The 241,980-nt window shown below is 47.5% G+C and overlaps 5 protein-coding genes and 1 long non-coding RNA gene across 9 annotated transcripts; 4 read left to right on the top strand and 2 right to left on the bottom strand.

The window, feature by feature from the left end:
- The first annotated feature begins 1,267 nt into the window (after positions 1–1,267).
- On the top strand, positions 1,268–3,867 carry LOC129387582 (uncharacterized). Its single transcript, XR_008614721.2, has 3 exons — positions 1,268–1,611; positions 2,186–2,266; positions 3,637–3,867. It is a non-coding gene; the product is annotated as an uncharacterized lncRNA (long non-coding RNA).
- A 629-nt stretch (positions 3,868–4,496) lies between these two features.
- On the top strand, positions 4,497–41,125 carry LOC126541216 (sodium channel protein type 4 subunit alpha A-like). Its single transcript, XM_050187898.3, has 19 exons — positions 4,497–4,595; positions 6,199–6,424; positions 10,280–10,386; positions 11,660–11,892; positions 14,058–14,202; positions 15,105–15,251; positions 16,196–16,318; positions 17,616–17,837; positions 19,528–19,585; positions 20,980–21,140; positions 22,214–22,566; positions 22,991–23,210; positions 23,801–23,881; positions 29,013–29,056; positions 31,843–32,050; positions 33,436–33,603; positions 35,332–35,451; positions 38,372–38,632; positions 40,878–41,125. The coding sequence occupies exons 1-19, from the start codon at positions 4,497–4,499 to the stop codon at positions 41,094–41,096; spliced, it is 3,195 nt and encodes a 1,064-aa protein (XP_050043855.2). The 3' UTR covers positions 41,097–41,125.
- Positions 41,126–42,077: 952 nt separating this feature from the next.
- On the top strand, positions 42,078–84,155 carry LOC126541242 (sodium channel protein type 4 subunit alpha B-like). Its single transcript, XM_050187937.3, has 6 exons — positions 42,078–42,288; positions 44,027–44,253; positions 60,349–60,604; positions 62,368–62,572; positions 70,492–70,701; positions 81,612–84,155. The coding sequence occupies exons 2-6, from the start codon at positions 44,067–44,069 to the stop codon at positions 81,969–81,971; spliced, it is 1,218 nt and encodes a 405-aa protein (XP_050043894.1). The 5' UTR covers positions 42,078–42,288; positions 44,027–44,066; the 3' UTR covers positions 81,972–84,155.
- A 4,466-nt stretch (positions 84,156–88,621) lies between these two features.
- On the bottom strand, positions 88,622–153,271 carry LOC126541236 (uncharacterized). Of its 2 annotated transcripts, XR_008614712.2 has the most exons (4): positions 152,282–153,271; positions 95,250–95,312; positions 91,077–94,720; positions 88,622–91,035 (listed from the first exon to the last, which is right to left on the bottom strand). XR_008614712.2 is itself a non-coding variant. In XM_050187929.3 (3 exons), exons 1-3 carry the CDS (start codon positions 152,879–152,881, stop codon positions 93,335–93,337), a joined length of 2,049 nt encoding a protein of 682 aa, XP_050043886.2. In that variant the 5' UTR covers positions 152,882–153,271; the 3' UTR covers positions 88,622–93,334. The 2 variants fall into 2 exon arrangements, 1 of the variants encoding a protein (XP_050043886.2); XM_050187929.3 differs by having other exon boundaries at positions 88,622–94,720.
- A 34,781-nt stretch (positions 153,272–188,052) lies between these two features.
- LOC126541235 (probable ATP-dependent RNA helicase DDX23) lies at positions 188,053–224,960 on the bottom strand. 2 transcript variants are annotated; one of them, XM_050187928.2, is made up of 18 exons: positions 224,853–224,960; positions 224,433–224,554; positions 223,951–223,998; positions 222,792–222,923; positions 221,094–221,187; positions 218,962–219,100; positions 214,913–215,043; positions 214,103–214,279; positions 213,501–213,580; positions 206,778–207,003; positions 204,871–205,016; positions 202,002–202,179; positions 197,585–197,674; positions 196,364–196,513; positions 195,511–195,662; positions 194,811–194,919; positions 190,845–191,019; positions 188,053–188,351 (listed from the first exon to the last, which is right to left on the bottom strand). In XM_050187928.2, exons 2-18 carry the CDS (start codon positions 224,540–224,542, stop codon positions 188,128–188,130), a joined length of 2,361 nt encoding a protein of 786 aa, XP_050043885.1. In that variant the 5' UTR covers positions 224,543–224,554; positions 224,853–224,960; the 3' UTR covers positions 188,053–188,127. The 2 variants fall into 2 exon arrangements, with proteins under 2 accessions (XP_050043885.1, XP_054932559.1); XM_055076584.2 differs by having other exon boundaries at positions 224,433–224,551.
- Positions 224,961–225,141: 181 nt separating this feature from the next.
- BBS5 (Bardet-Biedl syndrome 5 protein) lies at positions 225,142–235,889 on the top strand. Of its 2 annotated transcripts, XM_050187947.3 has the most exons (11): positions 225,142–225,878; positions 225,974–226,056; positions 226,857–226,922; positions 227,008–227,057; positions 227,134–227,214; positions 227,304–227,356; positions 228,305–228,536; positions 229,366–229,428; positions 230,994–231,128; positions 232,389–232,487; positions 235,659–235,889. In XM_050187947.3, the coding sequence occupies exons 1-11, from the start codon at positions 225,820–225,822 to the stop codon at positions 235,791–235,793; spliced, it is 1,056 nt and encodes a 351-aa protein (XP_050043904.1). In that variant the 5' UTR covers positions 225,142–225,819; the 3' UTR covers positions 235,794–235,889. The 2 variants fall into 2 exon arrangements, with proteins under 2 accessions (XP_050043904.1, XP_054932560.1); XM_055076585.2 differs by lacking the exon at positions 226,857–226,922.
- Positions 235,890–241,980: the final 6,091 nt, after the last annotated feature.

Genomic DNA, 241,980 nt, shown 5'->3' with positions numbered 1-241,980 from the left:
GGGGGTGGGGGTGGGGGGGGGGGGGGGAGTCGATATACAGGGTGTTTCAGCGAACACTCAAAACTTTTTAAAGGTTGCCTGTGGCAGAGAGCATAATTCTTGTTCATGAGCTGGTCTACTCGAAGAGGCGGACATGCACAAAATATTGAAATGCATAATCGACTAAGTAACAAAAATTAACTAATTCAGTTTTTAACTGATTACCTTATGGTCCATATTGCAGTTTACAAATTCTATTGCAGTTTACAAATATATATTGCAACTGATGGTGGCTTGCTCCGGACCACCGTCAATTGCACTTCACTCTTCGAAGGGGCAGTACGTGTGTCGAGGGAGCTCCTGAACAACACTTTGCAATGTAGTGAACGCGGTTTAAATCATCGATCCGGGACCTCAAAGAGGAGCGACGTAATGCTAACGCATTTCTCTCGCATATACCGCTAAATCGCCACTGATATTTTTTGTGTGTGTTATGAAGCTCCCTCTCGCTGTAAGAGTGGCTTTTCGGGGAGTTGTAGAAACGTAATTTACTTATGCAGCTAAACTTGCTTTTCTCTTTAGTGTCACCTTGTAGTTGGCTTCTTCGCATGAAGTATTAGAATGAAGAGAAGCCCGCTTTGCTAACAGGTTTAAAAATTATGCAGGTTGGATTTCATACATACATACATACATACATACATACATACATACATACATACATACATACATACATACATACATACATACATACATACATACATACATACATACATACATACTGCTACGAGGCGCTGCAGGAGCGAACGATGATGAGAGGACCGACGAAGGACGACGATCGCGATAGCCGTGCGCACGGGCTCCATCTTGTATGCCTGTCTTCTGCCCGTTGTATATATCTTGTAAATATATTGTCAAACTTCTTTTCTCCCCGTAATAATACATACTTACGCATGCATGCATGCCCAGGCGCTCACATGCACGCTGGGTAAATAGGAATAAAGAGACAAGGTACTTCAGCGGGGTTGCATCTGGTCCTTCTCGGTCGTTATAGGTTGGTGCTGGATTTCACTGCACCATCTGCACGATAAAATAACTTATTCTCGTGACGCACTATACTGCCTGCGTGCTACATGCTGAACTATGATGCACAGGCACAGCATTTACTCGGTAAAATATTAAAGCTACCAACTTGGCGCATTGTAGACATGACAAGCACATGTAAGTCATTGGAGAGGCGAGTCCTAAGGTTTTCTGCAATATGACAGCAAAGCTCGAGGAGATATAAAGTGATCTGAAATTTACCAATATGAGACAAATAAAGTTGAAATAGTGTAGAAGGTTATCGAATGCATTGGCAAAAAAGCAACGTTGGTGCAGGTTGCGCAAAGTTCAAAGAACTGCTGAGCACGGCCTGTTATCTCTACAGGGCATTTTCTTTATAAAACTACGGTCACCCCTTTTCTAACGAAGTGGGTCGCTAATCAAACGGCTGTTGCGAACGCAGACTTTCTGCGCCATCGGGAAGAAGCTGGGCGGGTACCACGTGTACCGCTTCAACGCGGCCAAGTCGTTCGGCTGCCTCGGTCCTCTGCACCCGGCTCGCAAGCTTTGCGTGCGGCTCGTCACCAGCCAGTATCCTTCGTTGGTACAAACAGCGTATTGCTGGGGCGGGGAGGGGGATACATTTTTTTTTCGGTGGGCCAGATTTACGATTGGCAACTGCGGATGAGGGGCAGTTTTCTAACTGACGACATTTATACCCACTGCAAGACGGCGTCTTGTCAGGCTATATAGATGACACATAATTAAAAAGAAAGAGAAGAGTCAAACGGGTCGCTTGCATCAACACCGTAGTTCTTTTTTTTAATTGCTCGTAAGATACGTAGAACCAAATGAACATACCGATACACTATACCTAACACACATTCGCGTTTCTTTCCGACCTGATGGTCACGTAAAACTGTATATGCTGAAACCGAAGGCACTCACATCATCTGTCGCGTCTGTGTGAAACCTTTCAACCGCTAATCGAGCACTGATCGGTTGTTTGCACCTGCCTGTCGCTGTCTCTCCTTAAACTGTAATCCGGCACCAAAAGTCCTTCCGTGCCTACAGTGATTCGAACTGTAACGACACTCACGCACGTCGAGTTTCAGAGCCGCGCACAGCAGCTGTCTTGCACCCCTTGACGTCGTTCGTGTCTCAGATACCTGGACATGTTCGTTCTAGTCCTGGTACTCCTCAACACGCTCATGCTTGCCCTCAAGTACCGCAACTGGCTCCTGGAGTGAGTCCTTTCTCTCTGCCCATCAGCACTACTCGCACACTACGCGTTTTCTCACGGTGAAAGTGCACGTAGACTGATTTACGAGAGCTTATATACTGAGGTGAGACCTCAATAATAACTGCTGAAAAGAAGGCAGCTTGCACATAAAAGGGAGTCAAAAGTGGCCGCAGCTGCATTTCTTTCTCTCGCCGAGCTCGATGCGCTCGATGATGCAGCGTACCGACGACGCGCAGTTTCTGTACCCTAGTGTATGTATATGCATGCAATGATCGCGCATGCGATCTAGCGACATCATATAATTTCCGTACTTACTAATATGAAAACGATAAAGAATCGTTGCACTTCTGTAGGAATAGCACGGAAAAAGATGCGATTACTCGAACTGCATGCGGAGATGTTTCAGGAGGCTTGCTTATAGCTGCCTTGATTCTCTATAGACCTGTTTGTGCGGCTTCCTTAACTTTGATTTTGTTTTCGAGAAAACTAGACGGGGGCAGTCCCTGTTCTTGAGAAACGAAAGAGAAGTGATCCTGATGCTTCGGAAACGCAAGAAAGGTCGAGCAAGTGAGACTCAAGACCACACTGGCAATACACGCGTGTTTTAGAGGACTTCTTGGAGCACATAACTATAAGAGCTGAATCGACCACAGGCAGGTTCAAAATACCTGGGACTGCTACGAAGCCTTGGGAGACAAAAAAGTCTTGTGCAGACTGCTGAGCAACGGCAACTAAGCGTACGAAAACAGTTAATTCGTAACAGTGCTATATTCTTTATCCTTAGACGACATCGCACGAGAACATCCCCTGTTCTCGGCGGTCGCGTGGCATGGCTTCGTGCCGGTGTACACAAATTTATCTTGTGACATTGCGTCGTAACCTCGTTCACATCACGCTAGACACGCAAATAGGCTCATTAGTAAAAAGAAAGGAAGAGATGAATGGTAAGTGAACGAAAGTGATCGCAACGCACTGCGGCAGGACACGTATTTCGAACCGTCGCGCCAAGCCTCCCTTGCAATGAGAAACAATTTCAGTCGGTAGCCTCCAGTGCGTTCTTGGCGACAGTGCACGTATTAGGCAAGATTAATTAGTCTGTGCACGCCGCAGAAGAAAAAAAAAGCGACAAAGAAACGCGGAGATAGTGACGAAGTCAAGGGTTCAACGCATAGGATAGCAGCGAGGCATTGATAACCTTAAATGATCCTCAATTCTAAAAGCACCGATACGCGAGAATCGAAACACAATGGGCTAACCATGGCCGCTCAAGGCTTTCCGTGGGGCTGCAGTGAAAAAAGAAACGAAGAAAGTGTATGGCACACGTGGTACGGTAGCGTTCTTGCAGTGCACCGTGAGCGTTCTGTGCGTTGCAGTTTGCTGTTCCTCGCCCTCTTCACGCTCGACATCGTGATCCGGGCGGCGGCGCGGGGATTTCTGATGCACAAGTTCAGCTACCTGAGCGAGCTCTGGAACTGCCTCGACTTTGTCGTCACCTGCGCCGGGTGAGCTTGCTGTTGTAGAGACCCCGCTGACGCACCACGGCAACACGCTACGGAGGGGGCTCGGCGGCTAAGGTGTCTCACGCTGAGAGCACGAGGTCGCGGGTTCAGTCCTCCGCCTCCGCCGCCGATTCACGATGGGGATGCAATATGAAAGCATCTGTTAGGGGAGATTCAGAAATCGGGCACTCAAAGTTAGGGGACGCGATTTGCTGGGCGTAAAAATAAACGCGATGGGCTTATAGTGGTGCTTGGGTTTATTTGCGTACGCAGAGCCTATTTAGAGGTACGCTATTTCTAAGCTCCCTAACATTACCGTTGGAGTGCTCTTCCCCCCTAAACAAAAAGAAAATAAGAAACTGGCAAAAGTGGCAAAATTAACCCGCCATTAGGATGTCCTTTCAGAACCCAAGTGCAGCATTGAAACCGTGCTAAATGATTCACATTGAATCACAATCAATCAATCAATCAATCAATCAATCAATCAATCAATCAATCAATCAATCAATCAATCAATCAATCAATCAATCAATCAATCAATCAAAACTTACACAGGACACATACCTGACGTCAGTCCACGTAAGCAAAGCTTTTTTTTAGATTTTGAGAATGGTGCATTGAAACGGCACGTACATTGTGCAGGTCTCTCTTCATTTACAGATTTACTGGTAATAAGGCGCTGTGACACCACAGTGCGATGAGAAAAGCGTATATAACGAATTCCTTCAGCCACCATGGCGGAACTTCAATTGGAAGTTTTACTCAGCAATATAACCTGTTCAATCACACGGCACGACGTGCTCGACCTTGTAGAAGTGCGCCGCAGCGACGCAGTACGATGAGAGACGCGCAACGAACTTGTGCGGCGAACGCGTCCCGTAAGGCCTCTATCTAAAGTGCGGAAATGTGAGGACTTGTCCAAGCTATCACCTTAAATTAAAACTAAACTTTAATAAACCTTGCTCTAATTTGTACCAACCTTAATCCGCCCTAATCCATTTTAATCCACTTTACTCCACCTTGATCGTATTTTGGGAGTGGGCCAGGTTGGTTTTTTGGGTGTGGGCCACGGCGTTCGGCCGACGCCGTGACTGTTCACCGTGGGATTTCGCAGTGCGAGCTGCATGCAGCAGGTCCATCGCCGGGAACGTGACGTCATCACTTTGTCCCGTGGGGTTTTCTTGCCATCGGATGTTAAACGCCGGACGCCGGATTTTTTCGCTTCATGGAGCATATAAGACTTTCGCCTTAAAAAGATGCGTGCGCCCACTTTTTACAAGTAAATTGTTGCTATGCGATGCGGCAAACGCGCCAAGAGTCTCAAAGCACTGGCTTGCACGAGGGAAATTCGTGAATGTGCTTTAAAGTGATAGCTTTAAGGGCCCCGTTACGCAGTGAGCACGGCGACAACGGCTTTGGGCGTGCGCGAAAACTCTCTACCAATCACCGCACGGCGCGTGCCGCGTTTCTACCAATCACAGAGCTGCGCTGGGTTCCTTGAACGCTACCAGATGGCGCTCGCCTCCGCGTATCCACGGCAGCAGCGCCTCCGGCCATTCGGGAAAAAAACAACCAGAACGCTCGCCCTCGTGCATAGCATTCGCCGCCAGCGTTTCCCGGTAAACATTACGGTTAGCTAAGTTGCAGTTGCCGGGCAGCGTAAGCAGTAGTCAGGGATCTTTAATTGCCATCGCGTTGTATTCTTAAAGGCGAAGCGTAAGCGTCTCCCATGTTTTTACAGCGAAGCTGTTAAGAGCTAGTTACCCCAGCATTGTGTCCTTGTGTAGACACAACGTGGACCGATCCCGAATATAGTGAAATGCCGGGCCAACCCGCGGCGGAGGTGCTCTTCGCCATTAAGGTGCCCACATACACAGGTTCGCTGGTCATCCTTCTTCACAGGTTGGAAGGGCACGGAGTTTTATTTCGCCTTTCTAGGCATGCGTCTGTGGCCTGATTTCTCTGAAAAATTTTTAGAGGCTAACAAAACTTCGCTTTAACATTCTTGCGTGCAGTACGCCCAAAATATTTTCTTATTATGCCATGTGTATGACGCGGAGGCCAGAAACGCCGTAAACAGGGAACACACAGACGAACGAGGGGCCCGCACAATTAGAAGTGATTTATATTGTAACATGCGACGTATTAATGAACGGTGGTAACTGTTATGAACAGCCACCAACTAGCCCCTTTCATAGCTTCCTTGAACTGCAACGTGCCGCCACCACTATCGATTTAGTAGCGAAGGGCATCCTCGCTACTCGTAAACTAGTCGCACTGCAATACTTTTATTTTCGTTACTTCGCAAGATGACTTTTGTATTCATACCACACTTCACTACAGTCATTTACATACGTTTAAAAAATATAAATTTTACGTAGTTATACAGCTACTGATTGCAGCCCTCTTTACCCCTTGCGCCACAAAACACATCAGCATCATGGCATCAGCATCATCCACCACCACCACCACCACCATCATCATGATCAATTCATCGTCATTATCACTACCACCATCATCAGCATCATCACCGTCGTCATCATCATGTCTCCTCGCAGGGCGATCGAGCTGGTGGGCGCTGCCTTCGGGCTGGGCGCCCAGCTACAGCTGCTCAGCTCATTTCGGCCCTTCCGCCTCTTCAAGGTGCTCACCATCTTTTTAGGTACGCCTGATGCGCATCCGTTTACTATAATATTTTGTCGACAGTATGCTATGCGGCCAGAAAGCGCGGATCAGCAACTACAGGCGCGTTTTATTGCAACATGCGACTTTGGTTTGGGCTGTAGTTGGTTCAGTTCGATGATAGTTCCAACAATATTTCAGAATGCCTCGAAACAGTGGCGATATAGACAGGCCCATCTATCTGAAGTGTGTCACACGAATGCCGATAAAAAATTCTCAGTTTCGCCCGAAAGGCGAAGCATCGATTGCGATAGCAAATTAGTAGACAGCTGTACGAAATAAGGAAAGTAGTTTTACCGGCCGTACAATCTTGCAAACATTCGCTTGCTAACTAAATTAACAAGCATGGTGTCACGCGCGCACAGGCAAACGTGAAATCATCTCACTCGATGACCGCGCACACTCGCTGTCAGAACGCTGGAGTGAGAAAGCGCAGCAGCAGCAGCGAGGCACACTCACCCCTCACCCCGGTGCCTTGCGCCTGACGGAAGACGGCGTGCTTTCCCCCCGCTTCCCTTCCTCGCGCGCGCGAGATTGAGCCACCACTGCCGGCGCACCCTCGCAAGCTTTCACTCACACATACAGCACACGGCGCGCGGCGACGGTGTTATCGCCCTTGGACTTTACACGGAACGTCACGGCGACGGCATAAATGCGCCTGGCATGTCCATATAATTGCTATCGCAATAAAAGAGGCAATACAATGTAATTGAAACTATTGATACAGCAAAACTAAAACTCATCAGAACCTCTTTATGCAGAGTACGAAGGCCTAAGGGGCACGACACGCAACTATAGTGCAGAAGGGCCGTGCGCAACATCTGCAACACGCACTGCGGCCGTCCCGTTTTACACATTCCTTCTTTGTCCGTGTTTCTTGAACGCTGTCTTACCTATACTTGCGTTTTAGAGCGCAGTTCTTTTACGCGCCCGATCCTGCGGTGATCGAGCGTCGGCGTGCCTCGGCGGCGTAACCGAACGAGCGAGCACAGCGAAAGAAGAGGGAACGCGGAGGGCAGCGGGGGATGAAATGCGGCGAGAGCGAAGAGAGCGCGAGGGGGAAAACGGAGGAGGACGGTGCAGCGGAAGCGCGATGAGGAAAGCGGAGGAAGCCACCTTGAAGCACCGCCAGATAGCGCTCACGTCCGCGCATCCGCGGCACCGGCCGTGTGGGGGAAAGAAAAAAAAAGAACCAGAAAGTTCGCCTTCGCACATAGCGTTCGCCGCAAGTGTTTTCCGGTAAATGTTACGGTTGCATAAACATCAGTTGCCAGAAAGCGGCAACTGTGTGGCCGGTCTATATATAGCGCCGCGCGTCTTGACTCTGCCAGTCGGTGCGGTGATCGGTGTAATGCCTCAATATATCGCGAAATGAAAACACGTGTACAACTGCGCTCAAATTTCGCATTAGGGGCACCGTAATCGTCGGGCATTTTTTATGGCGCTCTTTAATGTATTTAGAAGGAAGAGGGGGGGGGGAGCGCCCACAGCAAAGGCGCCACTGCGCAAAGCTGGGTGCTTAAGTGAGAGTGTTTTTGCCGCTCGCAAGCAGCACGCGAACTGGGCGTATTAGCGTAATAGTCCCGCTACTTCCGTGTCAACACAGCCTGGCATGGCGTCGTCTCTTCGTCCCCGGTAATGCCATCCTCTAGCCGCCGCGGTGTGTTTTGTGTGTGTTTACGTATCTCGAGAAGATGAAAGAACGGAAGGTCCTGTACAAACAGGTTTGTTTATGTAGTTGGGGCTGCCGCCTATTCCCTAATCCGATAATTAGTGCAGACATCCTGGTTGAGTAATCCATGCTAAGAAACGTACCGCGCAAAAAATAACAATATTGAGTTGTAAACATATTGGAGTGGACTGCGCGCTGCCAAGTAGCGCGCGAACTTTGTTACGGTGTATTTTTAGCTCGTCGGGTTGTCACAAATCTAAAAGTTTCAGCGCAGATCTGCTCTTTCTCGTCTCGTGTACTACCCTGTTCTGTAACCAACAAGCAATGAGGTACCAAGGGGCTCTATTTTTGTAAATCGCAACCACATAAAGCCATCCGACAATGAAACGAAGGAAATCATAGGGTAATGTAACTGCGGTTTAGCCGTAGTGTAGAAATAATAAGGAAACGTGAAATGAAAGTGGATGAAAGGACGATTTGCCGACGGTGGCCGCCGAAGCCACAGCCTCCGCATTACGCGCGCGATGCTCTAACGTTTGCGCAACGGCGGCGGCTGTCCCTCCGGTCGTTTTCTTGGGTATTTGTGTACGTGTACAGCAAACCTAGCCCTGGGAGTGTTGGCCAGTGCCACTCACAGCCGTGGTGGCGGACGGTGACTTTCCTTTTAAATTAGTCGAAAACATCACGTAGTACGCGAACTTAGGAGCAGGCGGCTGGTCAATAAACCCTCGTGTACGCTAACTGAAGGCAACAAGTCTAGTACGAGTCGAGACCCTCGCTATGCAACGTTGCAACAAAGGACAAAATTTCTGTAAAATCAAGGGAAGCGCGACTGGCTGCCATGTTGATAATTTATTTTAGCGGGCGCGGGCACTGTAGTAGGTTCCTGTCCACGCTAATCACCATGTGGTGCGCTGCTCTTTCGCTTGCTCTTCATGATCGTGATGCACACAATAAACTACGTTTCTTGCATTCATAACTACTATGACTTTCTTAGCTTCAACGCTATTGTAGTGCATGCTGCATTATTTAATGCAGCGCATACGCCGTAACTTTTTTGCTGCAGTTAATCTGTCAAGAGGAATTTCTTCTCGGGCGACGTAATGAAGGAACAATGTTGTCTCTCGGCGTAACCGAGAAAGAAATGAATATGTAGTTTCACGTTTTCATTACGTCCTTACAAGACAACGGCGTCGCAGGAAGACGGAGGCAGTGGATTGATAAACAGCGGGGCGAACAAAGGAAGTATCTGCGTGGAGACGATGTTTCGGCAACGGGAAGAAAGCGAGTCTCCTTGTCGGAAACACTGGCTCCCTTCTCGGGCTTTACTTTTTCGTACATTGTTGACAACGTCCTCTTGTTTTTGTTTTTGTTGGTCTCACGAAATTACTCTTAGCTGAAGGAAGGGCAGTCTTTCAGTCATAAAGACGTGCATGACAGCCGCTTCTAAGCACAGTGGCTGTTTGGGGCGCAGTAATAAGCCCTGAGGTTCTGTAGTTGAAGAGAAACATGAGGTTTCTGTGTCGATGTCATAAGCTTGAAAAACGGTTGCAGTGTAGCTACCACTTCGAATGGGTGTAACGGTGATGTCGACAGTCTGCCTCGAAGTATGGCTGGGCACCAAGTAAACGTTTTAACCTGATCAATCGACATTTCTCAAATGATTAATTAATCGGTTAGTAGAATCTCTGGATACACGTACGTGAGCTGAAATCTAAAACTCATGCATCTTGTTCATAAACTTTGAAGAAAAACAAAACAAACCGTGCAGTTTGGGTACACATTTGTCTTCACTGTCACGTCAACGACGCCTTCCTCGGGTGGACGCACGTGAAGCACTATAAGCTTGCTCACACGTAATCAAAAGTACGGCTGCAGTGAGCATATTCACTTGCCTGCATGACCCGCTGGCTCGAAGTCCAGCGCGTGGGTAGCCTCTGCCCTGAGACACGCTGGCTAGTGGGAGCATTGTAATTCAGTCTGTCGTTAACGACCTCGCTGTTTGAGAAAGCAAAGCGGTGACGTCATGTGCCGACGCTTTCCTTACTTTGCTGACGTGGCCTCAATTGTCGCGAATAAAAGTATTGATAGATAAATCAGAAGGTTACTTGATCAATCGCCGAGCCGTACGTGGTCTAATCCGATTTCGTTGTCCCCGAGCAGGTCTTCGGGACATCGTGAACACCATCATCAAGGCGACGACGCGCATGCTCGAGCTGATCGTGCTGCTGCTGTTCTGCATCTGGGTGTTCGCCACTTTCGGCCTGCAGGTAGGCGACAGGTGCCACTTCCACGCACCTTGCTTCATGCGTATACATGGAATTGTGCGAAAGCTCCACATCTTCGAGAGCGATATCGGAACAGTTCTTTCTGTTTCATTTAAATATCTTTCAGTGCTCTATCGGAGAGCCAGTTTAACAGCGTACGATTACGACTAGCCATCGGAAGTCTGCGAATCACAAACCAAAGCAAATCAAGGAAAATTATTTATGACACAATAAAACAGTTCTTTCTATATAATTATTACGCTATGTTGAAAAATGTTGTGAAGGGACAGAGAAACAAATGAATACAACCTATAAAGGGCTTGATAAAGCCGATGTTTCCCAATCAACGGCAGATACAAGCTTTGACGAATCATCCAAAACCAAATAACATTTGCAACAAGGTACCAAGGCACAGTATATAGAGTAAACAGATGATGTTGAAGATCACGTGCGTCAACGATAACGTGTAAACTATCACATATTTATTTCAGTTTGTCGAGTGCAAGCGGCGGTAAGTGCTTTAGGGTGGCGTGCTGCATTCTTTCGTTTGGCGCACTCCTGCGCACTGCGAGACCGAGGCGCGTAACACGTATTGTTTTATCAGTAAATGAGCTGTGTTTGCAACGCACATGCTGAACGTTAAAGGCGGCGCCAACGGAACGGATGCGCGCACAGCGAACAGCAGACAGCATCCGCTGTTTACGTACAGGGCGCGCTCTTTTGCGACAAGGAGGAGAGAAATGTGTGACACGCCGGTTTCTCTTAGTTATCTATGCTCGAACAATTCCACCGAGGCACACCAGGAAAACAAACAAAGTCCATCTACGGCACCTTGTTGTCTTTTCCGGGGCCACCACTTGCCATCCTTCACTTAATCCCCGTTGTGGGAGCCAAGTTAACGTCAAAATCTATTACATCTCGATTACTCTATGTAGAGATTGCTCACTTCATATTTTGACCCAACCGGGCAGTTACGTTTGTCGAAGTGTTTACAGTATAATAAGTGTGTTCTGTTGTAAAGACGCGCAGTTTTGTCCTTCACATTCATTCATTTGTTTTTATTTTCCGAATAATAAATGCTTAAATAAATATGCGTCACTTTAATTTCCCATCTACAACAGACCGCTCCAAGATCTCTTATACATTTCATGCTCGGGTTGACTGTTGGACTCTTGGCCTCTTTGGTGGCAAGTTTTATTTCTTGACGAAACCATGGTAAATTGTGGAAAAAGATATGTGCTTATAACTGCAAAGGCCTGTGCAATAGCAAAGCTAGCGGCGCCTCAAGCTCGGCCCTAACAGCGTCGCGCCCTTTTCTGGTCTCGCGCAGATGTTCATGTCGGTGCTGAAGCGGCGCTGTGTGGTGAGCAAGGAGAGGCTGGGAGTGGTGGACGCGCAGCTGTACAGGCGCATGGCGAACAACCGTACCTTCTGGATGCGCACGGGCGGGGACGAGGACGAGGATCGCGACCGGCTGGGCTTCGCCTGCGGGAACCTGCTGGCTGCCTAGTAGGTGCAGTCTGTTCGAAACACGCTGAGTCCCACTCCCAGAGTCGTTCCGCGTTTAAGGAGAACACGTAACTGGTATTCAGACTAACATAACTTGATTGTGCTGTCAACTTCAGAGGGGGAAAAAGTGCTCGATGTGACGCGTTGTTGACTTGTAATAAGGGAAATAAAGGCCGAGGCGTTTGTGTTAAAACTAGGGGCCGTACAACGTAAAACTATTCCAATATGTTTTTATTCCAATCTCCTGACGTCAAATTTGCGCAACCGCGACGCAAGCATCGGGCGGTCAACCACAGGGTTGTGAGAACAAACCAATCAAATGCTCCCCTCGTTCATAGGAGGTCACTTTTGTTTGCTTGAAAAACGAACAACATCGCCTGCACTGAGCTGCTTGTCTTATCTAATTGACTCACAAGAGGCGAGGAGCATGCTCAAGTGGAGAGGGATTCGATGGGGCCGAGCCACTGCACTGAATATCGATAACCGGATGAAGAGGGTGGTGCCAGCGTCTGCGATTGGTCTACTTTCCTTTACTTAGCTTGCGGTGGCTCGTCGACAATCGCGGCGGCATGCAATGGAAGCTTAAGAATGACGCTAAAACGGATACTCAGCAAAGAAGAATTGGCAGAACGAGGTCGTAAACGTGCAGAAAGTTCTCAAAAACGTTACACGGCCACGCAAAAAATTTTATTGCCCGCAAATAAACCCATGCTCTCCGGCAGGGCCGAATAGCGAGTGCCGGAGCGATCGGCGGCAGCCATCTTTTATTACTTTCGGAACGGGGCTGCCTGCGGCTATTCAGAAGAAAATTCAGTTTTTTTGGCATATTAATGCATCTTTAACGCGTACGCGTCACTTTGATGCGGTATGTTTTTCCGCTTTTGTGACGTCGCGTGAGAGGCAGACCAAGTGCGTGACGCCCGAAAACTTTTGACCAATAGCCGAGGGCTAATGGCAAAGAGGCGTCGAATCAGAAATAACTAATTTTGTTTTGTTCGGTCAAATTATGCATAATCAATGTGTACACGTCATATCATTTGGGGAGCTATCGCGGTTTTCGTGACATCGCGTGACAGACAGGTGAAGTGGGGGTGGTCCAAAAAAGTTTTTGACCAATCGCGGGGGGCTGATGGCAGAATTGGAATAGAAAAGTTTGGAATAGCTTTATGTTATAGCACCCTAGGCTGTGATCAGTCCCGAAATACTAATATGCTGTTCACTTTAGCAATGGAACCGTGACGTACACTGCTAGACCTCTCGAAGAGAGGTAGCTATAAAGATGCACATTGGAGCCAGACAACCTCTGCTTGATGTTAAATTAAGTGTTGAGCACGTATCTGCTGGCCATCGGCCATGTCATTATAACTGTTTCGGTACTCATGTCATCGGCTCACTTCCTCATTTCAGTGGGCCGGTGGTCTAGTCGCTCGCTATTGGAACAAGAAAACAACAGCAGCAACAGCAATAACAAAAATAGTTTGCGCGTACATACAACAGGGCTGCAAAGGCAACAGGGTTTCAGCGGCAGCAGGGTTCCAACGGCTTTGGAATGACTTATACACTGTGAAAGCCGACCAGCAGGTGTAATGACGGAACATGCAAGGGGTGAACGGTAAATCTTGTTGAAAAGAGACGCGTTCCCATGTTTGGCTTTCTGGTTATTCATGGTACAGGGCAACATCGCAGAAATATGACGAGGACGAAGAAGGCACAAGGAAGACAGTGCCGTGTGTGTCTTCCTTGCGCCTCACTTCGTCTTCAGATTTATGCGCTCTTCCTCTGTAAAGGGTGACTAGTCGCGATTAGTTCTTTAGACACTTCAAGACTGAAGAGATGAGCGTTTGGTTTAAGACTTGAAACATTGTAATAATCCTATTAATCAAAATAAATAAACTCTACTGCGAGACTCTAAACGGATTACAGCGGTTTTGTCAAACCATTCTGATGAGGCCCACAGGCGGCAAGTGCACTCTCGAATTCGGGGCACACGAACGGTTAACAGCTTAGTAACTTCGTGGTCATTAGCATGCACGCCGGGTGGTCACTAAAAGTCGAAGTAGCGCTACAAAATAGTGCGAGACGGTGCGGAAATGTCACTAACTCGTAATCATTTCGTTGTTTTCACGCTCCTTCACTACTGAGAGCATTGCACGCTGTGTTCGCAGCACTTGCGAACCAGGTTTCTCGTGTGTGACGGTGGACGTGGTGGAAGAGCGACGAGTGTTTCCCTCGTACGACAACGTGGTGGACGCCGTGCTCACTACCTTTAACATATTTAGCCTGGACAACTGGAACATCCCGTACAACATGGTGCGTCTCGCCGCTGCCCACTTTCTCATTTCCCTCGCCTCAAGCGCGCATGCACTTTTGCGGAGCGCGTCTCCTGTATCTGCGCTTTTTTTGCATGTTTACTCAATGTGCGAAAAAGCACGCTTTACAGGGGGGCAAAATTCGCGTAAAGTCGATTGCGCGTGTGCGCGCGCCTGCCAGTGATGCGCGCTCGAAACTCGTATCGTAGACGATCATTGGCAGCCCGCTGACTGAAGCGTTGAACGTTGAAACCCGCGATTACGTACCTGTAAATTACTTGTAGGGCCAGGCAGTTTATTTGATCTCTCTTGAGCGTAAGAAGCGCAAATGTTAACTTTTTCTTACTTTTGGCATTGGGCGCGGTACTGTTTGCCACTGAGGCAATAAAGTACGCAACCACATAGAAAGGAAACGCCACGGTTTCTGCAAGCGCCAGTAGAGGATGTGCCATGTAGTCGAACACCGAAACGGCCGCAACTATGGTAGGGTATGAAGAACTTTATTTAGGTCCTGAGGGATCAGTCTGGGACTGATGCGGGCCGCTCCCACGTCGGGACAGAGAGAGACCGAGCCCCTCTGCCGTCACACGGGCCCTCTGGACAGCCCTGAGTTGGTCCGCCAGCACTTCACAGTGCAGCATTCGCTGCCACGGCCGCGACTATGTCGGCGCGGAATATAAGCCAATCTCACCAGCCGATGGCGCTTTCCCGAAGCATACGTACGCAAAACCACGCTATGACTCCGCCAACTCACGAGCGTCATGTCACTATTTACTATGCATCCGTAAACTCTCTGCTCCCCACGACATGCCCCGTTTCCTTGTGTGCACTATTCTTTACGTTTGCCAGGATAGAGCCGCATCGTTCACTCTACTTTTCCTTTTTTGTTCCGTGTCCACGCAGCTACTGCAGGCGGTCGGTCCCGCCTGCTTCCCGCTCTTCCTGTGCACCGTAATGTTCGGCTCGGCCTACCTCATCAACCTCATGCTTGCCGTCACCGTACACACCTACGTCGGGGAGAACAACCTCAAGCGGGCTCGCAAGCAGAAGGTACGCATGTTCGAATTATAGCCACTGTGCTACTGCGGCGGGTAAATAAAAGAAAGAGTAAAATTAACGTATAGTGGAACCTGAGCGAATAAACAAAGTCAACATGGTTTGAAAAAATAATAGCTGGGTTAATGAGGTGGGCCCTAGGGAAACAAAAATAATAAATGTAATATCCCATAGCATAATCAATACAGGATCACTAAAATATCAACGCAAAATACAAAACACGATATCAAGTGGCATTGTCAATACAAAATTAATCAATGAAAAAAGAGGCCGTTGTCGGTTATATTCATTATCTCTTTTGGGAGTTGGTTCCAGCTCCCAGTTGTTCAAAAAAGTGATGTTGGCGAAACCGCAGGTTCAGACACCAGCCGATGAAGGGTCATCATCATGCCGCCGGTGTTGTTGTACTGGCGCCAGCGTTGTCATCGTGCCACTGTCGCTGCGTGGCTGTTTCTTTTGTCAATGTCGTCGTCTTCAGTGTCGTCGTATTGCCATCGCCCCGTACAGTTTGGGAACTGGCACCAAAGGGCTCTATTTTCGCATGGAGTCCTCCTTACTTAATTTTAAATCGTACTGTTGTTTTGAACTGACGGAAACGCTTCTTACGAATGTATTTTTGGCTTCTTTTTTATCGTAGGAAAGGTACGAATTTCCTGGCTCTCATGACGATGGAGCAACGTGGTCTCACGGACACGTCCAGATTTTTTTTTGTCGCTGAACCCAGTGCTCTCAGTGACACCCGCAATGCCGCAGTGCGACAACTTTTGTGTGTTTTCCCCTCTGTGAGGAACCGCAAGGGTCGAGAGTATCACTTAATTTGTAGGCCAGTTGTCGGTGGATCTTGCAGAGCAACCTATAAAACTTTATAACGTGCAAGTTCGTACAGCGGAAAACGGCCACGACGACGGACACCTACGCTCTCTTTCTCTCTCTTGCAGATGGAGCAGGGATCCCTAATGGACTTGACTCTGTTCCAAGAAATTTGTGATTTCGAGGTGAATGTAGACCACCTGTACGTCCAACCGCTGGTCAGTCTCGCGCAGATACCCTCCGTCCACAAGGTACGCCTCACGCATCGCGCGATCCCCCCTGCCCTCCCCCCCCGACAGAGATAATGTATTGTACACCACTATGATGTGCACCACTAAATTGCCAGTAGAAATTCTCGTAAACATGGTGGAAAAAAATTATTCGAGCTGTAAATTCGTGTATCACATTTGGCCACTTCCGATGCTATAACATATGCAATTTTCACTGCGATATCTGTTTTTAGTGCAGGCAACGAGTTTGTAAACTTCGAGCTTCTATTTTTTTCGAACCTTACTGATTTTCGACAATGCTTGGAAAAACAAAAACAGAAGTCCTAAATCGGAATTCCGCTTCCTAGAGTTGCTAGAATTTAAATTTCTCCCTCGGTGTCAACGAAGTTTATTCAAATCTGCTCAGCAGTTGCCTATCTGAGTATTTCTGCGCCCTACATATATTTGAATAGGAAAATCGGAGTTGGTTCCACACGACGTCGGAGTGATTTCAGAAAATTTTGTAATCCAATTTCGCAATCATCCCTCCTCGGTTGGTCAAAATTTTCAGGCCAGTTCCAACCTCGTATGTTTGTCACGGAACGTAAAGAAAACCGCGATAGCTCCCCGTCTAATATGACGTGTACACACTGATTATGCATACAGTAGAGGGGAATGTTGGGCTAGTTGGTGGAGATAGATAGATAGATAGAGAGAGAGAGAGAGAGAGAGAGACAGCGAAAATGATAAATTAAAGGTAGGGAGGTTAACCAGGACTGAGCCCGGTTGGCTACCCTACACTGGTGAAAGGGAAAAGGGGAAGGAAAGAATAAAAGAACAGGAAAGTTCATTTTGTAATACGGGGGTTACTGCGCTATAAACACACACGGACAACATAAGGAGAAATGGACAGGACGCGCGCAGACTCACAACTGAATTTTATTGGGTGAAAGATGTTTTCAGCTGTAGTATACAACGCAAAAACAAATAACGCCGTAAAATGCCTACAAACTTCGTCTGCACTGAACTTCGAGCCGAGCAATTTCATCTCCAAGAGTTTGGGACTCGTCTCCGCTCGAAGCGGCACACAAACGAAGCAGGAGTCCCGTGAACAAACGATATGTACCGTATAGAAAACGACGATTTAATTTATCTCTCCTCCCAAAAACGCCGTTTACTTGGCGGGAACACACAACGGTGACTGCGAATGCACCTTAACAGTTCCTATCGAAGGAGCCACAGCCCTCACCATCGCTCCTGAGATTTTGCGCACGTTCTTTTTTTTTTTTTTTTGCTACCCGTAGTCTGTGTTAAGTGTTGCGCACGTTCGCTGTCGCAGGTGCGACAGCTGCGTTTCAAGCAGCGGCTTCGCCGCGGTGAAGGGGAGGCCCTGACTCGGGAGCTGGGATTCGGCGCCTTCGCCGACATGGTGACGGACGCAGCGAACGCGCCCCGGCCGCTGCTGCGGGCCGCCACGCTCCGACCGCCCGCGGCCACGCGACGGTCGCACTCCGACGAGACGTACGAGCAGCCGATCGCTGCCGCAGCGGCACCGGTGGTGGTACGCACCTTGAATACGCGGGATCTGGAAAGATAGAGCCGGCGCTGTATTTACTCCAGCTTTCAAAAAAAAAAAAAAACGACTAAGGGTGTGGGAATAGTAATTATAACGAGGCCGCGGGTGCTGTTTCGCGATAGAGGAAAGAAACTACTGGGAGCGAGAATGACTTCAGGCATGCAGCCTTCGCAAGGCAACGTCCTCTTCTGACCGTGCGGCGCCGTTCTTCCCCTTCCCGCTTTCATTCGAGGAATCGAGGCGAAATGCGCGCATCGCGTGTTGAGTCCTGGAAGAGAAGCACCCCGTCTATACGTGGCTTGGTTCGCGGTAGGGTTTGAGTGACGCGTCGGCACGCCGTAGTTGCAAGCCGCTTTCAAAAGCAGCCCGTCTCGCTGGCTTTGTGCTCTCCGCAGCCGATGCATTTAAGTCCTGGCCTCGATACAGCCGTAACAGCGTTGCAGTTTCGAAGGCGACGCCAGTTACGGAGCGTCCGCACGATTACCGACGCGTTCCGGTTTCAAATGCGGCCGTGTACGAGTGACGCAGCAGAAAATCGGGACGACGAATCCTGCAGCGCAGCCACGCGGTGAATAGAACACCTTTTGCTTGGCTGCTTTTTACATGATACCCCCCCCCCCCCCTTTTTTTTTTTCTCTTTCCATTTTTTTTTAATGACTGGCCTTTAGGATTGTCACGCGACGCTCCCTCCTGAGATTCTTTTTTTTTTTTCATCTGTGTATTTCGGACGCCGTCAGATTCAGCCATACTGTCGGATTCGCCATCTTTTGTTCTGTGTGACTGGTTCAAATGGCTGCTACGGCTTCTCTGATTGGCTCAAAACGCCAACGTGGCGACATATGACACTGTCTAGGATAGCACCCCGAGTCGAATGCGAATCGAACAGTGCAAGAGAAGCGAATCGAATCGAACACTTTCCGAATAGTTTTTCGAATAACCAACAGCCACTTGCGCCGTTAATAGAAACAATGTTCACACCTTTTTATATTCACATTATCAAGTTTCTGTCATTACGTTGCACGTTACGAAGCATTGTTTATTAAAAGCGCGAACGGAGCATTAGGGAGAAATAAGAAACTTCTTAGCACACGCAGGAATCTTCGCAGGATGCGGATAATCAGTCTAGCCGAAAAAAGTCTGCCTCCCTGAACGACGTAGCCCGCTCATCTACGTAACTTCTCATGCTTATTCCTGTTATGGCCTCCGGGATGAAGTTCGGCGCACTTTCTGCTTCATTTTTATTTTGGGTCGCGCGCAGTTGGCGAGTGAAATAGTCAAACAAAAACTGTTCGAAAAGTATTCGTATTAACGAATAGTGACCATTCTATTCGAAGACCGAACAAATAGTACAATATTCGACTCGCTATTCGAAAGTTTCGAATATTAGCGTACGCCTAGCCAAAAAATGTGGTATCTGTTTGAGCAAGCAAAACTTTACCCTTAACCAGATACGAGACGGAAAGAATGACAAGTTGATTAACCGTCTGTCCTAAATGTGACCGACAGCGGCCCATCAAGAGAAGCGTCGGCTTGAAGCCTCCGTTTCGACAACGGAACGTGTCCACGCCAGGGCTCCTTGTCGACAGTACGCTCGTCGGAACGTTGTAAAACGGCATAACAAGCTCGTGCGCCGAAGCCTGCGAATTCCGACTCACGCGTTTATATTTCTGCGCAGGGGGCCGCCCGCGGCCAAAGTCAGCAGTCGGGCATCCGAGCGGACATCCCTCTCCGAGGTAAGGTGACAGAGCGCACTCGCTGCTTCTGGTGACAGGGCGAAAGTCAAGGACGTTTTACTTGGCGAAAGCCCATAATACAGGAAGGCATACTGCACCTGCTCACACTGCGGAAAACACATAACGGTCAACTTGGAAAGTATGCAAGCTGTCCAGAGGCTTTTATTTTTATTAATTTATATGCCTCAAAATAAAAGAATGTCCATTGGATTGTCTTGCCTTCCTGCTGACTTTCCTTTGGTATATACGTTAAGAAACAGCCTCGCTATCAGCGTACCTACGTGTCCACTGTGGGGACGGAAGGCTTCTCCCAGCGATCTCCGATTGCCATTTTACTTGCGTCAGCCGACCGCCGTACAATGCCTGGCAATTACCGGCCTTCATTGTTGCACGTTCTGGACTGCGTCATCCTTCTGGTGGCGCCTATTCTGTTGCACGCGTGTTACATGACATGTCCAACTCCTCTACCTCGGCTAGGACATCAGTCGCATGGTTATCTGCGCCTACGCGCGCGCGCGCGCACACGCACGCACGCACGCACGCACGCACGCACGCGCGCACACACACACACACACACACACACACACACACACACACACACACACACACACACACACACACACACACACACACACACACACACACACACACACACACACACACACACACACACACACACACACACACACACACACACACACACACACACACACACACACACACACACACACACACACACACACACACACACACACACACACACACACACACACACACACACACACAAACACACACACACACACACACACACGTGAAGGCTATCGTCTGCATATGCGCTCAGCGACTTACGTATGATGAACTGTGAGTCCTTCATAGTTTGTCGATAGCAGAGTAGCATTTGACACAAGTGGCAGTCTACTTTTTCACTTGAACTTGTAAATATTTAGGATGTGACGAATCTACGGCGCTTCGAAAGGCTGCAGTGAAAATCTGCTGTGCGGCGTAGATGGTCCAGACAAAGTGACACGATGATCAGATAGCTCTCGCCGTACCTTCTGAGGCACCGTTTGCAGAAGGTGTTAATTATCTTTACAAGTGTATGTTAATGCTTTAGAGCTAATGCACAGCACCGATTAGTATCGTTTTGAACAGATGACATCACAGTTTACCGTGTTTTCCTTTTAGATTGTTAAAATCCAGTTGGGAATTTAAATGAACTGCTGTTTCCATTTTTTGTTTTGTTTTGAAGCACTATCAGCACTGGCGCTTCGCGCTCGTGTCGATTTCAACATAGAGAATCCTTTCACTGAGCCTCCCGACGCGCTTGCCCGGGAGCGCTCTTCTTTGGCGTGGTCTTGCCGGTGACTGGTCGAATAGCGCGGTCTGTATTGCAGCGGACTGGGCCACGGTCCGACTGGTGTGCCTCGCCATGGAGAAGAGCCCAATCCTCGACCTCACCATCCACGTCCTCATCATCCTCAGCACCCTGTTCCTCGCCCTGGATGGCAGCTACGCCAATGCTCAGTTCAAGAGCATGCTCACCTGGGGAAACATGGTACGTCGGCTGCATCATGCACGTGGGAGCACTCTTAGAACAGTAGCCACGTGACACGCGATGAGATAAAGGTGTTGGATATGGTCCGGAGTTGTAGCTCAACGGCTGTGTCGTGCCCGCAACCGCCATCCAAGGCGGGGCAGCCGTGAGCCCTGGAGTCACACGTTGCGCTGTCTGCTGAAGGGAGGTGGCAGGCCAGGGACATATTTTTGCACAGAATAAGGAGTCAGAGCGGCCGGCCAGCGCTTCTAACGCCTCTGCTTGAGTACTGCCTTGCGATACTGCCGGTCATCCCACTCTCATCGGGATGAGTCTCAGCAGTGTACAATTTACGAGACCGTGAAACATGGCGTGCACTGTCTTTGTCAAAATTTGCGAAGCATCTGCGCGGGTGGCCGTCTTTGTCGGCAGGCAGCGTGCTGGAGACCACGTGGAACTTTCGTCGTCATGAACTGCCGGAAATTTAGGGGGAAAGTCTTCCTCCCACTCAGGGGATCTCTGAACACCAGATGTGGTACGACAGCTCTGTGACCGATTAGTCACTCGCGGAGTGGCTTCGAAACGCTTGACACAGACTGTACCTTGTATTACGTGTGAACCCCCTCCCCACCCCCCCACCCCCTGCGCCGACCATATTCCTGGCACACATCACGAGCAGCAAGTCGCGGCGCCTATATATCTGACAGCTCACATTCAGGAGAATCGCGGGCTCTATCCGATGCATTCCGATTGGGGCAGGACACAAAAACTTTAATGTATACCGCGCATTGGGTGCATACTTAAAAAAAAAGAACCTAATAGTCAAAATTCATCCGTATTCTATATTGCGGCTTTTCTCATCATCAGTTCGTAGTTTGGCAAGTAAAATCCCACAATTTAATTCAATTTTACCACTCAGGAGAAACCTCTCGCAGATGGCGCAAACGTAACCGCTCCCACGACAACACGAGCTATCCGGGTCTGTAAGGAAGGCTCTGAAGCCGCTATGCTATGTGTTAAAAACGTCTCACGCTCTGTATCAAAGCCTTCTGACCTCTGGCGTTGCGACCTATCCGGCAATTCGATCACCGCAGGCGGCCAGCGTGGCCTTCTCCGTCGAAATGGCCATCAAGTTATCCGCGCGTGGCTGGTCCTTCTTCCACAAGAAGTTCTCGGTTCTGGACCTGGGCGCCGTGGTCTGCAGCATCACCTCCGACTTGCTGGTGCTGCTCCGCTACGAACTGGGCGTCCGCACGCGCTTTCTCAGGCTGTTCCGGCTGGTGTACGTGGCGCGCACGTGGGACACGCTGTTCTACATGCTCAACATGATGCTCTCGCTGCTGAAGCCGCTGCTCAACCTGCTGCTCGTCATCATGCTCGTGGTCGTGGCGTTCGCCGTCGCCGCCGAAGACCTCTTCGACTCCGGAGACCGTAAACCGCAGTCGCGGTGAGCGAGTGGCCTGCGATCGACGCTATAGATAGACTTGCACAGACGTCATCGCGGCCGCCATCTTTAGGTATACTAGCACGTCGAGAAGGAGTGTAATCAAGAAACGTGTCAGCATGACAGCACGATGGGCCCATTTATGTCGAACGACAAAGCGGTAACAGTGACAAACCGGTGAAAAACAGTCACCGTCTATAAGCAAAACAATGTGCACGTGACAATACAATGCATTGACGTCATCATGGCCGCCATCTTTGGGTACTAGCGCAGCGAGAGGTGCGTCCGTGGTGTCATACGAGAACTATCTATAGTCCAAGTTTCCTTGGAGTATATACGCTGTCCTTACACGTTTAGCGAAGCCGACGACATAGTGAGTTGATAAGAAATCGATTAGTTATCCGATGCCGATTCTGCTTTCGCACAGGTGGAACAGCCGCGACTTTCTGCACAGCGTGCTGCTCATGGTGCGCCTCTTCTGCGGCGACATGTTCGAACCGCTGGTCAACTGCTTCCACGAGGGCCACGGCAGGCTCCGATGCGTCGCCTTTTACAGCAGCGTCTTCTTCGTCGGCAACTACGTGCTGCTCAACGTCTTTCTCGCCTTCCTGCTCAGCAGCTTCAACGTCGACAGGATCGTCGAGAGGGTGAGGCGGAATAAGGCGATACACGACTCGCCAGTTTTCAGGTCATCGCAAGAAAAAAATTGAATCAGTTTATGCTGCACATTACGAGACGCACACGTGGTTTTTCTGGCCACTTGCGTCCTACGCGGTCAAACTAAATGAGAACTGACGTCGTCGTTCTTCGTGACGGAACGAGTTTTGGCACAGCTGGACAAATTATTGGTCAAAGGTTCAAGTTTCCGTGGTAGAAAGGTAGAAACGTGACATTCGTAGGAAAAGACGTCGGCATCTCGACGAGTACCTTTGATTTGCGCCACTATTATGACTTATTAAGCTTATATTTCTGCAAGCAAGCAAGCGTGAGCTAGATAAGATTTGATTGTTCTTTCTGTATTGACTCAGAAGTGCCTGTCGGGCAGCGCAGACAAAGTCCGTACTAGTGTTGTAGCACACTGACGCTGCTGTTTACCAGCAATTTTCTTGATTCTTATATTGGTTCAACATATGTAGAAATTCCACACAAGAACGCCTGTGGTGATTATGGCATTGAAATGTGCGAAGAGATTTTAGGAGCGTTAGTTCATAGCAGCTCTTGTTTTCTCTTGGCACAGAACTCGCCCGGAGAGATCCTCTTCGAGAAGATGGTGTGCAGCTTCAAGTCCTGGTGCAAGAATAGCTGGAAGCGTTTGTGGGTGCGTCCCAGTTATTGATGCTTGAGGGATGACTGTGGAGCAAGGGATGATGTAGCAGCGAAAACTGCGTTCCCCAACGCGACGAGACAAGGAGTCGTACGAACTGAGCACATAAGGGAGCGTTGCCAAATCCTCAGATACATCTACAGATAATCACGCTATGATTTTTTTGTGTGTGTAACACACACATTGACAGAAAACCTTCAAATATTCGGAATTTTGCGTTGTCAGATGATCCTACCTGCAACAATAGTTTCCTACTAGAAGTGTACTAGAAGGAAGTCTGCCGCTTAGATTGTTCAGATAGCAAGGGAATGATGTTTAATACATGGATTTGTATGATTTTCGGGCTTAATTGTGGCTTCAAACGTTTCTTCGGCTTTATTCACTGTGCTTTATTTGTCTTTAACGGCTTAGATATTTTAGGAATTCTATATTCCTTAACGCAGGGGGCACTAAGACTCTACGCGAATGCAGAACTAGAAGTACTACTAATTGCTGAACTTATAACGCAATTAATGTTTTGAAACTCGCCAATTTGTGAAATGACAACGCAGTTTCGAGCCAGGAGGACATAGCTTAGGCAAATACAAGTACTAACCAACACAGACTAATTATTACTTTGCTGGCTTAACCGCCATGCTTGCCGCTCTCGATAGACAGGAGTCAGGGCTCCGGCCAGGGCTGGGCAAGTGTAATTTTCACGTGTATCATAATATAGATATAATATACTGAGCTGATAAGCATTTCAGAGACAGATACAAGATAACTAGCCAATTCATTCTATTCGATATGTATCTATTTGTATCTTAAGATACATCGATTCATTGTTTTTTTTTCTCATTATAACTCCACTAGGGGCACCTGAAAGTATAATTTATTTATTTATTTATTTTATTATTTAGTACCCACAGCGCCCATTCAGGCATTACAGCGGGGGGGGGGGATGCATATGAAAAAAACAAGCATAAAAGCATAAACGAGCATTACTAGTGTTTACTTGCATATTTTTATATCCCCCCAGCTCATCTCCTTCCTTTCAAATTTCCCTAACGCACATGGATTTTGATGCGAAAACATCAAATGGTCCATTGAGCTACAAAGCCGGCGTCTGTAGCAGCGAAACGGAACCTAAATTCCCATTGACTGCGACGTCCCGTCACGTGAGCATCCCGGTGGACCAGAGCGGGCGAAAGGAAACACATCCTGCTGCACTGGCGCGCCAGATGGTGTATGAGGGGTGTGGGGATGCATGACTCTCACGCCTCCCCTGAGATCTAGTTTTCCCGCATAGCTCGTCTCCTGCAGGGCGGCTTCGCCCGCCGGGTGGCGGGGCGTCCGCGGCGGTCTGAGTGGTTGAAGCGCAGTGCGAGAGATGGCGCCAGTGTTGCGCTGCGGCGGGGTTACTTAGGTGCGGGAAAGAAAGCCTCTTGGTCTTTAGCGGCGGACTGGCGAACGCGCCGGACGTTCCGCGCGCGCGCGCCAATCGATGCTTCTGCGAGACCGTCTCGCGTGGCCGCCTTGGAATGCGCCACCGTTCGCGTGACAATACGCGCGAACGACCAGGCGTTGGGATCCAGCATGGGGCGAACATATTCGCTCGCTCGGTGTGTCGGACTTCTAGATTTGTCGCGCGCCCATCGGCATGTTTTGTGGATAGCAACTCGGCTAGCTGGCATTGATCTATGAAAGGTGCAATAAATGCCCTTGTGACTGTTTGCACTACTGTGTTGTCGTTCCTTTGTCCCAAGAGTACGGAGGAGAACCCCATATCTCCCACAGGGGAAAGGGCATCAGCGCAACACCACGTCACCCTCGCTCCCGGAAGTGTATGCTATCCGCGCGCTGTTTGTCCGCGCAAGCTATTGCCTGCGTTCTATGGTGCCGAGCACAAAGCTTCCAGCAACATGGCGTGATATGAGAACTACCTTGAATTACATTCTGCAGTTGCAACATTGTACTTATAGATCGCTATAAAAACAACTAATATAGTAAAATTTTATAATTGTTAATGCTAGTGCAACACAGCGTCCAATATTCTCAATCATCTTGGTTATAAAAAATAGCACGAAGTGTCGTCTCTTAGAAGAAATTTTAACTGCCCCCAATAGGTTGCCTCTGTAACTCTGAGTCTTCATGAATTTTGCTGTAAGTGTATCTTGCATCTTAAGATACACGACACTCCGCAGGATGTATCGAAAATACAGATATACCGATACACGTCTTGCCGAGTATATCATGTGCAGATACAAGGTTCCCGAGGAGTATGTTAAGATAGATTTGCTAAGAAATGTGTCTTCGATTCTGTCCGTGTGGTTCTCACTAGTAATTTTTTTTTGTAAGAAGCTCGGTTCATCGAACGAAACATCTAAAGCACCGGCCTCTTCAACGGTGAGGATCAAGGCCCATACGGCCGACTTATTGCGGTCACAGCGAAAAGTGTGCTTTGATCATACTTTCCGGTTTTTTTCGTTTTCTTTTTACAGAAGAAAATGGTTTTTGCTTACATGAATTACAACCGTGCGATAGCAGCTCCGCAGCTCATGTGTACATATTATCTTGCATAGTTAAGCGAAAATGACATTGAAAAATTCGGCTGATCCCACTGCATAATCGGAGAAACACGGCTGTTCAAAGGGGGCTGACTTACTAACCACACACTTCTCTTCTCTTCATACGACGTAAGCGGTTTATATCCAGCGAGTAATGCTTTTGCGTGAACGCTGTAATGATGTTTTGTTGTCGTTGCTGTTGTGTGTGGCAAAGCCAGTGTCAAGGAGATACCTTTTATTATTTCATTTGCCAATCTGTTTTGTTTACATCAAGTATGATGTATTACATGGGCTATACTTTATACTGTGCTTAACTTTCATACCACAGTTGTAAGCGTGCGTACAGGTGAATAAATTTCCTTGTCAACTTGCAAATTGGAGCCCAGCCCTTGCATGCAGGCTCCATAGATAACAAGATTAGCGTTGTGCTTGAATGCCTTGGACGGTGTTGGCGGGACGCGGCACGCACGGCAACTGCTGCTGGGCGGAAGGAGCTGCGCACCGCAGCCCAGGAGGCTTAACCGCAGCTAATAGGCGTCCCGACGCTGGCTAGTTGAGGAGAGCCGCCGGTGGCGTCGCACCTGGTCGCGGACCAAAGGGAAACTGTCGGCGTCAGTCGGCACCCAGTAGGAAGGAAGGAAATCAACTTTATTCGGGTCCTGCAGGCCACGAGAGCTTTGGGCTCTCATGGAGTGGGCGTCACCCACGACGGAACCGGGAGGTTGAGTTTCCTGGCGGCGTCGTGGACCTGCTGGACGTTAGCTTGACGTTTATTATACGTTCCTCTCAGACTAGTGCATACACACACCAGCGCAGCAGGAACGCTAGTGCGTCTATATTGAGCGTAAAAAAAATAATTCTGAAGTGGAGATGGTGCTCTGAAATTGAAGCCGGCCGCCGCCATCTTACTAAGGGAATCGATTAACGCTAGGATGTGGCGGAGTAGAAAAAGCGTTTTCTTTTCGCTTTCAGCGGTTTTGAAACGGTCAATTTTGCCATGCCGATGATTCTTGATGTGTCTGTCAGTGTCACTCGCTTTAGGATCAAAATTGAACGTCTTGACAACTTGTTATGGGAGATCGCGATATGACGACTAAGCCAATGGCAATATTCTAGCCCGAAACAACAAGCTTTTATTTTTCAATCACTCCAGAATGTATTATCACAGAGCAAGAGCAGCTGCACTGCCACTATGCTCCACCAGTTCAGCACGCTTGTAACGATGTGAGGGAAAGCGCTGGCTTCACCTCTGCTGGTAAGAATCTGCGGGAGTTGCCACTCCAGAATTTTTCGTAAAACATCCTTGATTGTGCGTGAGCACAACGCTCACATACTTGGACTATTTTTTCTTACCTGCTTTGGCCATACGAGTGTAGCTAGTGTAGGAAGTTGACATTTTATTGCGATAGCAATTATATGGACACTTCAGGCGCATTTTTGCCGTCGCCGTCACCGTGATGTTCCGTATAAAGTCCAAGGGCGATATTACCGTCGCCGCGGGCCGCATGCTGTAGGTGCGAGGGAAAGCGCGTGAGTGGAGCCGGCGATCATGGCTCAATATTGCGCGCGCAAGGGAGGAAGCGCGCCGACTTCCTTCGCGCGAAAGATCGCGGGGGAGGAGAGAGAGGGGCGGCGTTGTACTTGGGCAGCAACTGTATATTGCGCGACTGCACCCGAGGGGCACTGGTGATCGCGGCTCAATCTCGCGCGTGCGAGGGAGGAAAGCGGGGAGGTAACGCGCTGTCTTTGGTCGCTCTCATTGCGGCGGGGGGATGTGAGGCGGAGTTGTACTCCGGCAGCAGCTGCGCATTGCGCGACCGCGCGCCCTATCTTGAAAGCGATCTGCATCGTGGGCTGATTCTAGCTGCGACGGTGGCTCATACCTTTGTTCTCGCCGCTCAGTTTGCGTTGAAGCGATGCCTCAGCTTGGCTGTCGCTTCACTTTGAGAATCAGCCTCCCATGGGTTCTCTTGAATTTTGTTGGAAGAAACCTGATAGTACCTACGCTCTGTCTGCTCGGTTCATCAAATTTTCAGACTGATAATTTTTCTTGCCTGCCTGTAGCGATTGCTTGAAAATCGCGTTTGGTGTACCGCTCCACGAGCGTAGATGAGTTCCTAAGAGCTGACGCTGCCACCTGTCGCGTGCACGCACGAGGCATGTGGCACAAACGGACGATATACCTGGACCTGGACGATATACAGGGCGAAGCCCGATTTTCGGCGGAAGTGCTCTTAACCAATAAATGCTGTAATAAAGCATACGCATAAATGGGCTCTCAGCTTCTTTTAATGTGTGCAGAACAACTTACGCCAGCAGAGCCGCCAGCTCCGAGCACTCTCTTCTTTCCTGTCTCTCTCATCTCTTCATACCTTTCTCTTCTTCATTCCTTCCCCAGAATGTTTGACTCATTGTCAGGTGTCAGAAGCACGCTAGACAGTTCCGGCAGATTTTACACAAGTAAAACACGCTTCCGCACTTCTCTTTCATTATCGCGAGATGAGGCGTTCTACGAAATAAGCGCATTTGTTGCAAGTTGTCGCTTTTTGGTAATATTGCATTCTTTGCCCGATTTGCAGCATCCATTCTATGAGGAGACGCACGCACTTCCCACCGCAGAGAGGTAAGTGCATAGACTGTTTTTTTTTTTTTTTCGGACGATCACATGTATCTTGTCTTGGAGATGTGGCAATATCATGGTGCCATTGCTGGTGACCGCGTGACGAACATTCGTGCGATCCGCCATCATTATCATGCCAGTTGATACGCGTGTTCTCTGGGACAGCGTTTACACATTAAAGAGCGCTGTCCGCCTGTTACGCCCATATTGTTGTGTAGATGTCAAACGGAATGGTTGTATTATTTTTTATTATTTATGTATTATTGAATGATTGTAATGATCTAATTTTTAATATTGAGCGGCAGTTGGCGCCAAGCACATTGCGCTGAACCATTCCACAGTTGACAGCTGCGCCAGGACACAGCCTATAGCGAGTGTCGGAGGCAAAGTGGGAGGGGCGTGATAAACATAAGCCGTGACACCTACGATCGTTGATCACGAAGCAGCGGTGCTGGAAATCTGAAAATGTCCAAGTACGCATTCTCTGCATGACTGGGCGTTTGCAATCGAGCTTAGAAGAGCGAGCATTCCCGAAGTGGCAGCTCGGGATAGCCATACAGGTGCGTAACACCGAGACGAGCGATGGAGCGTTGATCCTTGTGGTTATTATTGTCGCCTCATCTTCTTCACATCCCTAGCGGCCAGTGGCGGCTAGTGTTGGGGTGATAAACGATAGCTTCGCCGCGCCCCTTGGCAGCACCACCTAGATAGCACAAGGCCTGTTCACTACGCTTCATGACGTCATGCTACTTGGCCCGAAATTTCTATTGCCAAGGCTGGCGTGACGAAAGCGGCGACGTCAAAGTCACTGTTGCTTACTCGGGAGCATCCCCATTAGATTCTATGGCAGTCGGGCCAAGTAGCATGACGTCATGGATAGGAGTGCACAGGCCTTGTGCTATCTACGTGGTGTTGCCCTTGGTCGGTACAAGGTGCATATTAGGTTGTGGATATAACGGTGCGCTAGATCTTATTTTTCTCTCATTTCTGTTTCCGCGGCGAACGTTCCGCATGCTCTTGTATAAAAAAGAAAAAAAAAAACACCTCTGTTAAACCACATTTTTCTGCTTCTGCCACATACGCTGTCAGACTGGGCGTATTTCAGCAACATACGCGAAAATTCTGGTCATTTTGTTCGCGTCTCTGCTGTTGGGCTGCTAAGCACGAGGTCGCGAGATCGAATGCCGGCCACGGCGGCCGCATTTCGATGGGTACGAAACGCGAAAACATCCGTGCGCTTAGATTTAAGTGCACGTTAAAGAACCCCGGGGTGGTCCAAATTTCCGGAGTCCCCCCACTACGGCGTGCCTAATAACCAGATCGTGCTTTTGGCACGTAAAACCCCAGAATTTTTTTTTTTTTAATTTCGCTCGCTTCTCTCACTTGGCCAAGGCGGCGCACTTGCCCCCTTCCCATTCAATGCCCCTGTAAACCATAACTGCTAAATTCAAAGCTCGTGCGATGGCACAGAGGGACGTCGATCGCTGTGCTCGGCGAATCGACGGCCTGGACAAGCAACGCGGTGAGTAAATAACGGTACGGGGATCGAACAAGTGACTCACGCAGGTGACGCAGAACTGAGTGGCTTAAAGGGCAATCTTTCAGAAAAGCCTTGGCCCGCCCCGCTGTAAACCTAAAGACATCTTCTATGACGCCAGTGACCGTTACATATGCATCCAACTTTGTATTTATCTTGTTCCTTTAGAAACTCCTGTCCGGAGTCTGCGTATAGTGCGTCATGCTGTTGCAAATAATTCAGCCCCTTTATAGATACACTGGCGAGCAACGATAGCTTAATTTACCCGATGAAGTGTTTTAAATAGACGATTTGCATATATTTGGCAAAAGAAATCGGGTATTACAGGAGAAAATGAACAAAGTGTCCCCGTTTGAATTTCGCATCGAAATTGAGTTTGACATTGCGGATATGTATTTTTTCTTTTTGGCATGCTTAGGCCGTTTTTGCTGAGAAAAAAAGTTATCAAAATTCACCAGGCTGAATCTTTGGTTATCTTAGAATGCACTCTAATCACTGTTTATTGATAAACTACTAGATATTCTAGAGCAGGCGCTGTCCAGTTCTTATGACGTCACGGGATGGTAGTGCGCTCAAAATAAAAAAAAAGCTTGTCAAATGAGACAAGGTCGATGTACATAGTATTTATGTGCACTGAAATTGCGGTGCATGGGGGGATGGGGGGACATTCAAGGTCATGCAATGTTGAATAACTGCATGATATTCCTCAATAATTTAGTTAGTTATGGGGTTTTACGTGCCAAAACCACTTTCTCATTATGAGGCACGCCGTAGTGCAGGACTCCGGAAATTTTGACCGCCTGGGGTTCTTTAACGTGCACCCAAATCTAAGTACACGGGTGTTTTCGCACTTCGCCCCCATCGAAATGCGGCCGCCGTGGCCGGGATTCGATCCCGCGACCTCGTGCTCAGCAGCCCAACACCATAGCCACTGAGCAACCACGGCGGGTCCTCAATAATTTGTGTTATTTTCATTCCATAGTCAGAACTAATTCTTTCTAGACGACCTATGTCTTTTATTCATGTCGAAATTTTTCATTCGCTCTTTTCACCGCACATTTCCCGCATAGCAGGTGCGTAGTACGTCCATCCAGCTTAACATAATGTTTATCTTCAGTGTCTCTTTAAAGAAATAAAAGTATCATTTGCTAGTTAGCGTCAGGTCTCACGTACACTTGCGTAAATCATTCGTCTTCGTAATTTACGCTGTTTGGACCAGGAAGGGCGGTGCGTGCTTCGTCTTTGTTCTCAGGACCCCCGGCTGGGCGAGAAACGCGTGGCACGCGGCGCAGCGCCGAGCCGAAGTCCTGACCAGCCACCGCGCGTTCCGGCTCCTCGTGGCCCTTCTCATTGTGCTCAGCAGCATCGTGTTGGTGAGGGCTTCGCATCTGCAAGCGGGCCACGCTCGCTTTACACTGACGGTGGATCGTGCATCCTGCGGTAACCACATACACGCCAGTGTATGCGTACACACACGCCCGCACAACACGCACAACACACACACTAACGAACGCGCACACAGGCACGCACGCACGCACTCGGACGCACATACACAGGTATACACAAAACAATTTCGTGAACAACTAAGCAGTTATGAGTTGTGAATGCGAAAGCATCAATGTCCAAATGGACGCAGCTGAGCGGACCTTCGTGTTTTGCGCTGCGAGTAATGTATATAGCGGCATGAGCTGCCCGAGCCAGAAAGCAGCAGCAGCAGCCTGCGGTGCCAGCGCCGCATGCCACCGACGTCCTGCGCGACGAGACACCGAGGAAGCAGCAGCGGCCACCAAGGCCGGCAGGCGCGCACAGCAGCGAAGCCCAGTGACGGTGAGAGAGAGAGATGCGAACCACGCGCTGGCTTCAAAGAGCGAGACGGCGGCCCACGCACGCGCGCGTCACGTGACTGCCTCGCCGACGAAAACCCGTCTCGCTCCGCGGCGTCGCGTCGCCGTATCGGCTCCATCGAGACACGCTGGTGACGTGGCGTCGCGGCGATACTCTCTCCCCTCATGCAACACCGTCTCGTGACATGGCGTCGCAGCCAATGGGAATTTCGGTGCCGTTTCGCTGCTACAGACGCCGGATTTTCGCTCAATGGGCCATTTGAAGCTTTTGCATCAAAAATGAATAAGACCTAGTAGAATTACGAGAGCTTTTAACCGCATGTCAACTTTAGAATGGCGACGAGAAAGCCACGTCTTTAACTCACTCGAGCTGCCTCGCTTAGAAAATAACGTGTTACGAAAATAATTTGAAACACCGGTGTGAATAAGCTTTCGGGCAACTTCTTGCTGCGCGACATAAAGCACATGAACAACATTAGTTAGGCTGAAAATTATTCACGAGTTTCTGTGTGGCTTAATATAATCTCTCTCTAGCTTTTTTTCATCGGATGTGGCGCATGCGTTATCGTTTCAAAGCGCTAGCTGACATGGGAGAAGTGCGCATGCGTCTGCAGTCTGCAGGTAGAGTATCGGACTCTATAACGCTGAAGGAGCCTGGTTCGAATCCCATCGGACCATCGGATACGTATCTTTTATTTAAGAAGCCCGAAACTAGGCTAGACAGGAACCCATACCGCAGAGTGCCTAGTACGGGCAGAGAATGCTTCGCGCGTTAAGACACGCGAGGACTTATCCTATGCGCGTTTACCTGGGTGTGCGACGTGGCATGGCAACTCAGCCAGTCATGCATTGACACGTTGTATAGTCCCAAAAGATCGCACCCGAACCTTCATCACGCCAATGTCAGAGGCGCTGGCTATGCGTTTAGGTTCATTTTAACTCGCTGTAGCGCTTGCAAATTGTGAAGCGAGTGCTTTGCGTTTCGGCGGACGCGCACGCAGTGCCTCGAAGGTGGCCGGAGCACGGGCAAGGTGCGTGGCCGACTGGAGCTGGCGAGTGCGCTGCTCACCGTGCTGCTGAGCGTGGACGTTGCCCTGGTGCTGGTCGCGAAGGGCCCCCACGCCTACTTCTCTTCGGGATGGCACCTGCTCGACTTCATCGTGCAGTCGGTACGCGCCGCCATTTCCGTCAGTGCGCAGGACTGTCGGTCACACGGAGACCTCGCGTTGCGCAGAGCCGAACGTGGAAGTTCATTCACTCAGTGGATGAAAAAAATTTAAGCACTAGAGAGGTCTGCCTATACGTATCGCAGATGGGTCTATATTTGTTTAGGCGGTCTCGTTATACCTGATGCCTTAGGTTTGAACGGTTAACATGGCGGCTTCATGACGACGACACCAGACAAACCATGAGGTTTTGAATAAGTTACCAAGTTCGGCGTCACCATAACTTGACCGCGCTGCTAGCCATCTAGCATACGTAACTCATCATGAGCGACTAGAGTGCCTTGACAAATTTCGGTCTACCCGTCGAACGTCGGACCGTTTTGCCGAGACACTGATTTCGAGCTTACTTTTTCGCCCAAAACCTTTCAAAGCCCATCTTCTGTTAACAGCTCGCTCTTTGTACTCCTAAAAGCGGAAAAAGCTTTAGCGGGCTTTTATGGGCAATGCTTGAACGAGCAGGGCGTATAAACACCATAACCGTAATTCAGAAGTCAAGAGTACAACCAAAGCTCCGCCGTTACTTTGAAAGCACGAGTGCCCATCGTGTCGCCGCCAAATTGAGACGAACACAATAATCTGCAAAGGACCACCAACGACCCCTGAAGTCATGGCTGGCTGTTGGATATTTGAGATCAAAGCCAACAGCTGGTCGATCAAGCTGTGCTGATGGGCAGACGGAGGCATCACTTGGGTCATTTACGGTGGTGCGCGAAACGAACTGCTCACACGTGAGTGTGGATGAGGGCACGGGGATACCGAAGAAAGAAACGTCGAGGATAGTGATCGGTTGACAACCATACACAAGGAAAAAGGGCGAGTACCCCGTAGTGCGTTGGACGGCCGTGTTGTATGCGAAAGTGACGAATGGTAGAATGATATCCCGATTGGTGTGGTCAGGGTTGATGTACATTGATATCATGTCGGACAGCGTGCGATGAAAGCGCTCTGTGAGGCCATTAGTTTGAGGGTGGTAGCTGGAAGTCCTTTTACGGATGGTATTGGACGCACGGAGAACATCGTCGAGAAGTTCCCCACTTGTCCTTCCGCGGTCGCTCTGAAGGACACGTAGGGCTCCGTGCCGTAAAAAGATGGCTTCCAATATATATGTAATTGGCGAACTGGTACTCAAAATCCTTCATTGGGATCTTGCTCTGAATTCGAGTTACAATGCTGAACGTGTCATCGGGTCACCCTTTCCTTTTTTTGATTCATCGTAGCCTCAGTTGCTCTTGCGCCATAGGACCCTGCATAACTTACTTTTCATTTCGACAACATTCTTGCCGTGGTCTCATGCGGGGCCGTACTGTGAACACGAATGGCAAGTTACTGTGTTGAGCGAGACGAAGAGTAACAGAGGGGCCCGATGTTGGTTAGCCACAGCGTAACAACCGCATGAAGTCAACAGATTATGAAGCCAAGAAAAGTGCATGAGAAACTAACTGTAGTTTTTAATTTAAATGTAGAAATAACAAGGCAAATGGAAGCGGACGTGTCGCCTGCTTGAGGTCCATTGCGGAATTTGCCTGCAATAATTTTGCCTTGGCCGATACCCGGTTTAGCGTATAGAGGAATGGAGTCGTAACTCCGCAGCAGAGTCATCGTTATGGGCTTATGGCGAGATGTGGCAGCATTAGTTGGTGTACGCCGTAACTGTTCGCAATTTGTTTGCAGACATCGCTGCTCTACGAGGTTCTGGACGTGATCGGCGTGCAGGGCTCGGTGATCAACGTGCTGCGCTCCACCAGGGCGCTGAGACCCGTGCGAATCGTGTCCCTCTTGCCCGGGATGAAGGTGGGCATTCTCCTCTTATCGTCCCTCAATGGTTGAGCTATAGTCTATGGATCAATGAACCCGAGCAGTAGATTGGTTCGGCTATTGAATGGGGTGATCCAAGAGCTAAACGATCTAAATCAATCAATCAATCAATCAATCAATCAATCAATCAATCAATCAATCAATCAATCAATCAATCAATCAATCAATCAATCAATCAATCAATCAATCAATCAATCAATCAATCAATCAATCAATCAATCAATCAATCATCGATCGAGCGAGCGACCGATCAACCGATTCGGTAGACGGTGATTTGCTAATTGCATCAGCACTGGGTCAGTAAATCGATAAGGTGGTCAATATAGTATAAAACATGAACAGCTTCTCGATATTGAACAGCAGACAGTCTAGCCGAGTGTAATGCAGTCATGTAAAGTGCTCGTGGTCGTCATCAGGTCGCAGCTGCTGCAGTGAATCTCCGTGCGTGGTATAGCTTCCAACGCCAACTGTTCACTTAGGACAAACAGCTTGAGTTCTATCGAGAAGAAAGGACGCAGCCAGCGTTCAAAACCAGGGTGTCGAACATGAATAATTACCGGTTCGGTTGGTGTCCAACGCGCTCTGATTTTGTTCCGGCTCAATTCGGGTTTGGAGAAATAAAAATCTGTAACTGCTCACGAACCAGTTGGCAACACTGAACTGATTCGCAAACCGGTTCGGCGGAGTTAATTTTATCTTGCCCCATGGCGATATGGTGCATAGCACTGTCGACTTGTTCGCATGGCGCATGCACAAGTTTCATCAAGAGCAGGCAGAAAATTACGAATGAATCACACAGACACTGGGGAATTTTCATGTGCATATTAAAGACAGAGGTAATTAGCGAGAGTCCCTGCGTTAGCGCAAGGTCTGCGTACCTTTCACACTCGTTACTTTGACTCCAGCAGTTAGTAAATTTTCGTTTCGCTTCAGGTTTGTACTACAGGACTGCTGGTGAGCGAACCGCGGCACGTGATCTATGGTGCACATGTAGAAGACAGCGCGAATTCACATTGTATTACACAAATTACAACTTCAATCTTATAGTCTGTAGCAAGTAAAGGAGCCAGCATTATACATTTCGCTCCGTTTGCTACTTATTTAGAAGCAGGTGAGGGCATTCATGTTCTTGAACGATTAACGTGCTATGGGCGCCACGAATATTTTATACAACTCGAAGAGCGTTGTACTCTGCTTGGCTAAGCACTAAACGTGCGTTGAACGATGAGACGTAACAAAAGCAGATTTCGCGTGCCCTTTACAGCCGCGTTTACCGCTGACTGAGGAGGTGACGACATTCGTTAGCGACCGCAGTGTTTGGTTACAATAAGTCATGCAGCTGAACTCGATGATACCCCTCCTCGAGGACATCGTCCTTTCCGCTCTCCGTGTTTATCTCGTTTATCTAGTTTAGTAACAAGTTGACCTAATGGCCGAATCGGTATCATCGCCAGAAATGTTGATTCCGCGGAGCCCCTGAAACAACTTTTCGGCCGCGGAACACAGCTAGCATCACCGAAATCAATCAATCAATCAATCAATCAATCAATCAATCAATCAATCAATCAATCAATCAATCAATCAATCAATCAATCAATCAATCAATCAATCAATCAATCAATCAATCAATCAATCAATCAATCAATCTTTATTTCCAACGAAGGTTGGGGGTCCCTCAGGCGAAAAGCGGTAGGAAACCGCTTGAAATTGCCTTTGGGCCCATACACATGGCAACGGTTTCGCAGTTCGGTTCTGCAAAAACTAACAGATTTACAATAGTGGAATTATTATACATAATAATACGAAAAAAAAGTAAGTAGTACAAATACAATGAAGGCAATCAATGCATGCATGCATTCTCAGCGTTAAGTAGTCTAGTCAAAACGTGCAAAGCCACCCGTGTGCGTATGACGCAGATAACAATGAACTCTATGCTAAACGTTGATAAACATTCTAATCATAATAGGACGTATTATAAAATGATTAAGAAAGAATTAGAAAAATTCACACATCTCTTTTTTGGTGAACGTAGCAGAGCCGACATCTATCTGTTCATGTTTATTGAGCAAAGACGGCAGTTTAAACTTCAGGGACTGCAGAAATCAGGCCGCGCGCCGGCAAAGAACGAGCCACCTGTCGGCGCTGCGGGTACGCGAGTCGCTGTGTTGTATGCGCATGTTAGGTAGACTTTTAATAAACGCCTTAAACTGTTCATTTGCAAATGAGTAACTACATGGTAAACGAAAATCGAACATATATTTCATACTAATTATTTTATAACGAGAGAACATTGTATCCGTACTACTGTTGCGCGTGGGACGTTTGCAATATATATACCGAAGAAATCTCTTTTGCAATATGTGAATTGTATTTAAGTTACGTGCAGTTGTGGTGCCCCAAACTAATACGCAATAACTTATACGGGTAGAAAAAGAAGCGCATGGTAAATCTGGAGCTTATATCTTGCTCTGGAAGAAAGTGTCTACATTGTGGCAGAACACCAACAGCACGTGATAATGATAACATAAGGAGTACAAGCGTCTCTGCCGAGCTGGCCGTAGTTACCAGCGCATTCCCGTCCTCTATCCCCATTCTCGCACACTTGTAGGTCGTAACATCCAGCCTTTTGAAAAAGTAGTTACTCGAACGACCGTGCAAACTACCGACCACCCATTGCCGCTTATATGCTTAAACCGCTTCGTTCCGAACTGTTAACCAGTATCATCCTCTCGGTTCAGGTTAAATTAGGGCTCAGGCAGGTTCCGAAACTATCGGTTCGGGTTACTTTCGACACCCTGTTCAAAACAGATATATATAGAAGTTCATAGGCGTATAAAAATGAGTCCCCATGGAAAGAGACGGCAAGTATATATAGTCGTGCATTGGTCGCGTGCAGCTCCTAGTGGACGCGCTGGCCTCGTCGGTGCCGTCCATCGGCAACGTGCTCGTGGTGTGCGCCTTCATATGGATCATCTTCGGCGTGGTGGGCGTCAGCATGTTCGCGGGCCGCCTGTGGCACTGCGTAGACGCCAGGGGACAGCCGCTCGACCCCGACCTGGTGCCCGACCGCGCCACCTGTCACATGCTGGGCTTCTCCTGGACCAACGAGAACGTCCACTTCGACAACCTGGCCGAAGCGTCGCTCGCGCTGCTCCAGGTGCGGGGCAGACGAACCAGCCTAAACGACGCCTAATGCGCGCGCAACTGTAATCTCGTACTGAGAATCTTGGTTGACTCGGCGTGGGCCTCCTCTTTTGCTTTATTGGTTTGCCGGTCTTGGTGTGTATGTGCTGCGGGCAATGCGTGCGTGAGAGTATGCCTTGTGTGCGTAACTGTCACGGGTGTGCATTTTGTGTGCGTTATCTGTGTTACGTGCGATTATTGTCTTTGTTGGGCGTGCGCATGTGTGTCAAGTGTGCGTGTGCTTGGGTGCGAGTGTCCTTTTGCCATGCCACCAATAAGATAAGCTGACTTTTTCGCCATCCTGTAGAGCACGTTGACGCCAACGTTTGTCCACCTTTTGTTTTGTCATCGCGGTAGCGCCAGACATCACAGTCTACGGGGTGATCACTTTTAAGTTATCCGGATTTTTTTTTTTAAATATCGCGTGTTGCAGATAGCGTAATTCTAGTCTTTGAGCTATATTATTCAGAGAGGCGGACGTTACTTGCACGAGAAATCGAGACACATGTTTAACTAATTAAACAAGTTCACTAATTTTTCATTACTTTGCGGCACACATTGCAATTTATGAATTGTAGCCGGTGAGTTTGCAAGGCGTATTCAATTGGCAAGAATTTCCAGAAAGACAACAGATATGCGCCATCAAACTCGGCGTAAAAATGCACAGTTGTTGCACTGTATTTTTTAACAAAACGATCTTTTATACATTGAAGCACTAAAGCAACTGGAACACCCATGTATTTCTCCCGCACTTTGGGAAATAATATGTAGAAACTGGTGTCATCCTGAAGATTAATTAACTTCAAGTGGACACGTCTTGCGATCTCACCGGCTACATCCGCAAATTGCGATATGCGCCGTTAAGTAATTGTTAAGAAGTTATTTGGGGGATTTTTGTTAATTAGTTGAACATGTGCTTCGAATTTCCGTGCTAGTAATATCCACCTCTTGAATAACCCTGCAGCCCGAGGACAAGAATTATGCTATCTGCCACATGCAATTTTTAAAAATTCCGTATAACTTGAAAATGATGGTCCGTATAGAGCCGCTCTGCTGTAGTGCCGCTAAAAACAGGAGCACATTCGCCAAAAGTTGTTGGCGACTTTTGGTGAATCTCATATCTCTCGTATAGTCTCGTATCTCATAGATAGCACGGTATTGTCTCAGGCATCATCATATAAGTATTTAGGTATTCACCTCACGCATAACCTTTCATGGGCCACGCATGTCAACACGATTTGTGCGAAAGCTTTAAGGACACTGGGATATCTGCGCAGAAACTTGCGAAATTCTCCTAACAATGTTAGAAAACTGGCCTATCTAACACTTGTGCGGCCACAGCTAGAATATGCAGCATCCATTTGGTCCCCACATCAAAACTACTTAATTAACTTACTAGAATCCATACAAAATAGAGCCGCTCGCTTCATTACACGTAACTACAGTCCCCTTTCGAGCGTAACACAGATAAAACTTGATATCTCCCTTGAGCCACTACATATTCGTCGTTCAATCGATCCTTTATGTTTATTTCATAAATATCGCGACTGCACCAGGCAATCTGCGTTACCTCTAGAATCGCCGTCACGCATTTCGAGCCGTTTACATAATCAGTACAGCATCAAGCGCATATATGGAAGAACACAAGCCTTCAATTCATCAGCCCTTCCACGTGCCATCGTTCTTTGGAATGATCTTCCCGATAATATTGCATCCATATGCAACCATCAATCATTCCATAATCAGCTGCGCGAATATTTTCAAGTGACATCGTGACGTTAAACCTTCTCTTTTATAAAATATTGCACTTTTTGGCTATTGTGTTTTTGTAAACCCCTGCTTTATTATTTTTTTCTTGAGTCATGTGTCATACATTTGTGCTGTATTTGTACACTTCAATTATTTTTTGTACTTTTCTCTTATGTTTGTTGCTGCTTTTTTTGTACTAGCCCTGTGCAATGCTTTCCCTTTCCCTTTTTTGACCTGTATATTTTGCATTTCTTATAATATCCTTGTTCGTCCCCCTTACTCAATGGCCTCTGGGCCCTGTAAGGTATTGTGAATAAATAAATAAATAAATAAATAAATAAATAAATAAATAAATAAATAAATAAAAATGTCAGTGGCTGTGCCGATTTCCTTGGGCCTGCAGTGATCTCTCGCCTCGGTCGTTCGCCCAGTGTTTCGACATACGCGCCGATTGTTGTGTACCCGCGCAGGTGGCGACCTTCGAGGGCTGGATCGAGGTGATCGAGAACGTGTTGGACATCGAGGGCGTCGACCTGCAGCCCCGACGGGAGGCCAACCCCTGGTCGCTGATCTACTTCGCCATCTTCCTCGTCATCGGCGCTTTCCTCGTGTTCAACCTGTTCGTCGGCGTCGTCATCGACAACTTCTACGCCAAGAAGCGACAGGCTAGTTTTTTTGCTGCTCACTGAAAATACATTCCGCCCGAAATTGTGCGTATGTGATGTATACATATGTACCCTCCGTCATTTTTCTTATTTATTTTTTTTTCTAACGTTAACACAATATTTAAAAGTCGCCTGTGGAATATAGCACGAATGTATTCATTGAGATGGATTACTCGAGGAGGCAGACATTACTCGCACTGAAAGTCTAATTGGCTGATTAACAAAATTGCACTAAAGTTTTTAAGTAGTTACTTTAGATCACGTATCGCGATGTACGATTCAAGCCAGTAATTTAATAGGAACGAATTTTGAAACTATTGCCACTTTTGAGATAAGCGCTTTCAAACTTGCGCTAAAATTGCACTGTTGTTCCACTTACTTTTTCTTAACAAAACGCCTTTCTATACATTGAAGCTCAAAAATTACTGGAACACCAGTGCATTTCGCTGCAAACTTTGGGAACGCGTACCTCGAAATTAATGTCATCTTCAGAATTCGTTCCAAGTGGATATGACTTTCCAAGTCACCGGCTGCTATTCGTAAATGACAGTATGTACCGTGTCACTCTAAAAAGTTAATTAGCGAAACTTTCATACCGGACACGTCTTTCATCCTGCTACATTTTTCATAATACACGCTCATTTTTGTTACAGACGTGTTTGCTGCTTCTGTATACCGTGTACTGGCGCACTAGTTCTTGGCTATGCTAGGCGACGTCTTGATTGGCCTCGGGAAGTCTCGTAGCAGGCCGAAAGCTTGAGCAGAAAGCAGCCGTAGCTTTGCGTGGGCGTCACTAGCCTTTACAGCGCTGATGCGGTTTTCGCTACAGGACCATTACATTTTGCTTTCAGCGTGTGTGACGCGAAACTTAAGAAGAAAGAGCAATTGGACAGAAAGAAAGAGCTCCGTTTATGTACGTTAGTTCTTCGCGCCACACACGTTGACAAAGTAATGTACGAACTGTGACCCACCATCTATTTGAGCCGGAACGGGTGTCGACAACGATATCACGGAGGCGCAGTGCCCGCGGATGAGGAACGCGTCACACGCGCGTGCCGCAGCTGGAGGAGGTCCACTCGGAGCCCACGGCAAGCGAGAGTCAACGCCGGTACGCGCGTTCTCTCCGCCGCCTGCTCGCCCAGAGGCCCGTCAGCTTGGTGGCCAGGCCGGCCGGGAGGGTCCGAGGATTTCTCTACGACGTGGCCGCCAGCAAGGAGTGAGTGAGACAACGTCCGGGCTCTGTCGGTCGCATTTTCTGTATTCAAACTGTCGGATCAAATTTATGCACCATTAAGAAAAACAACATTGCTGCATCTTGCTACGCACAGATGGTGTGGTGCCAGTAAGCTGGGGAACTCAAGCTGGACTTTTATTGTCGGTTAACGGCGAACAATAACAATGTTAATAATAATGTCATACAAACCGATAATCGAATCGAGCCGAGTAAACATCGAAGCGCGTACCGATTGGGCATTCGTCTTCGAGAACGCGCACGGAGAAATGTCCCTCGATGTATTTGATATCTGACACGAAGTGCAGGGCAGTGCTGCTCCTCGAGTGAAGTAGTCGGCGTGCTTTAGCAATGGTGCTCGATGATTCTGCAAATAGAGATTCGTAACGAGACACTATTGGCGTCCGATCGAATGTGCTAGAGTGGCCGGGCAAGCAACTCATCATCCCCGAGGAACAGAGGGTGTCTGCGAATATTCAGCGTTTTCGAATGACTGGTTGAACATAGAGGTGTCCGACTAAATCACTTGAAACGAACAGGCGGTATTGGATTCTTCGTATGGTTCTGTTTGACTAATATAATTTGAATACACATATATCGGCTGAAGGTTCGTTTTTCCCGAAACAGTGCGAGACGTCCATAGTCCACGTAGAGCATGAACCGGAAACAAACATCTGCACTGAAAACCGTCAATAGCTCAGCCTCATCGATGGACAATGAATTAAAACACCTTACTTACGTATATCTATTTTGCTCGCCTCCTGCATTCTTCGCTTGGTCTGTTTCTGAATGTTCGGGGTGCAGACACTTTCAAGCCTCATAGTTGTTTTTTTCCCCTGTACGCAACCAGGGACCTTTACACTAGAGTAAAATCAATTTGATCACGATAACGTTGTCCAATGAATTAATTTCACACTGGAATAACGCCTCAAGGCTGCTGCTCATAATGGTGGCAAATGCTGGAGAAAGAAAGAAAGCGTGATCTGCAATGAAAATCCCTGTCTTCGTGGATGACTTCATAGCAACTGGCGCGCAGGCCTGGAAGTTATGTGGGAGCTGTTGCCACAGCTTGCACTTTAAGGAGTTCCAGGTAGTCAATATTAATCCAGAGTCTCCCATTCGGCGTGACTCACAATAATATCGTGATTTTTGTCGCTTATTACTGGATAATTTATTGAAGTAATTAAATAATAATTAACTACCTCTTTGTACTTGTGTGCCGAACTGGCCTGTCCGATGTGATCAGCACTGCTCCAATAAGGAATGTTCACGCAATCAACGTTTCGATAAAAGGACGTATTTTCGTCGGCGCAGCAACTGCTTTCCTTGGCAGCGTTCCTGCTTTCCTTGCCAGGGAAATTGCTGCTCTGACGAAGAAGAGTCCTCTTGTTTGGTTGCAGCGATTTATGACGCACTGTGTTTTCATCTGTCAGCCTTCATTTCGACTTTGGCACAGCGAACCCGCACGGAACCAGACACCATATACATGGACCTTTAATCTGACACTTCTCACGCAACCTAACGTAACCTAACGTAACCGAACTACATAAGATCAATCAATCAATCAATCAATCAATCAATCAATCAATCAATCAATCAATCAATCAATCAATCAATCAATCAATCAATCAATCAATAAATAAATAAATAAATAAATAAATAAATAAATCGATCGATCGATCGATCAACTCGACCCGCTTCTGTCGCGTTCGCGTGGGCGCAGGCTGGCTGTGGCGTCCGCGGTGTTGGCGCTGCTCAACGGCATGCTGCTGGCCTCGGAGCGCTACGAGTGGAACGGGCGGCAGCGGGCGGCGCTGGGCCGCGCGCACCTCGTCTTCCTGGTGGGACACGCCGCCGAGCTGCTGCTGCGAGCCGCCGCCACGGGAGCCGCCTTCTTCGCCGTCAAGTGGAACCAGTTCGAGCTGTGCGCGCTTGTCCTCTCCCTAATCGGTTAGTGGCTCGCACGGCTTTCATGCGAATGGCATTCTTGGAAGTTGCCAGATCGGTTTTCTTTCCGGCTATCTAGCTATATAACCGATCCGATATGCCACTGGGTACGTGCAGCTTTTCAGTGAATACCTTTGTCGCCAACCTGGGTCACTATGTACGTCGGGGTTTGCGCGGACTTCTCGGAGGCGCCGCTAGATGGCGCAGCGTGTCTAGAGGGAAGCGCGAGTGAGGAGCCTGGGTGCATGACAGGACTTATACATGAAGCGTTCAAGTGTACATTCGAATATTTGAATAGTCATCGGGGATGAGTTCTGCCAGAAGTTTTTTAACGCATTAGCGTAGTTTGTGTAGTTCAAGCCCTTTTAGCGGGCTATCTATCTATGTGTGTTTGTACTGTAACGCGGAGAGAAAAAGACGTCGAAGAAGAAGAGGGCGACGACGATTCCTGTGCCAAGCGGCACCATTTCAACGGCTATCTTCCCGTTCGACCGTATTTGCCAGCCTTCATCTGTAACTAAACACACAATCATCCATAACAGTTTTGGTGGAGGTTGCGGGGTACCTCGACCTCACCAACACGATCCTCCAGCCACCTGATATTCGCCGAAGCCACCGCCTTGCTGGACTGCCTCCATCACCGCTGGTGGTTGAGATGTCACGTGATGAAGACGGCACCCGGACTGTACCAGCTCCAGCGACCTTTTCGGTACCAATTTCAGCGGCGGCTGGTTCCTGGCAACGCCAGAGCCTGATAGAGCCTGGATATTTATCAGGCAAGTCCGGCGAGGACGTGGACCAGTGGCTCACCCACTACTAATGGGTGAGTGACTGCTACCACTGGGACAGAGGAGGTCAGCTCTCGAACGTTGTGTTTTTTTGACGGACACGGCGCTCATGTAGTTCGATAATCACGAGGGTACGCTTACATCATGGGATCGCTTATCGTCTGAAATCAAAGAGCGTTTCGGCGATTCTGTCGCCAAGAAGAAGCAGGCAGAACAGACGCTGCTTCAAAGATCCCAAGTTCCAGTCGAGACGTGCACAACGCATATAAAAGCCGTATATTGAAGCTCTGCAAAACAGCCAATCTTCGCACGTTAGACAAAGTTGGCCAATTCTTGAATGGAATTGCCGAGGATTTTTATGTCTAGGAGAGCCTCAACTCAGTCGCCGACGTAATTCGTCATTGCCGCACTTTCGAGACCCTCAAGAGGCGACGTATCACACCGAAGTTCGGCCAGCTTGCAAATGTTACGATTGTTGCTAGCATAGACGACCTCCCATCACTCGATCTCGCATCTACTATTTGCCAGATCGTGCGGGAGGAGCTGAGTCGACATGCAGAAATGACCAACAACATAGGATTCCACGATGCTCAGCAGTTTTACCGTCCCACACTAGCTCCTCTGTCCATTGCTGCAACAGGTGCGGAATACTACTGCGCGAGGCCACCATCAAGGATGCAACGTAATTACCACCAGGAGACTAGTTACCACCATACTTCCGGATCTCCGCGTCTCTCGTCCACTGGGCACCCGGAACCAAACGGTCGATCTTATCGGTCGAGCGCCCTAACATCTCCTTTCAAGGGTACGACGTCGGCCGCGAGCCTCCTTTGTGTTGCAGCTGCGGTACCGCTGGGCATATTTCTCGCTTCTGTCACCAGCGTCGCCAAATGCCAAGGAGATACGAACCACCATCGATGTCATCTTGGCCCGACAGTCGAAACTTCGGCTATCCGTGTTCTCAAGGATCATTTGCGGCGACCTTCCGCAACAAGGTTCCATGACACGATCAACGCAGCAGTTCTCCTGTTTTTGACCGCAGCTTGACTCTGCCTTCACGCCAGCGTCGCTCTCCCTCGCCGCTGCGAAGTTCATTGTCACCACCACTGGCGGGTACTAGCTGGCACGACGAAGTGAGGTCGCCGGAAACGATACGGCACAGATGCCTCTGCCGGTTACAGTGCTGTGAAAGAAAGTGGAGGTGTTAATTGAGGGCGTGTCTACAATGGTCTTGGTGGACACTAGGGCTGTATCTGTTATGAGCCTTTCTTTCAAGAACCACCTTCGTCGTAACGTGATGTTTTCTTTGGAGAGTAATATTAGAGTCTGTGGTGTAAGCAACGATATACTTCGTCCCCTTGGTGTTTGCGCTGCGAATGTTTTACTGGCTGAGAAGTGTTCCTTAACTGAATTTTTGGTTAACAGTGCACGCACTGACTTTTTGCAAACAGGCGGGACATCTGTTGATTGCGGTACTGGTGAGTGTTTTGTCAGCAGCGTCTTTGTCCCAGAAATTGTTGACGAACAAGCACGTCAACAAAATACATTTGCTATTGCTGATGAGGCGATGCTGCGTCCATATTCGCTAGCGTCTGTTCCTGCCATTGCCTCTGTTTATACTGGTGGTTCATTTGACGCCATGGTGCAACCACTCACCGATTTCTGTGCTAAGAAGGACATATTGGTGCCTTGTAGCGTTGTGTCCGTGACCAATGGAAGCATGTCCTTGTGGCACTAAACCGTTTTGCCGTGTCCGTACTATTTCCCAAACACACGAAGCTCGCAGCATTCGACGACGACACGTATAGTTCCGTTACGGTCGTCAGCGACGAGATGAATTTCCCAAATAAACAACCTCGATACAACCTATCTGCCCCCTTATACCCAAAATTCAGAGAATGTTTAGCACGTCCCTGTGTTCACATGAACGTGCTGCCTTGGCACAAGTTCTATCCCGGCATGCTTCTTTATTCGACTTCTTCTAAGGTGAAAACCGTACCACTCTTCCATCAACAACAAAAACAACAACAAAAAGTGTTACGCACATGCAACGCACCTATGGAATCTGATGTGAAGCGAAGTATCTGAGAATCGGGGGATTAAACGCTATACAACTAACGCCTATGCGTACAAATGTTTACTTTCATTTTATGCAGCGTGTAAATTCGTTCACTGTTTATGCACTGTGAAGGAACAACTTTATTCTTGCGTAGTTTTTGTTTATTGCACTAACCCGTTCGCGAGCAGTACCGAAACGCAAACACCAAATCGTGCGGATGCGCAGTGTGAGCTTTCTAAGCAGCGATGTCAGAAGGACAAACCTGAGCCTACTTAAATCAAGGAATAGAAGAGTGCAACGAAATCTTGCACACCTATCATTCGAAGTGCCCAGCTTCTGATGGATGTCTATTGAAACCGCGTGAACCATTGTGGCGATATGTAAGTCAAAGTGCCTAACAAGGCGTCTTTTCAATAGAAATTCCCGATATCCTCTTGAGCTATAGGCACATCTACTTCAATCGCAAATTCAGTCGCCAATGTCGACATCTATAACCACAAATCACATAGAATAGCTCGCGCTATAAGTGGGACCTGTAACGTAATAGTTTTTCCACTAGGTTCGGTCCGACGTACAACACTCGTGGTGCACTCAAAACGTGACTGTAACTGACGCGTTGTGCACGTGTTGCGCATTTCTTGATGTGTTCGATAAGTGTTATCGTCATTCCACTTACGCCTGGGTCCCCACGCATACTGTGACGTAAACACGCGCACACAAACAAGCAGCCATCCCCAATTCCTCCCCCCCCTCCCATGTTCCCCAGGTACACGCGCACATGCACACACACATGCGCACGCTCGCCGGCTACATTTTAATGTTAACGCAGCCGTCGTCTTCGAAACCGATAATGTGCTCGGATTGCATGACGTCAAACAGGGGCGGGCGGCCTTCCGGCCTCACGTCTCGCGACTTTTCGTCCTTGTAACCCGATCATTTATATTTATGGCGAGCGGCGGTTATAAAGTAGTCGCAATATTGCAAACGCTCAGTCTTCCAGATAAGAGCCCGTCATTACATCCGGGTCACGTCGCCACACGCGCTTAGCAATTTCCGAGAGAGAGAGCTCGGCGATCACGTTCGCCCAATGAGCGAAAGTAAAACTGTACACTACTCCGAGGTGACGCGTCGCATTGCGCGAACCGTTATTAACGCCTGTCCCGCGCTGGCGCGGCACGCCCATAGGCAAACCAGCTGCCGCTCGGCGGCTCTCAGGCGAAGCCGACCCGGTGGTAGAATGGGGCCAAGTTCAACGGACGACGTCAGCTACCACGTGCTCTCCGCGGCGATAACTTTGGTGCTCCTTTTCTGACTTTCTGCGTATGAAATTCTCGCGTTTAAAATAACGGCGCATCTACTTGCCGCGGTGGCAAGGAGGCTGTGGCGAACGGCAGCTGAAGACGGCGACTCGAGTCTTGACTTGGCGGCTGAATTCCAATGATGGAGGAACGATAAAGCAAACACTGTACACTGAGCTTTGGATACACCTTGAAGAACTCGAGGTGGCAGAAAGTAATTCGGAGCCCATTCCTGTGGCATCTCTTATAACTCATGCCTTATGTCGGGACGTCAAGCGACATAATTCAATGAAGTGTAACAATATTTGTGACATTGACTGTGCCTGGGATGCAGTCGTTCCGCAGCCTGCCTTTCGTTGAACTTCCGTACATCCATCCCAACGTTCTCATTTTCTTCACTTGCATCACTTCAATATTCATACTTTTTTATGCAACTATCTTCGCCCCCGTGCAGCATTCCTGGTCGTATCACTGTCTTGAAAACCTTGGCTTTCTTCGACGGTATCGTTATGTTTCACAGAAAAGCCGGGAACAACCTTCTAAGCCTTCCGTTTTGTCTGTATTCAGCAGACATCTCTGCATTCAGCAGACATCTCTGTATTCAACAGACATCTCTCTCTAGGCGATGCTGTTTCGTCGACCGCTGGGCTTTAGTTCTTGAACCAAGTCGTTCTACTGAGCGCCATGTCATGCAATTTTAGGCGTTCACTAGGATGACCTCTTGTGTTGCATGCATAGAGGAAGAAAATCCTCTAGAAGGGATCGTTACGTCACGTGTATTCAGTCTTGGCAGGCCAACTCTCCGTGAAGTAATTCCATTCGCTTTCTCACTCGAAAAGTCTGCCCAACACGTGACCTCATAGACACGTTCCCGGTAGTTGTCAGTCGACAAGAACTTGGTCAACCGTTCAGACGTGGTTCTGCCTGCAGAGCGGGAGCACTAAAACCTACCACGCGTTCTGACGCGACGATCACGTGTTGGACCGACAGGTTTGGCTGTATTCGTGTTGCGCCATGCTCGCACCGAGTTCCTTCCTTCCTCCGTGGTTGCACGCCATGTAGCCCGTCATAAAGCTTTAGATTCTCAAACGTCTATCCTCTGGAGGTTTTCTCCAATGCTCTAATTTCGTCTCTTCAGTTTCTTTCAACATCGTACAAAAGACTGTGTCATTTACACAGAGAACCTTTCAAGATGGTGGTTATGTACAAGGCTTTCGGATGAAACAGGAGCGGGCTTATCGCCACACCTTCATAGAGCCCCACAGTGCAAACTTAAAGTGATTGGTGCCCCTTTATTGTATTTCATGTACTTATATAAACTGTTGCACGAACTGAAGGCTTCTTCCCACAAAAACTGCTATTGTTAGACAGCCAACTTTCAGGTGCGGTCACCCGTCAAAGGCGGCCGCAGGATACGCCGAATATTGATCGCGGATAAGACGAATCATTAGAAAGACGGCGCATTGATACAGCATAATCTACATCATTTAAAAATGTATTTGGTTTACTCATCATGTCTAAAGTGATCTCAATTTAATCTTCAGGAGCACGAGCAGAACAGGAGCGTTGAAAAAAGTAACTGGCAATTCTTCAGCGTAAATTGAAATTGTCATAGGTTGAGGTTATAGCGAGCAAGTTCCTGACAAGCTTTCCGATTCTTTCAAAAGTCAAAGATCACTATTTTTGGAATTCGTACGGGTTCTCCGTTCACAAGGACTCGGATGGACGTCTGTCGTCGTTTTATGTGCGCACCAGATGGCGCAGCGGTCGTGAGTTGATTGCTCTACGTTAGGTTCAAAGTGTAAAGCATCGTGCGAATTAGAATTAGTCGGAGAACAGGGCGAGTGGCGCATTTGTATTGTTGTTGTGACAAAGGCGTTCTCCTATAGCTGATGCATTAATTATGTGCCCTGTAAGTGCGTTGAATGCTTGGTATTGTTGTTTTTCCTTCTTAAAAGCACCACGTTGGTGTTCCAAATCTCCTGACAACAAATGTCGTGCTCGTAAGTCTTGTAATAAGAATTGGGAAGTACCGAGGAGTCATCGACTGCTCGAAACTTATTAGCATAAAGTGGACTTTTCACGAAGGTAACAATCTTGTTCCGAAACTTGTTGAAAAGAGCGCGTGCTCTAAGCATACTTCTAAACGACTCGTGACAACGCACCACCGAGGCTGGGTACTTTAGAATATGTGGGAATAATTGCCGGAGGGCTAAAAAGCATATAATTGTCTCCCTGTATGTGAAGGTAACGGAGTGCCATGAAAAAAGGTCGGTATGAGGCATAGATCAGCCAATAATTTGCGAACAAATAATTTACACGAAGTCTACGGACAAAACCCAACAAGATATATGAGTCGATATGTTCACACGTTGTCACTGTCACCCTATAAAAGTCACAAGAGAACGCCTGTAGACTTCTTACAGAATGTGAAAAAGAAAAGCGCTTGTCACGGTGAATCCTGGCGCAAGCGTGATGCTTTACAAACTTGGACAGATGCTCCGGTCAGTGGAGATGTTTCTGCGTGTTTTCTTTATTTTTTTATCTCTCTCTCTTTCTCTCTCTTTCTCTCTCTCTCTCTCTCGATGCGTGTGCATCATGAAAGTAACACGCCATACACCTTCCTACCAGCGATAACTTTCTTTATTTTTTCCGCATTCGCTATTTAATATGGAGATGTAACAGCGGCAAGAGCCATTCACGTGCGACCTTTCTTCTGCCGCGTTGCACGCTGGGAACATTTGCCTGGACATTAACGCGCTTGTTTGGTTGAACGAGCGTTAAGCGCGATGGTCCGCTCTGTTGCTTGCGGTGCTTGGAACACGCGAAACCCAGGGCACACGCCCTCGGCGCGCCAGTCTCTTTAATACTTCACAAAACAGCCGCGCATAAAGGGCGTCAACCCATCACGCAGACCGATGCGGGGCCGTTCGACCGGAAATTGCAGCGCAATGAAGGCGAAATCGCTCCACTGCACGCGCACGACATACATCGCTTTAGATACTACGGCGCGGACGGGGTGAAATGAACCGACCGACAGCCACGTCCGAATGGGTGATGTTAACGAACATGGCGTCTATGACGTGTTTCCGGCTCCGCAATTGCTTTTGGTGCGCGCAGTTGGCAAAAGCATAGCCTTCGAAATCTGTTTCTGTTACCATCGCTTGGGCGTGGATTTTGTTGGGGCGTGAACAACTTTTATCTAGTGGTCGGAAGCCCGCCCAGTGATTTTCTTGCTTGATATTATTTCTGTTCTTTTCTCTTTTTTTGAAGACGCTGGAGGTGGGAAGAAGGGGGGGTGGGGGGGCTGAAGCAAACGTTACGGCCAAAGTACAACCATGCAACGGGAATTCATGATCCACTTGCGAACGCGGCATCGCCATTTTTTAATTTTTTTTCGCCGCCTACCAATGGCAAACTTCCACAGGTGCGGCCGAACTTTGTCCGCGCACCGCGCGCAGGCTCAAAATCTCAGAGCCGAATCCACTGGATAGGCGCTGCGCGTCACCGCTTTGTCCACCGATATCCTACGACCAATCAGAAAATCAAGGAGGCTGCATCTCGTCTCCCATATGTAGGTCTCGCGTTTCCTTTATCGGGGGTCCAGAATGGAATCCATAATATAGGAGAGGAGTGAATTGAAATAGGACAATTTTTTTTTTCGCCGCATGCATTCGGATGGTAATTCACCCTTATGACGATTTGACGTGTTTATGATGCTACGATTCTTACGAAGCTATGACGGTATTCTAGAAGAGTTGATTCTCGTGCTAGCTGGTTTTCCATAATTTGTCCATAATTTTCTGCTTGTCTTCGTCTACCTTTCTTGTTTCCGTGTTTTTGTCGCGCTAAGTTACTACTTCAACTATGACGGTAATTGAGAGTGATTGATTCTTTGCATAAAAATGCTAGAGCTGGTCGTTGCCGACACTGACCACCGCAGCCGTTGTCGTCGTCGTCATAATCATCGTCGTCATATGCATTACATAAGGCTATTACATCAGCGTCTTAAGTTTATCAAGGTTAGACGAGATGGTGCACGAGGCAGACCTTTTAACGGGGGCCTCGAGAGAAAGTCGCTAGGAGTGGTTGCACGGCAGCAGGCACCTATTTGCAGGAGCAGACGTCGATGTCAGTCTATAAGCCGAGCCACATCATAGCTTATGTGCGCGCTCATTCTTTCGCATAGGCGCGCTTACTAAAGCTGATAGTGCGCTACCTTCGTGGGTGACTTTCCATGTAACGTTGCAATCACCCATACAGGCTTCGGATGTATGGGGGACAAACATATCCTCTTATCGTTCGTTCTACAAAAAAAAAAAAAAAAGGCGACGAACCGTGCCTCTCCTCAGATGATGCTAGGAGGAAGACATTTAGATAAAGTCTGTACAGTTACTCCGCAAAAGAATAAAAATAAAATAGGTATTTTTATGGCTTCGTTCGGGGCACACGCGAAATGAACAGAGGAGATCATTTGGGCTGATCACGTGCATTTCCTCTGCCTGCTGACGCACAATGCGTGGTTATATTTTTAACGCGTCTCGCCACTTTCTGTTACAGCCGGTTTGGTTTCAGCTCCCAGTAGTGCCTCTCGTGAGCAATATGCCATGATTTATGAAAAATCGATCTCCGATTATCTGCGCGCATTAGACCTTTGTAAACGAAGCCTGAGCACGACAGCGCTTGATGGCAGGGCGCCAGCCGATTTCCGCCCGCGATCCGGAAAGCACACGGTGGCTTTAATACACTGTGATAAGACTGCAACGACGACTACGTTGCTTATAGCAAGTTCCGTGCAACAGCAGGTATACGCAGAAACGGCGTGGCTGGACTGATAGGTGCCCCACGTCATATTTCACTTACCAAGAGAGGGGCGCATTTGTACATTTTAGACATTCCCGCAACGATTGTTGTCGTCGTCGTCGTCGTTGTTGTTGTTGTCGTTGCTCTACAATTTGTCCGTATTCGTTCATTCTTATCGGAAGAATAAAGGGCAGCCGAGGCATCATTTCTGGCAGCAATAAACAATAACAATGTAGCTAAATCCGTTGACCCAGACAGTACAGAGAACGAATGCGAACTGACTCGATACACCACCGTGGCTCATAGCGTTTAGATCATTCGCCCACTCATCCCGAGCCACATAGGGCGCCATATTCGAAGAACTCTCTCTGTGTGTGGAGGCGAAGTAACCTGATTGCAAGCGGAAATAAAAGATCGGGAAAAGGAAAATTAATGTTTGTACAAGCAACAAGACCTGCCTAATCAAGATTCCAAGGTCAACTACTCGCACGAAATTCATTTTTGCGTTGAACGTGCTTGGTCAGTCAGCCTTCTCAACAACGAAGACAGTAATGGTGCCTTTCACACGAAAATTCATTATTACGAAACAATGGGGGTAATGTTTTTCTGACCTTGTCAATCGTTCAATTTTTATTGTCAAATAGTAAGTTAATAACTGAGTCCACAATTCATCAACGTTATCAGCAAAGACTTTAATATTGATAAAATACATTCACTCCAAAAAAGTTTACACCCTTTGGGTTGTATATTTGCCGCACAAAAATAATCGTTATCTGTTTTGCTTGCGTTTCCTTTCTTGAAAACGCTGCGCTCTCTACTTACCTGTCGAGAATGCTCTGTCATGCTGATAACTCGCATGCCGTTCGTGACTTGGACGTATCGGGCTCGTAGCATTAAAGAGAAGAAATGCGGGCAAGACAGGATGATTATCGTTGTGCGGCAAGATACGACCCAAAGGGTGTCATTTTGTTTTAGAGTGTTCGATAGATTTTTAATCTTGTTATGTATTGACGCAATGCGTTCCATTAGATATTACTGACTTCATAATAAAGCTGAGAACCTCTGCCTTATCGATCATTCAGTTTTTTTGTTGAAAAGTTGTGATCGCTGACTGAAGTCGGAACTCATCTAAAAGTTGCGAGAGAGGTTCATTTAATTAATACCCTATAATAATAGAGCAGGCACGTCTGTGTAATTGCTACAAGCAAAAAACAGAACGACATTGGAATACGAAAGGAATTTTTATACAGCAGTGAAAATTTTATACAGCAGCAGAAAAGATTGTGATGAGCAAGTTTCCCCCCGATTATGGAGTAATCAATGTGTTCTTCTATATTTGCCAATATAAAGGACTGGTAGCTTTTTCTTACGCTTGTTATGTTTCGAGACAGTGAATTCCAGCACGCAGAACAGAATTCATACTTAGATTCCCGTAATTAGCTTAAACTGACCTTCGCCCGCTATGAATACGAGAGTGGGGCGTGGAAAGTGTCTCTTCACTCGCCGCCGCTTTCCCCATCAACGTTCGCGGAGGTGGGGAGGAGTCCGCAATCAGGACCGTCGTCGAGCGTTGTGTTCAGACTCGGTTTCTCCGCCTATAAACGCCCACAGTAGCGTCCTTCGGGCCGGTGAGGAAAGGGGAAGCCAAGCAAACGCTCGCTACAATATTGATGGCGGCGCAGCGGCGGCTGTCATTAAACAGATCGATCGGACGACCCGCGGACGGCCAGGTGTGCTGCCCTGACCGGCGTGTTTGCCCCAGTGCCCCCTCCCTCCATCCCCCACCGGAGACGGCGGTGGCGGCGGTACAGTGACCGTCAAAGTGACGTCGATCGCCCCTTCGTCGCTCCTGTGTCGTCTCTCGCCCACAACCGGCAACTACATGGGACGCGCTTTTCTTGCGTATTTTCGGCGTATGACGTTAGCCGTCGTCAGCGCGTCCATCGTAAGGAGCCGTGATGAAACTGCCTAGTTGGTATTGATTTATTATTATTATTATTATTATTATTATTATTATTATTATTATTATTATTATTATTATTATTATTATTATTATTATTAAGCCTTGCCCTTCCAGAATATACCACGAAATGTTGCGGTTCACGTTGTCGTCCGCTCCAGTAATGTCTAAAAAAAAACCACATATACCAGCCCCCACCTTCAGGCTAAACGAGTAGCAATTTCTGATCTGTTTGCCCCCTCTTCGCAAGAAGCGAATGATATTGTAAACTTCGTTACTTCGGTGGCCTTATCGAAAATGGTTCGCAATATTGAGAAATGAAGACACCCAACGCGTATCCTTCGCTATGGTAACACCTGAGGTTTCCATGTCAGTGTGTTGGTCGGATTGGCGTGGCTTCAGGCAACGTACGCTCTTCATCCCGTGTGGCAGCTTGAACCCCGGAACGATAGGCAGTGTCCAAATCGCACAACCAGCGACAGTTCTGAGTAACGGTAGCCAATCTCGAAGGCTATGGCGCCGTGTACTGCAAGCGCCGGAACCGATTGGTAGTAGCCGGAAACGCATCATGGATGCGATGTTTCCGACTGGGTCTATTAAATCACTCAAGTGCATAAACACGTCAGAACTAAAAAACGTAGGTGTATAACACGTGAGGAATTTTCATCCTTTCCGCTCTTCCTAGCTCCCGCCTTGAGACGTTTGGAACGCTCATTGAAGTTCACAAACGCAGGGATGCGTCTGAAGGCTTCATTAAATAATTCTCGATCTAATAGACCGACTTAAGCAGCACAGTCAGAGGAAGCGTCAGACGAATGTTCTATTCGGGCCTAAGAAACAAGCAGGAAATGCTACGACCGTCAGCACAGGGGCCATCGCCGACCACGTGCTTCTCGCATATATCTCTTTGCAGAGTTGATGTAGTGTTCACCAGGCCTCAGCTGACATTGGGGAACGAAAACTACTTTTCAACATGGTGTCTACAGCCGTCCGTGTTATTATGTTCGAAGACAAGAGTTATTACCGGAATAATTATTATTGCACATATTCAAGTCACGCATCACATCAATCATAATACTTAAGAGGAAGCTTTAGCTCGAGTGCTCCTATCTAAATACATGTAAAAGGAGAATTCGTTTTTCTCGGCAACCACTGCACCAAATTTGACGAGGTTTGTTGCATTTAAAAGACAAACTTAAAATCTAGTGACTGTTGGTTTCGAATTTTTGAGTTAAATTGTGAATTTTTTATTAAAAATTGCCAAACATCGAAAATTTTCAAAAAACGAAACTATCAAGTTTACAACTCTGTAACTCAACCACTAAATATGATAATACAATTTTGTGAATTGCATCTAATAGTACATCTAAAGCGGACAAAATTGATATGTTACACATGAATATAAAAAAAATTCAATCATAGGGAAATACAACTTTTGCAAAACCGTTGTAACCAACGTAACAAATTCACGTAAGATGTAAAAGGACATATTGCATTTGTCCGCTTTGAATGATCTAATTGATGCCGTTTACAGAACCGCGATATCAGTTCTGGATGCAGAGCTATGAATTTGTAAACTTCGTGCTTCCATTTTTTTCAAGCGGTCAAATATCTAAAAATTGATTTAAGAAAATTCAAGCCCTAAATCGAAATTCCGCTTCCAACAGTCACTAGAATTTAAGTTTCTCTTTCAAATGCAACAAATTTCATCAAAATCGGTCCAGGGGTTATCTCATAAAAACGTTTTTGCGTTTTACATGTATTTGAATAGGCCGCGTCGGAGTTGGGCCCGAGCTAAAGCTTCCTCTTAAGAACTCTCCAGGAGGCTAGAGAAATTACGGACCTTTTACAAGAGCATAAATGCGGCAATTTTGTTCGTACTGGTTGTGTTTTGTGTTCACCGTCAAGAGTATATAAGCAAAATATGTTCCCTGATGCATTACGATATCTTCGTGAAATTAAAAAAAGGTACGCTAAAGCTGCACGCTACCATTGCACCGGTGAATAAATGACCTTTTCATGAGACGGGATCGCCGGGCCAGGCACACCACGTGACCCTGCGGTGAGCTATTGAATTCGGCCACGATTTCTTCCATGTGTGCAGAAGGCTTAGAGGAACTAAACCAGCACGCTTTTTGCACAAGTCAGTCCGAGAAAGCGTGTTACATAACCATGCCCATCTCACGAAAGCTACGTTCTGCCACTTAATCATTCTCTGAAAAAAAAAAAGAAATCTGTCAGTTTCGCCCGGAGTGTGAAGCATTGACACTGACTGCAAGGTTTAGCACTGCGCTTCTCGGGCGGTGTTCTAGATACACGCTGGTGCAGCATATGTACGCGAAAAAGCACGCAATACAACTACTGCTGTGCAGAAGAGACAGCGCCCAAGCATGCTATACCAGGCGTCTCACGACGCTAGCGTGACGAGGCGTCGCACCTAGATATGTGGTGCACGAGATGAGACCGACGGGAGACCGTTGGCGTCCACCCGCGTCCAAGTGAAGTACCAGAGCACGTTGGCTTTTGGCGTTTACCACCCGTTCCAACCCAGTCAGTGGCACAGCAGCTCAACGGGTGCACTTACAATGTGTGTGCGCGCACACGACGCCCACGAATGCGAGCAGCGCAATGCAGAACCAACGACCCTGGTACACCGTGTAGATTGAGCGTAGTGTTGGCGGTGCGACCACTTCGATTCGTCGTTTTTTGCATACCGCGCATGCGCCGTGGAGCGGGAACGCGCAACAACGGCGGCGGCACGAATGCGCCTCGAGGGTCCTCTGTCGGGACGAAAGTGCAACGACATCGCTCAACGATCAAAATTATTCAACGCTAAAAACACCTGCATTCGAACCCCGCGACCCTGTGCTCGCCAGAGCGTGTTCAGATCCCGGCCGGCCGCGGCAGCCACGTTTCGATGGAGGCGAAATGCAAGAACGCCCGTGTGCCGGGCATCGGGCGCACGTTGAAGGATTCCCAGATGGTCAGAAATAATTAGGCGCGCCTCATGACCATATTGTTGGTTTTGGCACGTATGAAAACCCCATAATTTAATTTTGCGCTCACCTGAAGAATACAACAGCCGCAGAGTCACCGCAGCTTCCTGTTAGTTCATTCATTCATTCATTCATTCATTCATTCATTCATTCATTCATTCATTCATTCATTCTCTTTTATTCTCTTTCTTTCTTTCTCTGGCCGTTCTCTTTTGTTGTTTTTTGGCCTTTGCTATGCTTTACTCTTTCTAAACATGAATGTCGACTATCCACTGACAAATCGACTTAGAGTTCCTCTAAGGCTACGTGACAGCAGCCAACCTTTCCGCCCGATCAGCGACACGATCGCCGCGCAGAATCCTTTCGCGCAGGTAATACATATATACGGTCGACGCGCGAGCGCTCGTAAAGCAGCGAGTCACGCACCAGATTGTGGTCGATGCGGGGAGGGGGTCGTGTTTTACGAGCTTCTGAGTGATCGCAGCATGAAGCCTCTGCCGCACTTGATTTTTCTCGGCACTCGCGGAGCACAAAGCCAGCCCTCTCTACACTCTCGCGTTATAAGACAAGATGTGGGTGAGGGCCCCGGCAAGCGGCCGCCGTTAGCAAAGGCCGAGACCCTTGCCCCGTCCCTTCCGCGGTACCGTAGCGTTTTTACTGTCGTGCGTGACTCAGTTCCGCGTGCGTGGCCCAGTTTCGTATACGAGTATCGGGAGCCTTTTTAACAGGACAAAGAGCGTGGACAGAGGAAAAAAAAAAAAAACGACTACATGGAGAGTGCTTAAGGTTTGCCTTTGTAAAAAAAGAAAAAAAAAAGAAGGAAAATGTCCGTTTGCGTGCGGACATTTTGCAAGCCAGAGCAGACATCGCGTGAGATGTTTCCGATATCATGCTCGGCGCATGTACGAGTCTAATTTCTAGCGTTATGTAGCGCTGTTAACCGACACTGGCCAAAGCGCTGAGCCGTGGCAAAAACGTCAAAATAACTCGCTTTGCTTTTATTTCGTTGACCCACCAGCGACCGCCGAAAGCAGTGCCCAAAGTGCTTACTATGGCGATATGAAGCGATCGTTTTCCCAAAAGAAGCTCGCTGCTTTCTTCAAGGTTTAGGAAGAGTGCAAGGAAAATGTGTTTTAAATTAGAGTACGGACACTGTGAACACCAATGCACAGATATTGTTTCCAATTTGTTAAGTCAACTGCTTTTCGCTGCTGTTACATGTAAAAGAACAAGTTACGGCAGAAACCATTCTTGATTATTACCTAAGTCAATGCGACACATTTCTCCCCTGCACGTGGTGCGAAGCCCGAAGGAGCTAACGTTCGACGAATGCACGCAAAACCCGCAGATACACGCAAAGTGCCTCGAGCGGCCAGTCGCACAGCAATCTTGCGTGTGTTCGCGGGCTTCCTTCACGCTCGGAAAAACGCTCTTATGTGGCACGTGTTGAGCAACGGAAAGCTGTATCGGGCGTTTTTCATGTTGCTCTACAACTTTCTCATTGGCACTTTTCATCTAACTATAATAGTTGAGAAGTTGATCAATTCATTAAGCTTAATTATGCAGTTAGGCGGAATGTAAACAATAGTCCGAGTATCTCCAAGCGACGGCAAACAACGTCACTTTGGTTCTGTCCACCTACGTGGCACCTGCATATTCTTAATGTTTGGCTCAAGTTACGTGCAACGCCCTGTATAGTTAATGCTTGAAGTCCCACCGCTTGAAGTTCTGAGTAATTTAAAGTTTCGGAGACGCGTTGAAGCTAGAGGCAGCACGACGCGTTCGCTCGCGGCTGCTGTCGCTCTTCAGCGCGCCAGCTTTGCGACAGCGTGTGTACGATGACATGGAGTGAGAGTTGTTCACGTTTGTGCGTTGAGCGCGTGACACCGTGCTTGGTAATTGAATAACAAGCGAATTTTTACTGCGACTTACGCGACCTATAGAACTACGACCCTTACTTCGTATACAGTAGTCTAATAATTTGCCATCGCAATCAACATTATTCGGCCTTAGGACGAAACTGCGACTTTTTTTTTTGTGTCAGTCATTTTAAGCGTGCTTCTTGTTCGGGACGTGCCTCGTTCGTGTCCCACGCGTTTAGTTTGTAAAGTCAACAGTGCCGGGGCCTCGCACGCATTCGCACGTTTATCATGCACCGCCCGGCGTGTATACATACCGGCCCCGTCGTGCGCAGGCGACGTCGTCCTCCTGTCCGGCGTGTCCCAGTCCCGTCCCGAGTGGGTCCTGCTGCGGGGCCTCCGCACGCTGGCCATTTTGCGCGTGTTCCGCAGCCTGGTGTCGGTGCGAGGCGTGCGCCAGCTGGTGCTCATATTCGCAGCCTCGGTGCCCGCCTTCATCAACATCGCCCTGCTGCTGTTCCTCGTCATGTTCGTCTACGGCGTGCTCGGAGTCTCGCTGTTCGGGACCCTCCGCTCTGACGACAGCTTCAGGTACGTCGCAAAGTGCCTCGCAGCGCATAGTGGCTCGTACGAAGTAACAACGTTCTACGCTGTATATATGTATAGCCAACCACATGGAACGTATTTCCGACGCCTTTGCGTCGTCGCTTCGCGTATGCGAGCCGGTTTCGAGCTTAGGAGGTAACTGCGCCGCCCGGAAATGTGTTCCGCGCACTTACCTATACAAACGAACAGTACACCTTAGTAATGTTGTCGGGCATAATAACTGCAGCGTGGTTATCGCGCTGTGCCGAACGAACGCATCGACGATGGGTGAGGAAAGGGATCTTACTGTCTTGCCCGTTTCCACGCCTCACTACGCTGATCCTCCTGTATGCAGTGTTACCGAACAATCTAGCACCAGAGCGGCATCTCACGAGGCGCGCAATGACACTCTCGATTGAGCTCGACACTATGCACAAACGCGGCACGCGCCGTCCATTCTCGTGAGCGTGCGCTCGCGTGCGCTACTGGTCAGCTGATATACCAGAGGCGACTTCCACTTCGGTGCGACGTTTTATTTAAACTGTGTATACATCTACCCAGTGGGCCAGGGAATGCAGGCTTTCTTGCTTTGCAGGTAAGCGAAGGTAATGTGCGCTGCACAGAAAATAAAAAGAGGATTATGACGGAAGTTGGCGGATTCGTGGTGAAATGCTGTAGCGCGTTATTTGTGCCCGCTTGCGCACAGACACAGCTTCCCTCGACTCCAGACAGTAGCACACTGGAATGTTTGCTTTCTTTTATTCGCTACGTACGCTGTCAAGCGGTCGTGCTACTCCTTGTGGTTTAAAGTGTGTGCCAGACTAAAGCTGACATTGGCACTTATAGGCCGACTATAGATGACGGTTGTAAAGCTTAACAGTGTAACATAAAGGACATTGAAGCGTTCATCTCAGTGCGAGCGATAATGCCTGAGTAATTTGCGTATTTTGCTGACCTGGGAGTTAGAGCGCCTGCTTGCTAACGGCTTATATTTTGGCTGAAGAGCGCATTCTTACATCCTTTTGAATGCTGTAAACTCATGACTGACTTTGCTGCCCCGAAGTGGAAAATAGAATTTATTCTGATGTAAAAATATTATTTAAATAGTCTGCCTTGTAAGAACATGCGGGCGTAGGTTGTGGCATTGCATTTCGACGTGGCATCCGGGCTCTTCAAAGAATCGGGTGTAGTTTCGAGACAAGCTCTCATTCGAGCGAGCGCGTATGACGACTTGGAGCGCTTGCTTCTCGATGTGCTTGCACTGTACATTCACCGAGCTGTGGCAGGCGCTGAATCGAAATACAGCGTCGTGGACTAACTAGAGGCGTACACTCGAAAAAAAAAAATGCATAACCTTTAACTTAACGCAGCAACCTTAGACTCGATGTTCACTTCCACTTCTAAAAAGAACGGTCATCGCGCGTGGGAAGCTTTCTCGTGAAAACGTTGCGCTACATTTCACCGCAGTCTTTTCATTTTATTGTGAGGAGTTGAGCAGCTTCATTGGGCTGCGCTTAGTGTGTGCTTCAGTGCTGTTGTGGCCCAGCGTTCACAGAAGCTTTCGCCCGTTAAAGCATTCCCTCACTGACCAAAGTTGGCGCTATATAGTGATGATTCGCGGTACAGAGATGGCAATGATACTATCATCTCTGCGATGACCAATCGAGGTTACTGAAGAGAAGTTTGGCGAATAGGAATCTCTTAGCGGAAATAACCGTCGAGGACGGTTGAGATCGACTGACAGGAAGGACTTGGCTTATCCTGCGCAGTGGCCTGGTGAACTTCGGACAGCTCTGGCGCGCGCTTCTGCTGCTCTTCCGCCTATCGACGACGAGTGCGTGGAACGAGGTACTCGGCTGGCTGCTGCCGGCCGGCAAGGGCCTCGCGGTCGCCTACCTCGTCTCCTACCTGTTCATCTCCAACTTCATCATCTTCAACTCGTACGTCGCCGTATTGCTGGCCGGATACGAACAAGTATGTATACGTATACAGAGAGGGAGAACGGTGGGTGGATATCGAGGGCGCTGGATATAGGATAGACAGGAGCACTGATCCGGGCGCTGATCAGTGTGTTTGCCTATAGCGACACATTACAGAGCTTTAGCGTGTCCGCAAACTTCCAACCATTCATGGATTACCGGGCTACTGGAGCCAACAACAAAGTAGCGATGCTGGTAGCAACATCATGCGACGCTTCGTACAACTTCAGCGCGTTTGGAACATTTTTGTGTTTAGTGTTTGTTCTCGTCGAAGAAAAAAAAGATAATAAAAGGACTGCATGGTAGTCGTTATGTGTCCACCGACGCTTTACACCAGCAGTTAATTAGAATATGGTAGATCACTAAATTATTAGCTTTCGGTGGTCTCTACTTAAACTCCGCATTACAATATGTCGCAACCAGCGCGGTTGCTTGTCGTACACCGCAATGTTAGCCCGGTATTCGCGAACGGTAATACGTTTTACGGACAATCTAGAACTCTTTCGTGAAACGCGGACAGCGGGCGTCTAGTGGTGGTGGTGGTGGTAACAACTTTATTTCGTCAACAGCAAATATTTGGTTAACTTTAGTGGGCTTCCAGGGTGCGTGAGGTGGCCGTCCGATCAGTTCCTCTAGCGCCACCTGTTATGGGAGTGAGGCCCTGTCTGTCGGCGACTTCCAAAGCCCAGCTGACGGCCTGCAGTTGAACCGCTGGGTCCGAGCTGGACACCGCATCCTCCCACTCTTGCTCGTTAGAGAGATGCCATTCTCTTTTCGGTTTTAGATTGTCGCAATCGAATAAAATGTGTTTTAAATCTGCCTTTGTGACCCCGCAGAGCTTACATTCGGGGGTGTAGACTCCTGGGTAGGCCTTGGAGTATATATAAGGGTTGGGGAAGGTGTTAGTTTGTAGCTTCCGCCAGGCCACTTGTTGATGTTTATTAAGGCTTTTGTCCGGCGGCGGGAGCGTCCCTCTGTTGTTTCTGTAGTATAATGTGATCTCGTGGTAGGTGGTCAAGGTCTCTCTGGCCGACCTCAGGACCGGCTCGCCCACTGCCCGGTTGACGAAACCTCGGGCTAAGTTGTGGGCCGCCTCGTTCCCAGGATGCGACGCGTGGGCCGGAACCCATATGATTCTAATGGGTCTGGCGTTGAAATTTTGCGGTTTTAGGATTTGTTTGGCGGGTTTGTGGACCCTCCCTTTTGCAAAGTTTCGAACGGCTGTCTTCGAGTCGCTAAAAATCAGGTTTGCTTTAGTGCTTATAATGGCTAGGGCGATGGCCGCTTCCTCCGCCTCGTGTGCCTTTTTGCTCCGCACAGAGGCGGCTGAGATTGGTTTTAGGTCCATGCCCACGACGCCTATCGAAAAGGCATCGTGATCACAGAGCTCTGCAACGTCCGTACAGACTGCCTCCTTATGGTTTGAATATTGTCTGTGAAGGGCTTTGGCTCTCGCCTTCCTCCTTTCTTCGTGGTGTTCGGGATGCATGTTTTTCGGGATTGGATCTATTCTCAGATATTTGTGTATGTCTCTAGGCATTTGCACGGCATCCGTCCCTATGCGTTCTTGCCTGATATCCAAGGTCCTTAGAATGTGTCTTCCCGTGGGTGTTTTTGTTAGCCTGTCGTACTGTGCGATTCTGTGCGCCTCGACTAGCTCGGGAAGCGTGTTGTGTATGCCTAACATTAGCAGCCTTTCTGTTGATGTATACTTAGGGAGATGAAGGGCTGCCTTGTACGATTGTCTTATGAGGCATTCAACCTTGTTCTTTTCCGCTGCCTGAAGTTTGAGATAGGGGAGAGAATATACTATACGGCTGAGCACGAAAGCCTGCACTAGCCTCCTCAAATCTGTTTCTTTCATTCCCTGGTGTTTGTTAGCTATTCGTCTTATGAGCCTGTTGGTTTGTCCAACGCATGCGACTAGTTTGTTTAGTGTAGTTGTGTTTTTCCCGTTGCTTTGAATGTGCATTCCCAGAATTCTCAAGGTTTGTACTTCTGGAACTTTTGTACCATCAACCCTAACATCCAATTGTGCCGGGGGATCGTTTTTCTTAGGTCTGTGTCTGATAACTAGGAGTTCGGATTTTTGTGGCGAGCACGTTAGCCCGACTCTCCTGGCGCATCCGGTAACTATATTCGCTCCCGTCTGTAGCGTGCTCTCAATATCACCTTCGCTTCCCCTGACTGTCCAGAGGGTGATGTCGTCTGCGTAGAGTGCCGACGATAAGTTTGGTATGGCGGCAAGAAGCTTGGCCATGGGTATGAGGGTTATGTTGAACAGAAAGGGTGACAGCACTGACCCCTGCGGCGTGCCTTTGCTTCCTAATTGTAGTGTATCCGACTTGATGCATCCGAATGTTATTTGAGCCGTTCTGCCGATTAGAAAAGCCTTGATGTATGAGTATATTCTCTCCCCCACGTTTAAGTCGGAGAGGGCATTCATGATGGCATTGTGGGTGACATTATCAAAGGCTTTGGTGAGGTCCAGTGCCATTATTGCTTTAGTGTTGGTGTTATTCGGTGTGTTTATTACCTCTTCCGAAAGCCTGAACATTATATCTTGCGTAGACAGGTTGGGCCGGAAGCCTATCATCGTGTGCGGAAAGAGATTGTGCTTGTCCATGTGGTCTTGTAATCTAGATAGCGCCACGTGCTCCAATAGCTTCCCTAAGCATGATGTTAGGGATATGGGTCTGAGGTTGCTTAGTTCGAGTTTCTTGCCTGGCTTGGGTATGAGAGTTACCTTGGCGTGTTTCCACGTCTCTGGTAGCCACCCATACCTTCAGCACTTGTTAAAGTACTCCGTGATCCCTTGAATAGAGTCCTCGTCTAGATTTCTTAGTATTTTGTTCGTCACCCCATCCGCTCCTGGAGCGGAGGATGTTCTAAGTTTCTGCATGGCCGCCTTTACCTCTGCTACCGTTATGTTTTCGTCAAGTTCAGGGTTGGGGTTGCCGTTGTAGTTGGGAAGCGTCAGGTTTTTCGTGGTGCATATGTATCGGTTTTGTAATTCCGTTATCATTTCTTCGTCATTAAGTGGGCTTGCATGAATTATGCGTGCTACATCCTTCTGGTGAGCGGCTCTGCTGTTTTCTGGGTCTAAAAGATGTCTCAGAAGGTGCCATGTGTCTTTCAGCCCCAATTTTCCGCTCATTTGATCACATGTTTGTCCCCATTGTTGTTTAACTAAGTATTGAGAATGATTTTGGATTTCTCTTTCTAGTTTGGCTATTCTAATTCTAAGTTTTCTGTTGTGTTTTTGTTTCAACCATCTTTTTTGTAAGCTATTATGTGCCTGCCACATGTGTATTAATCTGCTATCAGCGGCTTTGTTTTCGGCTGCTATCTCTATCGTCTTAGTGGTGTGCTCTGCGTCTTTCAATAGTTTGTGAATCCATTCATTTAGGTTTTCAATCTTCTTGCCATCTGCGTTACCCTGTCTCCTTTCTCTGAATTTATCCCAGTCTACCACTCGTGTCACCCTTCTTCTTTCCTTCTTGAGCGTACTGCTGGGTATAGTGGTCTCTATAATGTAATGGTCGCTCCCTAGGTTTTCGTTCGTGTTGTGCCATTGTGCATCTACTATGTTTTTGCATAGGGTCAGGTCAGGGCATGTGTTAGCTTGCACACTGTTCCCTATCCTAGTTGGCACCAGCGGATCTGTCAGGAGCGTGTATCCTTCGTCCTGAACATATTGCCAGAGGCTAGTACCCTTCTTAAAATTTGTTCTGTAACCCCATGCCATGTGTTGTGCGTTCATATCTCCGACTACTATTAGGGGATTCGTTTTACTGATTTTTCTGGCTTCATTCATGGCTTTTATTATGGGGGAGGATTCCGCCTTGGGGGTGCTATATATGTTTAGAATGAAGAGCGGGGCCTCGCTTCTTTTTAGGGGTATGACCTCTATCAGGAGGCAGTCTGCACCGTTCGATTGAATTTCGTGCTCTATTGCAGTTAGATTTCTATGGACCAAGAAGGCCGTGAGCGGTTTTTCTTCCTTGCCATTTTCATATGTTTTATAATCCCGAACCTTTACTTTTTTCCTGGTTTCTTGTAGGGCTATGACATCGGGAATTTTTTCTTTTTCAAGGTTTTGAATGTGGAGCTCTAGGTTCTCCCGCTTTCCGCGGAAGCTCCTACAGTTCCATTGCCATATTCTTATCTCTGTCTGGCCCTTCCCCATGATTGGCTTTAGGGAGGGAGATGGATTGCGCTGTGGTGGAGGCCATGGGTCCTGGGGCCGGAAAGAGTTTGCCCATTACCTTAACCAGTTGATTGTCATGTTTCTGTACTAGCTCGTTTGTAGCCTTTGCTGCGTTTGTAAGGACTCTTACTTGTTCTGCTAACGTTTTATATTGTTCCCTGGTCTCGTTTCTGATAGCTGTGAAGCGTGCTTCTATGTTTGCTTCAATATTGTTTTGCCTTTCCTCAATTTTATCTAATATCGTGGCCACTGTTCTTAATAGGCTCATTACTTCCTCGTGATTCCGTTTTTCGTGCTCCTCTGAGTCTTCCATCAACCTCTTTTTTGCCGGTGGCCCTCTTGCAGGTGAGGGTGCCCTAGAGGATGCGTTTGACGGGGGAAGGGATGCCTTTCGCGGTTCCTGTGTTAAGATCGCGGGTTGTTGAGCAATATGTGTTTTACTTTCGTGCTGCTGTTGCGTTATTGCCTTCATTAGTTCCTGAATTATTCTTTCCTGTTTTTGTATGATTGCTTTAAGTTCCTTAATTTCATTACTCTCGTGGGAGGATTGCGGTGTCCCGCTCACCTGATGTGGTGCTCCTTCCCGCCAGGCGTTCGGTAGCGCCGGGTAGGACTCCGAGCGGTCGCGTTTTCCTCGGTCGTTACACTGGGCTCGGTTTCTTGATCTGCTTCTGCCTCGCTGTTGCTGCTGCTGTGTCGGGTGCGCAGGTTGCGCTCCCTGTCCCTCCGGTCGCTGAAATTCCACTTGAGGCTTGCCACTTCGTTTCTTGTTTCCCTTGGCGGGCGGTCTCTCATATCTGATCTTGCATTGGTTGGATCCCGTGAAGTGTTCTCCCTTGCACAGGATGCACCTCGGCGTGCACGTGGGCTCGTCTTGGACCGGATGCTCATTGCCGCACCTGTAGCAGAGATTTTTTCGTTCTTCCGGACACACGTCCGAGCGATGTCCCGGTCTTCTACAGTTGTAGCATGCTTCCACTTTGGGTCTGAAGAGGTAGCAGTTGTGGGTTCCTCCGCCGAATCGAATGGAGTCCGGGACTCTCTTGGTGTTTGCGAAAGTGATGAGCAGTACTTTTGATGATTTTCCCATCCTTCTTGCGTCCACAATCTCTAGCTGTGGGTTGACCTTCACGATGTCGTCCATGATCTCGGCGTGGCTTTGGTCTTCTAGAACGTGATACGCAATCCCCTTGATGCTGTTGTCCGGTGCCGCTACGTATGCACACGTCAAATAGACTTGGTCTAGGATTTTGATGTGCTGTACTTCCGCGTATTTCCCTGCGCGTTCCATAGAAGGGGTGCTCACGGTAAAGGAGTTGTTAAAAGGATTGATCCTTACTTGGTCGTGTTGCTTGATTTCCCCAAAGTTCACTCCGATGTCCAGGCACAGGGCGTACAGTAGTGTAGTGGCCGTGTGGTCACGGAGCCGAAGTCCGCCTCTCGGCCGGTGTACGATCTTGTAGTCGCTCTCTGGCAGACGCGGGAGCGGCTTCTTTTTATATGGGCGGCGTCTTATCGATGCGTTCACCCCACTGGTCTGGGCGGCCTTGCCGGTGGCGTCTGTCGGTGTCATAGCTGCATCCTGTTGGGCATTGGCGTCCCCATGCTTGGGGCGAGCTCGATCATGGGCTTTGATGGCAGCCTGTATCCATAGGCTTCGGTCTTCATATTCCTCCGGGGAGATTTCTTCTCCGTCTACGGCGTACTCCATCGCGACAGCGTTGGTGACGGCTCGAGGGGCCGGCGGCGACGCCGATAGCGCCCCTAATCGCGCTAGGCCTGAAGTAGGCCCAGCTCGACTAGCTGCGGCGGGTGAACGAAAGTGCCCCTAAAGGGGTAAAAAGGGGTCTTGCGCCTCGAAATACAACGGCAGGGTTCCAGGCACTCTCTGTGACCTTGTGGGAGCAGGTCCAGGTCTGCTGGTACAGAAAGTCGCTCGGAAAAGACCAAGAACTCGGGAGCCCATACGGAGCACATCCGCACGACTCAACGCGCCAAGCGTTCTCGCCGTCTAGTAGGTTTATCTCCATTTTCTCCCTTCGCTCGCCTTCTTTCCCGCTCACACCTTCGCACACGCTTTCGTCTTCGCGCCGTCTTCTCGTAGCGCCCCCCCCCCCTCCCCCCCGTGCGAGGCATGAGAGGGGACGCGATGGAGGGAGGGAGGGAGGGAGGGGGGCGTTCTACTGCGGCGGATGCTGCTTACGGCGCGGCTGTATTTAGCAAGCGATCGACATGGACAAAGTGCGCGCCCGTGCGGGCCTGATCTTCAAAGCGACCTGCGATGTGGACAAAGTACGCGCAGTGCCGGTAGCTTTCGACGTTTAGTTCACGTTGCAGTGAAAGACAGCACGAAGGTCAATTCGCTCGCTGCTGCTGCCGCGCTTACTCACTCCAGCGATTTCACAGGGAGTTTCCGCGGCCATCAAGCACGATATGTTCATGCTTACCTGTGCGCGCGTGACACCATGCTTGTTAATTTAGTTAGTAAGCGAATGTTTGCAAGATTGTACGGCTTATAAACCTAATATGCTTGCTTATAGATGTCTGCTAATTTGCTATCGCAATCGATGCCTCTCCTTTTGGGCGAAGCTTCGACTTTTTTCCCAGGTGAGCGTAGTCGGCGCTCTCATCTTCTTCATGGTCAACGCATCACTCTACAAATGCCTTACGCTTTCACTTGCTGAGAACGAACGCAGTCAGTGTTGGTACAAGCGTGACTGTGGTTCTACTGACCACCGAACTGAAGTGGTTTAACCTAATTGTATTACAAATAAATAAATAAATAAATAAATCGTTCGAAGGATTACAACCAGGAAACATTTCCCTCTAGCATACCGGTATTCTCTCCCTTTCCCTCCCGGTATGTTTCTTGGTAATTATAAAGAACCCCTTTTTACCACCGAAGCTGTCCTAGGTTTCTTGAACAATGTGGTCTTGCATGTTAATAGGCCAATAGCATCGTAGCGCATCTTCTATCCAGACGACGCTGCTGTGATAGTAGTACTTGTACAGCACACGTCTTCAGGTCCTTGCGCTTCAAGGTCTCTGTTACGGCAGTAGTGCTTGTCCGAATTTTAATCCTATGACCAATTTTAGCACATTGTAATTCTTTCACAATGCATCTTTTGCGTCCTTGGCACGCTTCATAGTCATTGTCATAGTTTTATTACATGTAGCTGTTACGCACTTTACAGTCACCATCTTTTAGGCCCCTTTACAGCCCTGTCATATCCATTGCTCGTATTTTATCGCTTCACTTTGATCTCATTATCATTGGCCGGGCGCTCTTTGGTCATACTTGGCCCTTGCGCCACCAAACACTATATTCATCGTCATCATTTGTTCCGTGCACCGACACCGTACGTTCGGGCGTTTCACCTAAAGAAAATGACTCCAAAAATTATCATCTCAGCTTCAGACCCGGTGCGCAAGACATTAGCAAAGCATGTTAAACGGGTAGACTAAGTGCTCCAGCAGCGCTAAATAGAGCGCTTTCACGGCGACCCGAAGCGTCCAAACATTTAGCCTTTTCGTTAACGCTCATGCGGCGACATCAAGAGTTTCGTGCTGGTCACTTCTTGCCGTTGCCCAGAAGCGCGCCTTCTCTATGTTTGTCTAACCAACGAGCCCAGCGGCACGCCCTATGAAGCACGCATCGCGAGTTTTCCGTCGGGACTCCCGACACCACCCGTGTTCACGTGCAGGCGCTCAACACGGAGCTGAGCGGGCTGTCGGACGCTGACCTGGTGGACTTCGCGGCCGCCTGGGCTCGGCTCGACTTGGCCGCTCGGCGGACGCTGCCGCTGGCCGCGCTGCCCAGCCTGCTGGACTCGCTGCCGCGTCCTCTGCGGCTGCCGCGGCCTAACACGCTGGCGCTGGCCATCATGGACGTGCCCTTGCTCAGCGGCGACAGGGTGAGACGTACGCTCCCTCTTAAAGCGTTAACAGCAGGAATGTGAAGTGCGGGAAGTCGTTCACGTGGTAGAGGAACACGTATAATCCATGGTTTGACGGAGTCCCGTCTGGTCGGGAAGAGACATGATGAAAAAAAAGTTGGAGAACGCTTCAGCTTCTCCTTAAGAGCGGAACGCCGATAGCATTCGAAAATCCCCGACTGCCTCTGACGCGATTTCCGGCAAGCTGCAGCTTATGTAACCGGAATGTTTACCGGGGAACGCTGGCGGCGAATGCTACGCAAGACGGGCTTTCTTGTAGAATAGAAGCGCGGCTTCTCGCGTGGGCCGATCCCGGGAGTTGTATATTGTCACGAGGTAGTGACGTTGAAGAACACAGTAGCAATACTGTGAAAGACAAAACTAGCTTTTATTGGGCGAACCTGCACCCACAAAGGCAGGCTATACTTAAAGCACAACGATAGCGGCGAACACAGTCGGCGATCGTCGAAAATCTGATCAGCGGGTCAAGCGCGTCGGCCTTTGTACAGCAGTCGTCGAATGTTCCAGACTAATAGTTGGGACCCGCGTGCCTTCCACAAAGTTCTACGCCATTCGTGTCAGGCGATGAAATCAGATAACACAAGGTTCGGCGACAACAGACAGCGGATAGAAGCATCGATAACTTTCCAGAAACTTCGGATACATGCAGGCGCGTCCCGCGCTGTGCGATAACATTTGTTAGGCGGCGAAACATGGTCGCCCGAATAAGATAAGTACACGTGTCAATATATATATATATATACTGTGGGCTCACTGTACGTCTCCGCGTACGGCGTGGCCAAGTGGCCCCCGAGGAGTGGAGCCTCACGACGCAGCACGACGGCGTACGGCGATAGACCCACCGCGGGTTCGAGCACCGAGCCGAAAGGCCTGGCCGGCTCTGGCCGTACGCATGGGCGCTCTCCCAGGAACACAAGGCGTTCAGGACAGTTAAGGCGTTTATTAATCGCAAATGGCCAACACGTACCAGTTTGCACCGAAACACACGGAGTACACTCGGCGCCCGCGGTTCCCGATGGCGAGGAAGGCGGGTTACGCGCCGCGTCGAACAATGGTTTGCGCGCGCGGGCCGAAATGCGTTCGCAAACGCTACCTAGCGCTTCCCGTCACCGACAATGGTCTGCGACGGTTCGGACACGCAAAATGTGACGCACTAAGCACCTGCGACTACCGCAAGGGCGGAACGCAGAGCCACTCAGCAAGCCACACTTACGCAAGCTGACAAAGCACGTGAACGTCCGCAGGCCGGGGCGTTGGGGACACAAATAGCTGGTCGCTCACGTACCTTGCAGCTTGCCTCTCGTGACCGGCGCTCGTCCCTGTCGCAGCACGACCCCCGCGCACGGCGATCGTCCCCAGTCGGGGCTTCTTCCCTACGTCACGCCCCCACGACCCAATCGCAGGGCCGCGTAGCATGACGTTGCGGGACGCGGTCGCGGCGCCCGGGGAAAACTGCGCGCGGTCGAGGGGCAGGCATTTGGGAGGGGTTTTCCTCGCAATGGCGAATAAGTCCGGAGCCTTAGGCACAGCAACGACTGCGCCCCGGTAGACCGAAGGAACTCCCACATCCCTCTCCCCTTAAATGTCCCTACCAGCTGAGAAGTAAGCCGGCGGCATGTAACACAAAGGAAAAGTCCCCTGTATCAGCCAGCATTAGATATTGCAAGGACGGCTAACCTCCTGCCTCCGTTCCAGCCCTTAATAAAATACACTAATAGCATAATTATTTAACACGCATACAGCAAACCCAGTGAAAATCGCGTACAACAATATAACTCAAAGGGAAAACTGTAGAACACACTGCTCCAGAATACCCCCAGAATACCCCCAGAATAAACGTACAGTCTGCTACACGAACACAGAAACATACGCACACACGCACAGAGACACACACTCCCAAATAAACATTAAAAAAAAAAGTTAAAGAAACCCCACCTACAAAATAAAACGGCAAGACGTCCCCGGAGCCTCAGCGCTCAGTCACGAACGTCTCATTCCAAGGCCATCGCGGGCACTTGGTCGGCAGCCACCACGTTCGGATTTGTTTGTTTCGGCGGAATGATATGTCGCTCTCGGTGGGCCGCCTCTTCACCGTCTGGAGCTCCCTGCCGAACGAGCGCTGCGAATCCGGGGTCCTCCCGCATCCTCTGCCGGCACAATTGGGCCAGCTCGCCGTCTGTCAGCGCCGTCGCCGCGCCAAAAGGCACCGGAGGATCTCCCGCCGCGCTCTTCCCCCTCTCCTCCGGGTGCATCCGGCCGGTGTAGTGGCTATGGTGAATAACAAGGGTCCCGCACTTCCCGCAGGTAGCAGCACCAGCAGGGAGGGGCAAGTGGGCGCCGTCCGCGGCTGTGTCCGTTAGAGTGAGCGTGTGCCCCTTAAAAGGATAGGGCACGGGGTGCTGGCACCTCTCCACTCTGCGCTGCGCGGGCCATGCCTTCACCGACACGTACCAGAGGGGTGCCGATACGCCCTCCTGGCACGTCCAGGTGGCCACACTCCGTGTTTTCGGACTGGTCTCCGTAGCTGTGGCAGGCGGGACAGTCGTTGGAGCAGGGAGTATCCCTGCGACTGGAGCGCCTGGCTGTGCAACCCAGCGCCGGCGTCGGCTGCGGCGGCGGCTCGAAGGGGCGACAAGGGCAGACGGCTTGTCCATCTTGAGCGCGAGTGCGCTGCAACTCCAAGCTACCGACGAAGTCGACTGTCGAGAGAGAATGACTGCGGAAAGACAGTTCCGGGCACCGGCAGTAGCAGTGCCAGCAGGAGTAGTAAATGCTGACACCAATCGTTTCCCAGAAGGAGCGAGCAGAGATGGGGGCACAGGATGGAGGGTCTCGAAGCCAGCTGGACGTGGTTTTCGTCCCCTTTTGTACGCGCACACACGAGGCACCCGCGACACGTGCCCTTGGGGCTTGCAACGGATTCGGGCGCAGGCAACACCAATGTCTGAGGCGTCCAATGTCTCAAACCTCATTTTGGCGCCCAACGTGGGGCCCGAGGAGTGGAGCCTCACGACGCAGCACGACGGCGTACGGCGATAGACCCACCGCGGGTTCGAGCACCGAGCCGAAAGGCCTGGCCGGCTCTGGCCGTACGCATGGGCGCTCTCCCAGGAACACAAGGCGTTCAGGACAGTTAAGGCGTTTATTAATCGCAAATGGCCAACACGTACCAGTTTGCACCGAAACACACGGAGTACACTCGGCGCCCGCGGTTCCCGATGGCGAGGAAGGCGGGTTACGCGCCGCGTCGAACAATGGTTTGCGCGCGCGGGCCGAAATGCGTTCGCAAACGCTACCTAGCGCTTCCCGTCACCGACAATGGTCTGCGACGGTTCGGACACGCAAAATGTGACGCACTAAGCACCTGCGACTACCGCAAGGGCGGAACGCAGAGCCACTCAGCAAGCCACACTTACGCAAGCTGACAAAGCACGTGAACGTCCCCAGGCCGGGGCGTTGGGGGCACAAATAGCTGGTCGCTCACGTACCTTGCAGCTTGCCTCTCGTGACCGGCGCTCGTCCCTGTCGCAGCACGACCCCCGCGCACGGCGATCGTCCCCAGTCGGGGCTTCTTCCCTACGTCACGCCCCCACGACCCAATCGCAGGGCCGCGTAGCATGACGTTGCGGGACGCGGTCGCGGCGCCCGGGGAAAACTGCGCGCGGTCGAGGGGCAGGCATTTGGGAGGGGTTTTCCTCGCAATGACGAATAAGTCCGGAGCCTTAGGCACAGCAACGACTGCGCCCCGGTAGACCGAAGGAACTCCCACAATACACACAGCCGCGCCAAAAATTACGTCTTTTTCAGCTTTCTTTTCTTTTTGGCACTTTTACTATTTATGTCTGAGAAGATTTAACATAAAAACCATGCGCTGTCGATGTTTTTTTTTTCATGACATTTGTTTATGCGCCGTCATTCTCAAAATTCCGAGGCATAACTTTGTCAGGAATGTAAGACAAGGTATGAGCAACTTTACAGATAGAAGGGCGTGGCAATATAATCCGCATATACCGCATGTCATATTGCAAGGTGTTACATTTACATAGACCTAAACATATACGGCAATTTTCGCCCTCGGACAATTCCACCGACACCGGATTTTATGCGACATGGTGCCCTTAACGCTGTCGCGTTAGAAAGTGCACACTGACCAAGAAAACAAATTTTTAGCGAGAGATAAAAAGAAATGTTTCGGCGCTCATGCGGTAACTGTAACGTTCTTTAATTTCTGGCATACATTTTTTTTTCTTGGTCGGTATTTGCTTTTTTCGTCACACCCATATTATATATATATATATATATATATATATATATATATATATATATATATATATATATATATATATATATATATATATATATATATATATATATATATATATATATATATATATATACCATATATATATATATGGTACCATATATATATATATGACACCATATATATATATATATATATATGGTGTCCCAACTACCATGCACCAACATTTAAAAATATGCGAATGCCACGTAGCTGGACAGAACCAACGTAATGTTGTTTGCCATCACTTGGAGATAATCAGATTATTTTATTGCATTTGCCCAATTTCATAATTAGTCTTAATTAATTAACCAACTTCTCAAACATTTTAAATAATATAAAAAGTGTCAACGAGAAAATTGTAGAGCAACATGGAAAACTCCCGATACAGCTTTCCGTTGGCAAATACGTGCTACATATATAGAAGTGTTCCTGAGCGGGAAAGGAGCCCGCGAATACACGCAAAATTGCCTCCCCCCCTCCCATCTGGCAGCTCGAGCATTTTGTGTGTATTAGCGGGATCCTTTACCCGCCGTGGTTGCTCAGTGGCTATGGTGTTGGGCTGCTGCGCACGAGGACGCGGGATCGAATCCCGTCCACGGCGGCCGCATTTCGATGGGGGCGAAAACACCCGTGTACTTAGATTTAGGTGCACGTTAAAGAACCCCAGGTGGTCGAAATTTCCGGAGTCCCCCACTACGGCGTGCCTCATAATCAGAAAGTGGTTTTGGCACGTAAAACCCCATAATTTAATTTTTAGCGGCCTCCTTTTACGCTCGGAAAAACACTTTCTTTTTCATAAGAACTCGTAAGTTTCTACCATCCACTTTGTGGAGATTATTTACCGGGAATGAAAAATGTTTATTAAGGTCTGGGCACCGAAAGCACGATATAGGATTACGAGGCACGCCGCGTAATTGGGGACTCCGCGGGTCAGTTTTGGCCACGTGGGGCTCTTTAATGCACACCTAAACCTAAGTACACCAGCGCTTTCGCATTTCTGGTTCATCGCAATGCGGCCGCCGCGGTCGGCACCGAACCCGCGACCTCGAGGGCCGCAACGCAGTGCCATGGCCACAATATAACTATACCGCAGCGGGCGCGAGTCTACTCATTAATGAGGCCCGAATGTAGCCAAAAGCCTAAAGAACGGCTTTCTAATAAGCACGAAGACATGGCCATAAAACAGGTCGGGAACCGTTTTAAAGAAATAATTGCCTGAAAGTTCGGAGATCTATGCAGGTCCCTTAAGGATTCACAGACTTCTGAACAAGAGATTGTGAAGAAGATATGTGTGTGCATATTCAGTAACGTGCATGTTTTTTATTTTTTATTTTTTTTTTTATTTCTAGCCGCGGGCATGGTGACCGGTCTTATAATGATTCTTCCTGTGCTGTCTTGTACATTTTTTCGTTCAGCTCTTGCCGAGTCCATTTCTTTTTTTCTTTGAAGATGCTTTCGACTGCCTGTAATATTTTCCATGGATGGTTGCATGCGTGTTTGTGTTATGTGGATGCCCCTTTTTATGGACCGCCCTCGGGGCCTTCGCTGTTGCAAGGAGGAGGGATGACGACGGTGACGATGATGACGTCACGTCTGGGCAAGGCGCAGGAAATTGCACCATGCACTCTCGAGCGCAGCGTGACACCTGCCCCCCTCCCTCCAAGAAAACGAGAAGCTAATAAGGGAAAAAAGGCTGCCACATTTAATTGCTTGTGTTTCCTTTTCGTATCTGGTTTCCAGTTCCAGAAGGACTTCAGCTTGGCCTAGTTGGTGTTTACTGCATGTCATATTGACCGCAAATAAAGACGGGGACAGCGGGAGAGAACACATAAACAACACGGGCGGTGTTGTTTATGGTTTCCGCCCGTGTTGTTTATGGTTTCCAGTTGCCCGCGAGAAAATCTGGTAAAGGAAACAACACTTCTTCGCAAGTTGCAATAAACGGTTAACTGAAAGCCAAACGCATCGGCTAACAAGACGAACTCGCGCAGCAACTGCGGGAGGGGTGTGAGTTTTTTTTTCTTTTTCTGTTTTCCCCCGCTCTCTGTCCGTTTTCATTACTGAAATTATTTATCTGTTTTTGCGCAGCACGGCTAGAGTGATTAAGCTTGTCTCATCCAATCGCGGTGCAGCGGCGTGCACGCAGCGGCTTCCGCGCATAATTTCTTGGACGGATGCGCATGCAGCCGCCAAACGCTGCTATAATCATAACGAGTGTAGAAGGTGTTATCTTTTCTTAAAACGAAGGCGGCATGTCCCGCCGGAAAAGGTTGTTTCGTACAGGCACGTAAAATGCTTAAATCTATGATGCAGCGATTGCCTTTCAGTGACAACAACGACAGTGGACTGCATTAAAAGCAACCAGGGCTCTGAGGCAGCTTGCTGTACGTGGGGAAGTTCCGCGCGCGCCGGATGGCCCCCGAAGCTAAGTCGTAGATTTGTGTCGCAGCCATCCACCTCCGTAAATCAGGGACATGAACATTTCGCTCCCCTTAGTGAGACTGAGAGGCAAACCACGCGCAGTTGCAGTTCTGTGAAAGAGCGTGCCTTCTCGTGAATAATTAGCTCGAAATTCACCGAACCGTTCAAATACGCTCCTGAAAATTAATTCTACGCGCCTAGTCGCGTATGGTGCGTCCAATGACACTCATTTTCCTTTTGCCTTTTTTATTTTGCAACCGAAAGCGTAATTACGCAATGTATGCAAAGTCTGTAGTGCGAGACTTGATGACAACAGTAAAAATATACAGGCATATCCCGGCGAAGGTTTAAAAAGTAAGTAAACGCTTTACGAGGAAATATTGAGATGGATCTTAAGTTTTCCGTGAACCGCATCGTGCCTAACCACTTGTCTCTTAGCCTTATTGCAACAGCAAGTCTAGAAGCGACTTTGAATGTGTTAAAGAATTTCACTTTCCCGGACACGCAACCGCAATAGCTCTAGTGAAGAACTATCGGACGTTGTTTGAGTAAAATGGACTGATGTGCTTGTTGGTACATGTCAAACGAAAGATCTGCGAGCTTGAGACGAAGCGGATATGATATGATCAACATATTTCACTGAATTTTTTACGCGTGAGAAACTGATGCCTATACGCATGTCCGGGCGCAGTTTTGATGCTTATAGTGTATTCGTGTTTTCCGGAAAATGAACTGGCTGCGAGTCGCGCGCCTGTCCACAGTTGTCTCCCATGTCCTGTCTTGTCTTATTAGTCGGCTTTTAACTATGTCTTAAATGTTGATGTATGTATAGAGAAACTCACACAGAAGACACTATTTACAATCTATACACGAGAGCAAGCCCGCCAGACCCGCCGTGGTGGTGTAGTGGCTTTGACACTGCGTTGGGAAGCCCGAGGTTGTGGGGTCAAATCCCGGCCGCGGCGGGACGCAATAACGCAGTTGAAGACGCCCATGTGCCGTGCATTGTGTGCACGTTAAAGAACCCCAGGTGGTCAAGTTAATCCGGAACCCCGAGACTACAGCATGCCTCATAATCGCGTCACGGTTTTGGCAAGCAAGTAAAACACCAGAATTTAGGTATTAAATTAGGCCCGCCAGATTGAGGCCAGGATGAAGCTAGCGCTAAGCGCAGCTGACCGGCACGTCGTCGCCGTCTTGCCTGTGGCCGCATGCAGTCTGTAGTGTCTGTCGTATCGTGGCGCCGTAAACCTACTCGCAGCCCCGACTGCTTGTTTTCGTTTTCGTTGACCGGCTTTGACGAAGGTTGGTCAGATTCCTGGATAAATTGCGTGCTCTATTAGCCTTGCGTAAGCATTTCTATGCCTACCCATCGAGAAATCCCTGCGTCCGTCCATCAGTCTGTCGCGTAAAACGAATCGCTATAAAGAAATTATTGTATAAAGCAAAATAACTAGGAAAGGAAAAAATCCGCAGTTTCGCCCGAAAGGCGAAGCATCATTGCGATAGCAAAGTAGTCGACAACTATACAAAGTAAGCATACAGTTTCATCGGCCGTATAGGCTTGTAAACATAGGCACACTACATAAGTTAACAAGCATGGTGAAACGCACGCACAAGCAAACACGAACAGGCCTCGCTCGATGGCCACGGAAACTCGCAGCCGAAGCGCTGGAGTGAGGAAGCGCCTGAATAGCAGCGAGCGAACTGACCTTCGTGCTGCGTCTCCCATCAACGCAAACTAAGCCGCCAAAACGCACGGTGGACTGTGTTCCCGTCGCAGATGACTTTCAAGATAAGCGGCCCGGGCGCGCGCGGCCGTCCCTTGTGTCCATATGTAGTGTCCACATAATTGCTATCGCAGTAAAGCGTTAGCGGTGGTGAGTTTCGAGCCTACGACCCCACGCTCAGGAGCCGAGTGCCTTACCCACTGGGATAAACACCCACGCTTGCAGAAGATGAAGCTATCTGAATCATAGGAATCTGTTGCACCGGCGGTAGAAAACAAATGTCAAAGGAGGGCAGTTTCTATTAAGGCTTTGTTGAAGGATTTGGTGATGGTGAAATAAAATTCATCTCTAGAACCACATGCCGAGCCGACTTGGAGCATTCTATACATCAGGAAAATTCCTAGCTTGCGAAAATTTTACGCCAAGCGCACCACATTCTCGATGCGTTTCGGTAGTCGCGCGGCATGCGCCTTCCGCTGGGGCGTTCCTCCGCCAACCGCGATGCCACCGACCTCAGAGGGCTCATGCGCTTCACGTCGAGCAACACAGACAAATATGCAGTAAATGAGTTGACACGGCTGATAAGGAGTGATGACTTGTTATATGGACCTCATCACGGTTTATAGTGAGTCGAAGCTGACGGATAAGGTGTTAAGGTGCGATAAATTCTGATAAAGTTAATAAGCGCTGATAACGGTTGATAAGGGTCGGATGAAGTTCGATGAGGTTGACAAGGACAGGTAAGGGTTGATAAGGATCTGATCAATTGCATTAAGTTTGATACCGACCGATAGGGCTGATCAGGGATAGATCGAGTCCGATAATGTTGATAACAACCGACAAAAGTTGATAAGGGTCGGATATATTCCGATATGTTGATGACTACCGATAAGCGCTGATAAGGGATGGATCGAGACCGATAAGGTTGATAACAACCGATAAAAGTTGATAAAGGTCGGTATAGTCCGATATGTTAACGACCAATAAGAGCTGATAAGGGTATGTAATCGTCAGAACAAGTTTCATAACATTGATAATGACGCCGGTTTTAAGTTGGTGAGTGCTCTTGATGACGCAGTAAAACAAATCACATCGTTATGGGTCAGGAATCTTCCCGGCACATTGATGAGTACGGCCAGTAGTAAAAATGAAGAAAAAAGGGGTTATTTTGCATTATTTGCACTGGCTCCAGATACGGAAGCCCACTCCGTGTAGGAGAATATTAAACGTCTGAGTTCACATCAGACGTTCACATGAGACGTCAGCACCACCTCTCCTCATTGCCCCAAAGGTCCTTTAATAACGTCGTCTTCCCTAGGACACTAGACTAGGTAATCTGATGACTGTATCTCGGCCAATCACAATCGTCGAAATGGTCGCAATATCCCTCCCACGATGTCGCACCGTTCCGCCTCCTGTTGTTGCTCCTTCGCCCCAGCGTACGGCGCAAGCGCGTAGCAAGCAATCTGGGAATCCGAGGTCGACGCTATTCCCACGGTAGCTTTCCACGTTGGCCCCTTTAATCAATTAGTTCAGTTTGTCAGGGTCAGGTTCGGGTAGAGTGATCTTCGCGGTAATCACCGCTTCTATAGAGGGCGACGGCTGTTGTCGCCTCGAAGTGAGCCCCTTTGTGCGTCACGGTCTATTCCGAGTCCCAGCGTCGTCTGGGCGCGCGCTGATGAGAGGATTACCTCATGGTAAACGTTTAAGGAATGCTCATCGTTTTGTTGACACGTAACAATAGTGTGAGTGTCGCTTACTAAACATCACGTAGATTTAGCAACGTTCATGACCAATTTACGTCTTTGCGAGCTAGAAATCGTGTCCTAAAGAGAGCTAGATCTTAATGTGTTAAACACCGAACTGCTTTTAAGAAACATGGCGAGGACAGTGCGTACACCAACTGTAACAACATTTCACTTTAGCCAAATTTGTTATATATGAGTATTACGTACCACTAAAGAAATGTTGGCAGAACGGCAGGGCTGGCAATTGCATAGTTTTCTTTGTTAGCACGGTTTAATTAGCACCTAAGCAGTACAATGCGCGCACTTGGTTATTGTTGCTATGACATTAGTCTCAGCACGCCGCTTCCGATATTCTTTTTCTCAGCGCGTCGCAGCCAGCCGCGCTCGGGCCGATCATGCGTCACTTCCGACGAGCAGTAATTGCGGAGCTTATTCCTTTTTTTTCTAACGTTTCGGTGTCAGAAACCGCCATGTTTGCGAGCTTTTCTTGTGGTGCTCCCGCTCGTACTCCAAACGTCAAATTCTGCACGAAGGGGGCACCCTCTATAGCCACGCTATACTGAAGCTAGACCCTAATTACGCGCTCCGAAACGTCTTTTTTGGTTGATCCATTAGGAAAAAAGAACGGTGCCATACCACTCCCGCGACCTCGGCACGCGCTCGCAGGTCCACTACGTGCACCTGCTGCAGTCGCTCCTGCGCGTGCGCATGAACGTGTACGAGCCCCTGTGCGAGCCCCTGCAGAGCAGCCTGGACGCGGCCGCGGCGGCCGCCTACCCGGAGCTGCGGCGGCCCGACATGCGGCCCGTGTCGGGCACCATGCAGCGCCAGCAGGAGCAGCGCGCCGCGCTCGTCCTGGCCGAGTTCTTCGTGCGCGGCTGCGAGCGGCTGCGGCTCGAGCGCGCGGCGCGCACCGTGCAGCGGGCGTACCGCGCCCACCGGCTGCGGCGGACCGTCACGCTGGCCAACCGCCTGCAGCCGTTCCCGCTGTTCCTGCTCACCCAGACCAACCTGCAGTACTGGTGAAGCCGTCCGGCGCCCGGGCCCCGCGCAGGCGGTGCTTCCAACCACGCGGCCGTCGCGTGAAGAACGATATCGCGAGCCGGGGAGACTGGCTCGTGGAACTATTGCGAGACATTGGCCGTTGCGCTCTTTTTTTCTTTCTTTATTTTTTTTTTGTGGTGGAATGACAGCGCCAGCGCGACTTTGTATATATTTGTGACTTTTTGTCGACCGTATTGCTCTTTCTTTATTTAGCCTTTCTTTATTTTTTTTCTTTGTTGTTGTTAAATTAGATTATTCGATTGTCTCTTACAGTGTAAGGCTCTCTGTTAGGCTGACTACTAAACTGTTTCAAAGTTCCGCCATAGCTTCCGATTTTTTTCTTTCTCTTATTTGTCTTCTCTTTTGTCGGGCAAGTTGTCTCTTGATATCATGATATTACAATTCTCTAAACACTTTCTTCTTTTTTTTTATGCGCCTAAATGTTGACGAGAGCTCAAGAGCGTTCTCTCCGTTTCACTTAGGGTGCTTAAAATGCAATCAACGGCATCGCTCCCGTGGGGAGCTGTGAAGTGGCCGAAACACGATTGTCCAGTCTCGTTGAAGAAAAACAGTGCGGGGCTTGTGGTTATGTTCCTTTTGCTCTCATAAGCGCGTTAATGTTTGGTTCCAGTTCAGCAGTGTTTCGATTCTGTTTCCGTGTCATTCCCAGCATCAAAAAAAAAATAACTGTCTTTTTTGTGCATTATACTGTTCTAGTGCGATGTACTATTGTTTGTAGCAGCCGGAGAAATCTCTTCCCTGCCCCTAACTCCCCCCCTCCTTATTTTTTTCGCCCCGCAAGGCTGCTGATCTTCGAAGAAGAGACGTGCATTAGGTGCGGTGTGACAGCAGCATGCGCCTTTCTTTCTTCTTTTTAAAAATTGTGATTAAGACTTGCTTTATAGCAGAATGTATGCTGTGTATTCACCATTACTGTTAGCTTCATGAGGCATTGTGATAACCACGATTTCATAAAATTGCCCTTTTGCATCCGCACGAGTTGTACGCTTCCTCTCTTGCTGTCACTTTATACACACTGTCTCGACTACATTTCTACACATTCTTGACGGAAGTGTCACTATAGTCCCGCCGTGGTACCTGTGATATCAGAACAATTAAGCTCGACGAGTGCAACTCAGCCTCTTGCGCAATTTAATGTCCATGCCCTGATGAAAGTGTTAAGGGAGAATGATAACATAAAAATAAACAGCGACCCTCGTTGAACGAATTGAGTCGTATTTCGCGTGAGCGTACTTTCTCTCATTTATGCCGTCATTTTATTTAATTATTTTATTATTGTTTGTCTAACTGCTTATCTTATTGTTTGTTTAGTTATTTATCTTATGTTTTAGCACACTCAGCCGACTCCGCGTTGACTTGGGCGCGGTACTGGGCAGGACGGGAAGCTCGTCTTGTCTCTGGTCGAGCTGCATGCTCTTCGGGGGCCTCCATGGACACGTCTACCTCGAATGTATTTCCGAGCATGCTCGGCCCGGGCTTGGCGATTAGCGACGACTTCGGGATCGGTAGCCCCAAGTTGTTCTAGACGGCGCTTCCGTTGCATCTCGGTCCTTCTAGCCCGCCGTTCGGCTGCAAGATCATGAGAAGGGCAGGCTCCGTCCATCCTACTCCACAGCGATGAAGCACGGACTGTTAATTCCAAGCGTCGATACGGAACTGATTACATGCCTCTTCGAGCGCCGAGTTATGTCGGGCGCTGAAGCCGTCCGCTCTGCGTTACCTGGGCGAGCTGGCACCGCGCCAGGTTTTTCCGATGACGTCATCCGAAGCGCCACTCGCCCATTCTTATTTATAGATCGTCCATCATCAGCTGTGAGAGCTGCGCCGCTGACCTCATTCTTGGCGCTGTGGAAACATTATCGCCGAGCTTCATACACCCGCATCGCGAATCTTCAAAGTGGGGGCATATACGCTCACGGGTAATAATAACGAGGTGCGGAAGTTGACCATGTTAACCAGCTACAAAGAAAACGGGTTCACAAAGAAAACTTCGCAGGCGAATAAGTTCTTCCGGCTTTTGTAGACTCTATTGCCCCACGAAAGACAGCAGGTCGTCTCAGCGGACGCCGCCATCTTGTCGCGAACAATTTCTTCAGCTTGAATGGCACACCGCGCGTTCTCGGTCCGCTACACTAGTTCCCGCAGTGGCTTCCGACAGACACGCACGCGTATGCCGCCTCTGTCTGAAGAGCCCGCTTAGCGCGCAAAACCGCGCACAAGCTTCAAAGCTGCCATATCGTGCACCCGGCTCCAACTGCACATTGCCGCAGGGGCACTAACTTTAAAAAGAAAATTTGCTAAGTTTTGGTCGGGGTGGGAACCGAGCCCGGGCCTACCGGGTGGGAAACGAGCACGCTTCCCTGATGTCACGGCGGCTCCATGGTTCTCGTTGGCTAATGGCTCATTCACACCGGCGACTTGAGGAGGTCGCGCAACCATTTGCGACTCGCGACCAAAAAGCGACCGAAGGCGACTGATACCGGCAAGCCCTGCTGAACGCGACCCGCAAGTCGCGATCCCTGAGATTATCGTTCTCAATGAGAACACTCGGAATCTATGGTGGCATGCACTTTGTATTTGCCGCGACGCAGGAGGAGGCCGGATGTAGACACATGAAAGATCACTTCCGGTGCGCCGCTGATTGGTTTATCAGTTTTGCGACCACGGTCGCGCGACTGAAAAATCGAGCAGCGAGCGACTGGCCCAAAATGGTTGCTTTTCGAAAGAAAGCGACCATTTGCGACTGGTCGCTTTGCGACCAACTTGGTCGCGCGACCACTGTCAGTCGCTGGTGTGAATGAGCCTTAAAGGTGTGCCTAGTGCGTGCGTCATTTCACTCGTGACGGCCCAGCCAATAGGGAGGAAGTGACGCCACGTCATGATAGTGTGAAATGAGCGTATAAAAAACTAATGTCCATATTGAACGGCACTGAGCTCGGCTGAGCGGTCCTTCGAATATCATGAACTCCTCGCAGGCAAAGGAGCGCGTTGAGACGCTTGGTGCGTTTTGATTTGGCCTTACCGATGCATAGTTGCAACGCAGGCAGAAGCTTGCGCGTACAAGGATCGCGCGAAAAAAAAAATTCGCCAATTGGATTTAATGCTTTGGCATTCTTACACGTAAGCAGTCTTAAGCGTCTCTGCCGAATTTTACAGCTGTCGCCAGTAAAATTCGTTCTTACTCGTCTAATAGCTGATATAACGCGACTGCCTCGAAAAGGCCAGGATGAGCCTTTCAACTACGAATCTTTCTTTGCGAAGAACTCACGTGGGCCATCCTTGTACTTTCTTGCTAGGTACTTTCCGCTGTGTGATTTTCTCTTGCGTTAATTTTTTAATGCGAAAGCATCAAATGGCCCACTGAGCGAAAGAAACCGGCGTCTGTAGCAGCGAAAGGGCACCTGAATTCCCATTGGCTGCGACGCCAAGCCACGTGCGCGCTTCGATCGACGGAGCAGAGCGGGCAAAAGGGAACAGCTGCTGCCGCGCTGGCGCGTGGGGAGTTGCGTAGGGGAGGGGAACCGCCACGACCAATGAGGTTTTATAAAAAATACTCAGAAACTGTTCTGGGAGTTGTCTGAGTATGCGTAAGCGTTGTGTCACTTGCTCATATCCATGTCCGCCCGGTGTCATGATCAATGTTATGAAAGTTGATCCGACCATTACAAAAATTATCAGCCCTTAGTAGCCGTTATCAACCTTATCGGATTAGATCCGACCCTTATCGGTTGTTACCAACCTTATCAGACTCGATCCCATCCTTATGAATTCTTATCGTCCTTACCGGACATGATAAAACCCTTATCAATCCATATCGGTCCTTATCAACCTCATTGGACTTGATCCGGCCCTTATCAACCGGTATCAGTGCTCATTAACGTTATCAGAATTGATCCGACCATTATAGTCCCTTGTCGCTCTCTAGCGCCTCATCCATCCGCGTCGAACCGTTATCAACCGTCATGAGACCCATATAACCCCTCATCACTCCTTATCATTCTTATCAGGTCACGACTCCTTATCTGCCTGTGTTGCGCGACGTGAAGCGCAGGAGCCTTCATAGAACGGTGGTATTTCGATCGGTGAAGGAACGCCTCAACGTAAGGTGCATCCCGCGACCACCGAAACGCAACGGAGATGTGGTGTGTTTGGCATTAAATTTTCGCAATATCGAAATTTTCCTCATGTCTGCAACGCGCCAAGTCAGCTCTACATGGTGTTCTAGAGATGGCTGGTATTCCACCATCACCAAATGTAACAACAATGCCTTCATAAAAGCTGTTGTTTTATACATTATTTTCTTTATAGCGGTTCGTATAACGCGGCGAACAGTTTCCTCTTGGACAGGCATAGAAAGGCTTACGCATTTGAAAAAGTTGCTGGAGTGGTATGATGTCCCAAAAGTGAAGCCGCACCGCAGCACAGATGCTACTCCTGAGCGCCATCTTAAAAGGAGCACGATAAAACATGACCTTACTTAGCTTATGGTGAAGAAGCGCTTTTCTCGCACTTCCCGCGTGATAACCAGGGCTTATTTCATCAGACAGATACTTATCTACGTGTATCTCTATATCACTCGTTTTAGTTATGAAATCTGAACATCCTGGCAAATTTTGTTGGAGATAACTCATCGATACTATGATGAAGTCACTATATTTGTTGGGAACAATGAGCTTTCCTTTTTTCTTCTGATTAGCCTAGCGTTACAATAACAGAGCCAAATCACTTAATCCGTAAGCGAACATCACCCAACAAGGCTCTGTTTCAGAGGTGAAGGAGAGGCAATCGTTAGCTTCACTTCTCCTGGTAAGAAGCTACGGGAGCTTCCACTCCTGCAAATTCTTTTCAAGCCTCCTTGGCCACGACCAAGGAGATTCTTTTTTAGTGGCACGAGCATCGAGTGACACTCTTTTGCGCAGCACTTCGATCCGGTTCATCTCCTCAGACGACCGGGGGGGGGGGGGGGGGGGGGGGGAATTGAAAATAAATCAGAAAAAAAGAAAAATAGTATAGTAGAAAATTCATGGGTTTCATTATATATATATGATATCAGAGCATACGTTTGCTTACCAAGTTGAGCTACTGCAGTGTCTGGATTAATTAGAAATAACTAAATATCGCTGATTACCGCGCACGAAAGCACATACTTGTAGAATTTAGAGACCCGCCACGTGAGCACCACTTTGGCGAAATTCCTGGAATCCCGGAAGTAGAAAGCGGAAATAATGACGTCACCAATGACGTTACACACAAGAAGGTGTCGTAATGCTTCACCGCGTAATCAATGAAAAACAGTTGCCTCTGAGCTCGATTCGTGCACTGCATTCGCCTAAAGTTAACCTAAAGAACAGCAACGCCGAGGTGCGAGTGCAACTAAGAGACACCCAAGTGAAGGGTTAGGGTCGCCTACCATTTTTTACACCTCCTTGGCCACGACGCCATATCACCCGCGCTCTCGGAAGCCTATGTTATCGGCGCGTTCATTGTCCGCACGAGCTCTCCCCCTGCGTTCTAACTTCACCTCGGTAACTGCCATAAAGATTATTATAGTATATAAAAGAACGATAAATCCGAAAGGATACGCGTTGGCGGCTGTGAGTTCCGAACCTACGACCCCATGTTCAGAAGCCGAGTATCTTACACACTAGGCTTAAGCATACGTTGTGTAAGCGTCTCAATGCCCTCACTTGCCCGCGAGGAGTTAATCACTCGAAGGACGGCTCAGCAACATTCAGTTGGACATTAATGCCTTTGCATTCACAACTCATGAGAAGCGCTTAGGTACGTGTCCTGAGATTTTTAGAGCGCAGCTCTTAAGTGCCCGTTCCTGCGTTGAGCACCGATGTGCGTTGGTGTCGTCGGCGTAACCGAGCGAATGAGCAGAGCGAAGGATGTATGAGCGAACGTGGAGCGTAGCGGGGGATGAAAAGCGAGGAGAGCGCGAGGACGAATGCGGAGGGAGAGGCTACAGTGAAAGCATGAGGCGGAAAGTGGAAGAGGAGGGTGTGGCGAAAGCGTGAGAAGAAAAGCGTAGTGCCGCTCTGCGGTGACGATGGCTACGAGATGGCGCCAGTGTAGCGCCTGTCAGACATATGAACATGAATCACGCCCGCTCGTCACCCGCGCGCTGTCTCTCGCGATATTCAGATTAGCGAGGCAGTCACGCCACATTTCACTTCGTTTGCAGCGTGCGGCACGAGTATCGTAATCGTTGTTGAATTTTTTTCTCTTTTCGCTGAACGATGTTTTTCGGTCTCTCTTGCCTGGGTTCTTGTCCAGTTCCTCGTATTGGGGGAACGCAATTATTAGAGGAAGAAGCAGGCAGCCATACCAAAGAAACAAATAAGGTGCAAGTCTTCACTGGGGGAGAAGAAAATGCTGCTACCGCGGCGAATGAGTTCAGAGCCGAGGAAATCGCTGAAATCTGCTGCCCCCCCCCCATTTTTTCCCCGAGCATAATCACTTCTCACCTGTGCAGAGAAAGAGAAACTTGCCAGGAAAGGAGGCCGGTATACGTGACGGCTTGCCGCACACCTGCATCCAGGACGCACAGCCGAGCACACGGGTACCACTGTGTCACTGGTATGAAGGAATAACGCACTGCGGGGTCGTTTCTTTCTCTAACATCCTTTATTTGCCCCCGTAGAATAACAGTGTGTAGTGAGTGTATATAGCATCTCTGTACGCTCCGCGAAGAAAGAGATAGAGACCGTTAGAGGTCCCCACGCTCGTCGGTCAGCTGCGCTCCCAAGGGAATTCGGTCGCCCGCACCGCGCTGGTGAGCAGGCCCAGCACATCGCATATACTGGAACGACTGATCGCCCACGTCCTGACCTGGAATATTTTTAGTGTTTAACGTCGTAATAAATGCACATTGTTTGGGGTTCACGGTGCCTACCACAACGTTATATATAACAGTGGAAGATGATCGTGAATCATACATTGTTAGGCTTTGCTTAGGCGCACGTTTGTGCAATTATAGCCGAAGAGGCAACGACAGAGAAGCGAGGGTTGCATGTTATTTTTTCTCTCTTTTCTTTATCATTAAATTACCGTGATATCCCGAGTCATCGCCCATTTCTTGAGATCATTCATATCCTTCATTTCCGGAGAATATCATTTTTTTTTTGTGAAGTAGGCTAAGATATTGCCCATCCCTTAACACTGGAGCTACTGCACTGACAAGGTTATACGGATATTTGGCTGTTGTTTACCTGTACACTCTCCACGCGAATGCATGCATAAAGTACATGCGAGCTAGATCGACCAGTTGCATCCGTAAATGGTACTGCATAAGCAGCGCTTCAAAAACCGTTGAGTTCTCCGAAGCAAGCTGTAGTACTCTCCGATATGACCACGCTTCATGAAAATTCCTCCATGGGGCGACAGATAGTTTCCAAGCAAGGGTCATGGCTGTTAGTCGAGTAATGGTCATGGCTTATATTCCTCTCTGTTCCGTTCATTAACTGTTCACGCTGAGACGATTAACTGTTTGTGGTGAGATGCCGTAACACCACCAAGGAAGAGGCTACAATGAAATATTCCCGAGCGAAATATAGGCGTTGTTGGGGTGGGCGATGACTCTGGAGTATGTCGTAGTATTGTTTTGTCAGGGAGCAGTAATTAATGCGGCAAAATGTTTGAGGCTGCATCCCTTAAACTGATGTTGTAACTGACGAAGGAAGATATAGTATTAAACGTGAAGGCTACGCCCTAAGCATGCCAAACAAAAAAAGGAGGCGTGATAAGTGCGGAATCGAGTGCGACCGCGCAGTGAATCGCCAGTGGCGTAGGAGAATTGCGAGAACGCGTCGATGTTCGTGCGCAAGCGTGCACCGAAGTGTGCATTCGAGCGGGTCTTCGGGAATCCATCGCTCCCGATAGGAAAACGCTGTACAGGTCGGCGTGAAAAAAAAGCACGCGCGACTCGTACAAACTGTGTGTGGCAGTTCAGAGAAAGTTGTACTATGCTGATTTTAAAAAAATGCTGCTTCTTGCCCATTGTGACGTCCCGTATAATTCATCTGCCTTTGGGCAACGTGGAACTCCATTTGTGAGCCATGGAAAACAACAACGCCTCAAGAGATACAAAGGCGAACGCCTAAAACGCAGTGTACCTTCTGTAAATGCGCTGCTTTAGGAGAACGTGTTATCTCCGTTGAGGGCGCTCGTTATAACATCTATCCTGTTTAAAATGCAAAATTATAGTTTGTAATGCTTCCTTGCCGCCCAGTTTTATCGTTACCTTACGCCATATTCTGCCCATCCAGGCTGCAAGCAACTTCACGCACTAGTGGAGATGTCGTTTTGAGAGCGCGTTGCTCGTTCGGCACGCGTCCGTGCGTTTTCCCTGTTTGAGAGTATGTCCGCTGCTCAAAACGGAGCAGGAAAAGCACAGCTGGGTATTGAGAGCCTGGGATCGGCGAGTATTGTGCCCGGTCAAACATTTCTTATGCGATTCTGGCATCTGTATTTTTTTCTTCTCATATCCACAGACACGCCAGAGTTTGAGTGGTATGACGCGCTGAAATGCGGATGCCCGCGTTCATTGGTGACTATCATTATCCTTGCATGCTCCATCCAACCCTGAAGACAAAAGGAAACTTCACCAGCAAAGCCGCCGATAGTTTGCTCCCATGCTGAACCAGTTTCACGATGCCCTCTGGCAACAAGAGCGACCACACTCATTGTAGTTTCATTTTCAGCACCTCCGTCCATTTAGTAGCTTACCACCAGTAACAACCGTTCCCACCGAGTACACCGGTTAGTTTCGTATCGTTAAAATACAGGTCGACTCTAAATTGCGATACTATATATATATATATGTATAGTTAACTGTCTAGAAGCAGCTTAGGGCAACGAGATATCGGGAGGAACGCCTGTCACAGGCTGCGCCTGGCTGTCACGCCTTCTTCGGAGCAAGTGTGCTGGGCCCGACTCCAACCCATACCACGCATACAGATAACACGAAGCCTTCGAGCTTTGAATCGTGACGTCACGCAAGTGAACCGACAACCCGTACACACTCATCGTGCCGTACTTGGCAAACTGTAGGCGTCAGTCGACCTGTGCGACGTTGCGTCTAGAAGCACGCAGACTGCGTCAGCGAAGTGCCGTCGCCCCAGCGCGGCGCGGCGACCGAATTAATACGACTGCCTTGTAAGAGCGCGCAGCGTGGACGTGTCTTCAGAAGTCCTGAAGAGCGTGGGGGACTCCGACGGTGGAGCACTGGCCTAAGGCACACCGACTGCGCCGAGGTCCGCGGCGGCCGCGCCTGCACATCGGAGGGTGGTCGCTGCTGGCCCAACGTGACACACACACAAAAAAAATTATACGTTGAGCTCGCTACCATGCCACCTACAACCAGACCCCCGAGTTTGGGTTTCTTTGAACGGGTGGTCTCACGCGAAGCAGGACATGTCGCCGGTTTTGTCTCCTTGTCACCGAAAGATCCTGTATCTTAGCAGTGTTCCTTATATATTCGCTCAATGGCCTCTAGTGCGCCCTTGCAGATACCGAAGCTCTTACGGTAGCACGAGTCGAGGTAAACGATCCTGCCTACATATGGCTGATACTTGTCTTGATCACAGCAACACTCAATACTGAAGGGACTCCTACACGTAACAGTGGCCGGCCTGAAAGCATAGAGAGGCTTTACTTCCGTTTAGTTCGCAGTCAGCCGTAATTCTTCAATAAAAATTATCAAAGGACTCTGAGTCAACGGAAACGAGTTCTTTCGACATAATACGAGTGGATTGATCTACCGGTTGATGTGCTTCTGCACCCTGTTGAACGGCCGCGTCGTAGGCACTGGACGCCTTTCGGAAAACGCGCGGCGACATACCCGCTATACGCGTGGCTTCGTCCTCTATGTGGACCGTGGGGTGGTCTCCTTGTAACCCGCCCTTCCGATACGCTGGCGCTGCTGCCCAGTGACGCCACACCGCTGCTGATCCCAACACGGCTCCGACGAGTGCCGGCACGAAGCTGGCCTTACGTGTTTGCGGATAACCGCCGTTATATCAATACACCTGCAGCTTCGGAGACGTTGTCATTTCGACGGTGTTCTTTCGGTGGGAGATCTCTCTCCGGGCATCGCAGCCAAGAAGCACGCAGATACAGAGAGGGACGAGCAGATGGAAAGCTCGAAGGAAGCTGGCTCCTTCATCTAACGCTTTTCTTTCTGAAAAGTTTAGCGCAGCTCTGCAAACCGCTCATAGGCGCAGCCGACTCTAGCAGTTCATTTTCTTTCTTTTGTTTCCGGTAGTGAAAGCTGATGCGAAGGAATGTGGCAATTGAAATAGCTCCAGGAGAATGCCAAGATCAACATGCATTGGAACAGTGTATGCAGCACCGAACCTGCCATAAATTGCTTCCTCTGTATTTCCCTTTGAATGAGGATGCCGTGAATAGGAAATAAGCCTTCCATTTAACATAATATTGGGAGCTTGTGCAAACCTTGCTGTCTAATGGAGTGGAGTGAAAACAGTCGATTCATCCTGTGCTGTCGCACGTTCTGAGCCATCAGTATTAGGCCACACGAGATGTCTTGGCAATTACTATGCAATTCCTTCTCTTGTATACTAGCTCTTATTTAATACCTCCCAGCGTCTATGTCGGCGCAGTGCTGGTACCTTCCTGGTCCCTCTCTTCAGCATAAAAGTTTAAGCCAATTCATCCTATTCCCTGATTGAAGACACACTTCCACCGGCTCGGCAGTTTTGCTTCTTTGGCTTTATATCCGTTCACTGGCGCGTATTCTGACCACCCCGATAACGTCGACAACGGAGCTCGCCAACTGTGAGCCTACGATGCCACTCCCGCCCGCCTATGCAGCATGTCACTGGCGCGGTATGGCCGCCGCGGCCTCGGCTGCACGACACTCAATACTGAACTCGGGTGGACGACTCTGTGGGAAGACTACGGGAAGATTGCCTATGTACAGACACCAGGGGGTTGGGAGGGGGGGCCCCTCTTTGGCACGTTCTCGTCACGAGGCAGCCTCGGGCGCTGCCAGCCAGCAGGCGTCGTTATCGTCGCCTTGGTTTCGTTGTGCGCGTCCGCTGGACCCCGCGGGCAGCTCCGGGCCGTGCGTCTGGTCCTCGGTGTCTTGTCTCGGCCGCTGCCTTACAGGGCGCGAGTGGCGGCTCTTGTTGAGCGGGGGCCGCGGGGTTACTTTGAAGGGTCGTCGCTGGCCTCTCGCCGTGCTGTCGTCGGGGGGGCCGCGACTGGCCTCGGGGACCTCCGTCGCGAAGGAGAGGCCTTCGCGCGGAGGTCCTCCTCTCATGGCAATCAAGCCTCCGTTGGTCGGAGGAAGCTGGCGTCTAGTTGACGTCTGGCACGCGCCTATGGCGTGCGCCGGCTCGCAGCGCCCTCAGCGGCGATCCCAGTAGACTCGGAAAGCCCGCCATCTTGGAACGCAGCTGGCTGCGCAGCGAAGTCCGGCGACGGTCCGGCGAATCCGGCTGGAGCAAAGGTGCTCGGTCCTGGAGCACGATCTTGGGCGAAGAGGCGCTGACCAGCAGGTCGGAGGAACCAGGCGCCACGCGGCAGAAGGCCGCTTCGAGCAGCGCCTCGGACTCTTCCTTCTCCGGGATCGGTAGCAGCAGTGTGGGGCGCCGCACGTGCTGGTCGCGGAACCTCTCGAAGCGCGAAGGCGGCCGCGGCTTGGGCGGCGGTGGCCGCACCGTGAGCGGCAGTAACGTCGGCGCTGTGCTACTGCCCGCCGGGCTTACTCGGTGCTGACCGCCGCGGCGGCTGCGCACCTCGGCAGGAGGAGGGGCCAGCAGCACGCTGGACAATGCCGCCGGGCACAGCGCCGCGCCCACGTTGTTCGCCGTTGTTGACGGCGCCGTTGGCGAAGACGGTGACTTGACCGGCGGCGGAGGTTGCAGCCTAGGTGGAGCGGACCGGTCAGGTGATGTCTTGGCCGGCGCAGGAGCGGAGCGTTCTTTCGGTGATCCGTCCGGACTCTTCGTCTTCGCGGCAGCCGGTGTCTTCGGCGGCGGCGTCATCGACTTGGTCACTTCTTTCTCTGGTGTCCCGATTGGAGACTCGGGAACCGGGGTCCTCGGGCTCCGCGCCGGCAATGGCGGTGGTGGACAAGCGGCCTTCGGTGGCTGCGTTGGTGGCGAACGAACGGGTGGCGGCGGGTGCACGACGGCTCGAGTGAGCCCGCTGCGGCGCCCTCTGGGCACCTCGGGAGCGTCCTCGGGGCTCGCGGGGCAGCTCGACGTTGGGCTCGAGGCACCTGAACTGGTTGGTTGCGGCGAAGAGATGCGGCGGCCGATGGAGATGCTGCTGCTGCTGCTTGCGGAGGCAGCCTCGGGTGACGCTAGCGTGAAAGTACTGGCACCGGAGCTCCGGTGCCTGTGGAAGCGGCACGCTTCGGCACTGTGCCGGTAGTGGCTGGCGGGCAGGGGATCTACGGGGCCGCGCAGGTCCTGCGGCCAGGGGTTGGCTGGTCGGGTCTGTCCCAGCGCTTCGCAAGGTGCCAGCAGAGCCCGTGCTCCCGGCGTGACGGGCGTAGCGTGGCCGTGCGACGAGTGCTTGAGGCGCACGATCTTGGTGCGGCAAATGACGCAGCGCAGGGGCAGCACGCGCTGCGACACGGCCACCTGGATGGTCTTGACGAAGCACTTGCGGCAAACGACGCGGTGGCCACACGGGAATGTCTGCATGCTCGCCTTGGCCGTCACGCAGACCACGCACTGGAATAGAAAAAAAAAACGGTTGGGCGCGCTGTTGCAAATGCGTTCGCAAGACACCCCGCCAGCAGAAGGCATGCCTTTTCGTGATTTTCACTGGTCGGCTCTGTGGTTAGCAGTACTGTGGGGCTACTACATTTGCAGGCCATTTTAGCTTATTTCTTTTTTTTTTTTTTGACGCAGAAAGCTAACATGGGCTCTTCTGGTGTGTTTAGACCCATGTCTTCTACTCTCGCCAAATCAAAAGCAATTTCTCTGTTTCTATCTCCCTCTATAAGATTTCTTATCGCTTAACGCTCCTCCCTATATTGTATATTTCTAGAGACAACAGAGTCCTCTCTCTGTAGAGTGCGTGGCATATGCAAGTGGAACTTCCTCAGCGGCAGTTCTCTGTCTCTATTCTGTGAGTCTAAAAGCTATTAACTGGCTTATTTATTCATTTCATCATGAAGGAGTCAACCTGCAATTTTATCGACTCTTTAAGCCGGTGACGAAACGGGCGAAAATATGTTAAAGTTCGTGTGAGACTTGCCTCTTCTTCTTGGCTCGTAGCCAGCTCCGGCTCGTGCTCTTCCAGCTTCGTGAGCAGCTTGTCCTGCAAAAGGATAACAAAGGTGCATTTATTAGAAAACGTGTTTGCAGCATCAGGTTTTTATGAGGACCGAGCAAGCCTATTTGCGAAGAAGTTGATACTTATAATATTAATCATGCGCACCAGGAAGTCTGCGCATGTTGGACGTCGTACTTAAGCTAGTGTCAGCCACATAGTGTAATAATTGTCTGACCGATGTGCGTCAAGTGCAAGTGTGAAGAGACCATCACTAATCTTCTGTGCCACTGTTATCGCTCTGATAACCAACGTGTGACTCTCCAGTGTACCTTGAATAGACTGGGCGATAGGCCATTCACAGAAGCAAAGATCTTGGGAGCCTGGCCTCACAGTTCATTAACCCAGAAAGCAATTCGAGCGCCTCTTCACTACCTGAAGGCAACAGACTTGAGTGCCCGACTGTAGACATCCTGCACCTAACTTAGTGCATGTGAAAGTGCGATATAGACTCATGTTTTCTTTTTCTCTCTTCCACTCCTCCATCCCCCTCTCCACGTGCAGGGTAGCAAACTGGACTCTCAGACTGGTTAACCTCCCTGCCTTTCGTTCCTCCCTTCTCTCTTTCTGTCTAATACCTACTTTGCCCCTCTCCCCTGTTTTCCTTAGCGAGGGCTTTGAAAAAGTTTTGATACATATTTTCGAAATTGTGGAAGCTCTACTGCGAGCTTTTGGCAATATAACGATGACACTTGGCGAATATAAAGGTTGGGAATCCCTTGCAAGATGTTTTAATTTTATACTAAGGTTGGTTTAGAAATGACGAACTTAGCGCCATTGACATTATCAGGACATCCTGGCACAGAGCAATATTTGCTGACGTTTTGTAGCAATAAGGCAATTATGTTGGTCGCAAAGTATACACGAATGTGCTAAGCGCGCTTCTTTTCGCGGCGCTCGCGTGTGGCAGCGGCTACGGTCGCAGGGAAAGAAGCGAGCAAGTGTACCACGCATTGGTGCTATTTTGGGGCACGATTCTGGGCAGTGTCAAATCCCTCCGCATTGACAAATTCTCTAATGGCGGCATTTTGAGCCAATCAGAGAGGCCGCAGCAGCCCTCTGGACCAATCGGAACAGACAAGATGGCGGAATGGAATAGTATTCAGACCATTACCCCGGTAACGTCGTCAAATTCCACCGTATTGCTGAATTCGCCATCTTGTGAGCTCTGATTGGCCCAGAGGGCTGCTACCGGGCCCCTCTGATTGGCTCAATGTTGACACGTGTACACTCATCTATACTTTCTCCGGGGACTGCATTTCACCCGCTAACACCCGCTAACAACTATATGTTATCACAGTTCAGCCCAAGACGCGCCGGCGTCATTTGGAACTTTACTCGAATGTTATCGTCGATTCTCTCTGTTGTGTATGTTCTCGCCGAGCCTTGTGCAATCGGATTGTATGCGCGACACAAATTGTGCGTAGTACTTTCTGGAAGGCAAGCGGGCACCAGCGATTACGCTGGAACCTTCGAAGAGTCATGTGCGAAAGCCAACGCGCTCGTTTGACCCGCTGATCAGATTTCCGGCGATCACCGACTGTGCCCACTGCTACGTTGTACTTTTGAGGGTAACCTGTTTTCTGGGCACAGCTCCGCCCTATAAAGGGTTAGTTTTGTAATTAACAGTTTTTCCTACTGTGTTATTCAACGTCATCGCAACATGACAATATGCCGCCGTCACAAAATTTAACAGTACGGCGGGATTTGACGGTGTAAAAAAAAAAAGCTAAGATCATCATGGTGCTATGATACTTGGTTGTATTCTTTCTTGGGTTTAGAAGGTTCGGATCTGAATTTAACGCAAGAACATGACAAGTAGGAAATGTCATGTCGGTAGCCCTTTAAGCGACCCTTGAAAGAACTGACGCATGGATGAGGAGGATTGTTCAGTGACAGATCACACGCGCCGGTGAACGTCACAATTTGGGACCTGGTGATTTGTTATCCACGACCCACTAATTGCATTTTCAACTTATGACTTTAGGCGAGATGCTGTGACAACAAAAGCAAACGTGGTAAGTTGTCAGGGTACGTCCACTCTGTACGAATCCTGGCACCTATGCCACCAATTTTGAGATATTTGTTCCTGTATTCTGCCACGAAAGGTGTTAGCGTTTCAAATAGGATTGCCCAGCAGGACGTATTGGAGGACATTCCGTAAATATACGCGGAACGAAATTAAACTCACTGCAATTTGGAGGTAAAATTATCATTGCACAATTTCGTACCTCCTACGATGCGCGTATGTGTCGCTCAAGAAGCAACCTCGATTTCCTAACGCACTACTACCGACACTACAACGGAGCCATTTACGACAAGCAAGCTGCAGTTACCTGCCTGACACAGTTACCAGAACAGATAGAATACTGTGAATGGTTAGGGCTTACAACAGAACTGGAAACACGACGGAAACAACACCACCTTTGTGTTTATGAAAATGCAACGGAAGAGCCAAGAGAAGAACGTGCAAACGAGCTGTCAGGCATTATAAAAAGGACCTCTGCTTTATTGCTTCTTATTCAGTAGAAAAGAAGGGAAAGTCAGGACATTTGGTAAATTCGGGACGGTTGGCAATCCTACGCGCGAGGCGCAATCTTATCCCACTTGGACTTTATACAGAACGTCACGATGATGGCGAAAGTTCATCTGGACTGTTCACATAATTGCTACCGCAATAAAGCTTGTTCGCAGTGGACAGTTAATATGACTATTCCAGCGACCAACAACGTAAAATCACCACCGTGACATTACGAAACTGCCACGTCTGCTTGAACAATACTCACGACAGATGATTTCGTCACACCCCGCGTGACCACTCCACCGTCGTACCGCGCACTCCCTATAGACAAGCTACATGTGTGGAAGCAAAAAGCTTTAACGCAGGCAAATACAGTAGATGACATTGTTAAGGCGTTTATTTTTTCTCGCTATTCGGCACTTCATCGCTATGCAACTTTTGAAACCTTTTGAAAACTATCAATTTTGCTTCTTTAGAGAATTCATGTCTGTAGATTTTGCCAATCTCTCTCTCTCTCTCTCTCCTTATTTCTTTTTCTTCTTTTTTGCTCTTACAGAATGTGTCGGCACTGTATAACGTCATGCTCTGTTATTTGTCAATATAAGCACACGCAAAAATAAGAAAGAAATTGGTAAGGAAAGGGTGCAATAGCTGATCGAGATGGTCGCAAGGTCGGCCTAACTTCAGGAGCATCGTGCGGATATGGAAAAGTGATGCAAATAAATAACTGCAGGAAATTGAAGCGAAATGAGACACACGGAAAAGGAAAGAAAAACGCCATGAGAAAAATGAAATAGCATGAAGGGTAGGCGCGTCGCTTAAGAGAGACATTACATCACTACATTAAAATCCGGCCTTCAGTCTATTAGTCAGCCGATTAATCACCAGTGTAGATCTCCACGCGCATGATCGAAAACACAACAAAGTTTACAACATCCTGAATAAAATATACTAAATTGTTATTTGAAAGAAACGACGACGACAGTCGATGCATGCCGAACAAATTATGGCAAACAGATTAACTTACTTTGCCAACTACGCTGAATGTTCTTTTTTAGAGAGTTGAAATTTGGGCTTGTTGGTAAAGCATTCTGACTGAAACAGCGCTCTGTCTATCTGCCTCTCTCGTTTCTGCTTGTTCGGGTTAATGCGTTGGTTCAATCAAAGTTCTTTTTTAAACAGGGTATTGTCGATGTAGATTCTCTTTCTCAGCTTCCCAGTGCTGTCAAACGCTTCGCAACATTGAATGACAATTTCGATGCTTCTCGTAATGTCAGTGATTTCTTAATCTACAGCTTGTGATTTTGATGTGGATGCACTTCGCTAATTCGAATTATTTTTAATTTTGAGTTCTGTAGCAGCTCATGCAATCATGTTTCACCCCACTGCGTTTCCGCAATGCGCGATGTGCCTTGTCTTCTGCGATGAGAGCTTGTTTTCGAATGTGAACATTCATAACGATGGTTACAATGTGATTGCATTGTGCTTACGTAGGCAGCTTAGTTTGTAAATTTACATGCAAGCCGATGTTGCACCCTGTTGTATACCACCACAGAGCTCTCCAAGCTTTTCATCGATATGGCTTTTTTTTTGTCTGTGCTTGTGACATCATGTAATGATGTTTAATAAACGTAATTGAACTGAATTGGAATAGGCTGTCGCTCAATACACACCACTAGCTGCCTATTCATAGGGATTACTTCTACCCCGCGTAGCGTTCACATGCTACAAAAGTAACCAAATAAATAAAAAAAGAAGATCATGCGCAGAGAAATAAAAACGAAGGCGGCAGTCAGAACATCAACGAGGGGCTTACAGCAAGGTACCTACACTTACAAAGTACCTTGATTCCCTCAAATGCAAGCAAAACTTTAGATGCACGTGCTTGGCTCGTTGTATTTAGTTTTGCTGAAACGACTAACTGAATTTAAATATATTGATCCTGGCGAACGCAATGACTGACAACTCGCAAACATAATCGATCAATCGCCTAACACTAGTAGCAAGTGTTCTCAGTACAGCTGCTCCCGTTCAGTCGTTTGCGCCGGACTCGTGTCCGGAACGGCCTTGTTGACTTGTGCTGGCGCTGCACACGTACTACGAGACTATGCCCAGCCGCCCAACGTTCCCAGCGTTCGTTCAGCTATTATGAATTGCACGCTGGATGCTTTACGAAGATTGCTTCTATAACAACGCGGCGTCACAGTGGCCGATCTATAGGAAGCTCTCCCGATAATCGACCCGCGGATGTTGTTTGGCGGCTGGAATGTATTCTCTTGCTGGACCCAATTGATTGCGGGTGCGATACCACGGTCTCGACGATAGAAACGCAAAGGCTGCATTGAGGCACGCTCGTTCGAGGACTTGCCGGAGCTGAAGATTAGCCGGGGGCTGTAGCCTTCGACGAGCGCGTAGAGTCCCGTCCCGTTGTTGTCTGATTTTAGAAAATCACCGCCCCTTCCACTCCGTGAAGATGGTCGAACAGCGAAGATGCGTTAGTTACACCGAGTGTTGCACCCTTCGAGTCAGACTTCGCAAGCAATCTATATTGTAATTTTTTTGTTTAACCATTCTTTCACCTCATTTTCGCTTTCGCGTGCTTCGCGTGGTGAGCATGCTTTAAGAGTGCTTTTTTTTTTGTCTGCGGTTCTGTGAGTGGGTTTTTTTTTTTTTTGCGTGGGAGGTTTGTGCCTGTGTTTTGCCGTGCTTATTTTTCTTTCTTCGCGTCGAAGTTGCTCCGCTCTTTTCTTGCGCGCCAGTAATGAGAACAAGGTTTGGCGTGAAATGAAAACCATCAGATTGTTATTTTTTTCTTTATTTTGTGTGTACTGTTGTATTTGCTTGGTCTTGTGTTGTCTCTTCTATACCACCTGATCTTGAGTTGTCTCTTGTGGCTGCACTGCTCGGTGTGCCTCCTTCGCTTGCAGTGCTTTGTCTGGAGACGTTTAATCTTGCATTGCTTGCTCTCGAGTTGACGGCGAATGACGGCGTTTACGTTTCACAATCACAGCCTTGTGCTTCAAAATTAGATCTGTCCGTCACGTAAGACAATCAATGGCTCATACCCCTTTAAGCAATGGCTAATACACCCCCCCCCCCCCACCCCCCCACCCGTAAACGCTTCCTCGCCGTTACGACGACAGAAGAGAAGTGAACTTCTACGCTGGAATGACGAGCGGCAACGGAGCCAGCTGGGAAGAAGACGCCGACGCTCGAGCCATTGCTGATGATGATACTTTTAGCGAACTCCGACAACGACGGCATAGTGTTCGCATAAACAGCTTCGCTTTAAAAACAGTTCGTTTCTCGTTCTAGAACGTGACCGTATGTATAGTTCTCACGCTACGGGTCATGCGTGTTGTTGTGCCACAGCTTCCCCGATGACTCACTAGCACTGTCGGGAGTTCCCCGCCGCGCCGGTCGGTGACGAGTCGGATCCGAATCGACCTGAGTCGTTCCCAGGCGTTACGGAGGGCTCGCTCACTGCTTCGTGCATGCAGATTACCCTTTGACGAACCTTTTTCTTCCGTTTTTCTCCCAAGTGTGTGCGGCTATGGCGGTGGCGTCCAAACACGGCGCGTCGGCTCGCTATACGGCACTTGTCGGCTACACGTTCCCGCGTCTTTATCACAGTGACCGATTGATGTACAACTGGCCACGAAAATCTACAGGACAGAGAATTAAAAAAAAATGAAATTCACGTAAATAATCACGTGAACGATAAATATTTGCGGAAGTACATCACGAAATTTTTCACTACGTTAGGTAACTCGTTATACCTTAGTGCCATATATTTGTCGACAAAATTGGGCCAGGTTTTATAACGGTATAGCTGTCACCAGAAATGTGGCGGTCTTCTTTTTTTCTTTGTTATTCTAGATGTTGTACTACCGTTAGAAATTCAACCCGGAAACGTCGAATAGTCACGTTCAGAAGACGAATTAGCATAAGTATTGTCATATTGAGAATGTGGTAAAGATGGGGACGTGCCAATAGAAGAAGTTTGCGACCTAATTGAGGTCTAACGTTCGGACAAAAGAAGAAAGATTTAACCGAATACAGTACGTACCACGTGACCTTTCTTAGTGACGACATATTTAAAATATAATAATCTGTTTAGCAGAGAGTGCACTTCTGTCACGCAAGATAGATTTAGTTGAAGAGTTGTACGCCAAATAGCGGTTTGACGTTAGCTAATTTACAAGATTTCACTAAATAACCTCTTAATTATTTGCTTCATGGCACATGTCACCATTGCGGAATTGAGGCTGAATATTAATGATGTCCTATCAGTCTATCAAAAATCCTGCGCTTAGAATGCCCAGTATTGAAAAGTACGTCGCCAAAATCTGTGGCAAACATGCATATTTCGGTTTTAACACTATAGTCAGCAAAAAAAAAAAAAAATCGCCTTCTATTGTGTTAACAATACGCGCACACACATGCGCGCGCACAGCAAACGGCGCACTTTCTCAACGGCAAACACGCCCGCGCATGCAAATATAGACGGCATAAGCTCGTACAACAAACGGTGTATATTTCATATACCAACAAATGAATGCACACACGCACAGACGACATTGCCGCTTCCCCTGTGCTCGCTTTACGGGCTGCATGTTATGGCGCTGCCGTCGGTGCGGAAAGTTCCACTGCAGCTTGCATTCGGGCCCTGCCTGCACAGCAAGCCCTCGGCTGCAACGGCCGCGCCAGCGCCCAGTAAGCGAATCAGTGCGCGCTTGTTTTCGACTCTCTCGACTCTTCTTTTTTTCTTGCGGTCTCCGCGGCCTTCACGGCTCTCTTTCTCGACGAGCACGGGGCTCGCACTCCCGGTCTCTGCCAGGGAGAGAGTGAAACGCACCCCACGTCATCGCTAGAAGGGAAAGGGAGAGTCCGGGTCCGCGCACCATCAGCCGAGAGCGCGCGAGACCGTTACCCGCGTCCTCGGAGGCAGCCAGCAGTCGCCCTCTCGAGCTCCTATTCCGCGGGGCCAAAGTCGAGCCCGGGCTTCGCTATTGATTCCCCCGGGGGGAGGGGGTGTGACGTCAAACGGCGGCGGGTCGCGAGCCCCCCACCCTTACCTACCCCTCCCTTTACCGCTTCTGGGTCCCGCTTTGCCCCTGATCGAAGAAGGACAGCGCTACTCGCTCCTGCTGTGCCTTTAAGCATGTGGCGTCTCTCCAAAGCTCCCTTCCCTTCGTCCCGTGACCCTCGACAGAAGCGCCACCTGTCGACCAGAGCAGCGGCGTTGAGAGGCGCCCACCGCCGAGAGTCTTCCGACCCCAGAATAACAACGCCACCAAAAAAAGAAAAAAAAAACACCACCTCCGGCGGAGTTCTCTTTCCGCCATTGCGACGCAAATGTGGGGGATGCAGCGCCGTCCTTGCATATTCAAGAAAAATAAACAATCTGAATCTGAATCCCGTTTCCAAGGTCTCTGACGGAACCACCGTTTCCCGCCAGGCTGGGACGAAACCGCGGAGAAACGGGAAAAAACGGCGACAACGTCGGCTACTCGAATGAAAAATGATTGCCGTTTTCCGACGCTCCGGAATGATAGACTTGTTTACAGTCATAGTAGGAAAGATCGATGTGGGAGCCTTGAAACGTTAATTACTTTTTGGTAATTGCTTTCCGCTTTGTTTCTAATGATGTTATACCAGATCTTGTTTGGGAGATTGGTCGCAAGATTCAAGTAGCACCAATGCAAAAGTTAGAGAATATTTAAATGTTGCAGAAATGAAACGAAAGTCGAATGAATTAAGGATGGTTAGAAAGGGCAAAATCTAGAGAGTGTAGGCTATTCAAACTGGAAAATTAAATGAAACATATAACATGCACTTTCTTGTGAGGAAAAAAAAAGACAGTATGTGTTCTAAAGTTAGCTACGTAACCGCATAAAATCGGAAAGAAAATTCTGCAAGACCGAGCAAACTTTCCCATCAATGTGCCCGAGAGTCGAGGTGCCCAAGGATGGCAACGTAGAAACGGTTCGTTGCAGTTTGAGATGGCGAAGCAGTTCTTTGGGAGTTCTTTTCCGTGCGCTAAGAGAATCGTCGACGATAGAGTAAGAAAAAAAAGAAGTCCGCGTTTTTTTTTTTACTTTCTTCACAAACAGAACAATTTAGTGATGAAACCGGACCAGCCCTGTGTGCGAAAAAATTAAATTAAAAAATCGTATCCGACAACAAAAAACAAGTGGCCGTTACATTTATTCATAACCTGAGTGCGAACAGTTTCAGGAATATTATTCTCCATTGCTATTCGTAGGCAGCCGTTTCTTCGGTTATATTTTCACCTAATAGTGCTCGCACTTGTGCGTTTGCTAGTATTGCACTATTGGTGCATTGTTATTTTATTGCGTAGTAGTGCATAAAACGTGCTTTATAAAGCGTGAGAAGATTTCCTTGCTTTCTGCTGCATGGTGTTTCCTGTGGTGCCAATATTTTTCGCTTTCACCTCATATTTTGCTAAACAGGGAACATACCCGCCTATTTGTATGCAACCAGCACCTATTATTATAAACGATGCACTGTTAATTTGCACAATTATTTCTATATCTCATTTGTTTACTTCAGCTATGGATTGTACAATAAACCGGTTGCTTTTGCGTTGGCACTGTCATGAAGATGTTCCTGGGACGTCTTCATGACAGTACACTCAATATCAACGCAGATGTCCTGTATTACTCGATTCCACATGAACAGTTGTTAAAGAGTGTTCAGGGGTGCATAGTGGTTGATAATGACAAGCTGCTTTTTCGTAATGCCTATAGTATTTCTGTTGAGTCCTTTCTCGGTTTGGTAATCTTTTATTTGCGCTCCACGCTTTTAGCCTGGAAGGGCAGTGTTCTTGCAGAGAGATCGGGAGTATGTATTGGGTCGCGGGTCGTACCAGCATTGAGCCATATTTTATTGTCTAATGTAGACACGGCAGCGGCGTAGCGCGGAAGGTACTCCGGTACGCGGACGGTTACTTGATTCTCGTTCAACGAAGTGATTGCTCTCAGCAGATAGCCAGCATTTTGAAGCTTTTCAAGGAGCAAGGAATAGGGTTGAAGTTCACGTGCGAAATGGCGAGATAATTAAATTTTTGGACCTGCAGTTATACTTCGAGTCTGATCATGTTTCCTGGAAGTTCCAGCCGAAACCTAAAGAGCCAATCCAACCACTCGAAGTCGGTCAAGAATGGTATTGCTCTGTCTAGTCTAAGGAACGCTTTGTTAAAGTCATGCCTCCACAAACTAGACGACGGCTTGTCAGGGCAAGTAGCCCGACTCCAGTCAGTTCTCACAGGCTGTCATCTGCGTCGGGAAAAGAACTTGCTTGGTGGGTTAAAGAAGCGGAGTATAGAAAGGGAACGCACGAAACTGGGGGGGGGGGGGGGGGGGGGGTTCCAACGAAGTTAACCGTCGTCCCGTACGTCCACGGCTCGTCGCATAGGCTGAAAAAAGATTGATTCTCGCGACGACGTGAAAGTCGTCTTCTCGGCGAAGAACAAGCTCGGTAGCATTTGTGCGGCTGCGCACACACATAGTGAACTCATTGTAAGGTCTGTAACAGCGCAACTCAAGACAAGGACAAAAGGAAGGTAAAAATGACAACACGGCGCCGTGTCTTGAGTTGCGCTCTTATGAATCTTACAATGAATCCTAACCAACTGGCCCAAATTGCCGTTTTAATGCGGGACGTAGCGGAAGATTGAGCATCTTCACTACAGGTGTAAGCAATGGGTCTAGCTGTAGTGTCAACCACGCAAACAAATTCGTTTCTTGCTCAGCTGCAGTAACGTACTCTGTGTTTTTTCTCGCGTGGCCATACATACGTTGGCCAAGCCGGCAGTTGTCTCAACATTAGGCTGAAGGAGCAGTTGAATTCCACAAAAGAGACTGTGCACGCACATCTCGCCATGAATACAAGAGACTGCAAGCGAGTAAGCGTGCATAGTAAACGTAGGGAGGTCAGTCAGACAAATGGAGAATGTTAAACTTTCGTCGAACATCCTTACGAGAGGGGATGCGCGGCTCAGAAGATGCGCTTTACTCATATTGTGCGGCGCCCAGAAATAAACACACACACAAAAAATAAACAAGCAAGTAAAAAAGTTAAACGGACTAGATGTTTGCACATGCGCACAAAGCGAAGCCTTTCCAGCTCTCTCAGTGCAAAATTATATCTATTTCAGCCGTTACTCACTCTGCCTTGTATTATGTATGCGCCATCTTGTGGCATAAGCTCTTGCGCTGGGCATCGACGCTCACACACGAGGCCAACGACGCCAATTAACCGCAATTAGCAATTAGTCTACAGTTCAGAAACCATGCGACAAAAAGGCTATAGCAACAATGATGTTACTCAGCGGTGGACAAAAAGAAAAACAAAACACAGGGAGACTGGAAACATGGCACAAAGGTGGCGCAATAGCGGACGAAAGGCGTGCGGGGAATAAGTGGTTGATAAGGGCGTCACCGCTGTGCGTTGCGGCATGGGCACTTTGTGTGCACGATAAGCGGCATGAATGTATAACTGGCTACGTTAATTCGATGCGGTGACGGGTTAGAGATAACTTCTTGCTGTATTGTCGAGGTGGAAAGAAAAAAAAAATAACCTGCGTTGCATGAAGGCATAACAGTTTGTGGCGTGGCCACTTAGACAAAACAGCACGCGCACGAGCAATTCAAATTTTGAAAGCCTGTACCGGGACTTCCACTGTTGGGGCGAACAGCGCATTAGTATTCAGTCCTGTATAACATCTGAATTTATTATAATTTATAGCAAAAGAGTGGTCCGAGGACATGAAGCGATGAAAAGATATCTATTAATAAGTGGTTAGTCTGCGGGCGTTCATGCCAAATTCAAGGGGGTCTGGTCGTTTGAATACTAATGAAGTCCTCCTACAAACGTGTAAACGCCCATTTTACAATGAACAGGTCCGGCCTGTTCTGCCTTTGCATAAACCAACTTCATTGTGCGGTTATATTAACATATGCAAAAAAAAAGACAGAAAGAAAAAAGAAAGAGGAAGAAATATATAGCAGGGTATATTTAGAGCTTTCGATCGTCTCGCAATACATGTTTTGAATAAAGTATTTAATTCGAATTCAAAGTAATGCGGGGTGCTCGTTAAAAGTTTTCTTAATAAATTGTTCATAGAAGGACATTTTGTTACCAGCCTTTGTAGAAGGTATAGTGTGACTGTGAGCGAAGCCGTGTAGGTGGGAAGAGCGACGTGGTTGGAAAAATTTATTCATCAAGGTTGACATTTTTGGCGAGTTGGTGCGGACCCATTATGAATTGAGGGTAACGCAACGGACAATGACAAAGAGAGACGACACCACAAGCGCTTACAGCAAGGTTGACATTTGCGTGAGATTTGTACGCTCGTGGTTTCGTCTCTGTCCCCTGTCTGACAATTCATAAAGTGATTAACGCGTCTGGAATACATGAAAACCAGCACGATAAGGAGAGAGAGAAAGAAAAAAAGAGGTAGGTGGATCCAACGCGCATTTTACCATCTATGTGAAGCTCAAGCTTTCGTGAAGTGATTTTCAACCGGTAAATCCTGCAAAACTGTTCATCTTCTGCAAGTTGTTTTGCAGCATCTTGGAAAGATGTGAACATTAGAATGAGAAAGAATTAACCCCCCGCCTCCACCCCCACCTCACCGTGCTATTCAATTGATTCGCGCGATCGCTGGTTATTCTGTCTTCAAGTTCGGCACGCTTTTCATCACGCTCATCAGCAGGATCACCCCAGTTCACTATTGCGCCATCTCTAGGACTGGCTCATGCAGCTTACTCAACCGGAGGCCGACCAAGCAGACGCGCCAAAAGCCCGGGAAAGAAGGCATAGAAAGTTCCTGTTTATAAAAGAACGTGTGTGTTCCTGAATGCGTATATTTGTTTCGGTGAGGTCGTTTGTATGTACCGTTTGTTGTTTCGCTGCGTGATTTCGTAGAGAGCAGAGCCGGCCAGCGGCACATCTGTGGGGATCAGCATATAAGCTGATTCGTTATACGAGTTATGTCTCCTGTGCGAGCAACTGCGCAAGACAGCAGCTTTCAATGACGTCTGGGCACGTTCGCCTAGAAAGCTTCGCTTGAATACACGCGTATGCGGTTGCACGTATATGAGCAGGGAGAAAACAGGGAGAGTAGTCAATAACTTCAAGGTGAGATCCGTCATAGGCGCTCCGTGGCGACGATACTCTAACGCGCATAGGACACACTTCTCGCTTGTTTTACGTGTTTTTGGCGCATCTGAAGTGACGCGATGTGCCGCAAAAGGCCAGTACGGATATCGTGCGCAGGAAGTGCCCTAGGGGCACCGGTCTTGTCTCACAGTAGTGCATAGCCAGCGTATAAGAACTGCGCTAAAAAACACAATACACCCGGAAGTGTAGAAGTGTGGTCCATTCGGTGTCGACGTTGTCAAGGATAAAACAATGGACGGAGAGCAACGCGAATCAAAACAGCGCTCGCGTCGTTTCGCCTTGCTCTACGTCCTGCACATCGCTCTATTTTATCCTTGGCAAAACATTCGGAGGCACAACAATGCACAAAAGACAGAAATATATAAAGAAAACGCAAGGGAGCTGAGAAATCGCTAGAACGTTTTACTGTCGAATAAAGAAGCTAGAGCCCATGTGACTTGAAGACAACTTTGGGTCAAAGGCGGATGCTTGGAGTTTAACCCGTAGAACCAAGCATTAACACAACCGGTACAAATCGAAAGCGGAGTTCCCAGTACAATCATTTCCTCGTGTCCTTTCTCCTAATATCTGTGGTGGGATGCGAAGCCACGTGCTGCGAAAACACAAAGCACAATAATAGTAAGTGTGCCTTTTGGCGGTCCCTATTGTGGATGGAGAGTTCTAAGGAAAGTTAAGCAGAGGTAGTTGTTTTAGGCTATTCATGGAGGAAAGAAGGGGCGGGGGGGGGGGGGGGGCATTCTGTAAGTGTCCACCTAGAAGACTTGTCGATTTCGTCTACTGCAGAAGCGCAGAACTTCAGCAGCGGACGAAATGGACATGCCCACTGTACTAGCTGACAACTTTCTGTGGCAACGAAGAAAAAGCTACGAGCGCGTGGTTGCTGCACAAGTGTTACGGCGCCAAGCAGTTCGCCAGCGTTTGACAGTGCTTTTGGTTGCTCGGAACAGACGCTGAATCGAGGCAGTTTCACATGCGACGGTTTCGCGTCTGTCGAGACGCGGAAGGGAAAAGCCGCAAAATAAGTAAACATTTACATGCAGTGATGTGTTTTATCTTGTTTAACTGCTGCTAATAAATTGTTTATATTTTCTCTTCCCCAGCTTAAGCTGACGTGGATGAAAACGCGGGTCTCTTTTCAGAAGCGCACTGTGTACTTGTGCGTGCTCTGCCTCCGTAGCCTTCCCTTCGTTGCCACAGAAAGTTGTCCGCGAGTATAGGTCGACGCTTACAGAACACTTCACCCACCCCGCGGGGGGGGGGGGGGGGGGGCAGAGTAGGGTCTTCTGACAAAACAGGAACCAAGTGTCCACCGGCACTAGGAGAAGGGCGAAGGGAAGGGAAAAATAGAGGAGCATAGAGGACGTAAGGCGCTCACACAGTCCAGCGGCAGTAGGAAGTGTTCGATAAGCCTGTTACGCAAGCTTGGAGAACACCAAGGCAGTTCGAAGTTGGCACCGTGTGTCGGCGTTCTTGTGTCTGTCTTTGACTCTTTACGACTAAACTCAATTCCCCGAAGACTTCAGCAACTTGCGCAGAGCAGATAAAGCCTTCCGCGCCGAGTTGCTTTGGGAGCGCTGGCGCAGAACTTTCTGCTTTTTTTTATAATGGATACTTGTCCAGTCTGTCAAGTACTGTGCACATCTCTTGCCTCTCAGTTCCACAGCGTGGAATGACGCAGAGAAACAGCTCGGGGGGCGGGGGAGGGGGGGGGGGGGAAGCAACACTCAGACTCAGTGAGTGCAACAGCTCCTTTACTTTGATCGCGCAAATTAACGAAAATAGAAATAATAGAAACTAACAACATGAAAATAGAATAACTGTGATAATTGTTTAAAATAAGCAACGTTTAAGATAGTAATCATAACTTGATACATTTTTTTTATTACACTGCGCCAGTCAAAAAAGCAGTTCCATCAGTAAGCGATAGCCAATATTTGGGAAATACACCTGCTGTCGGAAAGAACTCGCGCTGCGAACGTGTTTCCTTACTGTCTCCTGATTTTCTGCCGGTAAAAGGCTGTTTTAGTTTAAATGCAGCTCTTGTCACCGCCGCGACATAGTTGCACCGCAATATAGGTTTGTTGCTTTTCTAAAACGGGGATGATGTCTCCAAGAGGGTAAAAAAAAAAGAAATGTATTAGCTTCACGCGGAAACTTGAGCCATTTCAACTCGATTACTACATAAATAGCCAAAAACTGGACTAAGAAAACACAAGAAGACGTCGAAGACATTTTATTCGGATTTAACTGAAACCAAAACGTACAAGGCTTATAAAATGCGGAGTGCCTTCTTTTCTTTATTAGAAAAAGTATATAAGCATGTACGACATAACGTAAAAGGATTACTCTGCTTGAACAATGTCCATTTCATTCTTGAGTGCACAAGCCCGCGCGCACAGTTAAACGTCGTCTCAAATATACCGAACGTTGTCCGAGCCAGCAACAATCTCGCACCACTACTCAAAGGTACATATGTGCTAATCGCTCAGCCCCGGACAGAAACATGATCATGCAGCCACCGACCTAGATTTTTCACAAGTGCGACCATCGCTAAATAATAAATTAAATCGTCGCATGTACTTCTGTATACAAGAGCTCGTTCTTTCCCTACATTATCAGTCAGATTAAGGGATTACCAGGCCATTGATGTCCCACAATTAAGCCAGGTTCGATGACACACTTCTCGAATAATCTTCGAGGTCATTTGCACTTTGGTTGCAATATACTAGTTTCCCAACCAGTTTACTTCGTTTTCAGTCACAGTGCCATGTACGTTTACAAGAAAGTCGACAGGACAAGGCGCTTGTCCTGTCGTCTTTCTTGTGTCCATTTTTTGTGCCAAACAAAGTAATTATGGATTCGCATCAACTAGCTCGCCAACGCATTGAGCCATGTAGGATAACTGTCATGTTATTTGACTTTATTAAAATTGGCGCGTTTTATTCTTCTTATCTTCTTTTTTTTTATCTCAGCCTTCGGTGCAGCATAAGTGGTAATTCTTTATCGCAAACGTCTAGCTACTTGATGTCCTCTTGATCAATATAGGTACGCTGACAAATAAGGAACCGGAGTAAAAGTGACAGCCATGTATACGTTTCACCGAATCGGAATCTGATGTTGGCACGAGGTCAAACTGCTACAATCAACAGTTGAGTCTTGGCCTAACGTAATCAAAAACATCAAGAAACGCTCACTCAATCCCGTGATAAAATTTCATCCAATCGCAACGTTTCTTTTTATTTAATAAATTACCGAACGAAATGACAACACAGAAAATTAACAGAGTAGTTTCTTGCTCGCTGAATACGACCGTGACTCTATCATTTCTTGTGAACTTTAAGACCTACTTTTTAACATTCATTTCCATGCCATGCTTATTTTTGTTTCTCCTCTTTTTTTCACACAACTTAAAAAAGGTCATTCCGTTCTTCTCCTCACCAAATTTCCAGCTTCATTGGCATTACCACTACCACCTCGAGCACACCGTTATTTTCCGCAAACTGATTGGTAAAGCGTGCTTTGCCACATTATGAGTTGTATTGCGGAGAAGCGCACTCTCCAAGAAGAGCATAAAATGAAGTTTTAGCTCGGGGTCTCCCGTCTAAATACATGGTAAAGGAGAAATCGTTTTTGTCGGCAACCGCTGCACCTAATTTGATGAGGATTGTTACACTTAAAATAAAAAGTTAGAATCTAATGACGGTAAGTAATGATTTGTTTATTACACCGTCAATTTGTTTGATAAATATTGTTGAAATTGCAAATTGTAAGAAAAGAGGTGTATCACGTTGGCAACTCTAACTCATCAATTAAAGATGATATAATAATTCTGTAAATTGCATATAATAGCACATCTAAAGCGGACAAAATTTATGCGTTATACATGGCTCTCGAATTGACCACTAATATGTGAGTAAAGCTTTTGAAAAACCCGTTTAAACAATGTAACTAATTCACACAACATATAAATTAAGTATAATATTTGTCCGCTTTGGATGCTATAACGGATGCATTTTACAGAACTGCAATATGGGGGAGGGAGGGAGGGAGGGAGGGAGGGAGGGAGGGAGGGAGGGAGGGAGGGAGGGAGGGAGGGAGGGAGGGAGGGGGGAGGTTATTCTGTAAGAGTCCAGCTAGTGGACTGTCTATTTCAGCCGCTGCTGATTGGATGCAGCGTACGAGAGAGAAGGAGACGCGCAGCCCTAGCCAATCAGCAGTGGCCGAAATGAACAGTCCACTAGGTTGGCTCTTACAGAATAGCCCCCCTGTTCTTGTTGCCGAACTACAAATTTGTAAACGTCGTGCTTGTATTTTTTCAAACTCACCAATTTTTTTTTTAAATTCACTTTAAGAAACTCAGGCTTGAAATCTAAATTTCGCTTCCAACAGTCACTAGAATTTAACTTTCTCTCTCAAATGTAACAAACTTAATTAATATCGGCTCAGTGGCTATCTCAGAAAAGCGTTTCTGCGTTTTACATGCATTTGAATAGGCGGCATCGGAGTTGGGCCCGACCTGAAGCTTTCTCTTGAAGTATAAACTCCCTGCAAGCGACCTTGCGTGAGATCGGCGACAATCGATGCGATGGAGATGGCTGCCGCAATCGTTCGTCACCTACAAGTCTTAACTCGTGCGAGCGGAGTCTCCCCGGCGTTGCCGGTATAAGGGCAGCAAATACGTGCCGAAACGGGCGTGACGCGTGCTTTAATAATTTAAGTTGATTTGTTTTGCTGTAAAGAGTAGCGTAATATATTTCTAAAGGTCCTGCAGTAGGTTATTATCCTCGCACATACAAAAATTTAGTCATTTGCTCGTTCGGTGCGACAATCGGTAGTACTTGACTGATGTATACATCCAGTTCCAGCTTCGCGCTATTGGCTACGAGCTACGAATTCTAGATTTCCAGAACCGAGTGATCGAGCGACAAGACCGAGCAATCTGCTTGCGCGACGGCCCGTTTCGTCACTCTTGAACCGTCGCTCGTCGCCGTCGCGCACAAGATCGCTCTCGTGGGGTTTGGGCTTCACGAGCAGGTCAGACGTTCGATTTTTTTTTCTCAGTTGTTTTCTCAACAACGTGAATAATTATTTACACAAATCCAGTCTAGTTTCCACAATATAGGTCAGCAGAGTACCGTGGTGCGGTCCGTGAAGCCAAGAATTTAAACTAAGAAAATATTCCAGGGAGAACTGTCGGAAATATTGGATAAGAGCACTGGGGAACAGCGACGTAGCGAAACGAACGTTCACGCGTCCCTGGAGTGTCGTAACGAGCGTGCTCCGCGCAATGTTAACCAAACCAATGATCCTTTGGATGAAACAAACAACCCCTAGGAGGAACATGGGCCTGTGGGAACACCTTCTGCGTCAAAACATTTGCGCCGTTAATGTAAGGCGTCCCTGGATCAAAACAGTGAAACACTGTAAGATTTATTTGACCTGGCGCTTTACAGAGGCAGAAAGGGAACAATGGCATTAGGAATCAGCGTGAAATACTAGGACACTAGGGGAGACGTATACAGACACACATGCGCCGAATTTTCGCTGCGTTTGTGTTTCCCTGAGCGACCCCCTCTGCGTCCTTGTATATTGAGCTGCTTCGCCAATCCCTGATGTCAAAGCAACTAGCCCACGCTTCCATCCTGGGAAATGTCATTCGTTACTTGCGCATTCTCACCGGCACACAGTTCCCAGGCGACGGCTGCTCTATTTCCTAACTGTGGGGTGCGAACGAGGAGCTCACGCGGACATGAGGAGAGTTGCTTGTAAATTGACGCCTATTCACAAAATGCCATCTTCTCGTTTGACGTGACTGGGGTGGCTACATGACCTAGAGGAACTTGTAGCTGGACGAGTTGGCAATTTATCTTAGTAAGTTCCTTCAGAACACGCACACTGAAACACACAAACACCCCAAGAAAAAAAATAGGACAGAGGGAATGGGGGGGGGGGGGGGGTGGCGTCCTTTCTTAGGGTGTGAGTGTGTGTGAGTGCGTATGTATATGTGAGTATGTTCCCTTCCGCTCTCTGAACCAACTGACATGACCTGATGCCGAGCTAAGGTAATTCAGAAAATATATACAACGTGCTCAGAGAACGTCTTCACAATCTCCATATCAAAGGCTTCTCCATACGTTTCCAATGGGTGCCCTCGCACATAGGTATCATAGGCAACGAGATGGCGGACAGCCTCGCCCATAGAGCGCTGTCTGGGAATCCATTGAGAAAAGTGCCTCAAGAGGACAAGAGATTCTTCAGAGAAGCGGTGTTGTGCCACTTCAGTTCTTTGTGGAGCTCACCTCACAAGCCATGTGTGACCAAGAGTCTCAAAAGAAACCAAGCAACTTTACTGCTCCGCATTCGCACGGGCTCTGCTCGTACCCCTGCGTGGATGTGTAAGACTGGCCTGGCGTTGTCTCCATTATGTTCAACGTGTGGTGTGTGCGGTGACATAGAACATTACTTTATGTGCTGTACTCTGTATAACGCGGAAAGAAGTGTGTTATTCGGGTCCCTCAAGAAGACAGGAGTTCCTCACAGTTCTCTTCAGGACATTGTTTTCCCGCGCGGGAACCAGTTGTGTAGGAAGAAGGTTTCTCGTCTTCTTTTCAATTACCTGCAGGACACGGATTTGGCCTCCACATGGTGACTTTAGAGTGACTATTTGTAACTGTGAGGTCCATGACTGATTTATGTGATTCATTTATTTTAGTGTCGCTACGATGGAGCAATTGCCGGCAGCAACTGCAAGGCTAATCCCACCAGTAGCCTACAACCACTCAACTCAACTCAAATCAACTCAACTCAACTCATCAACGTCTTCTGAAATTTTAAAGTAACGCTGTCAGTTGTAGGAATGTTTCAACGCAGAAATATATCAGCAGCCGACAGGTGATATTCGCTTATGACGGGTATTAACAACTATCAACCGTACCAAGCTGCTGACGCATAGTGTTCATTGAAGTCTAATGACCTCCGCGAGAAAATAACTCTTTGACCTGCTAAAAACTTGCCACATGATGACAATTGTACTCTCTAGGGATCATTAAGCTTTCGGCATATTGTTGATTGAGACCTTGCATTGTACCGCGGCAAGGGTCAGGATACCGAGAAAATCAAGCGCCTTGTCAAGCTGTAGTCACGGCCTTGTATTTCAATGGCAAGGCTTGCCCTTGCAATGCTTGTCTTAGCAAGGCTTGTCTCAATAGCAATAGCATGTATTCAACCACATATCTTATAGAATTTTTAGGTACAAATCACCATAGGAGAAACCCATGAAACAAACCATCCAAGGAGGGAAAAAAATTAGGAGTGTCGTTAAGGTATAGGAAGACAGTAGTGTGAATAAGAGATCCAACAGGGGTATAGTTGATATTCTGGTTGACATTAAGAAGGAAAAAATAGGGATGAACATGTGTAATGCGTAGGGCGAATAACCGGTTTATAAGAGTTGCAGAATGGGTGCTGTTAAGCAGCTCATCTTTCTGCAAAATCTGCATTTGACTGCGTAAATGTTTTCGCTGCAATATATCTCCAAGTTTGTTACCTCCAACCTGTCTCCTGCATCATCAACTCCAATTATCGCCTTGAAGAGGCTTGATCGACCTCAAGAAGAAAGAACAAGATTTACTGTGCCAAGAGTAGGGGAGCGCTGTTGAGGACAGCAGTGCGATGAGATGAAATTAAGAAACCTGCAGGCAGAAGATGGGCTCAGCTGGCGGAAGACAGGGGCAAATATAAAAGAGATCGATAGGAGAGGCCTTCTTCTTGCATTGGGCATAAATATGATGATGATGATGATGATGAAAGGAGGTCTACTTGAAATTACCATCTCACGCGATCCTGCGTTCACACAGGTACTTTGGGCAATATCTGCGTCTATTATACCCAAGAGTGACAATGTTGTTTTTCTGGTCTTGCCCTCGTTTCGCTTCCTCCGACGTCGGAAACGTCGCTAATGCAAAAAGGCCACTGCCTCATATTTCTGTCGACGGCGATGGAGCTTCCAGGCCTCGGATGCCTCTTGTAACGTGAAACATGAGCTGTCATTTGGGTTTCCCCGGTGTCTTTTCACTCAGGGCTGACAGTGACAAATTGCACGCTCTGTTCTCCAGAAGACTGTCTTTCTCGTTCACGCGACGAGCGGACGTCTTTCCTCTGTTCAGTATCACGACTGCCGAGGTCAGAACAAAGGCGCCCGATTAGTGCTATTTCCCGCTGCGCTGACTAAAATGTGTACCGGGAAGCGAAGATTACGACTGAGCCTCATCCGCGGTGAACCAAACACTACAATCAAAATCAGCGCTACCGTGCTGCTGAGGAAAAGAGAACGTCATTGACTGAATGTTTCAAATTAGCTATGACGTCACGTTTCCCTTTTACACGAACAGGCCTTATGTGGAACTTCGCCTGTTTTCATGGCGTCTGTAGCCGGTATAGTTATTATCCTGTCTCATCAGAACTAGTAAGAGGTCAGACAAATAGAAGACGGTGCAGTCAGATATTGACAGTATAGCTTCGTCGTGGGCTGGTAAAGGCTGCCTTCCGAAGAATGCGAGCGTCCTGCCACCATCACCGTCAGCGTTATGGTTGCCTTAGTACTTGCAATCGTCGGTCACCGTCTGTAGCGGTCGTCATTGAACCACTTACTGCTTTAGGTTACTCTTAAGGCTTAGCTAGACACTACACATTTCGCAGCAAGCTTCTTCGAAAGGTAGCGCTTTAATAATGGCCTGGTAATCGGCCACTGTCCGTGCAGTAGTTACTCGAACACCATCCTCTTCACTCGTCGGCCAGCCCAAATGGCGCCGCCCGCGCTCGCCCCCGCATAAACCACGTCGAATTTTTATCTATTGTTCTCTTCCCATCGCCCCAGAGAAGGCCATTCAAACAGACACTTTTCTGGTTAACATCCCTGCCTTCTCTCTTTCTTTCTCCTCTTCCTCCTGCGCGAAATTTCTTGAGCATTCTTAGTTTGCCCCAAAATGCTGCATGATGTGCGGTACGAAATTCTTCCGTATTACCGTACAGCTGCGGGAGTCAATGAGACTTAAGCTAAGAGAAAGAGAGAGAGAGAGAGCACCTCTGTGTATGCTTGTGATTTCACGTTTCATAAGGACTAGCACGTGGCCAGGACTGCCGCCAGCTCGACCTCGCGGTCAGCGTGCATAAGTCAGCTTTGTAAAAGCCAGCTTCTCTTCCTCTCCGCATATGCCCTTAAGCTTCCATCGGAAGGCCAACCCTTTCTTGCGAGTGAGAGACGTCCTTGCCACGCAGAACTCAGTATAGGTCAACGACACGCGGAGTCCTTGTCCCGGGCCTTTCGTGCCAGGGACCGCACGGAATCGAGGACACGAAACACCACCGCAAGGACAGCGGGGCAGTTGAGGCCGGCTAGCGGACGGGCGGAACGATACACAGTCGCGCCGCCCATCCCGCAAACTACGCTTCGCTCCAACTGCAGAGCACGTCGGGTGCTTTCACAAGGCGACCGCGCTCCCCGTCGAGATAGAGGACGAGCTACACGCGCTCGCGAGGCGCTCGCGGGTTCCGTATCGAAGGCGGTGACGGCCGCCTCGAGCTGTCGCGTATCTCTCGCCTGAGATCACCTCCGCCCGCTTCGATGCGTGATTACAGCCGCCGCCACGGGCCGCTTCATTTCCGCCGCCTTATCTCTCGCCCGCGCTGGCACCGAAGAAGGGCGGCCCTGTATGTAGATACGGTGCGGGTCCCATCGTTAGTGCCAAGCGCACGTCGGCGCCCGACCTTTAACGTCGGTGCCAGTATCGATCTCTCGAGCGCTGCTTGTGTATCGGACGGCCCAGTTCGCGTGTATCTTAGCCCAACCGCGCGGAGGTTTTTTGTTTTACAACCGTCATCTTCGTGAGTGCGGTTTCTTTCAATAAAAAAAATAATAACAGAAACTGCGAGCGGGCGGGTCGGGTGTGCGTGTGCTCCCATCCCGATTCTGCGCTGGGTGACGTTTCTATCGCCAGGGTCATAAATAATTGAACCAAATAAACCCGTGTTGTATTTTTTTTATGCGGCTCGCAGCCGTATATCGAAGCTCTCTGTGAAATGAAACGTCTTGCTGCTTGTTTGATAACGCGCGAGTCATGGTTTTGCGCGCGCTGCAGCGTTCGTGTGATGCACGGTCTAAAGTAACGGAAATGACCGCCTGAAACTTTAAAACAAATCGACCTTCCATACATTTGTGGCCTGGCGTCGTAGGCGTGACTAGCGGTCCTCTGTGTATACGATGAAAAACGACATACTCGCATAGAGAAACGCGAGATTTAAGTTGTGTGTGTGTGTGTGTGTGTGTGCGTGCGTGTGCGTGTGTGTCTCCATAGCTGATGCAACTATATATATTGAACTGTATGTATACCCGCGAGCCGCGGTAGCTTAGTGGCTACATTTGGCGTTACGCTGCTCATATCGAGGTCGTGGGCTCGACCCCCCCCCCCCCCCCCCACGCACTGGCCGCATTTCAATGGGGGCCAAAATGCTAAAACGCTCGTGTGCTCAGATTTAGGCGCACGTTAAAGAACCCCAGGTGGTCAGAATTGATGCGGAGTCCATAATCATCCGCGCTTCACAATGATATCGCGATTTTTGGCACGTAAGATCCCAGAATCTAATTTATTAAACTCAACTAGTGTGTAGAGCTGCAAACCCTACCTAAGGCTTACTATCGGCATGGCATCTCCCGCCATGGGCACGTCCAATTTAGATAAGGCGATAGCCGCGCTCCTATTATGACCGACATGCACAGCGCGTGTCGCGCGCCCAGTTAAATCGCGGTAGCCAAATAGTACGCATTTCTGTCGCGATTGCAAGACGATTATTATTATTATTATTATTATTATTATTATTATTATTATTATTATTATTATTATTATTATTATTATTGTTGTTGTTGTTGTTGTTGTTGTTGTTGTTGTTGTTGTTGTTGTTGTTGTTGTTGTTGTTGTTGTTGTTGTTGTTGTTGTTGTTGTTGTTGTTGTTGTTGTTGTTGTTGTTGTTGTTGTTGTTGTTGTTGTTGTTGTTGTTGTTGTTGTTGTTGTTGTTGTTGTTTACAGCACCATACAAAGAATGATTCCATGCCAGCAACGCCGCGCCGAGAGTAGGTCAAAAATATTTTTCACCCTGTTGCAGGTAATTGCTTCTATCGAAAGCGTAGCTTCAGAAGTTGCGTACGTGCAGGCAGCACGCAGGCAAAGCATGGAAGTTCCTATGGCGCCTTAACCGTTCCTACAGGCATCTTGCGTTGAAGCTGTCCAGATGTGACAGCAGCGCCATAGCAGCGCCTGAAGTAACACACGGTTTAGCGAATGTTGCAAAATGGGAGGCATAGAATAAAGATTTGCAGTGACGCCTCCGACCTCTCATCACGAAGCAGGGGCGTCCTGAAGATCTGAAAATGTCCAAGTGCGCATGATCTGCATATGACTGGACATGTTGGCGATCTAGATCAAAAGCGAGTACAGTCGTGAGCTCAGCAATTATTGGTGCTGTGAAGAAGAAGACGCGCCTCGCGGCACAGCCGCATCGCCAACACGCGGCTCGTCTCCGCTCGCGCTGTTGATTGCTGGCGTCCGTTTGGACAGTGCTTCGGGCTGCCTCGCCGTTCCCGGTCGCTGTGCCTTCGCATTAGGCGCCACCAATAAACCCTTTCACAATTGGTGGAGGTGCTGGGACTCAAACCCCGTCGCTTGAAACCCTGGAGCTAAGATCAAGAACGCTACCGCCCGCCATGACCGACAGCTCATCCCAAACGGCACCGACGCCACAGTCCGTCACCTGCACCGGCGTTCCGCGACAACGGGACCCCAAGATCTTCAGCGGTGCAGACGACGAAGACGTAGAAGACTGGTTTGCGTCATATGAACGGGTGAGCGCACACAACAAGTGGGATGATCCAGCCAAGTTAACGCACGTCATCTTTTATCTGGCTGGTGTTGCCCAACTGTGGTTTCACAACCACGAAAGTGACGTACCCACATGGTCGCTCTTCAAGACAACCTTTACGGAAGTGTTCGGCCGACCCGCTGTTCGCAAGCTGCGCGCCGAACAACGCTTGCGCGCCCGAGCACAGCAGACGGCAGAAACGTTCACAAGCTACATAGAAGACGTCGTGGACCTTTGTAAACGAGTCAACGCCGCAATGCCCGAAGCTGAGCGAATTCGCCATATACTGAAAGGCATCGATGACGGCGCATTCCAGATGCTCCTAGCCAGGAATCCGCGCACTGTGTCTGAAGTTGTCAGCCTATGCCAAAGTTACGATGAGTTAAGGAAGCAACGCGCTTCGACTCGGCGTCCTCTGGGAAGCGACGACTTGTTGGCGAGCCTCGACAACATGTACGACCCATCCTCATTCCTTCAGCGGGTCAAGGACTTCGTGCGTGAGGAAGTTGCCCGCCAACTTTCTTTAGTCCCCTTCACTCAGGAGCCCACCTCCCGTATTCCAAACTCGCTCCGCACCCTCATTTCAGAAGAGGTCGCCCAAGTTGTCCCGTCCGCACACCATCAGCCGCCTGCAGCTGCGAATCTCAACTCTGCGCTGGCAGTGCAGCCTGTCGCCGCGCCTCTCACCTATGCGCAGCCAGTCCTGCCTGTGGCCGCGCCTCTCACGTACGCGCAGGCAGTGCGCAGGCCTCCACAGGCGTCTTTCGCGACCCAGTCCCAACCGCTGCCACCGGAAACCCATGCTGCATCTTGGACTGCACCGCGAGCTAATCCTTGGAGGACACCTGACAATCGACCTATCTGTTATTCCTGCTGCACTCCCGGACACGTCGCCCGATATTGCCGCCGTCGCCCTCAAGCGTTCGGCGACGCCTCGCGGCCCTTCCAGTACGGCAGCCAGCCATTTCGCCAATACGCCGCTCCTTCCCCCCAACCGTACGCTCGTGCTGACATCCCAGAATTTCCTTCACGTCGCTCGCCATCCCCTCGCCGACGCTCGCTCTCCCCAATGCGTCGGCGACCCGCACCACCTGACCAGGAAAACTGAACGTCGCAGTTCAAGAGGCAAGAACTGCGCCCCATTCGAACTGTCTAAGTCCTCGCGCCTCTCCTGCTAACGTGGTCGAAATTTGTGTAGAAGGTGTTCCTGCATTCGCTCTTGTGGATACCGGCGCTGCCGTTTCTGTGATAGCCGCCAAACTGTGCCGTTCGCTGCGCAAGGTAACCACGCCGCTTTCCGGACTGTCGCTTCGTACGGCAAGCGCGCAGCACGTCACTCCGCACGCAGCCTGTACTGTACGTGTGCTTATTCACGGCATTGTTTACATCGTCGAATGTATTGTTCTTCCCACCTGCTCACATGACGTCATCCTGGGATGGGACTTCTTATCCAGCCATAAAGCCGTGATCGACTGCGCACGCGCCGAAGTTGAATTTTCCCCTTGTGACGCACCCTTGGACGAAGATTGCGACCGCCCTTCTAAACTTACCGTGCGCGAGGACACAGATATTCCACCTGGCTCCTTCGCCCTCGTACCTGTCTCTTGCGATGCCATCGCTGATGCAACGGTCTTCTTCACACCGTCCGACGTCTTCATGAGCCGTAAATCCCTCCCACTACCCTTCGCGACGCTTGACATGGCTGGCGGCTGCAGCAATATATACTTTTACAATCCCCTCTGTGCGCCTATTACGTTGCTCGTTGGCGAATGCCTTGGCTTCGTGGAACTCCTCGACTCTTCGTCTTTGGTTGACGTCCCCGGAGACTCTTTTGATGTCGACTCCGGCCAACCGTCTTCGATGTCCGCGCTTGAGGAAACGTCCAGGGATGCGTTCTCGAATGCCATCGCCGATACCCTCACACCTGCCGAACGCGCCGACCTTCTTGATCTCCTGCACAAATTTAGAAATTCATTCGACGTTTCACAACCTCGCCTGGGCCGCACGTCGGAAGTGCAGCACTACATTGACACCGGTTCACATCAGCCGTTACGTCAACGACCGTACCGCGTTTCTGCCGAAGAGCGTCGTGTCATTACCACCCAAGTCGAAGATATGCTGCGCCGTGATGTTATTCAACCTTCGCACAGTCCCTGGGCATCTCCTGTCGTTCTTGTTCGCAAGAAGGACGGGTCTATTCGCTTTTGCGTCGACTACCGTCGGTTGAATAAGGTAACGCGCAAAGACGTCTATCCTTTGCCGCGCATCGACGACGCCCTCAACAGTCTTCAGGGAGCAGAATTCTTCTCGTCCCTTGACTTGCGTTCAGGGTACTGGCAGGTCCCGATGGCTGCTGCCGATCGCCAGAAAACCGCATTCATTACACCTGACGGCTTATATGAATTTAAGGTGATGCCTTTCGGGCTTTGTAACGCCCCTGCCACCTTTGAACGACTCATGGACAACACGCTGCGTGGCCTCAAGTGGTCTATATGTCTGTGTTACCTCGACGATGTCGTGGTTTTCTCGCCTGATTTTCCTACTCACCTGCTCCGCCTCAGACAAGTTTTGACCTGTCTAACGAACGCTGGCCTTCAACTCAACCTCAAGAAGTGCCGCTTCGCCGCGCGAGAGCTTACCATTTTAGGCCACGTTGTGTCCAAGCATGGCGTTCTACCCGATCCTGCAAAACTTCGAGCAGTCGCTGAATTTCCGAAGCCTCAGACCATCAAAGAACTTCGAAGCTTCATGGGCCATGCTCATATTTCCGGCGCTTTGTTCGAAATTTCGCATCGATCATGGCGCCATTGACTCAGCTTCTACGCGGTGACGCCGCCCTCTCCTGCTGGTCCACTGCATGTGACTCCGCCTTTGCGACGCTGCGTCGTCTTCTCATCTCCCCACCTATTCTTCGCCATTTCGACCCGTCAGCTGCAACTGAAGTACATACAGATGCCAGCGGGGTCGGTCTCGGCGCCGTCCTCGCCCAACGAAAGCCGGGCTACCCCGAATACGTAGTCGCCTATGCGAGTCGCACGCTGACGAAGCCTGAGGCCAATTACAGCGTGACCGAAAAAGAGTGCTTGGCCTTAGTATGGGCACTTGGCAAGTTCCGACCATATCTGTACGGGCGCCCATTCGACTTAGTCACAGATCACCATGCGCTTTGTTGGCTCGCCAACTTGAAAGATCCCACTGGCCGCCTAGCCCGTTGGGCACTACGCATCCAGGAGTACGATATTCGCGTCGTATACCGCAGCGGACGCACACACTCCGACGCAGACGCCTTGTCTCGTTCACCTTTACCTCCAGACGCGGCCTGCGGAACAACTTCCGCACATTCCGTGTCATCTCTCGACATGGACTCCTTTGTCACCGCACAACGACGTGACCCGTGGATCGCTTCTCTTTTCGACTATCTTTCTGGATCATCGACCATCCCTGTATCCCGAACCCTCCGACGCCAAGCAGTTCATTTTGCCATTCGTGACCAGCTGCTGCACCGACGCAATTACACTCCTGAAGGTCGTCGGTGGCTTCTGGTGGTTCCCCGCAGCTTAAGGTCTCAAATATGTGCCGCTTTCCACAACGATCCGCAGTGTGGCCACGCCGGAGTCTTCAAGACGTACGAACGAATTCGCCACCGCTACTACTGGCGCGGCATGTACAATTTTGTACACAAGTTTGTTCGGTGCTGTCTTGACTGTCAACGCCGCAAATCGCCGCCTTTACGCCCGTCTGGTGCCTTGCAGCCGCTCCCGTGCCCTGCCGCACCCTTCGATCGCGTCGGCATCGACCTATACGGCCCGCTTCCTATGACGCCAGACGGCAATCGGTGGATCGTAGTTGCTGTTGACCATTTGACACGCTACGCCGAAACTGCTGCTTTACCGAGTGCTACAGCGCGGGATGTAGCCTCTTTCGTCCTACATCGCTTCGTGCTTCGACACGGCGCACCTCGAGAACTCCTCAGCGATCGAGGTCGCGCCTTCCTCTCCGAAGTCGTCGAAAGTTTGCTTTCGGAATGCCACATTATTCATCGGACAAGCACGGCATACCATCCACAGACTAACGGGCTCACAGAGCGATTTAACCGCACACTTGGTGATATGCTCTCTATGTACGTGGCATCTGATCATGGTAACTGGGACCGCATCCTTCCATTCATCACGTTCGCGTACAACACCGCGATCCAGGCCACTACGGGATTTTCACCTTTCTTCCTCCTGTATGGTCGCGAGCCCACGCATACCATCGACACCCTCCTTCCATACCGTCCTGACGCCTCCGAGTGTCTACCTGTGTCCGACGTCGCCCGACAAGCCGCAGAATGCCGCCAGCTAGCGCGCTCCTTTACGGCAGAGCAACAGCAGCGCCAGAAAGAAAACCGCATCGACACGCGTCCAAACACCACCTACGCTCCAGGCGTTCTTGTGTGGTTGTCGGTCCCTTTCCAAACGCCGGGGCTTTCCTCGAAGCTCGTCCCAAAATTCGAAGGGCCTTACCGAGTCTTGGAACAAACGTCCCCGGTGAATTTTCTCATTGAGCCCCTGTCACCACCTGAAGACTTGCGCCGGCGTGGACGTGACATTGTCCACGTCTCGCGTCTCAAGCCCTACCACGACCCTCTACCTCCCGATTCTTAAGGCGCCAGGATGGCTCTTTTTGTCCGGGGGGAGATTGTGAAGAAGAAGACGCGCCTCGCGGCACAGCCGCATCGCCAACACGCGGCTCGTCTCCGCTCGCGCTGTTGATTGCTGGCGTCCGTTTGGACAGTGCTTCGGGCTGCCTCGCCGTTCCCGGTCGCTGTGCCTTCGCATTAGGCGCCACCAATAAACCCTTTCACAGTGCGTAATTAACACTGAGACGAGCGATGAAGCGTGGGTCGTGTAAAATAGTGTGTCATTTTAATCGCATTGGCCGGTGTGGACCACTCTGGGGGTGATAAACGGAAACGTTGCATATAGCGCCCTCTAGACACAAGGTGCGAAATGCCCATGCGCCTTCGTCCTTTGCTAGCGTTCGCATTTTGACGGTACCGCAACGTCCTGCATGTAGCTCAGCAGCAGAAGTGCACGTCCAGGCCTCACGGCAGTGCCATAGGGCGTGGTACGGCATGCCGTGGCTGTCATAGTTGCGAGTCATAATTTGCACGAGTTGCCTGTTCTACATTGCACTATAGCACTTGCGCGCACAACGGCGGCCGCATTTCGCGCGGACGACTAAAAATGTTTCGGGAACGAGGTAATACAAAGGCGGCGATTGCCAATTCAAAGACCAAGCAGGCGGCTGCAGTGGGCGAACGCGCGCGCGCGCGCACACACACACACACACACACTTGCGCGCGTAAGCGGTGGCGGCACATAAGTGAGAATAAAAACAAGGTCACGTCTACTCGGAAAAGTTTGCCTAGGAGCGCCGTGACAATGACAGATAGTTCTTTTATTTAACCTTCGCTTGCGAAGAACCCCCATTTGATACACCCTTCTTTCTTTCTTTCTTTCTTTCTTTCTTTCTTTCTTTCTTTCTTTCTTTCTTTCTTTCTTTCTTTCTTTCTTCGAATCTTCTGCTCAAGTTCGAGTCAGTGTCAGCGATGACACGAGTCCCTCTACCGACTGCGACAGCAAGGTGTCATAAGACCCAGCCATAAAGCTCACCTTCGTAAAAGAAATAAGGACACAGTGGATGACGGTACGCCTAGGGTTTAAGAGACCGACGGCAGACAAGAGCGGGAAACGCACGCACGCATAACCGCTCGCGTCGCGCCACTAGTGTAACGCGCGTCTCGAGAAGCGCGTCCTTTCGTCCTCCCCGCGAGCAGCCGATGAAGATTGAAAGGTCAGGCGGCGGTGGCTGGCAGCGCACCGTGCATTGCGCAGCACGGGGTTCAATTTGCCGCCGCACAGATATCGGCACTCTCCGACTGTCAAGGCTTCGCCCGGCGCACGTCCCGGGGGTCGAGGGCGTACCGAGTGCTGTCATGCGCGTCAACCGTAACTGGGACCGCCGCGGGGCTGTCGCGAACACGACTGCGGCGGCCACGGAGCGGCGGGACACTGTGTGTCGAGCCTAGAGGGCAAGTAAAACCACACATAAAAAGCTAGCTTGACAAAGGCCTTCGTGTTCTGTTGATGCGTAACCACACATGCGCGCTCGTTTAAAGTGGAACCGCAGTCGCGCAGAAGACCAGTTGCTCGAAGACCTGTTTTTTTTCCCTACACAAACGATGGCAGTGTGCTCTCTTCAACTTAGCGCAGACGCGGTTTTAGGCGCCAACTCCAAATTTCCGCACGTCGTCTTGGCTTTCAGGAGGGCCCGCTGGCCTTTCGATTTTATTCCGGATTCAGGAAATTTTGGTGAGGTAGCGAAAGGAAAGCAATGTATGTACTCAGATAAGCAAATGTATTCGACGACCCGCTGTTTATTTATTTTTTATTTTTTTACGGGGGGAGGGAGGGGGAAGGAGCAGAGGGAGTCACCGTTAGTTCAAATCTCCAAAACCACAGAACGTCGTGCTGGTACCTCCCTCCTTCTTCAACCGCAAATGTTTCTCTATGAGCAATCCATAATGCTTTCCTTCACAGTGTCGCAATATTTTCACGTGGAGGCCGATGTTCCCTTTCATACACAATACCGTGCCTATTGCAGTGCTTCATCTCTGTCTGCTACATGTACCGCTTCATCAATGAGTCACTGCACTCCTTGATGACCCCTTGTAGCACTATTTCTCTGGTTATCAAGTTCTCATCAACAGATACTTTATCTTGAAATGTGAAATTTCAATGACTCAATATACGCCAGACACGAAGCACCGACCACTGGAAGTTCATTGAACGAGAGGTGGATCAATCACGCACAGAAATTAAACGAATATATCGCCCGCACTAAAGATTCTCATGCGAGGTATTTTGCAGAGCGACTGAGTAATATACTCTCTTCTCGGATAAGGCTGAATTCTCATTCATGTGTTCAATAAATTATATTCTCACTTCGCTTAGACTCGCTTCTTCGTCATAAACTCCGCGTATAGTTTGTAGGACCTTCCTCTGGGGCCTCGTGTCCCGTGTTCATTAGCGGACCTTAGTTTTTCTTGCCTCCACAGTCATTCTTCGTTGCGTTCTCGTTCGTGCGGATCCCATTTCTTCTATCCACTCAGCGAAGCCCTCTTATAGTGAGCCCTCCAGAGCATTAAATTCAATGTCCGCGGATTTGACCGGTTCTTGAGATCCAGTCTATCCAGACTACGTTTATCACTCTACATCCTCCGCAGCATCCTAATTTCAGCCATCATAAATTTTTTGATATTGTACTCAAATAGCGCTGAAACGCCCCCCCCCCCCCCCCTCCCATTTCCATCCTTACCCGCTTTCAGTAAAACACGTTTTGCGTGGCGTTATTATCTTTTGTGTGCTTTAATCCTTCGAAATTTTTCTTCTCGTACCACTACGTCAGTTTATCATCCACTGCTTCACCAGATATACAAGCCACCATTGGCAGCTTTCTTCGCACGGAAGAAAGCTGCCTTGTTTCTTGTTAACAAGAAAGAAAGTTAACAGGAAGCGGCAATGATTAAACAATATTGTCGGAACGTCGGCGTCGTTTTATGGGTCGCACCTCTCCTGATCCTGCGCCATATAGAATGCGATTGCAATGACCGGGAAAAGAGCATTTACAGATGTAGAGAGCGTTCATTCAACGAAGCGAGTCTAAAGCGTATTAAGGTAATGAATTTCCAGGCATTTCATACATAACTTAAAGTTCAACAATATGGAAGACCGTGCGAATTTTTAAAGAAAGTGATATAGAGAAAGTGAGAAAGTGAGAAAGGAAAAAGACAGCCGAGGACAACAGCCACCAGAGCACTTTGTTTTGTCTCATATTTCAGTGTCCCGTGCCGCCTCTCTAGGTATGAACATACTGCATTTAGTACGCGTTAAGGGCAAACACTAAGAAAAAAAAATGAGTGGCGAGAGTTGTTCGTTACACGCTCGCTGATGATGATAATTTGTAGTGGCATTATCCTTGAAACAATTCGGCGACAAATAGTCGCCTAGCCAGCTTGAGATAATCAGATTTTAACTACACATATTCCAGTCTAGCATTTTGCCCATCGCTCTACTTTATGTTCGTTCTCTTTAGTAAAACATCTCTATCTATACTGCCCCCCTATACCTGTAAAAATCTCGTCTGCTGTTTCTTTTTTTTTTCACCAATACTCCAAAAGCTTCTTGCTAATTTCGGCCACTGACCAGACAAAGCTCACGTAAGCTGTGAACCCTAGAGCTTTTGGAAGGTGGGCGTTCTTTACCGTCCTGACTTGACGAATATCTTGGCATTACATTACAATGTGCCGTGTCATATCAGCTCCGCCCCCCCCCCCCCCTCTTTCTTTCGTTTGCAGGCAGGGTCTGATTCTGCTGTAAATATTTGTATTCTTTTTCTTCTTTTATTGTTTTCTCCTCAGGCAGCCAGCTCGGGGCTCAAAAAGCAAAGCACTGCCTTTTCGTGTTATCGTACACGCGACGGGAACAAATGGCGCTGCCGAGCGGTTCCTCCCCTTTGTATTTGCCACATTTCTCTCCCTTGTAAGACAGGAGCACCCGAGCGCTTCAGGAAGAGCGGCTGTCGAGAGGTTGCACTAGGGCGGCAGTCTAACAGCTTCCTTCCTGATGTCGTCTCGCCTTTCAACGCAGCTGTACGTTCATTATATTTTACACATTTATGTTGCCGCCAGAACCACTTCACGGCTTGTTCAAAAAAGAAAACAAAAAGAGTAATGTTTCCTGGAAATGAAAAGCGCCAGGGGCTGTTATTTCCCGTTACTTCGCGCTTTTACCTCAAGAAGTTTGTAAGCAATCCTACAAGAAGCCGAAGGGACTGCATTGCTTGTATCTAATTGTTTCAACGGCCATTTTCAATCTCTGCCTTCTTGTTTTTTTTTTCTTCTGTTATGTCACTACGGACCTTTGGCGAACCGTTCCCTACGTGCACTGCAGTAGGAAAAGGAAGCTTCATCCATGCCAGTTAAATTCAATAGCCTCCCCCCCCCCCCACCTCCCACTTAGAAGAACATGCTATGGAAGTACATCATATCAACGCGCTTCCAGTAGTGTGCTGCCAGTACAAGTAAAAATTCATCTATCGTAACAAGGGCATCTTTCATAATAATACGCTAACGTTCTCTGCAAAAACGTGGTTGTGCGCACCGTTCGCGAAAACGAAGATTGGTGTTAGCTATGACTGTACAGTGTACTGTACACAAATCATGTGAGAACCTTTGAGAAGCATTAATAATATTTCTCATTTGAACGGATGCGTTTACAATGGGTGCTAGTATTTGCGTGCTGCCTTCTTCGGGCATGATTCGATGTAAATGTTTGTTAATAAACTGCGTGTGTATATGCCGTTAGCACGTGTATTAGCAAGGCATTCGCTAACGGCATGTCATTGGCAAAAGTAACGCGATTACATTTATCATCGTGTAGAAACGTGTGCGCTATTTTAGCAGTCCTTAATGGGCGCAGGTCAGTGAAGGCTTTTCCTTATATAGACTGTTACCGGTGAAGACCGGTGTAATCGAAAGTCGACATAAAAACACGGAACAATGTCCGCAAAAAGACAGCGGTCATAGTACGGTCATAGTATGAAGACAAATGTAGGAGAAAATAAAATACTATGCTGATTTCCGAGCTCAATCTTTTCAGCGCTTCATCACCGCATTTCAGCGTCCAGCAGTCGCCCATTTGCGGAGACAGCTGCGATGCTGCTCTTGCAATGCCCAAAGTACGCACAACTACAGTTTCTTGCAAAATCGGCCTACTTCAAGAAGGAAACTTCACCCACATTGGGCCAAACGTCAAGCCCGTCTCCATGCACCTATAGATAGGGCACGGGCAACGGCATCGAGCTCTGTTCCAGACACGCACCGTCAAGCAGTGCGGCGAAATGTAGGTGCGGGACCGATCAAAGAGAGAGAGAGAGAGAGAGAGAGAGAGAGAGAGACAGACAGAGAGCGATATATAGATAGATAGAAGGAATCGGCGATGTTGAGCGACGACAGCAAGGGAAGACTGTCTTCTAGGGGTCTTGGGAGCCTGTCGCAACAAGGCTAGACTCCGGGATCCCTGCTCTGATTCATCGTCGCCGCCGTCGCGTGGTTCAACCGGCGAACCCTGCGGCGGCAGGAACGTTGCCCCGGGAAAAAGAATCACTTCCCGGCCGGCCGCATCTGTTTCCCGTGCGCGTGTCTCGTGTGGCCCGCGGTGTCGTGACCCCCGGCGACAGAGCTGACAGCGTCGGGCGCCGGACGCGAGGAGACCGACGGCCGATGAGCCGACGGCACGCCACGGGCCGTCACGCCACGTTGCCACACCCCCATTTCACTGACCGGGCCACCATCCCTGGGCCGGCGTCTCGGCGACGCGGTCGGTCCGTCGCTACCCAGCTCTGCCCCGGTCGCCTCACTGGCTTGCGCCTCTGGTGCCACGGGCAAGGCTCCGAAAAGAGGATGAAAGAAGCGCTAGAGACGTCCCGTGTGACGCGAAAAAATATCTTGTCTGACAAACATCATTGCAGCAATTAGAAGTGCTTTCGCTAACCATAAAATAAAGAGACGGACTCTTTGGGGTCGGTATACGGGCACCGAAACCCCACTGTCTCTGTTCGTACCTAGATGAGTGAGAATATAATAGAATAGGATGGATGGATGGGTGGATGGATGGATGGATGGATGGATGGATGGATGGATGGATGGATGGATGGATGGATGGATGGATGGATGGATGGATGGATGGATGGATGGATGGATGGATGGATGGACGGACGGACGGACGGACGGACGGACGGACGGACGGACGGACGGACGGACGGACGGACGGACGGACGGACGGACGGACGGACGGACGGACGGACGGACGGACGGATGTGTGGATAGATGGATGGATGGATAACCTTATTGAGGTCCTGAAGGAGCCTCTTTCATCATGGTTGCGAAACTCACTTGTCGCAAGTGTCATCTGTGACTGGGCATCACCGATGCATTCACGCTTAAAGATATAAAAGGTTGTTCAAGTTACTACCTAACCATCAGAGTGTTCATTACCTCGGTACAACTGCAGTTGGTAACGGTAGAGTTAGTAACATTACTGACCAAACAAGGTAGTCACGGTTACTAATTGGTCGCAGCTACCAATTCCAAACGCGTTTAGCACCACCGGATGCAAAGTTTCTAGCCTATAACGCATTTATCGGACCAACTTATTACATAGTGGAACAAGTGGGCGAGAACAATAAGAACAATGCTCGTGCGTAAGAAAACTTTTGCGTAGACAGGCCAAGGCTTTAATTGTTGTCCTCGCTACAGAATGTATGCACAAGCGGGCGCTTAAAGCGGCAATTTCAAGCAGCAGCTGGAGGTCGCAGAGCGTCACGGCATTAATTTTGAGCTGCTCTAAAACTGCGCTTTTTTTTTAGTACACTGCCCGCAGACAAAAAAGAAAGAATTCCAGTAGTCGATACAGATCGAGGTAGAAGCTACTTCAAGCACATTTCGGTCATGATAACAGCGCGTTTATCGCGCGACGGTAAGTGGAAGTTCCGACGCGGGCTGCTTTTTATGGGTGCCGGCGTCCACGGAAGCTATAAAGTTTTGTATTCCACAGCACATAGGTACATTGCACGTTCCGCTCTGCTTCCGTAAACCAACGGAAGTAATGAAAACCTTGTCTGCTCCCCAAGATAAGTGTGTAAAAGAAATTCTGCCCAAGCGCCGGGATCTAACCACGAGCTCTTCAATGTTGAAACTGACGGATCGTGCTCGATGGTCTCTTCGCTGCTGCAATCGCCAGAGACACCATAGGAGGACATCTGACGCGGCAGACTAAAGATCTCAACGTAGCGCGAAGCCGCAGCAGCCAAAATACTGTTGTCTCGGTTCGGGATAGTGCAGATGGGATACGAAGACAAAAAAAGAATACCGAGCACACCAAAGCAATTCTTATGAGTTGTGAATGCGAAAGGATTAATGTTCACTTGAACGCTGCTGCAGGATCCTTCGAGTTTTGTGCCGCGAGTAATGTTTTAGAGTAGTATTTGGGGTGTGTTATAGAGTGTTGTGATTATTGTGGGTTATTTATTATTATTTTATTTTTGCTTGCACAGTTCCTACGTTGTTAGCATGTTGGCTGTAGAGCGGAATCATTTGGAAGATATTGCTGAGAAATCAAGGACGCCGCATGCCACCAATGATCTGCGCGACGAGAGACCGAGGAAGAAGCAGCGGTCACCAAGTCCGGCACGCGCGCTAAGCAGCTAAGCCCAGTGGGGGTGAGAGAGACAGAGAGATAGGGACAGCGCGCCGGGCCTTACGAGAGCTGGACGGCGGCACCCGAATGGACGCATCACGCGACTGCTTCGCCGACGACAACCCGTCTCGCCTCGCGACGTTGCAACGCCGTATCTGCTCTGTCGAAGTGGGCCGGTGACGTGGCGTCGCCGCGACGCCCTCTCCCCTCATGCAACACCTGTAGCACTATCGCAGCAGGAGGCGTTCCGATTCGCCAATCTTCTCCATCGAGGCGCGCACGGGATGTGGCATCACTGCCAATGGGAATTTAGGATACGTTTCGCTGCTGCAGACGGCGGCTTTTTCGCTCAATGGGTCGTTTGATGCTTTCACGTCAAAAGGCTCAGGCGGTGTAGGCGGGAGCGCTGAAGATTTGGCATCTTCCACGTGGAACGTGCAGCATTATGCACAATCATGCAGTGTTTTGTCCGCGTCTGTTCTTGACAGCTGGATGGGCTCATGTACGCCATCCTAGTGAGTGGACAGAGCAGCATCATCAGCAAGTTCGTTACCCATGGATCCACATTGGCCTGGCAGCCATTGAAAAGTGACGTCGCGTTCTTGTTCGGCAAGACGATGAAGGCGTTTTCGAGGACGCCGTAGGGTGGATGGCGACACTGTGGTGTTGCCTTAGAAACAATGAAGGCGCTTCATTTCAGACAAGGACAGGGCAGATGAAGACGCGAGCTTGGCTCACCAGCAAGATCATGTGTGTACCAGTACCACTGTCGAGAACTGACGCAACGCGACAGGTTAATTGCTTCATTGCTGCATCACACTTCAACACTCAAATTCGCCGTATTTCACCAACTCGTGATTGTGTTCACTGGACCATGACTTGCGACTTCGCCTGTCCAGCCGGCCTCTGCCCTCGTGACACAACTTTGGCGGTGCACCTGTGGTTAGCAGTCGCACTCACGAACGCTTATTCATTCCTCATCTGAATAGCCAACAGCAAGACATGCCACTCTTGCCGGTGTCATGAAACTACAGAGCGCATTCTGGGTCGCTATCCGACCTACCATTCTCAACGGTATGCTCTGTTTACTAGTCGTAGCCGTTTAAACTACATACCGTTCTAGGAAGCAAAGATCTTGGGTCCTCGTTCGCATACCTCTAGTATGCACAAGGTTACCAAAGCGTTAATGACTCCTTGAAGACAACCAGGCTAGACGAGTGCTTTTAACTATAAACGTGAGTGGACATTAATCTGCGTGTGGGCACACACTTACTTTGCTTCTATTCTTTTTCTTTCTTATCTTTATTTCCCCCTTCTCCTTCCTCACGTGTAGGGCAGCCAAGCAGACGCGATCATGCTTAACCTTCCTGTCTTTCCATCTTATCTCTTTCTCCCTCCCTCCATCTTCACTTTAGAGTCGGTTCTGGACAAATCACACGAAAAGTACATAAAAAGTAGCAAGCTCGGTAGCTGTCGACATAGCCCAGTTAGGGGTTTTAAGCTTGCCACTAGTAGCTTTTCCAGAAAGGATCATAGATCAGACAGACCCGCGGGAGTGATCGAACCATCGGTGTAAATGTAAAGATCGTCTTTTTCTGTATGGTACGCCAAGAATATGGAGAGCTACTTGATAGATGACGATGAGAATTCTCCTTTCATCATAAGTATAATCCTTGGTACTAAAAGTCAAAAGAGAAAGAAAGAGAAGGAAATGAAAGGCAGAGAAGTTAACTACGTTGCGCCTGGTTTGTTTCACAAGAGTAAAGAAAAGTGGAAAGATAAAGAAAAAGGAAAATGGAAAATAAAAGGGATAAGGAACGAAGTGCGTGCTCGCGCGACAGCGTTCAGCGTGCGATCAGTGGCCGTCGGAGATCCCAGCGTTCTCTTTGGAAAAAAATCACGCAGAAACTCCTATGGGAGTTGTCAGACTATGCGTAAAGCATCATGCGCCCTTCTCGTCTCTACGCAGACGGGTGTCATTATCAATGTTATGAAACTTGATCCGACCAGTATAAACGACAGTGCTGTGGCGACACGAACTGCTGCGAACGGCGGCGCAAGGTGAATTGATGACGCAAGCAAACTACAGCAGGTGGAGGTGCCAGGTGCGCTGCTGACGCTCCAATCATTATAAGCCGTTATCTTAGCGTCTTATTCATCCGCGGCGAAGCATTGTCAACCGTACTCCGGTGGCGGCTGCGTATGGCGCAGCCGCCCGGGCCCAATTTTGAAAGCGATCTGCGGTGGGGACAGGGTGCACACGATAGCTTCATGTGCGTTGTGTTCTCGCCGCTTTTGTCTTACGTGACGAACGGACGGACGAACCGGTTTCCTCGGTGGGTAGGCATAGAAATGCTTACGCATTTAAAATGCACCGGCGCTCTGGTGGGTGCTTGAACGTATTTGGAGCATCGCTAGAAAGCCGAAGATCCAGGTGAGCCAAGCACCAAGGAGAAATAGGAAGCTTCTCCGCAGGCCTAAATCTGTAGGGAGGCAGTCGCGATAAGCCGACATATATTGAAGGAAGAGGCACCGGGCCTGCCTTCTGTTGGCGAGGCGACACGGCAGGAAGGGGCACGGGGAAAGTGCCTGAGGCGAGTCCCCCGACGTTGTGCACTTTGAGAGTAATATGTGTTGCGGCGCTGTTTCTCCCGTATCAACGACATAGCTTGATTTTAGTGGTTTTTACCTGCAAAGCTAACATATAAGCACAGCCTATAGTAAAAAATAAAGCTGAGTCGATCTTTCCTATCGATTGCTCACGGTGCTTACTTTTTCTTTCTTTCTTTTCTTTTTTTTTCCTTTTTTTTGTCGTAGGCGGCAGAATCGAACGTGATCTAGCCCAGGAGCTCAGGATTTGCCTTGGACGGCCACTGCGTAGCACCTCAATGGCGGAAATTAGTGGTCGCTCACGACCACACCTATCGGAGAACGATTTCACACTTGCAACTGATGAGACAGTGTTTCACTGCTGTCTCTCGTTCAGGTATTAATCGCGCTCCACAATGAACTAAAACAACCTTATAAATTCCCGTGCAGCATCTTCTGCAGCTGCGAAGGGTACAGACTGCTACGGAAGTTATGGCAGATGGTCACCAGCGCAACTACTACAGTGCTAAACAGGCAGTGCGATGAACAGGACCAGAAGAAGAAGAGAAGGATGCGAAAATGTACACGCGTGGTGGGCACAAGGCGCTGTGTGCAGACGGAAGTCTGGAGAAATGTTCTTTTCTGTGTGCCTTTAGTCAGTGGAGAAGCTGACAAGACGTTCTGGTAGCGCTCTCAAGTGGGCAAACAGAAAGCTTAATTGCGGAGAAAATGGGCTCGCAAGAGGACTCATGCCATCTTCGGTGGCACCATTGAGGCCGGTGGGATCCATCACATAAGCATTTTTTTTTTTTGGCAGTTCAGTTCACTCGATGAATAAGCGTAAATAACTGATTTCGCTAAGCGACCAGTATGAGCCACATGGACTGCCGTTTGGAACAGGAGCACTTGTATGGTGTTCCTGTTTGTTTAGTGCAATTCACTAGAAAGCATAATTATCATCGTGCAAGAAAAAAAAAAGGCTTCGGTGTTCGTTTCATGATCGCCAAACATGCTCAAAGTGAAGCGCGATTGGTCTTTCACTCCACTATACTGGACACTTAGAGAATTTTTTTTTCGCTTCGATTTCCACGTGGAATTATTACGGGCATTTACGAGACTTTGCTTTCAGAGTTAACGTCGTTGTCTCCTCGTTTTATGCGCTCCTTGCCAGTTGGCTACAAATCATTTATATAATGCCATAATCGGATCACTTCCGACGCAAACACTTCTGCTCTTTGTAGAGCAAGTATGTTACAATGGCAGATCGGGGACGTCGTTCTAGAATGTGGGCGGCATGCCGATGTGGGCCGCATGGAGAGTGGCAGATGGCCCTCTTCATGCATCTAATGGCAGATGGTCCCATGGAGCAGTCAAGACCACTGCACCGATATGAGAGGTTTCAACTTGAAGCCTTCGTGACGTAAGGCTCATTCAATAACTGCCCACCGGAATTATTAGTCCGTGCACACCAAACGATGCCGAACAGCAAATGAGTGGTTCGTACAGAGAGAGATAGAGGAAAGGGGAAAGGCAGGGAGGTTAACCAGAGGGGAAGATCCGGTTTCCTACCCTACGCTGGGGAAAGAGGGGAGAGGGAGGTAAAGTGATAACAAAGTAGAGATAAAGAAAGAAAGGAGCATAGACATACAATCGCAGTTGGCCACTGTTGCCGCACACTGTCACCGCACAGCACAGTAGCACTTGCAGCACTATGAACATCTGTTCATGCTACAGCCGCTTGTCTGATTCTGTAGCCCTTAAAAACTGCAATAGTGCCCTCGTCGCCCTCTGCTGCGATGGCTTGTGATGGCGGCATTTTAATTTGACTGGTTCGTAGTTCTGCAGCGAAGAGTAATCATTCACGTTGCATTAGTGCTTCTTTCTTTATACGTGTTTACGCGGACTACAAAAAAAAAAAGATTATCAAGATTTAGGCTAAGACACTCTCACTTATGTACGACAGTATTCGCGACTCATTTAAATTATTGCATGGTGCATGAAAAGGTCGTTCGCTTGCCTGACGTTCACCGAATGGCGATTTGTCAGATGGCATTCTGTGCCTGATGCCCACTTTCTTTGCTAACAAAGTGCGCATTCCTCAGCTCCGTTGAGCGCGTTCGATATGTAGCCCGTTCAAATTTCAAGAAAGCTCTGCACACGTGTTTAGCTGCAGGAATGTCCTCTCATTCACTCCAAATGCCATCAACATGTCATGCCAAATAAATAATGTGGGAGTGTCCGTGGCACGAGACACTTCGTATGCGCATGGTTCAAATACCCCGAGAAGTCTGACCGAAAGCGCTAGAAGATAGGATATGTGCTAGGACACTGTGAACAGCGAGACGTTTCTCCTTTGCGCTGAAAGATAAATCTTGTTGCTGGGCTATTTGATCGATAATGCTTATGAAAAGACATTGCGCAAAACAGACGAAGAAGAGATGGGAGGAACGAGAAGGCGCTGTAGTCTGTGTCTCACTCTACTCGTCTTAGTCTGTGTCGCGCAGTCTTTTCCTAAGTGGTGCAAGCTCGCAAAAGTCATCATTATTCAACAAAACTAGACTGAGTCGCATTTCTCAGTGTACTGTCCAAGAAGACAAGAATAACCCATGCCCCAATAGGTGGTTTAGGACATACTTCTAATGTATAAAACGAGAAGAAAGGGGGTTTAACCGAGGGGCCTTCGGCTTCTCATGACATGACTAATAAATATCGGGCCCCTCGGTTACACCCCCTTTCTTCTCGTTTATTACATAACGAGGGTCTCGAATTCGGCAACATTGATGCCTTCAGGTAGCATATGTGGGTTTATTGACCAGTTGCCTTCACACAAAAAGATCACGTTCTCGTGAAGCCTGCGGCAAAAAGGACGTTCCACGTCCGCCGCTAAGGTCTGTGAGTGGTGGCGCCGGCTAACACTCCCAGGGTTCTACTAGGACACATAAATATCCAAGAAAGTGGATGGGGAAACGGCGCCGCGGTAGCTCAATTGGGCCGCACGCGAAATGCGAAGGTTGTGGGTTCGGTTCCCACCTGCGGTAAGTTGTTTTTTCATCCACTTTAATTTCCATTAATTTATCGTTTCTTTATTTTATTTATTAAGCACAAGTAATTTCTCCTATGTTGTCCTTGGTGTCAGTGTTTGTTGGCATCTTCTAATGTATAAGGCACTCGGTAGGACGCCTTTGAAAAAAACAATTCGAAGGCACCTAAGCACTTCTTGACTTGTGAATGCGAAAGCATTAACGTCCAATTAAACGGTGCTGAGCGGTCTTTCGAGTTTTGCGTTGCGAGTAATCTACCATACCGATACGTGTGCTTGCCTGAGCCAACAAGCCGCCAACGCCGGACTCCACCGACGCGGCGATGCCCTCTCTCTCACGCAGCACCTGGTGCGCTATCGCCGCAGCACGTGCTCCCTTTCGCCCGCTTTGCCGACGCCTCCTAGATAGCACAAGTCCTGTGCAATTCAGTCCATGACGTCGTGCTACATCTTTCGACTGCCATATAATCAATAGGAGATGCTCTCAAGAAATCGCGGTGATTTTGACGTCAGCCATTTCGTCACGTTGGGTGTTAGAGTGGAAATTTCGGTCCAAATAGCATGACGTCATAAAGCAGAGAGCACAGGCCTGCTGCCTAGGAGGCGTTGGCTCTGCTCCGTAGAGGAGCGCTCGCGCCGAGTGCGAGAGTGGCGTGGCGCTTCGGCGATGCCCTCTCCCATCACGCAACGCCTGGCGTGCTAATGGCCAGGAGGTGTTCCCTTGTTCCCGTTCTGCTCCATCGAGGCGCAGCTGGTGACGTGGCATCGCACCGAATAGCAACTCGACTTTGGGCGCCGTTTCAATGCTAAAGATTACAAATGCCGGCATTTTCGCTCAATGGGCCATTTGACGCTTTAGCATCCAAAAACGAAAGACTTACAAATAGCACCAGATCCCACGCAAATGCAGTCAACTTTCGTGGTGAGGCTGCGGCGACCGGTCTGGTTTTAGATGCTGCTCTTCTTCAGTCAAAGCCCCTGTCCAAGCACTGTTTCCATCTTTCATATCGCGCGAGAAAATAAAAAAAGGCGTCACGTCTTAGGTTCGAATAAATGCGGTAAGTACATCTGTCTTTGATATGCGCTTTTAATGGCTCAACTTGTATAGAAGAAGTTTCTCTAGCCACCGTCGTCCGTACTTAAGTACGGACAACGGTGGACACAGGTACTGAGAACACAGGTACTGAGACGGACACAGGTACTGAGAAAGAGACGGAATTCCGTCTCTTTCTCAGTACCACCTGTGTCCGTTCAAAATCTTGCGAATAGACGAGGAACAAGAAGAAGAAGAAAAACAAGGGCGGGGTATATTTCACTCCAGAAACAGCGCCGTGTAAGCAAGCGCAAAATAACATAAAGAATAACGTACCGTGAATGCATAGCCCGCGAGGATCAAAGTTAGACAAGAAAGAACAATATATCGTGATTCCACAGCACGCGCCGCGCACCGAAGGTCGCCAGAGTGATTTTTGTCGCCGTCGTTCGCCTGAAAGGCCTGTCACGCTGCAACAATATCGGGTCATCAATCGTAATGGTGTCGGCGTCTGTCCAGGTTCCGTGAAAAGCTGTTTGCCGACGAGTCACCCTGCCATTGCGATCGATGGCGTCGCCTTTATGTCGTGTTTTGGTAGCGTGAATCGCGTTTCTAAGAGTTTCGTGTAGGCATTAAGGAGACCGTAATGCATTGAGTGAATTGACATTGGAGATGCCTTCCTACATTTTTCGCCAAAGTGGCGGCACGGTCGTGAACCAACGTGCCGTCGAAAGCGACAGCGAGCCGATGCATCTCGCATTCGGCTGTCTTGCCAGATAATCGCAAAGGCAGCGGTTGGTGAGACAGTGAAGCTACCTCGAAGAAATAGGAAAAGCAAAAAGCTGACTAGGGTTTGAGAACAAAAAATGAAAGTGTTCAGAGAAACCATACTTGGAAAATTGTGTCGGGGAAACTTCTAAAAAGAAAACCAAGTTCAGAGATAGAGATTTCGCAGAAATATACCGCCTACAATCCTCTTCAGATCCGCGTAGGTACCGAGCTTGCTATATATATATATATATATATATCATATTCGGCTGCCCCATGCATGTCTTGCGAGGCACACACGTCAGCACTTCGCAGATTGCTCAGAGGTCAGTGTGTCGGCCTTTCTTCGAAGCTGCGCAGGCCAGCAAATCGGTGCTTCTGAAACCACCGCCAGTGCTGTATTCTTCTTCCGAGTGATTATAAACGTCGGGTTTCTCTCTGGATATGATCGTGTCAAATTGTTTGGGATCTTACAGAAAACATAGAAAGAAAAAAAAAACATCCCGGTCGCCGTTAGAAGCACTGTATGTCTCGAAGCCTTCGCTTTATGCTTCACAGCGTCATTAGCCTTAGAAAGGCGCGAGAACCATCGACAATATCATCATCATCATTATCATCATCATCGTCGACGTCGTCGTCGTCATCATCATCATCATCATCATCATCATCATAAATCATCGTCACCAACAGCGACATCCCCTTTGGGTTATGAGTGTGGTCTGCAACAGCACAAAGTCATCTACCAGAGATGTTCACTTAGACTTAGATATGCGTTCACCTCTGTCGTTCGTCAAGTGAACGCACCTCACGGAAAGTGCGCGTGTAACGCGTTTCTATAGATCAGGAGGCTACACGACTATGACCGTGGACTATTGGTAGCGACAAGCCAGTTTTGAATGAATCGTGTTCCCTTGTCTTATCGATCAGTTTTTATTCTAGCTCAAAGGCGGGTCGACCGACCCTTGCTGGTTGCATTTGTAATTTATGTGCGAATGCAAATCTGAGGCGTCAGTATCACTGTCAGCTTACAGAGTACCTTTCTGTGGTAGTTAAGGGAAGTGTTGCGACTTTTGAGTTTGCAGCGTTGCAACTGAAACCGTTACAGCCTGTCTTGCGCTTCAAATGGCGATGACGCCTGCACGGCAATGTTGGATTTCCGGATGCATTGGAATTGCACATCTGCGACTTATTCAGAGACGTCAGCGTACCATTAGTTAGTGTGATGCTTTTAGTAATCGCAATATTATGACGAGTACACAATTTGCTTTATGCCCGGCGAACGTTTTTTACCAGCTTATCGCTCTTATCAAGTTATCGTTCTACGCGAGACGCGCTTATTGAATATGGAAAATCATTTCAGCGGAAGCCCGAAAGGTGGAGGTAAGTTCACGAAGAGAAAACCGTATGGGTTTCGTTTGTAGCTTCGTGGCTACAGGCGGGTGTATGACAATTTCTCCCTTTCACACGTTAACTGTATCGCCATATTTTTTTAGTGTCCTCGCGGATTCTGTGGCTCTTGTCTAATCCGATTGCACATTCTACTCGAACGCTGTTGTGCAATGTAGAATGTCAGTGAGCGGGAACGATTATAATGGAATTTATGGTGATGAATGTATAAATAATGAATAGAGGACAAATTCATGCCCCGGGTGAGGGAAGCAATTTCGTAGCCGGAAACACGTGACATATGCTATGTTTCAGACATGACCTATTACATTTTGACTAACACCGACTGTGCTCGTGGTAAAGGTAATGCTTTAGGTGCCACTTGTTTTTGTTTTTGCCTCAATTTTACCCGAGATAAATTCTGAGCTCACGCCTTTGGCCAGTGTCTTACTTTTTACCGTTACTACAACGTGACAATGTTAACTCGAAACTGTTACATTGTAACAAAATTAGATATTATTTATAGTTGTCGAAAAGGAGAAAAAATAGATATGATCTATACTTAATCAAAAAGCGATAGCTAGCTTCATATATTGAGCGCCGCTTGATTGGCCCTCGAGAAGTAGACGTGCATATTTAACCTACTTGCGTGATTTTAACGCGACAGCGTTAAGGAGCTCGTGTCGCAGAAAAGCCGGTGTCGTCGGCCTCGGTGTCGGCGTCAACGGCGTTGACCGTGACCGATAAATACCAGAAGGCACTTCATAAATAAAAAAACATCTTGCAAGATGGGCTGGTGGGAATCGAACCAGGATCTCCGGAGTGTGAAACGGAGACGCTACCACTCAGCCGCGAGTTTTTTTTTTTTTTTTTTTTTATTACCGGTTTTGTACTTCTATATCAAACAACAAATGACATTTGGGAAAACAAGATAAATTAGCAAGTTTTCAGCACCAAGTGTCAGCCTTACAGGGCTGACTATTTTAGAATTCTTTGAGCGTGGTCAAGGGTTCCACCCTTGACAGCCACGCAGGTACACAATCTTGTGCTTTCTGAATTTCCACAAATCTCGACATGCATTCTCGGAAAAGCATTCGTGCAGGCCGAGCATCCGGATCGCAGTGATACCCCGCCATACGGGCGCGCCATAGACAGTGAAGGCCAACTAGCATAATAAGGTCAAACGGCAGTCCATCATCGTTTTCTATAGATAAATATCTAATACCCTGTGGATCTAAAGGAAAGTCCTTTTTGATAGTCCTCTGAAGTACATCCCAAAAGAAGACACCCGCCCAACAATCTAGAAAAACATGATCTATAGTTTCTGGTTTCTTACAGATCAAGCAATGCGAGCCCCAGGGTAAGAAAAACCCACGATCTTCTAAAAAGGTTTTGACATTCAACGTACCCGTGTGAAGCCTAAAGAAGAAAGACTTGGTCTTTGGCGTTACTTGCATTCTTTTCACCCGCTTAAGCACGTCTTGCCCCTGGCCTCCACTGTATATGGCCCTGTACATTGGCACAGGGAGAACTACATCGCATACATCTTTGTACAATGTTTTACGTTTCACTGAAAAAAGGTACTCATTTGAAAATCTAACGGACAAAAACCGTACACTTAAAATAACTTGTTTAAGAAATCCACAAACAGGACCGTTCATATTGTCTGTACAGACTACATAGCCAGGTAACGCGCTCCTTAGCCTTACTTGGCACACCGTGCGCAAGAAAGGATCACTTAAGTCACGGAAAAATAAAAACCGGTTTACGACCTGTCGTATAAAAAGGTGCGTCATTCCCAAACCTCCGTCTTTAACTCGCCTGAACAAATTTGTTCGACTGCATCGTTCCCAATTCGAAGCCCACACAAATACTGCGAATACTCGGTGCAACTTCTGTATATTTACCCTTGAACAATGCAATACCTGCATTACATACCATATTTTTGCGACAAAATATAGATTGCAAACTGTAGCTCTTGCAAACATTGACAGATGTCCACCTCTTAACTTGTTCGCTTTTATCTGTGTTTCTCTCGTTTGATCTTGCCAATACTCATCGTTATTTTTGTAATATTCCAGCGGGACGCCTAGGTATTTAACGGATGTCGTCAGCCACTTGACGTTGGCGAAAGTGACCGGGGTGGAAGGCCATTCTCCGTGCCAGAAGCCCAGGCACTTTCCCCAGTTTACCATGCTTCCAGTTATTTTGCCGAAACTCTTCACTACAGCGATAGCTGCAGCTACACTCTCTTTATCTGTACAACAAACTGCGACGTCATCCGCATACGCGAGAATTTTAACTTCCGATGCATTTAATCTGAAGCCGTGAATGTTGCTGCTTTCAATGATCGCTAGGCACATTGTTTCTATGTATATACTGAACAGAAGGGGACTCAGGGGGCAACCCTGGCGTACAGAACGCTTTAGGTTAATGGGGGCCCCCACTGACTTGTTAACAATGAATCGCGTAGTGCAGTTCCGATACGCCAAAGCTACCCCATCTCTAATGATGGATCCGACATTAATGTGGTCTAGGATGTCAAGCAAAATATCATGAGGTACACAATCAAACGCTTTCTCAAGATCAAGCTGTAGAATTGCTACCCCTGTTTCCATAATGTCGCAGCACTCCATCACACACCGCATCTTATGTATATTAGTCACAATCGAACGCCCCATAATTCCACATGTTTGGTGAGGACCAACCAATTCCCCAATTACTTTCTGTAGCCGCCTTCCTAGCACTTTCATCAAGATTTTATAGTCACAATTAGTTAATGATATAGGCCTGTATGAGGAAACCAATTTTAACTTCTCTGTCTCTTCTGTCTTTGGTATTAATACAGTATGTGCTTCCCCAAAAGACCGGGGCAGGACATTTAGTTCGTAAGCCTCATTGAAAAGAACTGTAAGTAGATGAGACAATTCTTTTTTAAACGTCTTGTAAAACGAAGCGCTCAGACCGTCAGGCCCTGGCGACTTGCCGAGATTCAGGTTATCTATAGCCTTTTCTACTTCCGTCTGTGATATGGGCGATTCCAACTCTGTTCTGGTGTCATCTTTCAGTCGTGGCATTCTCTCAAGAAATTCTTCTTTAAACCTCTCTACGTTCACAGGTCTAGAAGCAAAAAGCGTTTCGTAATGCCGAGCAAAAGCACGTCCTATACTGTCATTGTCTGTCATTACTATCCCGTTATCTTCAATAACATTTATATGGTTCCGCCGGGCGCGACTTTTTTCGAGTCCAAGTGCGCGCTTTGTTGGACATTCATCTATAGCCATCGCTTCTACCCTTGCTCTCACTTGCGCTCCGCGATAACGGTTCTCATCATAAAGTTCCAGTTTCTGTTTGATACTACGCAGATCTTCCGCATACACACCTGGCGTTTCGCATTCAAGCGCTGTTAGCTTTTCAAAAATCATCTTTAGCTCTTTCTCTTTCTTTTTGGCTTCAAACAGTAAAATGCTGGATCTTTCTATCGCTTTGATTTTTATCTGTTGCTTAAACATTTCCCACTGCTCTCCTATTCTGTCCCCACTATCCTCGTGGATATTCTTAATTGCATGAATCACAGCTTCATTGAAAGATTCATCCCTTACTAAATTGGAATTCAATTTCCATTGCTCCCACGAAAAACTCTTTCTCTCTTTCCTTGATCCTATTTGACATTTTACAAGGCAGTGATCAGTAAACGAAATTGGCGAAACACCATAACTGCGACACTTTGGGATCGTATCCACTGACAGGTACAGTCGGTCCAAGCGGGCATGGCTGTTGCCCTGAAAATGAGTGTACTTCACAGCGCGGGAGCCCTCCAGGCACTCTGCAATATCTTCTAGCTCATGATCTGCAATCATTTGTGACAACACATCACTGCTTTTGTCTTTAACCATTCTTCCAGTTGACCTATCACTTGAGTTCAAAACGCAATTAAAATCCCCAACCAAAACTAGCTGCTTATCAATGCACAAATACTGTCTTAGGTTAGAAAAGAAATTAACGCGTTCCTGCGCCACACTTGGAGCATAAATACACATAACACGCCATGAAATATCACTATATGTGAAATCACACAGCACAAATCTACCGGAAGAACACGAAGAAACGTTTTGCACTGACAGTCCTGGATTCCTTCGGACAAGGAGGACGCACCCACCGGACCTGCCGATAGCGTGGCTCACAACGGCGTGGTACCGTGCAGTGAACCCCCGGAGCATGTTCGCCGTCTCCTCTTCTCCTTTCACTTTCGTCTCCTGCACAGCCAAAACGTCCAGATCTTCTTCCATTAACAACCGGTACAGTTGACTTTGTTTTTTCCTAGAGGCGAGACCTCGAACGTTTAAAGTGGCGAGCGTAAGTGACGTTTGAGAAGCCATCGTTGATTTCTGGAAACGGTAGGCCCGGAGCAAGGCGCTTACATTGCGCGTCTAGCTCAATGCTAGACGCCTCCGGGACCGCCCGGTGAGACGGTCTCACCACTTTGCGAAAGTGGCTTGTCGTCAACTTTCTTATCCGCTGTGCCCCCAGGCCTTGCTCTGAGGTTCGTGCGTCTACCCGTTGGTGTCTTCGCAGGCGGTCCCTCGATGCTTCGCTCGCCGACCTTGTCTCCTTGGCTTGTGGCGTCTTCCAGGGGTCTTTTAACTGCCGAGCTGACGCCAGTACTCCCCGCGACGCCGCTGGCGTTCAGTGACTCGCCGAAAGCGTCCATGTCCGCACTTGAACTACGAGGGACGCTTTTCACAACCCCCCTTTTAGACACTTCGTGTGTGGGAGTTTCGGCTACTTGAGAACTTACTTCTTTTACAGAGTCGTCTGTTCCCTCAGCCGTTTTTGCCGCAGAGTCCGGCGGGCTGTGTACTGCCTCTGACCGATGTTCACTTGCTGGAGTTGAGGCATCGCAATGTGGCCCAGTTGTGCTCACATCCCCGCTACCTTTCGCTGCGTCCTCCGCCTCCGTCACGTCCATAATGTGCACCGTTGAATCCTCATCACCGGCCGTTGCGGTCACTGCGGCGTAGGAACGAACGCACTGGGTGTCGACGTGACCGAAACGCCGGCAGTGTGAGCAACGTGGCACCTTGCACTCGCGACGCACATGTCCCGAACCATGGCAGCGCAAACACTGCATAGGCCGACCTGGTGCAACCAACAGCGCTAGTTCACCGGCGACGCGAATCTGGTGTGGCAGGTCGTCAACCTTCAGACCACTCTTGAGCTTCAGGAGCACAGTCCGAGTAGTCGAACCTTTCTCGTTCACTCCTTCCACACGCCAGCGTTCCCGAGTAACCTCGGTCACTTTGCCAAACGCCGCCAACGCCGTACGTACCTCTTCGTCCGCCACGCCGTGTAGCAACCAATGAAGCCGAAGCCTCACCTGCTGCTCCTGCGGGTCGATGACAAGACAGCGTCGCCCTTTGACCTGAAGTTCTTTCAATCCAGCCAACTGCTTTGTCGCCTCTGGGCTGTTTAATGTCACGGCCCACACATGGTTGATCTGGTAGGCACCCAAAGCAACAACGTCAGGGATCAGCCGTTCCTTGTGCAAAGCGTGCCGTAGAAAGTTGTACTGCGGTGTATATTGGTACTTATGACCATGTAACTTACAGAAGTCGCAGTTGAGTAGCGAAGTACGTTTCCACTAGATTTCTTCTGCGCACACGCAGAGCCATCTTTCGGCAAACGCAGAAAAACCCCTCCTCGCAATGTACGGTGCTGCCCCGACACGTGGCGCGCCACTTGTCCCATGATCGCGTCCGCCTTCATGGCACGTCGGGGCCCGGCTAAGTGTGCCGATCGCGACGTTTGGATGGCGTAGCGCGTTTGAGTAGGCGGTGCGCACGGGGTGCGATAGCGCTATCGCGTTCCACTCTTGAAGGTGAAGCTTAAGCGTCCTCCAAATTTTTTCTTTTATTCTTACTTTTTGTAAATTATGTCACATCCATGTCCACGTCTTTTCCCATCCACATATGGGCATAGAAGCATAGACAATCTATGAAAAATTCATGAAGAGCTTTCACTATGCAAGTGGTTACAAAGGATTCGTCACAGTGAGTGTAGCTTTACACGGCTAGACATCGAAATTAACGACAATCACTTATTTACTTTGTTACAATTTCTGAATAAGAAGTGCAGGGTCACAGCACAATTTTGTAGCATTATTTTTATTCCAATTGCAAACTCCTCAGATGAAGTAAAAGTTTTTCGGCTAGGTCACGAAGCACGAGGCGCGAAATTGTCTAAATAAACGTTTCATGTTTGCGTCAGAAGAGTTTTAGATTTACGGCGTTCAGCAACATACTAAACAACATAAATAGACCCGGTTTCATTAGCCGTAAAAATTTATTACTTGATCCAGAAGCGTGAAAGGAAAAGAACGAAAAGAAGAGGTTGATAAACCGCCACGCTGGCTCAAGAAGTGAATGAAAAGAAAGAAAAATAAAGTACTTATCGAATAGGCGCAACACTGTACGCGTGCAGCTAAAATGTAAAAAAAGAAATAATAATTCAAGTTGCATGTTGTGCAGTCGTTGAGCGTTGTTGTTTCACGTGCGTGGGAAGCTTTGCCGACATGTTATTTATCTTTCTTTTTCTTTTTTGCACCGCCTTTCGTGCGTTGTTATCAGGCTCAGCGACACTTTGCCTCCTACCACTTTCCAAAGCTATTACTCTTGGACCGTCGGGAAGCCCGGCGTGTTAAACGCTCTTAATTTCCTTTGTGTGTGTCTCCCTCTTCGATTCCTACCGTTTTGTTCTTGTTTTTGATGTTCTTTCTTTTTCTCTTCCTTTTTGTGCTCAGGCTGGCTGGGTTTGTCTCAAACATGAAATAACTCCTGTCGTACTTAGTAAAACCATAAACTGTTCCCCGAATATCTCAGCTTCCTGCACTCGACTGTAGATAAGATAAACTCAAAATTGCAACCTCCTTGTAACCTCAGTAACTGCGCTGAGCCCGAGGGTGGCGGGAGGCAAGCATCCCTTGCGCTCTGTTTGCTTGTTTTATAGCAGGGAGGTCTAGACGCGCCCAAATTTGCACCGAAAAGAAATGAGAGGAAACCCAATAAAGAAGAAAACAGACAGCCCCTCTCCCTTTCTGTGTGTGCATGCGTTGCGAGTGCGTGCGAGTGCGCGCGGAGCGCTTTTGCTCCTGTAAAGCTGTACTTTTGGCAAACATCTCATGCACGAGACAGAGCACCCTTTCAAGGAGAAGCAATAGTGATATAGTTGCTGTTGGTTTGTGCGTGCTGGCTGTCCACGATAGCGTTTTTAACAGCCTGTGCTATTTCATTTTCTCGTCCTCTGTTTCCCCTTCCTGATTTGTCTTTCTTCTCATTTTTTCATTGTTTTATTTATTTTTGTTTGTTTCGTACGATTCTGGCATATATTCTCCAATTAGGGCTTACAGCAATTGCTTGCAGCAATTGCCAGCAACTGCCATTGCGACTTTAATTCGCAAAACTCTCGCCCAGTTTCTTGTGCCAGCTAGCACCCGCCACGGTTCTTCAGTGTCTTGTATGGCCGTGCACTTAAATATACGTAGGTGCTATTTAAAAAATACCACGTGGTCAAAATTAATCATTAGCCATTTAGTACCATGTCCCTCATAGCCCCGATATTGCTTTGGAATGTTAAAATCAATCACTCAATCAACCAATCGATATTCTACCAGCCCGCTCGCTGTTTTGCTCTCTCTCTCTCTTTCTCTCAACTTGGTGGTAACCGAGAGAGAAGTAACAGCTAATTATCGTCGACAATATCCCAAGCGACTGACGTACACTTAAGAATCTTCATCGCCGTGATCACAACGAATAATTTATTAAAATACTCCTGTCTTAATTAAGCGCCAAGTTCGGTTTCTCCCAATCGTACGTTCCCTTTAATAGTGACGACACTGGCCACCACTGAGATGAAAACGATGTTCCGTGACCACATATTTCAAGTGCGTGAAGTGCTAGTAGCAGCTTCCCACAGTTCCACGCGATGTCATCGTGGAAGCCGCATCTACACCTTCCGAGCAGGCCAACTGCGGACGTACCCGCTCATCTAAAAATCGAGTGCGCTAACGTCACGCTGGCAAACTTTCACTCAGCAAAGCTGAAGCCTTACACTCAGGAAAATTACCCAGTCTGTTAAATTTACGCAATATTAGCAGTGTACGAGTACTTAGACGTTCCAGCCTATCTTTCCTTTTTTGTGTGTGCAAATTCGCGTAGTTTATTGCGAGTTCGCGAACGCAGTGGTAGTAGAGTAACTTCACTGCACTTGACGCAGCCTCTCGCCTCTTGTGATTGTTCTTTTTTTTTTTTGTTCCGTGTCATTTCGCGCTCTTACAACTCCCACAAGATTGCTAGTCAGCGATACGAAACTCGTGTCGACCTTTACAACTTAGTTTCGTCACACCGCGTTCCTTTTCTTGGACGATCGAACGCTGTAACTCTTCTCCGCCCGCCTCCGACGCTCAATCATCAGCGAAATAAGGCTACGAGCGCCTTCGTCGAAGTGAATCGACCTGGCAGCGGACTCTATTATGAGTAAATTATTAGATTTGGCCTCCAAGGTCTGCCCCCAACAACCATGACAGTTTGTTGCCAGTTTAAACGATTACGGCGCAGGCCGACGCAGTGACTGCAAGCAGGCGTAGCCCTTCTCCCTTTTTCATTCTTAGTCTTTTTTTTTATTTCTACGCGCTACAGACAGTATAACAAACAAGATATATATATCCTTTCTTCTCTTCGCAAGAGAAATGAGCAGAATATTTCGACACGGAACAAAAAGCCCAGGATATAAAATAAGGTCTACGTTATGTACTGAGCGTAAACCACGGTCTTTCGCAGTCGGTTCGACCTGCCCGTCACACACATGCCCTCGGCAAGCCACCGGCGAGAGCGGTCCTAATCAACCGACCAGAAGCCCCACTGTCAAACACCGCTCCTAGGGCGGCGATGAAAGGGAGCAGGGAAGAAAGTGAGGCAGGTGTGGGGAGAGAGCACGCTCCCTTTTACCTCCTCTCCTCGTCGTCGGGCCACGGGCAATCGGCGATGGACAAACAGAAACAGTGGCGGCGGCGGCGGCGGCTGCCGCGTACCCTCTCGATCGCGCGACCGTATGTTTGTCTCCCTGGTCTCCCACTGGTTTCCATATTTAGACCGCGTCAATGCTACGCGAACGGACTTTCCGAGGGAGCGCGCCGCGTATGTGACACCCACGGTTGCCCGACGACGACGCGGTATAAGCGAGACGCGTGGGTAGTCTAGCGGGCGCTCTCTCTCTCTCGCTTCGGTGTTCAAGTTCCTTTCTCGTCACACGTCATCCGCGCTCTTTTCGAGACGTGCGAGGGTGGAAGGCGTAGCGGTGTGTCTTGAAGGGCACCAACATTGGGTCGAACTTCGCCTTCTGTCGCCTGTATTTTTTCGAGCGAAGTATAAACAACGGCGACGTTTGTACGCATGCCTGCTCGACGACTTTATTTTGTAAATTGTAAAGGCCTGCAGAAGGGCGTTGTAGGCGCGTTGTTGTTGATTTTACAAACGACGCGGTTTGATATAAGGAACACATGTCACCCACTGTTGTTGGTCTAGGGCTATACCGAACAGTGGACGCTCCAGCGAGCACCTCGTTCGATAATATAAGAGAAAATAAAGACTCTTGTTACGACAAATGTCAACCGTTCTCTATATTCTTTTTTTTTATTTGCTTCCATTTCCTTCATTTTCTTTTTCTCGCAATAATCATATCTCTGCCGAAGAATGTTGCGCTCCGCGCCTAAAGGCCTAGCGGTTCTTTGTCACCCGACAAGAAGACCACCAAAGAGCAGGTCAGCTTACGCTCTTGAAACCGGGTGGAATGCTTCAAAGGTAGACACCTGCGTCCTGCAACCGAAGGCGGGGCTTCTAGGTTGCTCCCTTTCGAAGCATAAAAAAGAGCGTGGTACGTCAGAATGCGCAATCACGACCGACGCGTTCTTAAGGCGAAGCCCCCTTTTCTTGCCGAGCACGCCGCGTCCTGCTGTAGGACGCTATCACGGCAGCGGCCACCGCAAGAAGAAGCTGCTCCTCGCACCGAGAGCGCCCTTTTCATCTCACGCGCATCGCAGTCGCGACGAGCACAAAGGAGGCTGGGATGAAAAAAGGGCGCGCGCGCAGGGAGGCCGCTCTCTCGAGGAATGAATGGGCCAAGGACGCGGCGACTCAATCGGCAGTCACGCAGGCTCGTCAAATTCCTCGCGACACGGTGATCGCGTCGTACCGGGACAAGCGTCGTTTCAGTGACCTGCCTTGGAAGAGAAGTGATGTTCGGCAACCCCTGACATTTCGGTCGCGTTCAAAACCGCGCTATGGAGGCCTCGCTTTGAACGAGAGTGGGCGGAGGGTAGTTGGCGGCAATTTTTTGACAAGGGAAAACAAAGCCTTTCGCGGTCAGACGCGCTGTAAGAATGGGCAAAATTTGTTTTTGTTTTTTAAGCTAAAGGGCGGGTTCACGTGTTAGAGGATTTCGTTTTACTTGGCATCGTATAACACCCTCGAAACGGGGTGGCCTTCATCGACCAGCGTCATCTATCTTGCAATGTCGAGAAAGTATAGTGATGGCATTTATCTGAGGCTGATGTTTTGCGTGCCCGTCGTGCCATCATTTCACATTTTAAGCGATCTCTCGAGTTTATTTGGAAATACCGGAGATTACTGAATACTCGAAACAGCAGCGCACACCCAGTAAATACAATCCGCAAGTACACTCTTTATCGTGTTCGGCCTTTTAAAAACCTATATATACTATACGCCGACGACTGATTGGCACCGTCATTTCATTAAAAATAAACAAAACTTGCTCGTAGTTTCCCCTCGCTTTGGTGATCGTCAAGAAAACGAGCCTATCGATGCTAGTCACGTGAACCGTGCTGCCAAACATCGACGCGATGGCATTGACGCTGTTGTTTTTCGCCACTCGAACGTACAAGCAACTACGGCGAGTCGCCTCGCCAAGCACACTATAGCGCAGGAGCGAATACACCGATTAATTCAGCGAAAATGCTTCGTTTTTCGCGCACCGTCCCAAGTGGCAGTCGCAGCTAACGTGCCTTCGAGGCCACTCGAAGAGAGCAGCGCCGGCGCGAAGGACAACCCGCGAACACACACGGCGCCGCCGATCACTGTACGTGTGTGACAGGCAGCGCTCAAGAAAAAACAAGCCGTGCCCACTCACGATCTTGTGGTTGAGGTGCGCCAGCTCCCGCTCGGTGACCTTGCGCCGGTTGTGCTCCTGCTGCTGGCGCTTGAACTCGGTGATCTTGTAGACGAGGTACATGCCCGGGAAGGCAAGCACCACGAGCGGCTTCATCAGGCCGCTCGGCATGGCCCTGCGACCGGCCGCGGCGGCGGCGGCAGCGGGCCCGGCCTCGTGACCCGACGAGCCGCCGCGGCGATCGGCGGCCGCGCTCGACGCGACCGGCTCGCAGCAACGCATGCGCCGCTGACGTCGCTCGCCCGTCACGTCGGCTCCCGCCGGTCGATCGCGGGGAAGCGCCGGAGCAGGATGGGGGCCCGCCTCGTCGTCGTCGTCGTCGTCACGCGACACGTCACACGACGACGGGCCCGGCAGTCGCGGGGGCGTCGCGTACCCGTCGTCCTCACGCGACCACGCGTCTTCGTCCTCTTCGGAGTCGCTGCAGCGCGACGACGCGGCTCGGCCCCCGCGCGTCCCGACGACCGCGGCGGCTGCGTCTCGCCGCCCGCGGCTCGTCGTCGCGAGGGCAGCAGACGACGCGCCTGCCGCCTCGGGCGACGACGCGTCCCCTCGCAGCATCCCTCGCGGCAGCCGCCGGTGCAGTGTCGTCGTCGTCGTGCGGCGGGATGCGGGGGCCCCCTCACAGTGGGCCGCATGCTAGGGCCGGCGACCGGCTGCAGCTCGGGGGATCCGTCTCGAAGCCTTTGTTCTTCTTGAGCCCGAGCCTTGGCGCACCGGTGCCTGAGCAGCGGCCGGAGGAGGAGGCCGATGTTGCGGCGACGCCTGGGCGGCCCCGGATCGATGGGCGCGGCCAGCGCCCCCTCCGCTTCTTCGCGGACCTCCTCACGTCTCGCGGGGGCTCCTGAACCCTGGCATTTCGCGCACCGGAAGCCGCCACCCAGCGACCAGGCCAATATGTCAGGCTCCGGTAGCGCCCCCCCTCCCCCACCCCCCATCTTTTCCGAAGGTGCTATCCAAGGATGACTCCCTCCGACAGAGTCGCGAATCCCTGTGTCGTGCTCGACCTTTGCACCTTGCCATTACCTACGCTGAAAGATGTCAGTTGCTATATCGGTATACACTGAAACTTTCTTGGCTACGCTTGCGGTTACATTCCTTCGTCCGTGCTCTGCGCCCCGTTATCTCTTCCTTTTAGGAAGTTCTCTTTCACTCAAATTGCGTCAATTGAGATCATTTGCGGTGACATTATCGGCAGTTACTGTGGCTCCGAGATCGTTTTCTGATACCCTTATTCAGACACCCGCTACACCCTGTCTCTTGTTCCCGGCTTGCCTATTCCTACTTGGCCAAAGTATCTCCCCAGTACATTATCTGCAATCCAAACGACATCGCTTCGACGTGTTCCAAGTGAAACGGTCGCTTTGGTGGTGACCAAAGAAAGAGCTCCCTGCGCCTACAGTGTGACAGATTTTCCGAGCGCATTTTTCCAGCAAGCACTGTTCACGCGTTCTCACCTTCAAAGCCTTTGCGCCGATGGGCTCTTCGTTCGAACAGGCAGGTAAAGAAAAAGCAACGAGAATGCTCAGGGCCTGCGCGAGCGCCGACGGTGCTCTCCTTAAGCAAACAAACAAACAAACAAACACTCTCTATCTCTTTCACACACACGCACGCACGCGTAACTACCCCCACATCACCAAATAAGTCCCGTTTGCCGTGTTATTATTTGTTACCGGCGACGTTTGCTTTCTTTCTCTCCCGCGAACCTCTTTGTGTCATTTAAAGGACGCCGAACTGAAAAAAAAGTAATGCCTGTGCAGCTCTTGTTTAAAGCACTCCAACTTCGTTCCGGTTCAGTTTCTCCTGGGAAAGCAGGTTCGTCATTTAAAGAACCGAGACCGACCCGCCGTGGGGATGTAGTGTCTTTGGTGTTGCGCTGCTAAGCCTGAGGGCGCGCGATCAAATCCCGGCCGCGGCGGCCGCATTTCGATGGGAGCGACATGCAAAAGCATCAACGTACCGTGCATTGGGTGCATGTTAAAGCACCCAATGCACGGTATATGCGGTACAGTGTCTTATAATCATATCGTGGCTTTGGCATGTGAGACCACCCGAGATTTTAATTAGATAATTAAATGAGACCGTTAATTAACTGAGACTGAGATTCTGGATCATCTGCTTTGGCTGTGTAGTGTGTCTTTCACAGACTGTGACAAGAAAAGAGAACGGTGGCGACGAGTCATTCAGAGTGAAGTTCTTTTAGATCAAGTACAGGCCGTCCAGAAGGCTCACGATACGGCGGTAAGGTTAAACCTTACTGTCCCGACGTGGGAGCCGCCTGCACCAACCTCAGGGTTGATCTTCAGGACCTGAATAAAGTTCACAATACCATACCATACCATACCATACCATACCATACCATACCATACCATACCATACCATACCATACTGAGACCGACTCCATGGCTACCCTGATCTTCTTCCTTTACTGTACCTTAAATCTGAATGCATATTTGCCAACCCTCTCAGATATTCCGTAAAGTTTGTGAATTAGGGCTCCTTCTAAGAGTTTACGAACGTTGCGTCAAGTTGTACGAAAAAGAAATTCTGATGACGAAAACAATTTAACTCATCGTCATTCAAATTTTCTGTTGCAAGTCTCCTGATGGGGAAAGGACACCCGGGGGTAGTTCCTTCGAGCAACTTTATACAGGCAATTACTAAAGCAAACGAAATGAGCAAGATTAGAATCGCTGAAAAAGTAAATAATCTAAGAATGTTTTTTCTTGTCAGCCTCTGCTATTCCAAGTTTGCTGCTTCTTGTGTTCTAAAAGTAAATGCTTGTGCGTCAAAAGGTAAATGACCGTTAATAAAGTGCTTACCTATCCTTCAAAAAATCAAGCTTTACATAACCGCCTCTGTGTCGCGACCGCGCGACATTATTTTTTAAAGTTCACAGGCTGGCAGGAATGTTGAATGATGATGACAGGCGAGAGATGCAACCTTCTGCTTGCAACATCTTCCATCGCGCTACAAGAAACGTCGTGTAAACTTAATTCACCAACAGCTGTACGGGGTGTGCACTCTTCTTAATTCTTCATTTTGTCGCACTTTTTGATTAGCTATAGATGGGCGTCAGCCCTTCGCCCTGCGGATCAATGTTGGAGCCCTTCTATTGGGAGCTCGGTTTAGAGGAGGCAAGTAATACACGTTTTCACAGGTTGAGAACGGAGAGTCGATTGGCTTTATTCCGCACTAAAAGCAGATTTTCCAAGTGGCTGTGGTGGCGCAGTCGTGCAGCCACCTCGCTTCCAAGAGAGAGAGAGAGAGAGAGAGAGAATACAGAGAAAGGCCGGGAGATTAAACAGAGGTAGTTCCGGTTGGCTACCCTACACGGGGGGAAGGATTAAGGGGGATAAAAAGAGAAAGAAAGTGGAAGGGGGAGATAGAGAGAAAGCGACACGAGCGGAAGGGGGCGACGTTCTTAAAGTCTATCGTTAAGCCCCGTAGACCGCCGGAACTTTAATAACGCGAGTAAGGCCTTCAACGCGGATGTTCTTTCAGAGCACTGACCTAAAGCTTTCAGTTCTGTTAGTGGAAGAAAGAGCAGGGGGAAATGACTCCCGCGTGGAGGCCAGGCGAAGTAACTGGATCTCCCAAGAGCGGGGACAACGTGTAGTGACGGGCGGTCGCTCCAGTACTGTGTACCAGGTGCAGCAGCCGGTACTTTGGAACGACGTGGTAGTTTAATGAAGCCGGTCCCGTTTGTCTACCGCGATGCCGGCAGCGTCAAGCTGCTGATCAGAACAAAGACTACGGCGCAGAGCTACTACTTAGTCCATGCAATTCCCCAAAAATCTTTCATCCGCTCCAGATGGCGGTCAAACCGATATTCGCATGCCTCTATAGCGTCGAAGGTCGCATGCCATGGTTTAACTGCCGCGTAGACACTACAATGTTTTCCGCTTCAACGCGCCCTCTCCCCTGCATTCTGTGAAAATACTTGTGAATTTCTTGACGTTGCCTAAGATTACATTCGATTGACGCTAAGAATGTTTCCTCTTACAGCGGTGCTTCCATTGCTTGTGGCGCATTCCAATGACAATCCTCGTGGTCAAACTACGATGACTGTCAGCGTAGTTTTCTGCAGGCGCTGCAAATACTCTTGACCCGATGCTGCAGTTGTGGTTGTTTCCATGCGATCTTACTTTATTCTATGGTTTCAGGGCTTCTTTTGCTCTCATGTGTGCTTTTTTTTTTTACTTTGACTTCTTTCACACAATCCTTTTTTTTTCTACTGGAGTGCATGTGTTTCTCTATCCAAGCTGCCAGGCGCTTTCTTCGCTTTGTCATTGTGGTCTTCTTGGCACCTTCAGTACGATGTATGTGTGCGTTCGATAGCACACCATGAGACTGGTAACTCTAGTTCCACCTTATCGTCCTGATGGCTAAGATTCTGGTTTCTGTAGCTGTAGATTTTGGTTTCAGCTGCAGCTGAAAGGACGCTTGACTTTGTGGGTTATCACCAAAAACAGCTAGGAGAGATGGTAAGGCTCACGGGGATGAATAAGAAGCAAATAGCTAGACCGGTGTGAGAAAGTAGACTAAGTAGTGAGGAGGCGCAGGTGCAAGTATTTACGTGAGCGTCATGTGAGAGCGCGTCATCACCTTCTTGGCTCGTTGGGTTGCGCCCACAATCGGTTGGCCGAATGCCTCACCCTCGCAAGAAGACTGTCATGCCCGAAGACTGTCACCGTGGCCGGAATCGAATCCCGGCCACGGTGGCCGCATTTCGATGGGGGCGAAAACGGAAACACCCGTGTACTTAGATTTAGGTGAACGTTAAAGAACCCAAGTGGTCGAAATTTCCGGAGTCCTCCACTACGGCATGCCTCATAATAAGAAAGTGGTTTTGGCGCGTAAAACCTCATAATTTAATTTTTTTTAACTTGCAACAAGTACAGCGTGTCTTTGGACGCAAGAAATGAGACAATTTTTTTGTCTCTGAAAGTGCGAGTGGCGATGGCGAAGTATTACAAGCAACTAAATGGCGTGCAAGTTTGTTATACAATGGTTAAAATCTACAAGATGATCGTGTTGCCGAAAGCTGCCATATTTGCCATTACAATTCTGCGCTTCTGTTGGAAACGCAGGAGAAGCCGTTTTCCCACTCTTCTCTCGTTGAGTGCTCGTGATCTATGCTTTCTGCAGCGCGGTCAAAATGTGTGTGTGTACGCTTCAGGGGTGTCCACTACCACGAGGCCGCCATATCAGATCTCGGTGACGTGAATAGTGCGTTTTTACATGTCCGAACCCCTGCTCCAACAATTGGCGCGCGCTTTGAGCTGGCCGCATTGAAGCGCAGCCTAATTAATTACTGGCTGCGTTCTCGAGAAAAACGGAGGCTTTGTGTAGCCTACGCAATTATTGGATTGACAGTTATCCCATAAAGAAATAATACGAAACTATTTAAAACGACCAATTCTTTCCTGCGTATAGGCGGAGACGTCCGTGGACAGACTAGGTGAGGCATCTCAAAAGTTTCCAATGTCACTTCTTTCTGGATTATTGTGAATGAGCCCATTACCAGAAGTGTCCGCTCTGTCATTCCTAACCCGAAAATAGGCTTAATCCTGTGTCTCGCGATAAGCAATGCATGTGGGAGTTGCCACTCGAAGCAGCGAACAATGGAGATGCAGCTAGCCCACTGCCACCACCGAATATGTTACAAAAACTGGATGAAACATTATGTCGCCTGAAGTTTTGCCCTCACAAAGTGACGGCAATCTAACCTCCGCATAATTTACATTAATGCACTCCCCTTTACGTGGTAAATTTGGACCCTTTGTTCTTTACGGTTTTTTTTTATTCACTGAAAAAAAAACAAGAAAAAGCAGTTTCTCCCCGAAATTCTCTGTTCTTTTTTTTTTTTCCAGCCCCTCACGTCTCTGCTGAAACGAAGGCGTGCTGATAAATAAGCCCAAGCAAAGGCTTCTCCATTGAAAGTTGCTCGTGCATCGAAGATGCGTCTTTTTGAAAAGACAACAGCAGAAGAAAGCGAAGCCCTTCGTCATGCCAAGAAAGAGGCTCAGATGGAGCTGCGCCAACGCCAGACCCCAGAGGCCATCGCGAAGATATAGAGTTTAAGCGTTACGAGCCGCGAGTTGAGCGGTGAACAAAAGGGATAAGAAATGACCTCTTCAATGATTTGCGCCTGCCACAAATGAATTCAGGCGTCGCTTTGTGTTAAACAGCTTCTGCAATGTGTGGATAGACTGCGGTTCTTATAAATGTTACTGTTACTCATAAATGCTGCTTTAATATACTGCGACTCGCAGCAAAATACGCTGCATGAAGCTTTAAGTCGTGGCATTCTCGCTGAAAATAAATTCGAGATTCACCCAATTTCAATGTCTGGTGAGAGATCATAAACTGATATATGCTGCCTTTTGAAGGTGATAACAGCAGGTTTTGGCAGAATGGCGCAATATGAAAAAAAAAAAAATTATTCGACGCCTCTTCCCATTGTCCCACATCTAAATATCCTGCGAAGTTTATTGTGTAATCAATCTAGCTACTCCAATTTAGACTTTCAAATGTCCGTGGTTCTTTGATAAGTACATTAAGCCAACCCGGATGCTACAAAATTTCGCAACCGTTGGTGAACAAAACAGAAACAGAAATAAAACAGTACGCAGAAAATTTAAATCTCTCAGTTCAATCTTTATGCTATTTTCACACGTTAAGGGGCTCAACCCTCGTGTTCACTGCCTTGTATTTGTTTTTCTAGCACTGCGTAGCTTCCATGAGAATTTGCGTGAACAAACAAGAATAGCATATCCCAACTTGATGAGAAGGAAAAAAACTACCTTGCCTACGTTGCACATGCCCCTACGTGTTTAAACAGCGTAGAGAGTAAAAAGTTGCTCATGTTACGAAACATGGATGCCAATATTGTCGGCTGGTAAAGTCACAGCATTATAATGAAGCCGAATAAAGGAATAAACGTGGCAGGTTTCCTGTGACAATGTGATTGCACATGAGCGTTAACCATGCGTATCACCAATTCATCAATTTCACCAATGTCACTTAAAAATCTCCTTGTGGTAGTGTGTTATGGCATTCGTGAAAGCCGACAAACCAGGGTACCTAAATTTACATTAGCACCAAGGTTTGTCGGCTCAAGGTCCATCACTGTACGGTATTATGATTATTTGAGATACATAAGTGAGAACAAATGACTAGTGATCATTACGGGCGGTTCACCTCTACGTTCGCTATACATATTGCGGCACAACTGTTTAGAAAGTGTAGTACGGTTCCTCATATCACCCGCTAACGCAGGAGAATGTGAAGAGAAGATGTGATTTTGTTTTCATTTTACGCCTATCTCCTTATTTTTTTATTTATTTTTTTATTTTTGAACAGCAATTGCAGCGGAAAACATGGCGCACTGAAATCTGCCTCTTGCAAATAATCTTAAACATCCTTTCCTATTCTCTCCTTCCTAAAGAGTAGGCAGGCGTTGTGCCCCTCTCGGTGACAGTGGCCAGCCTGCTCTATACCCTCTTTTCCTCTCTGACCATTTTGTACGTATGCTTTCATACGGAATAATCGAATGATCCATGTGTGTTCGGCTGCTAGCTTCAGAATAACTGAGAACTCGACCATGCTTCGTTTAAGCTCAAGGGCTAATGGGTCGAACCGAACTGCGGGCCGAGCCGCGTCCTGCCGGATCTTGATCTTTAGGGCCCAGGCCGGGTACGGGCCACATTTGAAATCACCGGACCGCGCTCAGGCGGGTCAACGCATGGCTTTTTCGAGCTCGGGCCAGACTCGGCCCTGAAAGAACTGCCCCCTGCGGTGCTCCATACTCGCCGGCGCCCTGCGAAGTTGCGCGCTGTCACAAATAGCGTTACTTCATTTAGCTTGCTCAAATTCCTTCAGTACGTTCATGTCTCAAAAAAAAAAATGCGCAAGAATAATCAGGACTATATCTTCTGCATCATGTGTGAGGCCGCTGGTTCTATTGTGGCTCCTGGGTTGCGTCCTGTCAACCTATAGACACATCGAGGACTTCACGGAATCGTTGTTTCTATGGTGTCAGCCTTGCAGGATAAGCACGTCATCGTGGACGCTGGAGTATAGTTGTTTATGTTCACGGAAGCTCCATTCGCTTCTCGCGTACAGATAACAGAATCGCCTCCAGCGATTCCGCTGACCTGGGTTTCTTGCTGAGCTGAGCTGCAGGAGTCAGTGTTAGCAGCGGATGTTCGGCTTAATTGCTTCGCAGTTAATTGTTGAGCGGATGTCTTCTTTGTTTTTTTCCGTTAGTTCTTGGGAAACCTACCCAGTGTTCACAAAATTTTCCTTATATCTAAAAATTTGCTTTAACCGAGTTCGCCTTAACGGAAATGTATTATATAGTAAAGGTTTCATGATTATTTGCACAGAAGTGTGCTGATTCTGACGGCAGACATACCGGACGTTTCAGCGAACACTTTCAATTTTTTTTTAATTGCCTTTAGCAGATAGCACAATTTTAGCTCATGGGATGGTCTGCTCGAAGAAGCAGACATTACATACACAAAAAAAAATGAAAAAAATAGTCGGCTGATTAACAAAAACTCACTAATTAAGTTTTTAACGAATTACCTTATGGCACATATTGCAAGTTACAAATTCTAGCCGGGGAGTTCGCAAGGCGGATCCACTTGCTACGAGTTCTCAGTCTGACACCAGTTTCGAGATATTAATTCACGAACTTTATGGAGAAATGCATTGGCAGTCCAGTTATTTTCGTGCTTGAATGTATAAAATGAAGTTTTGTTAAGAAAGTAAGTGGAACGACAGCGCCTTTTTACCGCAAGTTTGACGGCGCATATCTAATAAATGCTGTCATCCACACAATACTCTTCAAGCGGACGTGCCTTGCAATCTCACCCGCTAGAATTTGTAAATTGCAATATGTGCCATAAGGTAATTAATTGAAAAGTAACTAGTGCATTTTTGTTAGTCCATTACGCATTTCATTTTTTTTTTTGTGCAAGTAATGTCCGCCTCTTCGTCTAGCTCATGGACTAGACTCATGGACTAGACTTGTGCTATGTGCCGTAGGCAATTCTCAAAATTTTGTGAAATTGTTCGCTGAAATACCTTGGATATAAGGACGGTCGAATATGTTATTTTATTCGATTAACGATAAATAATTCACCATTTTAGCCTTTAATCGATTAATCCCTTTTGATGCAGAGTTTTCCCACCGTTAATTGATTGATCTAAATTTTTGCAGGGCACTTTTAAAAAGGTTTAAACACTGTTATCTATTTTTGTAGAACCCTATTTTAATGTTTGAGAGGTGGAACCAAGTTTGAAACAGAAGTGTATACACGCTTGATAAAGTATAAGCTTTAACTTGTTAAAAACTAAATATAGTTGGCAGTAGTGGCTTTTGAAAAGATAAAGACATATGTTATAAAATGGCATTTAGTGCAGAATTAAATAAGATACATGACAACAGTGAATCCCTGTACAGTACTGCAGTTAAACGAGAAATAAGAAGAAATGGCAGAAGTCAAAGGTGAAGTCCAAATAAAATACGCAAGAAATTGCGATATTAACACGGGGAAAAGAAAGTTACCGGATTAGGATTTTAAACCACACCCTAAGTCAAAGGTGAAGTCCAAATAAAATACGCAAGAAATTGCGATATTAACACGAGGAAAAGAAATTTACCGGATTAGGATTTTAAACCACACCCTATTTCCTAGAGAGCGAAGGAATGTAAATTGGCTGGGATGTTTGGCGGAAACCGACACCTTTGAACGGCCACACCACCAGCTGGCAAGAATAGATGCTCGGACGCTACAGATTTGCTGGAATCGACACGAACTCCATCGCCATGTCACGTAGTCCATGCTCACATATCTGCGCGCATGCCGTGCCACGTCTTCAGTGGACTGGGTGAGTGGCACGACGATCAACGACTAGGTTTGCTATGGCATGTCTTGAACTGCGAGGACATTTCAAGCCTCCGGCTTCGGGCTGCGTGGTGGCGCGTGCAATGTGGAGGGGGGGGGGGGGGCGGAGAGGGGAAGCGCCCGTCTCGGCATCACTCGGAAGAACAGTCGGCAGTTGCTCCACCACAACTGCACAGTCACTGCTCATGCGTAACCGATCCCGAACGATTTCGAAATTTTCGCGCCACTACTGTCAAACCCTCGAAAACGATCAATCGAACAGGTCTAACTGATTCAGTCGGCTACATGAAAGGTGGACATCGACGAATAATGATCGTTTCGCGGGATACATTCAATCGATTAACCGATTAATCGTTCATCGGTATTACCAACCCTGATATAAAGAGGATTGAATAAGTCGACACAGGCTGCATATCTATTGGCACACTTCGAAAACGTCATAGGGACCGAGGAGAACGACAGCTCGCGTTCTTGTGGGCGATGGTGTGTTCCAAGCGCCAGTTATATTTTGTACGCCTATATAAGATCTCGCTTGCTATTGAGGCCGTCCTGAAAACGCCGTATTCCTTGAAAGAACTTTCCTGTCGTCGTCACTAGAGTGCAGCGACATTGTGTGAACAACCGCGCGGTAGGCCGAGCACATGCCTGCGGCTATATTTTGCAGCGTGTATCGATGGCTAATAACAGAAATAGATCTTCCAGTCACACGCAGTTTTGACTGATTCTATATTTTCACGGAAAAAAAGAAGGGTGGGGGGAATTGTATCTTTAAAAAAGAAGAAGACAGCATCGGAAAATTATTAACAATGTTAGGTGACTGTAATTCCTTGTGGACCCGCTGATTCGTCTCCGGGGACACTTACTATAGATAGCTATATTAGTTACTGCTATGAGGCATGCGGGTTCTGTGACAGTGCCTCGGCTCGCGTTACATTCCACATCGAAACATTTGCGAGGAGACACATTGTCCGCTGGCGTCTGACTCGACCCACCAGGTCACGACCTTTGATTACGTAGCCGCGAGATTGGCCCAGCTTCGATTACACTGCCTCCGAGATCGGCCCAGTTTACTCGGTCAGGTCACCCGCGGAAAGTAAATGGGGGGGGGAAGAGGGGGGAAATAAAGGTAAAATAATGTTTTGAAAAAAAAGCTTATCTATAGGCTACCGGATAAAAGGCGGTAACGTGCCTATATATGAACGCGCCCTTTCTTACTGTTCCGCTTGGTCGCAGCATTCAGTGGGCACACAGGCGCCACACGCTCGGAGAAACACCAAAGAAATTCTGTGCGTGGAATCATGGCGCAACTGATAAACAGCATACCATATAACCTGTTAGCTATTTAAGGCTGGCAAAGGGACATGGTTTGCACAGGAGTTCAAATAGATGTCGTAGACCGGGCCGCGGTGGCTTATACGGCGTCCTGCTGCTGAGCACAAAGTTTCGGGTTCGAGTCTCGGGCGCGGCCCCCGACCGCAAACCAAAATGTAATTTCATACCGAAGTACTTTTCATTGAACTCAAGTACCTTCGTTAAAGCGCACATTTTATTCAGCTCAAGAACTTTTCATTCGTGAAATTATCGGCCGCGGCACATCCAAGAAGCGATCGCGTGGTTTTTTTTTTTTTTTTTTTTTTTTTGCAGAAGACGTCACCGGTTGTCATCCTGTTCCGCAGCAAGGAAACTTTCTCGTTGTCGTTACCTCGCCAGCGCAACATGTTCGTCACGGCCGGACTGGCTGCACCTTGACTATACTAAAATGCATTGTAATACTAGTATTGTAGTACGCTGTAACGATACTGATAGCTCGAGATGGTTGCCCCACTGAAGCACCGTAATTAAAATCGACTTTGGGCTAGCTACCCGCAAACAGCGCGGCTTTCTGTGCAGGGCTCCGGTAGTGTTGAGTGAGCCTCGTGCGTGCAACGAACGCTTACCGCTCGCCGCGTAATGAACAAAAGGCTAGCGATCGTGACCGCCGGGAAGGATTGAAAAGTATATACGCCATCGTCACGCCATACCGCAGTCGGCCGTGCAATAAGCGCGCAAGCAGGGACGATAACGCACCGTTGCAAGGTAAATAGTAAAAGCGCACTGGCAAGCAGTGCTTGTTTGGACGGCAGGATGAAACGTACGAACGACAAATTGTCCCCGAAAAACAGCGCCGCGAGACGGAGTATAAGCATCCGCGTTTATACAATAGGCACGAGTACATGGGATCGAACTTTGTGTGCCGCTCACCTTCTGTCCGTCCCTAGTCGAAACAAACGCTGGTCACGAGCACGAAAAACGCAAGAAAGTCGAAAACCTGCGACAATGTCGTGTTTGCTCTATACTGGGCAGCGCTCGTGTCAGTACTTCTCTGAAATTCGTTTTCAGAAAAAGTCTAAATATTTGTACAGATCTGGAGAGAGAGAAAGCGTGAACAGAAGGCGTGAGGTTAGAGATGTTAAGCTGGAGAGTGTCTCGTTGGCTACCCTATGGTCGGCGGAGAGAATGGGGGAATAGAAAAAAGGGAGAGAGAAAGAGGAACACGGTGAACGTGCTCCCGTGCGCGGACGGCACCACGCAGCAGTCAAAGGTGCTCGCACGAGCCAGTCACTCTTCAAAAAAAAAAAGCACTAAAGGGCCTTCACATGCTTTCTGCGCCGATGATGGGCGGTGACGGTGCACCAGTAGTGTCTGCATACGCCCACTGGACGATCATCTAGCCACCTCACTGCATTAAACGTTGATTGTATACATTTGAGGTGCGCGAAAAGAATGAGGGGGCTCGAGGGGCTCGATATCTTTTTTTTATGCGAAAGCCTCAAATTGTTCATTGAGCGAAAATGCCAGCAACCGGCGTCTGTAGCAGCGATACGGCACCTAAATTCCCATTGGCTGCGACGCCGGGTCACAAGCGCAGCTCGACTGAGCAGAGTGGGCGAAAGGGAACACCTGCTGCCGCAGTAGCACGCCAGGTTTTGAGTGAGGGAGCATCGCCGCGATGCCAAATCAGCCTCACTCTCGCTCTCGAAAGTCTGTGTTATCCGCGCGTTCCTTGTCCGTGCAAGCTCTCGCCTGCGTTCCAACTACACCTCGGTGAGGCGAAATCGAAACTCGCTCTCTTGCCCGCTAGGAGTTCGTACCTCGAAGGACCGCTCAGCGGCGTTTCATTGGATATTAATGCTTTCGCATTCACAACTCATAAGAAGTGCTTAAGTGCCCTCGATTATTATTATCTTTTGTTGGTTGCAACGATATGATGTCAACAGAAAAGGAAGCCAAGTGAAAGGTATCGGGGATAAGAACGGTTCCTTTAATACTAAAGCGTAAAAATATTATGGAATAGGGAAATGAAAGGGAGAGAAAAGGCAACTTGCCGCAAGTGGGAGCCCAACGCACGTCTTCCGTATTGCGCGAGAGATGCTCCCGTGGACTTCGAGATCGCCCCAGCACCATTGTGATCTTGGAGGTCACTTCCCTACCATAGAGCTTCCTACAAAAAATTAACAAAGGTAAGTCTGGCTCTAGTGTCTACAGGAGCATCAAGTACGACGGTTCAGCTAACATAGGAATGATGGGTAATACCACAGCCTTTTATGTGGACTTCTACAGTAATAAAATTTGCCTGAACTTGGTCGTTCTGGTTCCAAACGGCTTTGCAACTGTACAACTTTATCATCTTCAGCAAAATGCTGCGTTATAAGTGCAACAATGTACAATTATTTCTATAAACCGAGACTAGTCCTCATATTCGGAAATACGTCTTAACTTGAATTACATTTTTGACTTGAACTAAATTACGCCCGTCGTGAACGTGTCCAAGAGGCTCACAATGTTTCCTTCGGCGCGTTCAATTTAGGCGTCATTTAGATCAAGTCAAGCGTGGGCTTCAAGTTAAATGTGAATTTCTGAATGCGGGAGTTACTGTCTTGACGTGTTTAGGAAACTGATTTCTTGAAGAATTAGAGAGGTAAAGCGCAATAAATAACGCCGCAAGAACGTCCGTATCTACGGGCACGAATATGAGATTTAGACGTACGTTAAAGAACCCCAGGTGGTCGAAACACCAGGTCGTAGCCATCCACTACGGCGTGCCCGGTAATCATATCGTGCCTCTGGCATGTATGGATGGATGGAAAAACTTTATTTTCGTCAAAACGCATGTGCGGACGATTCCGTGCTAGATGGCCATCAGCTCATGGCTGACGGCGACCTGGGTGGCCCACTCCACGGCCCTGGTCTGGATGACCGGGTCTGAGCTGGCCAACACGGCCTCCCACTGCTCGAGAGAAGGATCACGCATAATATCCGCCGGTGGCGGCGCTATGCTACAGCTCCATAATATGTGGTCATAGGTGGCCAGTTCCTGGCACCATTTGCATTCCGGCTGAACGTCCGGGTAGATTTTGTTTAACACGTATGGGTTACTGAAAGATCTCGTCTGCAATCTTCGCCAGACGCTTTCCTGCGCCTTCACCAATTGCTTGTCCGGTGGAGGGTAAATTCTCCGCTCAAGTTTGTAATGGTTAGTAATGTCGTGAAAGGACACCAGCCCATCTCTCGTGGACCTCCCTGGAACGTCCGGCTCACCTGCTCGGCTGACGAAACCTCGAGCATTCATGTGAGCCGCCTCGTTCCCAGGGTTCCCAGAGTGGGCCGGTACCCAGACAATTTCCACCTCCGTAGTCCCTCGCCCCGTGGCCCGATTTAGTAATCCTGCCGCTGTGACAGAGATTCTGCCCCTCGCCAAATTTCGGATGGCTGTTTTAGAGTCGCTGAAAATCAGGTCAGCTTCAGTATTACCTATAGCTAGCGCTATCGCCGCCTCCTCTGCAGTTTCTGAGGAGCGGGTTTTGACTGATCCAGAGGTGACTAAGCGTCCCCGCCCGTCCACCACCGCAACTGCAAATGCGTCCTTGTTCTTATACTCGGCGACATCTACGTAGACTGCCCCGTTGTACTTCCCGTACTGGCATGTAATACCCCATAATAAACCACCGCTTGCATGTAAGCCCCACCATTCTTGGTGCACGTGAATGCATTCTTGCACTGCTGGGTAGAAAGTGATAAAACCTACCCGGTCGCATTTCAACTGTTCATATCAGCCATTTGCCAGAATGTTTATATCTCTAAGCCATTACATGCAAATAGCCAACATTATTTGCTTAAAACACAAGATTTATTTCGCCGATTCGACCACATTGTGATTCTGCAGGACAAACACGCAATTTGTTCTAATTGCCATGAGAAAATCAGCGTGCGTTGTGAGAAATATGACATCAGGGTAAGGAAGAAATATTTTAACTTCTATAAAACTCCCAATAGGGGTGCATTTTCCTAGTGTACTCATTTAGGACAGCTCAAATCCGGCACTTACAAAAATTTATTTTTGTCAGTAGACTGTTCATACTGTATACATTCTGAAACCTCTGAAAGACTTTTTCTCGAAGAATATTTTAATATTTTTACCTTTTCAGAGTTTAGACATATATTGGTCGACTTCGTTATAACGAGGTTTTAAAATACAGCACTATAAGTGCAATTATCCCCCAATCATCATACATGTGGGCAGAGCCATGCCGTATATAGAAGACTATGACTGCTTCGAAATTTAAAACAATAAAGCGTAATATATAACCCCACAAGAACGAAGACTAAACATATCCATGCACTACCCATCCTTCCAGCGGTATGCTGCTGCTCATGATAATTGTTAGGCATCCCCTATGAAACGGGGTGGTGACAAATGGTCAGCTAGCTTGCTTGAGTTACTCAAGCAAGCTATTCGGGCAAGCTACTCAGGTGTGCTATACATGCTTTTTATTCTAGCATTTTTCTATACATCTCCGTAGTATCTTTTTTCTTCTCTTCCTCAATATTACTCTATCTACCTTGTACCGCTACCTATGCCTGCAACGGATCCGGTCGTATCAATCACTTCCGTGTTTTTTTTTTTTTCCACCAATACTCTAAACATCTCCTGCTTATCTCGACAGCTGACCGGTTGATGCTTCGACCAATAGGATGGTAGCTGAACAATCCCAGCGCCCTCTAGTGGAAAGAGATAGACAGGGACACCTTATTTACAAGAAAGTCTGAGAGGTCGACCTGAGTTGACGAAGCTGTAATGACGAAGACGGGATGACGACTAAGGCATATGACGACACTGGAATTATTTCGACCAAATTAGGACACTGGAGCGACCACGACGGCATGGCGATGACTGTGCGAAGAGGGAGGCGTGATGACGACGTATTGACGATGCGATGAAAACGACAGAGTGAAGACGCGGAAGAGCGACGATAACAGGACAACTAAGTAACGATCACAAAGGCATCAAGGCTTTGAAATGACAACGACGGAGGAACGACGATGGCATGGCGATGACGGTGTGTTAGTGTTGGAGCTCACGTCCGCGTCTACGTCATCGTCTGCCGCACCAGGCCGCCTCGGCTTGCACTGTATCAGGTGCTCGTTTGCACTACGCCCGGTATCGGCCAATGGTGCACAACAGCAGCCAAGGGCCAGCAGCGAGCACCTGAAAAGTGGAGGGAAGAGGCAAAGAAAGCTTCGCTGTAAAACTGTCGGTATCTTACTGGCTTTGCCTTTGCAGCTGCTGAGCGCGAGGTTAGCAGAACCCCGGCTGGTCAAAATTAATCGAGAACAATTCACTACGGCGTCCATCGTAGCCAACTGTGCCCGCTTCGCGCTGTCAAACTTCCCATTTTACCAATGTTAGAGCTGTTGGTCATTCTCTGTACGACGACAGGCTTCATCTGGGCACGATGCTTATATCTACTGGTATTCCTTCTAAGTGTTTGCGGTGGCAAATGCCTCGTGACCTCGTCTTTATAAGCTATACTGACGTCCTACCATATGGTAATTCAGCACTCTGCTTTATCTGCTAATCTGCTTTATTCCGTAAATTTACCTATCACTGCAACGAGGCCACTATCATTTCCCTGGCTTCCTTTTCACAATAATCTGAACCTGTCTTGCTTATCTTGACCGGTAATCAATATTAGCTCCCGATTGGATTCACGGATAGATGGATGGATGGATGGATGGATGGTTTTGAGCGTCCCCTTTGGAACGCGGTGGTGGGTTGCGCCACCAAGCTCTTGTTATTTTATTGCCTAATGTCCTACCTATGTTAAAGAAAAAGGGAAGGGAAAAAACCCACGATGCATTCCCATAACCAAAGTTTCTGAATCCCTATTGTGAACTTTATTTTTGCACGCCTCCGTTGTTTGTCCTTTCCATACTTTTCGTCCACCAATCTTTCAATCACCTCTTACTAATCTCTATTGTGGACACGTTTACTTTCTCCCTGCTCTCGCTGAACCCAAAGGCTTCAAGGAGGCCAGTGGTGCTTAAATAGACCGCTGGCCAGATATCTTCACATTCTAATAAAACATGCTCCATCGTTTCCCTAGCTTTGCCACAGCAAGCGCATGCTTCTTCCTTCTTATATCTCGCTTTATAGGTGCATGTTCCAAAGAATCCTAATTTCACTTCGAAAAGTAATTAGCTTCTCCTTGAGTTATCATAAATTGTTTCTTCTCTGATTTCATTTTTTCCTCTTAAATAGTTACTCATGGCAGGTTTCTTTTCCATTGCCACCACCCATTATATTATTTCAGCCTCTCTGACTTTCCTCTTGACGTTCTTTGCTGCTGTGTTGCTCACCCTAGAGGCCGCATACTTGCTGGTAAGCTTCGTAGTTCTTTCCCTCCGCTGTGAATCAATGCTAACCTGCATATAACTGATGTAATGGTCAACGGTCTATACGAGTGAGTTCTATCGTCCTCCCCCTTACCTTTATAAATTAGATTCGTTCTACTTTGTCGCCAACTGCCTGATATTCGTCTATATTTTAGTGTTTTTTTTTTCTACTGCTTTCGACAGAGCTTCTTTACTTTTCTGGGCCTAGTTCATTGTCCTGTCGGCATCCCTGCGCGCCGTGTCTCCAAGGAGACACCGTGCACAGTGTATGTACTACTCGCGTAAGTGGATCACTTACGTGAACAGTAAGAAAGACTCCGCTTTTGCATTCCAAGACGCCGCTTTGAGGAAAATATATGTAACAATAAATAAGCATACTGGCTTTGAACTCACGGTTTCTTCGTGTCAGTCAAGGTCACGGGTTTGCGCCTCTAATGGTCACTGCGTGCAACCTTCAAAAAAACGTTGCGTAACCTTGCGAAAAAGACGCCTAAACATAGCGCGAAAGCTTCGCTTTATTTAGATGTCAATATTGCAATTATTCCTGAGTTATTTTTTTTTTTTTTGCATTCCCGATAAGGTCAAGCGAAGCTAAGAGACCGTGTTCCATCCCATTCGCCTTGGCGCCGCCTCATCCGATGTTACGTACTACATACCAGCAGCCGCGTGGGCTAACCGGATTGCAAACAGTGTCAGTAATCTTAAATTGGCAGCGCGTTCTTTGCGAACGCGCTGCCTGCTCTCGAGAGCGAAGTACGCTGACCTATACGAACTCAAGTGATATTGCGCAGCAAGAAACGATACGGACGTAAGAGAAGAAGACACACCGTTCAGGGGCGCTATTCTGGACATTCCGCCATTTTCTTCGGTGCGTGACGTAGGCGCGACGCAAACAAAATGGCGCTGGTGGCCCAGTTTTGCCTACGTAACGTGACGCCAACTTGACGTTTCGCCTAAGAAACTGAAACGAAGGCACTGAATGTAGCGTTATCGGTAACGCAAAACAGTTTTCATCCGCAGTAAAAATAAAGCAGCTATCTCAAAGCGTATGATTATTCCGTCGAAAACGCTTCTCGCTTCCGTCGTCTGCTGCGTACAAGCCGTCGTCTGCTTCAATAGCTAGGATGCGTGTCCCCGGAAAATGGAATGAATCATCGCATGTTGGCGCCAACGCGCTTGTTTTCTTGCTTGAGACAACATACACGACCTACCAGTGGTGATGCGCGCACGTTCTAGGCCACGTTATCGCTATCTCGTGAAACGCAAGTGACTCAGCCCGACTCGGCTGGCTGAGAAACGGCCGAATATCACCGATAGCGTTGCGCGCGCCAGAGATATCCACGCAAGCGCCGGCGCTGCCATCTCTTGTTCATTTCGCTGGTTACTCGCAGCGGGGGAGGAAACTTCAAGGCGCCGCCTTGCGTACATTTCTTTTTATAAATTAGAAAGAGGCCGTTGTCATAACTTTTGATTGTGCCAAAAGGCATTAATCTTGATTACAATACAAATGCAGCAGTGAAAAGTGGACAACATTGCCGAAAGTTTGCTATGTTCAACCAATATTATTTCGTATAAACGCGTTCTTTTAAAAAATGATGGCCCCAAACACAAATGCCAACACCACCCGAGAGCGATGCAAATACTATGAGCACGCGTTATGAACAAAAGATTTTCGTGGTGCCAAACGACGAGGAAAATGTGGCGATACGCATTCCTCTCGGCTGCCATTGCATATGGCTGCTCATTAGCATAATTCGCGCGGCTCGTCGCAGCAAAAATTATGGCGGAAAATCTCAGCAATGGCGGCCCAGCGCAACGTCACGCATCGTCAAAATGACGTTTACGAAACAGCCCTTCCTGTGACGCTCCTCATGAGATATTCCTTCAGCCAATCAGCAAGCTGGCATGGCGCATATCTTGGATCGCCACCACATATTCGCGCAATTGCAGATGCATTGCACTGGCTTCTGCACGCTACCGCTCACATTCTTTTTGAAGCGCTAACATCCCAATATATCTGCCAAGGACCAAAAAAATGTATTAGTCCATAAAATTTGCAGCTCCACGTCACGTTTCGTCATCTTGATGAAAACGCAAAATTGCATTTTGCAATACTTCCGCTTCCCGGCACAAATTTCAAAACACGTGACCTCTCGACAGCCAATCAGAGAGTAAACATGGCGGATAATGGCGGCCGTGCAGCCGCCATGCGTGTCCAGAATAGCGCCCCATGGCGCAGATGTGTGTCTTCTTCTCTTACGTCCGTGTCGTTTTTTTGTTGCGCATTTGAGCGGTGGGAGGTACAGCTGACCGGCGATACACTGGCGGGACAAGAAGCTCTCGTCCAGCAAGTACGTCGAGCAGCCATGGCCAGTGGAGTCCTGGAATGAGGACACCACCCACTCGACCTCAAGAGCAACCACCTCGATGGTTCGAATAAATGTTTTTTTTTTCTCTCTCTCTCTCTTGTTGCGCAATATCACTTGAGCAATGGATTACCAAATTGCCCGGAATACACGCCTCGTACACGCCTCGTACATAACTCGTTTCGACGGTGGCAATACCGTGTGCTGCTGTATTGATTCAATGCTGGCGCATAACCGTCGGCAGCACTGAATCAGTTTAGTTTATTAAACTAGTCTTTCAAAACTGTTTTCGTCGTTCTAGCGGGGAAACGTTGAATATTACTGGCTAATTTAAAGGCCGAACTTTCCTTTACCGAACCCTCAGTGCCGATATGTCTGTGTAACGTCACAATTTCAAAGATATTTTTTTATTTGGGACGTTTCGGAGCAGGAAGCTTTGCTGAGTATTTCACTTCCTTGAAGTGCCTGCAATGCAGTCCTTTGGCAATAAACAATTAACTCGACGTGAGCAGGCGCCGTCAAAATCTATGACGTCATGGCAAGCTGGTACAGGAACTTGACACTGGCGCCGCCATCAATCATTCATTTCTGCCTCCTTTTCACCTTACTGAGCCTCCTTATTTGGTAAGAGTGGTACTTTTGATACTGCAGACTGGTGACTTACTAATACAGTTTAGCTTAATATTGTCCTCTCTTGTGTCCCCTTAAGTCAATCCTACTCAAGGTAATAGTAATAATAATAGTATGAATAGGAACAACAACGGCAACAACGACAAGTTTACCATTGCAGCTGCCAACGCCATTCGCTTAAAGCTTTACTTTTGTACGATTAAGATGTCATTTCTAGAGCTGTAGGGAATTACACCGTTGTGCCACACACGACCCTTGTAATGCGTGAATAGCAATCACTGACGTCCTTCAGTAAGCTATTATTCATCTTTATTTTCATCGGGCTAATTAAAGAACAAATGAGAGAAAATCTGCTGTCGCGCTATCTCCACCATTGCCTCAATCTTGACGAATTCAGGTTATTGTGTTCGAGAAGCCCGCTATTTCTCTGAGTGCTCTCGATCTTCTCCTGCTGAAGAAGATAGTAAATCCACAGATTCGTTCTGACGCACCATCCAAACACATTTCTAGAGGATGCAACTCATGTTGCTTGCGCCTCGTTATCCGTGATGGTTATTCCGCTTGTCCCACCGATGCCTTTTATGAGTGACGACCCTTAGAAGCGGGCTTTCTTGCAGTAAGAGTGAGCTTGAGAAGAAGACCCTATTAAGTACGACAGTGCACACTGATGTATTTTTGCGAAGAAACGAATATACTAATTAAAAAATTAATTCTGGGTTTTTGCGTGCCAGAACCACGATATGATTATGAGGCACGCCGCAGTGGAGGACGACGAATTAATTTCGATCACTTGGGGTTCTTTAACGAGCACCCAACGCCCGATGCGCAGGCGTTTTTGCATTTCGCCCCCATCGAAATGCCGCCGCCGCCAGCGGCATTCGATCCCAAGTCCTCAGGCTTGTCACCACAACGCCAAATCCACCACATCACCGTGGCCTGTGAATGAATATATAACTGATAAATAAAGAATAAATAATAGATTAGACTTCTGCACTAAAGTTAGACACTGCTGAGGAACGGCGTAAGCATGATCTTACTTTGTCGAGAAGCTTTGCTCAGAAGAAGCACCTTGAAAAATTCTCTATACACGTTGCGTATCCCTCTATGCAGAGTAGTATGAAGGAAAAAATTAATGCGAAAGCGAAGTCAGACCGCGGAAGAAAATATTTGGAAGAAAACTCGCATTGAATCAGCAGTGATGCAAGGGTACTGCGAGCGTCTGGAATCTGGACTGATGAGCTTGATCATTACTGTAATTGTGAATATTGAATATAGTTCACTCACACAGGAAAAAAAGTTTAAGGATCGGATATATCAGAACGGGGTACGTGGATTGCAGTACAGGAAGTGGAGGTCTTTCAGTGAAGACCTATAACTGGACGACACGGTAATCATCAGGAGGGCTCAGCCCAATAGGGCTTCTCGGCTCTCCCCCCCCCCCTTCTACATCGTCATAATCATCACTATCATTAGCTTCTTCATGTCACTCCTTATGGCACATATCTTCCTCTGCAGCGTGAAGACCAGCGGCAGCCTGAGAATCAAGTAAATTTAGACCCTTCGCACCCAGGAATGCGCACACTTAAGCTGTGCGTGCAGGCGTTTCCTCGTTATAGGCACACAAAAAATGGGCAGTTTCGCTCGAAGGGCAAAGCAATGGAAGCGATAACAAGGTAATATAACAGTATACGATGTAGGGCTCATAGTCTCATGGGCAGATATAGCCAGCAGTAAATCATTCGCTTAATAACTAAACACACGGGGTGTCATGCCCACCCAAAGACACACATGAATAGAGTTCACTCGATGAACTCGCGCACTCGTGGACACAACGTTGGCGGGATGAGGAGCGCCAGCAGCGAGGAACGCGCGTGCTTGTCCCCCAAAAAAGCGAACGTTCTGTGATGCCGCTCTCTTTACCATTTCGCTATACCGTGCCTCTGAAACTCAACGGATCACTTGACATCCGACTCGCGTCCGCGCTAGCAGACGGCGCGCATCAAGACACCTTCGCCTTCGCCCCCTCCTGTCACCCTCGCATGCTCGTCCACGCACACGCAGCAGATAAAATGACCTCCAACACTCTGAAAGCGCTCCGCGCATGCGTCGTTCGAACCGGGCACAGAACGGCAGCATCGGCAGTGCCCGTACGTTTGCGATCGCAATGAAGGACGTTCAATACACTGTTTTAAAGCGAAACATTATTTGTCTCTTCTTCCCACTATGCGGCTGCTGACGGCTGCCGTCTTGGCGAGGAGATGCAAGGCCTGCTGCCACACTACCCACTACATTCAAATAACAAAACTCATGCACTCATTTTAGGTGGCTCACAGGTCTGTTATCTGCAAGTATATTTTTGCATTGAACGTGATCGTTTAGCAGTTTGTGTCACTGCATTATAGTTGCATAAACATATTGCATTGCACTTGCGCCATTAGTATTACGGTTGCATAACTTTCGGCTTTAACGTTTTCGCAAACATCAAATATGGATTCACTTAACAAAGCTTTCCACATATGTTCGTGCGATTCGCCCATTTTTTGTCCGATTTACCGGGTACTAGCTACAAAGCTAGGCGCATGAGCGATCCACAAATACCTATGCCTGTGCATTACTTGCTGTTGTATCCCACTGGCTATGGCATTGCGCTGCTGAGCTCGAGGTCGCGGGCTCGACCTCAGCTGCGGTGGCCGCAATCTCACGAGGGTGAAATGCCAAAAAAAAAAAGCGCTCGTGTACTTAGATTCAGGCGCACGTCAAAGAACCCCAAATGGTCCAAATTAATCTGGAGTCCCACACTGCGTCATAATCAGATCATTGTTTTTTGGGGGGGCGTGTAAGACCCCAGAATTTACTTAACCTAATTTAATTACTTGCCTACATATTACGCGGTGTTTTGTAAACGGGCTTCTTCGCACATCTAAGATGGAAGATGTTGCAGCACTACAGCAGAGCGAGGGACCAATGTATATCGTCCTATCACACTGTGTACTAGCGATTCGAACATAATTACGTAGATGTTACCGATGCTATAAAAAGCTAACAAGCATGAAATCAAGCGTGTCTAGACGTATTATTCTAATATTTCCTACCCATTTCGAAGTGGTTGATGTTTGTGGCGTCAGCTCGCTTTGCAATCGTAATATCGCAGAGCTTCACCTTGCCAGTTATATTCAAAACGTCTTACATTCGTGCACGGCACGAAAAGGACAAGTAGAAAGTTTCGAAGCCAACTACACATGCGCTCTGTTACAAACGGCCCCAACCGCCGATTCGGAGAGAGCACGCCAACGCAGTGCGTTTATGTTCAACGTGGTATACGCTTGAAAAAAGAAATGGTGCTTAATATTCAGCTGAATCTCAACCGAACGTATATTGAAGGCAACAAGGAATCAATGTAAAGGCAACGCTATTTCTATGACAACTTTTCTACAAGTAGTTGCACAAACGCCAACCGGAAAGGCGCAACCAGCCCTCCATCCCGACAACCTCCTCCTCGATCGGTGCCGTTGCCGTGAATAGCAGTGCGGTGACTTTCTGTTGACCCGCAAAGCCCTCCCGCGCATTTAGTGCCCTTCGGGTTTTTATTACCGCAAGTAATTCGATCTTCGCTAGCGCCGAGCCGAAATTGCACCCTCGCAAAATAAAACAAGCATGATATTACGTTGCAATCTCAACAGAAGTACTGAAGGCCACGAATATTCTCCAGCAAAACCGATATCTTCGCTTGCCTACACATTCGCCATTTCCCAGAGTTCTATTTTCTCTCATTTGAGTGGCTACAATAATTCGCTTGACAAACAGTACCTAAGCGTTCCACTGACTCTCGCGATATTATATTTTCGCAATAAAGCTGGGAAGTCGTTCTCGCCCGCCGCGCATTACCTACGATGCGCAATAATTATTTCTCTCTCTCTCTCTCTCTCTCTCTCTCTCTCTCTCTCTCTCTCTCTCTCTCTCTCTGTTGAAAAACGCTCGCTAGTGTTTGATTCGTATGTGTTCTTTCCATCAAAAATAAGCGATACAAGTGATAACCAATAAAGCCAGCTAAATAAATTAAAACTCACCAACTTCAACCATTTAAACTCGAAACATGTTGCGTATGTAGTTCAATTTACTTGACAAACTTCTTAGTAGATAGGTGTTCGAATCAATTCTAGGAAGTTCGCTCGCACACCAGCGTTGTCAGCTTCTTCCTTTTCGTTGGCTGCAAGCCGTGAAAGTTCCCGCCGCCCGCAAATCACTTCGCTCTTTCATCGTACCGGCTCCTAGGGGCAGCTGTTCGCGCTCGATACCGGCAGCATGGGCTAAACGTTTTTCCTTCGGCGTCTGGGGCACGGCCATCAGCACCACCCGACGGTTCGCGTTTGCGTTTTACGATCTTAGCTGCGCGTATGGACAGACCCACTGCAAGTTTCTCCATCAACAGTTTAGCGAGGGGAGGGGGCGAAAGCATGCGACTAATGTGAGATCCGTTTCCAAATACCAACAGCGCACTGAAAACGAAGACGAAGGAAGACGAACACACCAACACAAGCGCTGACTTCAAGAAAAAAAATGTAGAACGCAAGATAATACGCACCTCAACTGCGTATGCGCCTGCAAGGCAACGAAAGACTATGACGGGATAGTGGTCTATTTATCTTTGGAACACACGCACGCACGCACAGAGAGAGATGAACAGGTAAAATTAATGCAGAGTTCTCAACTACAATGTCCCTCGTCCCCTGAACTTGGGTTTCGGCGCCTAATTGCTATCCGCGTTAACTGTCATCGATAAATACCGGACAAGTGCGGGATAGTAGCGTCGAAGCCGTCCAAAACTGTGAAGAGCACAAGCGGGAAACCGTGCGCGAAATGAATGATGAAACCAGCAGCAGCGCCACAAAGCGGGACAAGGCGATTACGATGGCGAAAAGCGCGCCAGTGACGTCGGTCTGGTGGTCGAAAGGACGTGCTAGCTATCGGCACGTGAAAAAACAGGCCCATTTCACATATCCCCACTTTTGCTTGTGAAAGGTGCCCTGTTGCATCGAGGCTTTGCACGGCGTAGCTAACGCAGAGGAAGCGAGTAAAGGAACAGCGTGTTTAGTCCTCCAAGCACCAGAAAAAAGAAATCACATGACTCGGCCGACAGCAGCACTTCTCGAGCGCAAGTCCCTCTCTTACTTAAACACTCTTTTATTGCAATAGCAATTATATGGACACTCCAGGCGAATTATCGCCGTCGCGCGGCTGAGCACATGTGAGGCCCGCGGGCCGTATCTAGGAGGCAGCTTGCGGGGTGTGCTAAGTTTAAGGCGAGCCGAGGTGGCTAGCGACTTCGTGTGCACCGTCTTCCCATCCACGTAGCGTTGCAGGTGGCGTAATCTCAAGTTTCGGAGACGCGCGAAAAGAACGAGCGGCCGCACAAGCTTTCGCTCCCCGTTGCGGCCGCGCTGATCTGATCATGTTTGCCTGCGCGTGCGTGACACCACGATTGGTAATTAAGTTAGTAAGGAACTATCCACTGCAGTATTGACGACCGATAAAACTACTAACGTCGTGTAGTTGTCCAGTACCTCGCTATCGCTGTCAGTGGTTTGCCTTTCGGGCGAAACTGTGACATGTTTAAGGCAGTTAGAATTCTTAGGACATTTCAAACACTTTTGGGGATGTTTTCGTTTCTTTGTTTCTACATTTCCGTGTCTCGGACTGCTTCCCGCCAACTTGGGTCACTGGTTGTATATGGTTTAATGGGTGGGGCATCGAGCTGCTGTGCTGAGGTAACCGTGTTCGAAATCAACCGTTTGACTAGCTTGGTTCACTGTGCATGCGACACTGGGTATACGTGCCGCTCTTCCGTGAACCTCTTTGACCCCAACTTGGGTCACTGCAGTGTATGAGCCACTGTTACGCGCGTCATTTCAATTAATCTCTTTGGCCGCAACTTGGGTCGGTGGGTACGTGCCACCGGGTATGCGCATCTTTTTCATTACGAGAAAATCTACTAAAATTTATCCGGTGCTGGGCGAAATCGAACACGCGACATATATTTGCAGACATCGTCTGAATTCACACACTCGCCACGCGCGAAGTAAGTGGCGGCGCCACTAGATGGCGCAGCGTGCCCAAACAGAAGCGCGAAAAGGGAGCCCGGCTAAGTACACGCCCCATACATTATTTGTTTAGGCGGTTGTAATACGTTGTGTGGCTACATTGCTTGAAGGCTAACTGCTTTAAGATGGATTAGGCCAAAATGTTTCTCTTCCTTTCTTTTCTGCTTCACTGCTTCCACTTCAAGCTTTTTCATAGAAAATTTAGCATACTTAGCTTACTAGAACATTGGAGGCGTACATTTGCGTTCAGTACGAGCTGCAACACGATGTCCATGGTCGAAGAGACTCCGAGACTACACGGCGGCGCCAACATGCGAAAAATTGGTTTAATAAGTACCAGTAATTGAAATAGAGTTTTGTTCTCCAATTTTTCCTGTGTCAGCGGCACCGTGCAGTCTTGCACAAGCCTCTTCGACCACGGGCACCGTGCTGCAGCCCATGTTGAACGCGACTGTGCATGGCTACATAAGGCGGTCTTTCTAATTCCTCCATAAGGCGGATCTGCCACACATCCTATGGGCATGCTCCAAGGCGGCTCCTTTCGAGGGTGGGTAAAATTCAAGACCGGGAGCAGGACGAGACCCTGCTGCTCAACTCAGACCAGCGAGACCAGGTCCGGGCCGTCCAGCTGGCCGAGTCAGCCGCTAAGGCTCAGGGGATCCCGGCAGTCTGCTAGGCGGAGGGCAGCTGCGTCCTCCCCGTGAATGCTGGTGTCAATAAAAAGTTGATCCTCTTTCTCTCCTGCCTTGTTTGTAGAGAAATATATTTATGCACCACAACGCTGAGACTAGTTGCTGTCTCTGCCTTCCAAGCGCAGTGGTATAGGACACGCAGTTGCGGTGAGCTGGCCGCTCTTAGCTGTTCTAACGAGACGCGTGACTTGGCGACTGCGGCGACCTCGCATCTGCTCCATAGCTTGACCACACAGTGGGTCCCAGATCCACAGGTGCTGCAGAGTTTCATTCGTCAGCTCTGTCGCTCAATTTTCTCCAACAGTGAATTAAATGCACCTCTGTTAAATCAACGTCACCTAGAAGAATGTTTTTTTTTATTTATATACATATAAGATTCAACAATATTTCTTCGGTGTACCCACGTCTTATGTATGCAGGACATATAGCCAAATTACTGGGATGCCATTGTTCGTTTACGAACGCCTATAAAAACGCACACAAGGACAATAATGTTGCGCACGTATATCGGAACAAATGAGTTGTCACATAAACAGGAACCCGAGTTTGCCGCTGTGCGAGTCTCTCTCTACCACTGACACGTCCCTAGCGAAAATTGCAATAAAATAACATCGGCAGAACACATCTCACGATGCCTGTCGACGGTAAGGTAGTTAGCATTGAAACATTATAGCGACATAGCGTTTTGCCGCCATCGAAACGCCTTATGTATGAGGCGTGTACTGCAGCGGGACTCCTCTTCCGTGCTTTCCTATAGACCGTTTCATCGGGCGAGGAGGATAGGGCGCGCCGAGAGCCTTTCCTCCTCTCTGGCTTGGGCGATCCGGCGCGGCGCTGCTTGAAAGTATTGCTGTCGCGTGCTGCGGAACGATTTCGAGATGTTTTAGATCTTACTTTGTGAAATTTACGCCATGTTAGTTCATATAACGTCGTCAGGGAAGCCTTTCGGTGCATCGTAACTACAGTATAGGCAGAAATATGTCTTGGGGGCGCAAAAATGTGACCCGCATAAGCATAAGGTGTACGCGCATTATCAGTCGCGGTGCGCGTATGTGTTGTTTACTATATTGCTTATATCGATTTTAATTCAACAAAGACAACCGGCGTCTCTGTATTACCAGCATTAAATAGTAAATCAGCTCACTGTCTGATCGATTGGCGTAAGGAGTAAAACATAAGAGCGCATGCTCGTGCGCGGCCAACCTAAGGCAACCACGAAACATCTGAGCGGCAGGCGCTATCAAATATTTGTGATACACTGGCACCGTTCTCACGCATTTCAAGTCTAACATGCTTGAAATTACCATATGTCTACGCTAGTCTACGCTAGCGCTGCTCAACACAGTGATCACTGCGGTTGGTGAGCCAGCACGATACATATATAAGCTGTGTGCTTCGGCATTGCCTTTTTGGCCTGTATACAGCCATAATATGAGAGAGTTCGCATAAAAAGAATGCGATGGCCATTTTTGAGCGCAAAATTTCCGTAATACGTGTCAGTGCGTCGTAGAGAACTGAATGAACACAACGGGAAAAAAATTCGGCTATCATCCTCTTTCTCTAAAAAGCAAGAGAAAACGGGCTAACGCTGCACAACGTTTATAAATATATAACCGCTGATGCCGTATGCTTGGACCATGCGCTATATAGAACAAAGATATCTGTAATCCAGCACCTATTACTGCTTAAGATCGACGCTCGCGCAGTTCGTATACGGTCGCTTTGCTGGACAAGCTTAATTCAGACTGTAAGGTATGCTGCTATTACTAGCCAAAACTATTTTATTCATGGGTGGAAACCTCATCCATCCAACCAAGTAGTCACGCAATGTAACCTGCAGCGAACAGTTTGAACGCTTGTCAAAGTATAACAGCACAGCTCCTATCGTAGCAGAACGGTACCCACGCTGTTACGATCATCGCGTATGTTTCATGGCTCCTAAACCACAGCTTAGAAATAGAGGATAATACTGCAATAAGGTCACATTAGTGATTGGAACATTCAGAAATACACAATTGATCTCCGAGGCTGATTGTAGGCTCAAATATGCGCGCACACCATCGCGCTGCGTGTTCCGTTCACCTCAACGCCAGCAGAAATTCCGGCCATGACACCTTAAACCACTTCAGCACGTCTCACAGAACCGTTTACCACGTAGAAGACGGACGTCATACTAAACAGACCGCACGACCGCGAAAACAAACGCCAGAACCTACCGCTGAGCGTATACCTGCCATGCAAAAGACCGCTTTCACCCAAGCCAGTATGGCGCTGCTCATAGGCGGCGCCACTGCGTTCCCAATATGGCGGCGCCTACGAAAAAACGGTCTATAAACACTCCGCGCCATATAGGGGCGCCGCCGTAAAGCCTGCGCGCGGCCTCCGAAATGCATGGCGCGAAAGTGAGTGCGAACGCTGAAAAACGCATTATGCGGCAGCCAGGCTCCTCTCTTGAGTATTTTCTTAGACGGACTAGGAAGCCTACATGCAAGCGTTGTTTTAGTGTGCTGAGAGCCTTTGTAAGGGTACTTGCCAAGCCAATTTCAGCAGGTTGAACTTTCGGACAAATTATAGGATGTGGGAGACAAAATGGCGAAAGACCAACCGACAGACCCCGTTTCCCGCAACCCCTGGTGACGTCAAACTAATTAATTTTTAAAATAAACTTCAGCTTCAGCAGCCAGAGACATACAGCGTGTGTGAGCGCAGTACACGGCACGTCTACGTTTTAGTTAAACAGGGTAGTAAGCAGTCTTTGTTACAGCACACTTGGAGAAACACTCTTTATATATTACGTACAAGTCGAAGGCAACGACTACTTCAGTTCACATTCTTCGCGTGAGATAACACTATCACGAGCACGCCAGCGTGCCTTATAACTTGTTGCTTTATACGTGTCGCACGACACGCAACAGAAAATAACAAGTTTGATAAATTAAAATAAAAGAAAAAGGCCTTTAGTAAGATGTAGGAAGGTTTCGCATGCACATTGGTACAAAAGGAAATTTAGTAGATCGCGTGCCAGCATCGGTACATCAGAGCGTGACAAAAAGAAGCAGGAATATGCGTCGCGACTTCTAGTGAGATTGGGGACCGAAATGGATACCCACTAGGGAGGGGGGGGGGGGATTTGGCGGTAAATGACGGTCAAAGTTTGTTGTTTTCACCACTCTAAAGCAGCGCTTGCATGGGGGCTCCCTATTCTGGACTAATGCCCCTAAATAAAATAAAGATAGTGCCTTCTCTCTCCTCCTCCTGCGCCGGCGTTGGCTCCCCCTACGCGGTGCTGCACTGGCAGACGCTCTCCGAAGACGCTCTCTGCGCGTCTCCCTTCAACGCTAAGTAAGCGGCGAGAACACAAAGCGCGAAGCTATTATAAGCAGGCGGCACTCTGTCGGCATCGCAGATCGCTTTCAAGGTACGTTCCGCGCGGCAGTACCGCCGCCCGAGTACGTTTGGTCACGGTTCATAACGGTTCAACGCGGATGAATAAGGCGCTAAAGTGCGATAACGGCTTATAATGATCGGAACGTCATCAGTGTACCTGTTTGCCTACGTACCGTCACCGCTTGGTAACGTACTGCGATACACTCAAGAGGTGCTGTTCGCATACATTCAGGCCAAAGACAACGCCATGGAATGTATGACCGAGTCGACAAAAAGCATGTGCGTTTGAAGACGACCTGATTGAAGTCGGGCACGAAAGTTGCAAATAAACGCAACACGAACATGCAGCGCTTAAGAGAGCGAAAAAAAATTGGAGGACGCTTAAGCTTCGCCTTTAAGAGTGGAACGCGATAGCATTCAAAGATCCCTGACTGCTCCTAGCGCTTCCCGGCAACTGGAGTTTATGTAACCGTGATGTTTACCGGGAAACGCTCGCGGCGAACGCTATGCACGAAGGCGGGCTTTCTGGTGGAAACAAGAACACATATGGTCGAAACGCGGCCTCTTGCAGGGGCTTCGACGCGGTGGAGGCGAGCGCCATCTAGAAGGCTTTCAAGGAAGCGGGCGCGCTGCTCTGTGGACTCTGAGATATTTACGCGCCGGTGTGCGCAAATGGCGGACGCCGTCTCCGGTCTGTGCATTGTAGAAACGCTGGAAAAGGAGTTTGTTTGAGTTTTCGCGTAACAAAATTACGCTTTCTCATCTATTCAAATTACAATCCAAGAGTTATCATGTCTGTAGGTTGTGCGTAAGTCGTAGTTTATGATTTTTCCACGTATTTTAGGTTGAGAAATGCAATTCAGTGAATTCCTTGCATCACATGAACGGCCTGGGTATGTGTGGTTCGAAAATATTTTTGCCGATTCGACACAAGGAGGGAGGCTCCCCTGAAGAATCCGCCCCAGCCGCAGAAAAACACAACTATAGCTCAATAAAGTATTTACTCACTCACTTGACGATTCGACGCCGAACGCTGGACGCCGCCGACGCCGGATTTTCTGCGACACGTGCTCCCTAACGGTACCGCCATGGTATCGCTCACTTACCTCACAGAGCCGGGAGCATTGCGTTTGGTTGAAATCAGCGCGGCTGGTTCTTTGAAGCCAGACCTTCCTCCGTGCCACGTCTGGTTCGGCAGATGGAATACGGAATAGTCGGTTGCCGTCCCTTTGTGCTGCACCCGCCGAAGGTACAGCAACGCGGCATCGCGAACACGAAACTACGTCACAAAAGCACAAAAGAGGCGCGAAACGTGGTGCCTGCGTACGCCGCTCGCAATGTTTGGCACCGCGATGGCGGCGTCAAGAAAAACAAGCAAGAAAAAAGCGAGCGACGGCGTTCGGCCAATGGGAGGGCCGATAGTCGAGGGAAAGAGCAGGGAAGGAGGACGGCAGCAATCTTCAAAGGATGGCGCGACCTTTTTTTTTTTTTAATGAGGGGCTTTATTCTGAACTGATCTGAACGCACGTACTGCGCTATCTAGTTGCCTGTCCGCATGTGTCCTCCGAGACGAGATGCGTGGCGCGCCGGGGCGTGCGAACGCTGAGAGTATTTTCGTCGCTGACTGCGCACCCAGTGGCACATACTCAGTGACCCAAGGTGAAGAGAGGATCATTGAAGAGCGGAACATACCCGGTTCATTTATGGCACAGCTCGCTAAAACGTTGGCGTGAAAGACGCTCATGGAAAAGCGGCACATGCATACTACCCAGTGAATTTGTAGCGCAGCCTCTCAATGCGTCGGGTTTCTGTCCTTGAGGAACCGGTATCAAGTGGATTCTATTCTGCCCAGCACGAGATAAATGTTAGAGCGCTTCTAATGGTACATTCGGCTGGTCGAAATCTCCGATCGCGAAATCGAATGGTTGAAATGCGACCGGGCGCCTCTCCCGCGCTTCCCACTGCGCAGGCTACGCCATCTAGCGGTGCCGCCGTAAAGCCCGCGCTCGCTGCGAGTTCGATTCCGCCGAGCATCGGAGAAATTAAAAGCGTCTTTTTGTCGTTTAAAGCGTCAATTCTTTGCTTTGAAAAACAGAATATTTCGAAACACGACACTAAGTTCACAACTCTAACTCAGCAATCAAATAAAACGATATCACTATTCTGGAAACTGCACCTAAAAATATATCAAAAGCGAACAAAATTATTGTATTATGGACCCCTACGAAATATGACACTAATTTCTGAGTAGACGGCATCTTAAGTAGGCGGCACCTCAGGCCTTGAAGCCCGAGGTGCCGCCGTCCAGCTTTTGCTACACCCAAACCTTCCGTCTATTGCGTAATTACCATTTCCTTAGCCAATTTCAGTTAACAGCGGTGTTCCTTTTCCATCCACTGCCACTCGTCCTTGCTTCTTTCGGTGTCACGTCGTAAAAAGTGGATAGGGGGCGATGCTCGTGTTTCCATATGTACCTTTAGGAATGTGCATCACGTTTGCTGCATTTTCTGAGAGCACCTATTTTCAGTGTTGAGCGCATAACACTGCGCTGCAACATAACCACTCGTGGCTTCCAAAATTACTGTTTCACACTCGTCTTCAGCGACCCAATTGCACCATTGCCCCCAGCACTTTATACGTATGCACGAGCACCTTTCGTTTCTAACCCTACATGATATGAGCTCCTTGATGGAGAAATATACGTCGCTTCCAAAGTGCATGAGGAAGTAAACCGTAATGACCAATGAATTAGGCCACAGCCTTAGGCTTTGGGCCACGATGACGTTACACAGTGCAAGCCACCATTCATCACATCACTCCTTGACCAAGTGCCCATTCCTTTTAATGCGATAGCATTGAAGGTATATGAAAATTGGGCTGTCGGCTCCGTACACGGGTTTGTAACCATCTTAAGGTACATGCAAAACACTGAAAGATCACATTGAATTCGCTCCTTCAGTTTATCAATAAGGCGCTCCTACAGAAACAAAGCTAATAATACTTTGCTTTTAGTCACAGATTGTGGGGACGCTCGACTCTCACACGTCCCCTGATGTTTTAACCGCATGGCTCTCGCATCTCCTCTAATCTGGCTTCTCCTCGTAGCAAAGTGCCGGCAGCAGTCGGTGCGGTTGCAGCACATTACGATAGATGGCGCGAATGTTGCACTGCTAACGCCACCTAATGTGGGGTTAGTCAGGTGCAACAGGGAAGCTTTCTTTTTGGCTCTGGGTCGGCAAGCAGCGCGGACGTTCCGCGCGTGCGCCGATTCATGTTTCTGCGAGATTGTCTCGAGAGTCCTAGGAGCAGGACACCGGAATGGACAAACACGATCGTTAACACACCACTATTCGCATGACCGTACATGCGAACGACCAGGTGTTGGTGTCCAGCATGGAACAACATATTCGCTCAATATCCGACATCCAATACAGCTTCATGTTGTCCCTTTATTCGTCTCGTCTGTTGCTTGTGGTAGATTCCCAAGTCCAGTCGTGTCGAGTTGGACTTCCTCGACTTGTCACGCGCCTATCGGCAAGTCGGCTAGCAGGCATTACTGTATGAAAGGTGCAATAAATGCCCTTGTGATTGTTTGAGCTACTGTGTTGTTCCTTTGTCCCAATAGCACATATGAGATCCCACAAGGTACATGACCCTGTGCTGCCACATACACACCAATTCTCGCCCACAGTGGCAACAAATAGTGGGGCCTTATCTGCAGCATGCAAGATTGTGGCCATTCACAGCAGTGGCAGGCAAGTAATGTATGTGTAACAATCTGTGAACACTTTAGCATCGTTAAAATGCCTACGTTCAGTTCTCTTCCTTGTCACGCATTCTTGCAAAAATGAGTTGCGCACAACGCAGTTGTGGTCAGTGGCAGTTGTCACAGCTGTCTTAGAGTCTAAAAATCTACAGCAGAGCCCGAATGACACATTTTTCAGAGAACCGTGTAGAAGCAACAGAATATCTGGGAGAATGTGACATCCGAAAAAGGGGCAGCAGTACCTGATGAGACAAGAAGCTACTCTCACATAAAGCCTTATTTAATGTTGAATGAACTATTGAAGACCCACTCAATAATGCTCATTATCACTGCCTGCTGGTTAGACTAAACATTAAACACTTCGATGAAACATTCTTAGCTGCGAATCCCACTAAATGAACTTTGTCATTTTCATCTGGCACTTCGTTCAAATCTTCAACAGTGACAGCCTTTTTTGAGCACTTGCAGCTCTTTTCAGTTTCCGCGCAGCCGCATATATCAAAGTAACTGCACAAGGTTCAAAGGACAGGAGAAAGTGTCTGCAGACATGGGCATAGGGCAACCCCTTGTGCCTTTGGTCTACAAAACTCTTGGCTTTGTGAGCCATGTTGTGATTGCCGACTGGCAATGATCTTAACAAGGCGATGGTGATCCTTCTGCGATGCAAAGAAGCTTCTGCCAAGTTATCACTTTCAGCGGCAACATGCAGTGGCCAACATTGTGGGGATCAAGGCTCGCTCGACTGCTACCTGGTTAGCCCAAGTGCAGCATGCGCACATACTCAATCAGACTTGCAGTGAGCCTTTGCCCGTAAGCACTGTCGCACTGCGGTGCGGTGCATCTCCACAACGTAGGCACAGCCAATGGGCGATGTCACGTCAGTGATTCCCCATTCCAGTTTTTGGACATAACCAGGAAGAGAAATGCAACAAATGGGAGGCCGAATAACAGAACCCTAAGAAAACTAATTGGGAAAGGTGCTCCAGAGCATAATAGACATGAAAATGCAACAAACAGGAACCCATCAATGAGATTCTACTGTGTCTTAAAGATGAATCCACGAGCACTTTCAGAATGGAGGTGGCTCTCCCTTAGTCCAAAGCGACGTTGTAAGCTACCATAGTCTCATGAACACTTAGAACAAACACAAGCCACCGCAATACATGTGAAACTGCTGTCAGACATCCGAGTGACTCAGCAGTCTCATTTATTAAAACAATAATGAGAAACAACATTCATGCAAAGATCTTTTCCTCTCGACGCTTCTTCGTGACAACGGTACCAGGCTTGTGTTGTGCATCTGGGTGGTTGGCCAGTTCGGGTGGGCATGTCGAGACTGGACTGCTCAGTATCAGCTGCTTGAGGTCATAGAACAGGTGGGAGTCTTCCTTGGTAACGAAAGACACAGCCTTGCCGTGCAAGCCTGCTCGTCCAGTACGTCCGATACGGTGAGTGTAATCTGCAGCAGAAGCAAAAAGTGTTTGACTTGAATTGTATTGAAAACAGTGCAACAGCAAATGCAAGGAATTTCCACATGAGCATGACATGCCCACTTTAATTTCAGGCACACATCAAATCATGCCATAAACTAGCAGCGTTTCACTTTCTGAGATGATGACTCTTGATATCTCCAAAAAATGTGGACCAACAGCAATCAGCAACATTGCCGCCATGACCTCAGCAGACACCAGTAAAATACTGTAATTACTACCATATTGAACAAACCATTTTTTCCTCAAGAACTGAACCGAAATCAAGGGTGTGTTCAAAATGTGGTGTAAACTTTATGGGTACTTTTTCGAAACCACAAAAATAGAAAATGCAACCCAGTTATAACAATTATTGGTTATAACTATGGAATTTTCGTGGTGCTTGAATATTGTTATAACTAGGTTCGACTGTACTTGTAGTGCGTAACTTGTCATGCTGCTTCTGCCAGATGTGCACATAGACTCCGTCAACACCAAAATGCTTTTCCTACAGCATGATTCCTCTGTTTCACCACATACTTTACGACCTTTGAGTTGAAACTGGCCATATAACTAGAATGGTGACCAATGTCCCACAGTAAAATGCAAGACAGGCAGAAAAGCAAGCAACAGACAACATGCCACAAAACAGTCACCTTCAAAGCAGAAAAAAAAATGCGGATCTCACACACTGTGGGAATCAGTGTAAGCACAGCTTTGATGAGTCGGCAAGATGAAACTATGTTACAAAATGCCATATTTATTCGAATCTAGGCCGACTGTTTTTTCCGAATAATCATATACAAAACTCTAGGGTCAACTTAGATCCGAGGATTTTAAAGAATGCGCCTGTTTGTAACTGAAAATGATAAATATGGTCCATAGCTAGCGCCCATCTAGAAAAGTCAGTATTTCAGCCGCTACTAGGCGGGCCAGTAGCCTACAGAAGTGCACAAGCGATGTCGTTGCTTTGACCTGTGTCATATCAGAGCTGGTTCTATGGAATCGGCGTGCCGATAGTGCCGCTTTCACTATACACTATATACACTATAGTGCCGCTTTCAAACAAAAAGTTGTGCTAGCCGCAGAGGCATAGTAAGCCAGGCGGGACTTCAGCATCGATGAGAAAAACATCCGTCATTGGAAGGCGCAACAGGAGACGCCTCTGCATATGCTGCAACAAGGAGATGACAGCGATAAGAAAGATAAGTGCTCAATAACAGAGACGAGCTGTTCACTGAAATCATGCCGCGTTTCGACGCGTGCGATGCTGCACTGTCTGCGCATGCATGGGCGCGGATGCGAGCTCGCGTGCGTCCGCAAGCGTACGTGTGGTCTGGGCTATAGGGACGAGGTGGTGACGACGTAGAGTGAGCTCGGCATGCTCATATTAAATAAATGCTGTTATTCTGTGAACGCTGTCTTCACTTTTTTTGTGAAGCCTGCATTCAGATAGGTTTTCTTTATTTTTTCTTGCTTCGGACATTCAGGGGTCGGCTTAGAATTGGGGCAGGCCTAGATTTGAATAAATATGGTAAGAAACGGACAGTGGATTTTGGCAGAAAACACTTCCTGTAACAATCATCAGCCATGATGGCATTCCTTGCAGGGCAAGGGTACGTTTTATTCAGGTGGGATATTTGCAAGCGAGCACTTTTGGTGTACTACCACCTTCACAAGGTTTTGTGTGGTTTGGAACTAGACGCGTCAAAGTAGACAGCCAAAAGCGTTTGCGACACTATGAAACAATAGTGAGCTTCGCAGAGTGGCCAAACTTCTGTGCAAGTAATTGTATCCTCGATAGCGACAGTTTCTACTCGAAGAGACAGCCAACAATGACAAGATGGCAACTTGCGGAAAGGTAGGCAAAGAAAGCTTCACTTTAAGAAAGGTTTACATGGCTCACTGATTCATTCACTTCTAGCTGTGCACATCATTCTGATTGTTGCGCTGGTGGAACATTCATTTTTACATTGAGAGCCATCTCCTTGTGGCACGAGCTATGATCATCAGCAAATTGAGTCAACAGGGAAACAGGAAAAAAGTCAAGGGCATTTGTTTGTGGGACTGCATGGGACCAAAGTTGAGGACGTGAGTATTATGAGGGAAAAAAATTAAAATTTTCAAGAGCATTTACTGTGCAATTATGTTCAATGTGTGAGTGAATAAGGTAAACAAAGAAGATACATTGGAAACAATATGAATGGGGAGGAACAGTGTGCAAGCTCACAGGCTGACTTTTAAATTCCACGACGACCCTCTCTAGCATATTAATTCACTTATGTTCTCAACCCCCATGCATGCTTTACAGTTACAGTCATTTATTCTGTAGCACCAGTAAACAAATAAAAGTGTCATATATAACACACAACAACTGCTGGCATATATAACATGACAAAATGACAAAGAAGTTATAATGAACATAGATCAAAGAAATAGCCAAGAAAGCTTGTGCGATGCGACATAATGGTGTCTCCCCTCACCTTCGATGGACTTGGCCATGTCGTAGTTGATGACCATGGAGACATTGCGGATGTCAATACCACGGCCAGCAACATCTGTGGCCACCAGCATGTCCTTTGAACCATTCTTGAGGCTGGCCAGGGCAAACTCACGCTGCTCCTGGCCCTTGCCACCGTGCAGCGTACACGCATTGAACTGCAGGCAACAGTGGAGATTTGATCAGACGCAACACGACACATGCAAAGCTACAGGCCAATACAAGAGCTGCATTTAGGATAGTTACTTATGTGAGGCCTTAATTTTGAAGAACTAAAAAAATTTTGCAGAGCACATGCGACTTCTGAGCACAGAGCATTTTGAGAAGTAGGTAACAAGCAACAGCTGTTAAACAGTAGAGTTTTGTTAATTCAAACTCCAAGGGGACCAGAAATTTATTTGAGTAAAACGGAGTTAGAACTAGGGAAAGCCCCTCTAAATATAGCGCCGATCAATTGCGCGATACATGGTGCAAAACTAAAGCTTCATTGGACTCTCATTGGAAAAGTCTTCCCGTCTTTTCTCCATCAGCGCACAACATGTGCCGAAAGAAGCCTAAGTTCCACATAAAGTTCAAGTGGGATAGGATCGCACCTCATGCAATGTTTGTTGTGGGTGTGAGGGTGAGCCGAGAAGGATGGTGGCTTCACACGCGCCGTGCTCGCGCTACCAATTTTGGAGATGACATGATCACGAGCAAGCGATAGGAGGAAGGCACGCAGGTGAGCAATCGGTGAGCAGGCTCCTTCCTGCTCCTTTTAAGCTGGAACGGAAGCACATTGCTCTGCTTGCTCCAGTTCGGTCCTGTCTTCCCGTGTGTGTTTCCTCGTCATTGTTATGGCACGTGACATTACGGTAGCTAACGATAGATTGAACCTTAGTCTTTGGCTCGGGTTTGTCCGAAAAGTGGCGCATTAGAGTTAGAAATTAAAATTTTGTTAGAAATAACCATTGCATGGTTTTCGGAGTTCAAATTCGCAGGAGTTTCTCTATCTTCACTTTGCTGCGACCAACAGAGCAGTTCAAATTATTCATCAATTCGAATTCAGAGATTTCGAATTATCGGGGATCTCACTATAGAAAGTCTACGCCATGAAAACTCTTGCAGCATAAGGAACACTGCACCACCTGTCATAAAAGCATATGTGGCCACACAAGAGACCAAGTAGCAACACATTTACACACCTGGGACCTAACATCATGTGAAAACTTAACCTCCTGAAAAATTTTGAAAAAAGAAAAAAAAAGGTCCCATCGACAACCAATGCATGCTTCACTAATGGATGTTCAGAGATAGCGAAAGATCGAACAATATTGTTGCTCTATTGTCCCAGTACATCATTAATGGTTAGATATTATGTGCAGCATTCAAGGCACAGTAGCAAGGACAATAGGCAGCCTAATCCTGATTCAAGTAAGGCCTACAAGCCATATTAATAAGACAAAAGTATACATTTTATGGAAGTAAATATGGTATTTGCCAAAAATCTAAGCAAGCATCCTGTCACAAGCAGTGGGCGCCATTTAGCTATTACAGCTGAGATCAAAAAAGTGCGAAAAATGTAGCAGCTGCAAACAATGCTAAGGACAAGTTGCAAATATATATATATATATATATATATATATATATATATGCCATGAAATTGAAGAACTGTACAGCACCTGACATCATCTGTTAACAAGGGGCAAGCTACAACCTAATCTCTGCTTGCACAATAGAATTTTGTTCATACGTGCAAAGCAAAACACCTCTGATGCATATACAGTAAAACCTCATTAATATTAAGTCCATTGGACTGCAACAGAATCTTCAAATTAAGCGGATTTTAGAATTACCTTAGAAGAAAAAAAAAGAAACCAGAAAAAGAAGAGCAAAATTGCAACAGTAGTTCGCTGCACCATGGGTCATGGGGTGGTATTCTCGGGCAATCAGTCTTGGAAATACAGTGGAACCCCGTTCATACGTTTTTCACCGGACCGGGGAAAAAAAACGTAACAGCCGGGAAAACGCAACAGTGAGGAAAGCTCCGAAAATGAATGAAAAAAGTGCAGCTTCAACTATAGACAATTTATTTCCACAGAGTGCGCTTAGGACTTAAAAAAGTCTAGAATGGTGGCTTGCCGTTTCTTTCGCTCGCTATAAATCGCCACACGTTTCTCAATACCCTGGAAGGCCGCATTGCTGTCAGCGTCGCTGTGAGGTGCGACGTACCTGCGGAGGAGGGCCAGAGCCGCGACGGGTTCTCCAAAGCTAGGATTTGGCAACTCCCCGGCATCATGCGGCTCGTGCTCCTTGTCGTCACCGTGCCACGGCAATGGCAACGGACGAACGAATATCGGCGGGAAATTTTGCCCTCTTTGGCGTAATCATGCTAACGTGCTAACGATTGTTTAGTATTGCTGCGGAGCGCGCGCGTCCGAGCAGCCCGGTTGCGCGCAGCGCGGCGTGGGAGAAACGTAAACAAGAGAGGAGAGCAGGCCCGATAGGCGGAGCAACGCTACGAGCAACGCCAACTTCCGGTTTCACTTTAGCTTCACAAAGAGTGACGTCAGGGCCTCTCCCGAGTTTCCTTTCTCCGTGAGTCGACGCGTCCAACAACCATGCGGTGACTGTAATCACAGTGACGATAGTAAGATCATTTTTCACGAATGGCCACTTAGTGGCGGCCTCATGCGGCCTCTCGAACTGGCGTGCGGCTTCTTGCAGCCAGTTCCATAGCCAAGCCCGGCCAAGCCCAGCCAAAACCCGTCAAAAGCCAAAATGGCGGTTGGAGCGCGTTGTCTACTTTAGCCCAGGCGGGTTCGGGGTGCTAAGTTGCGACGTATCATGCGGGAACGTTTTCACAGCTACAACGTAACAGCGGGGTTCCTTATACATTGGATCCTATGGAAGCTATGCCGGGACCGGATGAAAACGACGTAGCAGCCGGGAAAACGCAGCAGTGAGGAACGTAACAGCGGGGTTCTACTGTAGTTTCACTTTTGCAAGAATTGGTGCTGAACGCATGCTGGATGCGTTAAATGCAGTAGAACCTTGTTTAATCATTTTGGAGAAAAACGCAAGAAAAAAAAAAACAGGAAAACGTACGACCCAAAGTCAATAAAAGATTTGATAGACTCAGCTGTAGTTGACGTCTATGTAATGCGAATCGTTGCAGCTGTGAGACGCCGATGCACATCAAGCTGGTGGGATTCGAGCGACTCAAGATGCATTTTGTCGTTTTACTCTTACACAGTGTTTCAAGATGGCGATGGGAAACCGAAATAAAATCTAAGCTGGTGGGCGATTCTGGAGTATGGTGGTGCCAGAGTGAAACATGACACTCGCTTCATGGCTGAAGCACGTCATGGCTGCCATATTTCTGCCACTGCCACTGAGATACGTGAAGCTGAAAGCACATCGCTGCATGCCGGTCTCAGAGGCCGCAACCGGAAACTACCAATTATCCAGGTGGATGTGCACAGGCTTTTCAAGTTATCCAGTATTATGCGCATTGCAAAACACGAGACTGCCCAAGCTCTATGATTATGATGAATTTTCAACTAAACTGAGATCGAATCATCAAGGTTTTACTGTAACTGTCTACATCATCGTACCAACCACCAAAGCTGCTTGTTTCTATGAGAATATCTTTCAAGGGCACTGCCGCCTAAGCAAGTAGGCCCAGTATGCTCTCCCTCTTGCATACAAGCACCTTAACAGCGATTTGAACCAAGCACCAAGAAGCAAAATACACAATGAACGACAACTGTGTAATGGAAGTATCACGAGGACAAATACTCTTGGGCACAGCAGAATATCCTACATGAGCCAAACAATGTTAACCAAAGAATGGTAACACAAACAACCAGTCAGTTACAGAATGACAAAGTGTGATAATACACTCAATGGCACTGCCTTTTAATTGCGAGCCTGTGCAGCTTCTATGCAAGACTGAGAGAGCACTTACGCCCATCTTCTCAAGACCCTTGGCAAGCACGTCAGCACCCTTCTTCTGGTTGACGAAGATGATAACAGGTGGTTCCACACCACGGTTGAGAAGCTCAACCAGCTTCTTCCTGCATGAGCCACAGATTCCTTAGAATCCCTACATCAAGCACACATATAGACACTACAGGATAACGTGTTTTTACAATATAGCTGCAGTAAATTGAAAGCTAACTTAAGGGTCTACTCAGACTGCTTGCTTGGCTAGAAACATTCTGGGCGCTATAATGACAACCCAACCGATGCATGAAGGCCCTCAAAAAACAAACATGACTTGGTATAGCCACTAAATCCATCTACCCGCACTGACATCCTGCTCTTGTCTTGTCACCAAAGCAAAATGAGAGATCGGGAGAAGATCTCAATGTTCAAGCAGCCTTCAGGGATAAGGACACAAGGAGAAATCTACACAACAAAAAGCTGTGTTGCACAGCCTCCCTCTGCTTGAATGTCATGGCCCACCAACCAGCCTAACAAGCACCGAACAACCCAACAACAAGTAACATCTCACTCATGTTGCTAATTACTTTCCAAGTGAACACCGCCAAAGGTCAGACTTGATCCCTTGAAAGATTTGCCCTACTGCTGTTCTGCTGTTACTGCCCCACTGAAGCTGAAAGTCAGAACTATGGTATAATATAGGGACAGAAATGCAGACTGACCTCTTCTCAGACTCAGTGACAATGTGCACAATCTGTTCCACCCTCTCCACGGGCTTGCCCACCGAGCCAATATACACAATGGCTGGCCTTCGCAGGTAGGAGCGTGCCAGGCGTTCCACAGCCGGAGGCATGGTAGCTGTGAACATCACAGTCTGAAACATGGAATTCAAATGCATAAGTGAGTATTGTCTCTGAAAAGTTACAACTGTCCCTCTCGCAATTAACCCATCAATAATGGCAGAAATACCAAGCTTACAATGACACAATCATGAGTGCCTGGAAGCTGCACTTTCTTTACATTATCTGAAGCAATATAAACACTATCTCTCACGCAGAAGTTAGGCGAAAGCATTCACATTTGGAAGTTTTATTCATATTTTGAATGTGGTCTGTTGTCCTCCAGTTGCACAAACTGCTGATGGTAACAAGATTCAGGGAAAGAGTGCTTGGGCCTCAGAAGCTTTAAATAAAGTTGTCTTTGGCCAAACTTTATCTGAAGCTTCAAAGTTATAAGGTTCTAAACAGTCAATTCCACTCCCACATGAATGTGAACGGAATGTCAGAAATGTTCGACAACTTTTCTTTAGAGCTAAAAATACTGATGAAATATACATAGTCCCGGGAAGGCAGATGAGGTCAGTATGGGAAGTGAGAGCCATCAGTATGGGAATCAAAGAGCCATCTTTATACTAGTCCAGAGGCTCCCGCATAATACATGTAGTGAATGAAGGTCACAAGCATAAAAGCTAAATCATTGCCATCGACAAATGACCTAACAAGCATCCTAAAAAGACAACTCTGCACAGATTTTCCACTGCCAAAGTGAAAAAGAAGAAGGCCCCATCCCACACACCTGCCTGTACTTGTGTTTAGATGCAAAGTTAGCGAGCAGCTTCTCTTCATCCTCAGCGTCATCTGTGTCTGGCTTCTGGTTGGTGACAGGCATGTAGTCCAAGATCTTCTGCACCTCACCCTCAAAGCCCATGTCAATCATGCGGTCAGCCTGCAACAACAAATGCAAACTGAGGAGACGATGACTCACTGATGAGATGAGTAGAACAGCACAATTTATTGTTTTTCCTCAATGACAATTGTTGCACCACTACAGAAAAGGCAATGGCAACAAGATATTTAATGGGCATTCAGTACACAGTATATACAGGTGCAGAACCACAGGACCCGTATGTGGACAGTTTAACTATTGTCAGCTGGGCAAGTCAAGTATAGATGAAGTTGTAACCAACATAACAAAGAAAGCTTAACCAGTGAGTAAAACAAATCTAACAATAACCTGTCAATTACTTTCAATGTACACTTGTCATAAATTCGAAAAAAGAAAAAGAAAAAAGAAGCCATTGTCTGCATGGCCATTTATACAGACAGATGCAAGCCAAGATGGCTGCAAAATGTGATTGTACAGCTTTCAGATACTTTCTCTTTCATTTAATTTTTATGAGAACGAAGCTCTCATAAGCAAATAAAATGTGTTGCCATCAAGAAATTCCTATAGGTTTAACAAAAGCTTGTGCTAGGGTATTTTCTTGCTGGACAAGCAAGCCCAAGAAACCAAGCCATTGAATGAAACGTCTCCTAGTGGCCACCAATCTATGATTTGCTCTTCTGTTAGTTCAGGCCATGATCTCTCCTCAATATTTTGTAGCCTATAAGCCTGACTACCTACATGCAGTGAAATTAATCAGTTATGTGTGGCACACCTACACAAGCTCTTCCGCATGCACCCTCAAGCGTGCAATAGCAGCTGCTTAAAGGATGCAAACTTTGAAGATAACAAAGTACAATGCTGAATTTACTGAAGTACTATAGCGCCAAACAGACGACACAAGAAGAAGAGACACGGACGAGCGCTAAATATGCACCAACTAGCCCAACAAAAAGTTCTGCTGGAATACAATGCTGAAATAACTTTAATTCAACTTTTCTGGGTCTGAGAGGCTGCAAGAGATTTTCATTGCCAGTAGATAAGAATGGGAGTTCCAGCAAAACAAAATGTTTCCAGCTAAAATAAACCTTTTCTCCTTGCATGCTCATCAGTTCAAAAGGAATGTGTGCCCACCTCATCGAGAACGATGTAAGTGCATCGACTCAGTACCAGGTACCGGTTCTCCAGGACATCAATCAGACGACCAGGGGTGGCAATCACAATCTGCATAGAAAATAAAGCATGATATCACTGTTCTGACAAATGACACCATGATGACAACAGCACCAGAATTTGGAATCCAAAATCAACAAAGCAACAAAAAGCACGACTGGTCAAACACCAAAAGCTACCTATAAATTTTTTTTTTTTTTAGTACAGAGAAGTACTAAATTGTGCGACATGCACAACGGCCCTGATGGGCATTCCCATAATACTGCCTACAATAGCAGTAAACCCAATTTCAATACCACATGGTGGCGAGGACAAGCTAAATAATGTTCGGTATTTCTGTGTTCAAGCCAGTGTTCAGGTGTTATCTTGGAGATAGTGTTACAACAGTTGATGCATGCACAAGTGCAGTAGAACCTTGTTCATATGTATTGGAAAATAAATGCAGGAAAGAAAGCACTAACCGGGAAAACATACATCTCAAATAAATAAAAAATTGACACTCAACGTTTGTTGTATCTACGTAATGTGAAGTACAGTGGAATCTCGATAAACGGAAATCACTTAAACGAAAATGCCTCTTAAATGGAACACCATGCTCATGGTTGGCTGGTCTTGTAGTCATGCAATTGTATTCAGCTTTGTCTCTCAGTAAATGGAACTCCTGATAAACACAGCCAATTTCCCTGGTTCCTTGAGGTTTCGAGAGTCCACTGTATTGCGCAAATCGCTGCGTCTAGAGACGCCAACACGATGCACGTTGAGCTGGTCGGGCTCCAGCGACCCGAGATGCATTTTGCTGTTTTCCTGTAGTGTACTGTACTAAGACAGCGACGGGAAACCGAAAAAAAATCAAGCTGGCGGGCAACATCAGAATACAATACGATGCCTACAATTCAACCAGAGCAAAATGTCATGCTCACATCGCACCACCTGCAGCAGGGAACAGTGGCATCTTTGGGTTATCACATACTAAAAGCATGCCGTGTGCTTCCAATGGCACTACGTCTGATGCACTGTAAAACAGAGAGGAGATGCTTATCACAATAAGGTTAGTGGCGATAGCTGTGAATGTGATGTATGATGACCCAGGCGGAGATTTGCTGGTACCGGAATAAGAAAACCTTAAAAGCATGGAAGTGTGGGTGAATTTGGAAGACACAATGAAATAACTTTACAGCGCTGAAAAACGAGGGCAGATGAAAAGAATAGACAGGATGAGTGCGCTAGCCTTTCAACGTGTGACAGGCGGGTGAATATTGCGGGGAAGCTGATGCGACAGGTGGCTGTTGTTCTCGATCGTGCGCGCTTCAGGCCTTTTCTTGTTTACATGGGATCTAGAGGCCTGAAAACGTACCATACGATCGAAATCTGCAGCAGGGTACGGTAGCACTTTTGTGTTATCACCTATTAAAAACGTGCAGTATGCTTCCAACGGCACCACACACTGTTAAACAGGTGAAGATGCTTATCAAAACGGTATTGGCGGCGATAGCTGTGAATGCGGCACACGATGACCCGGGAGGGGAGTTGCTGGTACCTGAATAAGAAAATGAGTGCATGCCGGCGTTTTCACGTGAGACGGGCAGGCGAGTATTTTGCAGTGAACCTGCCAGAGTGTATGGCACGATTACGTGGGCCCTATCTTAAAAGCGATCTGTGATGGGGTCAGAGTGTGCGGAGTGCTGATGGCTTCGTGTGTGCTGTGTTCTCACCGCTTAGTTCGCATTCAAGCGAGAGGCAGCATGAAGGTGAATTTGCTCGCTGCTGCTGCCACGCTTCCTCATTCCGGCATTGTGACAGCAAGTATGCGCGGTCATAGAGTGAGATGCATTCATGTTTGCTTGCGCACGTGACACCATGCTTGTTAATTGAGTTATTAACCCTTTGAGGGTCGAATTATTTTGAAAAAAACTTTCCCAGGTGGTCAAATTATTTTTTTGCGGATCTTGAATGTCCAAAATGTATTAAGTCGGGAATAAATAGTCAAAAATAATTAGGAACAGTATTTTGGTGTCGGCATCACTCAGAACTGCAAAATGTTCAATAGTATTTCCGAGCGTGGTACTCCTTGTAACACGGGTCTACGCACAGCGCCTTATCGCAGTCTGCACACCTAAAATGCGTGTCTGTTCTCTTGAAGCGAGGAGTTGTGTTGGCGCACACATGCCATCTCTGCGTGCGGCTGCCTTGGGCAGAGGTCTGAGGCACCCTCTCGCGTAAGCGCGTTGCCGCGGAGAGCGAGAACACCTCGCGAACGGTGCTGACAAGCAAGTGGTGATAACCAAGCTAAGAGAAGTGCCAATCAAGATAGAAATCAACTTCCGCCGCCCCTGCGAGAGCATGCCGACAAAGTGAAAACAACGTTTCGCGCGCCTCCGTTGCGATCCCGCGGCGGAACCGAAACCGCGAAAGCGCGTTGCCACTGAGAGCGGGAATACCTCGCGAACACCCCTATAAGCAAGCTAAGAGCAGCGCCAATCAAGATAGAAATCAACTTCCATCGCCCTGCAAGAGAGTGCCGACAAAGAAAAAAATGACGTTTCGCGCGCCTCCGTTGCGATCACGCGGCGAAACCGAAACCGCCAAAGGGGCGTTGCCGCAGTCTGAGCGACGCGCTGAAGCTAGCAATCAGCTCTGTTTATCTCCCCAAGAAGGTAGCACCAATTTCAAACGCATCTTGTAAGTGCTAAGAGGTGGCAGCATCTCCCGATGAGCGCTCATCGTCATTATGGCGCGAAATTTCAAACGGAGGGTCGGAACCGTACCCGTACCGCTAAGACCTTGCGGGACAGAAAACCGCTGCCGTACATGTACGGCGAAAACCTTCAAAGGGTTAAGCTAATGTCTAAAAGTTCACAAGGCCAATAAAACTACATACTATCCTTACTTTGTATGTATTTCAGGAAAATTCCACAGTGGGCCAGTTGGTTCCAGATAATTAACACTGTTGCACAGAGCAACGAAGGGACTGGACTGCACTCACAACTAGTGAATTGGGCAACAGGGTTTTACTTCGCATTGTCACGCCTCAACAGCCACGTGCAATCAATAAAATGTCTTTGCTTTGAAGCTGCATCTGAACACCTCTTAGCGTATTACGACAGCTTGCATCAGTGCATGCATAAACATGGAGAGCTGTCCACAAGTACTGTATTTACTCAATTCTAATGTGCCCTCAATTGTAACACGCATCCGTTTTTCGTGACAAAAAAAAAAAAGAAAAAACAAGAAACACCTTCTACTGTAACGTGCACCTGTTTGCCATGACTTAAAAAAGTCCTTTACAGTACTGCGCACCTCATTCTTTCATACAGAAATACAACTTTCTCTCATTTGGAAAAACAGATTTATTTCCAATACACTAAAGTTGCGATAAATAGAAGAAGTCGCAGTTTCGCCCGAAAGGCGACGCATCGGTTGCAATAGCAAATTAGTAAACAGCTATATAAAAAGTAAGGATAGTAGTTTTATCAGCCGTATAAACTCTTAAACATTCGCTTACTAAATTAACAAACATGGCGTCACGCAAGCACAAGCAAACATGAACACGTCTCGCTCGGTGACCGCGGAAACTCTAATCGAAATGCCGTGACAGGAGCGAGCGAATTGACCTTTGTGCGGCCTCTCGTTTCAACACAAACTAACCGATGAGAATGCAGCACGGTGCGCCTAGATGTGTAGACTGTCTCCATCGCAGATCGATTTCAAGATAGGGGCCGCACCATACACAGCAGCTACAGGAGTAGAATGCCTCTTCTGTTTGCGCCAGTCCCACACACAAGATGCGGCGTGATTTCCGTCCATCTCCGCACACATGATCAATTTCCTTTTAATTACAGCATCACGTGTCTTCGCAGTCGGCACTTCCATGCTGACAGAGCAAACGCAGAGGACAGGAAGATGGACAGTGTACTAACCTAAGCACACATACTACAGCGCATGGAGGAAGCTATGGCAGCTAGGCTCAAAGTGTGTACAAAGCAGCCATTTTAAAATGCCGATAGCGATATGGTAAAGCAGATTTAGGGTTGTACTCGATTCTAACGTGCACACAATTTTTGGACCCATTTTATTGGAAAAAAGTGCCTGTTAGATTCGAGTAAAATGGCACAACAAACAAGTGAGATCTCAATGTCACATTTGGCAAAATACTGTGCTCACAGACAAAAGAGAAAGAGGAGAAGAGGGGGGTGGGGGCTTCAAATCACAAATGCCCTGTCGCGGCTACATCACTTTACCAGCATATGGCAGTATGATCACATTGGCTATGAGCTCACCAGCACTTGTCAAAAATCGAACCGAGTGAGTGGTTTGTTCAGCAAGCACCACACCCGTAATAACACCCCAGTAGTGCAGTCTGCACAGGGCAGGAGTTTACCTCGCAGCCGAGACGCAGCCGGAATCCCTGCTCCTCACGGGAAAGACCACCAATGACAGCCACTGAACGGATTTCCAGCATCTTGGCAAACTTGGTAGTCTCCTCATCAATCTGCTGGGCCAGCTCACGTGTTGGAGCCATGATAATGGCATATGGTCCCTGGTCAGCATCCTCTTGCCTGCATACCGCCGGAAGAAGCATAAAAATTACTGATCGCTAGTTCCAAAGTCTGCAAGAACAAATAGACCGGGAACAGCATTGGTCAAGTGGCACATATCACAAAAATGGCCACATGAACATGCTGTTTACCCCCATTGCTTCTAGTTCTCATACATTCAGGAAATAAGAACTACAAATAGTATAAAAGGCCCTCAATTATCTGATGTTTTTTCCAGCTCACAAAAGCAAGAGTATAAAAATCACATGGACACAGCTCTCCAGAAAGTACTGACATATGACTTGCACAGTACACAATACAGATGACACAAGATGCAGTAAATGTTGTGTTGTCCATTCCTCTTGACATTTTTTACCAAGAAGTCAAGCTGTTTCCGCAGCATATGGCAACATAATACTTTGCAGACACAATCATCACCGCATGATCTACACAGCTCAACCCTCTGTTTGCAATAACAAAACGTGGTTAAGGGCTCTTTAAGAGGAAACAGTTCTACTAGGAGAATTGAACCATAGAGCAGCTCTGCATGCTGAAGTAGGTAACACAGTCTTTGTACAAGGCCACTGCTCAATCAGGAGTGATGTGTCTCAGCTCCTCCTGGAGATTCTACGAGAGATACCGAGCACATTACTGAATAGCAACACCTATCATAACCACTGTGAGTTCACTGTGAACTGTGAGTTCAACAAGGTGGACAAGACACTGTGCACACTTCTATGTGGTTCCTGCCAATCACTTCCTATACTTTGTTTCACCTGTCATGTTGAAACATGTTACCCATGGTCTGACCTTCCAGCTGTGAACAAGAAGTGATACTCGTGTGAAAGCAACTGTCAGCAACTCTGACAAGGCTAGGTTTGCCCACAGCCAACAACCTTGTCATCTTTCACACACAGTAAGGTAAATAAGATACCATGTTAATTCCAAATCAAATTAAAGTGATGGCAGCCCAGATATCATAGTCTGCAGTGTAGATCTAGTTTCCAGATTTAGTGCATTAATTAGCAAAACTCTGTACCATGGTGCTGTTTCCAGCCAGTTCCAGTGCGTATATACTTTGCAAGTATGCCATGCCTCCTAATACCGGTCCGAAGGCACACGGTACAGCCAACGAAGAAAAAGAAAACTACCGTAAAAACCGAACTATAGGTCGGACCGGAATATAGGTCGATCCCCCAACTAACGAATTCTAAAAATGAAAAAAATCTCTTTCAATGGCAAAAGTACCGAAAGACATGACACCCTTACCTTGAAACAAATGCGACTCAGCGGGTTGCACAATGGTGACAGTATTTATTTAAATGCTGCTCGCATGTGCACCTGGCCAAGTGTTTAGCGGTATCGCGCGACCATCAACCCGCGTGCTTGTCAACACCTTATTAACGGCGCTGCGAAACAAACGAGATACGCGCATGTGTACACATGCCCTTACTTTCGCTATTTCACCGCTCCGTGCCGTGATGATAAGGTGCTGACAAACACGCGAGTCGATGGTCGCGCGATACTGTTAAAAATTCGTCGGGTGTACAGTACACAGAAGGGCACGAAGTGCGCAAGCGCTACTCCGAATCAAAGCAACGCCTTTGATCAGAGTCGGATGATGAGTGCTTCTCACTGCCCAGTCCATAGGCGCATGCGATCTCTACCGCTTTCAAACAGATGCATTCGGCAGTCACAGGCAGCGATCTTACACGCAGCTTTCGGACGGACTCCGCAACCTTGCCTTCCAGTTCTGCAGTCCGCTGCGATCCGGCCACGAAATTAGGTTTTCTTTTGGTTGCTGCAAGTTGTAATACGTTGCTTTTGCCTCCGCCACTACCGAATGCTCTTTTCAGATACTCCAAGTTCGCGCTGTGCCACCAGGTTGCCGTGGGCTTCCGTGTACTCAATCGCCTTTTTCTTGAAGGCGACGGTGAATTGACGTCGGCTTCCGCTCATTTTGAAACAAAATGAAAATGCAGCCTTTAATTAATATAACTTTGCGACAATGGAAACGCGAAATGCCAATGCCACAATGTCGCCACGCCGCGCAGCTGCTGATGGCGATGGCGAAGGCGGCTGCTTACTTCATCTGCTCATTTTTGCAAGACTTTCGTAGTTTTGCAGCCAAAGTCCAGTACATAAATCGAGGGTCGACTTATCGCGATGGTTTTTTGAAAAAAAGTTCGACCTATATTCCAGTTCTTACGGTATCCACGGCTCTAGCAATGAGGTGGAACGAGAAAAGAACTGCAACAAAGACTTAAGAAATTTTATATGTATCAGCTGCACCAAAATTTTATAAAACTTAAACAAAAGGTGAGACTACAACTTTTGCCTTTGAATGTAGCTTCATGGCAATGTGGAATTCGTTGCCATGGAGCCATACCCAAAGTAAAGTACGTGTTGATACAAAATTTGCATATAAATATGCTTTGCATCTTACATGAGGTTCAAGTTTACATCAAGACTGCAATTCATTCAGCTTGGGAATGCTGAACATACAAACCAAAATTCCGAATCATTACTCAGCTCCACTTCGTGACATTGGACACCCGTTACGAACACTACTGTGTTTTCCAGTCTGCCATTAAGTGCTTGAAAATCTTCTGCACACATTTCCTTCATGAAAGACTTGCATGGCCGATCAGTCTTCCCGATTTGCAGTCAATGACTAAAATAGCTCAAGCAATGCCAAGTTCAGAAAGTCACCTTTCAATCTTGGGCAGAGATGTGATCCACACCAGCAGTGGCAGCAGGAAGGCCAATGTCTTACCACTGCCGGTTTCAGCAACACCAATGATGTCCCGATTCTGGAGACCAATGGGGATGGCTTGCCTCTGGATTGGCGTGGGGTCCTGTGAGCACAGATACCATGTCAGTTTGTGTGAAGGCACATAGAAGAATGCTACAATTGATTCTATGTTTTTATGCACTTCAAATGCAGTAATACAGTGATGCTAAGACGGGTAGCAAGCTAGCTTGTTTGTCACACATACTGTTAGCAGGCAGTCTCAAGTCATGAAGAACAACTTCCTAATATTCTTGGAAAGAAATGTACTCTGCCAATAACAACCTGCAGCACCAAGACTTGGAGGCTAACAAGCAAACTTGAGAAGAAGCCAAGGAACACACAACTGGGCATGGAAAGAAAAATTATAGGTGTAAAGGTAAAACACAGAAAGACAGATATAGGAATCGAAGATAGAATGCAGGTAGAAGATACACCATTTAAGAAAGAAGCGGAGCTGCAGCAGGTCATGTAATGCGTACGGCAGATAAATGCCAGTCTATTGGAAGAACAGAATGGGTGCCACAGGAAAGTGAACATAGTTGTGTCATGAGATTAGAAATTTCAAGGTAAACAGTAAATATGGTTGATGCAGGAAAGGGGCATTGGAGATATCTGGGAAAGTCCTTTGATGACTTGATGATGATGACTGAAAGCAGGTTTAACACTACAATGCTGAGATGTAAGAAAGCTACATGCAGTAAGGCAACCTATGCACTATATAAATTATCACTGTCATCAGCCTATTTTAAGTCAGCTATCAGACAAATGCCTCTTCAAGCAATCTATAATTACCTCATCCAAGTATACAGGTTGTCCCACATAACTTGAGCCGAAGCTTTAAAAATGAAAGACACCCATAACGCGAGTTGAACCAAATGCATAATGTTGGCACTGGCCTTGAGTTACTCAGCCTATTCTTTTATTTTCCCCTTAACTAACGAATTAGTTATGTTTAAATAATCAACTTTACAAGTATTGGCTGCAGACCCCAAGTGTGATATGCAAATTTGTAGAGCACCTTGAGAAACCTCTCAATAAATTGGTTCCAACGTGGTATATCTCACACAGTCCTTTTTTCTGCATTCCAAAGAAAGCCCGTCAAATATGAAAAAATACCACGTGACGGGGCGCTTGCGCACTGTAATTGTGCTGCTTTCAAGCGTGCGATGAATGAACAAGGTCGGCTGCAGCGAGACAGGCCCGCGACAGTGTGTTATGCCTGGTGTAGGTACCTGGGCATGTGGCTCTTATCGCATGACGATGCAAATGCTCTGTCACAGGCCATTCTTGCCACAGCCGACCTTGTTCACCCATCGCACGCTTGGGTACATTCTCTATTACCACAAGCTCTCAGACATTTGATAGCGAAAGCAGCCTGCAGAACTTCTCACTGAAGCAGCTGCAAGCATGTGCCTACAGGTTTTCCTTGTTTTATATCATTGCAAGCACTATTAAACCATGCAGTACTGGAGCCTTTGTAGCACACAAAATACCTTTGACACCAGGCACTTATGCACAATCACAGTATGCTTTCCTTATGTTTTTGTTAATTCCCCATCAATGCTCCAACCTAAGGTAATTAACCCAATAGTAGCTTTCATCTTCAGTAACATAACTGTGAGTGCTATTACAGAATCTATACATGTAGGATTTCATAAATCCTTCATGTACATAACACTTGATGCCCTGAGCGTATAGGCTCTTTTGCAACCTGTGCACACCACAGACATCATACTGCATGGATTCACAGTCCGAAGTGCCGGTAACCAAGCCACACAAGCGCACACACACAATCACACACACAGCAGGAACAACAAGCTCAAACCTTGTAGCCCAGCTCCTTGATGACATCAAGGATGACGGAGGGGAGGCCGCACTCGGACCACTTGCGGAGTGGGTTGGGAATGCGGCCACCCTTGATGGTGATGTTGAAATCCTCACGGAAGATACGCCAGTCCCGCTCCTGCATCTCTTCCAAGGACTTGTGCGACCAGTGCCGGTCATCCCACTTCTGCTTTTCCTCTTTGCTCTTGATCTTCTTCAGCCGCACCCTGATGAGACAACAGCCATTATTATATTATTATACAGATGCACGGAAACTCTGTATCTCTTCAGAGATCAGCAATATGCAAAGCAACAGGACCAAGAAACACAGCTATGTAAATGCCATAACACTTTCCAAGGCATTTCCTTCAGTTCTAGATGCCTAACTCTAGACGCAGCTTTAAAGAGGTTGGAGTTCTAAAAAGGCTCTAAAAAATATAATACGGTAGCATCCAATTTTTTTTTTTCTGGCGATAATGCCATCACAACAGGTTCTTAAAACATCACACATCATTTATGAAAAAAATATTTATGCCAGAAAACAAACATTAGATTTTGGCTGTAAAACGCCAAGAATTCATAAGGTTGCAGCCTTTTCTGTGAAGTGCTGTTTTGTCTGCTCACACAATCATAGCCCCCTATTGTTGGCAGCCCCACTGTGTCATTATGAGACTGCTGCAACAAAAACTAGCGGTGTACGAATACTCGACTATCACCGAATCTAAATGAACAGTGAACATTTGAATAATTCTATTCGCAAACTGAATATCTACTATTCGATTTTTCTATATATTTGGTGTAGAGACGGGCACAATGTCACACGTCACGTGTGCCACGGAGCTTCTCGTGCTCGATGCCACCCAAGCAAGTGTTTCACTTCGTTTTAGGCACAATAGGAGCACAAAGCACGCTATGGACGGGCCACCTTGGGTGACACAGTAAAGGACTTGGTCACTGCAAGTGCTCCCCGGCGTCATTGATGCATTGATCGCATACACAGTGTCCAAATGCTGCAATTCGCAGAACGGCGCTGCATTGGCCAGGGCCGCCTCTGTCGGTACAAAGTTCGTCCAGGTCAATGGACGCAATCAAAATGATAATGTCACATGAACAAAGGAGTGGCAACAAAATCAGCGCGTATTTCATAAGGCGCGAAAGGATATGCAATGATTGGGCCAATTAGTTGCTGATAGCCAAGCACATCCTGGTGGATACACGGCGACAAACTTCACACCATTTAAACAGCCATCAATCTAACCTGCATGCGTGATCTCTGGACCTATGATGACTGATGAGCCACCCACACAAACATATTAGAGGCAAGCATTCCGCGACGGCTTGCATTCATTACCAGATTGGCCAGCAGCAAATTTTTGTCATGGCCACACTGCCAAGGCCATTAGACATAATCGGTGCTGCTTGATTGGGCGTCGGCAACTAAATTTAGTTACAATTTTGTGTCAAATCAATGCAGATCTATCACAGCAGCTGCAAGACACTCGGAAAGTTAACAAACAACCTCGCAAACAAAAGCAAGTGCACGGGATTGCAAGAAAGTTCTTCACAGCCGCCATCTTTGCGACACACCACACAGCGGCGTCTTGTTCCTGACATCGTTTCTGACATACATTGGTCTCTTTTTGTAGCTTTGAGTAACTCGTCACAAGACAAGGTTTGGATTTATATAGCTTGCAGAAGTGTCATAGCCCGGCTGCATGCATATGTGCGGACGGGGGAAGAGGAGCGAGCATTGTGCAAACTTGCCGACCATTTCAGAATATGTATGTGACAAGTGGCAGACCATATAAAACCTGAAAATAAAATGGCACAGATGGTGCTTGCTCTTTACCGTCAGCACAGGCTACACGTGGAGCTCTCATCGTGTCACGTTATGTGTGGTCCTCTCAACTATCGCACAGGTTGACCTTACGATAACCCAGCTATTGTGAAGTTAGCGTAAGCCTTCTGTATTTTTGGAGAAAAACTGGAAAGCAAATTGAACATTCTATGGAATAAATAAATGATTGCCACAAAACACAGGTCTACCATTAAACTGAGAACCTCATGGGTATTCAGTACAAGAGAATGTCACTAATTCATTAGCTTCAGAGACAAAAAAAGCCCTTAATTCTATGCAACAGATATTCGATTAATAAAGATATAGATATGTTTCACAGACCTTCATATACTAGAACTGAGTTATAATCAGTGCTGGCATCCTAATTTGGCATTCCCTTTAATAAGAGTAGACCGTACTGTATATCTTGATTTATACAGTCGAACCCGACTATATCGAACCCGTTTACATCGAATTATTCTATATATCGAACAATTTCTGGTCACGGTATAGTTACAATGAGTATATATAGCAAAAATTACGCTTACATCGAACAAATATTGCAGTGACTCCCGATATATCGAACGTCAAGCGGCAGAAAAGTGCCCCCAGAAGTTGGCTTTCCCTCGCGGTAGCGGGGAAACCCGGCGGCGCAGCTCCATCCAAGCGCTCTCCCTACCGTGACCGCGCTGCCTCGGGCTGTTCGGGGGAGCCGTCGACACTCCCCGTGTCGCGCATAGTGGAGTCTATTAGGCCACATCCTCCCTCTTTTTCTATCATCTTTCACTTGCCACCCCCTCTCCCCTGACGACGCTTCGCCGTGCTCCCACACGGGTTGCAGAATCAAGCGTCCTTCCTTTCTTTAGATCCCTATCTAGCGACACTCTCCAGCAAAAGATGATCCTGGCCCGCCTACAGCGCTTGCTCAGACAGCCAATCAGAAGCTGTTGTGCTCTCTTCGTGCAAGATGGCAAAAGCAGGCCCCGCACACTCTCAAGTTCAACAAATGGCCACAGAGGGCGAAAAATCAATCGAGGCGCGTTTCAGCATAAGCGCGCAAGTGGAGCTACTGTAGTTTGGTCGAATACTTTAATTTGTGCCTTCTCTGCTAGGGGCGCTGAACATGCTGAATTTTTCAATTTACACAAACCATTGACATGAACAATCGAGGTGTCTAAGGATGCTTTTTTACCTCAGGCAAATAGGCAGTTGATTTTTTTTTAATTTGATTGTTGAAGCTGCTTTTTAGTCATAGTGTCAAGGTTTTTGTGCTCGATTAACCACCGACAGCCGACAGCCTATTGGTATCGATATGTTTCTTGGCCGTTGGCGTTCGAATACTACGGCGGTAAAACATTTTCGAAAGCATGCTGGTTTCGTCTGAGAGTCATTACATAGACTTGCTGTAAAAAGGTCTACTCTTGGCAAAGAATAGTGCCTCATTTTGTTTAGGCGTTGATTATCATAATGAATGCGGCGGAGGTTGAGGGAGTACGCTTGAAGGTACGTTTTTATGCCGTTGATCTCCATAACATCGTAAGTACGTAAACCGATGTCACAGAACACCCGATGCATCATTGTGTGTTCTCTGTCATCGCTTGTTTGCTGTATGCCTACTAATTCTTCATTTCTTCAAGTGTTGTATCCTCCTTTTGTCCTTGTTCTCTCGTGCTTCACTTACAGTATGTCGTTCCGTCAGCTGTAATGCGCATTTGCAAAACCAATACATTTGATAAGACGCAGTGGTTATCATAATTTCACTACACGTGTATTAAGCTGGCACATATGGTTCAGATAGACACCTGTATGCGAACTTGCACGATGTTGATGCGGAGATTAGGATAATTATGACACCCGTAAGGAAGAGGCAGCTGACGGCCGTATAAGCTGTTGCGTTCTTTCCGCCAAACTACCCGGCCTGATAGTGCTGTAAAGATGCTGTATAAAAGTGACACGCGGTGACAGGGAAATTATCATACTTAGCAGCCGACCGTACATTTTGTAGCTTAGGTCTTCTTTCTTGTGCGTTTGTGCTAACCTTATTAATGAGCCATTTCTTGACTATGTTCTTGACTATGTAACCGCGTTTGTGTGGATGCGTAGACGTGTGCTTTTTGTTGTACTTGTAAAATGCAAATAAAATATTTTCAGGCTTACTCAATCTTTGGTGTCGTGTGCGTTTATTCCAGTCGAGGCCATCGTGCCACCTGGAAACCGCATTCCGTCAGTAGCCCTACACGAAATGCAACAGCTGGAGCGCGGCGGCACAATTTAACTCAGGGTAACGGCGGCGTAATAAACAAAAACCGCTCGGGATGCCCTTAAAAGTCAGTTCAGAGTGTGTCTTAACTCGATATGACTCAGCGCTACATGTATTCTGCTGTGCCTCGATCGTGCTCCCGCCAGTTTGGTTGCTGTGTGGCTAACGTAGCGCCTACATAAATATGTAGGCGCTACGTTTGCTACACAGCAACCAAACTGGCGGGAGCACGATCGAGGTGCAGCAGCCAGAAACCCAGTAAAGCCACAGAACACCTGGTAAAGCGTGTGCAAAACCCCGTTTCCATTTCCTGTTGTACAGCGCCACCTGCGGTCGCATACTTTAGTTCACGACGCCACCGCTACGCTTATTTCCGTAGCACAGTGGAAGGTACAGTTTCCCTTCTCTAAGTTTGTATAGGTGTTCTGTGGCGAAAGTGCGAGTTGTCTGGCTGCACCTCTGGTTTATCCTGTTAGCGCCTTGTGGGCCTTCTCCCGCAGTGTTGCCGTGATGAAGCGGCAGAATTCGCCGTTCGTCGTGAAGATCGAAATCATAAATCGCGTCGAACGCGATGAGAAGTCGGATATTCTCGCAGCATGCAAGATTCCGAGGAGCCCTCTTGACATGATTAGGGCTACAGCAGCCAGACTCGCGACCCAATGCCCGTGGCACCCGACACGTACGCACGGCCATGTACGAGTGGTTCTTCATACGTGCCGGTTTCCGCGTGCTCGGTGGTGACAGTAAATTCTGATGAATGCGACGAAGCCATCGCCCGTGTTGCCGAAGTTTGGAGCGAGCTGTCAGAATTTCCGGGACATTCGAATCAACGGTGGACGAGTTTGTGAGTGCAGATGATGGTGTCGCGACCACGGTAGAGCCCGGAAACGAAGACTACATCGCCGACATCGTACCGAGCACAAATGACAGTAGGCACATTGAGGAAAGCAACTACGGTCCTTTGCCCATATCCTCCGAAGTGATTGGTGCACTCGCATTAGTCCGGCGCTTCTGCGCGAATGCGGAAGGTTACGGCCTCAGCTGCTCCGACTCCTTAGACAACGTGGGGAAGTGCGTGCGTCGCAGGCAGCGAAATTGCCCAAGCAGAAGAAAATGCAGGACTAATTTATGCCAAACTAAGCTAGTTTCGTTAATAAAGTGGTTTTATAAATGGCATGTGCTTTTATGACATCCAATTATTTAGCAGGCTTATATCGAATTATGCTCTATATCGAACTGATAGGCGTTTTTTTGCGAGTTCGATATAGCCGGGTTTGACTGTGTGTACCTAAGTTAATGAGAGTCTGCTACATTCTTGTTATGCAATGCAAGGAGACTTCTGAGCCTGTGCAGCACTGTATTTGATTGCCCAAAATTTGTAGCATTACATTTTGTGAAAATTTTTCCAATATTCGATTCGATATTTGGATTTTTTCTTTCTTTATAGTACTTGAGATTCAATTTTAAATTTACTATTCAGAATTCGCACACACAGACAAAAAGGCATGTAATATCAAGCAACTTAAAATTCTGCACAATGTAGTGGATAAATTGCAAAATTAAAGAAAATAAGAAGCGAATTGAGCAGAAAGAATCTGATCAAACAAACTGATCCTAAAAAGAGAGCTGATCCTAAAAAGACCCCCAGCACACTCAATGAGCTGCCAATACCTTGCAGCTGTTAAGTGGAGGACTCACTGGATTGCACATTAGAGGCAATGATGTTGACGGTGCACGCCAAATTCTTATGCAGCTGGTCCAGGAAAGGCTTCATAGCTTGCTACATTTTTTTTTTTTTTTTGTCAACTGTACAAAAGAATATGACTCGTTAACATTCAGTAAGCTTCAACCATCCATCTCATGCCCAGCATCAAAATACCATTCCATTCTGAGTAAATTAATTGCTGGCTTGTCTGTGTAGCTTTTCTTCATTATCTGGATAGTCGTAACATGTCTTGTGTGTGTTGTTATAGCTGTGAAAATATTTTTTTCCCATCATACCATTCATTTCGGAGTATTTTCCATCACTTGCATTTCGCAGTTTCTTCCCGTTTTCATGGGTCTGCCACTTTTCTCACAATTGTGCTACAACAAATTATCTGCTATTTTCGTGCTCTTAGCTGTCCATCAAGCTGTTTGATATTGAAGAAACATGATACACCATTATTTACAATACTCCTTTTCATGTGAATTACTAGAAGTCAAATATCACACGCAATAAAGCATATTTTGACGTTGTTTTTTTTTCTACCTCTTGTTTAATTCAGCCTACCAGGTAATTTGAACAATTTTGTTGGCCCCGTCAAGGCCAAATTAACGAAAGCTAACTGTACATACGGTGATCCTGAACCAGCTACAGAACAGATAAAAATGGTGAATGAGACAAACGAGACAAACACATATGCCTACAGTCTTCATTCTTCTTGGCACTGTTGTTGAAGCTGGTGTGCATAAACAACATGCCCAATTCTATTGCCCCTGTTAGAACATTCACAGGACAGGAATTGAATATATCACTCAAGTTGTTCCCCCATGTTTTGTTGCTTAGCAGCAATCTAACAGCACTGAATACATCGCTCAAGTGTTTTGTGTTTTGTTGCTTAATACCAGTATATAACTAGACTTACACTTCTTGATCTTTTTCAGCCTGTGTTCTTCTACGTTCCAGCAATTCACCGTAGAACTTGGACTGTTCTTTCTTTTGAGCCTGTAAAAGAAAAGTAGAGAATTTGCCTGGATGATAACACATTATCCTGTAATTGTATCTCACTACTGCCTATTCTGATGTTCACCCACAAGATGACAAAGCCTAATAGGCATTAAGGAACAAACTGGCCTTGACACCAGGACTGGCCTTGATATAGCCCTATTTACTTGAGTCAGATTAATGGTTTCACAGTGAACAGCTGTTAATGCTGTGCTCTATGTCAAAGCTGTACAACCAAATGTTGTCATCACAATGACCGCAGCAGCGGTGAATTAGAAAGACAGCAATCCCTTGCACGAGTGACCAGTCTGCCGGAGATCTGTACAAAAGGTAAGCACGACTTTAGGGCTGAGTAATAAAGAAGTTATGAAGTGGCGAATAGTCATCTATTTCTGAAGGGCTGAAGGCTTACAATGACCACTGCACTTATAAATTTGCACTTTAGGCTACACAGCAAGCTGTCCCACTAGGACGGAAGGCGAGGCCTCTTCCATGTGAAAAGCAGGATACAAGAAGGCTTACCTTGAGGTCAATGCCTCCAACATGTCCCCTGCCAAAGAATTGCACGGTGTGCTTTTCTTTGTAGATGGGATTATAGTCCACGGCTGTGTCCTCCGAGGCATCCCAGTCAAAGACAAACTTGCGATCATTTAGCCGCCGCACACGCCGCTTTTTCTTCATGAGGCCCAGGTAGCGTTCCTGCAAGAAATCACAACAGTTTCACAACTAGATAAAATATCAATTCTCTTCCACAAGTTGTCTAAACACATATACATAAAATTAACTCCACAATTGGCCTTCCACCACATCCCTTCTGCTTCAACGGCTTCTCATGGTTTTAGTTTTCAGTGAATTGAATGGCAGCTCTGCATAAAAGCGAAAAGAGAACATTCAGAGGCATTCCACAGTGCATGTACTGACAACACCAGCTAGGACCTCTGACAAAGCCTACGTGCAGCTACCCTAAGTGCTAAGTCTAAGGCAGCCTCTTATCCAAGCACCACAGTGAGCACTGCTGGTGCCGGCAGACATAGCAGAAGATGGGCTGCAAGCATGGTCAGGCCAGTCTATCATGCCTTTGCACCTTTTACACACATTTACAAAATAGGCTGAGCAGCCTGGAAATGATCTTAAGTTGACTAATCAGGAGCCAAGGTGAACAGGCTGACGAGACAACAATGTCATTTCTTTAATGTGGCAACCAGAATCTGCGTGAGTTCCACGTACCCTGAGGCCAACCCATGCTAGTCACAACCTAACATGCAGAGTTGACTGACCTGTCAGCCAAATGCTTCCAAAAAGTTACGAGCTCCAAGAACTTGAGCGACTTGCCTTGATAGCTTCAAACTCCTTTTCTTTGTCCTTGTGTTCCCTGATCTTGTCTCTGTCATCTTCATCATTATCGACCTCACGGTACCGCTCTCGCTCTTTTCTCCGTCTGTCCAGGCGGTCGGAGACATCGTCTGTGAGGCAGCAGGATGTGGTAAGAGGGGCTCAAAGCCAGACTTGCTGACACAGAACTCAGCGGATGGCATCACAAGCAGTAAGTGAAAACTAGTACAGTTAAACCTCAATGTAACGAATTCCTGGATTTAACGAAGTTTTTGAATTCCCCAACGCTGTCCCCATTGGAGCCCATGTATGTTCGACCTCAATGTAACGAACGCGCTGCGGCGGTTAACCTTCATGTAACGAACTCGCAAAGCTGATCAGTCATTACTTTTTGCACTTTTAAGGAAAATTCGGCCGAAGAAATGCACTAGATTAGTGAATATTAATACTGTAAGGAGCCAGCAGCTACGCGAACGCCTGGGATCGCCGCGACTAAGCAAAGTTAGTGATGATGATGATGATTGTGGCGGCTGGCGCCGCTCCATGCCTAACGTAGCAGCCTTTTCAGGCTTTGCTTGTCTAGCATAACACCAGGTGGCATTTGTAGTGGCAGTTGATTTCTCTTGCAGAATTTTTTTTATTGTATGTATTTGAGGACAAGCATTTTTATTTTGTCATTTTCATTTGTTTCAACGGCTTAGACACACTTCTGTGTAAGAATTCACTTTAAAAGCAATGCTGATGGCTGCTTCTTTCATTGCCAGGGCGGGGGAAGGGAGAGGGGGAGGGACGATGACGAACAACAACACGTTGCATTCGCCATTTTGCATGTTGTCCTGCGTCTGCACGTGTACGTGTGTCAACCGTGCTCTGGTGCTGGTTTGTCCGACTTCTTTTGGAGGTGCTAGGCCTGCCTGTCGGCGTGTAATCGTGTGTCTCCGCTTGTAACTGCATCATCGGTTGGTCGTGATGAGTTCTACTGCCAGAAAACGGAAAGTTCTGTCTTTTGAAGACAAACTCGCAATTTTAAACGCAGTCTCCACGGGCAAGAAGAGGAAGGACATGGCCGCCTGTTTCAGCATTCCAGCAAGCACCCTATCAACGATTTTGAGTGCGGAACACAGAATCGGAAACGCAGTGGAGTCGGGAACAAGCTCGAAGAAAAAAAGACTGAAGCTGTCCACATATGCTGATGTGGACAAGGCAGTGTTCACGTGGTTTTCGGACACGCGAGTCAGAAATGTTCCCATAAGTGGCGCGATTTTGCAACAGAAGGCAAAGGATTTTGCGTGTATCCTGGGCCATGACGATTTCAAGGCAAGCAACAGGTGGCTGCAGGGATTCAAGAGCCGGCACGGTGTCGTCGGAAGAGTAATCCAGCAGCGAATCTGCCTCCGCAGACAGCGATGCTGCTGCTTCGTGGGCGGCTGACATGTTGCCTGGAATTTTGAGTCACTTCGAGGCGGCTGAGATCTACAATGCCAACGAGACAGCTCTATCGGGCCGCACGCTAGCGTTAAAAGGTGATGACTGCCGCGGCGGAAAGCAGAGCAAGCGCCGCATAACAATTCTGCTGTGCGCCAACCTCGACGGCACAGACAAGCGAGTCCCACTAGTTGTCGGCAAAAGTGCCCGTCCCAGGTGTTTTAAGGGAACGAAGCGTATGCCCATGAAGTATGTGGCGAAATCCAAAGCGTGGATGGCTCGGCCAATATTTTCTGAGTGGTTAAAGGAATTTAACCAGGACGTCAAGCGGCAAGGCCGTCAAGTTCGCCTACTGCTGGACAATTGCTTAGTGCACTGCGTCGAAGGCCTGCATCTGTCTAACATTGCACTGCATTACTTCCCGGCCAACTGCATGTCCCTAATACAACCCCTGGACAAAGGGGTCATTACCAGTTTTAAATGCTGTTACCGGCGCCGACTAAGCCTGAAGATACTTCTTGACATCCGTCTGGAACGGGAGATGAAGATTTACATTTATCCAGCAGTCGAGATGCTTGCTGCCTCCTGGCAAGAAGTCAGGGCAGAAGTTATCATGAATTGCTTTTTAAAGGCCAGAATAGCCAAAAACGCACAGGCTGGTACCGACGAGGAGGAGGGGGAAGACCTTTCTACTCGGTCCGATGTGACCGAAGCATGGAATGAGCTACGCACTAACGGTGGTGTATCTGACGACGTTGAACAACGTTCTTGTTTGCTGACAATGCCGCCGTGGCTACAGAAGAAATGACTGATGCAGCAGTAGCTGAAAGCATGCAAAATCCCGATGGCGGTGATGATGGTGCCTGTGAGGCAAATCCGTGTGACGCGCCTACTGCAAAGGAGGTGATGAACGCAATGGACATTTTGCACCGTTTCGTCGGCTCGCGCAACGATGAAGGAGCTTTACACGATTTAGCTTCTTTGGAGCGGCGTGTTGTGCCTTCACTCGTGCAGACAAAGCAAGCGGAAATTACACAGTTTTTCGCTGTAAAATAAATGCTTGAAGGTTGAGTTCACCTTCACCGATATCTTGAGCCATTTGGTTTCATTTCTGCATCATTCGTACGAGCCTTCACGCGAAACCTGCAGGTAACGAAAACCTGCATGTAACGAAAAATTGCGAGCTTTTGGCAGCTTCATTATATCCAGGTTTAACTGTAATAAATCTCAACTAAGGGCAGGCTACACTGGCAGTTTAAAGTCGTGCTGATAGGTCGCTTCTACGAGAGCAGTGAATGGTGTTGTGCTAGCACCGAGTTTGAGGTTGGAAGTTCGATCCTGGCCACGGTGGCTACATATATATGGGGTCAAAATGCAAAAATGCTCGTGCACTTAGATTTAGATGCATGTAAAAAAATAGCAGCTGTAAAAATTTCGCACTACGACGTGCCTCATGATCAGATCGTGGTTTTGGCACATATAACTACAGAATTAAATTTTCTTTAATGAAGAGCAGTGGCCTGCACATCACAAAATGATGTAAAAGTGAAAGGCAAGAGGTAAAGCTACCTGAAAATCACACAATTGTTTTGATAATCAGATTAGAATGTTCTAGTCATCCAACTCCCATGATCAAATAAGACTCTGGATCACAACAACAGTACAACACGTGGGCAGCAAAAGAACCATGCCAATCCAGAAAAAGAAAGAACTAATCCTGAAATTGTATTCTTCATTATGTCAAAGTAACCCCTTTAGTCGGTGAATAGCTAGAGGAAAAATATAAATGCAGCCGGAAAAAAAGCTACATGACTTGGCAGTTTTATAAACTACTGGTCCTGACCTAATGCATGGAATGGTCTTTTAAATTTACTGATTGTTGGGCTCTGTTCTTTCTGGCCATTTCGTTGAACCCAGCTGTAGCATGTGCAGCACTAACTCCACTTTTAACTGAAAAAGAAAGCTTAAAAATAAACATCGACATGAGCCACATCATTTATTAAATTAGAGTTAATTATCGACCGTATAATCATCATCTTAGATGCTTGGTAGATTTCTTGGCATCATGCGCTAAAGTAACAAATTTACTTGGTCCTTTTCGCTCACGTGGCTCTTTTGGCCTTGTCATGGCTGACAATTTCTTCATAGCGCTTAAATGTCCCCTCTGGGAATTCCTACTTCTCCTCATTCGCTAGGAACTGGAGATGCTGCTTTTATCTTGCAAGGCGGTTTTTACACTATGCCTCAGTTTTGGTTGCTGTCTGTATTGTGAAAGTCCACATGTGCGTTTTTATGTACCACTGCTTTCTGCTGGTAGCGCATCTTTTGTTGGTCATTAGTGTGATAGGGCCAGTCAAGCTGCCGTGTAGCCAGCCTTTTCCCCATCTCACCTAACCACAAATGTACAGTTTTCCTGTGCCATTGTGGCTGAATGAACTACCTAAAATCATCGTACAGTAGAACATCCCAAAAGGGCAGGAGCAGTAAAACAATGCATTCTGTTCCTCTGTGCGCAAACTCTCTCTCTCACAAATGACTATCTGCAGCAAAGCAGCAGAGAAGTGGCAGCTGCCTAAGAACCACTAAAAGCACTAAGAAAGTGCCTCCACCGTTGTGATGCTCACCGGAAGTGCGCTTAGCCTGCTCGAAAAACTGTTGTCGCTTTTTCCGCTCTTCCTCCATCCTCTGACGCTGTTCCTGGACCTCCTGCTGACGGCGCTTCAAGGCTTCAGCTGCTCGTTGTTCCTTTGTCAGGAACACTGGCTGAAAGTTTGGAAAGAGCTTATGAAAGGTAGCTCTATTTTTTTTTTAATAGTTAGCCTCATTGTTAAAATGTGGTAAGGAAATGTCGTAGAAGTTCTACTCTAACTTCGGCTGTGCATGGCACAGCTGAGAGCAGCCGCATGGGCCCTTTCTTGAAAGTAATCTGCAATGAGCACAGAGTGCAGGCGCACTGGGGCTGATAGCTTGGTGTGTGCTATGTTCTCGCTGCTTCGTTCGCATTGAAGCAAGAGGCAGCATGGAGGTCAATTCGCTCACTGCTGCTGCCACACTTCCTTCTGCCAGTGTTTTGACAGAGTGTGTCCGCGGTCGTCGCAAGAGATGTGTTTATGTTTGTCTGTGCACACGTGACCCCATGCTAGTTAATTTATTTAGTAAGAGAATATTTACAAGCTTAGCAAGATAAAGTTGTAGGCCAGTTGGTGAGACATCTTGAATGAAAAACCGCTACAGACACAGGACAGAGGGAGAAGACAACACTACCCTGTATTGTCGTTTCCCTCCGTCCTGTGTCTGTCGTGAGTTTTTATTCACAATGTTTACAAGTTTATATGGTCGATAAAACTACCATCGTTACTTTGTATAACTGTCCACTAATTTGCTATCGCAATCGATGCTTTGCCTTTTGAGTGAAACTGCGAGTTTTTCAGCACATAAGGATCCTGCATGAAATAAACATGCCTTAAGCGAGAGAGAGTCAGATTGTGAAAGCACATGTAGTCGTGAAACAAAAACATGCTAGCGTGTCGCCATCTATCACACAGAAAACAATGCTCTTTGCAGTGGCATCACCATAAGCTGCGCCACCGACAAAGAAGAAGGCAGTCAAGTTAACGGCCATTACATGTGGGCACTGAACCATTGAATGGGCTGGCTGCAGCCATTGCTGCTCCGCACATCTTCGCATCTGCGCTCTTCGGCCTGCCCTGATGATGATCAAAGATCCGCCAGCAATGGCAGTTAACATGGCTGTCCTTTCCTTTGGTGGTGGTTCAGCTGATGGCGATGCCACTGCACTCTGCAAATTGAGATTCCAACGAGGTTGAACACTCCCAAGAAACTTGTGAAGCTGCATCCATTCAAGTGCACAAATTGCACTCAGCATCTCTGTGATACCAATTGTCTTACGGGCTGAGATGGTTTGCCTTACATTTGTGACATACAGTGATGAAATACATAGATGTACCCTATAAGCATTCTCCTTTTACGCTACACAAACATTTCACTTCTCAACAATCCCACAAATTAAGTGCCCCAAAACTTAAGTTTGAATCTGCTAACCACACATACAAGTTATTTTAGGTGCAATTCAAATGTTTTTCTTCAGGCAAAAAGAGGTTAAAGGAAATACTAGAAGGCCATAACAAAGCAACAGTCACCTGGACTGAACAATTTTGCAACATAGTGAGTGACACCAGCCAAGGCATATGTGCTTTTCAAGTTTGACAAACTTCGAGTATGGCAGATCGGTTCAGCAGAAACACGCTTGGTAGAGGCCTTATTTACTGTCCCTGTGCTTTGAGTTGTCGAATAAATCACCCTCGGTTTGCAATCTGCTAGCCTCCTGGTAAACTCAGATGGTAGAGTGACCACCTCAAAGAAAGGCGTTATTCCCAGGTTTAATGCTTAGACCAGAACAAATTTTTCGTTGGCTGTGAAGCTTTCTTTTTGAGGAACCTGTATGGGTTTCCTTTATAGCTTCATGCTACACTCAGCTGGACAGCGATTTTTTCCTTCCTTCACGAGCTTTACTACAACAAACTTTAGTCACCTGGTTACAAAGGCAGCCACAGATATTAAAAAAACAGCTTCAATGCCATGTCTAAGAATTACTCGTCTCAATAAATACCTGTGTGACAATGACTTGCTAATTGCTGATCCACTAAAATTTGAACTAACCAGACCATTAGCAAGAGAGTAAAGTAGAGTCAGGTTCAATGCGGCTGAGGAAAGTTGTCAGAAATGTTTATCAGACCTTGCTGCGGGCATCTTCTTCGGCCTTCTTTTTGGCCATCAGTTCTTCCAGGGAAAGTGGCTCCTTCTTCGAAGACTCTTCCTGGTCCTCATCTCTGAAGAATAACAACAAAATAAAGTAATAAAGCAATAAACCTCAGGCAAATAAGTACCTCCTGCATGCTTACTTGCCTGCACAGCTCATATTAAAGGAGTCCCAACATTAAATATTGAAGCCCAGCTGTACCTGTGATTAAATTTTTACATAGTTAAGTCGGCTATTGCTTGAGACGTAAAAGTTAACTGTGGATGCTGGGAGATCAGGCCTGTACAAATATAAAAAGCATATCGATCCAACACACTGTTGGAATTTATAAGAGCGTAGCTTAGGGCATGTTGGTATTCCATAACTGAGGTTTTTTTAGCGCACGGAAAGGGACGAGAGACAGTGGCAAGACGCGGACACAGCACTAGTCCGCGTCTTGCCAATGTCTCTCGTTTCTTTTCGTGCGCTAAAAGAACCTGTTTTGGAATTTATGTAATGCGAAGCTTGACGTGAGCACATAATGTTTTAAATTGTGCTTATGCATTTGTATTCCGTTGTGCTGCAATGGCCCTTTAAAAGGTACCTACTCTGAAATGTGCAATACAACACTGAAATGTACTGAACTGATAGCTTCAAACTTACATCCTCTCCAGGAAATTCTTTCAACACAGGACTGTGCTTATCATTGATGCCACTCCCATCCAAACAAAGGCAAAGCCATTCGCAAACATTCCCAAAGTCATCTTGCACAAAGTGTTTCATAAAATAAAAATTTGCAGATGTGTACAACTATCACAGTGGCAACATAGAGCCGAGTAGAGCCACTTTCATGACTGCTCAAGTTATGCACCACTTAGAACATTTTCACCCTTGCCTATGCCAAACTGCATCTGCAGGTGCTATTCAGAACACTCAAATTCCACTGTATTCCATGTTCGCATGTTAGCCTTGTGAGCCAATCAGAGATGGCACGATGGTGAATTTGACAATATGGCGGAATTGTCACTCTCACTAACACCAGAAATACACACAGCTCTAACTCAGGACCACACACCAATAAAACATGAAACCCGAGGGAAGACGTAAATAAAGATTTGTCTTAAAAGCTTTGATGAACAGTGACACTCCAAAGCCTACAAGGCAATATCATGCTGCGCAGTTTTCAGTAACATTGTTACACATGCGGAGGGTGACTGTGCTGTGTTGCATCACTCTATTCCACAAGCATATAGAATGAAGTTCTTGAACCTACTTCCTTCCCCGTGTTATTGAATATTGAAATTCTTTTATTGGTAACACTCGTTCTCTGCCTTTAAACTTATTTTAGCGACCACTGAATAGGTAGTTATTTTCATCGCGTCTGTACTGTTCATATTGCCTTTGTTATTTGTCATTGTTCTGCTTTTCATGCCCACTCCTACAATAGCCCAATAGGGCTGCAGTATGTAGAAATAAATAAATAAATAAATAAATAAATAAATAAGAACTGGTGACTGCAATAAACAAAGCCTAAATTATCTGTTATGTTTCAGTTCCTTCATGCAATGTACAAGTTCAATAGCTGAAGGGATACTGGACATACCCACTGTTGAGCTCAACAAAGCAAACGTGAAAGAGCTTGCAGAAAATTAGTCTGTCCCCTCTCCTAAAATCTAACCTAAGCATTACACGCACTTGTCTCTGCCAGCTGTATCATTGGTCTTGCCATCTTCATCCTTTCCTCGGTCCTTGTCCTTGCGTCTCTCTTTGTCGCGTCCTTTGTCCCTGTCTCGGTCTTTCTTCTTCTCCCGACTACGTGACCGGGACCTGCATTTTGTAGTGAAGAAAGCTAAGTTACCAAAACAGAAAGCACTGTTTGCACCGTACATATAAAATAGTTTGCTCAATCACAGCACTGGTGTGTTGCATTGTATTGTAAGTATGCTGTCACTTCCAGCTGCCGGGCATGCCCGTCTTTCCCAGTGAAGATACTCTACTCTTTTCAGCAGTGTGGTGCAAGAGCACCACGTTCAGTGAACATTTGCATTCACTACTCTCCAGTTGCCGCTCCACTTCACTCCTATAAGCCTAATGCTAATAATACACAAGCAGCTACTACTTGAGACTTATTCAAACACCATTTACACCATACAATTACATCTGTACAACTAATGTCAATTTTCGTTTTAATAACATATTATTTATAAAGTTCCTGGCAGTTTAGAAAACATTTTCTGGAATAATTGGACTTATCTTACAGTGGCAGTACTGGTGTCAACATTCTTCAACATTGCGATCAGTCATAAGACACCAGAAATATTCTTAGTTTGCTCAGTGGCTAAGGTGTTGGGCTGCTGAGCACGAGGTCGCAAGGTCGAATCCCGGCCACGGCGGCCGCATTTCGATGGGGGCAAAATGCGAAAACACCCGTGTACTTAGATTTAGGTGCACGTTAAAGAATCCCAGGTGGTAAAAATTTCCCGAGTCCTCCACTCAGCGTGCCTCATAATCAGAAAGTGGCTTTGGCATGTAAAACCCCATAATTTAAATTTCCTTAGTTGCATTAGTGTACTCTTTCAGACAGAAAATGTACAAAATACCTCTGTGATGATTATGTTGCTGCTGAAATGTTTACGCCTACAGATAAATTTAACATAGTCAGCCATTGCAGGAAATGCTTCTGTGCATCATGATTAAGCACAGTTTCACAGGACATCACCAGTAGTGCTGTTCCTCAAGTCCATGTTTTCTGGTATGCCTGAACGCTACCGCGTCTCTGCTAAGCTTAAACTGTTTATTTACTGCTGTATGCATGAATATTCCAAAAGATCTCAAGAATGAAGCACTTTCATACCTTTTCTCTCGACTCCGTGATCTTTTTCTTCGTTCCTTGCTCCTAGACCTGGCACAAACAGTTGCAAAAGAATGTTTGCGTATGTTAATCACTATGTAACATACATCAATGCCACCTTTGCAAAACGACTGCGAAAGTGATGGCAACAGATAGGTACAATAACACGAGCCTCGTTGCCCCAATGACTGACGCTTCTACATTCCATAGTTTTCAACTTGACAAGTTTCGCAGCGGACCGAGTGCACCCCGTTCGGCGACATTTCCGGTCATGCGCGCTGTGGCTTCCAAGCTTTTCGGCAAACACTTTACATGTCAGCATTGGGCGCTCACACTAAAATTATTGACGTAGAACTCGCAAAAACTGCACACAAGAATGACAAAACACATGAGAAACTATCTGCATCAAACACTCACTGACACTACATTCATGTCACCCTAGTTCGAACAGCGGCACAAGGCAACGCAGTATGTCACTGGCTTACCTGTGTCGTTTCTCGCGTCCACGCTCGAGATCTCGACCGCGGTCAGGTTTCCTGGGTTCTATTGTGGACTGTAGTCCTTTCTGCAACCGTGCCTCGTCATCGGAAGTCATGCTCGGTTTCTTCTACAATCGGAAAGCGACAGAGTTTAGGCAAGAACTTCACAGCGCGCTGCAATCGACTACTTTCATTTTTGCAGAGCGTGCGAATTTCGCGCCTGCAAGTTGCATACGTTTAGTTGAATCTAGGTAACATAAATGATTTTCTGCAAGAATGCTCGAGCGCTAACGGCATCGATGTTAGCAGTTACTGCTTCTCCATGCACCAACGTTTTTAGATTAGCCATGCACTGTATGCGTCTCTCGCGATAAACGTCAGCGTAAGTACACTAAGTTTATTGAAACATACACCTGCTTTACTTACAATGCGTGTCTAAACGTCTGTGTTAAATTCAATCTTGCTAACGTTCATCATTCGTTCACGCTCTTCGGCGCGTCAGATGTAAACACTGAAAGTGCTGAAGGCAGCCAATGATGATGATGAAAGGTCTGCAAACTACACGAAGCTTAAACGTAAATTAAACCTTACTTTAAACTCCAAGTAGTTTATTACAGCGATGCCTGTTATGGCTAGTGTTCCGTGCATTTTTTTAGTCCTTCAACAAATCTGTGTGAGCAAGGAATATCATCATCAGCAATGCCTCGTGTTTATGCACGCGCATCCGTCTGCATTTGTCGTCGTCCCGTCGGCGCCCCTCGGCTTAAGCGCGTCAACGCGCTCGTGCAACTGTTCGCGCGTTCGTCGTCGTCGTCTTCGCTCCACAGCTGGCTCCGATGCTGTTTTCCCATACTCCCTCCCTCTGCGAAAGCGCTGACGGCACTGGCCCACTGCCAGTCGGTGCGGTGATTTGGGTATCAATTTGTTTGCCTCAATATATCGCGAAATGAAAACACGAATGAACGCAGATGTATAAAAATAAATGTGTTTTCGTACCCTTTGTCACGATGACCACCGATCAAGACAATAAATGTGTTCGTACCTTTACTCAAAATTCTTTGTCACCTCTTTGTCGTGTGCTGCAAAGCTTGGCTGGGCATCCACCTTCATAGGGTGGAATGGCTCATGATTTTTTATTGTTTGCTGTTACTATTATTAGTTTAGACGTGTAATATTTTTATTGTACAGATCCCTCGTCGAGTCTCACGCACAAGTTCGTAGTTGGTGCGCCAACGTACCAACGTCGCATACGCTAGCGCCATTAAACGCTAATGACAACAAACACGGTGGCTAGAAGTTATAACGTTACTATGGCGATGGCTGTCGCTTAGCAACGGCTTGGTTTCGTTTCTCACGCACCTTGAGTACACTTGAGCGGCGTGCGCCGTGCATTATGTCGGAATCGGAAGGACTCTGGCAAGATCGAGATATCAGGTTCGATATCTCAAACCAGTGAGTGTATTTTGCGCTGAAAACCTTGTCTAGCCCAAGTGGGCTGATGAAATGCTGGAGACACGTAGGTCTGACCGCAATTCTTGGTATCGCAGAGACCTCCAATACGGTGCTGGAGAAGAACAGGTTGACAGGCTTCCGAATGTGGAAGACACCAAAGGAAACAGCGGAGATAAAGGTCACATTATGTCGTACGATGAATAACAGTTGTACCACATTAAGAGGAATATAATTTCTAGGCTTCTATCCAAATACAATTTGGGAACGAAGAATTCCGTTTTTCTCGGCAACCACTGCACCAAATTTGGTCTCTTCAGTGCTTAAAAGAAAAAATTATCGTCTAATGACTGTAGGAAGCGGACCTTTTATACTGTGTCAATTGTTTTATAATGATTGTTAAGCATCGCAAAAGAACGAAACTATCAAATTCACAGCTGTGTCACTCTGCAATAAAAAACCAAAATCACAATTCTGTAAACTCCACCTAATAATATATCTAAAGAAAACAAAATTGATTTATTAAACACGCTTCAGAAATCGCCACTAATTTGCGAGCGGGACTTTTGCAAGCCCTTGTAAAGTTAATTAACATAACAAATTCATGTATGCATATGTATGCAAGCTTGATATATAAAATTTTCAGCTTTAGATTCTCTAACGAATGCAGTTCGCAGCACTGCGCGGTATCTGTTTTAGAGTTACGGGTTCGTCAACTGCTTCTATTTTATTTTATACTTGCCAATTTCCAGTAATATATCTAAAATATTTCATGCTCTAAATTAAAATTCTCCTTACAGTCTCTGGAATTAAACTTTCTCTCTCAATTGCAACAAATGTCATTTAAGTTGGTCAAGTGGTCCTCTCATAATAGCATTTCGGTGTTTCACATGTATTTGAATAAGCAGAATCATAGTTGGACCCGAGCTAAAGCTTCTTAATTCACTTATTGAAAGTGAGTGCAACTCTTTCACCTTGCAGGAACATTGTATGTCACCAACCTACGGATTATCTGGCAATCTCTTGCTAGGCCAAGAGTAAACTTGTGTAAGATATTTGCACGTGAAATAATCATGAAATTAGAATGCAATGAACCTTTGCAGATGTCCTTATCTTTTACTTTTTTCACCAGCTGTGGGATTCAACTGTGTGACAGGAATATCAACGAGAACTGTGAACTCTGTGAGTGCCACCGAAACGTGCTCAAAGACATCGTTCTGACATGGAGTTGGTAAGCATGCAGTTACCTTATTTTCAGAAATTATGCGGAATCGCCGAAGCGCTCTACATCATGACTAAGTCCAACAGCACCCGCTACGAATTCATATTTACCAACCTGGTAAGATGTTCGACATTGACATTGGTTGTGACCATGTAACAATGAAGCTGACAGCTATTGTTATTTTAATGTTTCTTTTTCTTTACCAGAGCCAGATCATGGAGCAACCGCGTCTTATAGCATCTGTCCTCAACACATTCAAGTAAGAAGTCAAATTGACAACTAATGGGTGTTTGATATAACACTGGCACGTGCCAGTATAGTATTTCCTGGGACTGTTTCTTCGGTGTCTTGTGGTGCCCAGCCACCAAATATACCAAAGCAGCAATTTTTTTTTTCTTCCATACCACCACCTGCATAGACCAAGGTAACAGTGTCTCATGTAACTTGTGCCAAATTTAAAAATATGCGAGTGCTACATAGCTGGACAGAACCAAGGTAATGTTGTTTGCCATCACTTACAACGAGTCAGACTATATCTTGTATTTTGCCTAATTACATAATTACTTATTACGAATTAATTAAGTTCCCCTATATTATAATCAGAGCAAAATTATCAAATAGAAGATTGCAGGCCATCATGATTCCTGATCCATCTTTCTGTTGCTCAATACGTGCTGATTGAAGGTTTTTCCAAGCATTAAAGAAAGCCCGCACAACACAAGAAAGTGCCGCGCAACACTTTTTGCCTGCATTTGCGGACTTCTTCCAGGCTTGGAAATAACTTTTATGTAGCATGTATGAAGCGAGAGCAATTGATGGATCAGGAATTTTCATGATGGCCTACAATTTCCTGAGCGACAATTTTACTCTGATTATAGTACTTGAGTAGTAAATAATTAATAATAACTAATTATGTCATCAGGCTAAATATGAAAAAGTCTCACTTGCTCCAAGTGACGACAAACAACATTACCTTGGTTCTGGCCAGCTACACGGCACTCACATATTTCTAAATTTTGGCACGGGACGCCCTGTATGTATCCCCATAACAAGCCTATCCAACATCATTCTGTGAGAATCTGTCATATTTTCCGGCAGCCTACACTTCCCACAATTGGTGTTTATCGAGAAAAGCACAACTTGATCAGTAAAATATGCTTGATTCAACGAAGTAACACATATATAGCGAAATAATCTCTGTGAACAGGGCGTACAGTGCCACCAAGCTGTACCGTGACTTGCACCTGCGTGCCGCACTACTGCACAACCGTCAGCTGCGACTCCTACCCATGGAGCAGCTGTGCAGCCAGGTGAACGGCGTCTGGAACCTGTCCAGCGACCAGGGTAACCTGGGGACCATGCACGTTACCAACGTGCGCATCGTCTGGCATGCCAACATGAACGAGTCTTTCAACATCAGCTTGCCCTACCTGCAAGTGGTAAGGTCTTCCACCGTGAGCCAGCATAAGCACTAGTAGAAAAATCATTAACTTCAGCAATGAAAGAAAAAGCAGCATTTCGATTTCCGTGCATCATTTTTCCTTCCTGAAAGTGATAACTAAAAAAAAGTCGCTTCAAATGTCTGCTTATACCACTGTCCCAGTCAGACTCGAGAAATTCTGCTTAGCTTCTTCTTTGAGAACTAGAACTTGCTTCTGTGTGTCCCGTCCACAATGAGAGCAGAAGAAAAAGAAACTTGATCTTCCGTACCCACAATTCCCCGGTGCCATAAGTGTGCTTGCTGCACCACATTGTCGGCGATGATGCGGCTGGCTTGTGCTTTGTGCAGCACGTTATTATACTTAGCCCTATGGCAAGGAAATCAGCAGCTGGAAAATGCTGGGTTATAGCATATTCGGTTCCGCACTGTTTTAAACAGCCACATTTACTAACAGTACTTCATTTTTTTTGTCAACAGTTGAAAGAACTTCGACATCAACCAGGTAGTTTCAGTTGCTGCTTCGCATCTTTACTAGTTGTTTTACTTTATGTCAGTTGATTATAAAATTCAGGAACAAATATTATTGCAATTAAAATAAATGTTTCTTGCCTGAAACTACCTCCAAAGAATTTTTCCACCCATCACCAAATTTAATATATATGTAGAGAGTAAGAATGACACAACAAAATATGTTTTGCCTGTTATTTTGAGCAATTGCATGCGCTTACTAATTTCTTCTTTTGCCTTTGTTGCAATATGACTAAGTGCTTGCTTAGAATGTATATACTAGGCCTATACCCACAAGCTACTTTTCTGTATCTCCACAGGCCGCCATCAAAACACGGGAATCAAAGTTTGGAACAGCGCTTGTCATTGAGACAACGGACAGGGTGAGTACATCTGCAATATTTACATTGCTGGCCTCATCCGCCTGTGCCAGCAACTAACACACAGCATTAACCATAGAGTACAAGGTGAGCAGTTCGCATAGGTTCTTTTTTGCAATAAAAAATCATAATAATGGAAAGATTACAAAAGTAGAAACAGGCACGCAAAACTTAGTCGGCTTTATTTTCGGACAAGTTGTATGAATATGTGAAAGTTGCTTGCAAATGTGACCAACATAAGTTATACATAAAGCCTTCCTTGATACTGAAGTAAAAAAAAAATGGGGTGGGGGGGCAGGGGTGTTAAGAAGAACAAAGCCCGAAATTAGTAACCTCAACACCAATGAAAAAGCCTCTGTGCATGTCACAGGCAGACTCTGCAGCATTAAGGCTCTATAAAGTCATGCGAAAATGCTTTTTGCCACTCTCACTGCAGAAAGTGAACTATAGTAACTGTGACTGAAACTCCTTGGAGGATAAGTAATGTGTGTTTTACTTTGCATTCCATTCTCACAGGGTTGCATTACTTGCACTATGACAAAATCTAAGTTTTCAATAGTATATCGTCCACCTATAGAAAACACTTTCAACAACATTCGAAACTGTAAGCCCTGCTACTGTTCAATACACAATCAACTTAACCACCAGACGAAAAAGCTGCATGAGAAGCCAACTTCTCAGCGTCATTAAGAGATATACAGGCACACATGAGCGGTAAGGGCGCATCTGCAACGAAGCAAGACCAAGGCGAACAGGAAAGGTTCTGAAACACTTGTCCGATATTCTGTGATGAGCATCCACACAGTTTTACAATGTATTGTCATTCCAGCATAAAGGCACAAAAAGGACAGGAAGCTTTGCACAAATCTTCACAGGTGCGCTAGCTTCAACCCATAATGTCGATGGCTGCTCACATATTACTCAACCATATTTCTTGACATGCGTGCACGGTGACGAGGGCGTCAGGAGTACCCCATCTCATTGTATGTGTGCAAATATGGTAACTCTCATACACAGCCTCTACAAAGAATGTTCCCATTCTGAAGGGCGCCTGCAGAAATCCCTCGTAATGGTTTTTTTGAAAGTCACAGCTCATGCATGCTTGTGAGTGCAGGCGGAATTAACTTGTGCCTTCTTGTGTGGCTGATTCAGGTCCTATTGAACACATGCACAACTAGTTGTGTAGGCGGGGGCACACATATATATGTATCATTCCATTTTAAGCACGTACAGTAACTTGAATTTCACTCTGAAAAAGTAATCATATGCTTGAGTGGTAGTAATACAAATGTTATTGATTGTAGTGATAAAAAAGGTTAACATTATAAGAGCAATACCAAGGCTTGAAAGAGTTGTGTAAAGAGTTGTTGCATAAAACTTAGCTCATTCCCAAGCCATGTCTTTGTTAACCCTTCCTCAAACACGCCCCAAAGAAGGGTCAGAGGTGCCCGTAGGCCTCCCTGCACTGACTTTCTCTGGGCTGTGACTGCACCGAGAGGATGATGTAGATGTGGGCCCTTATGTCAGCTGTTGTAAGTGCCTGCTCCCCACTGTTGTGTTTATTGCAGAGTGGTGGCTATGTGCTCGGGTTCAAAGTGGACCCTGTGGAGCGACTGCAGCACATCTACAAAGAGCTGTCTAGCCTCCTGAAAGTACACAAGGTCAAGCCAATCATGGGAGTGGATGTCTTCATGCAGAAGCAGGTCAGTGTATACAATCACATGCATTGCATGACCAGCATTGGTCCAGCTCAGGATGAAGGCCTCTTTGAACAATCTGCATGACTACTCTTCACCTACGATTTTTCAAATCGCATCAGTCCTTCTGGTGATCTGCTGCTCCAAACTATGTCTGTTTCACAAGATCTTATCACATCATACCTCCTATTTGGGTATCTTTTGTTTGCACACTGTCATTTGCTTTGCAATCTTGTGCCTTAAAGCGTTCGTTTCACTCGTTTCTTCTGCAGTAAGAATAGACACCAGTCTGAAGTACATCTACCTGTTGTATTTTCTGTTCTGTTTCAATGCAGCAAGCCATATATGCAATCATTTGGGGCGGGAAATGCAAAAGCAAAGTGGAATTCTGAAAACTGCAGTTTTCTAATAAAATTGCACTTCACTCATTTTTGAAAGAGAGATCCATTGCTTCGATCATTTTTTATTCAAAGTTAATGATGGCTTCAACGTAGAAAAGCTGAGACAAGTTTTTGCATTCCACATGCTCCATTTATGGCTAGGCATTAACATTATGTTGGCTATCACTCCAAATGACATACTCTCAACATGTGCGCAGTCAATGCAAGCTTGACTTGACAAGCTGGCAAACATCAATTGAGTGTTCAACGATGGACACTTAAGAGAGAGCAGTGTCACTGTTGCCAAAAAGCAGGAACTGCAATAAAAGGTAGGGGAGGCAACAGATCATGAAACAGTGTGCAGCAACATGTTTGACAGCAGTCAATTAGGTTGCCACTTGTAGCAAGCCTTTGGTATAATTTTTATTTGGATCTATTTGGATTGTCTGGCATCTTGATCTTGCTTATAAGTCTATGCATATTGTTCACGCATTTTCTCTTGTCAAACACTGGCGGCTATCATTAACCCTGTAATGCCCAAACACGTCTACACATTAAGGAAAACAGGAAAAAATTATTGACATTTATGTCCGGCCATGTAAAGTACATTTGTAGAAAAAAAAAATGAAATGTTTTTCAGTTCTAACTTAAGTTACTGTGCTAATTAGTTAATTAATAATTGGTTTGTTAAGCTATGCACAGTTGAAAGTTCACTTCAGCATATCAAAAATCCAACTATGGGCATTACAGGGTTAAGACAATTAAATGCTTATTTCTCTCAGTGGATTAGTGCTGAATAATGGGGAAGTGAGGCCACATTCTGTTAGTATATGAATGACTTCAGGGAAAATCTGCTCATTGTAGCTTGTTTCGGTTGACGACCTAGACGGCAGACGAGGAGGCCATGACCCAAGACGCAGGTCCTGAAATGCAAGACGAGCCCGAGGTGAACAGCGCGGATGGAACTCACTATGACGCCTTTGCTGTGAGTCTCATTGTGTTTGATGCATGCTATTCTATTTATACGTTGCAGTCATTTGTATGCTATTTTTTTAATGATGATGATGATTGTGAGCTACGTGGAACACCAAAGCGGAAGGCTCTGGATCATTTTTTGCTATGTGAGGTTTTCCATAGTGTTTCATATCCTGCCCTTGTTGAAACACAGCCACCGTAGCTAGCATCTGAATATGCAACTTTGAGGTCGGCATAGGGTTCCTTGGTAAATTAGCCATCGTGGCAGATTCAAGGAATTCACGTGAAAAGAACACTTGCGCATGTAGCTTCTACGCACACATAACAGGGTAAATAAAGAAACCATATTTCTGCAATATTTTTGTCTATTTTCGAAATTCTTCTAACAAAAAAAAAAAGAGGAAGATGACCAGGATTGTAAGAGTTAATACTATCACAAAATAAAAAAGAAATGTGGCTCTGCAACAAAAACATGTGTAAGATTTTTCGAAGTTGTAACATGTAAGACTGTGCATGTGGACTGTTTGATATTTTCACTTTTATCAAAGATTGAAGCTTTTAGAATATCTGCAATCGTAGGTTAACAGTGTCAAACAGAGAATTTTCAAACTGGAACATACTCTTTGTTTCTTTGTGAGTGCCCATACGACATTCCACAGAGTTTAAGGTTACATTTCCTTATCCCACTTCTGTATTGAAAGCTGCCATTCTTCCTCCTCTTTCACATGTTAATTAAGCTACACTACAACTGCTTGGATTGGAATGACAGCCTAGAATGACAGCATATTTCTGTAATGTTTCTAACTTGCCTAGTTAGGTTGATTCACTTATTTCCAATTATGGAGCATACAGTTTAACCACAATGTAATATTGCAAACTATAAGGAAATAATGAAAGTGTAGAAAGAAGAGAGATTTCCCTTAAGAGCTTCAAAGAAAGACATGTATTCTTTACCTCACATTTAACAAATTAAATGCCATGCACAACATACATGCACATTTTAAATGTTCTGCTTCTTGCACCGTTTGGAAAAGTGCTTCAAATTTTCGATGTTGACACATTGCAAGGTGCATAATATTGTGCATAGCACCATGATCAAATGTCCTTGTTGCATGTGGTGCACTAGAACTCAACAATTGAATGGGCTGCTCTAACAGCATGTCGGCTCATCTGGTATAAAATACAGTAGGCTTCCGTTTATTCGACTCCAGTTAATTCGATTGTTTGGTTAATTCCATCCCAGCCGAAGGTCCTGGCCATCGATTATGGGACCAAACTTTCATTATTTCAATCGTAATATTGGCCTCCACCGGATAATTCGAACTGGCTCAGTCAGTACGCATGTGCGCCTGACCCTTATGGTGACCCCAGTGGCAGCGTCTGCACCGGCGGAGCTTAGGGGACAGTGAATGTGCACATCGATCATCGCTCGTCAAAAACGCCTATTTTCGGGCCACCCTAGGATGACTTGCAAGCAATAACCGTAGCTCACAATATTTGATTGCGATATTTACCCGATTCTAATACGTGTCTTTCTTTCTATATATATAGAATGTTCGGCCGAAAATAGCCTGCACGATACAATTGGACACGAAACCAAAACCGCGTTCGCAGCGTTCATATGCTTTACCGCACAACAAAAATGTATTGAGGCGAAGCTAATATTAAGTGTGTGGCGAAGCTAGCTTTGGCAAACGAACCGCCATTGTGCAACAATTTTTATAGCCAAAAATCATGTGCGTGTTAGATTTCTATATTATGATATTATCTAGGAGTTCTAAAGTAATTTCTACATTAGTTTATTACTTGGGACACATAGAAAGTGTACGTACATTTGATTTGGGGAAGTGTTAGGATTGGGCAAATAACACCAAATGAATCAGCGCTGTTCTGACATTTTTTTTCTGCATCTTGTTTAATCCGACCCGCCGGATAACTTGATCCCAATGTTCAATGTTCAATCATTCATGTTCAATTCAATCATGTTCTCATCAGGGTCGAAATAATGGAAGTTGAATGTGTAAGCAACTCAATTTGCCATAGTGAGGTGCAACTGTAATTAGTTTCATTTCCTCAGTTAAACTATGTCACATATGGTTCACGTCCTATTGTGTATTAAGATACAAATTCCTACAAGTTGTAAAACTTTGGTTTGGGCTAGTTGGTTCATTTTGTATTAGTACTGCTATAGGTAAAGCAGCATGCAATAAAATGGTCAAATATGGGACACGTAAGAACAGGACGAGTGACAGACTTACAACTATATTTCAGAAACCAAAAACAGGCACAATATGTATATACATCTACCTGAAAAAAAGTGAAAGGAAAATGTAATCATAGCTATGAACAAATCATATCTTAAACTCTGCTATCGTACTTGTCATGCATGAGTAGTTTTGTTTCCCAATCTTTATTGATTTTTTGTCTTTTTCTATATATCGTGTTATGCTGGTCTGTTCTATGTGCTTTAAAATTTGATGGTTACATCGTATTGTACAGATTCGTTAATGTGTGCTGGTTTGTTATTCAGCGCAGTAGTTTTCAAATGGTGCTTATTGCGTGGCCCCTTTTTTACTGTTGTTACTGGCGAGTTCTGTGTGTTCATTAAAACGTATCGGGCCATTTGCGGGGCCTGTTCTTTAAGCTGTTATGGTTTCATTTTTTTCATTTTTTTGTGACGTCTACTTGTGGTTTTAGTTCTTTAGGTCATTAACACGCTGCCCAGGTGTGTATTGTAGCTGTTGCTCAAGACCTTTTGCACGAGTTGCATATTCTGCACCTTTGGCTTTTGTACTTAATATGACAAGAGGCGCTGATGACACTTTAAAATACAATGTGTCGACAGCTGTGATTACGCTTTCCTTCCACTTTTATTGACACTCGGGTGGCACATGTCAGATAAATAAACATTTATATTGCACCTGCTTTGTGTTTATGAAATGTAGATGGAGGCCTGCACTCGTCCCGCTTTTATATGCCATTTCTCTGTGTTTTTTTGCGCACTGCATGATATACAAGAAGACAAAGAGAAATTGAGCGAACTATGCAATTACACTTCTGTTCATAGAACCGAAGACTGCTATCATAGTCTTAACCATTTTTCTTGCCTTATGCTGATTTCTTGATTGCGTAGTTTCTAGTGAATCCCTCCTCCAAGAACATCTGTGAAATGACTTCGCAGGCCTACCTGGCAGACGGTGGTCACAATCGTGACCGTGAGGTTGTGCTGAGCCCCGAGCTAGGTCTTGCTGTGGAAAAATTACCCGAAGGTTTCACACTCGCTAGCCTCTGGGAAGTGCTGCCACCTTCGTCCTGAGCCTACCAGTCACTCAAGGCCAATGGGAATGGCAGAAGTCAACAGTTATCGCAACACTACTTCTCGATTTCGTCCAAATAAACAGCATCTCACTTTTGCCTGCTTTCATGTGGTGACCACTGCCACTTTAAGTTTCTTGCTTTTTGTATATCTCTAGACACCTCTATTTGGAGTCACAGTACTTTACGTGATATTGAGCACTAAGAGAAGATGAAAATTGCCATATTCGCTGAATGCTTCATAAGGCTTTTGTACTGTACCAAAGATCCTTTTCTCCCTTCTGCTGCCATGCCAAATGCATTACTTTAGGTTGTACACTATGTTGCTAACCATGGTAACTGATGCATACTGCACAGAAACATGGGACATAACAGCACTGCACTTGCTCATACACACGATTTTACACTGCTACACAAAAGGAAGGCCAGAGCACAGGCAGTTGCTTTCGCAATTCCTCATGCATCACCTTCAGCTTTCTACCAAGGTAGTTTATTAAATGAATGTTAGGTTAAAGGAGGAACTAAGCAACATAAATTAGTATAACAGTTTATTCAGATAAAGATGGATCACAGGAGTATAGACATTTTGTTAATATGCTATAGAAGGTTGCACTGAATCTTTTCAGCCTGTGTACCTGACATGTGATATGTGACGCACAGTAAAATGCTGCAGGGAGTTACTGGTCATAACATGGTGGCTCATCAAGATGACTTGGACTTCACATGGTGAAATCCATTTCCTCACTTAATTGGGCTCAAAATTTTTGGTTGGTCTTCTGGATGCAATAGATACATGTGTCCATGTTGCTTCAACTTTTTGAGATATGATTGTGAACTAGTGATTAGTTGCACATTCATTGATTAAAAAATTTGCACATCATATGCTGTTAGTTAAATGGTTTGCTGTTTTCAGACTACAGGAAGAAGTTTTATGCCAACTCCTTAAAGCTGGAGGTGCAGCAGAAGTATTTATTTACAAGGGGCACCCATAAAGCAAGTTATGATTCATTTTTAATAGCACCGTGAAGCATTTATTCTTGAAACCTGAGCAACCTGTTGGAATGAGTACGATGCCTACCAAGAATAATGTATATTCCCGTCTATAAGTCGCACCTTTGTATAATATGCACCTGTTCATTTGGTAAGAGATTTAAAAAGAAATGCAGTGACGTCTCATTTCATGAATGCGGGTCACGTGCAAGCAATGATGTGGACGCTCCAGGTGCACTTCTGCCTTCGTGGTTGCCGCGATGCTCCGTATAAAGTCCAAGGGCAATAACATTGTCCCCATGCGCCGTATGCTGCATGTGTGAGTGAAAGCATGCAACAGCAAGCAGAATCGCACACAAGGGAGAAAAGTGGGAATGCAGTGCGAGAGGGAGGGGGGTTGGCGTGTACCGTGGTAGCAACTGCATAGTTCGCGCAATGGCGTGCGTCGTATGTGATGCAGATGTGATGACTTCGGATTCGGTAAACTCGCGGTCAGCCTGCTGCCGCTTGCGTTGCTGCTGCGTCCTTGCACGGCGCTCGGCATTTTGACCACCAGAAGAACCAGGTACCTCCATGGCGTGCAAACAACCTGTAGCAACTGCAAGAGGAGGTCAACCCAGCGCACTTCGCATGGCCATAGCATCCGATCCGATTTTGACGGCAGCTTTTCCCGGAAAAAAAATAAAATGTATATAAGTCACACCGTTCTATAAGATGCACCTATGAAAAATTCAGGAAAAGAAAACGTGACTTATACACCGAAAAATACGCTACATTCTGAAATAATTTTTTAGAAAGGACCTGATATAAATAAATATATAAAAGAGTATGGTATATACTCTTCTCAGTCCCTAACCAGCTTAGGTGGCACCAGCAGCAATGCCCCGCCTTTCACTCCTCTGTTTTTCTTCTTTCCAGGGTGCACTTATGGTAACCCTTTGAGGCTGGCATCTAACAACAACTGGCACCAACAGCAATGCCGTGCCCTTTCACTTCTCTGTTTCTTTTTCTTCTTTCCACAATGCGCTTATGGTAAGCCTTTGAGGATGACATCTAACATCTAGGTGCCATCTAGGTGTCGGAGAGCAGCGAAGCAGCTGCGACAGGATGGGTTTGTAACAACTGCCGCTTCTGGTTCCTAGATGTGGAAAGGCATGCATATGTCACTATTGCATGCAATTCATGGCCATGAACAATCGCCAAATAGCTGGTGTCTGTGGGTTGTCACACTAGCTGTAACGGCAACACTGACGCCATACAGTTAAACCTCCACGTAACCAACTTCATTATAGTATTGATAATTTTGCAATATTGAAGTATTTAACTTTTTATAAGTTCTTGTCCATAGAACATCATGTATTTTTAACACCTGGTTTCAATATAAAGAAATTTCAGTGCTACTGAAAAGAAATACAGAGGCAATAAATGGAAACTGCTGTGGAAGCAGATGGTCAAATGATTAAATTGCATGCAGTTGCTTGCGAATGCACCTCTCCAATCGCATGCAACGTGACAGATAGTGGCCACCAAAGTGGAGCAGCACCTTTGCCAGTAGCAGCGAATTGAGCTCATTGTGGCCTCTGAAATCACATGGTGTGTGCTGCCCGATTTTAGAGGTCCTCATTGGTGTGTGTGGTGTCGGCATAGTGTATTGTGCATTCATATCTACACATTCTACGCCGCATATAGTTCTGTATTTTGAGTGTGCGTCGCGTATGTGCCCAATTTAGTGTTCTTGTTGTAGCCAAGTATTCCTGCCTCGTGTGGCAATAAGAGTGATAAACATAAGTAGCACTACTAAACACAAGACCTTCCCGCCGTCATGTTCTGTATGAACTCCAAGTGTGATAAGATTCTATTGGGCCTCGTGCTGTATGCCAAGGATGTGAGGGAAAGCACGCAAAGGCCAGCAGGGAAGGATGGTGGCTTGTTGCGTGCCATCTTCCTGTATAAAGGGGAGGGGGGATCGCACAGTAACATGATCAAGCGCATGCCTCCTCCTCTAGCATGTTGCTCTAACCTGGCCATGGCTGTGTATGGTTGTCAGCATGGCTGAGCACATATGCAGCCCATGTACCCTATCTTGGAAGTAATCTACAGCGGGTGCAACAGCTGGGCATGCCAAGATGGCTGGTGGCTTCACATGCGCAGTCTTCCTACGCACCTAGTGCTGGAGGTTGCATAAAGGCGAGTTTCGGAGACGCACAAGAGCATTCGCATTGTGGCAGTGAATGTTTGTGGTCATCGAGTGAGATCGGTTCATGTTTGCCTGTGCGCACATCGCACCATGCTTGTTAACCCGTTTGCTTCCACAGCCGGCGATCCGCCAGCTGTAATGGTCAAGGCCAAAGTCAGAGTGACTGGCGATTTGCCAGCTATTCAGAGAACGCATGTTTCTGGCAATTTTTTCATAGCTGGAAGCACATTGCAAGCTACTTTCTATTTGTTTTGGATTTTGTCCCCTGGATGGGCATATCTGTCTACACTTTCAGCAGTTGTTTGTAAATCAATGGAAAGCTTCCTGCTTGTCAGACTCGGCTCTGTTGTTGTAGCTGTTGCAACCAGAGTAGCGGACTCGAAAAAAGCATACAGGCTTCCGAGTGGGCTCATTTTTTTTTTTTTTTTTTTTTTTCAGTATATACCACTGAAAGCTGTGGAGCAGAACCACTCGAGGCTGTGCTTAGTTTTCGAGAGCCAAGTTCGAAAGGCGTTCCGAATGCAAAAAATGCAAAAGTGCACTCCACGCTCCTGCACGTTTTAAACTTTTAATCCTCACTCTTTAGTTTTTTTTTGTCTGAATCTGATGTGGAAGCCTTTTGTGAACAAAATAAAAATAGACATTTTGTAAATGCAATGTCTGCAACAGATTTTGGAGCAATGTTCTTACAACGCGCAGCACCAGACACAGTGAAGTGGCAAACAGACGGAAGTGAAGGGTTTAATTTAATTGGGAAGCAAATGTTTACTGCAATTCATACATCAGATAAGCTAAGAAATACTTTTTTACACACGGAACCAACACTAAAGACAATGCATAATGGCTAACGAAATTTCAGACGCCGTACCAGATCTTGCTTGATTTCCTGGATGCCACGTATGCGCAATGTCGATGATTTATAATGAACATGGCAACTGTGTGCAGCAAATTGCTGCCCGTCGCCTCATTTTCATGCAATTTTTAGGCGAAGATTTTCTTGCGGCATCCCACGGGCTTTGATGCAGAATTGTTCAGACTGTGTGGGGAACCGTCCAACCGTTAGTGTCATCCCACTGTGGCCAACGCTATCAAGCACCACGGCAGAGTGGAGACGAAAGTTTTGTAGCCTTTGCTTCGTACCACTGATGTGAAGATATCATCCATGTGTAATGAAACCATATCTTTGGTGACCGACTCTCAAATTCAACAAAATGAATTTGATTTTCTCACTCAAATTCCTTTTCTCCAATTGTGCGATAAACCAAAAAAAAATTACAGCCCCTTTCATTAAGAAAATTGCTTTGGAAACATCTTGTTCACATAAAAGATGATATTTCAATACAACTAAATTTTAATATAATGTGTGGGGTTCTCCTCCGTGCTCTTGGGACAAAGGAACGACAACACAGTAGTGCAAACAATCACAAGGGCATTTATTGCACCTTTCATAGATCAATGCCTGCTAGCCGAGTTGCTATCCACAAAACATGCCGATGGGCGCGCGACAAATCTAGAAGTCTGACTCACCGCGACCGGATAACGAGCAAATATGTTCGCCCCACGCTGGATCCCAACGCCTGGTCGTTCGCATGTACGGTCGCGCGAACGGTGGCGCGTTCGAAGGCGGCCACGCGAGACGGTCTTGCAGAAGCATGGATCGGCGCACACGCGGCACGGCACGTCTGCACTGCTTGCTGTCCCGAACACCAAAGAGGGAGCGCCTTGTCTTGCCCGCACCCAAGTAACCCCGCAGCAGTGCGACACTCGCGCCATCTCTCGCACTGCGCTTGTACCACTCCGACCGCCGCGGGCGCCAGGCCACGCGGCGAAGCCGCACTGCAGGAGCTATGCGGGAAAACAAGATATCAGGGGACGCGTGAGAGTCGCGCATCCCCACAAATGAAGTGCTGATTTTATCAGCTTCATTATGTCAAGGTTTAACTGTAGAGGGCGGAAGAAAGGGCGGGGTCCTTGAAAGCGGCAGGAGCCAGAAATCTATCATATACGCAATAGTATTGTGGATACACTGCTGCACGCATTGAAATTATATTTCGTTCGCATGGATGCAGCAACGCTGTCTCCAGATCCGGAACATTTTGTTTCCACGTTCATGAAGTCTTTCAATGCTCCTTTAAATGAGGTAGAAGCATAGAAAGAAAACTATGCTTATGTTGTCAGACAAAGTGATGCACAGGCTATTTTTACACATGTTGTTATGATCGGCCAGTGGGGGCAGCAAGCTTTGAACCCCTCTTCGATATCCCGAGATTAATTGCTTAAGATTTGTCAACTTAATAGTACTTCCCATCAGTCAGACCAGTGGTGACACCACGATGTTTCATGGAAGACAGTGTGGGTGATGGATGCCAGCGGGCCGCCGACCACAATGTGGGGCAAAGGAACTCCATTCAAAGTGGGTTGTGCACAGTTTCGTTACAGCCGTTGCTAGCCGCCCAAACCACCATCCCAAGAAACAGCCAATGGCAGGGCCATTCACTGAGCCGAGACACGCCAAGTGAGACAAGCGTGAACCCTCCTATTAACACGTGTCCCCTCCTTTCTCTGGGGCAGTGAGCTGTGTGTGCCTGAGGGTACTTCTCTGATTATGTTCAGTGAACGAAGGTGCTGGAGTGATGATGCGCACCCTGGCCCTCAAGGCGGAGCCTTTGGCAACTTTGGATGCTCCGGTTGGAGGAAGGTGTCTCCGCAGATTTCCCCGACCTAGGGACCTAGGGATGACAAAACGGACTTAAGAGGATTTTTTCGGTTGCTCTGGTGTGCTTCATCTAGTGTATTCTGGAGTGCTCTCCCAAAAAGATGTAGCTCATGCTACGAGAACGATGTATTGTGCTCCATGCTCCTGCCAGTACGAGTATCCCTTGTTGTTTTGTAAATAAATTTGCCTCTCCTATGTAACTGAACCCGATGTTCCGTTTCCCCAACCTCTCGACGTCATACTCTTCACTAAAGAAGCGACCTTCGTCAAGAAAACTCGGACTAC

This window comes from Dermacentor andersoni, chromosome 2, assembly GCF_023375885.2.
Source record: "Dermacentor andersoni chromosome 2, qqDerAnde1_hic_scaffold, whole genome shotgun sequence".
Classification (NCBI taxonomy): Eukaryota; Metazoa; Arthropoda; class Arachnida; order Ixodida; family Ixodidae; genus Dermacentor; species Dermacentor andersoni.
Note: the sequence above shows the minus strand (reverse complement) of the source record. Positions and strands in the feature narration are given on the sequence as shown.

What these genes read in the sequence shown, in the direction of transcription:
- LOC126541235 (XM_050187928.2), bottom strand. Translation starts at nt 224,542, where the DNA reads ATGACTTCCGATGACGAGGCACGGTTGCAGAAAGGACTACAGTCCACA. An exon ending in GGACGCGAGAAACGACACAG is followed by an intron (nt 223,999 to 224,432) that starts GTAAGCCAGTGA and finishes TGTTTGTGCCAG; the next exon opens with GTCTAGGAGCAAGGAACGAA. An exon ending in TCTCTGCCCAAGATTGAAAG is followed by an intron (nt 202,180 to 204,870) that starts GTGACTTTCTGA and finishes GGCGGTATGCAG; the next exon opens with GCAAGAGGATGCTGACCAGG.
- BBS5 (XM_050187947.3), top strand. Translation starts at nt 225,820, where the DNA reads ATGTCGGAATCGGAAGGACTCTGGCAAGATCGAGATATCAGGTTCGAT. An exon ending in AATTCATATTTACCAACCTG is followed by an intron (nt 227,215 to 227,303) that starts GTAAGATGTTCG and finishes TTTCTTTACCAG; the next exon opens with AGCCAGATCATGGAGCAACC. An exon ending in TCATTGAGACAACGGACAGG is followed by an intron (nt 229,429 to 230,993) that starts GTGAGTACATCT and finishes TGTTTATTGCAG; the next exon opens with AGTGGTGGCTATGTGCTCGG.
- LOC126541216 (XM_050187898.3), top strand. Translation starts at nt 4,497, where the DNA reads ATGGCGGAACTTCAATTGGAAGTTTTACTCAGCAATATAACCTGTTCA. An exon ending in GGTGCTCACCATCTTTTTAG is followed by an intron (nt 6,425 to 10,279) that starts GTACGCCTGATG and finishes GTCCCCGAGCAG; the next exon opens with GTCTTCGGGACATCGTGAAC. An exon ending in CCCTCTTGCCCGGGATGAAG is followed by an intron (nt 35,452 to 38,371) that starts GTGGGCATTCTC and finishes GGTCGCGTGCAG; the next exon opens with CTCCTAGTGGACGCGCTGGC.
- LOC126541242 (XM_050187937.3), top strand. Translation starts at nt 44,067, where the DNA reads ATGCTGCTGGCCTCGGAGCGCTACGAGTGGAACGGGCGGCAGCGGGCG. An exon ending in CGCTCTGACGACAGCTTCAG is followed by an intron (nt 60,605 to 62,367) that starts GTACGTCGCAAA and finishes TATCCTGCGCAG; the next exon opens with TGGCCTGGTGAACTTCGGAC. An exon ending in TGCTGGCCGGATACGAACAA is followed by an intron (nt 62,573 to 70,491) that starts GTATGTATACGT and finishes GTTCACGTGCAG; the next exon opens with GCGCTCAACACGGAGCTGAG.
- LOC126541236 (XM_050187929.3), bottom strand. Translation starts at nt 152,881, where the DNA reads ATGCTGCGAGGGGACGCGTCGTCGCCCGAGGCGGCAGGCGCGTCGTCT. An exon ending in CGCACCTCAACCACAAGATC is followed by an intron (nt 95,313 to 152,281) that starts GTGAGTGGGCAC and finishes ATCCTTTTGCAG; the next exon opens with GACAAGCTGCTCACGAAGCT. An exon ending in CTACGAGCCAAGAAGAAGAG is followed by an intron (nt 94,721 to 95,249) that starts GCAAGTCTCACA and finishes TTTCTATTCCAG; the next exon opens with TGCGTGGTCTGCGTGACGGC.